Source organism: Gasterosteus aculeatus, chromosome 10, assembly GCF_964276395.1.
Source record: "Gasterosteus aculeatus chromosome 10, fGasAcu3.hap1.1, whole genome shotgun sequence".
NCBI lineage: Eukaryota > Metazoa > Chordata > Actinopteri > Perciformes > Gasterosteidae > Gasterosteus > Gasterosteus aculeatus.
In genome coordinates this window covers 897330-1127402 of record NC_135697.1, presented here as the reverse complement: position 1 = coordinate 1127402, position 230073 = coordinate 897330, and the positions used below count along the sequence as shown (strand labels likewise).

Here is a 230073-nt window from a genome sequence, read left to right as displayed (position 1 = left end):
GGTCCTGGGTGATGATGGAGCCCAGGAAACGGAAGGAATCCACAATAGCGACGGGGAAGTCACACAGGGTGATGGGGGAGGGTGGGGCTCTGTTCCTCCTGAAATCCTGAAAACCGACAACCCTCTCATTGGAGGACGACCGTGCTCCCCACTCACCCACAGTCACCCACAATACAAACAAATCACAAAAGGGACACAGCCGTGGTTAAAACACAGACGTGATAAGTGTTTAAGAAGGAACTGATCTGGCGCACGGTATAAACAGGATGCCAGGCAGTTCAGCGGGGCGACCGATATTCGGCACACCAAGCTGCAGACCGACCGCACGCAGTCCTACACAGCGCAGTGTGGTACGACAACGCTTCCAGGGGGGAGGTAAAGGCTGTCAGGTGAACGCCGCGGAGACGAAGCTTCCCTGGAGGTGGAGCTTCAGCGGAGACACAAACTTCACTAGAGGGAAAACAGCAGCGACCCCCTTCTGCTGATCACCACAACTCGTGTTCTAGGACACACGCTTACACACAGGAGGGAGGGAGAGGACACTGGCTGTCGATGGCATTTACCAAGCAAATACGCCACTGGAGCACAGAGCAGCACGCATCTAGTCGCCCGGAAATGACGCAGAGGTGCGAGGTGCGAGAGGAAGGGCAGAAGAAATCGATAAATAAAACCTATCAACCACATTTATCAACTTGTATGCACAGACTTTTAATTATTTCCTTGCAAAGTAAGATAAGCTAATATAACTGCAATTCAAGATATTACAGAATATTTCCAAGCTACAGCAGCTGACTGTCACACACACATCGTTCTCCTTCAGCTTGATGCTGCTTCCTATAGGCTACTATAACTAGCAGCGTTCATAATGTGTTGTCGGAGACTGTTTGTTCATATTGTAGCGTGCCTTAAGTTCATAAATGTATATGGCTCTGATTAATGTTACTGTTACGTAGGCCAGGGTTGGGGTACCGCCCCTTCCGGGGAATGTGTGTAGTTTTCGGGGAGCACAGGAAGGGGAAGTTGAGTTCTGACTAAGTTGATGACCGGGTGTTGTGGAATGGCGTGGCTGTGGCCGACAACAGGCAACAATAAACCCGAGTTATAAGAACCTGGCTCTTTATTGACACGGAACGTTACAATATATACACCTGTCAGTATAATCCAGTAAGACCCCATTTACCAGATGGGAAAACGCGTATATTTTCATGAGTTTTGGCCTTTCATTTACACAAAAACGGAGGTTTTATCACGGAAAACGATCATTTCTAAAAACTCCGGCCAAAGTGGAGATTTCTGAAAACTCTGTTTTTGTGTTTGCGTGTGAACTCGGTCTAACGGAGTTTTAGGTTGTCAAACATCACAGTATGCGACTTGTTGTTGGTTTTGAGAATTCTGATTGGTTTGCATGTCTTTATCCTTCTCGTTACACTGCCGACTACAGGTTTGGCGTAGTTATGATGGCGTTCGGAGACGTATTTATGCGGGTTCATATAAACAGAAACTTTTTTGAAAACGGAGGGGCAGAAATATTTGTTTCTGTAAATACCCGACTATGTGTAAATGTGGCCTAAGTTTCAGCAGCATCACAGACTACAGCTGCTCCTCTTCATCTGTGTTAGAAAGACACAGCAATTCTGATCTGATCCATTTGGATATTTTGGCTAATTATTTTACGTCTGATATATATACACTCACCAGCCACTTTATTAGGTGCATCTTGCTATTATGTCATAATTTGCTATTAGAGTCACACACTATTAGAGAGAATATTGATTGTATGATAGCTTCAATCAATCTGTCCTCGGGTGTAGGAAGCTTTGAGGCAGCTGTATTTGGATGGCTTCTCTGCCATCATCTTTGATCAACTAACTTAATTATTATTAGAATTTCTCCACCTGTTTCTTGGATCCGATTCTGAATACAGGCTGCTTGAGGAAGCACGTCTAGATATTATGAATTTTACCACAGTCCTTCCAGGTAGCTGTAATTAAACCTCTTCCTTCGCAAATTAGTTATGTTTGAGAAATTTCAGTCAGGATGTTGCGTGCACCATAGCACAGAAACGGCACTAGTGAAAATTACAATTGACTTCTACTTGCATCGGACCAAGGACCTCAGTGTCAGTTTATTCAATTCATTTTATTTTGTATAGCCCAAAATCACAAATTACAAATTTGCCTAAGAGGGCTTTACAGTCTGTACACATATGACATCCTCTGTCCCGAACCCACCATCGGCACAGGAAAATTTCCTCAGAAAATGAAAAGGGGAAAGAAATCTTAGGCAGAATGTCAGAGGAGGATTCCTTCCCGGGATAGACAGACTGTGTACAGAATGAACAATATGTTATGTTGGTAAGCGATCCAATCTCGCATTGTTCTGTGGTACCCAGCAGCATCACAAAGGATCTTGGCGTTCTCTTCGACCCGGATATGTCCTTTACGGTAACTCTCAGATAAAGCAGCCTTTTTTCATCTATGTAATATATTGAAAAACTTCAAAAGTGCTGCAGAAAAATTAGTTCATCAGTTTGTTACTTCAAGACTGGATTACTAACTAACTCTTTGTTATCAGGCTGCTCTTGTAAATCTCTTAAGCCTCTCCAGTTGATTCAGGACGCTGCAGCACGTGTATTAACAAGAACTAAGAAAAGGGATCATATTACTCCTGTATTAACTTCTCTGCACTGCCTCCCTGTTAAATCAAGAATAGATTTTAAGGTACTCAATACCTGCAAGGCACTTGCTGGTGTGGCACAGTCTAATCTTAAGGAGTAAGCTGGTTCTTAATAGCCATTACCCCAAAACATAAACACAGGACATTCAGAAGATCTCTAATGTGACACTGGACAGCAACCGGGACTGGGTTTTGTTTTAGGTTCTGTTATAGAATATTCCGATTTATTATGACGAGGGGCCTCAAGAGAGGGGTCTGCCTTACGAAGCAGACCGAACACAAATTCCTTACAGATCCCTCTCTATCGGGATGGCCGGAGCGCAATAGAAAAAATGTTATCCTCACAAAAGAATTAGAGACCGATGATTTGAGACAACATCAGACTCCTCTTCATCCAGTGCATCTAACTGCATTGCAAGATTCCACCATCTCCCGATGAGAACACTGTGAATCAGGACATGATACTTTCCCAAATGTGTGTTTCCCAAGTAATTAAATGTTCAGCTCCGGGATTGGCCGTGTCCTCGTCTGTACAGGCGTACTCCCCAGGAACCTATGCCAGGATCCTGTTTGTGGACTTCAGCTCTGCTTTTAACACTATCATCCCGTCTCTGCTGCAGGACAAACTCTCCCAGCTGCACGTGCCCGACTCCACCTGCAAGTGGATCACAGACTTCCTGTCTGACAGGAAGCAGCACGTGAAGCTGGGGAAACATGTCTCAGCCTCTCGGACCATCAGCACCGGTTCCCCCCGAGGCTGCGTTCTTTCCCCTCTGCTCTTCTCCCTGTACACCAACAGCTGCACCTCCAGCCACCAGTCCGTCAAGCTCCTGAAGTTTGCGGATGACACCACCCTCATTGGACTAATCTCTGGTGGGGACGAGTCCGCCTACAGGTGGGAGTCTGACCATCTGGTGTCGTGGTGCAGCCAGAACAACCTGGAGCTCAACGCTCTAAAGACAGTGGAGATGGTTGTGGATTTCCGGCGGAACAGAGCCCCAAAATCCCCCATCACCCTGTGTGACTCCCCCGTCACTATTGTGGATTCCTTCCGCTTCCTGGGCTCCATCATCACCCAGGACCTCAAGTGGGAGCTGAACATCAGCTCCATCACCAAGAAGGCTCAGCAGAGGTTGTTCTTCCTGAGGCAGCTGAAGAAACTCAACCTGCCAAAGACGATGATGGTCCACTTCTACACGGCCATCATCGAGTCCATCCTCTGCTCCTCCATCACCGTCTGGTACGCTGCAGCCACAGCCAAGGACAAGGGCAGGCTGCAGCGTGTCATCCGCTCTGCAGAGAGGGTGATCGGCTGCAATCTGCCGTCCCTGGAGGACCTGTTCGCTTCCAGGTCTCTGAAGCGAGCTAAAAAGATCGCGGCCGACCCCTCCCACCCCGGACATAAACTGTTTGTGCCCCTTCCATCTGGCAGGAGGCTGAGGTCCATCAGGACTACGACCTCCCGCCACACGTACAGTTTCTTCCCGTCGGCAGTCGGGCTCATCAACAGAGCCCGGTCCCCCACTGCCTGACTATAACATTCCACCGGTCACTCCCCTTCACACTGCACATGTCACTTTAACTGCAATTCAGCACTTGTCACTTGTCACTTTGTCTCTTGTCTGTTACTTGTTTGTTAGTGCACTTTATGCTTAATACTTTTCTTTTTAACTTTTTAATATTTAAAATTTGTTTAACTTTATTCCCTTGCTTTTTTACTAACCCATAGCCTTAGCCTTATTCTTACTAACCCATTGCATTAGCATTTCATTCCACTTTATTTTATTACCTGTGCACTGTTGTCTTGTCTGTCTACTGTCGCGCACTAACCGCCAAGACAAATTCCTTGTATGTTTGACATATTTTGGCCAATAAATGTTTCCTGATTCCTGATGCAGGTTTGGGCACCCCTGATAATCTCCATTCCCCATTGTCATTCATACATTTTTGGGCATTTGGATCAGGAACTTCTTGTCGTATATATAATACTTCATGGACAAAGTGACATTTTAGCTGTCAAATAAGGTTTATTTGATAAACAGAAAAATACGCCATATGCATCATGACATAAGTTGACAGGTGCATATATTTGGGCACGCCCAAAAAAAAAATGACATTAATATTTACTTGAGCCAGTCTAGATTCTAGATGATGGTATTTTGGACCATTCTTCCGTACGATACATCTCCAGTTCCGTAAGGTTTTATTGGTTTCTAGTGTGGACATCCCGCTTCAAGTCATCCCATATAATATTCAAGTGTGGGGACTGGGATGGCCATTACAGAACATTGTGGTTGTTCCTTTGGATTTGGAGCAATGTTTTGGGTCGTTGTCCTGCTTTAGCACCCGACTCCACCGTAACTTCAGCTTTGTTACAGAATCTTGAACATTATTGTCAAGAATTTGCTAGTTGTTGGAATTTGAGTTGAATCCAAACGACCCTTAACTTTAACTAGTCTCCCAGTTCCTGCACAGCCCCACAGCCCCTCAGCAGGGTGGACCCCTACCAAATTCTACTTTGGGCAGCAGGTGTTTTTCTCGGAATGCTGTTTTTTTGTCTTTATGCGCAACGCCTCTTGTTGTGACTAAATACCTTTATCTTAGACTCGCAGCACGTTGTTTCAAAATGAACCAGGCTTGTTCGAATGTAGTTTTACAAACCTCAGATGAGCCTGTTTGTGGCCGTGCAGAAAAAGCTTCTCCCGCATCACTCTCCCATCCAGCTGTGCGCTGAATGGTTGAGCAACGCACAGTGACACCATGTGCAGGGAGATGACCTTGTAGGTCCTTGGAGGTGGCCTGAGTACCATTCTGACCATTCTTAGCCTTTGCCTCGGTTATCTTTCTTGGCCTGCCACTTCCATTTCTTAATAACATTCCCCACAGTGGAAACCTCTGGGATAACTTTTTGTAGCCTTCCCCTAAACCATACTGCTGTTTTCAGATCATTTGATAGCTGTTTTGATGCTACTATGTAGCCACTGTTCAGAGGAGAATCAAAGAGAAGCACAACTTGCAATTGGCTACCTTAAAGACCTTTTCCAGTGCTTGGATGCACCTTGCTGGTCCTGGGTCACAATAAACTGTCCCCTTTGGGGTTTTGCCTCTACCTTGGCGTTGTTGTCCCTCCTTATGTTGCGGCTTCCGAGCCGGTGGTGACACACGCTACAACCTGGAGCGTAGATCGGCAGGGCTTTGACTGACTATGGCTCATGAATATCCTTTGGTGTCATCTTTGCTGTTTAAATCATAACCCAGTAAAGACATTTTTTGAGGGTCATTGTTGCCCAGAGGACGAAGCAGCTCTCTGTAGCCATTGTCACATCACTAGTATAAAACAGGCTTTGGAGCGGCGGCCCGGAGACACATAGATCATCAGTAACAACTGAAGGCATTTTTTATACTAAATACGCAACTTCGGTAGGAAGAGATATGGTTAAAGAAAGGTGACAGAGCAAATACAGCTTTATTAATGCTAGTCAACGTAGCTGTCAGATCAAGGCAGACATTTTGTTATAGGCTAATTAGACTTCTGAAAATGAAGGATTAATATCTATATACAGAAGCAGATTATTAATTCATGAACAACATCTGTTGGCAACAAGAAAATGTTTTGGAAGAGGAAGCGCTACGGTTTCCTTTTTTAGTAGTACTGACCACGTTGAAACGGGCTTTGGTTGAATGCAGGTGAGGGTTGAGTACTTATTGAAGAGCGCTGCTCTGGGTCAAACAAACGTGCAGCTTATCACACGTCCCGACAGACACACAACAAACCTGGTAGTTGGGTTTCAATCCGCACCTCCACTGTGCAATGTTTTGGACACGCTTTGGGCGTGTAGCAAAACAAAAGCGTTTTGTTATTCTGTGTGGATGCAAATAGTGTCATTGTTAGATTGAATGTGTCTTAGCCAGCTAAACCAGAATGCTAACTAGAAGCAAGCTTCACCCGGCCTTCAGTGGGTGTGGCTTTCAGTCTGTACCCAGATTCACAAACACTAGCTAAAGGAAGGACACTCATTCATTCCTGATGGTCAGGATTCTGACTATCAGCCCTTTCTGGACATTAGCTCATTTAATGGAAGTTCGATCACAATTAAATGTTTTTATTACATTATGATTGGGACTGAAAATGAGGATATGGAGTGTTGGAGTGGAAATATTTCTGCAGCGTGTGCTAATTTACATAATTCTACTTTGCAGGTGATAAAGAGGTGAGCAGAGGTGTGTGAGTTGCCATGGTTACTCCGATGCACTCGTGGGCTCTGATAGTTACACTATAAATGAGTCAATTCATTTGTGTTCAACGCATTGAATTCACTCACAAACATCGAATGAAAAGTAAAATCACAGTTTTAGATGATTGAAAACTAATGACTTCCTGTTCTTTCATGCTAGTTGATGATCTTTTACACAAGAGTCACTAGTTCAGTCTCCTCAGGGTGCAGACAAATAGGATTTGACTTTTGAGTTGCTTTATATTTTTTACAATATTTCTGACGATAATGACAATATATAAGTGCAAAGTTACGTGCGATATGATGTAAATCTAAATGTATCTAAACATTACATTACATTTCTGTAATCCAGCTTCGATTCACCACCATCACGTCCGCAGTCTTTGCTGTTTGCATGCGTGGGTCAGTTTCTATACACTCGCCCATCAAGCCTGTCGTCATAAATCACATGTAGCTCCTGGATCTGAAAACCCAGAGCTATCTTGATGTTGACCACGTTTATTTTTAAATTAAAATGAGGAAAAAAAGGTATATAATTCAGGGGCAGCACAGATTCAAGCAGAGGGCTTAACCCTGCATTTTAATTTGTTCCTTAATTGTGAATGTTGGGTCACATGGATCCCGGACACACTGGCCATCGGCCCTCTACAGGTGAGACGGGGTCAGTTTCTGCTCTGTCTCAGTGTGGACAGGAGGAGGGGCAGCAGGTTGAGAGCAGGGCGAGGCTCCTGCACCCCAAGTGCCACCAAAGCCCCCGCCAGGAGAGAGGTCACTCTGGGAAGGACGGGGGGTTGATTCGGCATCACCTGCAACACAGAGGTGCATCAGATCAAATACAGCACACACCACATCATCTCCGGTTTGACTTCATCGATTGACGCAGTAAAAGTGGAAAATGTGGAGAATTATAGTCTATAAAAACAGAAGAATATGGTACGGTTATACTATGACTAAAATGCAAATCCACATGAATGAAATAAATATAAAAAAATGAAAATGACGGTTAAGTGGATGCTCATGAGGAGTGAAGAGTGGGGTCCAGCCTTTCAAACACCACAGCAGCCAATTTAAAGATGCTGGTCTGGCCTTTACAGGTACTGTACAGTATGAAGCTGTCTGAGACTATCCCAATAACCTGTCTAGTAAGCTCCTTCAGCAGCTGCGTTTGTTGCATTTTGGCCCCTTTAAGGCGATGGCTCCTATGTATTACACCTTTAGAAGACATGGTTGTTTAACTGTCTGACAGAGTCAAGAACTCCTCTCACAACAGCAGTAACTGTAGTACTGCAAACATTACACACCTGCTTACCTTTTCCACTTTATGACAGTGAATGAGTCCATCCTGTCCAATGTAAAAAGTAGAGAATGCATCATATGACCTAGAACAGAAAGAAAATAATTCTTTAAAGCAGTCAAATGTCTTCATTAGACTGAAGCTGGTAACAATGTGGATGCCCTGTGTTACCTGTACAGCAGGGACTTGTCTTTGCGATAGAAGCGTAGCAGCAGAGAGGCGAAGGGAAGGCCCCTGATCCTCCAGCGAGCCTTAATGGTCCCGTCTTCCATGTGCTTTGTGAGCTTCAGTACCTCCAGTTGAGCCTTGGCGTAGTAACAGAGGCACAGGAGGCGCCACAGGGACAAGGTGAGCTGGTACACCGCCCGGCCTCTGACCAAAACACACACAGCAGGGTCACAGTTTGCACGCGCACACACGCACACACACAGCATTACATTAGTGTCTGCAATAAGGCATCACAAGCTTACAACTCAAGGAGCAGCAGTACCTGGTCTTAGTATTGATGAGCCCGTTGATGAATTCCACATCGTTGGAGTACATGGTGTAGTCATGGTTCTTCATTAAGACATTTGGAAGCTGCAAAACAACATTGAGGTAGTTTTACACAAAGTTACCACAACTAGTGTCTATAGCGATCCCAAAGCTGGAGAATACACAGCAACCAGCAAAGAATGAGTAGCTTACTTTGGCTTTTATAGCCAAAGTAAGCTTTTATAGCCAAAGTTGGCTTTTATAGCCAAAGTAAGCTACTCATTCATTAGATTGTTATCCTTGGACTCAAACTGCATCGCCACAGCTGAGAAGACAAACGCGTCGAGTAGGGCTGTCAACAAATATTCTAAATTCGAATATATATACTGAATGTAAAAAAAAAAACTCAATAGCGCAGCAGCGGCGCGACCGTTTGCTTTGCGGGTGGAAGCTTTTTATTCAGTATGAAGCAGCTGCGGACAACAAATACTTAATACTAAATATATACTAAATATATTTATTCCAACGACCAATGATGCCGTTTTAATAACATTACATGTATTTCTATCCTGGGTTATGATGCAGCTAATGGGTGTAAAATACTTGATTAAATAAGATTTGTATATAACGTGTTCAGCATTATTCTGTCAATGTTTCACATTGACTAAAGTACGTGTTGACTGCTGAAATCAACCTGAGGGACTTTTCCCAACACACTGATGCTCGTTCTCAGGGCAGCATCACAACGCTGTTACTATTTTTGTGAAAAATAGTAAAAGTGGCTCTTTTTAACATCAGCTCGTCTATCCCCACTGGGCTCTGTTCAGACCTTCAGTCTGCATGTGGAGAAACGTTAAGTCCAGCTGTAGCTCACATCACATTCCACAAAGTACTCTGTGTGTATGGAGCAAAAACGATGATGATCATAGAACAAACACTGTGAAAGTTGCAGCGTGCTCAATGACTTTTATATTAAACCGATTCATACAAAAAAAAAAATTCATACAAAAAAAAAGGTATCGAATAAAAAGTGATCCTTTAAATGGGGATCCGTGTTACATTACCTTTGTATAGTATGGCTGTCTCATGTGTGCTTCAGTGACTCCATAGTACAGGATGTTTGGGTATAGAAGTAACCTTGACTTACCTCCATCCTGAGTCTTTCATACATCATGGCCAGTTTCTGCTCTTCCTCACTATCTCCCAGAGAATGGCCCCCCACAGCCCTTTCTGCATGGCTACACAGAGAGGTGGACGGCACCCGAGGCAGCTCCACGGGCGTCTTGTAAAGTTCAATATTGTGGAGGGATTGCAGCCCGCTGCCAGGTACCGGCTGTGGGGCTGGGCAATGGAAACAATAAAACTGGGAGCCATACATAAACGGTGCCGGACACCTCTCCGCTTCAAACAGGCTTCTGAAACAGCCATGTTCTCTCTTGAAGCTGTCAATGGTGATGTCATCTTGTCTGCTGCCATCCACCGTGGTCAACAGGAAGGAGAACTCTGAGGCCGGGGGAGGCCCAGGTTTATGGGGACCCAGCAGAGGGACCTCCAGCAGCGTGTGCAGGCCGTGGAACTCGCCCTGTCGCACCAGCACACACAGGCTGAGCGACTCACAGTCTTCCTCGTAGTGACCTCCTGTCTGAGGCTGGCTGGCATGGTGGAACGGATGGGACAGAACCGACTGCTTCATGCTCTGGTATCTCAGGCTGTTGGGGGGCACAAGGGCCCATGATGCACTGCTCAGGGGACAGGTCTGACGGGTCCACTGCCATTCGGCTGTCTGAGGAGCAACAAGGACACGGTGACATTGCATTAAATAGAACAACTCTTGCTCACATAGTGTGCCGATACCTTTTATTACGTTCAATCAGAATCTCATTTCGTCGCCAAGTTTGTGAATATAAGGGACCACAAAATGAATGAATTTGTAATTATCTTTTACAATAGAATTAGGACAAAACATCTGTAGCATTGTAAACTCTGAAAACAGTGTAAATATTATAGTATTAGTAAAGTAGACAGAGTAGTAAGTGAGAAAATGGTAAATTCACAGTATACTAGTGGCACTATAAAAATTAGTCATTAATCTGGGGAATAATCCCAAACGCCTTCTGCTAGAAATGAAAGGAAGTGTTTTACAAAAAGCAAAGATTTCCAGGCAAGAAAGTTGGATAACAAAGTCCCAACTAAAACCCAGTGGCACATATGCCTTCCGCATTGTGTATGCAAGTACAGAAAGGGTATAGGAGGAAGCAGATTACCTGACTGAGACTCCAGATCTGTTTTCCGATGGCTTGCCTTCGGCCATGGCTGCGGATACAACCCACCCAGAAGGCGACGCCCCCCCTGCTCACAGCCATTCACCACAGGCAACCCCAGTTACCAGCTGACCATCCCTCACCGCACTGAGGATACCGCAGACACAAAGTGCCTTCCCCTCTGCAAACCTGAGAGGAGAGTAAAAGAGGGGAAGAGTCTTCAGAGTGTCCTCCCCAACACGCCGAACAGGGGTCACATAGAGGGGTTCTGTTCGAAAGCAAATCAAGTTTTAATGCTGTGAAAATGTTTACCAACAACCAAATGCCTGGGCTTATTGATATAAATGTATACCCTGGAATAATAATTATGATCCCTTTCATATGATATCAGTTATTATTATCAAAAATGTGATTGATGTGTGTGTGTGTGTGTGTGTGTGTATATATATATTTACTTACACACATACACACACTCTTTATTTTTAGGTACAGCTATTCAATTGCTTGTTAACACAAATTGCTAATGAGCCACTCACATGGCCGCACCTCAATGCACATAAGGCCAGACAACTTGCTGAAGATCCAACAGAGCATCAGAATGGGGAAGAAAAGGGATTTAAGGGACTTTGAACGTGGATGGTTGTTGGTCCTGGACGGGCTGGTCTGAGTACGTCACAAACTGCTGAACTACTGGGATTTAAACAACCTTGAAGATGGGCTAAAGCAGCAGAGGCCACTCCTGTCAGAAGAACGTTGCCTGGTCTGATGAGTCTTGATTTCAGCTGCAACATTCGGGTGTGCTCGAAATTTGGAGAAAAGAACATGAAAGCATGGATCCACCCTGCCTTGTATCAAGTGTTCAGACTGCTGCGGGAGGTGTAATGGTATTTTCTTGGCACACAGTGGGCCCCTTAGTACCAATATAGCGTGGGTAAAATGCTGCAGCCTACCAGAGTATGTTGCTGACCACGTCCATCCCGTTATGACTACAGTGTACATCTTCTGATGGCTACTTCCAGCAGGGGTATGCAACATGTCACAAAGCTCTTTTCATCTCAAGCTGGTTTCTTGAACATGACAATGAGTTCACTGTACTCCAAAGGCCTCCACAGTCACCACATCTCGATCCAATAGAGCAACTTTGGGATGTGGTGAAATGGGAGATTCACATCATAGATGTGCAGCCGACAAATCTGCAGCAACTGCGTGATGCTATCATGTCAATATGGACCTTCTCTGAGGAATGTTTCCAGCCCCTTGTTTAAAGTATGCCACAAAGAATTAAGGCAGCTCTGAAGGCAAAAGGGAGTCCAAACTTTTTACAAGCAAGGTGTACCTGATAAAGTGGCCGGTGAGTTGTATGTTTGAAACGATTTACTATACTTTGTCCCCCCCACACATCCTCCATCACCCAAACACATAGATATCCCTGCCTCGCCTTCAACATGACCCTATTTGAACCGATGTAACCTCTTCTATCAGACGTTTAACCATGCCATTCACACTCATCAGAAACATTCTTGATCATGCTTACCTTGGGAACATGTTGGTAAAACTAAAGGCCTACTCTGTCTCATGTCACATGTTGCTGCAGGGATGTTGACATCAGAGCTGAAGTCACTGGCTACTGTGTGCTGTGCAATAAAGCTAAAACAGCAGCACTTTACCTGCTGCCTCTATGAATAGAACATCTCGTAAACAGAGACTGATGTACATCCCTAAAAATCTCTCCAGCTAGACTGGTAGACCTAGCACTACATTCATGTATGTTGTATATATGTTGTAATATGGACCTTCTCTGAGGAATGTTTCCAGACGCTTGTTGAAAGTAAGCAAAACGGAGTCCAACCTTTTACCACCAACGTGTACCTGATTACATTAAATGTGATTTAGCTGACAGTTTTATCCAAAGCGACTTACATAGCATTTTTAACCCATGGTTTTACATTTTAACCCATCCCACACAGTGGGAGTCGTGTGCAGCAGTGAGGGCTGCCCGTGAGCAGTTAGGGGATGGGTGTCTTGCTAAGGGACACTCCAACATGAAGCAGACAGGGTTAGAACCGGCATCCTTCCAGTTCCCAACGCACTCCACTCCACGCGTCAATTATCGCCTAGTAAAGTGTGTGTGTGTATGTATGTATGTATACACACACACACACGCACACACACACGCGTGCGTGTCCTAAACGTCTTCTTGTCGGACTTTGACCTGGGTCTTGTCCTAAGGTTTTCAGACTATGTCAGGAGCACATGACCTGCAGCATACCACACGTTTATAATCAGACTCCATAGAGACAGCCTGGACTGAATTAAGCAGCCATGAACATGCCGCTGATCGAGCGTTCCAGCAAGTTGTGTCCTGTAATGTGCACAAGGGAAAAGCAGTAGTCGTTGGGTTGATACCAAGTCACTCATGCAGATGTAACTGGTCAATTGTAACGGGCCCCTCGTGCGGTGGACATTTTCCAAAATAAACAACTCATCTAAAGTACCCTCATAGTAAGCAATACTTTAAATAATACAACAAGTTAGCAGCACTAACATGTGTGACATGCAACCGATGGCATTTGGAAATATTCCTGGTTCGGTTTAGTCAAGGAAACACTTCTATTAACAGTGTGAATAATATACAATTCATCAGATTACATTGATCAATTTTTGAAATGCTAATCTACATTTATGTACGTTACAGTTGAAAACAGCTGCATTTAAAATAGCTATCGATTACAATTCAGTAACATGTGTGAAACACGTCTTTCTTAGCAGATAGCAAGGACATGGGACTAATATATCCTCCTTAGAGTTGACATTAGCTTCAGCGTTGTTAGCTAACGTTAGCGCTTAACTTGACTGCCAATGGTCGTTGCTAGCTTAGTATGCTAACTAGCTAGCAGGAAGCTAAACACCAGTTTTGTAAACGTCCCTGTAATGATACCTTATCGATCCAAAAGCCCGCCGGAGTCCGTCTAGATGCAATAGTTCTCCCGGAGAGGGGTAGTACTGTATTTCTGGGCAGTTTAAGGTGAGAAACAAGCTAACAGTTGAGCATTTAACGTGAGCCCACTTACACAAATGTCATTCCAGCACTAGGTGTCCTTGCCCGGCAGAACGCGTCGCACGCATCGCGTCGTAATGCGGCCTTCACTGTGGTTGGAAATATGGGAACTATCCTAGCGGAGGATGTGTCACAGCCTGACATCAATATTAATTTGAAAGAATTCTTATTTTTGTGCTTTGTCCTATTGAAAGATATACAACAACAAAAAACTCTTAGCATCTTAAAATATTATGAAATATTAATATTAATAATACACTTGATATATAGACATAGATCTTTCAAAACACTGCTCAAAAGTACTTTTAAATAATCACCCATGAAATCTAAAACACAAAGAGACGGAGATTAACAAGGAAGAGACTTACGGCTTCGTATAATTACTAATAAACAGGGAAAACCTTTCTGATGTGACCATATTGTAACGGACTGATATGCTATGTAAATGATGGTTAACCACAACAATTTGATTATCATATTTACAGAGGTTAGGAGGTCCGTGAAGGGCTTACGTTAGGCCTGTCAATCATCCTAGTGCCACCTGTGGGGACATTTGGTACAAGTAGAGTTATGGGCAACAGTCTGTTTCCCTATTTCTAATCCGGAATCAGGAACATTTATTGCCAAAATACGTTACACATACAAGGAATTTGACATGGTGGTTGGTGCAAGACAATGGACAACAAGACAGATAGTGCAAGAAAATGGCATGTTCAATTTACAAAATTACAGTTAAACTCTACGGTATAAAATAAAATAGAAGACTATGGGGGGATATACAATAAACAAAAAAAATAAAGGATAAGAAGGAATTTAAATTTAAAATAAAAGTTAAAAATAAAGTGCACAAGCGAACAGACTGTACTGTACTCTACACAACTGTACTGTGAGTGTATGTGAAAGTGATCAAGTGTATGTATATATGGAGTGTGGAGGGATGTGCAGGGGATTGACCGTTAGAAAAAGGGATGTCAGAGTCAGTCAGTGGGGGACCCGGGTTCTGTTAATGAGCCCCACTGCTGACAGGAAGAAACAGTTTGTGTGGCCTGAGGTCCTCCAGTTTTTGTCCGGAGTGAGCAGGGTCGGCTACGGGTTAATATTTTTAGCTCGCTTTAGGGTCCTGGGAGCGAACAAGTCCTGGAGAGACGGCAGATTGCAGCCGATCACCCTCTTCGCAGAGCGGATGACACGCTGCAGCCTGCCCTTGTCCTTGGTTGTGGCTGCAGCGTTCCAGATGGTGATGGAGGAGCAGAGGATGGACTCCATGATGGCCATGTAGAAGTGCACCATCATCGTCTTTGACACTGTGAGTAAGAAATGTATTGTTTGGACAAATTTAAAATGTAAGAATTACACTTCTGTGGTTTGTCATTTTAAAAGTGATTTACAAAGGTGCAGTTTTTCATATATATTATACATATATATCATTTGGTTTTGTGTGAAAACCCACTTAAAGCGGATATTATTAAGTGTTGAGTGTTTTATGGATATTTTCAATAGCGTAGCAGTCAGTCAGTATCCATCCATCCATCTTCAAATCGCTTATCCTGCAAACAGGGTCGCGTGGGTGTATGCTCATGAAATTATTCAGTCTAACACGTTCTGGGTTTTCCTCAGGTGGTCATTCCATTCACCTCCTATGGTGTATAGGTATTTTGCCAACTGGTCCTTGATGGTCCTATTGGCCCATTCAACCATGCCATCCGACATTGCATGATAAGGGGATGTCCACGTTTTGTGAATTCCCAGGCGAGAGCACATGTCTTAGACAAGATCCAAGTCAAACTGACGGCCCTGGTCACTATGCAAACTCTGAGGGACATCATGGTGGCTGATGTAATCCTAGTAGCACAGCGTCTTAAATAAAGTGATGTATGTCTTAATGTGAGGCTTTAGAAATGATCACAAAGGGATTCTGCGCCACCCCATGAAGTAGTAAACCTGGGGGAGACACTGCAGTTTACCTAATCAATGGGAACAACGTGTCTACGTCCTCCGACTCATGTCATTCAGCCGTCACTGGAAATTGGGTCCTGGTTTCGTCTGTTTAAGTTATGTAGCATGTAGCGTTTCAGCGTTTGAAACCAGTACTTTTCTACTTTTACTTAAGTAAAATGCTTGAGTTGAAACTTGACAACTTCTACAAAAGTATTTTTAAACCCTAGTATCTATACTTCTACTTATTTATTAATGAATGTGAATACTTTTCATCATCAATCATAGGGATCAATTTCCAAAGCCCACCTTTCCCTGTGACCAGTCGGATCAGAATCCAGCGGAATCTTCCTCAAAGAGAGAAGAGGTCTGTGATGATGCGAAAAGGCTTGCCCGTCAAATACTGTTGAAAGTGCCAGATGGATCATACAATAGCCCACAGTTCCCTGTCATATGTAAACCAACGTCTCTCTGTCTTTGTCAAAACGAGACTGTCACAAGCAATGACATTCTCCATATTTTCCTCATTCACTTGAGACAGAACCCATCCAACGGCTGTGCCGGATGCATCTGTGAAAAGTCAGAAAATCCTGTGAGAAATCTGGATAGGAGATGATGAGTGATACACACAGAGTATGACAGAGACTTTCAAAAGCACTGTGTTAGTCTACAGAAAAGTGTTTCCTTTTTGAGTGAGAGCATGCAGTGGCGCAGACATTTTTGCAAACGCCGGTAGTACGAACAAAGACCAAGGAATGCTCAGACTTCAGTATGTTTTTGGTGGTCAGACCAGTCCCTCACTTTTTCAATGTTCATGGGGTCAGGCTTTAGTCCTTCACGTGAAACGACATGCCCCAAAAATGTCACTTCCTGTACTACAAAACTGCACTTCGAAGGTTTGAGTTTGAGGGTAGCGGCTCTGAGGCGATCAAACACCTCTCTCAAATGCTGGATGGACAGAAAAACTGGGGCTATACACAATAATGTCATGTTTTTCCATAAATTAAGGAGCTCTCTTGATGGCTTGAGCTAAATCGGTCATACTATCAAGTGTTGTAAACGTACACGCTGTCTGGTTGTTTTGAGCTTTGCTAACGGATTATTTTATCCAAAGGAAGACATTATAAAATGATTTGCTTAGTAGCTCATGAGGGCTTTATTTTGAAAAGGCGTGGCGGAAGAGGGGTCGTTTGCTGCCGCGCGGCTCTGCGCTCCTGAAGGAGAGGACTCCTCTCTCAGTGGATCACAAGCGGTGAGCGCTCTGTGCTCCTCATGGACCACCGCTAGCATCGGATGACTACCCAAGTTTCCTCTCGTGATGCTTCCAGTTGTGTAGAGCTCGGCTTGATTACGGGCTCGCGACGTTCAGCTCAAAACAGACGATCTCCCCCCAGTACTGTCCTCCGGTCCTCCGGTCCTCGCTAACGTTAAGGTACGTTTCATTAGCGTTACATGTCAATGAGCGGGCTGTCAGCCACCGGGCCCCATGCAACTCCAACACTTGTTGCCATGAGATCCTGGAGTGCCCGGAGATCCTGGAGATCCTGCACCCGAGAACGGGTTCGCTCCAGAGGCTGCGGGTTCATTCCGTTGTTTATTGATTGACACAGTCCTCAATACTGAAACCAAATTAGCCCGTGAAAACCTCGCTGCCTGCCTGGCGCTACATGTGTAAATCGCGTGCTCTCCCTCCTGCTGCTGGAGTTCTCATGGAGACTGTGAGGGTCTCCATTGAGACAGGGGCTGTATTCACGTTGGTTGTTTGATCTTTCATCAAACTATGGGGTGCTGGGTGTTTGTGTGCTTTCACAGCTTTGACTTATTATGTACGCTGTGTTCCCCCCCCCAGGCTCCTACTGAACCCCCTTTGGACTATAAAAACAGCCTATGAAACATTTCCTGCTTCGCCAAGATGGGGAACGGACAATCTGATCACTCCTTCTTCCCATGCCTGCCGTCCTTTCAGGCGCTCCACATTGTCATTCTAGGACTGGACTGTGCAGGCAAGACCACTGTCCTGTACCGCCTCCGGTTCAATGAGTTTGTAAACACCGTTCCAACTAAGGGTTTTAACACAGAAAGAATCAAGATGTCCCTTGGAGTCTGCCGGCGGACAGCATCCTTCCACTTCTGGGATGTAGGCGGTCAGGAGAAGCTGCGTCCCTTGTGGCGCTCTTACACAAGATGTGCTGATGGCATCGTGTTTGTAGTAGACTCTGTGGACGCTGAGCGCGTCGAGGAGGCCAAGACAGAGCTGCACAAGATCACACGGTTGACCGCTAACCAGGGAGTGCCAGTTCTGGTGGTGGCTAACAAACAGGACCTGAGGAACTCACTCAGCATGGCTGAGATGGAGAGCATGTTAGCTCTAGGTGAGCTCAGCCGCGCTACAGACTGGTACCTTCTGCCTACTTGTGCTATCATTGGTGAGGGTCTGCAGGAAGGTCTGGAGAAGCTGTATGCCATGATCATGAAGAGGAGAAAGATGCTGCGGCAACAGAAGAAGAAGAGATGATGTGCGAATGAAGGGAATTATAAAATAGGAGCTGAATCTGTAGTTTACAGATCTACTGTAAGCTGCGTGCAGTTTGGTGATCAGGTTTCTAGTCTGATTGTGGGAGCCTTACAGCAGCCAACCTGAAGAAACAGTTACACTGCATGGGTCAAACTCAGCCAGAGGACAGTGGTATTGATTTCGGTCTGTGGACTTTGGATGCCAACGATCTCGTCAGCAACAGTCAATCACCAAGAAATTCCAGTATTATGCTGCCCCACAGAAAGCTATGAATAAGCTTAGATTTCTCTGTTTATGTTCATGTGTCCCTCCCCTTGGAACCAACGCTTCAAATGTTAGTAGAGGGACAATTGCTTTGTATCAACGTTGCACAGTGTGGTCAAAGCGTTTACATAAAGAGTAAACTTCACTAAGAACAGGATGTAGATTGTTCCTCTGCACCAGATTTGCCGTTTGCAGTAAATAATGCACAACCTCTGCTCCAATGTACCGGTATAATGAAAAGTATCAGTCATTCATTTCTATATAAAAATCTTAAATTATTGGTCATTTATATATTTACTGATATTAGCCAATTGCAGATTTGTCTGTGTTATTTCTCAGTTCTTGAGTAATAAAAACTATCTAAAAAAAAGATATGATTGAGGTAACTTGGGGAAACATAGATGATAATCACTTCATAATAAACATTTTATCTGATACATCAACTAAGTTACTATATCTCAGATGCTGATTGCCGTGAAGCTTAATTAGTGTGGAGATAGCTGATTAGGGTTGGTTTAAGTACGGTCGCTTGCTAGCACAGCTAGGAATCATTTTAAATACTGCAATCTAAATGATCCTTTTTTAATACCTTACCTGAAGGAGTACAATCATGGTGTTGAACCTTGTTCAGTCGAAAAAAGACACCAACATGTTCAAATATTAACTATCTAAATGGAAACTACTTTTTGTGCAAACAAGATGACGTTTGACCAGACATTCAAACTTCAAACTGCAGAAACAGTTCTTTGGAAGCTACCGTTACTTCACTGGCCCACATGGGAAGCTAACTTGATTAGATTTGGTAACAGATTTTTCTAGGACAAAGATCTCTTAATGGCCTGGTGTGGAGTTAGCTGGTTAACAAGATTTAAATAGGGTTTTAAATGCGTCAGGCGATCTTTTTGTATGTCGGAGGCTAAGCTACAATGAACAGTGATACACCAGAGTTTTGACTACTTTCCTGGACCTCTTCCGGTTCCCTGTGTACCAATATAGCAGCTAGCAGGGTAAAGATGAGGGAATGTTGAAGCAAATCATACACTATGAACTGTATTCTTTCTGTATGGTACATAAGAATATGTAAAGAGATTTGTATTGATGCCCCCAACCCAGTGAGCCAAGTTATTAGAACATTCAAATGATTGTCGTGGGTCTATTCAGTTAAGCAAGCGGCAAGTGGGACACATGGTCCAAAACCTCCCATTAAACTAACAAATAAGGTGGTGTTAAATGGGTCAGATGACATAGATTTAGATATTCCACTAATGATTGGTCAGGATGGGACATCATGTTCTGATTTCCTAATTAAATGTTGGGCAATAATTCATTCCTCCAAACAGAACAGAACATCTGTAGATTAAAATAAAATAAAAATAATATAGAGATAATAAACCTCAAGACGACGTTTGCGTGTGTGTGTGTTTGTGTACATATACACACTTTTTAACAGCATTGACAACTTGAATGGGGGAGAAATATGAAAACATGTTCATTTAAAAAAATGCCATATAAAAATGTCCATACTCAAGTCTAAACACACAAACCGTTGCTTTATGAGAAAATAGACAGCTTCAAAATATATGATATATCAAGATTATATAAATAAAAAAGTATCCAAATGATTTTTACTACCTATATATCAATGTATTAACATCACAGTTGTGATGTGAGACTCCATACATAACGTCTTCCACTTTGGGATCTTGATCACTTGACATTAGACATTTTTAGCTGATCTATTATTTGCCTTTACCTACTTAGTCATGTTCCCTTATCTATGTATATCTTTTTGTAATGAGTCCGTTGAAGCTATGCATAACATTCACAGTGTAGTGTGTAAGAAACCTTTATTATTGAGGTATTCATATATTTTCCTTATTATACTTCCAGGCTGGATTAGTAACACTGAAATAATGGGTGCAAAAGTAGAAATTCTTATTGACTGAATCAACACAGTTGGTTCAATGCCCTGCAAAAGATCACGCAGGGCTGGGTGCCATGCCAGGTTAAGCCTCTCCCTCTTCCCTTGGCCATTGGGTGGGGGGATGATAAATATGCTACAGTGCCAGAGAAGACTTCATATTAACCTGGCTGGTTGGCCTGGACTCAAATGCTGCGCAGTAAATAAACAATGGATTAGTGTGAGATCAACAGGACCAGCTGAGAACATCTTTGACAAGTGCTCCGGGAAACTGTCCTGTTGGAGATGCTCGATAATCTGTGTTTATATAGCTCAGAGCATCGGTTCTCTAAGGGCTCTCCAAATTTTTCAGACCACTAAAAAGATACCACGGCTAATTGTCCAAATACTAACCACTTTGATTCGGTTTTATGTCACTGATCCTGCATACGTACAGGCTTGTATTGTGTGTGTGTAAGCACAAAAACCATACACTGTATACACAGGTAAATTGTACTGTAAGATGTGCAATATTAACAATTGAGCTGGTATAGAAGATAGCAAATTGAAGTGGGGATAAAAACAAACATTTTAGCACTACAAATGACTGAAAACAGCAAAACTAAAAGGAATCTACCAAAAGAAGCTCATTACACCGGGACTGTTTGAGTTGTGGTATCAGCTTTAAGAAACCCACAACAAGTGGATTCCCCCTGTCCCAGGGCCTGCCAGTATGTTTTGCAATACAACATTGAAGCTATTATACAATGTAAACTAGAGCATGTGGCGCATTAAACAAAAGGAATGTGGAGCAAGGGCTCCTGACATTCAAATACAATTAAGCCATAATGTATTTGATTAAAATATATCAAGATATCAACAGGATTTGCAGGGTGTGCCGATAACATACATTCCTGGTTTTGTATTTCCAATGTGTGAACTCTCGCTTTTTTACAGCTGAGGAACGACTTTGCTTTCAACCATCCCTCTGCAGAGTGTGTACTCAGAATGACAGATGTAAGTGTTGTGTGTTGTGTGTTTACCCCCTGATTGATCACTGTGTGAACTGGTATTCTGTTTCCCCGTCAGTGTGAGCTGTGAAGTCTTTAGACAGTACAGTCGTCGGAGTGCAGGACAGGATATGGTGAAGGGTTCAGGAACCACTCCCTGCCGAATGGTTTCCTGAGCATAGTCTGTCATCTACTGCAACCCCCCTCAACCATAAAGCATTCCCTAAGGAGATGCAGGACACTGACATTTCAAATGTCCTGTTTGAAACAAAGAGCCAATGTTAAAGGATTGTCTCGCGTCACATTACATTACATTACATGTAATTTAGCTGACGCTTTTATCTAAAGCGACTTACAATAAGTGCATTTCAACCATAAGGACACAAACTCAGAAGAACAAGAAACAAGAAAGTGCAATTTCATTAATTAAGCCGATTTACAAGTTGCTATGAATTCTGAGAGATGTCCCATTTTGTTTAGTTGCTGTGTAAATGTTAGTGAATCACACACATTGCAGCAGCAGCATAGGGTACCTGTTAGTGAAAGTTTTGTTGTGGCAATTGTGGAAGCTCCTCCAAACAGTTGATGATGAGGATGGTGTTTTGCACGCTGATAGAATGCCAGTACCTAATATGGAGGAACCAGGCGTAAATGGGTGTCTGCCTGATCTAGCCCTCGGATAAGTTGCAAGAGGGCGAGACTGCCGGAGGATTTCTTAGGACACACTGAGCTCCTCCCTCTTTCTCCTTCTATAAGAATTCACATTAATTAACCCTGGAGCAGGCCTCCTGCTGACACCTGGTGCTGCAATCATTATTATCACAAGTCACAATGCTATTTCTGTCATCTTAGACAGTAAGGCCGAGATCCTCCTTGTGGCAGTGGCAAGTGGGTGGCATCAAACTTGAGAGCCCCACCCCCTACACGGAACCCGCCGGTCCAAACCTAAAATTAGCCTCTGTAATAAGAAGACGGGGGCTCACGTGTCTCAAATAAAATTAAATAAAATTAAATAAAATTAAATATTTACAGCAGCTGACCTGTCGTACAAATAACAGTGGTTTCTGGGAAAAATTGGCTCCTCCCACCCAGCGTGCCGTCGTGACGCCGACTGATTTACTGGCGATTGCCGCTGCCTGTCACAAAGTTGCCACCCACTTGCCACTGCCACAAGGAGGATCTCGCTGTCACTCATCTTAGACCCACATTACTGACTATGTTTCTTAGTCTTTGTTTCTGTTATTCTACTACGTCCAGCTGTTATTATTAGAATATATCTTAAATTATTATGTGGCTTACTACTTTCATTTTAATCATTTATATGATATGCATTTAACGTACTGTACATCTTTTATCCTGTTCATTCTGTCCAGATGACATTCATTGCAGTGTGTTCACCACTCTCCTCTGGGTTTTTCCTTTGCCAGTGTGAGGGTCTTGGGACACAGTTATCAATGCATTTGATTGATAATGGATATCACATTGCTGTTGTCAAATAACAGAACATGGAAACCAGTGGACGCAGGCAGGACACTATTATTCTTGAATAACTAGCACAACATGTAGATTATGGATAACAATCCAGTAGCATGGATGTCAGGTCTCGGCTTAAGTAGTGTTGTAGACGATGATCAGGACCAGATGCGGTGATTGCTGATTTGGAACAGGTGGGAGCGGGCATCGGCGATCCTGGACTTCCCGCCTTGTACTTGTTGCCCAGCAACCGGAACAGGTTTTATTCAGGAACGATACCAAACACAAAACAGACATAGACAAACAGAGAAAGCAGCCTTGATCTACCTAACCTTGATTATCTCATACAGTCTTGGTGCATTCAAACATTACAGAAAACCAAAGACTGTAAAAGTCAGCTAACTCACAAATCGGAGCCCTGGTTGCTGCAACCGGAGGCCGCCTGCCGCTGATGATCGTAGCTGCTGCATGTGGTTTGACAGGCTCGGGGTCCTTGCGGATCTTCTTCCTGCAAATACAAGAAACACCGCCAACATAAGGCAACAGCAATGACTTAAATGTTTGGGCTAAAACAATAATAATTCTAGCCATCGTGCATAACCGTTACCAGTGTGTTGAGTACTGCTGGATTTTAATCCACAACTCGACCACAAACAAGAACTTTCACATAACATTCAAGGACATCACAAGTGACTTCGTGGCAGAGAGGAACTCCATGTTACTGTTTAGGTCGTGGCAGAGGCCAACTTCTAGCTGCTGAACGCTATGAGCTGTGTACTGGGACTCGGAAGTACGAGTACGAACCTGAGCGGGAGCAAAGTCTTGTCCATTGTCTGAGCTGCTGCTGCTCGTCAGAAGGACCCTCTTGCTTGCACTGACTGGCAAGCGGGACATGTTCTGTTGAGGGGGTGAAGAGGTTAGAGGTTAGCTATGATCCATAGAGACCATCACACAAGACATGTGTCAATCAGGACAATCTTAAATATGTGTACATTTATCATGAGGTCATGAATGGGCGCTTTCATCACTTACATGTTCACGCAGTCATTGGGAAAAGTGAAAAACATTCTATATGTGAGAGTAGCAGCTTTATCCGGGCTGGAAGCATGATGCATGATCCATGGTCCATGAAACAATGGCACACGCAATCAGGGCGTGCATTGTTCTGAGTTTAGTATACAAAGTGTACGCACACTGATGATCAATGTTGTCTTTGTGGATGTAATCATTGATATTATAAACAATTTCTGCAATTTACTATCTATTTAACAATCTGCACTGAAATTTTTGTTCTATTTTAAGCTTGTTTATTCTTTTAATCAGTCGGATCCAGAGAAAGATACAATATAATAATATAATGTGACATAATGACATGCATGCATGCAGTACCAGGCCAAGCTTGTGACAGAATAAGAAAGTTCACCCCAACAACCCCTCAGACTTTTAATATATTAAGACACAACCTTTCTGTAATAAATATATGTATATTTTGGAAGGAAACCAAAGATAACCAAGCTTTTATCCTCCAACTATATCAATTTCAATGTTGGTTATGATTCACATTTTCAAATGCATTTTCCACCAGCCACCACTGATGTATGTGTGTATATGTATGTGTGTCTACTTACACATGTTTTACTTTTTTGTGTTGTACTTGTTTTGATCTTCTAAAGAAAAAAACAGAGTTTGAAACTGGCTTTTCCCACAATTTTGAACACATCACACTTGCGCATGTCCGTTTGTAGGAGGATAAACAAACTGCTAAACCAGCAGCCACAGGTCGCATTCAGGTAGCTAGCGTTAATTCTCTCTCAACCTCCGATGGATATTTTGTGTTTTAAATTTACGTTGGATAGGTGAGTGAGCTACGGTGAAGCCATTATTGGCCTCGGCTACGATTCATTTTGGAATCTGTTAGCTGTCAGCGTCGACAAGCCAGCTAGCAAGACGCTAACTGTTATCCGGGGTAATTTTTACAGCTTACACGTTCACTTCGGTTTATTGTGTAGTTAATGTTGTTAGTTACATCCACATTGGCTTCACTCCTTCCAATATTTTACTAAAGTCAACTGCCTTCGCTGAAACACAAAGTTCACAGGCGTTACTTTAGTCTTCGTGGTGTTGCCCGCCGGTAGGCTCGAGGGATTCCGATGTTTGCACTCATTAGCTAACGTTAGAGTGGAAACTATGTGTTATATATGAAAACACAATAAGAACCAGGAGAGCCGCAACGTTTCTGTGCTTTACTTCAACTCATGTCAACTTCCACACCGACCGGAAACACATGATCGGTCCTATCAAAATACGGGCATGTTGTCAAATTGCGGCCGAGCGTTCGGACGTCTTTGTTAACGGTCAGCAATGTAACACCATATCTATACTTTAAACCGCTAAAATGCTAGTGGGAAATATTTAGGCAAAAGGCAAAAACAAGTTGTGGATAAAAACAAGAGTGTAGTTAAAAACACAACTAAAGAAGTGTGTATAACGTGCTTTCTGACGCACGTTATACGCAATCTAACTACATAACGTTACGTAATACGGGCCTCGGAAATTCCCATTTCAGACGCTGGAACCAAACCATGTTGTTGCGGATTAATTATCTGTCAAGGAACTAATTGATGAATGGCTAATCATAGCAGCTCTACCTGCCTATTACCTGTGCTCCTTCAACCTGGCTTTTATTCATCCAGTAGGTGCAAGTCAGTGAACTCGGGTAGGGATGGACTGTGGACAGACAGAGTGTGACTCACACACCTTTCTCACGTTTTCCAGGTGTGACTATGGGAAAGTCCTTTTCCCACCTCTTTAAGCAGACAGGCCAAGATGAGGGCCAGGAGAGCCTCACCTCTCCTCTGGAGGACTCCCAGACCGACGAGGGGAAGGGTGGGGACGTCTCCCAGTTTCCTTATGTGGAGTTCACAGGAAGGGACAGTGTGACGTGTCCAACGTGTCAAGGCACCGGGAGGATCCCCAGAGGTACCACAGCTGTGTTCACAGTCATCTAAATGTTAGCTATCCAGTGATACTCCTTAAGTAAGCCTGGGACATGAGTGTAAAACAAGCTTCTGTTGCACCTGAATTAGTTTTCAAAAAGACCGACTCATTGATTGTTGCCTGTGTCTCAGGACAAGAAAATCAACTCGTGGCATTGATTCCATACAGTGACCAAAGGCTGCGACCCAGGAGGACGTGAGTACTTGTATCGCTGCATGTCCGAGCCACTGACATGATCAAAGGGCTCTCAGATTTGCATGTTTATGGATAGTTGATTTAGATGTGTATATAGATAGTTTAGCACACTCTGAAATGTGTCTAGTAACTGTTTTGTAATAGCAGTAACAAAATGTTTTTTTTACTGTACCCCTGTTTCATCCCTTCACCCCAAACGCAAGTTACTGCAGAGGCTTTAGAGACTCAGTAGAGCAGCCTGATAAATCCTGAGATGTCTTGTTTCCTCCATAGGAAGTTGTATGTGTCAGCATCTGTCGTGGTCTGCCTGCTGCTGTGCAGCCTTGCTGTTTTCTTCCTCTTCCCTCGCTCCATCGATGTGTCCTACGTCGGAGTAAAGTCGGTTTTTGTCAGCTACGACCAAGACAAACGCAGCGTTTATCTCAACATCACGGTGAGCTTCATCGGAAGTCAAATTCAAAGTTACCAGAAAGCCCCAGTTTAATTCCTTTGTGATGGTGGTAAAGACCAACAGCATATAAACAAACAATAACTTCATAACGTTGTTGTCCTCTTGCGGGTGAAAGTGTTTTGGTTCTAGGGGTGGAATGTTTAGTAGGTAACTGAAACAGTTTGTCTTGGAGCCCTGTCAGTGAGGCCGAGGATCATGAAATACTCTGGATTCAAGGGCTTATGTAAGGACACAACAGGGCAGTGCTATTAACCTAATGTTTATTAATACGACAACCATGTGACACAGTTTGTCACTGCTGATTCCCAATATTTGAGGGAATATTATATCCCTATTATTTGTGCTTCCCCCAAGTACTTCCTATTGAAAGGGAAAACGGCTCAAACTATGGAGAAATCTGGACTGAGGGCACAGATGCAGATAAGAATTCGCTATTCATACAGAAATCTGAAAACATGTACACATGTGCTTTGAATTGACTTAGTGTATTTGTCACAGATGTTTACCTCCTGATTTTTATTTTCAACGTGATATTTTTCATTGTTCTGCCTCATTTCATTCTGCTCTAGTTGTCAGAATGTTTGACATGCGTAATCAAACAGGGAACCGTTTTTCAACAGTAGTTATTAAACATTATCTATTTACGTATTGCCTTTTGTGCAAAATTGCAGTACCATTGTTATATCAACATTGTTAAACATACAATGTTGATATAACAATGGTGACACTGTAGAATAGCATGGAAAATGAAAAAGTACAGCAAGTACATGTGTCTTAAGAGTTCTATCAAAGGTATACTGACAGTAATGCCCTCAGCTCTTCTGGCAGACTGCTCCAGAGGTGAGGACCATAGATGCTGCCTCACCCGGGGGGAGGACAAAGGCCCCCGTCAGAGCCCTCTGGTGATCTAGACAGCACACACTATAGAGCCTTTCTGTATCCCTGAGCCAATCCAAGGAACGCTTTGAACACAAAAGGATCTTCTGATCTATTCTAAGACTGACTGTGGGTCAGGTGAAGACGGATAAGAGATAAAGCTGTTATTTGTACCTGAAAGAAGAGCATTACAGTATTACTGTAAGAAGCGGCAGCTTAGTATCTGCCTGCGAGGTGATGGTTGCACAAACATCATTTCCGATGGTGGGATTATAATGGAGACAAAGTAGTAGCCCCTGTTCATCGCGGAAGAGCATTTTGCTTGCGTGTGTGTAATCCTTTTATAGTGTTGCTGGCCCCTAACCGCCAAATACACATCCACAATAAATAAAATATTGTGTAAAGTGTTTTTGTGGTATTATATTAAGGAAGCATCTGTCCACTGCTGGAAGTATACAACGTGTCAATGCTAATTAACTCTTCCAGAACACCCTAAACATCACCAACAACAACTACTACTCAGTGGAGGTGGCCAACATCACAGCTCATGTGCAGTTTGCCAAGACGGTCATTGGTAAATCTCGCATCAGCAACATAACTGCCATCAGTCCTCTGGACATGAAACAGGTAGAGCTCAGTGTCTGTGCATCACTTCCACATTCATCTGGACGGGCACAACTGTGCGTCTCTCATGTTGTCTCCATTTCTCTTTCAGATTGACTACATGGTTTCCACCATCATCGCAGATGAGTTGAACTACATGTAGTAAGCAATCCAAAGACACAGCGTTCATTTCTCTTTTATGGAACAACACGGTTCCACAATGATCCTCGGGCAACTTAAAAACACTATGCTGAGTCACAACCATTTTAGCCGTGATTAATTGCATGAATCGCTGTCTCGTGATTAATCCCATTGTTGTGCGCAAAATTCAAGCTGAATTCAAAAGTAGTGTATTGGACACCAATATTTATGCAAATACACAAATGAGGTGCTTTTTAACAGCTGCATTCACTTTACAAAGAAGCATTTAAAGTCCTGTGAATCTCAATTTGAACTTAATTAACTTAAAAACAATACTAATAATTAATGTAATCAAATATAAAACCTAAGCTATTTGCCATTGCCAGGGCATTGACGTGTTCTATGTCCCTCTATGATTCTAACATTATAACCAGTTAACATTTATATAGCGCTTTTCTTTTTTTCTGAATAGCTACATACATAAATCCAAACAGCGATTCATCCTTTCCCTTCAAACTTCAAAGTTACCGCAGATACTGGATTATTATTATTATGGCTGTTTCGTCACATTCTATGATCTTAATCCGATCAGTTTAGACTTTTGGTCAGGACAATCAAAAGGCCGTAGTCATAAAAGCTTGAGGGTTCATCTGACATGGTTTGTATTAATGTGAAGTTTGTTTACCAAAAATCAAACTGCACCCAGCATTATTTGTATAATAGGTTATTCTACATTGGCTCACTTCTTTATTTACACTTGACTCAATAACCCGGTGGGCATGTCACGGCGCACCACCAATCGCCGGAAATGCCGCAAGTGACCAGTTTGGATCAATGGTAACTTTAGCAACTGATTTACGGCAGCTGTTAGCGAAAGAGGAAACGCACGTACAAGGACTCTTTTCTCTAGACTGATGAAATGCGATACAAAGTTTGGTGGCTAGAACTATTGTGCTGAAAGGCAGTTATTTACTTACTACACATCGGGCCTCACAACACCCTTGAAGTGTAACATTGACAATGAAGTTCTGCCTCTCGTACCTTATTGCTGATTTATGTGTGTGGTGCACAGAGCCACAAGCAGAATACCAGTTTTCTACTACTACTGCAGACAGACAAACAGGCAAAACAGTGGTATTATTCATCTATTATGTTTGTTTAGCATTTTCAATTTCACAGTGTAAAATAGTTGGAAGCTTCAATCATAATATTTACATTAAACGCATTATTATTAACTTACATAAACATCATGTGCGATACTCCAGCAGCTTCTGCCATTGCTTCCGTTTTCCCAGAACAAGACACACACACAAAAGATGGTGAACATCGCCGTAAAACCCACCTCACATATACTTTAATCATAATGTAGCTATTATAAGACACTATCTCACAGCACTTAGCCAAGCAAGATTTGCCTCTTCTGCTTTTGTTTTTCAGTGACTTCTGCACTCTCCAAACCATCAAGGTTCACAACATTGTCGTTATGATGCAGTGAGTTGGTTTTATTCTAATATGCTGTACATTCAAGAGCTCACTGTGTGTGCAGCTTGTGGTGGAGGCCTCACCTTGTGTCCCCCCCCCGCACAGAGTGACCGTCACCACCACGTACTTTGGTCATGCGGAGCAGGTGTCTCAGGAGATGTACCAGTATGTTGACTGCGGAGGGAACACCACCACCATCAGAGGGATGAAGCCATTCAGCATCCCACATCCTGCTGAGTGACCCCACCACTTCTCCTCCACCTGCACCGTCACAAAACATCAATCCACACTAAGACAAGAAAAGGACCTTTCAAATGGAAGTCAATAGCCTCCAGGAGAGAGAAAACGGTGGTACTGGTACTTAATAATTCTAAGATGCTAGACAATGATTTCATAATAACATGCATCTTATTGCATACATTACAGAGTCTCACAATATGAGTTCCACATCTCAAAACTCCTAAAAACAACATGTGTATCTTAAAATTACAAGAGTATTGTGTCCTACTTAGAAGATTCATATCTCAGCAGAGCAGTCGTTAGGTGCTGATGAACTTTAGTCTCACAAGTGTTATTCCCACTTTTACCACTTACTCACTCCCTCAAATGGTTTTGGTTCCAATGCTCATTTATATTTTCAATCCTTGGTTGGAGTAAAAACTGCTAATCGCTTTTCATCAAGCAAAACTTCTAAAGTTTAAAGTTAGACAAGTGGGATACTCGTACACTAGATCAACTTTTACTCTTCTGTGGTAGGCGTCTTTGTAGAGACAGAGTTGGCCTTCTTGTGAGAACATAATATTTATTTATGAGTTATAATCTCCGAATTGGCATAAATAATGAGCAACGTAGCAAAGTTATTTTCCAAAGATGACTGGCTTAAGAGTCATCACAGCTGCTCTTTTCCTGCTTCAAATGATAAAAATCTAATCTTTGTTATTTTGTAAAGATTCCTACATACCGTAGTCAACATTTTATTGTGCCAACACTAATGAGTAGATACCACTCCATGATGATTTTATGCAAGACGAGGGAACGAAAAGGGTATTTGTTGAAATAATCTGTATTTCACTACCTACCAATTCGTTTATACATATAAATAGCACACTTAATCAGCAGTGCCAAGTTCTCTGAGGCAACAGTGTGTTTGCAATATTCAGATACTGTGGTGTCTGAAATAAGCTCATATTTTACGTAGTGTTTGCTTTAAATTTGTATGATCTTCTGACCCTTGTATAGTAATCATTTCATATATGCATTGGATACATTTTTATCTCTCTTCAACCTGTAATTCGTTTGAAAGAAGTGACATTCCATTTAAAAGAAAAGTTTGAATTCTGAGTACATCACAACAAGGATGAATTGGACTTAGTGAGGCCTGTACTGCTCCTTAGAGAGCCGCATAGAAAGGTACTACATTAAATCTGCACGGGGGGGGGGGCAGGTTGGCAGTGCTAACTAATGTATTGAAGCGGGAGGAGTTGCTCTTGCTCGTGTAGTAGCAGCTCTTCCGCATAGTGGAACGACTAAGAGAGAAACTCAACCTCATCAGAAGGTCTGGTGAGTTCAGGTCCACATTTCGATATTTAGGTCTGCAGTTTTAGGACTTGTTGATATTTTTTAAAGCTGCAGAAAATTGAAAATGTAATTTCAGGATATTTATTGTATTCAACAAATGCCAGAGACAATGTGGATCCCTGGAACTTTTTTGTCATAATGTCATAATACTGTCATGGACTCCAGCTGTAACATTTGTATTGAGTGGGACTTTATCCTAACATGCACCTTAAAATTTCACTTTTGAAAAGCTATTTTAGCTACCTCTGCTGTAGTTTCAAACATTTTGTCTTTCATTATCTATAGTGACTTTTTTTTGTGGGAGCATGAATAAAGTTTTGAAACCTGATTATCTGTGATATTTTTTTACCACCACCACTCTTCAGATGCACGATACCATCGCGGCAACAAATTCATGGTGGGGGGGTTTCTGTGTAGGGGAGGCTGAGTAGTGCAAAGTATAGCGATATGCCTTATTAAACCTGGGGGGTATTCCAGAAAGGAGATTCAACAAACTCTGAGTCTATCCCTGAACTCCGAGTTGACTTACTCTGACTATCCGGTTCCAGAACAATGTTCACTTTGGGTTAAGCGCTGGCATGACAATTATTACATTAGAGGTCATTTAGCAGACGCTTTTATCCAAAGCGGCTTACATTAAACTTTAAACCCATGGCTTTTTCACATTTTTGCCCGGGGAGCAATTAGGGGTTAGGTGTCTTGCTCAGGGACACTTCGACATGGAACATGGGGCAGCCTGGAATCGAACCAACAACCTTGTGCGCCACGACGACCGACATTATGGATTATAAAAAGCCATCATCAATGGAGCCCCGATACCACGAGTTACCATGACAACAGAAAAAAAGAGCAAGCTATTTCACTGCGATGGAGTTGGAGGTCCTTCTGCAGGCCTACGGTGAGCATGTATTTTGCCGCAAATGGAATGCAGCTGCAGCAGCGAAGGAGAGAGAGACTGCGTGGGGAAAAATCGCTGCCCGAGTCAAAGCGTAAGTTTGAATGTACTGTTCCATTGACATAACATTTAACCGTAAGATCGTCGCAGCCTATAGTTCTGAATATAAGTAGGAATGAAATCTGATTTTCATTTAGGTGCAATCCAACAGGGGAAAAAAGGACCTGGAAGCAGCTAAAAATGAAATATAAAAACATAGTTTAAAAAAGGTATGGCATATATTGCTAGGGTATGATTGCACCTCACTTTAATTTTAATTGTTTTTTTTTATTTACTTTGTTTAATAGCCTAGGTAAATATTACTTCAGTGTCTACTTGAAATAGTAAATTTACAGGTCTTTTTACTTAATATCCCACTTATGTATAAAATAAAAATGTGTCTGTAAGTGTCTCCTATCGAAGTCATTTAAAATGTGACGCTTTAAAAAACAAAGAAACCATGAGTTCTCCTCAGCCAACAGAAAGAAAGCAGAGGCCCGAAAACAGGTGGAGGGCCACCTCCCTCCACCACCTCTGACAGAGGCGGAGGAGCTGGCCCTCAGCCTAAACAGTGGTCACCCCGTGGCTGAAGGAAAGCCCGGGGGAAGCTCATCCGGGTCTGTCACCCCCCAGGACACAAGTGACTTCATCAGATGCAAGTATACACTTCTTTAAAAAAAATAAACTAACATATACCCAGACAATTTTGTGTTTTCCACGATGAATTTATTTATCAAATCAGTTGGAAAAATGAATAGAAAATATAGTCAAGACAGTGACAAGATTAGAAATAATGATTTTTATTTGAAATATAATTGAACGGTAGTATATATATATATATATATATATATATATATATAAAATAAACTTATTTTTAATAAATATATATACACCCACCCAACAGTTGTAGATGGTGTCATCTGCCTAGTTCAGCCTCCGACTGAAACAGTTGTAAACCCTGCAGCTGTAAGTATTCCATATTCCGATCTTGCCTCAGATGGTAGTTGGAAACATGAGGATGATGAGGAGGAGGAGGAGGAAACGCTGTGCTGCAACAGGGAGAGATCCGCAAGGGCCTACTGAAGTGTGTCTTAATATTATCTACTGGCAGTGCTCTGCCTATTCACATTCTAAAGTGGAATTTGGATATTGACATGTAGACTGAAGTGATGAGCATATATAATGGCAAACTAGCACATTCTTGTCCTTGAACAGAACATGGTTGGGCATCACCAGGAGGAGGGTCCATCAACGTCCACAGCACAGCTTGAAACAGTGAGATTTTCGGTCAATACCATGTTAAATCTGTATGTGGAACTGTAGCAATTAAATGTCGTCCATATGTTTCCTAGTTACCAGTAAAGGAGTTGTACGGGGTGCATCTGATAAAAACAATTAAAAAAAACGGAGAAAGAAATGGTGTACCTGGATCGGCAGATTCAAAAAGCCGACCTTGAAATTTTACTACTGGAAAGCCAGTTGAGGTGGGTGCATTGTCATGGGGAATTAACCGGTGAATATGTCAATGTTTGGAACTATATTACAAATCCTGACTGTTGCTTTTGTACGTTTAGGGAATAAAGAAAAATTAAATCACATGTGGATTTGTCTGTATTTTATTTTTTGACTTAAAAGTAATTTCGGGTGATTAGGTCCCTTACGGCCCTTCCATCCTGGACATCTGCAGGGTGGATGGGATGCTCATCCTCGGGGTCATTGGTTTGTAAGGCAGGGTGCTCTCCTCTAATAATTGCAATATTATGGAGAACAACAAATGCCACAATGATGTCACATGTTCTCTGGGGTGACCCGGAGTTTACCAAGGATTAAAAAGTCAATTGACTTAGTTACCAGAGCATTTTTGATTGTGCCTGTGTCCAAAAAACTGAATTGGTGGTGGAATTACGCCACTAGACTTATCGGCGGTCTGTCACGGGAAAAACTAGACAGCTGAACTGTAAAACGCCAGTTTGTGTGATTAGAACGCGTTGAGGCTATATTCAATTGAATTCTTTTGTTTGTTTGTGTTACCGTACTAGATTTTGTTGTAGAATAAGCTGCTTTTTATTGCCTCACGAGGCAGACTGAACGCAAAGAGGAATAAAATAAAAATATAAAGCTATGGGTTGGTATAAGAATAAAGGGATAAAAATTAAAAATGGTGATGATGGTCATACTCTACACAACTGTATTGTGAGTGTATGCGAAACTGACAAGTGACGAATGTGTGTGCATGTGGAGTGTGAAGGGAGTGATCGGTGGAAAAATGAGTCAGTCATTGGGGGAACCGGGTTCTGTTGATGAGACCGACTGCTGATGGGGCCAGATGGTCAAACTCATCACCACCAGAGATCAGTCCAATGAGGGTGGTGTCATCCGCAAACTTCAGGAGCTTGACGGACAGGTGACTGGAGGTGCAGCTGTTGGTGTACAGGGAGAAGAGCAGAGGGGAAAGAACGCAGCCTTGGGGGGATAAAAGCATCTGCTAAATGACCTGTAATGTAATGAAGAGAGCGGGAGGAGTGGAGTAGTGTGGGAGAATTTCGGAAGGTTAAAGACCAGTCGAGCTGCTGCATTCTGAATGAGCTGCAGAGGTCGAATGGCGGTAGCAGGGAGACCTGCCAGGAGGGAGTTGCAGTAGTCCAGGCGGGAGATGACAAGAGCCTGAATCAATACCTGGGCAGCCTTCTGAGTGAGAAGAGGACGTATTCTCCTGATGTTGTAGAGCGTGTATCTACAGGATCGTGTTGTCGCAATAATGTTGGGAGTCAAGGAGAGTTGGCTGTCGAGTGTGATGCCGAGGTTCCTTGCGGTTAAAGTGGGCGTTAGCACAGAGTTGCCAAAGTTGACCGTCAGGTCCTGGGTCGGAGAATCTTTTCCTGGAAAGAGAAGTAGCTCAGTCTTCTCGGGGTTTATTTTTAGGCTAAGGGTTAGTATAAAACAAGGGAATAAAGAAAAATATTAAGCATAAAGTGCACTAACGAACAAGTAACAGACAAGTGACAAAGTGACGAGTGACGACAAAGTGATGAATTGTAGTTAAAGTGGCATGTGCAGTATGAAGGGGAGTGACCAGTGGAATGTTATAGTCAGTCAGTGGGGGACCGGGCTCTGTTGATGAGCCCGACTGCCGACGGGAAGAAACTGTTCGTGTGGCAGGAGGTCTTAGTCCTGATGGACCTCAGCCTCCTGCCAGATGGAAGGGGCACAAACAGTTTTGTCCGGGGTGAGAGGGGTCGGCCACCATCTTTTAGCTCGCTTCAGAGACCTGGAAGCGAACAAGTCCTGCAGGGACGGCAGATTGCAGCCGATCACCCTCTCTGCAGAGCGGATGACACGCTGCAGCCTGCCCTTGTCCTTGGCTGTGGCTGCAGCGTACCAGACGGTGATGGAGGAGCAGAGGATGGACTCGATGGTCGTGTAGAAGTGGACCATCATCATCTTTGGCAGGTTGAATTTCTTCAGCTGCCTCAGGAAGAACAACCTCTGCTGAGCCTTCTTGGTGATGGAGCTGATGTTCAGCTCCCACTTGAGGTCCTGGGTGATGATGGAGCCCAGGAAACAGAAGGAATCCACAATAGTGACGGGGGGGAGTCACACAGGGTGATGGGGGAGGGTGGGGCTCTGTTCCGCCGGAAATCCACAACCATCTCCACTGTCTTTAGAGCGTTGAGCTCCAGGTTGTTCTGACTGCACCACGACACCAGATGGTCAGACTCCCACCTGTAGGCAGACTCGTCACCACCAGAGATTAGTCCAATGAGGGTGGTGTCATCCGCAAACTTCAGGAGCTTGACGGACTGGTGGCTGGAGGTGCAGCTGTTGGTGTACAGGGAGAAGAGCAGAGGGGAAAGAATGCAGCCTTGGGGGGCACCGGTGCTGATGGTCCGAGAGGCTGAGACATGTTTCCCCAACTTCACGTGCTGCTTCCTGTCAGACAGGAAGTCTGTGATCCACTTGCAGGTGGAGTCGGGCACGTGCAGCTGGGAGAGTTTGTCCTGCAGCAGAGACGGGATGATGGTGTTGAAAGCAGAGCTGAAGTCCACAAACAGGATCCTGGCGTAGGTTCCTGGGGAGTCCAGATGCTGGAGGACGTAGTGGAGGGCCATGTTGACAGCATCGTCCACAGACCTGTTGGCTCTGTAGGCGAACTGCAGGGGGTCCAGGAGGGGGTCGGTGAGGGACTTCAGGTGGGTCAGGACTAGCCGTTCAAAAGACTTCATGACTACAGAGGTCAGGGCGACGGGCCTGTAGTCATTGAGTCCTGTGATCCTGGGCTTCTTGGGAACAGGGATGATGGTGGAGGCCTTGAAGCAGGCTGGAAGTAGATGCGGCCGTCGAGGTAGGACGAGAGAAGGAAGTGAGCAGAGCCTGAGACACCAAGTTCCTGAAGGGAGGAAATAAGGATCTGGTGGTTGACTGTGTCAAATACAGCGGAGAGGTCCAGAAGGATGAGGACAGAAGAGAAAGAGACGGCTCTAGTAGTGTGGAGTTGGTCTGAGACAGCGAGGAGAGCAGTCTTTGTGGAGTTTTCCGCTGTATGTCGCACCACTTTTTGTTTCACTTCCAATGCAAAAAGCGCTCTCCATCTTCAACTTCTGTCTCCTGTCTCTTTCCGATATAACTGACTGCAGCAACGCAGCGGTTTTGCGTCACCAGAACGCACACCAGAAGTAAAGAAAGTTGCGTTAGCTGCGTTTATATATTTTATCGCATTAATCCCGGCTACATTAATCTTATTGACAGCCTTATTGAAAAGAAATATATATATATATACACACATACTCAATCATGTTGTTTACTTTACTTGTCTGTAACTACGTTACACTGACATTCTGTGACTGTTCTTTTTGTGGGGTTCACCAGAGCTTTGTGTACATTATATTGCCCAAACCTAAATTCTCTGCTTTACCAAATTGTGAGAAAACAGAAAATCCAGAAAAGTATTTTTCCATATTTTAAATACAAAATACATGTATTATATTTTTTTACATTTTCTGGAATCTATTTGAGGGTATTTTGTATTCTTGCCCATCTCTGTGCTCATACAAGGTCAATCGCACACAAGGGAGCAACAGGTGGACCACAAGGGTTTAGAAAGGAGTTGCACATGTAAATACCCAAATGGAAGCATTTTGGCAATTGTTGCCATCGTTAGCGTGTAGCTTGTTAGTTTGACTTGTGCAGACAGGGAAATAGCAGAACCGGATTGTCAGCCTCAAGTCCTTGAAGGTAACTACCAGGTTCCTGACTGTCAACCATTAAATGACATCCTGGTATTTCAGCATTTTGCTTCTCAAACTCTGATCCTCTCAGGTAGTTAAACTGACATTCCGGAAGTGCTGAGATGCACAGCCTTTCTGGTGTTATCTTTATTTATTCCATACTGTCCTGTCATTTTCTAGGTTGTCTGCTGGTTTTGCTTGCCTTGATGGAGAGGTTTGATTCCAAGACTATAAACCCAAAACAACTTGCATTTGCTGTCTTTCTTTGTTAAGGATTTTGTGTGTGTGGGGGGGGGGGCAGCAGTGTTCGGGTTAGTCTGGTTTATCTTTTGATCATTTAGACAAAATATAGAACTTACAGGAAATTATAAAAAACACAGGGCCCAAGAAATGAGGGTGTCTAGGCAGGTGTTGTAAAGCCACAAAGTCTGCACCGAGAGGAAGTTCTGGTTAAAGGTCTGAAAACACTGACCTTTCATCCAGGAGACTACGGTTTGTGTCCTTTGTAAATCCATCAATCCATCGGAAGGGACACGGTCAAGCCCTCTCCAAGTCCACAACGCAGGTGTCTCCCATGACCCCTCTAGTATTCCTGCGAGAGTTGAGAACAAATCCACTGTTCTACGACCAGGACAGAATCTGCACCATTTGTTTTATTATCTTATTGACTTACTGCTGTGGCTTTTTGACCAAAAACACTTTATTTTTGTGAACCTAAACCATTTTTGAAACGCATGCAGAGCCGTATGAATAATAATAATAATAATAACAACTTTTATTTATATAGCACCTTTCAAAACAAAAAGGTACAAAGTGCTTAATAATACAGTTTTCCAAAATACAATCAAGCAGTAACAAATACAATAAAATCCATCAAATATATAAATGAGCTAGTTGGTAAAAGAGTCTTAAGAAGGGATTTAAAAGAGGACACTGAATTTACTTGTCAATTTGCAGGAAGGGAGTAGTTTGCCTGGACGCCTGGTAGTCCGTTCATCCTCTGGTATCATCGTTCCGCCGCGCAGGTAGGCCAAAGGAGTAAGCCTACCTATCAACAGGGAATAAGCAGACAGATTGAAGTTAAATCCTGGACAGCAATACCATTACTAGTAGTTAAGCAACGAAATAATATTCGAAAGAAAAGCAGCCGGGAAGCAGATTATCACAATAGTAACTGACGAACTGGCAAAGACTGGAAAATCAGACCGGGCTTAAATACTGGAGGCGAGTAGAGGCAATCAAGAAGATCAGCAGCAGGTGGCAGGAATTGCTGGAAGATCCCAACTAGACCAGCTGACAACCAGGAGGGAGAGGAACTCAAAAGACAGACAGACCCAGCAGCAACAAAATAGGAGAATTAAAGGAGGACTTTTGAATCTTAGATCTTTGTCATCTAAAGCTGTTTTAGTAAATTAACTAATATCAGATCACCATTTTGTTTTATTTTGTCTTACTGAAACGTGGTTGTTGAATGGGGAATATTTCAGCTGAAATGAAGCGACTCCTCAGAGTCATGTTAACATATTCCTCGAGGCACAGGCCGAGGGGGGGGGTGGCAGCTATTTATGACTCCTGCCTTTTAATAAACTTTAAACCAAAGGTGGATTATAACTCCTTTGAAAGCCTGGTTTTCAGTCTTTCGCAACCAACCTGGAAAATAATCCACCCGGTTCTCTTTGTAATAGTGTACAGGGCCCCAGGTCCTTATTCAGAATTTCTTTCACAGTTCTTAACGAGTTTGGTCCTTAAAACGGACAAGATAATTATTGTAGGTGATCTTAACATTTTGTGGATGTCGACAACGACAGCCTTAGTACTGCATGACTTAGTTGCATGACAACTGACTGTTTTAACCACACTCTCGACTTGGTTCTTGTGTATGGGATTGGGATTGAACATTTAACAATTTTTCCACAGAACCCTCTCCTGTCGGACCATTGTCTGATAGCCTTTGAATTTCTACTACAGAAAGCTCCTCCTCCTGCCAAGGGTTTCTACAGTCGACGCTTATCGGATACCGCTGTAGCCTTATTTAAAGAAGCCATTCCTTCTGGTCTAAGTTCAGTTTCCTGTCTCAAGATATCAGAAGACTCCTGTGAGAACTTCAGTCCGTCCCAGATTGATCATTTTGTCGATGCTGCTACAGGCTCTTTGAGAGTGGTGCTGGACGCTATTGCTCCTCTGGAAAGAAGAATAGCAACAAGAAGGAATGTTGCTCCTTGGTATAAGCCTTAAACACGGAACTTAAAGCAAACCGTTCTGAGACTTTTAGACAATTATGGCGTTACACCAAATCAGAAGAAGGCTCTCCGTAATGCAAGAGCATCCGATTACTCATTATTAATAGAAAAAAATAAAAACAACTCCAGGTTTCTCTTCAGCACTGTAGCCAGACTGACAAAGTGTCACAGCTCTGTCGAGCCGTGTATTCCATTGGACCTCAGTGGTAACAACTTCATGAATTTTTTCAATAAGATTCTGACTATCAAAAGGAAAAATTGATGGTCTCCTGCCTTTCAACCAGTGCCGACCTGACCTTTAGATGTAGGAACCTTGGATGCAGCAGTGGGCCCTGATGCCTGTTTGGATGCCTTCTCTTCCATCAACCTTGATCAACTGACTTCTATAATTTCGAAGTCTAAATCTTCTACTCATCTCTTGGATCCAATTCCAAAGTTTTTCCTTTAGTTAGCACATCCTTATTAGATATTATGAATCGGTCTTTGTTGACAGGTCATGTACCACAGTCCTTCAAGGTAGCTGTAATTAAACCTTCTTAAGAAACCTACTCTTGCTCCAGAGGTGTTGGCTAACTACAGACCTATCTCTAATCTTCCCTTCCTCTCTAAGAACCTTGTGAAATCCGTTGCAAATCAATTATGTGACTTTCTACAAAACAATGCTTTGTTCAAGGATTTCCAGTCAGGATTTCGAGTGCATTACATTACAGAAACAGCACTGGTGAAAATTCCGAATGATCTTCTACTTGCATCGGACCAAGGAGTCTTCTCTTTTCTTGTCTTGCTGGAACTCAGTGTATTTGATACCATAGACCATTGTATCCTGTTGGAGAGATTACAACATTTGATTGGTATCAGAGGAACTGCACTCAGCTGGTTTAAATCCTACTTATCGGATCGATCCCAGTTTGTGCTTGTAAACGGTGAATCCTCAAAGACCACCAATCTTGGTCACGGAGTCCCACAAGGTTCTGTACTTGGACCGATTTTATTTACCCTCTATATGCTTCCTTTGGACGATCTTATCAGGAAACACCGCATAAACTTCCATTGTTATGCAGACGATACTCAACTGTATCTGTCTATCAAGCCAGAAGCAAAGACGGACTTAGACTTCAAGTCAAGTAGTTAGACTTCAAGAATGTCTTGGAGACATAGAACTTGGATGACCGGCAACTTCCTGATGCTAAACTCAGAAAAAACGGAAGTTATCCTGATAGGCCCAGAGCGCTTTCGAAGCCAGCTGTCACGTGATACAGTTTTTATGGATGGAATTGCTCTGGTACCCAGCAGCACCGTCAGGAATCTGGGAGTTCTCTTCGACTAGGATATGACCTTCAACTCGCATATAAAGAAGATTTCAAGGACTGCCTATTTTCATCTACGTAACATATCAAAAATCAGGAACTTCCTGTCTCAAAGTGATGCAGAAAAATGAGTTCATGCGTTTGTCACTTCCAGACTGGACTATTGTAATTCTTTGTTATCGGGCTTCTCTTGTAAATCTCTTAAGCCTCTCCAGTTGATTCAGAATGCTGCAGCACGTGTATTAACAAGAACTAAGAAAAGGAATCATATCACTCCTGTATTAACTTCTCTGCACTGGCTCCCTGTTAAATCAAGAATAGATTTTAAGGTACTTCTCCTCACCTACAAGGCACTTGCTGGTGAGGCACCGTTGTATCTTCAAGAGCTTGTAACACCTTATTGCCCTACAAGGCAGCTGCGCTCCATAGATGCTGGGTTACTGGTTGTTCCTATGGTTTTAAAAAGTAGGCTGGGGGCCAGAGCCTTCAGTTATCAAGCTCCTCTGGTTTGTGGAACCAGGTTCCACTTTCAGTCCGGGGGGCAGATTCGGTCAGCTCTTTTAAGGTAAAACTTTCCTCTTTGATTCTGCCTATAGTTAGGGCTGACTCAGGTTAGCCCGGACCAGCCCTTAGTGAAGCTGCTATAGGCTTAGAATGCTGGGGGAATTCTTAGGACACACCGAGCTCCTCTCTCACGCTCTCTTTCTACCATAATTCAAGTTTTATTAATGCACATGACTAATTCAGCTTCTTTCCGGGAGTTTTTTTTTGTGCTTTCTCCCCTATCAGGTCTCCGTAGATCATGGTTCCTTCGGGACCCTGGTCATGACACCTACCGTGGCCATGCTGACGCCTGCTGCTGCCATCATCATCATTATTATTATTATTATTTTAGATATTAATCATATTACTGTACTCGTAAACCAACATTACCCTCTCCTAAAGTCTCTGTGCTCTCCCTCCCCACAGGCTTCTGTGGATGGTGGTTCTATGTGATGGTGGTTCTATGTGATGGTGGTTCTATCTGATGGTGGTTCTATGTGATGGTGGCTCTATCTGATGGTGGTTGCCCCTGCAGTGGTCCTGCTGTGCGCCTGGCTTACTACTCACAATTACTTGAATCATTTCTGTCATAGGAATTGCATGTATTATACATTGTTCATTCTGTACACATGGCATCCATTGTAGTCTGTCCATCCCGGGAGTGGGATCCCTCCTCTGACGTTCTCCCTAAGGTTTCTTCCCTTTTTTCCCTCTTGGAAAGGTTTTTTCATTTTTTGGAGAGTTTTTCCTGTGCCGATGGTGGGTTTCGGGACAGAGGATGTTATATGTGTACAGACTGTAAAGCCCTCTGAGGCAAATTTGTAATTTGCGATTATGGGCTTTACAAAATAAAATGAATTGAATGTGTTCCTTCTAGACTGTATACAGTCTAAAATGCTGTAATTCTACTGTAATTCTTTGTTATCAGGCTGCTCTTGTAAATCTCTTAAGCCTCTCCAGTTGATTCAGAATGCTGCAGCACGTGTATTAACAAGAACTAAGAAAAGGGATCATATTACTCCTGTATTAACTTCTCTGCACTGGCTCTGTTAAATCAAGAATAGATTTTAAGGTACTTCTCACCTACAAGGCACTTGCTGGTGAGGCACCATCGTATCTTAAACAGCTTGTAACACCGTATTGCCCTACAAGGCAGCTGCGCTCCATAGATGCTGGTTACTTGTTGTTCCTATGGTTTTAAAAAGTAGGATGGGCAGATTCGGTTAGCTCTTTTAAAGTAAAACTTAAAACGTTCCTCTTTGATTCTGCCTATAGTTAGGGCTGGCTCAGGTCAGCCCGGACCAGCCCTTAGTTAAGCTGCTATAGGCTTAGACTGCCGGGGGACTTCTTAGGACACACGAGCTCCTCTCTCACGCTCTCGTTCTACAATAATTCACGTTTTATTAATGCACATGACTAATTCAGCATCTTTCCGAGAGTTTTTTTGTGCTTTCTCCCCTAGCAGGTCAACGTAAATCGTAGACACCTGCTGCTGCCATCATCATCATTATTATTTTAGTCTTTCGTCTTTGTGCTCTCCCTCCCCACAGGCTTCTGTGGATGATGGTTGTCCCTGCAGTGGTCCTGCCGTGCGCCTGGCTTACTACTCACAACTACTTGAATCATTTCGGTCATAGGAATTGAATGTATTATGCAGTGCATCCGGAAAGTATTCACAGCGCTTCACTTTTTCCACATTTTGTTATTGTGGTAGCGGGCGTGGTTTGGCTCGGCTGCAGAGGGGACGGAGGAGGGAGTGGTTCGAGGAACGGTGCCGGGGGGGGCATAATCAGCCTCCGCTGAGATTAATCATTGTTTGTGTTCGGTCTTTTAAGTAGGAGAGATCCGGCGACAGCGAGTGAGCTGATCGAGGCGAGGAGGCTGGAGCCGGTCGCGCTTGAAAAAAACGATAAAATAAAGACTGTTCACTAAAACCCTCAGCCGCATCCTCATTATTCCGGGACCCCCACAGACCCACCCGTTAGTTATGTTACAGCCTTATTTCAAATGGATTAAATTCATTATTTTCCTCAACATTCTACCCACAACAACACATAATGACAGAGTGAAAACAAAAATAAAGAACGAAAACATAACGAAAACATAACATGTACATGTACATGTATTCACAGCCTTTGCCGTGACACTCCAAATTTAGCTCAGGTTCATCCTGTTTCCACTGATCATCCTTCAGATGTTTCTACAACTTGATTGGAGTCCACCTGTGCTAAATTCAGTTGACTGGACATGATTGAGAAAGGCACACACCTGTCGATATAAGGTATCACAATTGACAGTGCATATCAGAGTATAATCCAAGCCATGTATTACGCCATGGTACCGCGACCTTTCCTTAATCCACTTTGATAATGTTGCATTAATCCTTTATGTTCCATCCAATATGTAAGCCTGTCATTTATCATCCTCTCCATAGTTTTCCCCGTCTGAGATGTTAACGCAATAAGTCTATAGTTATTCGCTACATGGGGATCTTTCCCAGGTTTCCTAATGGGGATGATTATAGATTCCTTCCAGGTTCTAGGAATGCGACTATTCATCCATATTTTATTAGACATACTCAACACATCCTTCCCCTTATCACTTAAGTTCTCCAACATGGAATAACAGATTTGATCTGTCCCTGGAGAGGACTTGCCTAATTTCTTCGATGCCTTATTAAGTTCAGTCTTTGTAAATACTACATCCAATACCCCATCTTCACTAACCTCACTGTCAATCTCGTACTGATATTTTTTAACTGTTTATTCTCTACCTTTCTTTTCTTCAGGCTGTAAATTTCCTGTGCTGTGCACGTTGGCTAATATTTTTGCCATTACCTCGGCTATTTCCTTACTACTAGTGATAGTTCTTTGCCCCTCAATCAGCATTGGATAGCCAAATTCCCTCCCATTCCCTTTCATTCGTTTAATCATGTTCCAGATTCTCTCCAATGGAGTAGTTCAATCAATAGAATTGCAGAACCGTTTCCAATAATATTTGTTTCCTTGCCTTATTGTTTTCCTGACTATTGCCTGAGATTTTTTATATTGAATTAAATTCTGAAAATGTGTTTTTTAAAAACTTTTTAAACGCTCTATTTCTATCTTTTATGACTTCCTTACATTCTTTCGACCACCATGGTACTATTCTATTTAATGTCTTAGGCTTAGTCTTTGGAATAGCCACTCCTGCTGCAACAATCATCCCCCTACTAACTTCACAGCTTACCTTCTCAATATCCTGGTTAATATCAATAGATATCAATAATTCATCACTAGCTTCTCTATACTTATCCCAATCTGCGGAGAGGCTCTCCTTGAGTTTAAACCTCCCGCTCTATGCTGAGGCTCCCAGGTCCTAAGATCCCACCTCTCACATATATTTCATTCATAAAACATAAATGCTCCCACATACTAACACTAATGCTTTATGCTGATGGTGGAGTTTGGCGGATGATGGAATTCATGAGATAAATGGTGATGAGATATATTAGATTAGATTAGCGCTGGTCTTGCCCTAATCCGGAGTTTGGCTATGATCAGTTATGATAACACACTTGATCTTGGTTTTATCATATGGTTTGCCTGTTCTTAACTTAAGGAGATCTGTGAAGCGTTTTTCTCTGATCATATGTACTTTTTGAGGCTGCTGTTTGATGTAACGCAGTTAAAGCTCGCGCTGCTCGCAGATGCTTCCACTGCTGCTCTCTTCTCAGCCGCCTTCAGTCAGAACCATGTAACTCCCGATCCTGGGTGCGATGATTCAGAGGCTCTTAGCTCTCAGTTTCTCGACACTTGTCAAATTGCCATTGACTGTGCTGACCCACTGAAGAGCAGGCAGCGTAAAGCGACTCCTTAACTATTTGCACATCGGATTCTGAAAGCTGAGAAATGCAGCTTTCTAGATATTATGGCCATCAATAAATGAGTGGTGGGACTGAGAGCCTGTGATGAGGGGGGGAAGTGACGCAGCAAGAAGTCACGGAAAGATGGCGATGTTTTACAAGTGTCTTAAAAATGTGTCCTACTAGTGTTTCACCATTGTTCTACCGGTGTTTTGTTAAATTATATAGAGTGAACAATGACAGCGTCTAATCCACAGCAAGCAGCCAGATGGCCTGAATAAGTAGTTTACCACTCTGACGTCGGAACGATCTGGTGCTGAATGGCAGGAAGACGCGGGTTGATATGAGAGTCCCCTGATGGCTGATTGCCGTCAGCTGCTCCAGCCACAGCCTTCGGGGATGAACAGGGGGAGACCACAGCTCCTTGCAGATGCGGGGGAAAACACAGGCAAAGCAAACAAACACAGGGGGAGCTGCTGGACTGACAGCATGACATTAAATCTCTAAATGGTCTTGCCCCATCGTACCTCTCTGAACTTCTGCACCCCTGCACACCCAGCCGATCTCTCAGGTCAGCTGACCAGGGGCCTGTTTCAGAAAGGAGGTTAAGTGAAAACTCTGAGTATGTTAACCCTGAAATGAGGGAAACTCTGAGTTTTCTGTTTCAGAATGGGAGGTATGTTAAACCTGAGAAAGCAGAGTAAGTCAAGCCTGTTTCAGAAAGAGAGGTAACTTATACTCAGAGTCAGTTACCATGGCAACTTACTCTGTGAACCTAACCTGGTCGGGAGCAGGTTTTCTTCGGGAAACCCAGAGTTTATTTCGTCTCCTCCCCTTTTTTAAAGAGGAAGTGGTATTTAATCACCTCATTCATTCTTTCGGTATTCATTCATTGCGCACATTTCAGTCACGCAGAGCGCATCAAATCAAGTGAATGAAATGGCATGTCCTTTTATGGACGATCCTGTGGATGAAGAGGCTGCATTAATCCGTAGGGAGTTGCATTTACGTCGGGAGAGGATTTTGAGACCCAGAGTGGATTTTTTGTCATATCCATATTCATTTTTATTTGAGCGGTACCGTTTTTCTTTACAGTCAATAAGATACATCCATAATCTCATCCATCCTTACATCAGAAACATCAGCCATCGCGGCCGTGCTCTAACATCCGAGCAGATGCTTTGCGTTGCATTACGTTTCTTTGCAAATGGTAGTTTTCTGTATAACATTGGGGATGCAGAACATATCAGTAAGGCTACTGTTTGCAGAGTTGTAAGGAAAGTGTGCCTCGCTCTTAAGCGCTTTCTCCGAATTTTTGTGCTGTTTCCTGGGCACAAACCCGTGAGAGCCATCAAAGAGGAGTTTCACAGGATTGCAGGTCAGTGATGTATAAATCGGTTTAAATGAGGCTAACCTGATAAATGACGTTCAGTTAAGAGCATATTGCTGCGACCCCTGGAAGTAAACTAATAATAGAATTCCTTTTAGGATTTCCGAATGTGGTTGGATGCATTGATGGCACACATATTCCCATCATTGCACCTTCCGAAAATGAAGCGGACTATGTCAACAGGAGGTCCATCCACAGTATTAATGTGCAGGTACACTGAAAGCCTACTGTTTCTAATGGTCAAAGACTTCATCACAATACTATAACATGTCTCATTCTTTGCATTGTCAAGATCATATGTGATGCTGCACATCTCATTACAAATGTGGAGGCCAAGTGGCCCGGTTCTGTTCATGACTCACGAATGTATCGTGAGTCAACGCTGAGCAACAGACTGGAAACTGGTAAGTAAATGCATGTATTTCAATGTATGCACTACACACTTACTGGGGAACTTCTATGCAGCTCTAAAGCAATGTGAAATTTCTTACAGGAGAGATTGATGGCTTTCTGCTGGGAGATAGGGGTTACCCATGCCGACCAACACTAATTACCCCTTACCCAGAACCTGAACCAGGCCCCCAGCGCCGCTTCAATGTGGCACACTGCAGGACGAGAGCCCGGGTGGAGATGACCATAGGCCTGTTGAAAGCACGTTTCCAGTGCCTACGTCACCTCAGGGTAACCCCTGAAAGGGCCTGCGACATTATTGTGGCATGTGTTGTTCTCCATAATATTGCCATAATTAGAGGGGAGCAACACCCTGCCCTACAAATACAAGACCCAGAGGAAACCCCATCAACCCGGCAGATTTCCAGGAGGGAAGGGTAGTCCGGGATATGATATGCCGAAATGTCTTCACAGATTAATACACATTATATCCACCACCACAACCAACCAACCACAAAATAAAATAAAAATGAATAAACACAAAATCACAGCAATTTATATGGTGTTCTTTATTTCCTAAACATAAAAAAAAAAAATAGAATTTAATATATTTTCAATACTTAGAATTCACCTGTGACCATGCACTCACCTCTAGCTTTAGTTTCAGAATCTCAATTTCCAGATCTGCCTTTTGGATCTGGCGGTCCAAGTTCTTTGCGGTTTTTTTCTATCTTTTTAATAAGAAGAAGTCTATATAACTCCTTAACTGGCAACTGAAAATACAGTAGATTACAGTTACATCATGTAGTTCTAAAATTCTACAATATTAAACTGTGGCATTTACTGAAAAAAAAAAATCACTGAACTGTGTTCATCTGTGCACCAGAAGTTGATGGAACATCCTCTTGCTGTTCTTCCACACTCTGGGGAGAGATAAAAATACCTGTTTATACTTAGATTTAAACTTAGATTCTATAGGCTACTCCACATAAAAAAGGTGAAGAAATGTGAATGTGTAGATTGTTTGATAGACACCTAATATTAACATTACCTCTGTAGGCATCTCTGTGGCAGCAGAAACTGTTTCTTCATCCCCATCATCCTGTGAAGATGAGCATTTGAGTACACTTTATAACACTATTTGTAATAATTTCTGGTGTATTGAGTAGGCTACTTACAACTGCCTGTGGTTTTGTTGGGACAGGAGGCTCCAAAAGACTAATTTTACCATCAGAATCTGTTGGGACCAACGAAAAACCCACCCCAAAGTAAAATAAATGGAAATATCACAAATAGCCTATATAAAAACACAACACATAGGTAGACCTCTTACATTTTATGAAGGCACTTAAATCTTCTGGAGTGACTGGCTCTGATGAAGTCCCTCCAGGAATTCCCTCAGCCATTGGCCTTCCAGCATTCAGGCTCAGGGCCATCTCCTCTGCATTTGTCAGAGGTGGTGGTGCAGGTCCTCCCCCCGTTTTGCGAGCCTCTGCCTTCTTTCTGTTGGCTGAGTAGTCAAATGAGAATGAACATTTAGACCCATGTCAAAAATGCTGCTGCACTGCTAGACACTGGATGCTATTTAGTTATTTATATGTCAAATGTTTGTAAAGTCAGGTAGACTACAACCATGATATGTTCAAGCCTTACCTGATTGAATTATGTTTTTATATTTCATTTTCAGCTGCTGCCATGTTCTTTTAATGCCTGCAGGATTGCACCTACATGAAAATTAAAATTAGGTTGAATAACACACTGTTCTTCCAGTTTCACTTCTGATATTATAACAGTTGGGCAAGTCACTTATATTACTAACTACAACTGGCTTCTTCAACAGTGTAATTAGATTAATGTAATAATGACTATCTCTAGAAAGTATTGGTCTACTTATTACTAATTACTTTCTAAATCCCATATCAACCTCAACCACTTGAACAATACAAGGAGAGACAAGAAACTGCACTTTTAATGCTTTCAAATAAACATTATACAATTGCATGAATTATTCTTGAAAAAATATCTTTTAAAATTTGATGTTAAATCCACTATTGTTTTATACAGAATTGCTTTATAGTTTATGCAGCATTTAATGCAATTACATCAGATTTTACTTTAAATTACGGAATTAAATTACAGTTTTTAGATTACATAGAAATTAATTACACACAACACTGTATAACAGTAATTCAAATGTAAACTTACGCATTGACTCGAGCAGCTATTTTCTCCCAAGCTAACTCTCTGTCCTTCGCCGCTGCAGCCGTGTTGCTTTTTTTTAAAAATATATGTTCGTACTCTCCATATGCTTGCATAAGCACATCCAGTTCTGCTGGTGAAAAATAATGAAGACCTCTTTTTGTCTGGCGCTGTTGCCATGGTGACTCGTAATATCTGCGCTCCATTGATAATGGCTTTTTATAGTTGTGGTGCACGCGCTTAACTCAGAGTAGGTCAACTCAGAGTTGATTGAACTAACTCATTTCAGCTGTTCTGTAACCGAAAACTCAGAGTTTCCCATCTCAGGGTAAGTCAACTCAGAGTTCAAGTTTTAACTCAGAGTTGGTTGAACCTCCTTATTGAAACAGGCCCCAGCTGCTCCTGAGGGTTCCAAAAACGAGGCTGAAGCACAAGAGGGACGGAGCATTTTCTGTTGCAGCTCAAACTATGGAACGAACTGCCGCTGCACATTAGACAGGCCTCCTCACTCCTTTTTCAACTCTTAAAACGGACCTCTTTTCTTTGGCTTTTAACACTACAAAGGTTGTTGATTTTATCTGCACAGATATTTTATCTCGGTAGGACATTCGATTTATTTATTTATAATGTTTTATTGTGTTTATTTTATTGTACAGCACTTTGGGAACCTTTTGTGTTCATTTAAACTGTGCTTATAAATAAAACAGATTGGATTGAAAGTTAGCAAGTGTCGGGATGCATCTCACACAAGATATTCAGACTTCACGATTCAGTAGCTCGTCAGCAAAAGGTTGTTAAAACAAACAACACCGCTCTGTAACCGTAGTGATGTGAACAACCAGCTACAACTCTAATTAACCATCATTTTACCACAGCATTATCCCCACACAACTGCCGCTCACTGGATATTTTCTTTTTCGGAACATTCTCTGTGAACTCTCGAGATGGTTTTGCGTGATTATCCCAGTAGATCAGCAATAGTGACATACTCAGACCAACAACCACGTTCAAAGTCACTTAAATCCCCTTTCTTCCCCATTCTGATGCTAATTTTGAATTTCGGCCACCACATGGTGTTCATCTTCAATTCATGAGTTACGGCCATGTGATAGCAATGTGTGTTTACAATCAAATGAACAGGTGTACCTACTAAAGTGGCAGGTGAGTAGCTTTACAATAGCACTAGTTTGACCAAACCAGTGATACTAGCAGACTTTAACAACAAGAACAATCCCATGGCCCTATGCCACAGCTTTGGTGGTGCTACCATCCATAACAGTGGAGTTATTGAACATTATTTGCAAGAAATATTGATTAATATGATTTACTCAAGCAATTTTACAACAAAAAAACAGTAACAAGTACATGATTTAGGTCGTACTACCATTCATGGCAGTGAAGATATTGAATATTTCTTTATACGCATTGTACTTGGCAGACGGTCCCCGCACTTGTTTTGTTCTGGTAAAATTATGCTTAATAAGGGTTGTAGTTGGTTGTCGACATCACTACGGTTAGAGAGGTGTCTGTGTTTTAACGCTGTTTCACTGACGAGCTATTGAACCGTCAAGTCAGAATCTGTGAATATCTTGCTAACTTTACCGAACTCTAATCCGGGCAGATGTTCGTTGTAAATTGTTTTTTGTGGAGATTTAATTGGTAAAAGAGTCGCCAAAATTACTATCAATGCTGTAAACAACCCAATTCTGGCAATACAAACTCTTGTCATTGCCTGAGCGTCGCTCAAATGTTTTTACTACTTTCTCTCAAAGACATTTATGTTCGCTGAAAAAAGACTGGAAACGGCACTATGCCGCAAATGGCTGCTTTAAGGCAATGCTAGCTTCTCTGACCGATTTAGGGCACTTTTAAGTTATGTGTTGCACAGCTTCCCCCACCAGAGGGCTATTGCACGAAACCAGGATAAGGGATTAATTCAGGTCATCTATATGAATTTAGCTTTGATTTGGCTGCACGAAAGCACCCATAGGAAAAATGTGTTGCTCATCTGTTGTTCAATCTCATCTCGCGAGCTCAATTTGAGCATCTCATGTTCATATCATTCTGTGATCATTTGTTTCTGAGTTACTTCTCCTAAGGGTCCCTTAGGAGCAAGACATAAGCTAAAAAGAGACAAGACATGAGTAAGACAAAGGAGGTTAAATTGAGAATACCATTTGAGCAATACTTGAGAAGTGGGATAGACAGTAGAGATCTCATAATTGTATACCCCTGATCTCAATTGTGTCTCGGCCATTTGAAGGAGAATAACATGAGACAAATCTGAGAATTATGAGCCTTAAGAGATCTTATTATTGTGTGTCCAACGTCTCTTCCATCTCTTGATTATTTCTCTTTAATGTCTTACTGAAGCTATATATGAGAATGATATCTGAGGTATATTTGAGAAATACAAGAACAAATTGAGAATGCAATTTAAAGATTAATTATCTTTATTAATTAGAAACAACTAAAAACAATACTCAATATTGAAAACTGCATTTGTGTGACACACACACACACACAAAAGAGAGAGAGATCGCGGTCCACATAGCTTGGCCTCCTCAATTGGTTCCCAGTCCGGTAGAGTTGCACATCTGTAAGACAAGAGCATTAAAATCAGTCATGAGTAATTTGACAAAAAAATTACCACATAGACCATATACAACTGCACTTCAGGTTAAAAGGAAATAACACCGTGAGACGTTCATTTCAGTTCAGAGAATTGCAAATCAGCAAGTACGATTTTTTGGCCAATCATGAATATGAAAAAAAGTGTTATCCTTAAAAAAAACGTACTTAGGATTCAGTCAACTTTTTTACAGTCAAGGACCGGCTTTCCTTCCTTTCCTGAGGGGTTGTTTCCAGGGTGACCAAAGGGCACTGCATTTTGACACTCCTCAACAGTGAAGAAATTATCAAAAAGTGCATGAAACAGACGCATGCAATTTGGTTTTGATGCGTGATTCATGGCAGCCAGGCGGAATGATGAGAGGAATTGGCCGCTCCCAGGAAACAGCTCCTGCTGGCTTGATGGTGAAGCTAGGCTGCCACCAGATCTCTCTCCAATTAAGTCGCAGAGAGTCTGAAGCTCTCTGACCCGGCCTGTATCTGAAAGGGAAGTGAGCTCGTAAAAAGATGAACGTAAACGATTCTGATCATTAAGCAAAAATAATAGCAAATCATTTTCATCAGGGCCAAGAGTCATTCACATACTATTTACTCAAATACAGTAATGGGGTCTACACACAGCTCCACTACTTCCTGAATTTAAGGCAGCTCCTTGGTTTCCTGTCTTACATTATTGGACAACTGATTAATCCACGTGTGTCTGAGTCACAATGGTCAGACACACGTGGATTAATCAGTTTGTCCAATAATGTAAGGCAGGAAATAAAAGACCAGCCTTAAGTTCAGGAAGTAGTGGAGCTGTGCATAGAGCCTATTCTATTATCATAGATTGGATAACAAAGTTATCCTAATGATGTTTTTCTTTGGTTTTGAACTTTGCCAAATCTGATCGGATAAGGATAAAAAGTGTTGAACTCATGGGCCCAGGCGATTATGTAATAATTATGACAAACCTACCCATAGGGTGGTGGTCCAGCTGTGTTGCGGCCTGTTGCATGTCCCCCGTCAGGTGATGGATTCATCGATGGAAATGAATTTCTATTTGGCCACAACAATTTAGACTGGTATTTTTAGACATTATTAATGTTATGATTATTACCCCCGTATATAACAAACTATCACGTTAATAATTACCAGATTGCTCATTTGGGGGAGGGGAGCTCAGGTCCTTCAATTTTCTGAGTGGGAACCCGTAGCCTCTTTTTTGCCAGGACTTTGTTTTTCTCCATCCGGTTAATGAAAAAAATACATTTTAGATCATTAACGCTAAGTATAACATCAATAGACACAATATTTATGAACTTGCAGATCTGAAATTTCAGAGATAAATAGCTAGTGTACAGCAAAAATAGGAGGGCAAATCCAGTCAACAAAGTCAAATTTAAATGTATTTAAAACATTTAGCTAACACAAGTTAGCTAACGTTAACTTTAGCCGTTAGCTAACGTTATCCATTAGCTAACATTAACAATAGCAGTTAGCTAACGTTATCCATTAGCTAACGTTAACATTAGCCGTTAGCTAACGTTAACTTAGCAAACCATCCCATTTTCGACAGTCTGAATACAGTTCGGAGTTTCTTTGTCAATTACTTGTTGGACAGACACCTAATTACCTAATCCCCACCTTCCATTATTATGATAATGTCAAAAGAATTTCATTCTTACCTCTTCGTGGCAGGGGCAAAAGCCAACAGGTGCAGCAGCAGTTACCGACGCACTTCTCTCACCCCAACGAAATTACGAATTGGCGCCAAGACCCGCCCTCCAATCTTCTTCTTCTATTTTTATCTGGCGGTTGATAACTTGTTGTTGTATTACCGCCACCGCTGGACTGGAGTATACCCACAGATTATATTTCATTTATACTATTACATTCTTTTTAAAAGCCCTGTATTCTAGATAACAACATTTTTATTTGTTCAGGTCCTATCCCCTGACCAATCCGCTATCCTAACCTTAACCACTCGAGGTGAAAAGTCTAATCAATCGTGAGCCATGCAATGAGCTGCTTCGTAGGGCGGGTCTTGGCGCTACCACGTCTCCCGCGCGTGCAACGTTAATAGTAATAGTCATAACGGACTCTTTCATCACACATGAGGTAGGATTCTTGGAGTAACGTGTTACACACTCTTTTACTGCTCTATACAATAGAGCTTTGCTGTGAATTCTTTTAAAACAGCACAATTGTCAACATTTAGAAAGTTCACAAAGGTGTCTTTTGAGCAAATCATGGCTTATGTTTTGATGGGTTACGTTTTAGAACTCAAAATTCTAATTAATGAATTGTATGGCTTGTCAGAAATAAACACCTTTTGTAAGTTGAACATTATGTAAACCATCTCAAATTATTTGCCTGAATTGATATACTTCTTTTCTTAAATTTTGCGCTGAGATAAATTGAGATATGATTGAGCTATAATATTAAATAATGTCTCATATTGAGACTAATTTGAGAGCTAACACTACTCTATTTTTTCTTTTTGCTGAAACACTAGAAAGAGACAACTGTAAGAGAATCTGAGAACTCAAATAGTGAGCAGTACGAGACATATTTCTCACTGAGATATAATTGAGATCAAATTGAGACATATTTGAAAGCTGCATTGTATGTCTCATTTTTCTCTTAGTTGAGATCAGGAAAAGAGACAGCTGTGAGAGAATTTAGAGAACTTGCACTGTGCTCAATGTGAGACTTAATTCTCAGGAGAGACATTTGAGAAGAATGAGAAAACCACTTTGGTCTCAATTAGTGCTCATTTATATCTAGGAGATGTAAATGTGACATAAAGGAGATCTCATCTTCAATTTTGCTTTGCTATGGGCAGGTTGAATTAAAGGCAGCCAAGTAACCATGGTGATTTATTCTTTGCAGCTAGTCTGCTCCAGGGCAGGCTAACAGCCAGGCTAAGATTAATCCTGAAGTCTCATGTGTTAAATCAGCTGCCGCTCTGATACAAAACAGAAGTGTTTAACAGTTATTCCGTTGTCTTCTGAATGTGTTCGGATTTGTTTCCATTAACATGCATTACTTGTCACTATTGCTGTCACCAGTTTGATTTTAAACTCTACTATTGCAGTTGTTTAGATCAGTGGTCCCCAACCTTTTTTGCCTCACGGACAGTTGTCGTGTCATGAAAAGTTGCGGGTCGACCGTGTCACGGTGTGGTTCACTTCCTGTTGTATTTTGTAGTTTTCTGCCACTCGTGTCCCCGGGTAACTTCACTTCCTGCCTTGTCCCGTCATCCCCTGTGATCGTCTAATAGTTTCCACCTGTGTCCAATCACCTGCACCTCCCTTGTGTATGAGCCGCGTGTCTCTTGTGTCACTTGTCGCGTCATTGTCTATCGTTGTGGATGTCCGTAGTTTCATGCCTGTGTGTTTTGCCCCTGGTTCCTGTGTTTTTTTTTGGCCTTTTGACTATTAAAGTCTTTTGTTTTCTTGAGAGGTCTGCGTTTGAGTCCTGCCTCCACCCACGCATCCTTGACAGACCGACGTAAAATGATGCTCAGAGTAAACTATCAGAAATCCTACTCTGGTTGTTTTCAAAATATATATTCTCTGAGTCCACATTTAAAGCACAAAGCTTAAGACCCGTCAGTAATCAAAATGTTTAGTGTAATGCATTCTCTAATTTGCAGATATTTTTTCAACACATTTACAGAGTTGATGGTCTTAGAATGAATTTTTCCCAGATTGAAAAGGGAGGGTTTTGACCCAACGATGTTATTTCTAAATTATTAGTCAGCAATTGGATTTTATCGGATGCATCTACGAGAGGATTTGCTGCATTAAAAATGATTCCCGAAGGCTTTAGGCAAATTAGTCAGTTTCGAACTACTGAACACTCTATATTAGTGAACTACTCCGCACTTTTACTGCCATTTGCATCTCAGTGCGGTTACCTCTAACTGCCACACGAGGTCACTGCGCCACATGTGGAAACGACGACAGGAACAACTGTCATGAGAATTTAATTCCATGGGATTTTTAAATTGTTTTTTGTTATATTTTCTGCATTAATCCTAAATACATTCAAATTTAAAGTACTTGTATCTTTTTTCTTGTCTTCTGACCACTCAAAGCTATTTTACACTACATGTCATCATTCACGCATTCATACACTGATGACAAGACCTAACACACAGTGACACCTGCCCATCAAGAACTGACATTCACACACCATAGTCGCAGCTGCGGAGATTTGGTGGGATGTGTCTTTCCCATGGACACTAAGGAGCTGGGGACCAATCTATCCATTCCCTGCTCTCCACGAAGCCACAAAATACATTCAATTTATTTTGATCACAAATTTGACTCCGAGCGCTTTACAGTAGGGGGTGGGAAGCTCTGGCGCCTCACGATTCGATTCCGATTCAGAGGTCAACAATTCGATTATCGATTATCAATCCTAAATTGATATAACGATTATCGATGCATCGCGATTTTTAAAACATTTGAGTTTGCTACTCAGGTTGAGTAGAGGTTGCTAATCACTTCCTACTTAATAATTAAAGGAAAAATCAATCAACGAATTAGCTTCAATTTTTTTCTAAAAAAAAAACTTTGTTACAAATATGACTTTTTATATCAACAATGCAATAATCAATGCAGCTTGCATTTCAACACAACATGGAAGTAGTCTATGAAAAAAAAATATTAAACAGATAAATTTTTCTTTTAAATTATTAAAGAAAAAGCTGCTCTTAGACAATGATAATAAGACTTCAAACACAAAATGTTTGCATTTCAACACATTTCAACATTACATTCAAACGTAAACAGAAATACCATAACAGTGCTAAATTAAATCATGGCAGTGTACCATGAAAGTGCAACACAGTAAAGGTGCCCCCCCCGTCGACCGTAGCGTCGACGGGGGGGTGTGGTGGAGACTAACCAACACGGCTCGGACCGGAGTCCGATTTCTTGGCGGGAGTGCGTGACTTGAGAGCCCTGTGCTAACGTATAACTGAAGCGTCATTCCCATTAAACGTCCGTCAAAATCATTCAAGCGCTGGCTGGCAGACATAATTCATTAAGCAAGTTCTTGGATTCTCTCAAGAGCCTGAGCTTGTGATTAGAGAAAGAAAAGAAGTAGAAACAGCGGGCTCATTTGAGGGTTATTTTTCGCTGTGTTGCACGTAACTTCCACACTCATGTTAGAGACACAAAAAAGCCAGACATTTTTAAAATTCTCATTATGAACTTTTCTGAATCGAGACTAAATCGTTCAAAAGAGAATCAGGAGAAATCTAAAAATCTATCCCCCCCCCCATCACTTTACAGTCTGTACACATGCAACATTGATCGGGTCGAGGTGATGCCGGGTCACCTCGCATGCCTGGTAGATCGCAGGAAAAAGTAAGCAAGGATCGCTAACTAGCACTAACAGACACATTTAATTTAATTCTAAAGCAACTATGGCTGACTCCAATCAGCGCGAGTCATCATGGTAAGTCACAGGTGTGCGGCCTGCCGGGGGGGTCTAATGCGGCCCCCTGGATGACTTTGCTATTATGAGAATTACTGAAAGACAGAAAATTGCGGTTCTATAAAAGTTGTTGCCATTGCTAAAAAGTCCATGCATGAGTTAGACCAGGTCATTCAACGCAGTCCTGGTAGATCTCTTCCTTTGGAAAATAGAAATCACATCAGGCGCACTTCTGACCGATGAGAGGCTCATTTAAAAAAATATTTTGTATAGCCCCCCTATGATTTTTAGAATCATAATCAAAGTGGGCAGTATCTACCCCAAACCTAAAATGAGTTTGACACCCTTGTGGTAAGGTAATGATCAGGAATGTGTGGAATGGTTGTGACGGTTCTTTCGCCTCTGACAGATGAGAGGCTTATTGTTTTTTTTATTTGTTTTTATCGCTCACGGTATGTATAGTGTTGTTGTTTCCGTTTGGCTACCGGCCAACGGAGAAAGGGGGGGTAAATCGCCACGACTTGGTCGATTGAAAAGTAGCTTGCGAACCAAACGTGTGAGCACCCCTGCTCTACAAAGATCGACATATACAATGAATGTACTGTTTACAGAATGAAAAACGTAAAAGATGTACAATACTTTCAATTCATACAACAGAAATGATTCAAATATTGTAAGCAGTAAGCCACCTAATTATTTAAAATGACTAAATGACTGATAACAGGTGTAGTTGATGTATTAGAATAAAAAAGATAACAAAAGGAACCTGTGCAGTTTAAAGCCCAAAGATGGAACGTAGCAAAGTCAATAACATTGGTTAATGTGATATAACAATAATAATGATAGTATCAGCAAACAAACCAATAAAAGAAAGCACAAGAACTTGAACTAGTGATGTACATTGATGAGATATAAATTCTTACGGAAGGAGAGAGGAGAGAGGAGCTGTGTGTGTCTAAGGAAGTCCCCGGCAGTGTAGGCCTGTAGCAGCTTAAGGGCTGGTCCAGGCTGACCTGAGCCAGCCCTTACTATAAGTGTTATCAAAGAGGAAAGTCTTAAGCTTTATCTTAAATGAGCTGACCGAGTCTGCCCCCCGGACTGAAAATGGAAGCTGGTTCCACTAAAGAGGAGCTTGATAACTGAAGGCTCCTATCCTACTTTTTAAGACATTAGGAACAACAAAAACCCAGCATTTATGGAACACAGCTCTCTAGTAGGGCAGTATGGTATTACATAAAATAAGAAGGAGCCTGACCAGCAAGTGCCTTGTAGGCGAGGAGAAGTACCTCACATCAATGCCAAAGCGCACTGCCCACGTCTAAGAAGTCTGATCCGTACCGTAAAATGAGTCTTCTGAGTCCGTCGGTGGTGGGTTCATTCTGTCACGGTTTCATCCAAGGACCAGAGAACGAAGACTCAAACGCAACAGGAACTGATATTAGTTTTCTGTCCTTTTCATGCTGCCTGGTCAGTTTGGGTCTCACCCACCCGAAAATATGCAAACCCTTGTTGATATATTCAGAAAGACGTACGATTCATTTAAATGTGTACAGGTAACTGATGGAGGTAGTACTTTATGTCTGTGCGAAATGTTGGACACTTCTAGTGTTTGTGGAATACCGGTTAGTAGATATTTTTTCATGAGGGGGGCCCCTACTGTAGAGAGGGTACCCTCGTCCCATCAAGAGGGAACTCAAGGGATGGCAAGGTGCATCGTTTTCTCATGAAGTCACATTATTTTATGTTCCAGAACGTCAAAAAATAATGCCAAAATGAAGCAAGTATAAGGCATATTTTGCTTGGTTTGGTTTATGCTCTGATATGCACTGTCAACTGTGATACCAGGTGTGTGCCTTTCTCAATCACGTCCAATCAACTGAATTTAGCACAGGTGGACTCCAATCAAGTTGTAGAAACATCTCAAGGATGATCAGTGGAAACAGGATGAACCTGAGCTAAATTTGGAGTATCACGGCAAAGGCTGTGAATACTTATGTACATTCTGTGTTTTCGTTCATTATTTTTAACAGATTTGCAAAAATTTGCAAAAAACTGTTTTCACTTATTATTATATATAATATATAATTACTCATTATGGGTATTATTATTATGGGTAGGAATGTTGAGGAAAATAATGAATTTAATCCATTTTGAAATAAGGCTGTAACATAACAAAATGTGGAAAAAGTGGAGCGCTGTGAATGCTTTCCGGATGCACTGTATATACATTTAGGTATGCAGTTCATTTCAACACGGTTGCAGAAGGGGTGTTCTCATATCTAACTAATTGAAATTTAAATGAATATCAGCCAAATTAGCCATAAGAAATGCAGATATATAATTGTTAAAGGAAAGTTGGAAAAAAAAGGGACATTAGTAAATGTTTACGCCCTAGTGAGTGTGAAAGTGAAAGTATGTAGTGAAAAGTATATTTAAAACTTTACTTCACAGCATTATTCTTGAAATGGAGGTAATAATTTTGTAGTCTAGATACAACAAACGGTATGAACAACCCCAATCGTGTCACAAAAACTACTCTGCACCCAACAAAAGTAATGATAGAATTGTGCAATTATTCTTAACGTCAAGGTAAAACTTCAGGGGAAAAAAAACATTATTAGAGTTAATGTTGAAATAGTAGATTATAAATCAGTGGTTGAGGAGATTAAAACAGAGATTAAAAAATGATAATGGAGAGGTTGAAGCTACAATTTTGTGGCATGCTTTTAAAGCTTCATGAGTGGTACATTTATTTATTTAATACAGCGCAAGCTAAAGAAGTAGTATGGTGCATAAGGCATGCTTTAGCGTTCTACTAACGAACTACATTATAGACCGTTCTCCTTCATTATCTGACACTCAAAAAGATTCTCACTCCCAGCCTGTCAAATAGTGGCGCTGTGTGTTTGCCCCTTGGCATCGGAGAATGACCCATGGTGGCCCCCTTCAGCCAAACGAGCCTTTGCCCCACGAGACTGCTGCAGTGTTAGTTGGAAATGAGAATATGTTGGAGAAAATGTTGAAGGGTGTGATGACATGCCCTACATGTGCAGATGGGTCAAACAAAAGCAGGATTTTTTTTTTTATTCACAATGTTAACTACGTGTTTACTGGGAAGCTGGTGGAGCTTTGCTCCAGTCCATCCAGTGCTTTACAATGTGAGGCCCATTTTTATTTTATTTTGACTTGATGGTGGTGGTCTTATTTTTGGAGTCCTGAAAACAATAGAAAATGTGTCTGAACCAACAGCACCTATCAAACTGTCCCAAACATAACCCGTGGAGACGACTGTGGTAATAGCAACCTGACAAGGTCCAGAAGTTATGTAAATAAAAGGAGCTTTGTCTTGCTTTGGCCTGGCTGGGAGCCTTGTGACCAGCTCTGGACTCATCAGGCCCATCAGGGAGGGGGCAGGGCAGGCTGGACTGGAAGGCCAGCAGCTCCCCGGTCAGATGAGTATCAATCATCCCTCCTGGGCTGCGATTGGTTCATGGCGGACCAACCTGGCTGTATCAGTGTCCATTCAGTGACAACAATAAGGCTGAATAACTAATGAGCGCCCTCCAAGCAGAAGTGTGGTCTTCACACTATTCAGTAGCTTTGAACATGACCAGCAGCCTTCTGTGGGCGCTCGAGCAGGCAACCTAAATAATCAAGATGCTTTCATAAAAAACAATAACAATTTTAGCTTCATCACCAAAGAAGATACACAAAGAAAGATAGACATTGGATTACTTATTTTATCGATTTGATTTTTTTAAGGAGATCCTAAGGGTAAGAAGAAAACCAAAAATGAAACCAAGACTCTTTCTCATCTGCCTGGCAACTTTCTACTGTCTGAGTAAGTACCATTTAGCTTTTGTATTTAGTAAGCTTATTTCGGCTGTTGGAGAGTTCAGGATCAGAAGTAGGGTGAACTTTGCCAAGTCCAGAGGCCGACGATGCTGCAGGTCCTACTGTGCTGTTGCTGCTTTAACTTTGACTTTCTGGAAATCAAATAGTTGCTTTCTCATTTAAGAATTTCAACTCATACCTGAACTCATTGAGCAGTTTTATTTTTGAAGATCCTTTGGTTGATGAATTAGTAGGCTTGACAAAATCTGTGTTCCAATAGCATTGTTTGCTTTAGCTCAGTGCTCATTTACTAATGCAGGTATTGTTCCTACGGACAGAATAATTAGTTCCACTCTGTTAATAAGATTTGAAGCTCTTGTCAACCTCTATTTGGATGTGATAGGTGTGTCATCAACATGACTATAAACTGGAGCTAAGCATTAAATTCCACAAAAAAGTAGATCTGGTAATCTAAAAAAAAAAACATTATCTCAATTCATGGTCTTCCTGGAGGGAGGGCAAGCTCCAGAGACACCAAGTCAAACCGCTTTTCACAACACCAAGAATGGTCCTTCAACACATATAAAATAAATATTTATATTTACATATTTCATAGTCCATTTGGAGCTGTTAAATCTTTTTTTGCCTTGAGATGAAATATATAGACCATTGCGTCCCTTTTGCCAAACAGTCAAACGGAATGGAAATGTATTTGGGGGGTCAACGGTCATCTGAACAACTCGTAAAAATATGGCTACCAACTGATGAAAACATCTCAATCACCTTAATTTCACTGTTGAACTTGGAAAATGTAGTTTTTCCAAATAACTGAATAAAAACTAAAAATCCACTCACCAGCTTTGCTCTGAGATTTTCAACAAAGCAAACTCTCCTGAAGAAGTAGGAGAAGAAGTGTAGATAAAAGCCCCTGAAAAAGTGTACGGTTGACATTTTTAAACTTTATCTTATTGTTACTTCTTCTGTATGCCAAATTACTTTTTGTAGCCACTGCGAAGTCATTCACATTCGAATACATACATACCTGTCAATCATTTAAATGTATTTCAGTGAGAATGGGGTGTGTGATGGCCAGATATCTTTGTTTTACCATATGTTCGTGTTTGAGAAACAAATCGAGCACGTTGGCTTGAGGAGTATTTACAGTGTCTTTAGCTCACACCACAGTAAGGGGTTAGAGTTGGTAACCTCTGACCTTTGAGAGGGGTTATGGCTCTGTGTCATCCCGGTCCGCAGCGCAGTCTGTGTGGGGGGATGCACAGACACAATAGGCCCCCCAGCCCCCCAAGTCCTCAGTCTTCAGTGAGCTGACCTTCACAACCTCATCTCCATAACAGTGCGCTTAGATTGAAACCTTATTAAAAATATGTGTGGAAGGTATAATTCCCCTCCAGCTGCCCGTGACCGTGTCCCCGACAACCCTCCCCTGGCACGGCTGCTCACAGACTCACACACACAGTGAACGATGACGGAGGCGTGCAAAGCTTTTTAATCCACAGCACGGACACAAAGGGCCTGGGGTGGCCGGCGTGTGACAGAGCAGAAGCCAACATCTCTATCTGTGGAGATTTTAGACTGATGCCAACAGGATTTAAACCATGTAAAGATGCGGTTAGGAGGCTATTGGGACCTCCTGTAGGAGGCCTTCGCCCTGCCTGACCTGACTATATGAGGCTTTAACACCCACACACTGCTTTGTAAACCTAACGCAATGCAACTTGTACTAATCCATTGCACTTCTTTTATTCATATTTTTCTTAATCACAGTACTTCATACTTGTCACTATGTTGACCTTAAAATGATGATGTCCAGTACAAAAAGGGCTTGGCAGTACAAAGATGACTGACAGCTTCTGGTCCACCAGTAGTGATAGAAAACGTCCAACTGGTTAAACTGTTGATTCCTGTGTACATTTCCAAAGTGAAGCTGTTATTATTTTTAATTAAAAAAAATCATATAACTTTAAGCCATTGCATAAGACTAGATTTTTTTCATAGTGCTTCCCATGATTGGGCAGTAGCTCTCTTGCACAGTGATGACTCTCTGGGATTCCTTTTCCTGTGTTTGTGAGGTGTCTCCTGCTTTTAAGATTTCCCTTAAAATAGTTGCTTTAACCGCTCTGTGAGCTGACTCGTGCTTTTTGTTCTGCCTGGCTGGTGGGGGCCACCGTTTTGGGAGTTGGGAGTCCCAGAAATCAGATGGGATGTCTTGGGAGGCCAATATCAGTTGACCAGATAGTTCCTGATTTTAATCAAAAATGAGTTGTCTACTTGTTATCTGTTTAAATTACTCTGAGTCATAAGCATGTTCATTCCTCAGTTAGAGGTAGGAACATTGAACTTGACGACATCACCCAGTAAATTGCCATCATTTGACTTAAACAAAAGACCTCTGCAGACCTCCTACAGCTGAACGAAGTGGCCCAATCCAAGCACGGAGAGTTTCACCCCCATGAAGAGGACAAAGGAGGAAGCCCCAGGCAACGATGCTCATGCCTGCCCAGCCATCCTCATGTTCCAGCTCACACCCTTGCCTACACATATTACCACATATAAGGATATTATAGAAGATCAGGTCAGGGGCATAACAAAGGGGATATTAAAACTAATTTGCTCATTTTCAAGTCAATTATTAAACATTTGCTAAAATAAAATGTTTCCCTTGAATTCGTTGAATTTGAATCGTTTGAACTTTAACCCTTAGTCTTTAAGCGTCGTCAATGTTTAAGCTAATATTTCATTTTTATTCAAGTCAAAAACATTTAGCCCTCCAATGTTAACTTTCAAACAGAGATTTCTAAAAGAGGAGAGAGGATACGGAACATAACGTGATGAAGTGATTCATAAATGGTGCTGAGGAGCCTCACTCTTTCTCCGTTCAGTTTTTATGGGTCAGGCTTCAAAAAATAAATCTCAGTCGGGCCCCCTAATCCACAGCAGTGTAGAGCTTTGGAGAGTAGCTCATGCTGGACAAGCTGCCCCCCACCCTCCATCCGTCTCACCTCTGACTGTCTCATGACCCCTGAGGGGTTTGGGGTGGGGGTTGCTGGACAACCCTTTCCCTCGAAAAATCTCATTATAGTCAATGCCCGATGTTGAAAATAGTTCAATCCCCCATGTTATGCTCTTAATCACACCTCGTGTGGGTCCAGTTTAGTGGAGTGCATTTAACTCTTCCAGTCTGGGGTGCCTTAACGCTTCTTTTCTAATGTCCTTTAGTCCTGTCACTATTACCACCCTTCAACCATCTTCAGTCTCTTTGGATTCAAGGCTTCAAACTGAAAACAAGACATAGAGTTGATCCAATGTCAATGCCAACACTGTGACTGAGACAGCTTATCTGATACTCCTGTCCAATCCAAAGCAATCCAACAATAGCCCTTCAATGAACCCCAATGGTCCTTCCTGAAGCTGTACTTAGAGATGGCGTTGTATTGGACTGCATAGTACTGTACAATGTTGCTTGACCTAAGCCGAAAACTTATCACAGAGTTTACATTTCTGAGAAAATATCTAAAACATAAACAATATATTCTGTTCTTTTGAAGTTATCCTGCAGTGAGTTCTTAATTGTGTACATGCAATGTAAACATTCATATTTGGGCTTTGGAAATAACGGGATACTCGGAACACGGAAATGACGATACAAACAACAGTAACTGGTTTCAGTTAGAAGTGTTGTCACTTTGATTTTGTGTGCAGTTTAGGTTACGACTACATTTAATTTGTAGGTGATTTGTAATTGTATCCAAATATCTTTTTAAATAAACATCCAGACACTTAATGTTGATAATAACAAAAAATCAAGTACTGTTTCATGACAAAACCTAAACCTTACCTACCATAAACCTGGACTTTTAGGCCTCACAGTTTGCAACAGCATGTGTTCGATAACCCTGGCCACAGAATGGGCTGCAGGTCCCCCTTGGGAGCCCTGAATTTCATTACGGGGCCGAGAGATGGGAGGCAAAGGGGGTTGCAGGGTTCAGCCCAGATCCACTCTCAGCCGGCTGCATCTGCTGGGTGTCAGTGCTCCCCTCAAAAGGATGGCAGATGTTCATTTCTTAATGTGGACGATGTAATCAGTGAAGCCAGTCAGAGATCATGAAGAGAGGCCAAGGTTTTGCTCCATGTTCATCTTATCAACAACATTGTGGACATGAGTCATCAACCTGCTCATATCTAGTAGCAATGTCTGAAAGACAAATGTATGCTTTTAAGATATGTCCGTGAGATGTCTGCCTTCACAGCGCAAAGGAGATTATTTGCTTTAATTTTGTTCGTTGCTGCTCAAGACATTTGAAAATCTCAACAATTCTGTCAGTCTCTGGAAAGACAATTATTAAATATTGAAATATTGTTGGCTCAACAAATCAAATGACATTGAATTGATTTTTATGTGAAAAAGTTGTAGACATCTATATATGTATAGATAGTGTATATATATATATGTATATAGATATATATATTTACTGCACTTGAGGTATCTGTATTGGTCGGTACCGGTGAAGGCAAGTCAGAAAATGTGTTTTATTAAATTTTTATTAAAGTCCAGCAGGTCACTGCTGTGTGTGGCATGTGATGTTTGACGTGGCTGGACAATAAATGTTGTGCAGCTCGCAGCTCAGTTGACCGAAAGTGCATATTTGATTGAACAGATGCGTGAATCCAAGATGACGTTGATAAGGCATTGTGCAGGTTCAAGTGCAACGGCCATTGTTACAGCCTCGCAGCTTTGGAGAACGACTATTGCAAGGGTTCAAGGTTGTTTGCATATGAGGACATTAACACCAAAAAGACTGAAAGAAACTGGGGGGACTGGGAATGTCACCAAGGTCACGCAGAGAGCTCTGGTGGCATGGGAAAGTCACCTCAGAGATGCATCTGAAAAGAGGGGAAGGGATGGGAGGGGTGGAGGGGATGGATAAGAAGGGGCAGATGGTGCCTTTGGGTTCATGGCGGCTGATGGGAGTTTTTATGGTGGTTACTGTGGGTTGGGGGGAAATAAGCATAGTCACAACACTATTGTCACAATTGGCCCCTTCCCTCAATGGAGGCTCTCCCAACTTGACCCCAGCAGCCACTGCCAGTGTTCTCCTCCCCAGCCTGGTATTGTTGTTGCCCTCTCTGGCTGGATGGCTTGCTGGCATCCAGTCTCCAGCCTTCATAATAGCCCAACAAACCAAATGCACCATCAATCAAATTAGCTTGTTTCTGGTGCCTTTTGAGACTTGGAAAAGCCCCCCCCCCCTCTCCCTTCTTGTGCTATACTCTCAGGAACTATAGGATGTTTGCTTGTTTGAGATGAGAGTTGTTCCTCTTAATTTCCAAGTTGCTTTTCTGTGTAGAAGTTATTCCATATTAAAGCTAAAACTCCCCATTTTTCTGAATGACAGTTTCATTTGGATTTTTGACTAGTTTTTTCAAGGTGTGGACTGGACTACCAATGCACTGTGTGAGAGTAGATGCCAGCTTGGTATTGCCTCAAGCCAAAATGACCAAAAGGTCCATTTTGGAGCAGAACTCAGGCCAACAAACATAAACGTATTCATGTATGTTATCTGAGGCTGAATATATAATAAATGATCATCTCAAGTCGGCAGATCTGTATTCATACAGCATTTCCATCTCTGAACCCATTTCCTTCTCCTGCATGTGTTTGCAGGTGGCTGTTTGGCATCGGAGCTGTCGTTCCTCCTGGAGCCCAGTGATGTGATCGCCGTGAGGGAACGCCAGCTCATGCTGGACTGTCGTGTGCAGGGGGAGGAGCCGATCATGGTCACGTGGCGTAAAAACGGTGTGCCTTTACCCAGCAGCCCGCGGGTTGAGGTGCTGGCAAATGGCACGCTGTTCATCCGGAGCTTCCAGAAACGCAGGGAGGGGAGTGACGCGGACATGGGCGAGTACGACTGCGCGGCCCAAAATCGCTACGGCATGTTGGTCAGCCGCAAAGCCAAAGTCCTTTTGGCGTGTAAGTGGTTTTCTCCTATATATATATATATATATATAGCATACAAATTAAATGCACTTTGATATACTTAGGGACAGGAAGGCAAAGCACTGCAAGTTTATTTGTAACAACAAGGCAATACAAAGAGGTTCACAAAAAAAATGAAAAGCATCAAAACCTAAAAACTATTAATAATATTGATTGATAATTTTGACACTGTAATCATAAAATCCTTTGTGCAATTTGTGTCATATTCTTCTTTTTGTGGTTACTACAAAAAAGAGTGGGTTGTTAGGATTTTAGAAAAACTGAGATTGTGAGTCCAACCCACCAAACACCACAGTTGTATGGACAGTTACACTATTGGGATTCTGCGTGTTAATTAGTCAGTTATCCATGTCCTCCAGTTAAACACCCACCGTGTGTTTGTTTCTAATTGTATGATGTAAGACAGAAAGGTCCAGAGTACTTAACCTCTGTGTCCTCAAAGGTTATCGTATTATTCAGTTTCTTGCAGCGTTTTGTTCTCGTGTAGTGTGTCAGGACACCGATTAAACATCCCGTTAAACCGCGATAATGAAGAAAGCGTCATAGTACTTTTTACCTCTTTTTCACTACCATGCTGAATATAAAGAAAACACAAAGCCTTCAGTTTGCGACCCCAAACAAGCAATTTTACGTAGCATAAACAAACATAGCCCCATCACATATTAGCAAACATTTTATCCAAACTACCAGTGCCACTATAAGCCATCACACAGTTGCAAGCAAACCCAACCGAAGTTATGTCCATGTGCTGCACACACACACACACACACACACCTACATGCACTACTTGTACAACTTTCTCCTCCCCACCTACACTCATTAGCCCTTACTTCAATGCAACGTGTTTCCAGGGTAATGCTTTCTCATTTGCTGAACACCCTTCTATGGTATACTACCCGTATTGATTATGGCAACAAGGTCATTAGGAATCCTGTGTGTGTGTGTGTGTGTGTGTGTGTGTGTGTGCGTGTGCGCGCGCGCGCAAGTAAATCCAGGAAGTGGTCAAATGATTTCTGCTATTACAGACCTTCAGAAGGAGTTGCGCCCCGTTGAACCCCGTTGATACAGGACATGTAAAGCTGTGGTTATTATGTCATGACTTACAGTGACATAGGCTGCACGGTTTCTAATTTACTCAGTAATTTGAAGGTCACATGGAAGAGAGGGAAATATTGATATTCTCAAACTTTGAAATTTGAAATATAACAAAAGGCTGATGGAAAATCTATTTGCAGACGCATCATAGCCACTAAAAACAAAACCGTGGCGGCCTTGACTTGCAAACTTCATCATCATGTCTTATGTCTCTGATGTTCGTGTTGCTTTCTTCTCAGCTCTTCCCAAGTTCCACACCCACCCTCTGTCCATGTCCGTGGACGAGGGAGGCGTAGCTCGCTTCCAGTGTCAAATCAATGGAGTTCCTGAGGCCAACATCACCTGGGAGAGAGACAGAGTACCACTCAACACCACCGACAGCAGGTACCACCACACATGGCTGCTCCTTCAACTTCTACTATATCAAACACCATACGATATGACCGCTACAAATATCTATATCCTACTGACATGAAGGACGTGTAAAAAAATGTGATGATGCTGCATTTAAATGGAATCACGCAGACTGCCCACAAAATATAATTTTAGTCAAATATGTGAAGCCAGTGGAGAATATCTGCAGAGATACCGGCACACAGAACTGAAAGTAGAGTTAAAATATTTGATTTCTTTGCCGTCCTCAGCAAAATAATTTATACATCTATCTCCTCTATTTTTTCCATCCACTGCCATTCTCCCTAAGGTTACTTTCTGTTTCCTCCCTGTTAAAGGGTTTCTGGGGGAGTTTTTTGTGTGTCAAGGAGAGGGTTCTGGGACAGAGGAGTTTGCATATGTACAGAATGTAAATACCGCTAAGGGAAAATCTGTGATTTATCAAAAAGAAATGAATTGTTAGAAAAAATTCTAATTCATACATTAAAATAAAACTACTGTTAGAGAAGTTGATTTGGTTTAAGATGGCCAGGACATGAAAAGCCGGGAGAAAAAAAGTGTCTGTTTGACCCATTAACCTTTTCTCAATGTTCATACTCCGCCAATAGCTCAAGTGTCTAATACTGACCCTTGTGTGCTACTTCTGATCTTGCTTCATGCCAACATAAATGAAACATATTTCCATGGCTTCATGTACAGGAATACTGCGTATACAAACGTTTTCTTACCTGCACACATACTGTACCTCTCCTCCCTGTCCAGATACACTCTCCTGCCAATGGGTATTCTCCAGGTGACAGGTGTGAGGCAGGTGGATGCAGGGGTTTTCCGCTGTGTTGCCACCAACCCCGCCAACACTCGCTTCAGTCACGAGGCCGTGCTCAACATCACTGGTAGGTGGACCAACATGTAGCATAGATAATGTATGTAGTTCTAGAACATGGGTTAGGAATTCTATTTCCTCTGGCTCTAATTATGTTATTCCGCCCAATTAACAGGAATGTGTCATCACTGTACTATACGTCCAATTTCTTTGCCGTTACAATTTAAGATGTTCCTGCATCAGTCATCGCCTGAAACACAAATGACTTTTATCCCCAAATGAAGGCCTTTTCATCAAATCACTTTTTGCTTTCTGTCATCCTCTCAGGTGGAGCTTCCAGAACGTACAAGGAGCCCTTCATCCTGTCGGGACCCCAGAATCTGACCATCACCATCCATCAGACGGCCATCTTGGAGTGCATTGCCACTGGAAACCCAAGCCCTATTGTTTCCTGGAGCAGATTAGGTACCACTGGATATTTCTAATAGACCATTTTCTTGTATGGAGGAGAACGTTTTAGGATATCTCTATGTGTCTCTCTCTCTCTCTCTGTGTGTCCACCAGACGGACGCTCCATTGGGGTGGAGGGTATTCAGGTTCTGGGGACCGGGAACCTGATGATCTCAGATGTTTCCCTGCAGCACTCTGGAGTGTATGTGTGTGCTGCCAATCGGCCCGGCACCAGAATGAGGCGTACTGCCCTCGGACGACTCGTTGTACAAGGTGAGGCCATTCACAGATATACTGGTGAAGTGTTCTTGAGCTCAAAGCTCTTAATTCTCTACTGACTGAGTAGTTCCGCTCACCGGCCATCCTCACTGACCATTGATTGTGTATTGACGAACTATAGACACCAAGAACAGACCAACAGCTTTAGAGATACTCTTCTTTGCTATGACATGTACAGGAAGTTCTCATTTCTCTGTGATCAGGACAGAAAGAGCTGTAGCCAGCGTTTCAGAAATCCGAGTCACAGTTTCCCTGTTTAGTTTCTCTAAATTCCAAATGCTGTAACAAATCCAGCCTTCGTACCGCCAGGAACATATTTACGTATTTCTTCAGACAAAATCGCTTCGCCAAGTCAAATTCCTTCTATGCCTGACATATTATGGCAATAAATGTTTCCTGATAAACTAACACTAGGGTTAACCAGCGGGCTCCAGAGAGGGTTCATTACCGTTTCTAGATATTAGCGCCCGCATACAGGATATTTGTCTTCAAAATTGTCATGTTGTTCACTGTTCTGAGAAATATAGGTCCAGAAAACATGCTAATGTCTCAGACTTTGTTTGATTAGCTTTTTGCACTTGACCATATTAATTGTGGGTGGTGGTGAGGGGAGAAGAGGCAAGGGTCAGCCGCAGAGCACGTTCTTTCTCACCTTTGACCTGGGCAGTGTAGAGGGGGTGGAGGCTGGGAGCATTGGCCAGCTGCATTGTGGGGAAATCTGTGTGTGTGTGTGTGTGTGTGTGTGTGTGTGTGTGTGTGTGTGTGTGTGTGTGTGTGTGTGTGTGTGTGTGTGTGTGTGTGTGTGTGTGTGTGTGTGTGTGTGTGTGTGTGTTTTGCGAGGAGGCGGCGGGGGGCTGTACATAATGTGTTCTTGCCATCACTTCTAATTCTCAATGTCATTAGCTGGGTTTAATTAGCTGGGTTTAATTATCTGTATCTTAATTAGCTGTCCTGAGTTCAGCTCAATTATCAACTCCCAGAGTATTAGAATGCCCACAACACAGGAGGCGGGACTGGTTTAAATCTGTGCAGCAGTTGCATCCGTATGGGTCGAACACCAAAGCAGCCTACCTTCCATACTTCACTGTTAGGACATGTTTATTAGACCTTCCCTAGCAATTAGATGTCATTATCTCTCAGATGTCAACACTCTAGATCACATAATACATCATGAGTGTTATTTCTTCAGACTTTGTACAGGTCCTTCAGATGAATGCGCTATGTAAGACATATGTTAAACAGGTCAGTAGTACGAGTAAATTGTGCGTTAAGTGTAATGTTGTGGGTGCTCCTCTTTTACAATCCTAAAGCAGACTTCAGCTGCAGCTCGTGTTTTTAGATTAAACACACAACACTGAAATCGCTCACCGCAATGTCGCCTTTTTAAGACGCCTGCTAGAATCACACTGTGGAGTACATAGTCTATCTGAAATATAAACAAGAGATGATAATTCAGCTTTGCGTTCTTTCATCGACCTCTCTGAGCAGATCAATCAAGAGCCGGTCACTCTCTCACAGGGATCGGCAGAGCCTCTAACGTAGAGGAGCAGTGGAATATCTCAAATATGTTCATTCATTTATTGATCAATTTGCAGCGTTTTTGGGCTGGAGAGAAAACAGTTTGAGGCATGACCCCCCCCCACCACACACACACACACACACAGCGGGTTAGAAATGGAAATGTCCTCATTCTTTAGCTCTGCATCAGAAATGACAATAAAGCGGACACTGCCCAGCTATAATAACATGATGAATCTTAACCTTAGCAACACCATTTCAGGAAATGCTGTTCAAATAACCTAGTTGTATATCATGACAAATGAGACTGCAGACTGTAATAATACATCTCATCTGGTAGCTCAAATGGATTAAAACATTACTTGACACAGCTTTTGTGTATGTTGAAACATACCCAAATAGTACAAAGAGTCCTGTAATCTGTGCAGACATCTCTACAAATCTTTTCTTTACATTCACAAATTTATATGTTTCATTTATTGAGGATTTAAAGGGAATTTATGAACATCGGTGCATTAGACATAATAAAACAATGAACATGTTTGTTCGGTAGAGATGTAAAAGTCAAACAGCTTGACTGTGCAGAGCCGCTGAGAGGACTCCAGGAGGGGGATGGTTGTCCTCATTCAGCTCAAGTTGAGTTCGGTGGGAACCAGTGAGCCGGGCTGCGGTTTGTAGTGTGAAGGTTAGCAGAGGTCCGTCTGTGTGCGCGTGCGTGTGTTTGCGGTCACGGTCACAATGAAGGGACAAAGAAGGCAACCAACAAAGACCAAAAGTGGAGGAAAGCTAGATGGTCGATGCAGGAGGGGGGCCAAGGGAATTGTTGACCTGTGACCTCTGACCTGCACAGGACTCAGGGTGTATGTGTGTGAGGACGGTTGGAGTATGGACAGATAGGGAGGTGGATGGAGAAAGGAGGTGTGGTCTCTGGGTAAATTAGGGGGAGCAGGAAGATGAATGACATCCCGGTAGAGGGGTCATGGCAACCAGGGTGTCCCCCCCGGAGAGGGAGACACAAAGGACAGACGTGGTGTGTTGAATACGCCCCTCCTGTCTCCTTCCTCCTCCTTTTTCTACATTCGTTTTGCAGACGAGGTGACCTGCAGATCTGTTGTCATGCAGATCCCAGTGTGACCTCAATGCACTTTTGACATATTCACATAATCCCAAAATATTTTAATATTAAAATATAATATTACATTGCATTCTAATGGCCAGTCTTACTGATTTCACTGTGAATATACTCTTTATTCTATGAATCTCTTGACTGTTTCTGAGAATCCTAAATAAAGTTGTTACATAATTGCTATTGGAAGTGTTTCCAGTTAGGGTCCTTTGAAAGTATTATACATTAAAACACTTTAACAACGTCATGGCTCACACATGGAGCATACATCAAATTTATATGTTCCCAGCTTTTCCAAGAAGTGGACAGATGTATGCCCCCGCTCCAACTCCCCCATTCAAATAAAACCCCAAACCAAACCAACAGAAAGAGGTTAGCCTCAAGGTCAACACAATCACCGATCAATACAGCGTACGGATCGACTGATGAACGAGCTGAGGATGCTTGACACGTTCTAACATTATATTGGAACAGCTGACCCCACCCTCCATCCCAGTGCAAATGGACAGTGCAAAGGAAGGAAACACATCATTGTGTATGATTATGCTAAAAACAAATTAACATCAGCATTGAAATGCAAACCATGACTGTTTTTACTCAGACCAAATAGTTGTGTTTCCTGAAACTGAACCGTCGTCCCACAGCGACAGGCCTTCTGGCCTTGTCCGTCCCTGCAAGCATGAAGGAAAGCTGAAGTGAAAGGATTTATGAACTACAGTACCATGTCTGTACCCCACTAGGTGTAATTCCTGTGATGGTATAATACAACACCGCAAACACACACCAGAAGTATCATTTCTGCGATCTCCTTCTTGGGTTCCCTTTAACTCAGGTTAGCGCAGAGCTGTGACTGCAGTGATGAATGGCTCCCTATTGAAATGGTCATACCCCTCTAACCCTTTGCTCATGGATGGATGGTTGGGGTGCGGGGTCAAGAAGGCTGTTGAGGTCAAAAGATCAATGGGATGCTCAGCGTGGGCTGAAGTGGGAGGGGCTATAGTGCCCATACCCCAGCATATGCATATCTATTGTGCCTCTAGTATTGAGCTGGCTGTTAGGAGGAGCAGTCAAGCCAGCATTGAGACGGACAAGGACTTGGCCTGGGGTCAGCCGGCAGTGTGTGTGTGTGCAATAAAAGGGACCTAACTATCATCTGGCGTTTGCAGAGACACCCCCAAAATTAACATATCAAGTCGTATGTGTACAGACTAAAGCCCTTTGAGGCAAATTTGTAAATTGCGATTTTGGGCTATACAAAATAAAATGAATTGGATTGAAGTGAAAGCACAATCTATTGACGAATGACGTTGTCTCTTTATGTAACCTTCAATGTATCATATTCATACGTTTTCCCTTGATCGTTTTTTTTGGTTAACGTTAGTTTTATGGAAGCATTATTATCCATCCATCCATCTGGATTTCGTATATCTATTTTATAGGTCTAGTGCTCTCAAACGTATTCATTAAAATACTCGATTTATGTAAAGTCGCTTGCTAGATTTTACAAAGTTTTACAGTGATATGTGTAATTGATATAATTCACACAATACATTTTTTTCCTGAATAGAGCTTGACGTAAGGCTTGACAGTAGAAAAAGGGTTAACAGGGAACCTGGGTGTGTTATTCTGTGATTCTTGTATCTAATGTCTTACTTCCCTGCTTCTCAGCTCCTCCTGAGTTTCTGCAGTGGCCGCAGTCTGTGTCCAAACCAGTAGGGGGCAGCGCTGTGTTCACTTGTGTGGCCCAGGGGGTCCCCGAGCCTCACCTCATCTGGCTGAAGAATGGCAAGGTTCTGATGCCTGGACACAACGTGAAGCTGACCAACAACAACAGGTGGGTCATGTCATGGTAATATGTACACAAAGTGAGGATGGGGATGACATGAGACATTCACACAGCCATAGCGTAATCCTTTAACGTGTAGCACATGGGGCTGGGTGAGCCAGTTAGACCAACAACCCCCATAAAATCCTACCAACTATTAGGTATTTGGTTTTTACCACAATACTTTAGACCAGTTTCATGGGGATAAACAGAAACACAGTTTGATATGAATCATGTTAAGAGAAGAGATGTTTGTAATGTGGCTGAACGCTAACACCACTTAAATACTTTGAACAGAGGCCCACTTAAAGAATCAATTTGACATTATGTATCACCAACATTTAGTCATTTATCCCAAAAAACTAAGTAAAAAGAACATAGTTATCTGTAAATTACCTGATTAAAGCTGAACTTTCATAAATGCTTCTGAAAGTGTTCATTTGTGGACTATATGAAATAAATTGAATTAAAAATGATTCAAATGTGATTTGGGTATTGTTACTATGGAGTGTACTTCAATTTCTCTTTTATGGTCGCCTGCCCACCCAAAGCTCTTTATGCCTACATGTAATCACTCACCCATTAACCCCCATTTATGCCTTGATGATAGGAGCTACCACACACAGTGACACCTGTCCACCAGTCACTTCACACACTGTAGTCACCACTACAGGGGTGAGAACATATTGACACGCGGAGTGGAGCCGGGGATCGAACTTGTGTGTGGTGTCCGGGTATCAGTGAATTAGCTCTGTGTTTCCGTGCAGCACTCTGGCTGTGACTCGTATCAGCTCAGAGGACGAGGCCATCTACCAGTGCATCGCAGAAAACAGCGCTGGTACAAATCAAGCCAGCGCCCGTCTAGCCGTGGCCCAGGCTACAGACCTGCCAGCTGCCCCCCAGGGCCTGGTGGCCAATGCGCTGTCCACCATTACCCTGCAAATCACATGGAGTCAGCCGCTGGCCCCCGTCACCGACAGCATCATCGGATATGTCCTGCACATCCGCAAAATAGGAGGTAAGTTTCAGCGCACACGCAGCAAGCACCTGCAAGGAAGACACATCTGTAATAGAATTGCTAAATGTTTAGTTGTATCAATAACTCAATGTCTGTGTGTGTGTGGGGGGATTCAGAGCCTGACAGTCTGGAGCTGCAGGAGGCCATCAGTAAAGATTCCTTCCAACATGATGTGACCAACCTGGAGGCAGCCACCACCTACTCCCTGTACCTGAAGGCCTACTCTCCCCTGGGAGCCAGCAGGCAGTCCAACACCGTGGTGACCACAACGCTGGGGGGCGGTAGGACCATATTCCTTCTCACTCCGTCTCTTGCTTATGTTGTTAATCTACCTCTACATCACTGTGAATCACCTTGTTCATAAGCCAAAAGAGAATATCAATTAGACAATCTGGAAACGACACGTTGAAAACAATAGACCATAAACACAAAGCACACTAAAATATCCCAAGATGCTAAGTACATTTTTGAGTCACCGGTGATCACCAGAGTTACCAGGGTAACCAGAGATGCAATCCAATTGATAAGCAGCTTCCATGTGTAAATAGTACGTTCAGTCAAATAAAAGTGCTATCCCTCAATAGGTTCCTTGTTGAGGGATATGTTGTTTTGTTCCTGTACTTTTGTTGTGCAGAGGAATTACTCCACGTGTCAAACAGAAGGGGGGTGAGTGGCAAACGGACCACTTAAAGCTCTGCTATGCTAAGCTAGCTGCTATGCTACTTCCAGCTCAACATCTAACATTACCCTGTACTGTAGTCTGCAGAGGACCACCACTGTGTCCCTAAAAGACCGTGGTTTGAAAACGTCCTGGCTAAATGTGGGGAGAAAGTGCACGAGGACAACAGGAAGCGTCGCTAGCTCAACATGTTCCACCAGGTGGAATTCTGCCTCCAAGATGATCAAATGTGTGGAGTTTTGGGTTTAAAATAACATTAACAAAACCACAGTGTATAAGATACATGTTTTCTAAAGTGAAAACTTTAGTGTTTAGAAGAAACACAAACATTAAAAACATTTAAAACATTTTCTATTGACAGCCCTAGTTAAAAGGGTTAGGCTGAGACAATAAGGTGGTTTTGATTAAAAAAAATTGTCACAACTCGGTGCAAACAGCTACTTTATTAATCCAAAGTGCGGGGGGGGCATTCACGGCGACATTCAATGACGCGACAAGGTACAAGAGACACACATGGCTTAAATACACTGGGGAGGTGCAGGTGATTGGACACAGGAGGAAACAATCAGACACGGCAGACAATCACAGGGGATGACAGGACAAGGCAGGAAGTGGAGTTAATCGGGGACACAAGAGGCAGGAAACTACAAAATAAAACAGGAAACAAACCCTGACAAAAACAGAAGTTGTGATACAGAGGTTCCCCGAGCATTCACAGTCCACTACTGACTATGCTCAGGAATCAAGAACCAACAACAACATTCGGTTATATACATTACAACAGTTCTGGCGTATTGGTTAAAACATGGGGTCTGATTTTTATGAGTTTAAAAGATATGGAGCTGGCTGTGGGTTGGTCCAATGTCCATTGTTAAAAACTTTTAGGCTAAATAAGGGTTTTCTTATATGTTTCTTATATGTATAACGCAGTTAGTCTTTGTTGTTTCTGACTTTAGTCATTTACACTTAGACATTCTTTTAAGAGAAAGAAAAGGAACACACTCTTCAGCTGTCACAACCTCCATATCAGCTTGTCTCCCTTTGCCTCCGTTTTCTGTGCAGTGCCGACCCCGCCCATCTTCTTCACCAAAGTGCTGAACTCCAGCGCCATGCAGGTCCTGTGGGAGCTCCCCAGTAAGGCCGGCAAGGCCGAGGGCTTCAGGCTGTCTTACCGCAGGGTCCCCCATGCCGACTTCCAAAGCCCCATCCAGCTGCCATTCCACATCAATGCCCACACCATCTCCAAGCTGGGTGAGTGTGTGTGTGTGTGTGTGTGTCCCAGACAGGCTTTCTCTCAGGCTGGCTGTAAATAGCTGAAACATTTTCAAACACTTCCCTAACATTAACATTGATGGTATACAATCAAAGTCTTACCTTATTGTTTAAGATAACAGTAACAGGTTACAGTAAATTAACTGAAAGGCTCATCAGCCAATGAAGAAGCTCAGCAGGGACACAGCTCATGCACAGTTTCTGATGGAATGAATAGTCTGCATTTTCCTTTTCAAATATTTCTCCATCTTGTCACCACAAACTCCTTTCCCAGAACACTTAATCTGAAATTAACAAGACCATTACTGCACTCTTTACTGTAACCCACTGGTACCATTTAAGTGAAATTGGAGCTTTTCCCATGGCACAGCTGATAATCTGCACACACAGTGGTTAAAGATCCCTGGTTTCCATAGTACTCCTCCGACGCGGTGCGTGCAACCACAACAACACACGTATCTTTCCAATATACATATATATATATATAAATATATATATATATATATGTATGCTTCGGTTTAGTTCTGGAAGTCAAGAACTGCTCAGAATCTCTACCCAACTTACTGTCATAAAACATAATAGTTGTCATTCATTAGATTCAAAGACATTGTTTTTCACAAAAACTTTTCCTACCGAGGTATTTATCTTATTTGTTAAAGTACACTAGATGAAATCCAGTGAAAGTGTCTCTGTATTAAGCTGCCGATCTGATCTGGGCCCTGTTCCTCGTACGTGGATAACTGAGTTAGCCGGAAAATTTTCAGACGTAGATCATGCTTTTCGGTTCCCCAAAGCAGGTTTGTCTAAATCGCCATAGCAACACATTGAAAAACTTGAACCTGCTCCGGCGCAGGTTCATCTGAGCTGCTGGATTAGTTCATCAAAAAAAGAGCCAACTTGTGTGTTTGTGTGTGTGTGTCGTCGCGCTGTTGGTGGTATGAAGGCTCAATACTCCCCTCTGCCTGTGGGTGGCGGTACGCAGCGTAATTAATAGGCAGATTTGCTGAGGCGACAATTTAAAAAAGTGAGATTTAAGGCGCATGCTTCTGCGTTTGCGTCTGCGTTGTTGCGTCGACGCACTTGTTTCAATTCATGGTTCTGCGTGTGTTGCAGAGCGATTCACCTCCAGAACAACAGGCAGAGTAACGTGTTTTGTTGAAGACGCCCTGGAGAGTCACGTCTATTTATTTATTGATCATAGACTTTATTGCTCCGTGCATCCACACTGCTGCTTTTCATCGCGGACACATTTGTCCCGTATTTTCCTCCACACCTTGTTCCTCTCGACCGGCAAACCGGATGAACTGATTCATTCTTCCTTTTAATAACGGCGGTATCGGGCTATGAAAGCGGAAATGTGAGACTCCGTAAAGGACGTAGTTAGCGGACCAATCACAGCCTGGTGGCTTGCGTCGCTTTCGACCTAAAAAAATGGCTCGAAGGACGCAAGGAGGTGTGAAAAGCGACGCAAGGGAAAACGCAGAAGCATAAGTCAGGCTTAAGAGATACCTGGGCATAAAGCCTGTGCCATCTTAGCATTAGGATGATGTTAAGTTTAATAAAACACAACAAATAGAACACGTGTTTCCCTGATTTCTTAAGAGTATATTATGCTCATGCTGATGTTTGGGATTGATTTTTATACCATTTCCGGTTGTTGGTGTGGCGTGAGATTTTTTCTTTGTCTTAAGTGTGCCTTGACACAAAAAAGGTTGAAAAACACGAGTTAGATTAACGTTTTACAAGGAGAGACTTCTCCGAGATTACAAAAACCTGTTTAGCCCCGATGACGTCCTGTGCACATTCACTCACATATAGTAGAACTCCTAGTGCTATATACTCATCTGCACATACATATGATACATAAGCATATATCCTATCCAATCGTATCAATTTGATTCTTTGGGCTTGTTTTCATCTAAATACTCTTGAGTTGAGATTATTATTCTCATTGGATGATGATCATCCATAAAGCCTCCTGCAAACAGGCACATTTAAAGAAATATAATCTGATTGACGAGGCACTTAAAATGAGCCGTTACATTTTACCAACACGCATATAACGTTAACTTGTGTGCGATACTTTGTCGGGCTTGTAGCCTCGCAGGGGGGTGCTGTCAGTTTTTGCCATGATTATATGATTCATTCAATTTTATTTTGTATCGCACAATATTGCAAACTTGCCTCAGAGGTCTTTACAGTCTGTACACATGTGACATCCTCTGTCCTGAAACCATCACATCAGCACAGAAAAAACTCCCCAAACAATGAAAAGGCCTTTGATGGGGAGAATAAAGGGAAGAAACCTTTAGAGAGAAACAGGACAATCCTCCCTGGGACGGACAGAATGAACAACGTAAAATATGTATAATACGTTCAATTCATCCGACAGAAATGATTCAAATTAACATATTATCTCCTCATATGCTCATGATCATCTCCTGCTCGTCAGCGGAGAAAAAAGGCCTTTAAGTTTATTTGCCGTTGTTCTGTTAAACCGACTCTTCCGCCTTCTAACGTAAGACACGCACGCGCGATTATCCTGATGACTGACATCTGGTTCCAACTAACGAGACTGTTTGAGCGCCGATTCTATCAAACTGGGATTGTTTATTTCAGAACCCGGTGCAGTGTTTGAGGTCAAGCTGGTGGCCTACAATGGAAACGGGGAGAGTGACTGCTCCAAGAGACTGGTGTCGCTGGCAGAGGAAGGCGTGAGTGACCAAGCCACCGGTGAGTGTGATCATGGACCAAGAGGGCAAAGCACCACAAAGGTCACATTTCTATTAGTGATCCTTTATTATTTAAACATGCACCAATTCACACCTTAAACACACCATAAACCTTCATAAACAGCGGTGTTCTATTATTATAAAATGATACTTGTTGTTAATAAATATCTTAATAAAGCTGCTTAGTTAATAACTTATTATGTACATAGGCTCCCAAGATATAATATCTCTATTTATAATACACAATTTAACAGTTGTTCGGAACCGCAGGGGTCGTATTTGGTTAATAGCAAGACATCAATAGGTTTAAGTTTGAGCAGTAGACTATGTATACCAGTGATCACCACCACACGAATGCACAAGTTAACAAAGAAAATACATTCATACAAGAGTTTCATGAATTACAGAAACCTGATTAAGATCAACTATATCTATGACCAACTCCTTCTATCTAATGAACAATCAAAGAACTGTGTGTTTGTGATTATACAAAGGGGGGAGAAGGGGGGAGGATGCTAGGAAACTACGGAAAAATACTAGGGGGAAACTCTATTAACGACTGTCACCAGCAGATAGAGTGGGAAAATATCAGAGGTGTCAAAAGTATTCACATTCATTACTGAAGTAGAGGTACAGATACTAGGGTTTAAAAAAACTCCTGTAGAAGTTGAAGTATCGACTCAAGCTTTTTACTTAAGTAAAAGTATAAAAGTACTGCATTCAAAACTACTTAAAGTATAAAAGTAAACGTAATGTAAGAAATTCCATTAAGGACAAACTCTTAATGCGTAACCTCGCTCACACAACACGTCAGTCCGTCACAATGTGATCAGAAGGTGCCTGCAGATCACGTGACCTGCCGATGGGATGGTGGAAACAACAACAACAACAAATGTATCTGACTTAAACAGATAAAACCACAACCCATTTTCCAGTGACACGAGTCACACACACATTGTCCGCATTGATCAGGTAGACTGCAGTGTCTCCCCCAGGTTCACTACGTCATGGGGGGGCACGCCTGTTTCTAATGATGGGAAACAGTGAACTGGCAGCGGTCGGTTATCAAAACAAATAACCAGAATGTTCAGGCTTCAAGAGCAAATACAGAATCCCTTTGTGTTCATTTCCAAAGCCGCATTAAAACACACATCACTTTATTTAATACGCTGCACTGCGTGCAAGTCGCTGTGTTGTGCCAGACTCTCAATAATACATTTAGGACAAACCCACCGTCAAGAAGATACTCATTTAACGTTACATGGAATCTGCGTGAGGAAGAGGAGGAGGAAGAGGAGGAGCCTCCATGTCGCTAAATACCAACTTTCCACCGACCACTTTTCCCACCCGGTGTCGCTCCGATCTGCGCATCGCGGAGAAAACCAACCGGGTGTCAGGATGCTAAATGTTTATACTTCTCATCCAACCACAATCACATTCACTGTCCGCATAGCGCCATTTATCTGGACGGGTTTTTGTGTTTGTGATTTTGAACTGCGACAAGCCGAAAGTAACGAGGCTGTTTTTAAAACGTAAGGAGTAGAAAGTACAGATATTTGTGTGAAAATGTAAGGAGTAGAAGTAAAAAGTCGTCTGAAAAATAAATACTCCAGTAAAGTATAGATACCCAAAATTTCTACTTAAGTACAGTAACGAAGTATTTGTACTTCGTTACTTGACATCTCTGGAAAATATGAAACTAGTGGTAGTACCGACCCCCCTTCCAATTTCTGAGCTCATTCTTGTAGTAGAATGTGATTACACTTTTGTCAAATTATACCTGACCAAAAGACAATATAAATGCATGGCCTTGGATTAATAACTCTTTAAAAGTCTCTTGGCTGCCAGACAGAAATGGCTACATGCAAAAATCCAAAGGACCGCCACATTGATATTGTCAATTACATGAATTGTATGGACTGTCTGACCTTCGCCTTAACCCTTCAATATCAGCAATATCAACATGTGTGAAATATGGCAGAATCTCTGGCTTTTTCACCTTTAATGAAAGAATGTTGTTGATCGAGCGGCCTTTGTTTCCAGGCGGGGACAGTCTATGTCAGTGCAGGGATGGTGAGGCCTCTCTTGGCAGCATCGTCATTGGCATCCATATAGGCACCGCCTGTATCATCTTCTGTGTTCTGTTCCTCATGTTCGGATATCGTCGCAGGTAAGTGCCAATACACTGCTTATCATATTATACCATGTATTTATATACTATTGGACATTCTTGTTGAGCTGTAATGCAATAACCTACACTGTAAAGAAAATCTGTTGAAAATACTGGCAGCAGTGGTTGTCAGAACTCCACCGTAAAAATGACAGCGTCAACATATTAGACATTACGGGATGTTTTTTTAACTGTAAATTTCACAGTTCAGAACCGTTATTTGTTTACGGTAATTTACTTTAAAAACAATATACGGTAAAATACCGGCAGCTGTGGTTGCCAGAACTTAACCTTAAAAAAAACGAAATAATATTAACTTGTTGACGGTAATTTGCGTTAAAAACAGGGTATCTGTTGAAAATACGGTAAAATACCGTGACACAAACCATTCAAAGTCGCATCCACACTAGAGTGACCAATTAACCTATTCATAGGATGTTTTTGGACCGCGGGAAGTGCTCGGGGGAAGAACTGACACAGACACAGAGTGGAATCAAACCCAGGATCTTTGTGCTATAAGGCGACAGTGCTAATCACCATGCATCCAGTAAAGGACTATTATTTTTAAAGTCATTTGCCATAAACAAAGTTTTGAACTGTGAAATTTACAATTGCCAAAAAATATGTCGTATACATGGACGTTGTCATTTTTAAGACAAGACAAGTTCTGGCAACCACAGCTGCTAGTATTTTACCGTATATTGTTTTTTAAGTGAATTACCGTAAACAAATAATGATTCTGAACTGTGAAATTTACAGTTAAAAAAAACATCCCGTAATTGAATGAAAAATTGTCATTTTTACGGTGGAGTTCTGGCAACCACAGCTGCCAGTATTTCACTGTATTTTCAACAGATTTTTTTACAGTGCACAATGGTCTGTATATTTAACACTACGTTTTTCACACAATGCTTCAACAAAATAGTTATTCGTGTAAAAATCACGATATTTAATGATTTACATATTACGGTGCATTTCTGTTGTCAGTACAATTTCTAGTACAATTAATAGTGCTAAAATATATTTATTTCAATATATGAATGCCCAGATAACTTCCTGTGCTGTCATATATATTTACTTTGTTTCATTGTCAAATAACCAGAATTTAAACGATTTTAATTTAACAGTCTGTTACTGTCTGGATTTGACAGTTTTTCACCGTAAATGTCACCGACTTTTTTACAGTGTTAGTACCATGTTTGCTGTCGTAAACCAGGCTTCTTCATTGACCATTTGGACTAACTTTTTGAAATGTCTACACTCTACACCATCAGGAATGATTTATTTGCTATGCTAATGTGTTTGCAGAATCTGTTGCAAAGTTATGCAGAATGAGTACTCATGGTTGGAATCTGTGTGCAGTCTGTTTTGCAGTAAAGGGTCTCAGGACAGCTGGTCTGTACCGAGGGACATCACAGGACACAGTGGGATGCTTAAGGACGAAGCGACCCGCCCCGGTGGGGGGGCAGCACCTCAGGTACTTGCTCTGGCAATGCTGCTCACAGTCTTGTCAACTTCTGTACAGTATCAAGGGTTTGGTAGTCTCAGTATCACACAGTGAACAGCTATGGCTAACTCCAGCCTTATTTTAATTTTTTTTTTAATTTAACCTTTATTTAACCAGGTAAAAGTCCCATTGAGATCGAGATTTCATTTTCAAGGGCGACCTGGCCAAGAAGGCAGCAGCACACGTTGTTGAAAAACAGCCATAAAATACGTATACATGACATGAGTAAAACCACAATACAAGTTAAAAACTAAAATACAAAGAAAAAATGATCAAAAGCAGAGGCACCATTCAATAGATTTTTGTTGTCTGTCCATTTGGAGACGTCGGAAAACATCTAAAGATACAAGTTGAGACAATTTCAGTTCAGCCTGGAGATTGTTCCATGCTGATGGGGCGGCAAAACTGCTAGGCTTTTGGACGAAGCACATATATACAGCACATCTCCATAGTCAACTAACGGTAAAAAAGTTGACGAGACAAGCAGTTTACGCGCTCTCAAAGAGAAACACAAGCGATTTCTGTAAAAGAAGCCAAGCCTTAGTCTTAGTTTTTTTTTTTTACCAGGTTTTCAATATGTAATTTAAAAGAGAGCTCCCTATCTAAAAGAACACCTAAGTATTTATAATTGGTGACAATCTCTAATGGGTTACCTTGGGCAGTTTTTACAGAAGATACATTTTCGTTTGAGTAAGGAGCTTTTGAGAACACCATGATTTTTGATTTGTTGGCATTTAAAACCAATTTGAGGTTTTGAAGGCGGTCCTGTACGGCGTTTAAAGCAGATTGTAAAAACTCAAATGCAAGCACAACCGTGGACGCGCAACAATAAATAACCGTGTCGTCCGCATAAAAATGATAGGCAGCATTTGATACATTTACACAAAGATCATTTATATAAACAGAAAATAAAATAGGTCCTAGGACTGAGCCCTGAGGCACACCTTTAGTGATCTCAAGTGAGGATGATGTGGCATAGGGCAACACATACTTTTTTAAGATCAAGTGCTTCAAATATATCATTTAAAACTTTCAGGGTGGCGTGACTGTACTGTGTTGCTTCCTAAAGCCAGATTGGAAATTATTTAGGATACTATTAGTATCTAAGAAATCTTTTAATTGTTATTTTTGCAACAATGCATAACTTCGAAATAGGCCTGTAGTTATTTACATCAGATGGGTCACCCCCTTTTAACAGGGGAAGGACAAATGCGGATTTCCAATGTTTTGGAAGTATATTAGTGCTGAGACTGAGATTGAAAATATGAGTCAAGGGATCAGCTATATGATTTGGAGCCAACTTCAAGAAGATGGGGTCCAATTGATCAGGACCAGCTGCTTTTTTAACATCCAAGCTGGACAAGGCTTTGCACACCTCAGATGTGGACACAGACACACATTGATTAGGACTTTCCTTATCAAATAAATGACCCACAAAGACAAAGTGCTTGTTGAAGAAATTTAGCAGTGACAAGTTGTCAGTCAAATTGACAGAGCCATGCACCAAGAGATTTGGTAGTTCCTTTTGCTGAGCAGCATTTCTTTGGATCATTTAGATTTCTTGTGGTTTCTGTTAGATAGAACTCAGCTTTTGCCTTCTTAATCGTGGACGTGCATTTGTTACGCAGCTCACGGAAGTGATGCCAGTCGTTGTCAGATTTTGTTTTCCGAGCTCTAGCCCATGCAGCATCTCTGTCTTTTAAAAGATTTCCAATTTCTTGATGAAACCAGGGATTTTGGTGCTCTGCTTGTGCATGTCCTGAATATTGCCATACTTCAATGATATCTGATTTCTCCCTTGTCTCCTTTCTGCTCCTCCTGTGAACAGGCGGTCTGTCCAGCACAGTACCAGGTTGTCATTGAGCAGCACTTGTGCGGTTTGCCTGGCACGGACACTGGCTAAGACACGGACACTGGTCAATGTTATAACACCCACAGTCATAGGTTTAGTATGCCTAAAACCTTCTGATAGAAACCTGAAAGTAGCTTCCACAAATCTGTGACAGATGGTTTACTGAGCTAGGAATCATCCTGGTCCTTTGTCACCTTTCCCATCCTCCACCCCTACCCAAACTAAAGCTTATTGCCATTATTGCCTGTGAACATGCACATGTGCATGTAAAGAGCCTTCACGAGAGCATTGCCACAGCCAATGACGTCCTGTCATGTTCTCTTTGTGTGTGTACCACAAAACAGTCATTGGTTTTCCAGGGGGAGTCTGTGCCATAACCAAAATATAATATTCCTCAGATCTCCTCCGCTGAAATGAAGCCATTAATAGTGACAGAACTCTTGACTTTGCCTTCCGTCCCTCTGCAATAAGAAAAGGAAGAGACACAGTAGCCTTTGCTAATGCCTTATGACGGTGATATGAAATGATGGTCTATCACCTTACAAGCCATGGAAACAAAGCTTTCTTTAATATTCACCATAAATCTGCATACCTCCAAAGAAAGCTACCTCAGTTCAACAGGAATGCCCGAGCATATCCAAGGCCTGATTATGCTGCTTCTGCAAGCCTACCTCAACCAAAAAATAGGGAAACACTTTTCCTTGAGAAACCATTTCCTTGACCACTGCCAGTGTACCGTGCCAGTCACCAACCAGTCCAGTCCAGAGAGTGCTCACCAGGACCACAACCGAGGCAAGCCGAACCGTGGCAGAGCCCGGATGAAGCCTTACTGCACCGGAGATCCACAAGAGCCTTAACAATGTCCTGCTCAAGCCGGGTCACCGTTTGTTTCTGTCTATAAGCCCAACTTGGCTGTGAATCTTCTGCTTTCTGAACTGACTTCAGAAGACACTAAGGAGAACATTTAGTATTGCCTCCTGTATTTTTGTTACTCCGTTACGTTTCTACCCATGATTCTCATATACCCTCTAGTATCCATCTCCAATAACATATTTGTGCAAACAGGAGGCTTGTTTGATCTGCACAAACCCAATAGAACACTAATGCTAAGCCAAAAATGAGTGTTTGAGGCCACGCTGCCAGGTTAACTCCGGATTCTACATTGGTCATTCTGGAACAACTGAGATGTCAGCGAAATTGTTTAACGGTGACACTGGCCTGAATGCATGGACGAGGTTCGTGTTCCCCCTGCCCGCCTACCCAAAAAGTTCTTGGATGAAAACCAAGCTGAATGATGGCCAAAGATGTAAATTGGTTTTCATTATTTTCCTTTAAAGAATTATTTTAAGAGAGGTTACATTTTCTCAAAAGGTTTTGGATCGTTCTTGTTTGAAATGGGTCGCCTGTGTGAAGAGTGCTTTACTGAACTGAGCCAAAAAAATCTCATTTTAAAAACAACATCTTTTTATATTTTCTTTGGTTTGGTCATTGCAGGTGAACCCTTCAACATGGAACTGTTTATTTTCTTTATCCTAACATTGTACTTTTGAAGAGTAACCTAAAGAAGATATCAGATATTTTGAAAGACTTCCTATGTCGATACTTGCTTTCTTTTTCAAAGTAGTTAAATTCTTGCCGAATATTTAGCTATCTTAAAGAAATATGTAACCAAATGCCTCTACATTTTCATTCAGTCTTTACACATAACCAAAAGCACAGCAACATATTAGTAAGAGTATATATATATAGCTATCACACACATATACATTCAATATATACAATATATATGTGTGAATGGCTAGTAAAAGGTGAACCTTTGATAGCAGCCCTAAGAAGAGTTACAAGTTGTTAATACATTGTGCCGCAAACAACACAATTTCCTTTTAAAATTGAGTTTCACATTCTTTGTCTTATACGCACACATTTTCATTCAATAATTTTAGGTTGGTTGGGACTGAAGGGCAACAGTTGGTTGCCCTTCAGTCTCTGTATGGATCCATTCAAAGAATATCATAGCCAGCCTTGTATTTGTAATGTCAAAAACAAAAGGGTGAGAATTTAAAGTCCTCAAGGTTCACCTTTTACTTCTGAGTGTTTTAGGTTTACTCAAAGAACAGTAGAACACAATACATTTGCTTTCTGACAAAACTCAAAGATGTTAAAATAATGTGATACCAAAAAGTGTGTTGATATGGATGACCCAAAAAGTCACGTGTTTTTTGTAGTTTTATATGCGTAGATGTTATTTTTCTTCTGTTTCAAACCATTCATTCCTCTAAGTCTTTTGTTCTTCCTGTTGTGGACAGGAAAGGTTGCCAAAGCAAATGTTTGCTTTTTTTGAAAGTTTGTCATTGTTATTATAATTATTAGATTGGATACCTTTAATTGTGTTTATTTCAAATGTTTTCTTTTTTTGACATGTGGATGATATGAAAATGATTGTTAGTATTACCTCGTGATGGCCTTTAAGAAATTGATGTGAGTTTTCCAGAGACACTACATTTAAGGCTGGAAAGCCAAACTCATGTGTGCCCTGAAGAGCAAGCGACTAGAAACGAAAGAACCACAAAAGAAGAAAGAAAATAGTAGAAAAGTAGAAACTGGCTGCTAGTATTAACGAGAACCAATGCTTTAATGATTAAGTGCTTTTCCTTGTCCCGAAGTTTTCCACTGGTGTGTTGTAGCCAACAGAAAACCTAAAGCTTTAACCTGTTATGACTGAGGCTGAAATGAAATGGCTTGGAGGTAAAGGAGTGACTGAGGATGAGCTGCAGCTGGAAACAGAGACCAAGCTGTGATCTGGAAGGCTTTCACGCTATATTTATTTTACATCCACGCAAATGACAAAAATCCCTCATGGTTTACTTTGCACCTGCTAAGGTTTGTCACTAAAATACAATAAAGGGAGATGACTGAAATTGCTTAAAACTATACAATTTAACCATTGGAGAATGCAACTACATTTGTTTACCATTGCAAATGAATCAATTAATTCATACTTGCCCACTTTAAAACACTCAAAATATTATTGTACCCAATGGCTACAATAACCACAGGGGGTGAGAGGGAATATGTATTTTTGTCTGTTGTTTTGTCTGACCCGTTATTTATTTTCCAATTTTCCAATTTCCAATAGCCAAACTTTTCTCTGAAGCAGGGTGGTGGTTGTTGACAGCTACATTTAGACTCAATTTAAAACTAATCTTACTCAATTTGCCCGATGGTGGAAGCAACATATTCTGCTCTCTGAGTCTTGCCAGACAGCTTGGTCTCTGCAGACTGTTCTCCCTGAATGTCTGGACTTCACTTTTTCTCCCTCCTAAATTACATTCCATCATGCCTAAAACCAAATAAAGAAACATTTTTTAGATGAATAAATGTTGTCTAATTTACTTAGCTCTGTCAGCATTCACATATGGTGTCTTCATACGTTTCACGTGTATTTTCTCTGCAGACCTGATAATCCGTTGTAGTTGTTCCTGTCAGACTTTTTTGCCCCGTGCATCGTCACTGCTGCTTTTCATCGCCTGTTTATCATATTTACGGATTCCTTCCGACAAAAGCTCTTCAATCTGATCCAGTCTCTCGTAAACATTCTTCGTTTTAATAATGGCGATATTGTGCTATGAAACCGGAAATGTGAGGCGTAAAGGATGTAGTTCGCAGACCAATCGCAGCCTTGCGGGCTGCGTGAGGCTTGCGTAGCTTTTTACGCTAGTCTAGAAAAATGGGCGCACGCAAGAAGGGGTGAAAAGGCACGCGAGGGGCTCTTGCATTTTGCAGGATGGACAGATTACAATGGATGTCATGTGTACAGAATGAATAATGTAAAAGATGTACAATACATTCAATTCCTATAACAGAAATGACTCAAATAATTGCGAGTAGTAAGCCAGGTGTACGGCAGGACTACTGTAGGGAGAATTTAATACAATTCAATTCATTTTATTTTGTATAGCCCAAAATTGCAAATTACAAATTTGCCTCAGAGGGCTTTACAGTCTGTACACATATAACATCCTCTGTCCCGAAACCCGCACAGGAAAAACTCCCCAAAAAATGAAAAACCCTTCCAAGAGAAAAAAAGAAACCTTAGGGAGAACGTCAGAGGAGGATCCCACTCCCGGGATGGACAGACTACAATGGATGCCATGTGTATAGAATGAACAATGTATAATACATGCAATTCCTATGAGAGAAATGATGCAAATAAAGTAACAAGCCAGGTGTATGGCAGGACCACTGCAGGGACAACCACCATCAGATAGAACCACCATCCACAGAAGCCTGTGGGGAGGGAGAGCACAGAGACTTTAGGAGAGGTAATGTTGGTTTATGATTACAGAATATGATTAATATTTAAAATAATGATGATCAGGATGGCTGCACACAGCAAAATCCTTAGAGTTAATTTTCCGGTGTTAGGCAAAAGTGTTGAAGTGCAGAGTTGAAATCACACTGCAAAACGTGGATTCAACTCTTAGAGTCAGTTGTACAAGCTGGAGTCATTATTCAGTGTCAAGATCAGATTCATTTGCGACACTATTAGTAGAGTTACATTAACTCTTTGATAGGTTTGAAATGTACAGTGCGTCCGGAAAGTATTCACAGCGCTTAACTTTTTCCACATTTTGTTATGTTACAGCCTAATTCCAAAATGTATTAAATGTATCATTTTCCTCAACATTCTACACACAACAACCAATAATGACAAAGTGAAAACTGTTTTTTGCAAATTTTTTCAAATCTGTTAAAAATAAAGAACGCAAACATAACATGTACATAAGTATTCACAGCCTTTGCCATGACACTCAAAATTTAGCTCGGGTGCATCCTGTTTCCACTGATCATCCTTGAGATGTTTCTACAACTTGATTGGAGTCCACCTGTGCTAAATTCAGTTGATTGGACGTGATTGAGAAAGGCACACACCTGTCTATATAAGGTATCACAGTTGACAGTGCATATCAGAGCATAAACCAAGCCATGAAGTCCAAGGAATTATCTGTAGACTTCCGAGACAGAATTGTATCGAGGCACAGATCTGGCGAAGGGTACAGAAAGATTTCTGCAGCATTGAAAGTCCCAATGAGCACAGTGGCCTCCATCATCCGGAAATGGAAGAAGTTTGGAACCGCCAGGACTCTTCCTAAAGTTGGCCGCCCAGCCAGACTGAGCGATCGGGGGAGAAGGGCCTTAGTCAGGGAGGTGACCAGGAACCTGATGGTCACTCTGACAGAGCTTCAGCATTGTTCTATGAAGAGAGGAGAACCTTCCAGAAGGACAACCATCTCTGCAGCACCCCACAAATCAGGCCTGTTTGGTAGAGTGGCCAGACGGAAGCCACTCCTCAGTAAAATGTTTGCAAAAAAGCACCTGAAGGACTCTCAGATCATGAGAAACAAAATTCTCTGGTCTGATGAAACAAAGATTGAACTCTTTGGCCTGAATGCCAAGCGTCATGTCTGGAGGAAACCAGGCACTGCTCATCACCTGGCCAATACCATCGCTACAGTGAAGCATGGTGGTGGCAGTATCATGCTGTGGGGATGTTTTTCAGCAGGAGGAACTGGGAGACTAGTCAGAATTAAGGGAAAGATGAATGCAGCAATGTACAGAGACATCCTCGATGAAAACATGCTCCAAAGAGCACTGGACCTCAGACTGGGGCGACGGTTCATCTTCCAATAGGACAACGACCCGAAGCACACAGCCAAGATAACAAAGGAGTGGCTTCGGGACAACTCTGTGAATGTCCTTGAGTGGCCCAGCCAGAGCCCTGACTTGAACCCGATTGAACATCTCTGGAGAGATCTGAAAATGGCTGTGCACTGACGCTTCCCATCCAACCTGATAGAACTTGAGAGGTTCTGCAAAGAAGAATGGGAGAAACTGCCCAGAAATAGGTGTGCCACGCTTGTAGAACCCTACTCAAGAAGACTTGAGGCTGTAATTGCTGCCAAAGGTGGTTCAACAAAGTATCGAGCAAAGGCTGTGAATACTTATGTACATGTTATGTTTTCGTTCTTTATTTTTAACAGATTTTCAAAAAACAATTTTCACTTTGTCATTATTGGTTGTTGTGTGTAGAATGTTGAGGAAAATAATGAATTTAATCCATTTTGGAATAAGGCTGTGTGAGATGCATGTAGTGGTAAAAACATTTTGTAAACAATTGTCTTGTGCTAAAAGCCAGGTCTCAGTGGTTGACCCTGAGATGTAGAGATAGAAAGATTTAGGGTTTGCAGCTGTGTTTGGGGAAGGGGGTTAACTTGCTCTCACAGACCTTCGATCAGAGGAGCATTGTGTGTTACCAAAAAATACCCAAATAGCAAAGCATTTATTTGCAAGGCAAATTAACAAATTGGCAAAGGTGTAACAACAACACGAGGACCAGGGATCTAAATGCAACACTTTGTTGTGTTTGTCTGTTTACTTGCAATGCTTTTGACATGGCCACCGGAAACTTCATGGTCCTTTTATTGTTTCCACTGTCCCAAGCAAAGAGACCCCTTAACATCCTACAATCGGTGCAATACATTATTTTCTTGGCTTCAGAACCTGCAATGAGTTTATTATGTTAGACGTGTTTGGAGAAGCATGTAACGGACCGTCTCATCCAGCCGAGGAAACGCTGCCTGCCGTCGTCAGAGAACAGAGCAGAAAGGTGGATCTCTGCTGGCCGACAGTCTTAAACGGGTCTTCATGTTTCTCTGAAGCACCGCGGCTTCAGCCTGCTAACAGTCAGCTAAACCGAGACAGCTGAGCTAAACTAACGAAGCGCACAATCAAACTCGCCGAATCGTAAAATAGTTGTCGCGGTCCGTAGTCGGTCCACAAGAACCACCGCTGCAGCGATGCAACCGAGCGTGTTGGGTTCGTGGATGACGTCATCTAGACACGTTAATATCCGCCGTACTTTGGCTGTTGTCTGTTAGCTGCGTGCGGATTTAGGGGGAAAAAAGTATTGTGACTTCGTCAACCACCAACATGTTCGTCTCGTTAACGAAAGTTAGAATAGATTTTGTCATAGTTTTTATTTTTTAAGATCGTTTTCGTCACGTCTTACCCCCTATTTCCACCAAATGCGGAACGGCTGCGGAACGGCTCAGCTGCGTGACAGCTCCGTGTTTCGTCGTCCGTCAATACCCACCAGGTCCGGATTTGTTGCGGAATGGCTGCGGCCATGATTGACAGCTGACGTCACGAGGCCCCATGTAATCTCGCGAATTCTGGTGTGATCGCGCGATATGTAGTTTCTATAAACTTCTAAAAACTTCAACAGGCCTGTCTCCGCCCATTATGACGTTTTCAACGTGTAGTGTAGGGAAATATGATCCGCCATGAGCACGGTGTATTTTATTTTGAAAGTTAAACAGATCTTTTATTTTGTTTCTGGCTGTTCTGTTTTTTTGCTTGACTTCCTATCCTGCGTACTTTGCCCTGTAGTGCTGCGGAGCGCTCCGGCATCCGGCAAAAATAGAAGCTCTGCGTATTTGCCCCGGAGGGCTACTGATCGCCGGAGTTGGAACTCAGCCGCCCCGCAGTCAGTGGAAATACACACATTGACTTTAATGGAAACCTTTTGACTCCACCGCTGTGCCGGAGCCGTTACGCAGCCGTTCCGGAGTTGGTGGAAATTGAGGGTTAGTCTCGTCTAGGTTCGTTAACAAAAATTTTCGTCATAGTTTTCGTCGACGAAATTAACACTGCTGTGCAGCAGGTGTCAGCAGGGCTACGGCAGGTGTCAGGACCAGGGTCCAGAAGGAACTGCGAGAAAGCACAAAAAAACTCTCTGAAAGAAGCTGAATTAGTTATGTGCATAAATAAAACATGGATTATTGTAGAAAGAGAGCGTAAGAGAGGCGCTCGGTGTGTCCTAAGATGTCTTTGATTTCTTCCATTAACTGTAATATTGCTGCCTCACCCAAATGCGTCATGATTTTGTCTGTACATACCTTGGAATACATACTTAGGCGCACTATACGCAGCCCCTCCCGTCCAAACTTCCACTTTCCTGTCAGGGTGTGGGGAAGGCAGGACTCAAACGCAGACTTTCAAAAAACAAAAAGACTTAGATAAGAATAGTCAAAATACAAACGGGGCCAAGGGGCAAAAATGCAGACGGGAACCAGGAACATTCAACAATGACGCCACAAGTGACAAGAGATACACAGGGCTTAAATACACTAGGGAGGTGCAGGTGATTGGACACAGCTGGAAACCATCAGACAATCACAGGGGATGACAGGACAAGGCAGGAAGTGAAGTTACCCAGGGAGGCAAGAGGCTGAAAACTACAAAATAAGACGTGAAACAAACCCAAACCGTCACAGTACCTCCCCCCCCCCAAGGGCCGAATTCTAGACGGCCCTAAACCGGCAGAGTGCAGACCAGGGGCGGGAGGGAGGGAACCCAGAGACGGCCGGGGAGTCTCCAGGGATCAGCCCGAAGGGCGGTCAGGAATCTGGTTCCGGGGCGCCGACTGCAGTACACAGGAAGCCGGGGTCGCCGGCTGGAGAGCACGAGAAGCCTCCGGGGTCGCCGGCTGGAGGACACTGGAAACTTCCGGAGTCGCCGGCTGGAGGACACTGGAAACCTCCGGAGATGTGGCTGGAGGACACTGGAAACCTCCGGAGTCGCTGGCTGGAGGACACTGGAAACCTCCGGAGTCGCTGGCTGGAGGACACGGGAAACCTCGGGAGTCGCCGGCTGCGCGGCGCATGAAGGCTCCGGAGTCGCTGGCTGGAGGGCACACGGAACCTCCGGAGTCGCCGGCTGGGGAACACAGGGAACCTCCGGAGTTACCGCTGCTCAGCCCCCGCCATAGCCCCCCCCTCAAGGGGCGGATCCCAGACAGCCCTCAAATTACCAAAGGGAGGGTGGGAGAGTCAGGGGAGCGAGTCTCGGGGCCGGAACTGGTCGAGTCGGGGGAGCGAGGCGAGGAACCGGATCGGAAGGTCGCTGCTTCCTCTTCCAGGGCTCCTTCTTCTGGGGTTGAGGAGGTCCCGGAGCTCGAAACAAGCTCTTTGATAGCTCCTGGGACCAAATACAAAGGTTGTCTTACGCTGCCAGAACGGGCTCCTCACATCCATGTAGTCGAGTCCGTAATCTGGCAGCGGGTCTGCTGAGTCCATTTGTGGTCGCGTCATTCTGTCTGGCAGGGAAGGCAGGACTCAAACGTAGACTTTCAAAAAACAAAAAGACTTTAAATAGTCAAAATCCAAAAGGGACAGGGACACAAGAGGCAGAAAACTACAAAATAAGACATGAAACAAACCCAAACCGTGACACTTTCCCCCGGCTCTCCCGTGAATGCACATGCATGACACTGTCTTTTTTAGTTTCTGTGACAGGCAGTCTACGCTTTCACTCCACTGCAGCTTGTTTGTACATACTCGCTATGCTTTTACGCGCGGATTGTAAAACAAATACGCCTGGAGTGGGCGAAAAAGCGTTGTGGTATGTGTTATATTATGTTAGAAATGCGGTATTATGATATTTGTAATTCGATATTACGTCATATGATATTTAGTAGTATCAGTCGTATTCAAAACATACGTTTTCATGAGATCAAAAGGAACAATACACTGCATTGAATCAGACTGCCGTTCATGAGTGCTACATGCAATCACTGACATGCTGTTCATATTATTGGAACATGTCGTGATTCAGAGTGATATGGCAACTCTGAAACAATACCACCGGGCATGCTGCATAACTAAAACAATTAAACTGAGAACCCATTTTCCAGTGGCGGCTTAATGAAATGAATACGTACACACGTTGTTCACATTTATTAGTCAGACTGGCTGCATTAGGTTAAACAAACATTGGCCAAATGACCAAAAAGATACATTACTTTATTTAATGCTTATTTATTTTATTATTTATTTATTTTATGCTGTGGTACTTTTAAGTCGCAGTGCTGTGCTAATTCTCAAAAAAACATTTACGTGATTTGCATGGATGAGGAGGGAGGGAGGGCTCTATGCCACTACATGCCGTACTGAGATCGGTTAATGCCGTTCTGAAAAAAGGGACCTGCCGTTGTGAGATTGCAATCTCGCCGTCACTCAAATATACATTGTTTCGTGGATTAAAGGAAGAGGAACCGGAGAGACTGACTTGCAAACTGGATACGAGAGGAGGAGAAAGAGGGTATACTGGGCTAGGCGGGAATCCAAGTCTCCCGGGTCAAAGCCTGATTCATCACCAGGACCAGATCTATCAGACTTCTATATCGATGAAGTTCCTGAGATGCAATAAAAGGCTCTAAAACAGCTACTAAGTGGACCTTTGAGGTCAGACTATTTAGTCGTATTAAGTTATGTCTGAGCCCCTTTAAGGGCACATGCTGTATTAATTCGTGCCCAGAAAATTCTATGCGAGTTTTAAAAGCTTTCATTCATACAAAACACACTGCATCTGTCACCATATAGAGTGGTGAACATATATAGACTGCTATAATTTTAAACACGCAAAAATGTATCCACATTTATAAATGAGGCAAGCTATTCAAAACCCTGTTGTGACAGGCATGACTGAAAGTATGTCCTCTCTGAGCATATATGATATACATATTTCAAATTACCACTTTTTGCACAAATAACATTGTTGCTAGTCACATCCAGGACCTTGTTAAATACAAATATAATAATATGCATACAGTCCAACCCCTTATGTGTTTGTTGACCACAGGTCTGAAGGGTCCCACAGTTCGAAACAGTTCCATAAAAGACTAAAATGTTCAGCTTCCATCATGGATGAGCATTAAACGTGCACTAGGACAGCGAGTGACATCCCCAATTTTTAATTAGGATTCCCACTGTGTTGGTTTGAGCTCAAATCGGACTCCATCTCCATAGCAACACCAGCTCTCGCTCCAGACAGACGATCCACAGAGCTGGGGGAGGCATTGTTGATTTGGCGACCACGGCAGCACGCCACCACGTCGGCAATGTCGGCCCGGAAAGACGGTGTGTAGAAACTATAGATGACTGGGTCACAACATGTGTTCAGGTTGCCAAAGACAAACAAAATGTGGTGCACGTACTCAGGTGTGTGCTGGATAATGGCTGGTTGGAACCAGTACCAGATCCCTAAGAGGTAGTAGGGAGTCCAACAGATGACAAAGGAGCTCACGATCACAATGGTCATCTTGAGGGTCCTAATCCGGGCTTTGGATATCATGTCAGTTCCACTGCGTCTCAGGCAGTGCTCACCATCTGAACACACAAAAACATGGCTCAAATATGAGAGAGAAAAAACCATACATGTCGTAAACATAAGCAGATAGGTAAGCACAACCTTATCAACTTCATGTGGAGATGGAAATTACCTTTGGTCGGGGTTTGGACGGATGCATTGCTGACTGCAATAGCAGCTTCAAAGTGTCTACTTACTTTTACGTGTTACAACACTATTCAAAATCAACAGAATAGGCCCCATCTCACATCCTAACAATCAACTAGAAATCCCTTTTTCTACCTGCGGTTATAAACTTATTGTATGACTATTGTAGTAAATCAGAAAAGAGGACAATCAATCAAATACTAATCACTAGTAAGAAAAAAAACATTGTGAGTTCATCAAGCAATATTAAGATAGTCAAAAACGAAGATAATAAAGCATTACCAAGACAGCCATCACAGAGATTTAAAATAAAAAGAAACTACACAGACACTACACTTTGAGTGCTAACTACACTTTGAGTACTTCAGTAGTTCAAGTTAAACATAAACTTATATGATCTATGCTGAGAAGCCATGATGCTAACTTTACTAGAATGACCTGTGATGATGTCATCCTTAATTGCATTGCATTGTTGTGTATGTATATGGCCTCAGATTGTGTTTCACAAAGTGTCACACACCTTTTCCCTTGTGCATTTGCCCATTGATCTTGGTGAGGATGCGGGTGTAGCAGAAGGTCATGACGAGTAGAGGGAAGACATATAGTGTCACAAAGTGAAACATATTGTACGCAGTCTTCTGCCAGGGATACTGGAAACTTCCATGGGTGACACACTGAGTGAAGTCTGCTCCGTCAGCTTTAATCGCTCGAAAGATGAACAGCTGAGGATTAGGAGAGTGGAAATAGATTAGGAAGGAATTGCCACAGAAAGAAATGCAATTCTATTTTCTTTACACAGAATGTGTCTTGTATTTGTATATATTAAACCAATTGTCCAACGATCCACGCAAACCAGGAGCTTATTTGACCCCATGTTGGGCTAGTTCAGTGATTCCCAAAGTGCGGTGCGGGCATCTAAGGGGTGCACGAGAGGAAACATGTAATGGTGGTCTAATGGAGTAATAATTCATGTTAAATATAATTAGTAAAAAACCAATAGGATTTTTACACAAAATAGGGACATGAATTATAAAACTACCTTTTGCGAAATAAAAATGTTAAATGTACAATTTAATAAATAAATAGGCTACACATCAACTCCTCCTTTTACGTACACACTAGCTAACGTTACCCTAGTTTGTGCAGCTAACGTCAGCTAACAGCCAACTTTTGGCTTGGCTGAAATCAGGAAACTGTCAGGTGGACATCTGAAGCTATCAGTCGCGAGAGGACAGGGACAGGGAGAGAGGCAGGAATCCGAGGCAATAGAAACGGAGAGTTGATACTCACGTCTCTTACTCGCTAACGGTACCCGTTGGTGTTTGCAGCCTGAGCCCCTGCGTGTGAAATCCTCAGATGGACTCTTCCCTTTTTATTCATATCTGTTTCTAAGACTATGAATGTGCCGCTGTGTTCGTTACATTACACGTCTTTACATTGTTTACTGTGTTTAAGTAATTTCAAATTCCCCTACCTCTAATGATCAGTCGTGATGTGTAACTTTACATTTTTAATTTTAAATAATTTAGCCGCTATGTCTGGTTAATTGTAAATGGAATATGATGCAATCTGTCTCTGAGCCTGTGCGAGTATCCTCGTCCTTCTTAATGCTTCTTTAAAGTGACGTAACTGGAGTTTATTGAAACTTTGTTGTAGTGTTTCAGGATGTTGATGTGAGTTTTTTTGTTTTTTTCCTGATTCAGAATTAATATGATACAATGTTACAGTTGCCCCTTTGTTCTGTCTGTGTTCACACTGCAACATTTAACAGCGGACTAAATATTGTAAACAAACATCACACGTGAGCAAGTTCTGTCATTGGTCCAATTGTAATGCAGCTGAAAATAGACTATTTCTTTTTAAGTGTGGGGGATTGGGGGTGCATGAACCCAGTTGGGATGTAGAAGGGGGTGCGTGGCCTAAAAAGTTTGCGAACCGCTGGTTCACAGCAATCTGCTAGTTAATAGGACCGTGTCAGCTGGACGGAGTCCCGCGGGGTTGGTTACTAACTCTGGTGGTCGTATACATTAACAATGGATTGAAAATACTGTGCATTAAGTAAATGGTAAATGGCCTGTACTTGTATAGCGCTTTTCTAGTCTTCTGACCACTCAAAGCGCTTTAACACTACATGACATCATTCACCCATTCACACCCATTCACACACTGATGACAGGAGAACCACACACAGTGACACCTGCACATTAGTCACTAACATTCACACACTGTAGTCGCAGCTACAGGAGCTTGCCCAAGGACACATCGGCATGCGGGTCAGCCGGGCCTGGGATCGAACCGACAACCCTCTGATTGAAGGGCGACTGTAGGTGAGTGGGGAGCACAGTCGTCCTAGGTGCCAGTGCTTTGAGTGAATATTGAGATAATGACAGCGATGTCAAAGAGGGCCACTTAAAATCCCCATCCTGACGTAGCCTGCCCTCATACTCTGTAAGGATCAGCTTGTCACCACTCAATCTGTCAGCTGTAGCTCAAGGAGGACAATCTGTCGAGATGAAAGCACAACGCCTCACTACAAATGTGCTTCTTTGTCACTTGACAGACCCCCGGATAATGATACGGTAAAAATGTGGAATTGTTCCAACACATCCATTAGTGGGCCATAGGCTCAATCACTGCTGTCACTTTAGGCAACCAATATTGACTAAAAAGATGTTGTTTAATGCGGGTATTTAAATGACCCTCACGTTGGCATATAATTATTGCACTGCAACTAATGATGCTCTATTTTTTCTCAGGCTTCAAATACACCCAGTTTAAGATTGAATCATCCAAAAGTGTTCCTGTAGGAGTGTGTCGTTCATGCACAGTGCTACTTTTATGAACGTTGGTTGCATCAAACTACTGCGTAAGGGCTGATGGTCAGGGTAGTTAAAGACATCTACATTCACCCACACCCTGGGGAGATCAGGTGTGGGAAGACAAACGTATTATTAGCTAACATTTAAACATGGTTAACAAGGTGTGTCCAGTCCGAGTGGCACTGTTTGATAGTCATTACCTCATTGATAATCCTACCAGTGTTACTCATATGTGTGGACACTCAGCACTGCCCTCGTGTGTAACCTAGAACCTACTGTACCTGTGGAGATGCCAGCAGCAGGCTCAGGGTCCAGGCCACCAGCAGCATGCGTCTGTTCCTGAGCCCAGCATCGAGAGAATCCAGAGGATGGAGGATGGCCCGATAGCGGTCCAGACTTACTACCACAAGTATAAAAGCAGCTGAGTGCATGGCAAATAGCTTGAGGAAACACAGTAGCTTACACATGAAATCCCCAGCATACCACTGCACTGTAATGTTCCATACGGCATCTAGCGGCATCACCAAAAAGGTCATCATGAGATCAGCTGAGGCCAAACTGGCGATGAGCGGGCGTAGGTGTGCTGCCAGGCGATAACCCCGCCCCCAGCATACACTGATCAGGACCGACAGGTTACTGCCAGCAGCAAAGACAAACAGCACAAGGGTAGCTGCTACACGGCAGCGGGCGGCCACTGTAAAGGACGGAGCCTGCCAGGGTCCAAGGGAGGGTGGAGCAGACGTGTTCAGCAGGGAGAAGCCAGGTGTGGATACCCACAGAGACAAGTTGCCTGTCATCCTGAGGGAGAAAACCTGGGTGATAAATGGTTTTTACCAGTGAGACACAGCAACAGAGCACTGGCAGACAGCTTTATTGTATATGTGTTTGGTGGATTCTATCTAAATAAATGAGAAACCACAAGAAAAGAACACCTGGACAATACCTGTCGTACTGCGTGAAAGGGAACAAAACTAGGTGCAGTGGCCCATCGACATTTAAAGATCTGTAGGACAAATTGCCACTACAGACTGTACTGTGTATAAAAAGTGGACGTAGTCATAAAGATTCCATACAACCCGACCTATTTCCACCTAGATCCTCCCTGCTAGAAATAATTCAAGTTAAAGTAATTTCCTCATTGACTCACTTTTCAGAGCTTGAGGTTGCCATCTGTTTGGTCTTTAATTTCAACAGCTTGTAGCTTCACTTTCTACAGGGGATTCAGGTCAAAATAGCCACAAGTCTTAGGTTTTGATATTAAAGTTGTTTTGCAAATACTCTATAACTACATAACATATTAAAATTGGTAACTAATCATACTAATACTTATTTTTCTTCTTAGCATTGTTAAGGGCTTTAGCTGCAGTGACATCATTGAAGTTTTTGAAATAATCTCTCATTAAGAAATAATTCAGTAGCGTCTGTTTCAGTGAATGTGGATGCATTATTCCATTGCCGTAAGGATTTAGTAAACTGAAAAAATAGCACACATGTTTCTCACAGATGTGTACGTGCAAATAGCCAGTACACAAGCCCTGATGAGGAGCCATAGAGAGTCATTAGCAGTTTTACATTCTTCACAAAGACTGTTTTCATGACAAAACTTTGTTGGCAAGCGTGTTCCATGCCTCTCTACGTCTTGTACACCAAGTGTACTCAACCTAGTTGCCAGTTGAGGTCTTTCATCTAATTGGTGTACTTCTGACGTCAGGAGAAAGTGTGTTTTGATACTCATCTAAGCCATAGAAGCCTATGACTGCTTCAGAAAACTCAATTGTACTAGAATGCCTCTATTTCTAACCTCATTAGGGTGGTGGTGAGGTGGCGCCCTCTGGTGGTGGATCACTGCAGCTCTTCATGTGTTGCTGCACCAAACAGCGCAATGTTCTTTACCGTCCAGGTAACGTATGTAACCCGACACAATGGACATGATGACGACCCCAAACAGAAGTCCTGTCTTGTGTTTAGTAGAACGGTCTAAGTGGCCTTCTTCTCTCTCTGACACTTCGTTTCCATTCTGTCAGCCCCCCTATATGTTCGATTGCATTATGGGGGAGACGCGCCCTCACCCCACCGGCCTGCACACACTGGTACTGACTTAAACACACTACAGCATATGGTAATGCACAGCTTAGTGCTGTGAAGTGTTCTCACCTGGAGAGGAGCGCGGTCCGCCGGTGCTGGTCGATGGGGAGAGGCGCGGAGCGGAGCTCTCCAGCGTGCTGATGCGTCGCTTCGCCCCGCAGCTCTTTGTCCTCCGCGGCTTCCACTTTCTGATACATCAACGACCCCACCGCTCCATCAGCCAGCCCGCCCTGCACGCACACACACACACACACACACGCACACGCACTGCCTTGTGCAGTGGACGCCCGCGTGACGTGCGGGGCGTCGCAGTGGTGGACACCTTAGTGACGGAGAGACATGGGTTCCAATTCCGTGGCTACCTCTTGATTTGCATGTTAGGAGAGAGATGTCTCCGTAGAGTTGTCAAGGTGCCTGCGTCCTTTCATTGTCCTTTACAGAATTGATCGGTGTTGCGGTTTGACTTACTGTCAATACTGTATTATGGATCCCTCTGGGTCTAAGATAAATAAAAATAACGTAATAACTTATCTTTGTGAAAGAGAAATCCTTTCACAGAAGCGATTCCTGAAGTCATAACTGTTTCCTGGTCTATATTGGACCTATCTTACCTAAACTTGAGAAATGGTATATAGCAGCGATTCCGTGGGCCGCGAAGGTACTGCAGGTGGGCAGCGAGAGGTCATTTACAATAAATAAATAAAATGTTTTTAATTTTCAATTTTGAAAAGTTTGAAATTAATATGAAAATATTTATGATGCGGCACATTAGTTATGTGAAACGTTAATTGATGAAGCACAAACAATTTAAACCAACAGATTAATAAAACAATAAGGCTCTCGCTCGAAACGGCTGCCGTTATTCAACAAAAGGCGCCTCCAAACAAACCAATGTCACATGGGGCGCCCTCTTGTAGTATTAAAGTAAATATACCGCATTTTCCGCACTCCAAGGCGCACTTAAAATACTTTAATTTCCTCAAACGACAGTGCCTTATAATCCGGATCAATTGGTTAATCGGTTGATCCATACTGGTTGTACACGGCGCTCAAGGCGCTCTGCCAAACACGCCAAAGCTCGTCTACGACGGCGAGATGCTGAGCGGCGCTCAAGCGCGTGAGATATGGAGCTGCTTTCAGGGCGCGTCGGAGAAACAAAGCTGATGAGATAATGAGATTAAAGAGCGAGAGACGGTGCCATTTTCTTTACAGTAGCTGAACCATCTTAACGGGGAACATAAGTTATTCTAAAAGGAGCCCTTGGCGGGCGACGTGGCTGGAGACCAGCCGAAGATTTAAGGTGTGGATGGCGAGGGGGGCAGCGGGAGCGGACGCACCTCGCAGCATCGATCGGACCCCGAAAGCACCGTCTCCACATCCCCCCCGACGTCAAAGTCTAAAATAACTGTGTCCCCCTGTCGATCGTCCGCGTCCCCCCATCGGCTGGGCCACCAGCGGCACCTCCCCTATGATTTTTAATGGTCTGGCCCACGGTCCACTTGAGATCAAACTGGGCTGTATCTGGCCCAAACCTAACCTAAACCGAAGATTTTTTACGAGAGAATCAATCAGATTGAAGAGTTTTTTGTCGGTAATCCGTAAATATGAGCACTTCTACAAGCCGTCATTGGCGGACTATAAGGACGCCTGATGGCCTCTGATTCACGGAGGGAGATCTCCACAAACGTCGGTTTGCCGGTCGAGGGGAACAAAGTTGTGGAGGAAAATACGGGACAAATGTGAACCAGGAAGTGAAACGAGTGCATCGACACAACGGTGCGCAAATACGCAGACGCAGAAGCATGCGCCAGCCTTCATGCATTGCATGGTGTGGAGAATCACTTGTGCATGGCCCGCCTTCAGCTTCTTCAGGTCTTCATCTGGTGCAAGAATTGCAATACTACATTACTTCTACAGGCATTGAGCATAAACACAGTCTACAGTATCCTACATAAACAAATTGGTTATTTTTTATCTTTGAGTGGCATTTTTGGGGAAATGGCCCATATAGTGACATGTAAGTTTAATGAAATTAGTTTTACAAATACTTACATACAGATGTTTTCCCCTTAAGCTTTGTTCTGCTTTACTTTATTAGCAATGGTTTGAGAACAGGTAATGCTCACATATTTTATCAATACAACAATCAATATAAACATTTATTCCAAAGGTGTTCAGCTCAAAAAGGTGAAACTTAAATATTTAATTTATCCTCCGTTCAATAATTCCCATTCCCAAACTACAAATAAGGGTCACCTTGAGAAGTGTTCCCCCCGTTTGATGTCATTGTATATTCTTTTTTACTTAATTGTATTTTTGAAAATTAATTACATAGGGGTCCCAGGAAAAGCAGGGCTCTTACTGAGTGGATTATCCTACTCAATCAAAAGGGAAAAAAAATAATGTATAAGTGCTCCCAACATGGGTTATAGGAGTACCATAGATCTTATATAATATGATTAAAAATATCCATAAGATAAAATGACCAATACAATCGAATACAGGATAAAACAGAAACACAATGAATCCTGTTTTACTGTAAGCAAAGTTCACCACTAGAGGGAACAGTCTCCAATATGAACAGCTGCTACCATCAATATCTAACTTCATTCATTGTCTCCGGCCTGAAACCAGCGTTGTTACATTCTTTTTATTACAGAGCTTGACTGCGTCTCTTGATCGATTTGGTCTGACTGCGGGACACTGGAATGTAAGAACACTGCTCAATTCCGAAAAGAAGCTCCGAGGATCCTCATGTAAACCACGTCTTCATCCACAGACACGTCGGACTGAGTGTCAGTTCCTACTCACACGGAGCAAAGGATGCTGTCCTACGGCGTAAAGGTGATTAATACGATCAGTGCCGACACGCTTAGTATGTCATGTTGTCTCTCCTCAGGTACACAACAGCCAACCCCATGTGCATCTGCGCCATTTACACAGACAGCCCGTGTCTTTAAATGAGATCATTGACAATAGAGTCACGGCAGTGAGACGTCAAGCTGGTCACGTGGTTCCCTGTTCTAGCCGACAGACCTGGACGGGATTGTGATTTGTGTGCAAATGTGTTCAGCGATCGTGTTGCGACCCGCGGCACGGAGCCGGGCTGAAGACCCTTTGTGGGGACATCCGTTGATACAGATACGCTGTGTGTTCCGTTTGGATTTGACTAATGACGTTTCTCAGCTGACATCCGCACTGCTGTCAACGATCGGTTTTCTCTCGGTAACGTCTTTTTCGTGCGAATGTGCGCGTGCATAGGAACACCGGTATTTTGAATTGTAGAAACCAGCCTTCTCGCGAGCGGTGACTCCAAACAAGGTAACAAGTACTCGTGTTAAAAGCTTAAAAATAGCGAGTTACGTTAGTGAATGGAGACGAACACATTGTTTTCTAACATGGTTTTCTGTCCAGACCCAGACAACAACATTACTACCAACCAATCACATGTCCCTCTGTCTTCACCGCGGAAACAAGTGACCAATCCTAGGCCTTAGTGCTCCAGCGAAGCGAGTCGGAGGACCAATCAGCGGTCTGTCTGGGCCTGCTGGGGAAACAAACAGCCAATCAGCGGTCTGTCTAGCCGTCACGGAGCGTGTGTCTGACCAACGAGCGGTACGTCTGGCTGCACCGGGGGGGTAAGCGCGTGCCGAGGCCCAATCAGCAGCTCAGTGCTGCCTACCGGTGCCGGGGACTGGTGGTGAATAGCCGCTGAAGAACCGGACCGTGAACCCGGAGACGGTACACACTGAGGCGGGAAGGAGACCCAGGTGAGTCCGAGGATGTGAGCGAGGCCTGGCTCCGGCGGGAGGTGTTTTGAAATGGCAGCGGCGGGATTCACGTCGCGGCCGGGCGTCCAGTTGTTGTGTCGTTTCCCCGCCGGTGGAAACGCCGACAGACAATAGAGCGGCTTCGCGTCGCTATTTATTGATGCGGGCTGACATGTTGGCGAGCAGTAGCCGTCGCCTCGAAATGCTCATTCGCATTTTAATTTCAGAAACATAGTTGCGTGTGTAAATCATCGCCGACTGCTTGTGTTTTGACGAAAAGCGAAGTGCTGGAGGTATTGTGGTGGCATTGTGATGGAAACCTTGAGCGGAATGCCTCCAATCCGTTTCATTGTTTGATTCGGAGTCTCTGGGGGTTTTCGCCGAGCGAAGAAAGAGCCACATACTCCAGTTCACGCTGTTCTAACGAGCCCCGGGGACACGCGACGTGTTTCAAACCGTTTTATCGAAGCTAAAAGTAGGAAGTGGGCGATCGGGACGCGCGTGCAGGAGGCCGGGGTCGCTGATGGCTCCGCAATTAGGTAGGAAAATTCTAAATGCATCAGCCATTTACTCAACGGGCTCCATATGCACCTAAATGGCTGCCTGGCAGCGGCCGGCTGTCTCGGGCCGAGGCTTCGCTGCGGATTCACGGCGGTGGATGTGTGTGTAGATGGCGATACAGACCCACCAGCGATCAATATTTAATGTGTGCTGCTTATTATTCTGCAGTATTCCGGATCTATCGGCTGTGTTTGCCACAATCGGTCTCTCCTCCGGGTGTCCATGAGTCACACGCAGATGGAGACACATAGGACTGCTGTCTTTGGCACTGCATTTTCGGCTCAAGTGATGTTATTGTTACCTCCCTCCACTACAAAATGTTCCAAGGAATGTGCTTCATGTGGGTCAGTTGAGTCCCAGGTAGCACCTAGAATACTTGTTGTCCACGTTCCACCAGCTGGTTGTTTCTATGGAGGTGAGCATCTTTCCACAGCCGAGCACAGAGGCTCTGAATCAGTGTGGATGTGAAGCAGCCCCACAGCCTTTGGTTGTGTCGAACAGTTGGCAGACCTTGATACACTCAGCCCTCCACTCCCATTGTGGAAGTGGGTCTGTGTGAATGAAAGGTCCCTGCTGCTGGAGAGTGTGAATGAACTGGAGTATTCTCAATGATGGAGTCCTTCCTCATCCTATTTCCAGTAGCGTGCAGATTTTCATTTTATAACCGACTTGTGCCGCCGCTCAGGCAGAGTGTGCTGGTGCTTCTCATGAATATGCAGTGAAACAATGGCGATTTGGATGCCTGTGGACCAGGACACCACAATGTCTTGTGGGGTCTGTGGTACGTAGAGCTACCACATCCCAGGTATTGATAATTGGGACTGTGATAAATGAGCGGATAACCCCCCCCAATAAAATGGAATGGGAAACACTGCAACATTAACAAACATTTCTGACCAGGAACCCTTAAATCTTTTTATTTCTATGACTGCTTAAAGATGTGGAACGTTTGTCCGTCGAAGTGTATTAGTGGTGGACTAAACTGGTAGACACCGATTCCCCCTCACAAATTGTAGTCTAAACTAGAACACACATGTGGACTATGTTTTCGATGACCTTGCTATTTGGTACATGATAATTGGACTGTACTTGTATTAAGGCTGCACAATGATGGCCAGAATCACGATTTATTATCAATGTTTCCACTTCCAATCTTGTGCTACATCCTGGCTGAAGCACACACCTTTGCATCAGACTGGTCCTCCTCACAGGGCATCTCCTAGAAGGAAAATATAAAAGAAATAGTATCAACACTTTTTACTCAAAGTTCAATCAACACAAAGCACCGCTTTCACTTCCATGTTGGGCTGCATTCCAGCTAATGTAAACGTGTTTTGAGTGGTTGAGCAAGTTGGTGGTTTTGCTATGCGGCGCATACACAACTTTAACACACTCCGTGCTTTGTTCTTGGTTAACATCACTTGCCTTGAATCCCAAAAACTTGGAGACAACGGATGATGATCGTGTGAGGGACTAGCTCCTCGCCTTCTGATCCAGTCTGCGCTCTCTTCCTGTGTCACATACCATCATCAGAGTCCACTGCAGACAGAACTCTCTGATTCTGCTGCTGCAGGGCGCACATGACTCCTCCCACCCTGTTCTCCGCCTGGTGGATGGCTCACGGCTGGTTGAGGTGCTTGATTTGATATGTAGCAGAGCACACATTTTAAACGTCAATGTCGCTGACAATCATGCTCATTTAATTGTGGCAGCCCTGACTTGATTATCTCTTCTTTATCACACGTTAGTCACCGCCTATCAGTGACTAACATTCACACAACGTAGCCACAGTGATTACCTGAATCCAAATGTGAGGATGAGTGCGACGATGTGGTCTGTGGGGGCCGCATTATTGGCCGGAGGACCTGCTTCAATGCTTTAAATGCAGTGTTTCCCCTCGGTTTACAACGTGTGTTAGTGTATTAGTCGAGGGGTAGTAGTCACTCTGCTGCTGCGAGCTCCCACGGACATATTCATGTCAGTGTGGAAAAAATAAATGATAGGGGAAACACTGAAATGGCCCACGTGGTCGTTGCGGCTGCATAAAGACCGACTAAAGATGATCTCGCAATTCTCTGGGACCTCGTTTACAAGGTCAGATTCTGACAATCCAAAAACCCTGCAGTGATTGTCCGGCTGCGTGGAAATGTGAAAATAGTGGAGTCTGAAGTCCCTAAACACGTGTGAACAACCCAGCAACACTAACAATGTCATTGGGGACAAGCTGTCTGCTAATCCCATTTGTATGAGTTGTGGTGTAGAGACTAAAGACACACAGAAGACAGGTGGAGGCATGCAGACAACCTTCCACCTTTCTGACATTCGATGTTGTTTAGATCAGAGGTCCGGCAAATCTAATTGTAAAGCCTTGAGCGTGAAAGAGGCCTGTGCAATTTGTTTAATGTGCATGAATATTTTGTATATCTGGATTGAAAAGTGCAATCAGCACTCAATGAGATACAAAAAGACAGCGTTTTACACCTAAATGCCACTCTTCGATCAACCTGCTAGAGCCTGTGACGTAAAACAAACGGCATACACAATTTGATTTCCTTCATCTACATAGCGACGAGTACTCTGCATGTCAAAAACTCTGATTGGTTACGGGGATAGAACCATCTCTCACCAACTCGTGTTTTCTCTGTTCAGAACCGCGTAACATGCCTCCGCTCTTTTAAATGATTCTTTACAAGAATTAAATTCTTCCATTTCTTGAACTGGGTTAATTTTTTAAAGATTCAATTTCTGATGAACATGAATGAGTTTAAACTGTTGTGGCACAGCACCATCCGATTGGTTGTCATATTTCATTTTCAACATCACCATAAAATAAAAATAAAACCCTTTTAAGTGATTCATCGTATTGAATTATCTAATCCATTGTTATTCATTTAACTCTTTAATGGAAAGCCTCAAAGGTGAGATTGCTGCAGCTGCTTTGATAAGGAAATGAGTTATTGTGGTTTTATTTAAGTACCCACTTTAAAAGTTCCTCGGCACTACTAGTTGGCATAATGTACAATACTCCAGTGTGCATCGTAATCAATCTTTTGTTTTTCTATGGGTCAAAATGATGAGGATTTTATAAGCAAAGAGGAGACTCCACTGATGAAGACATTGCAGACAGCGACTTGTGCATGTTTGCGCACACACACATACATTTACCCCCTAACCGTATAGTGAACAGTCACAACAATATCAAATCACACAGCTTCTGTTCTCATTTTTGCCATATTTTCTCACATTGTTGTTGTGACAAAAATGGGGTATATTGGTTCAGTTGTCGTCCTTGATTCAGATCTTCCACCCTGCTAGTGTCCCTTTTAAAGTGTCCTTGGGCATTAGTTTGGAGTACTGATCCCACTAGAACAAGCTGGAAATAACTGACTGGGTATTTAAATGAAGAAGATGCAAAGAAAACCTTATAAGGACGCGCAGATGGCCTCCAATTCATGGAGGAGATCTCCGCAAACGTCTGAGTAAATAAACAAACCAACGACTTCCACACACAAAGACATCATTCTCTGGGTCGTCTTTGACAAAAAACGTTACTCCACCAAGTGTTCTGGGGTGAGTTGCTTTGCAACACGTTCTAAAGACTTAGAACCATGAATTGAAAACAAGTCCATCGACACAACGGTGCGCTAAAAGCCTCCGTTGCAGAAGCATGCCGGCGCCTTTATGCACATGATTGTTATGTCATGTATGGAATTGCTTAATCCTTTTTTTTCTTTTTACAAAATTTGAAGTAGTAGTGATTAGTAACAAATCTGAAGACCTTCGTCTGTATGCATCACCTTTTGGGTTTACATAATCTGCTCTTGGAGTGGGTGTGGGTGGTACCCTTTAACTGGGCACTAATTGATGCGTGGTGTGTGACGAATGCACAGGAAGAAGCACTGTGTGTGCTTACTGTATGAAAAGAAAGAGTGGCCATTATTGTCACGTGATGGTGAATAATCATTGTTACATGAACCAGGTCCAAAGGCTTGCTGCATTTGGGCCCTTTAGCATACAAGACACTATTTTCACTATTTGATTACTGCTGCCGAATAACATAAGATGTGGATTCAGCGATGTGTTGGTGTACACACAATGTGCAGTTCGAATCTGCATCCTGACCACATTGTTTTTAGTGTCTTGCCCATCGACATTGAATCCAACCCGCTCACCCTCACCGAGCCAGTAGCCTGTTTATTATCTACTAGGAGATTCATGTGTTGAAGTTAAAAGTACGGTCTTTGCCTCTGAGAACCAGTAGAGTAGAGTAGGTTAGGATTAGGTTACAGGTACCTGAAAAAATACAATGCTTGAGTACACATAACTCAGTTTGTACTATCCATGATCCGCTTCGTTATTTCCTCCCTCACAACTCTGCTGTCCAGAGATCTGTACCTAAAAGTAACATCTGCTCCATATGTAAAGCGTTCACCCCTGAAATACCCAGAATGCAGTGTGACATGACAGTGAAGTGACTGTCCAGGATTAGTGTGGCCCGTCTGTGCTGTGTATTGACCACTGTGCCTCAGTCTCATGTTCCCGCTGCTTTTCTCTTCCCTTCTTTCCCCTGGTCTGGCTGCTGAAGCGGTGTCTGCCCCACCCTGTGGTCTGAAGTTCTGCACTCCGCCTTTTCTTGTCAAAGTGCCAGGCCTTAAAGGAAGATTTTCCTCATTGCTCTGAAAACACCAGGGTGTCTCACACACACACACACACACACAGACTGTGACGTCTTGACCACTAACGGCTACATATTAAGAGACAATTCCATACTCTGAGGTTGCAAACCGGCTTAGACTGGCTGACTCCGTTTTGGCTGTGCTCTGTTCCCTGTGCAAAAACAAATGGAATAGTGAGGATGTTGCGTCTGTTTTTAAAAGGCACAGACTTTTAATCCACAGCAGGAGTATCACTGCAACAAGAAATCCATCCGTTTTCTGGCAATAACAAATCAGTGTTGACCACAGGATTTGTTTCTGTGGGAGAGTTTGAGGGAACCCCTGAAAGAAGTCTTACATGTAAAGGGAACCACGTGGATCTAGTGAAATTCCTAAGCAAAATGAAGGGGCTCCATCTGGGAAGAACGTTGAGCTCTTTTTACTAGTCTGCTCTTGCAATAGTGGAAATGACACTATAGGTACAGGTAAGGATACGGTTTCAGAAATAAGAATGCAGCTTTGATGTCATCATTACTAAGCTCTCCTGCTGGTTTTAACACCCAGTTAATGCTCACATGTATGATTATCAGACCAGTGACTAGAAAGGAATAATGAATAATCTCTATCACATCCTTTTACTCCCTAGTCTTGGTATGTTCCTCTGTTTGCTGTTTCCTTTTAGTATCTGTGTGAGTGGCTTCTCACTCACATCATCTGCTTAGTTTCATAACCAATTAGTTCTCTACTCCTTTGAGTAACGGAATCATTTTTGTGACATATCATAAATGTTGACAAAGCAGAATCTTTCCCTGCGTTTGCCCAGCAGAGCTTCAAACATCATCTCTGGCCCTTTGCGAGGTGCTGGTGACATTGCTGTCAATGCAGGAGAAGCTTGTTTCCAACGTGTCTGTCTGTCCTGAGCGGTATGTGTCAGACAGACCCATAGTGGACGCAGATTGTTGCTGGAGACACCCTGTCCCTGTGCTCCTTAAGTGACGCCATCCGCTTCATCCATACAAACAGTTAGGCGGTGCTGTGGGAGAGGGCCTCTGCTGGCTGAAGTGTGTTGGTATGACATGAATCTTCTTTGCTGTTACCCTGCTCTTTGTCTCCAACTGTAGTCGCCCCTCCTCTCGACCCCCCCCCCCCTCACATCAGTACCCTCACACGAACATGCACAACCCTACCCCTCAGGCGACAGCAGAGCAGGAATTGATTAGTGGCATGGCTTAAAAATAGACGACTGGTTGTCATAGCAACGCCCACAATGAGCTGTTGTCTAGTTTAATAAAGAGCGGCGTTGTGTCTGAGTGCAAGGTGTGTGTGTGTGTGTGTGTGTGTGTGTGTGTGTGTGTGTGTGTGAGAGAGAGATGCCTTCCATTACAGCCTGTGTAATTTTCACACTGGCCCTGCTGGAAGTCAACGCAACAAAACACCATCTTCATCCCACACGCACCACCTCCAGTGCCAATTACAGGTCTGTTGCTACGAGCCCCTTTCTGGCCTCTTTACTGTCAAACGTGTGTGTGTGAGCGTGTGTGTGAGCGTGTGTGTGAGCGTGTGTGTGAGCGTGTGTGTGAGCGAGATCTGTCCTGTTATTCCAAAAATTGTGAGTAAAACAATAAAATAAATCCTTGAATGGCATAATCGAATATTGTACACACCCACAATGAGCCAGAGGTAATTCCATTGGTTAGCACTACTCCTGGCGTGCTATTGGTTGGTGAATGTTGCCTCACCTTTTGGCGAAATTTGCCGTTTTGAAACCAAAATAGGTGACCTACGTGAATCGTGTAGATGTGATGAGTTTTTTTGGGGGGGCGGGGCATTCATATTCAGTGAACTGCGAACAGGTGCGCGTGTCAGAAGGGAGCGCGAGATTCAGTGCATTGCGAACAGGGTGAGCGATTGTTTTAATATTTTCTGGTATATCCAAGTAAAGTTACCCAGGAGCTTTGTTGACATAGACTTAGCTAACGTTAGCTACAGCTTGGTGAATGGAGTCATTTAACACAGCAGGAGAGAACGCAACCTTGGCCAGCTAGCTAAATGGTTAGAAAATGGTTCGCTAACGCTACCGATGAACGAATCGTTGACCCGAAGACACGGTCGGAAGGTGAATTTATCTTCTGAGCACTTGTACAAGCCGCCATTGGCGGACTATAAGGACGCCGGATGGCCTCTGATTCATGGAGGGAGATCTCCACAAACGAGGGGAACAAAGTTGTGGAGGAAAATACGGGACAAATGTGTCCTTGATGAAAAGCAGCAGTGTGGATGCACGGGGCAATAAAGTCTATGATGAATAAATAAAGCAACCAACGACTTCCACACACAAAGACGTGACTCTCTAGGTCGTCTTCAACAAAACACGTTACTCCACCTGTTGTTCTGGAGGTGAATCTCTCTGCAACACACGCACGACTTTACAACCAGGAAGTGAAACGAGTGCATCGACACGACGGTATTGTGGTGTTTCACCCTGTTAAAGAGTGTTTGTTGTGGGTTATTCATTGTTATAACGTTATAACCATGACTCAATCAACATGTAAGACAAGGAGCTCCAACCGCTGGGCGCTGCTCCATGACGTGTAAAAATAAATTCTACCGCCTGCCGAAGATCACCGTTATTTGTCATGGCGTAACACCGGTATGAACGCTACGTGAAAAAATTCATACCGTACGGAAATCTGATACCAGTATACCGTTTGAACTGGTATACCGTGCAGCCCTCCAATAAGATAATGATCATTCAATTCAATTTATTTTTTATAGCCCAAAATTGCAAATTACAAATTTGCCTCAGAGGGCTTTACAGTGTGTAGACATACAACATCCTCTGTCCCAAAACCCTCCATCGGCACAGGAAAAACTCCCCAACAAATGAAAAAACCCTGCCAAGAGGGAAAAAAGGAGAAACCTTAGGGAGAACGTCGGAGGAGGATCCCACTCCCGGGATGGACAGACTACAATGGATGCCATGTGTACAGAATGAACAATGTGTAATACATGCAATTCCTATGATAGAAATGATTCAAGTAACTGAGTAGTAAGCCAGACGCACAGCAGGACCACTGCAGGGGCCATCACCGTCACATAGAACCACCGTCAGATAGAACCACCGGCACATAGAACCACCGTCAGATAGAACCACCGGCACATAGAACCACCGTCAGATAGAACCACCATCCACAGAAGCATAAGAATCATAATATTATGTTGATAATAATAATACGTCAGACTGCCCATAAAGCATTTAAGTGCTGTGGATAATACCTCAACATGTAAAATATGCTCTTATCAGGGAATTCCTTGTGACACAACACACAAAGTGCCCCCACTGCTCTGCTGCTCCCCAGAGGATGAGAATATGGGCCTTGTGGAGCGTCGCGTGGCGGACTGCTAGCCTGCTGGTTCTAAATGTCACCAGGTCCTACTACTTAGTAAAGGTGCCTCAGCTTCTGAGCAGGTGAGCAGCTCCCACCATCGGCTCCTTGGGCACAAGTTGCGTTGGTGCATCTTTGGTGTCGTCTTGTTCTTCTGCATTGCTCTTTTCCATGTTGTGTAGAAATGTGGTGAAGTGTTGTTTTACCCAACAATGGTTATGAAAAAAGGAAATATGATGATGGAATACCGGTATATCGTCCAGCCCTATAAAAAAGTACAGTCCATTTAGAATTTACCGGAACGACACTAACTTTTCAGTATTTTACTTTATACTTAAAGTATGTCTTCTCAATTATATAATGTAATTATGTGTGTGGGTTTCGGGACAGAGGATGTATGTGTACAGACTGTAAAGCCCTCTGAGGCAAATTTGCGATTTTGGGCTATACAAAATAAAATGAATTGAATTGAATTTAGCTGACGCTTTTATCCAAAGCGACTTACGCATTCAACCTTAAGGATACAACCTCAGAAGAGCAAGAAACAAGAATGTGCAATTTCATCAAATCCTAACATTTTAAATGCCAGACTTTAACTTGTCTTTGTCATGTAGACAAAGATCTTCAGCTGTCATCTGGGAGGCGGGAGAGTCCGAATCTCTTGTCTGTGACTCCCCAGTAATATTAATACTAGTCCGCTGTAGACCACCACATCTTTGGTAGTAGAGTGTAGGAGTCTCTCTGTCATATTTGCACCACTGTTGGTGCGGAACTGCCGTGCGTGGGGGGAAATGATTTATATTTATTCTCAATTCCAGAGTTATGTAGCCCTCCCCCCTTTATAATGTAGGGGAAACACTGCATTTAGAGTCTCACATACCTTAAAGCAGACGAAGCTTGAGGGTGGGACTATATGTTGACTGACAGGTCTACAAGCGGCGTATACTGCGTCTCTACCTCACTCCTCCTCAGTCCAGATGTGGTCCACGCGATCAGTTGTAAAATACCTACAGGGCTACCACCATGATTCTGTTATTCCAGCTGGAGCTGCTGAATTATATTGTATTATCTCAGCAGTATACTTCATAGCCCCTGATGTAAGAATGCGGGGCTGTTTGGCTTGTAATCAAAACCCCACGCACCAGAAATCTTGATTTTAGCAAAACGTGTGTGTTCTTAAAATTCAGCATCACCAAAAGCTTCCCAGGGAAAATAAAATCAATAGTTAGTGGAATTGGAAAGCAATAGTGATTTAAATACCAAACTGTCTGATTAGTGGCCTGTGTAGCTTTACTTGATATTGATCCGGATTCAGGGACCTGCCAGCTTTGTGCCACGGCAGCCATTTTGCCCCCATAACCACCATTTTGATGGTGGGATTAACGACACATGTTGAGGCGGTGGGTGATTCAGTAATTGCACTTTTTCCCCCTGTTTTGTCTTTGGGTAGAGATGTGTAGTCAGGGCTGACACATCTGGCTCCTGCAAGTCAGCGATAAGCCCGACACCCGCCAATGAATAAACTTAAAAAATGAAACGCAACGCTCCCCCAGTCGTGTGTGAACCGTGTGAATGAGTCCAGGAGGAGACGGTGGAGGTAGTGGAGAGACCGGAGGCAGACTGGTGGAGTTGCATCAGCCAAATGAATCGTTGTGATGCAGATCGTGCGTGAAATGAGCCACAGATTCCGCTGTGCGGTGGAAAATGGCCATTACACCAGTACTCCCAGTCAGCTGGCAGGGACATGTTAGGCTAACGCTGTTAACCCAGTGTGGAGACATGCAGGAAATGTCACAAGAGGACAAGACTGGACATGAAGAGACAAGGGAGGAGAGCACATGAGAGGACAGGATATGATGGGACAGTAGAGGACATGAGAGAGGAAACACTCTGTTGTGGACAACAGGATTGTAACAAAGGGTGCTGGTTTGATTCTAAGGAGGACATTTTAGCAGCAGCCATCTGATCGACAAGACGTGTGTGTGTGTGTGTTATGGGGGATGGGAGGAGGGTATTAAGAGTTGGCATTACATCAGGAGAGCGCTGCCATCCCTGCTTCCTTTCTAGCCTTGTTCTTACACACACACACACACACACACAAAGATTTGTGCGAGGATGAAGAAAAAACATCCCTCTGCTCTCGGTTTAGCTTGGCTGTGTCGCTCCTTTATTGCCCCCCCCCCCCCCATACACACACACACACACGCTACACTGGCCCCGTATCCAGTCCCGATTGGTTGGTGTAGTATTAACAAATGAAGCGCTCCGCTCTGGCTACATTTAAGGGGCCCCTTAAAGTAAGCATGTGTTTATTTTTACATTGAGTGAAGGGGGAGACGGAGGGTTTGAGGAATTGGGGGAAGGTAGATGAGTAGGGAGGGGCTTCTTTGGGGCACTATACAGCTGGTTTTACAAAATGCTGGCATCTGTTGGAATGCTTGCTGCCCTACACAGGTTCCCTCCACGAGGAGCCTCCCCCACATAAGGGAAAAGATGGCGATCTCTTGCCGAAGGGTTAATGACAAGTGTGATGCTCCCTCTGTCAACCTCCACCCTGTTGTTTCTCTTCTACCCCTCTCTCGCTATGTCTCCCTTTCTTTGCGTTTTCTTTATTGCACTGGCCTGGCAGAGGGCCCAGAGCCAGGGGGGTGGGGTGAGGGGGAGGCAGTGGGAGGGTTGGCTTGTGCAGCAGCTGACTGAAACAGTCATTATATTATGTAAAGGGCGGGCAGAGGGGCCAGTTACTGACGCGCAGCACAAGGCCCACCCTGATTGGCTCATCGGCAATCAGTGCGCCATTCTCGGCGGCGCTCTCTGGCTCGTTAAAGGTGGAGGCTCGGCAGAGAGGTGTAAAAGGGTCGCTTGTGTTTTGGTTTTTTTCCAACAACTGAGTTCCTCCTATGTCAAGAAAGGAATCCGAGCAGAAGAAGGGACTGGGAGCGTCACTGGGACTCGTCCACAGCCGTCTCTTCATCGCAGGCTCCTTCGTGTGTCGAAGGGGCTGCAGCGGGTGGGCTGGAAAACGCAGACGTTAAGGACCGGAGCCTCGGCACCGTCACACAATACACGAGGGGACCCGATGGAACCACTAGCAGCTGCAGTAATCTGCTCATGGAGCGCTGACCAATTACATCTCCGCTTGAGCTACGGTCTCTGACGCCATGCATGACAACTTTGGCAAACTGAGCGGCGGTACAGGGTTTGGTGTTGGGGATGGGAAGCATCCTTTGGCACAGGAAGTCAGTCCGTTGGACGGATCGGAGGAGAAGATATGTTTTAACTCTGCTGTTACATTACTGAGGGTTACTGCATGTACACGCTTTACATGCAGCCATTGGTTCCCATTCTTCTTTTGGATGCTGAAACATGCTGGATATATATTGTTCATTTTCTCTGTCGTCAGTAATATTTACTGTTGATCATTTGTAGAAAATGGGTTCACACATTCCAAACCAGTGGAAAGTTTTGCGCTGTAAAAACACTTGAGGTTTGTTTCGCTGAGATTCTCCAGAAGTGTTAAAAATGTCACGGATAATGTCCAGATGTAGTAGTAGTGTTTGGGAAAAGATCAGTGTGTATGGTGTCCTGGTCCCTATATTGCCTTGGTTCATACTTTGTGCTCACCACTGGTCTGCTGTGTCGTTTGCAGCAGTGATTAAAGCCACCAGCAGCTATGAAGATAAGCCTCCATCTTCCACATGATATCACAGGCACTTTTCTACCAGCCGGAGTGTTTGAGGAGCACATAGGGGAGGAAAAGCGCTGCACTGTGGGTTTATTAAGACTATCAGCAAGCAGCTCACGATACAATGGGTGCTTGCTGTGCACCACCTGGGTGGCCTAGTAGGCCATGTGATGGCCTGGTGGGGGGCTGAGTTGGTGCTGGTGGTGTGATTATTTCGTGGTTATTATGGTGTGGTTATTTCGTGGTGTGGGTTTGTGTCTGTGGGGGCGAGAAAAGGTCAGTGGCCTTAGCTCAGGAGGCACCTTAAAATAGCAGAGCCAAGGGATTTGAAGCAATATAAATCCCTTTGAAACAGGATTTATTCATTTTGAAATGCTTCCAGTTGCGGACATATCAGCACAAGAGAAATTACCCGATGGTAAGCTTTGATATTTCTGCACCTACTGCCTGTGAGCACCGACGGCTGCCGAATGTGCTTCCTGTAGAAGATGTGGCTAGCATTATTAGCATATGTGTGTTGTCTGAAGCGAGCGTGCAGCCACTCATGTCTCAGCAAGGCTACAGGCCTCTGGCTTTGGGACGGCCCTTCAGGATGCATGCTGTACGTTCATGCAGAGCTCTGCTACATCTGGACTGAACTAGAAGTGGAGTTGAAGTGAAGAATATCGAGTGTACAGTGTTTAATGATCGGCTTGGTCAGCTCCTCCAGCTTGTGGTCAGCGGCCACATCTTGATTGGTTCAATGCTCTGTAAAGCGCCACGCTGGAGCCAGTCATGTGACCAGGTTCATGCTCACCTGACTCCTGAATAAACAAATGCTGAGTGCTGATCAAGACATTTGTGCAAGCAGTTTACGGTTGTAATTCTTGTCCCAAATAATAGACAAATATTATTAACATTAATTGAAGTTTTACAGTACCGACATTGAACGCTCCGAGCGAGCTGTGTCATGGTAAACATGGAACTTTTCCTTGGCATGAAACTGCAAATAATCAAACTAAGGCTACGAAATCTTCATGTACGTCTAGTCTATTTTATTCATGCAATATACAGCCAGTAGTCCGGCGCGCCCACCCGCAAGGCAGACAGTCACACCGCCGTTTTTGTTGTTGTTTTTTTACATTCAAATATTAATTTTCACATTTGAAAAGTTGTTCTATATTGGAATATAGAATATTCGTTGACAGCCCTCCCTCACACGCACACCGACTCAGAGGCATGAAACATTTAAGAAATGGTCCCCATCAAACACAGCGACCCGCTTCCATGTCGTCTCCTCTGCTAATGTTCTAATCCTCAGTTCATCGGGGTCACCATGGGGAGTGAAAAGCCTCAATGCTGTGTGTGTGTGTGTGTGTGTGTGTGTGTGTGTGTGTGTGTGTGTGTGTGTGTGTGTGTGTGTGTGTGTGTGTGTGTGTGTGTGTGTGTGTGTGTGTGTGTGTGTGTGTGTGTGTGTGTGTGTGTGTGTGGGTGGTGTCTATAGATTATTTGTTTTTTTTTTTCTTTTACAAATAGTCAATGTTATTCTTACCTTTTCCCCTTCAATATAAGTTGAACACTGTTGGTGTGGGTGGTTACACCTTGCGGGCGGGCGGGCGCGCGCCTGTACTGAATATATATTGCATGAATAAAATCGACTCGATAGGCGACAACAGCTTAATGCACTGGTTTGGTTATTTGCCGTTTCATGCCAAGGAAAAGTTCCATGTTTACAGCACAGCTCTCTCGACGAGTTCAATGTCGGTACTGTAGAACTTTCAGTTTCAATCACTGAATGAAGCCTGACATCTTTGGGACAAGAATCGCGACCTTAAACCACTTTCACAAAAGTCTTGATCAGCATGCTGAACACCCCATGCACACTAGTAGTGCAAACGGCCGCCTGTCCGTGTTGGCCCTTAAGTGTGCTTCTGGGGGACGCTTTTTACTTAGAAACACACCGTGATCTTTTTTTCCCCATGAAAATAAGAACAATGATGTAAGTTCCCTCTAATATTCCAAACCATGATGGATATGGATGGCAGTATTCAATTCATTTTATTTTGTATAGCCCAAAATCGCAAATTTGCCTCAGAGGGCTTTACAGTCTGTAGACATACGACATCCTCTGTCCCGAAACCCTCTGATCGGCACAGGAAAACTCCCCAAATGAAAAAACCTTCATGGGGAAAAAAAGGGAAGAAACCTGAGGGAGAACGTCGGAGGAGGATCCCACTCCCGGGATGGACAGACTACAATGGATGCCATGTGTACAGAATGAACAATGTGTAATACATGCAATTCCTATGATAGAAATGATTGAAGTAATTGTGAGTAGTAAGCCAGGCGCACAGCAGGACCACTGCAGGGGCAACCACCGTCACATAGAACCACCGTCACATAGAACCACCGTCACATAGAACCACCGTCACATAGCACAGAGACTTTAGGAGAGGGTAATGTTGGTTTATGATTGCAGTAATATGATTAATGTCTAAAAATAATGATGATGATGATGATGGCAGCAGCAGCAGGCGTCAGCATGGCCACGGCAGGTGTCAGGACCAGGGTCCAGATGGAACTACGATCTACGGAGACCTGATAGGGGAGAAAGCAAAAAAAAAACTCCCGGAAAGAAGCTGAATTAGTCACGTGCATTAATAAAACGTGAATCATGGTAGAACGAGAGCGTGAGAGAGGAGCTCTGTGTGTCCTAAGAATTCCACCGGCATTCTAAGCCTATAGCAGCTTAACTAAGGGCTGGTCCGGGCTAACCTGAGCCAGCCCTAACTATAGGCACAATCAAAGGAAAGTTTTAAGTTTTACTTTACAAGAGCTGACCGAATCTGCCCCCCGGACTGAAAGTGGAAGCTGGTTCCACAAAAGAGGAGCAGTACAAGTACTACTGACTAATACTTTTCATCTGTTTGTTTCCAGCTCTGTCTTGACTACTCTCAGCCGGTAGGAACTCTTTAACAGCCGTTAAAGCACTGGACCGTTTCTCGTTAAACCAGAATATTTCACTTTCCTCATAAAGGTGTGAAACATCACAATAATGTCTAACTTCTGCTGATTTATTACCATAGATATTAAAGTGGAAAACATCTGTTTTAACATGTAGCTCCAACTGAAGCAGGGAAAAATCAATTGAATAATGGCTGAATAATATTGTAAATCTTCAAATTTAACTAGTTAAATTGCAAATGATACGTACTAGATAAATAAATGTTTTTTTCTTGTTTCAAGTAAAATAGAAATAAATGGATTTAGGAATGAATTCCATACACTTCCAGTCAAAGGTTTTGACACACTTTGTCATTGAATGAGAAAATGTGTCCAAACTTTTGACTGGTACTGAAAGTGAAATAAAGTACTTTGTTTTTAAAAAAAAATGAATTTAACTTTTGTCGTTTTAGAAATGAAGAATGAACTCTGAAGAGTCTTTCCATTGTTGGTTGGAGGCTCGGGTCTCGTTGTTCACTTTTTATCTTCTTGGAGAACGCCATGTGAAAAAACTTGTGACTCTACTACTCCGCCTGTGTGAAGTTGAGGAGCTTATCTTCACACAAAATCAGTTACAACACAGGGAATTGGTTGGTGTGTAAAGCTAGAAATGCTGCACCAGCAGAAATGGAAGGTGCGCGGTCCAGATACATAAATCGGCGTGTCGGAACCACAAAGCGATCCTCCTGATCTAGATAGTCCCACTGATGGTGACAACGACCATAGCCGGTTGAACTTTGGCAATGTTTCTTTGAAACACGTAATAAATGCATGTAGCAGCTACAAAAACCACATCCTTATTTTTCTATTTATCATTTTTTTCTTACTATTTTGCCATTGACACATGTTCAGCACAAACTAACTTGCCCTTATATCTTGTCCTCCTCTCCCCTCCAGGATGGAGCGGATGTCTGAGGAGGCGCTGAGGCTCAACCTGCTGAAGCGAGGCCTGGAGTCGCCCAGTGAGCGAGAGGAAGCGTTGGCCAAGCGCCTCAAGATGGAAGGCCATGAGGCCATGGAGCGCCTCAAGATGTTGGCTTTACTGAAACGCAAGGACCTCGCTGACCTGGCAGCCCTAGAGGTGGCGGGGCCCATGGGAGACGGGAAGGGGCCCGGAGCCAGCACCCTCCACCACCAGAGCCTAATGGGTGCCGCATACGAGGAGAAGCTGAATGGGAGTCTGAGGCTGGGAGGCCATGGTAGCCATATTGGAACCAGTAAGAACGGGAAGGAAAACATGCTGGATGAGCCTGTGGACATGAGTGCTGGCAGAAGATGGTGAGAACAAAGCATTAACACGATCCGATCATTAGAGAAACAGGGACGGAAGCAGACACTTGACCTGGTAGCAAAAATACATGTGTCACTAATAACAAACCAGCATGAGCCTCAAAGCCTCTATTGATTGGTCCCTCGTCAGCATTTGAGGATAGAACATAGCAGTGGGTGGAGGCAGCTGCTCTAAGCAGCACATGGTACACCACCATGCCATGAGGTGACCGACAACACACTGGTCGCTAGTTTTTATAGCAATGACCAGTGACCTGATTTTAAAACATAGCTGACTGCTATGCCACTAAAACATAGCAGTCAGGGATCATACAGTCAATTCTATGGTTACTGGACACCCACCCCTTTGTTCCCAGCAGCCAATGTTTATGAGCCAGTATCCAGTTTGCAATGATGCTAAAGCCTAGTTTATGCTTCTGCGTTTTCAGAGTGACGCAGACCCTTGCGTACCTTTTCACACCTCCTTGCGTGTGTCGACCCATTTTTCTAGGCTTGCGTCGCTGTCCCCTCGCTGTCCCCTCGACCGTTTGCCGGTCGAGGGGAACAAAGTTGTGGAGGAAAATACGGGACAAATGTGTCCTTGATGAAAAGCAGGAGTGGCGATGCACGGGGCAATAAAGTCTATGATAAATAAATAAATAAATAAATAGACGTGACTCTCTAGGTCGTCTTCAACAAAACATGTCACTCCGCCTGTTGTTCTGGAGGTGAACTGCTCTGCAACACACGCAAGACTTTTAGAACCATGATTTGAAACGAGTGCGTCGACGCAACGACGCAGACGCATGCGCCGGCCTTAATACTACTAATAATATAATTATTCAATTAAATTTAGTTTGTAGAACCCGAATTAATAAATTTGCCTCAGAAGACTCCAGTCCAGTTCAGTTACACATGTGACATCCTCTGTCCAGAAACCCTCACATCGGCACAGGAAAAACTCCCCCAAAAGTGAAACTCCCAGGATGGACAGACTACAATGGATGCCATGTGTACAGAATGAACAATGTAAAAAATATACAATGCATTCAATTCCTATAACAGAAATGTTTCAAATACAACCACCATCCACAGAAGCCTTTTGGGGAGGGAAAGTGCAAAGACTTTAGGAAAGGGTAATATTGGTTTATGATGACTGTAATAGTAATGTGATTAATACTAATCACTATAATAATGGCAGCATCAGTTGTCAGAAGGGCCATGACAGGACCAGGGTCCAGATAGAAGCATGATCCATGGAAACTTGAGGTGAGAAAGCACAAAAACTGCAATTCAGGAAGAAGCTGAATCAGTGATGTGAATTCTTATAGAAGGAGGAGAGGAGCTCAGTGTGTCCAAGGAAGTCCCCCTGTAGTCTAGACCTGTAGCAACTTATCAAAGGGCTGGTCCAGGCTGACCTGAGCCAGCGCCAACTATAAGCGTTATCAAAGAGGCCTCACAGGTTCTTCTTACAGAAAGCTGCAGGCCACATGGGTGACCAACCACCCACCCACCCTGTCGGCCAATTATTTACATTTATCCGCCGCACCTTGCAGACTGGTCCACAAAACATAAAATTGCACCATGAGGCAAAAAATGCACACAGGCAGATCTGAGGCCTTATCCGTTGCAGAGGCAGACAAAAGAAAGAATCACTATACATTTTTGAAGCTGTGTACACCCACACAAGCAGCGTGCACGATACTGATGTTCTTACTGCAGTCAGCACAGAAACGATATCAGCTGGTACGGCATGAAGGTTTTTGTCCCTCCGGGCTGCATCACTTTGAAGTGACCAGTGGGATTCAATTGAAATATGAAGAGAGCTTGACCGTATTTAAAGCGACATCCCGGCTAGCAGCTCTTAAAGGCTCCTCTCATCCGACTCCAAAGAGGTGAGCACCGACTCCCAAGTCAGCTCTCTCAGTCCGTGTCGTCTGCATGCATTTTAGGCTCTACTAAAAGCTTCTGTGCTTCTCCACTTCCCCGGTGTAGTGAAGCAGACCATGACAGACGAACTCCGTCTCCAGACGTCATTATTTTATCGGACAACGAGGCGTCCAGTCCCAGAACGACGCCCCGCCCCGAGGAGCGCCTGCACCACCCCAACCTGGACCTGTTCAAGGTGAGAATTTAGGGAGGACATGGAGCTCTCTGCAGCTATCCTGGTGTGAGAGCGCATCGCTGTACAGGCCCTGATTCCTTAGCATGGTGGTTTCTTTAGTGAGACATTCCAGCTGTCAAAGGCACATCACATCTGTAATCTTCCATGAGGAGAAATCCAAACGATTAAATACAGTAGAAGTCAGGAATGCATCATTGTGAAATTCGGCTGAAATAGACACAAGTCTGTCTGTGTGTTTTCCAGGGGAAGACAGGAGAAGAGAGGCAGCAGATGATCAAAGCTCTGAGGGAGGAGCTGCGTCTGGAGGAGGCTCGCCTTGTGCTGCTCAAGAAGCTCCGACAGAGCCAGATGCAGAAAGAGAACGTGGTGCAGAAGGTGAGTTCCGCTTCTGGTTCCACTGCTGGTGGACCGTTACATTCGCAGGGGAACTGTACTTTACAGTTACTGACGTATCATTTGGTGGGTGACTGTGGGTGAGTGGGGAGCAGGTCGTCCTCCAATCAGAGGGTTGTCGGTTCGATCCCAGGCTCTGCTAACCCGCATGTCGTTGTGTCCTTGGCCAAGACACTTAACCCAACATGGCTCCTGTAGCTGCGACTACAGTGTGTGAATGTTAGTGACTAATGTGCAGGTGTCACTGTGTGTGGTTCTCCTGTCATCAGTGTATGAATGGGTGTGAATGAATGGGTGAATGATGTCATGTAGTGTTAAAGCGCTTTGAGTGGTCAGAAGACTAGAAAAGCGCTATACAAGTACAGGCCATTTACCATTTACCATTTGCCGCTGCGGCCTCTGTTTATTCTGCAGTTTCACGTTATATTATTATTATTGTTACAAAATATAACTAATGAATATAAATGATGTAGTTTTATTATTATTATTATGAATGAAATGTAGTTGTTTCGTGACAATGACAATAAAAACCTTTTTTATTCATCTTTACAGATTAAGCTACTCGACCGTAGTGTATAACCCAACCCATTTTGATGCTAATACTTGAGTAAAACTTTAACTCATTGAAATGTGGGATTTCATACTGTTATCCTACTTTTATTACGTGAAATGGCAACAAAGGGACAATTCCCCACCTTTGTGTGTGCGCAACTGAAGTTATCCACTTCCCACTGCATGCTATGTCGACTGAGCTCTCCCACTGCGGCGTACCAGCATGCATCAGGGGACGTGTAAACCACACAATCTCAATGACAGAAGTATGTGTGCACCTAAACCCCAGAATACAACTACAGCATCTGAATACCCTGTTCGCCATACACCACACTCTGTGAGGGGCTTACAGTCAGCACAGATATTCACATATTGCAGTGCATAGTGGGAAATAACAATAGCTGATTAGTGTGAAGTGATTCATTCTGACTTCATCCTCCGAACCGTCTTTAAGAAAATGTAGCGCAGTCTATGCTATGCTTGTTGCTATGGTGACCAAATGATGAGGCCTAAGTCTGTGGCACGCTCCTTTTAGATTGGCTGCTCTTCTAGCTGAGATGTAAATGGTTCTATGCAAACACACATGTTGTCTGCTGCAGGTCCCAGTGGTTCAGAACACTGCCTCCTCTGTGCAGCCTCCTACTAGCCACAGCTCTCCTGGCCTGGGGAAGCTGCCTGTGAGGCCGGGCCTGCACAACCCTGAGGCCCAGAACCTCCGCAATGCACAGGTTAGTGTGTTCTCCTATCACACCTCTCCTCCTCCAGGGACTGGATCACTTCAATAACATGGATGTTGATTCTTTAATACAGCGATCGTGGGCCGCGAGAGGTCATTTACAATAAATAAACAAAAAGTTTTTAATTTTCAATTTTGAAAAGTTTGAAATTAATATGAAAATATTTATGATGCGGCACATTAGTTATGTGAAACATTGATTGATGAAGCACAAACAATTTAAACGAACAGATTAATAAAACAATAAGGCTCTCGCTTGAAACGGCTGCTTTTGTCCGCCTGCCGTTATTCAACAAAAGGCGCCGCCAAACAAACCAATGTCACATGGGGCGCCCTCTTGTAGTATTAAAGTAAATATACCGCATTTTCCGCACTCCAAGGCGCACTTAAAATACTTTAATTTCCTCAAACGACAGTGCCTTATAATCCGGAGCGCCTTATATATATGGATCAATTGGTTAATCGGTTGATCCATACTGGTTGTACACGGCGCTCAAGGCGCTCTGCCAAACACGCCAAAGCTCGTCTACGACGATACGGAGCTTGTTTCAGGGCGCGTCGGAGAAACAAAGTTGTCGTTCTCGCCGAGCACTTCATGAGATTAAAGAGCAAGAGACGGTGCCATTTTCTTTACAGTAGCTGAACCATCTTAACGGGGAACATAAGTTATTCTAAAAGGAGCCCTTGGCAGGCGAAGATTTAAGGCGTGGATGGCGAGGGGGGCGGCGGGAGCGGACGCACCTCGCAGCATCGATCGGACCCTGAAAGCACCGTCTCCACCTCCCCACATCCCCCCCGACGCCAAACGTTTGACTGCTACGGCGGCAAATCACCAGCCGGTCTGCGAGCTGGACGCATTGGTCTTAATGTGCCGGTAATGATGGTTGTAGCTGGTTGTAGCTGCTTGTCATCTACGCTCCACTACGGTTACATAAAGATGTCGTTTGTGTTTTGACAACGTTTTATCTCATAATTTCTTCAGTGCGGAAATTGGCTTCTATAGTTGTGTGAACGCATCGCTGCAGCCAATCCAAAGACGGGGTTTCTAACCAATCGGGTGTAGAGACCATGGTGACTGGGTTTTGCTGGCGGATGTTTGATTAACGCGCGCGCATTAACCTGATTTGCGCTCTCGAATTTTGACAGTGAGCCAAAGACTGCAATATCTTATGCGCCTTATTGTGCGGAGAAAATGGTATACAAAACATACATTGTCGGTTAATACATTTTTAATCGGTTAAATCCTAAGGTCATGAAAACATTATGTTTTGATCAGAGTTGTGATTAAAAGGTTTGGGTGGGCCGCAAAAGATTTTCAGATTTCAAATTGGGCCGTGGCATTCTTGAGTTTGGGAACCGCTGCTTTAATAGAACACTGGTCCTTATCCACTCTCAGTTGTTTTGGGAGGAAGAATGAATATTCCTTAAGAAAAAGGATACACATGTTTATCATAACTTTGTTTCTTAAGCAGCAACACAAGAAGTTGAACATTCTTTAAACTCTTTTGTCAGTGATGTCAGGGAGGATGTTTCATGAGTCAGTGACGTTACCTGCTGCTCCACTAACACACTGAACTTTAGTGCAGAGTTATGTTCTGTTCCTTGTGAGACAACCAGAGTTCTCAGCATCTACTGGAGGAACATGTTTCCTTCTCTGCGTGATGTGAGTCTCTGGCTGTAGTGAGAGGGAGAGCTTCTGGAGAACCGGTGCTCCACCTTTACTCTCCTGGAAGCAGGTTGTCAGCTACACCCTTCTCCTCAAATTCAAAGGATCTCCACCAATTGTCCTCCGACTGGTTCAGTGGGGCCGGACGGGGATGTGCTCTATTGTTAATGAGGGGGTCTTTATTCTATTTCTTCCGTACATATTTTGAACTGCTTCTCATTCATATTTTCAGCTACGGAAACCGTTCTGCTATTAAAATATTCAGCTCCTTCAGGAGAGGGGTGCTATGTTTTAGCTTTCTACCACTCATTTCATATTCATGAAATGTAGGGTTTTTTTTCAAATCCTATTAAACTTCAACTTTCAAATCCTTCCTCTTCCTCAATCTTTAAGCTACAGACACCATTCACACTTTAATATGTTGACAAAACCCTGAACTTTTTTATCTATCACTTTTTACAATATCACTGATTGTTTCATTTTAGTTTTTCAGACTGTTTCTGAGAATTCCATGGGTGTGTATGTGGCAGACCACAGTGGAGTGAAGCCTCCAAAAATATTTCTATTTGTCCCTCATTGAAATGGTGTTTGTGCTGGTTGCTAGCATAGCGCTAACTAACATTGCGCTAGCTTTGGTTAAAAGGGACCAAACGAGTAGCTACATCAGCCAGAGAAGATGTCTTTAGCTAGCTAACTAGCCGTCACTAGCCTGCGTGGCACTGACTCATTCACAGACGTACACTGATGTTTATAAAGCCGCATTCCGCAATTAGTAGATATTTATGAGCCATCTCCTACTTGCATCAGTAAATCTTATCATAACAGGGTTGCAGACTTGATAGGGCCTCTGAATTCATGCCCAGTGCTTGGATCTCTAATTATCTATCTCTATTTTGAAAGGCAACAGCACTCCGTATACTTTGTACTTTCCTAATAAGTTGTGTGTGTGCGTGCGTGTGTGTGTGCGTGTGTGAGGGTAACGATCATGTCGGTGCTGTTTGGCAATCGCCTTTAGTCTCCACATTGAATGGTCGAAGGTCCCGCTCTGACTGAGACGGCCTCCTGCTGGCAGCCTTTGTTCTTGCATGACGTGGCCCCGTTGCTCCATTACATGTTGAGATGCTACTAAATATTCAGCAGATTTGTGTGTTGTGCGCTCAGCCTGGTTCGAATGGATGCTGATATCCTGGTTTGATTTGACTCAGTGAGCCGCTGCTGCCATCTGCTGCCCATTCTGTGAATAACGTCTGTTATTTGGTTACATATGGCAACATAAGTACCCCATGAATAATAGAAAGACCAGATGAATAGTTTAAAACTAATAAATATCACCAGTTTATAACCAGTTTAAGTTTTTTAGAAATGTTATGTGCAAATATACAAAGTATGTTTTATTACAGTAATGATTTACATTCTTATATTGTTATTCCTACTACCTATGTTGAATTGAAAGGTCTTTCTGATATTATGTCCACCATCCATCCATCATACCATCGGTGATGATAGATTAAATATTTCAAGCACATGTCGTTGGGACTTTGAGTGGGCGGAAGACTAGAAAAGCGCTACGTAAGCACGCTCCCTTTATCATTTACCATTGTAATGCTTTACAGATCAGCATTAGCTTTTAGTGTGGGACAGTAGCCCTGTACTGTTTGAGTAGTGAACTGGACCCTGGGTGTGTTTAGGTCGGTCTTGCGCAAATGCAATTTTATGAACCCGACCTGCTAACCATAATATAATCCATCATTTTCATGTCCTAATTCTCCAGAGTAGAGGTCTCCCAGGGGGTCTGCAGACGTACTGCAGGGGGTTCAATTTTTGATTGATTTTTAATATTTCTTTAACTGTTTTAATTTTATTTATTTTTTCCACAAATTTAAATGTCTTCAGCATTGTATTTATTGTCTTTAAATACACATTAACATGAATCCAACATATTGTAGCAAACGGATAAATTGATGGAGAAGACGTTATCTCAGTCGCAACACACACATTGAGCTTCCCACAGCAGCTCTCTCAAGCACCGGTTCACTCACAGAACCTTTCATGCGGATACGACAGCACAGATTATGCTCACCCTGAAGAGCGCGAAGCTCAAAAATAAATTTTATTTGGACGGGGTCCCTGCTCCATCAGTTTGGTGGACCTTCGCCTGAAAAACGTTGAAGATCCCTCCTCCAGAGAAGACCTGGTGTTGCCGCCCACAGGCATATAAGCGTCGGTTCTGTAGCATTTCATCCAACATGTTTAGCTTCCAACATGCTCGGTATATCTAAACACATGCAGTATAATAACCAGAGGAGATCCGTAGTGCATGTTTGATACATTAGGAGCAGACTGTTGAGCCTGTCCCCCTTTTGATTTTTCCTTTCTGCAGGGTCACACGGTCATCAGGTCCGCAGCAAACGCCAACCTGCCCCCTATGCTGATGTCGCAGCGAGTGATCGCCCCAAACCCCTCCCAGCTGCAGGGCCAGAGGCTTTCCTCTAAGCCCGGGATGTCCCGCTCCGGCTCCAGCAGCATGGGCAACCCCGTCAGCTACCAGCAGGTGAAGCTCCCTCACCTTGCACATGAGCAGCGCCATCAGACCCCGAGGATTCTTGCTTTTGTTATTTGAATTTAATGTTACAAAAAAAACAAGTAACAGTGGGTAAGTGAGATGAGTGTTCATGCACAACTGCCATAAGGAGTCAGCGTAATGAAGAACGTCCGGCTCTGTAGCGCAGTAAGACGACCTCTCTGACTATCTTAACACCATTTCCCATTATATGTTTCTATTGTCTTTACTATAATGTGTTCATAATGTCATATAATTATCTATTAAGATACCTGAAGACATTCAGGGCCAGTCCAAAATGCACTCCACCTAAACCGATACAAAGACACGGCACAAACCCAAACCGGGCCTGTACCCCTTTCACGTGTGGAAGGGGACCAACTGTTGACTGACCGCTACGTTTTCACAGCGTGCACACAAATCTTTTCTACGTCATCTGGATAACTTCATCTAGTAAATGTCCTCCTGAGACGCCCCCAGCTCTACAAAGGGGGACCGATCAAGGGTCAGGCTTTAGGAGAACTCAACCCACACCGTAGCGCAGGTTTTTGGGTGAGGGAGGCATTAGCAACCCCTCTCCTTACTTTAGTCTCCCATGGTTAGGCAGGTTGTGCTTGGTGTCTGCAGTATTGAACCCTTTTAAAAATGCGACTTTTACTCTTCTAAACAACAGAGAATGTGTATCTCCCGGCAGGCCAGCCAGCAGGTGGCAGCGTCCCAGCGCTCGGGCTCCAGCGCCATGTACATGAACCTGGCTCACATGCAGGCGGCGGCGGCCGCCGGCGGAGCGGTGGGCGGACTCGGCGGAGCCTCGGCCGTCAGCCCGTCCACCATGTCCAACTCAGCCGGCGGGGGGGTGAGCTCCATGGCCGACCAGGCCAGCAGCCAGGCGGCGGCCAAGCTGGCCCTGAGGAAGCAGCTGGAGAAAACCCTGCTGGAGATCCCTCCACCCAAACCCCCTGCCCCACTGCTCCACTTCCTGCCCTCCGCCGCCAACAGCGAGTTCATCTACATGGTGGGCCTGGAGGAGGTGGTGCAGAGTGTGCTCGACAGTCAGGGTAAGCGGGCAACGTCACATTTCACATTATTCCTTTAGAGTCTTAAACCTGTGAGGCCTTGAAGTAAGCAGCGACCCCCCTGTGTAGGTAAACTCAGAGGGACGCTGGGACGCATGGAGCCCTTCTTCTGCGCCCAGTGCAGGACCGACTTCACCCCCCACTGGAAGCAAGAGAAGAGTGGGCGGATCCTCTGCGAACAGTGCATGACCTCCAATCAGAAGAAGGCTCTGAAGGCGGAGCACACCAACCGGCTGAAGAATGCCTTTGTGAAGGCTCTGCAGCAGGAGCAGGTCAGCACCACCAACACACACTTATTTCACACCCCAGCGCCTTTGTAAAGGGTGCGTTCCTTCACCGTGTTGAACATTTGCTCTGAGGAATGAATGAAGAAAGCCCCCTTCGACCACGGCGTCCTCAGCCGGCGCCGGCGTCCATCAGAGCTTTGAGCCTCTGGTTCATCACAGGAAACTAGGAGAACAAAGGCCTGCATTGGTACCAAGGGTTCTTATTTCCCTGTATGTGGCCGAGGTGTGTGCGTCCAGGAGCCTGGACGCCGCTGTTCTCGCATGACGTAGCCGTGTTCCTCCATTACATGTTGAGATGGTTGAATTGCAGGAGCTTTTGCGAAATGTTTTCTTAAAATAAAGTACTAGTAGTAAGAAAAATGAATTTAACTGAAACGTCCTGCAGTCAGTTTTTCAGATCAGAATGGATGTCCTCCAAAAAGCCACGATATTATTCTCTCTCTCTGTGTGCGTTCGTTCGTGGGCTGTCAAAAATGACATTCGAATATTTGCTTTAAAAAACAGAGATTTTCAAATATCTGGTTGCGCATTAGACACGTCAATAACAGGAAAGATTAATACGAGACATAACTACTTGTATAGGTCATTTATTTAAGTTCAAACATATTTAACAAGACCACACACGCGCTCTCTCTCTCGCACCGTCTCGCTCTCTGCGCAACGCGGTTTAAATGAACAACAACAATAAACAAATGCTGAGCGCTGATTTGTGAAAGCAATTTAACTTCCCGATTCTTGTCCCAAATATAGCAGGCTTTATTCAGTGATTGAAATTCGAATACTAATTTTCACATTCAAATAGTTTTTAACAACTATTTAACTATTGGAATATAGAATATCCGTTGACCACACTGGTGTGTTCTGAATGTGCTTTCCTCACTGCACCCCATGTCAGGAGATTGAACAGAGGCTGCAGCAGCAGGCGGCCCTCTCTCCCAGCTCGGCCCCTACAGGCCCCAACGCCTCCAAGACCGACTCCATGATCCGGCACCATGCGCTCCGCCAGGTACACTTCACTTTTGTGTATTAGTATGTTTATCTGTCTGTAGCTTTGAAATGATTCAGCTCATGAATGTGTCCTGTACTCCTGTTCATCCCGAGCTCGCCCCCCAATAGGGTCCTCACTGGAGCCAAATCCAACTTCCAACAGGAATATGGTGTACTCACCAACAAATATATAGCTGCTTCACACCTTTCTTGGCTACAGTGCCCATTGATCTGTTTGAGGATTAGTAATAAAATATCCTATGCAAATCAGTCTCAAAATTGTGCACTCAGCGGTGCAAAAGTTCAACAATCCTTCAAAGCTAAATGTTAACATGGAAAACCACAAGGCGAATAGCTTGCTGAGATTGATTTCTCTCAGACAAACCATGCCGAATTGAGAGTTCAAAAAACACATCCTACCTTTATTCTTTTGAAGAAAATGATGAATTGAATCCACTCTTTCTGCAATACGGCCTGCATGACTCATACGGCTTCTTGGGAAGGAAGCTGGCGCTCTTTTTTCTCACATTTTTTATCCTTTGTATGACATATTTGGAGCAGAGGCCAAAAAACAGGCCAGGAGGGGACGGGTTAAGTAGAGGTACCGTTAAGTCACCAGAACCTCACCTTTCATTGTATGATTTTCTGAGAGCACGTTTTAAGCTGCAACAGGAGGATCTCGGTGAGGTCCTTGGTCCCATTCGGTGCAGGTATACACCAAGGGCTCGTTGCACGGGGCTCAAAATAATCTCTGCGCTTTGTGTAAAGGTCAAATACCTTTTATTCAACACGACAAAGTGTATTTAAATGGCCGACACAGGGTCAAGTACATTGGTCACTTTGTCACGTAGAATATTGGTGTTTGGAACAACGGTGTGCCTCGTATTCTTTTTTGAGACGAGACCCCACCATGCAATGAGCCTTTCACAAGCCAATGTCTGGGATTTGATCTTGATAAGTGACTGAATCTGATGGCGTGTCTGTACCGTCCTCAGGCTCCCCAGCCTCAGGCCTCCATGCAGCGCGGCCTGTCCAACTCGGCGCGAGGCGTCTTGTCCAACTTCGCCCAGGCCTCCCAGCTGTCAGTGGCCAGCAGCCTCATGGGGATGACCAGTGGCAAGCACTGTGGCAGCGGAGGAGGCGGCAGCGGCAGCAATAGACTGCAGCACGACAGCCGCCGCCAGATCTACAACATCCCAGGTTTGTGTGTGACCCCGAAAAGTCTTGTTCTTCTACTTCAGGTTAATGAAGTAGGCCTCTGACACATTGAAATAACAGCTGTACTGGAACTAGAATGTGAGTCCCGAATGAAGCGTATATTATTGAGCTCTGTTCGAGGGGCGTTCGCTTACATTCAAGCCTTGGCCGAAGAGGCAGACGGTTGCACGGAGAGATTCTTTAACCAGACACCACTCAGGTTTCATTCTGTCACCCAGTGACTCCCAGGGTCAGTGGCAGCTGATATTGGATCAGTGTTTTATATGTTGCTCTCTGAGAGTCACAGCCAACCTTTTGACTTATCCACACAATGTTTTCTTTGCAAATGAAATGCTGTACAGTGAGCGCAGGGTTGTGTTTTTACTTGACATGACATGTTTTTATGGCTTTACAAACTGGATCATTCCAGACATTCGTTGTCAAAAAGGCAAAAGCTGGACTGCCTTCACTTTTAGCTCTGCTAACAGCCTGGATGATTCCTTCTGACTATAGTGCTCTGCTGGCTTTACAAGGCGGACGTTGGTGTTATGGCTCCAGCTAATTCCGCTCCATGGCATGTTGAGTGATGCCCTTAGACCACATATATTAATAGTGTCAATAAACTCTGGGGGGGGGGGGGGGGGGGGGGGTTAAAAAGCAGCACCAAGGGTTTGTATACTTATCTCTAATAGTAAGTAGAGAAATGGCTTTCTGCAGGTGCAAACATCTGGTCCACAGCCTGCCGATGAAGTAAGCTGCTGTTCTCTTTCCCGCAGGGTTAAATATTGCCTATCTGAACCCAGCGGCGGTCGGAGCCCATAAGAGCTCCAGCTTAGCAGACCGGCAGAGAGAGTACCTGTTGGACATGATCCCTCCTCGGTCCATATCGCAGTCCATCACCGGACAGAAATGAGCTCCGCCCAGCCCACCTGCCCCACCGAAGCCCCCAATTATGCCCTCCTACCCCGTACTGAAGCACTCCCAGATCGAACCAACATCTCCCCCTCCTCTCCCCCCCTGTTCCCACCAACCCCATCGCATGCAGTGCCTGTCCGTGTGCCTACCTTAAACCAACCCATGACAACCCACCGAGTCGGACAAAGACACTAAACTGTCATCTCAAATGTTCTTATTATAGTACAAATCTTCTTCGTCAACGTTGTTTAACAATTATAATTCCCATTATTATTGCTGTTGGTAGCACTATTATTATACCTGCAACTACCATTTTGCTTCAGTTATGATTACTCATTATGCTTTTTGTTTTCAACGTTCTTTTCGCTGCGGTGTTTCCTTAACTTTGGGCCGTGCGTCTGAGTCACTGTAGGGCCGCTTCAGGCCAACATCATGTAGGGCCTTTTTCTGCGCTCGATTATAAAGCTTGGATGTGACTATTGCTAGTAACAGAAGATCAACAGGGCGTTCTGGTTGCTATGCAACATAAAGTTAAACAACTTTGAAGCTTTGTAAAAAGTGTTCGCTTGCTAACTAACAATGTGGAAATTGGGATCAATTGAGAGCAGAGCATCCCCACCCGTATCATCTCGTCCAAGACACCGACGCACAGCTCCAACGCGCTCGGCCTGCAAGACAGAGCAGCATCACCACTGTTGAGGAGACACGGCTGCCCCATCAAAAGGTCCTCGTCCCTTCTTCATTTCAGATCTCCACCTCCCTCGCTGGAGACCTGAACAGGTACCAGCTGGATGTAACTCCAACTACACACTGTAGTTACACTCATCAGGACGTGTCGGCCAGCTGTGGATGGGCACAGCAGCAAGGAGGGAGCCGACCGGCAGAAAGACGTCTCCACACCCACCCAGTATTCCCGAGGGGGGGACGGATCTTCAGACCTCGCATCTCACGACCTGCTCCGAAACCCCTTTGGTGATCCAGTATGCACAGACAGAACCCTTTTACCCAGCAGCTCCTCTTGGTGTCACGCATTCTTTTAGAAAGTGAAAAGAACTCAAATCTGGAGGTAGAACTGCAGAACCACAGATGTGTACCCCAAAAACCAAGAAGGCTGCGTTCCTTTTCTTGTTATATTTGGGATTTTAATTTTCTTCTGATTGTTGCCCCCCCCCCGCGCCCAACCTTTCCTTCTTTTTTATATGGGTAGTTTCTCTGTTAGTTTCTTTGTTTGTTTGTTTTTCGGCGTCTCCTATTGAAATGGTGGCAAACCTGAGAGGTTTTAGCCCGGAGACGATAATAATCATCATGGCTAAAAACAGAAACTGTTGAAATATCTGTATGGAATATGTATAGAAACCTAGCATCGAAGAGCAAAGAAAAGGATGTGGATTATATGTTTTATGGGAGAGACATGGATCAATCATTGTGTGCATGCTCTGCACACGCGTTGCCTCACAGAGGAGCACTTTGCATATTTCCAATTGGGAAAAGGTTTTTTTTTAAACAAGGAAAAGAATGAATGTTACAAATGAGAGTGGCTACGGTCTGGATGGCGGCTGAGGGCCGACCGGAGACTCGGACGTGCGGAGGTGTGGGCGGGGGCGTGCTGAGTAATGTGGATTGCATCAAGGTGTATTTTAAGTAAGTAAGTAATGACAAAGGGTTTCTTTGCACCTCAGATGTCAGTTTCCAAATGCCCAGCGCCTGCTGTGCTGGCGTTCGCCCCCATGGCTGTATATAAACACGGGGTCCCATCGTCCCAATTTTAGTAAAATAATTCTCCTTTTCAGTGGCGTGCATTCAATCAGGGGCAACTGCAGCAACACAAGCCGGCCCCGTCCTCTTTGTAGGTGACCTAATTATTCATTTCAGTCTCACATATTGGAGAGTTGCATGCAGCCAGAGCGTGGACGCTCTTCACAGCTACATTTGATTTTTCATTACCACATTTTATCCATTAAATTTGTTCTGTAAATATTATCATTCGGAGGCAGAAACGTTCCCCGGAGCTTTCTGTGATGTGACACGCTGTCGTCAAGGAGAGCAGCATTTCCTCAAACTATATGTTGACTCTCATACCTGTCCTCATGGAGACAGAAGGACACCGTGGCTGCGATGGGTCTCGCATGACATTCTGAAGCTTACAAAGAAGTCTGTCTTAACCTTTGAACTCCCGTGTGTGATTTGGATGAAGCAGTCCGTGTCAGACCTCTTCCAGGCAGGTGCACGTAAACTGCAGCTCAGGTTCTTCATTGACAGCAGACACTAGCAGAGGGTCACAGTGCACGTCTGCCAGCTGGGTTGCATCCGGCCAATGTCTTTAATTGGGTTAGACTACAGTCGCATTCGTTAACTTTGAATCCACACTACAACAATGTGCATACTCTGTTTACGACTAAATACCTGCTGATCAAGTGACATGGCCGCCGCCTTCTGCTGTTGTTTGGTGTCCATTAGCAGATGTTAGCATGCTAACATTCTAAACAGTGAAGGCAGCGCTTTGAGGAAATCCTTTATGGGAAACCCCAGTGTCTTCAATCAGAGTGGAGCAGAGGAGGAACTTCAGCTCTCTCATGAACTCAAACATAGTCGGACCGTTTAGGACCAGTACCTTCTAGATGTCTTCTTCTGTTGACACCATTTAATAACACCGTCAGTCCTTGGAGGAATCTCGTATTGCACTGCACCTGAGTCCCTGTCCCTCCGCCCCTGCATTGTTACTCCTGCACCGTCCGTGTGAGACCAGCGGTTGGTGGTGTTCTCTCCAACCCGCCTGTCAGCCCAGTGGAAGTGAAGACTATGAAACTACCTAGGATTAGAGTAGGAGACGGAACGTTTACTCTTGGGAAAACCTCATTTTTCTCCATTATATAAAAGACCTGAATCAATATTCCCTTTGGAACAGTTGAAATTGGATGTACAGATATATTTTCATGAGTTTTTATTGTCTGGGATGAATTTTTACTGCCACTCCCGATATGATTTTAGCGATGTTTTTGTCATGCCTCTCCTTTTGCTGCCAGGCTGAAGTCTAAGGGGGAAACCCTGTATTTTGCTCTTCTGCAGATGCATCCATCACTTTGTATTTGGACTCTTTCTTGAAAACTAAAAATTTAAATTTGAAGTCATTCTTTTTCTGATGTCTCAATTGAGTTCTGTTTTCTTTCTATTGCAGTTTAAAAAAGTAAACAAATGTACTGACTATGAAATAAACTACACGATATTTGCTAGGTTTGAAGTAATAATGACTTATTGTACATAAGCATTTTCTCCTCCCTTGTACTGAAAAAAAGAAATTAAATGGTTGTATATTGTGTAGAAAAGCAAACAAAAAGCCATGAATATTGTGAAGCTTGTCATTTCGTTTTGTGATCACTGTGTATTATTGTGTAACGATGTGCAAAATGTTTGGGATTCTTTTTTTTTTTTCTTGAATCGGCCTCCCTGGACGCGGGGACCCGCTGAGCGTTTGCAGGAAGGTGCTCATTGGTTCAGAAGGTGGAGTTCGCGTTGCTGGTCTGTCTCTCGGAGCATTGACTCTTGAAATCAGTTTCTCTCAAAGGTTCTGGATAGCAGAACGTTGGATGTTTCACTGCGTGTGTTGGATCACAGGGACCCTGGTGAAGTAGAGGTTGGATCCGGGGTCCGACTGATGTACCACTTTTCTCTCTTCAGGTGATCCACATCCTTTGGATTCCTCTTATAGTTCGTCAGGCAGCCATTGGCTCTCTATGGTTGGACTGAGGCATTTTGACAACATAAATGACCTTTGGCTCGTGGTGACTTCTCATAGAGACGTGTCCAGCTGTTCAGTGATGTCCTGATGGTCATTTTTCAATGCCACTAGCAGCAGGAATAAAAGAGAACCTGAACAAATCCAATCAAAGCTACATGGACCATACGGACATGTTTTAAAATGAACTAATCCAATTAAATCATAACCAATGCATAAGTGAAGAGATCAGTGGTTATTGAAGAATGGTGAAAGGTCTTAAGCTTAATCACTCCTCGCCTGTTGGGACCCACACACCACCATGCCTGTACAACACTTTGGGAATGTCATACAAAGTTTTACACTAGACTTGGATACAAGCTGTTACATCAGTGGTCTGACCTTTTCTACAACGTTTTTGTTGAATTGACCTGAGAAGAGCCGACCCTGAATCAGTGATCACTTTTCCTGCCGACACCAGCGTACGACGTGTGTGGTCCTCTGCTGTTTGAATGCATCCCTCGCTAATGCAGGGAAACCTTTCATTTCAAATCAGTTCTTATCACATTTCGGTTGACGTTTTGTATAATGTGACGATGCTGAAATAAACATCTGGGGGAGCAGAAACCGAGGAGGAAATTGACCACTAACCATCTGAAGTCATTTTTGTTTTCCTTACATCAATCCTGACCTTTTGCACATACTTGATATTTAACGGTCTTCAAAAAAAAGAAAAGAAAACGATGCTCTTTGAATACTGCCAGTTGACAATTATGCATTGATTGAAAAAAAAAGAAGAAAAAAAAGCTAATTTTGGAGGAAATAACTTTGTAATATTTATCTCTTGCAAGCTATGTTTAATAAAGGTTCAAACAATTTACTTTCAAGTTTGACTTCATTAACCTTTTTGTAACCAGAACACATGAATCAAGTTTTTCTTCCATAATGTCTCTTGCTTCAACTTTCATAGATGATAATGGAAGTGGAAAGGCGTCCAAATAGAGGCTCAGCTCTCAGCATTCGAGCCGTAATGATTTTGTGCTGACTGTTGAATTGTGCCCGTTTAACATGATGTCACGATGCCTGGGGGGCCGTGCAAAATCAAGGGGGTTCACAGCCAAACATGCTAATGGCTTTAACATGACAGCCTGCATGTGCACCATGTACAGGACTTGGGGGTTTGCCCCCCCATTTTTTTGTCTACTGGGAGAAATGGGCTTTCGTACATGTTACCCTAAAAGAACAGCATCACAGTGTTTGCACGGTCACTCTACCTTGTAGCCGTGGGGATGGAAGCGCTTCTCATCCAGGTGTTTGCCTCCTACTTGAGCCACTAGATGTCACGGTTACCCGCGGTTACAGTCAATCCAGCAGTCTGAGGATAGATTAGGAGTGAGGGAATATAACACGAGACACCGACAGCAGAAACAAAGACCAACTTGCTTTTTACTTGAATACAGACCAAGGGCAGAATTCTTGAACCCCCACCCCACAGACATGAATGGAAGAATAGGTTCACGGTTCAATAGGTGTATGGATAAGGTCACTCTACGTGGCAGCAGTGTGCCGCTGTAAAGGCGCCCTGTCAAAGTAGTGAAAATGTATGCTACATGCTAGGTCATGCTAGGGAAGACATGATTTCAATTAGATATTCCTTCCGATGTTCAACATCGTGAAGACGATAAAAAAGGAAAAGTCTCACAAGGCTGAAACATAAATACAACCTGCGGTGACTTAAAGAAACAAATGCTTGACTAATGTGCTGCAATCTGAGTTTTGTAAATGCCTCAGCAACCCTCCGTTGCTCCCACACATACAGACAACAATGATATACGGGCTGCAAAAGAGGGGACAACTCACTTCCTGCAGGAAAAGTCAGCAAAAGCCAATGTCCTGCAATCGGGGTTAGCTTATATGCAACGATGGCAAGCTATTCACACTCCTCTGAGTCTCCAGGGATGGTTCAAGGAGCTTATAATACCACATCAACCATGAATGGAGCTTATTCCCTGCAGTCTTTGTGCTTTCTCACCTCACAGGTTTCCACGGATCATGGTTCTATCCGGGCCCTGTTCTCGCCTCCTGCCGTGGCCCTGCTGACAACTGTTGCTGCTATAGATATTATCATTAATATTAATCACATTACTATGGCTGTCATCATAAGCCAACATTACCGACTTTGCATCTTTCCTGAAGTCTCTTCCTCCCCAAGTTTCTGTGGATGGGTTGCATCTGAAGAAGATAGAAGAAGAAGATTCAACTTGTTTGTTATTGCACAGGTACAGGTAGTAAGACAACGAAATGCACTGTCCCCTGCATTTGACCCAGTGGAGCGGCGTGCTGCAGCCAGCGGGTTGGGTGTCTTACTCAGAGACACATTGACACAGAAGCAGCCGGGGTTCGACCCGACAACCCTGCTGTGACTAAATATACCAGGAACTAAATAAATATACGTATGTGTACCCACAGTGTATCACCGTGGTTTTGCACATTGTCATTTTTATTGCACATATGTCAGTGTTGTTTGGTGATGTTTTCAGTGGTTTGATGTTCTGAGGTTCACTGGGTGCTGACAGCAGCAGTAAGGAGGGACCTGCGGTTCTTCTCACACCGGGGGGGTGAATCAGCCGCTGGCTGAGGGAGCTGTGCAGAGCCTCCAGGACCCAAGCATCCTGCTGGACTTCTTGATGAGCTTGTTGAGTCTCTTCTGTCTGTCGCCGATATGCTGCTGCCCAGCAGACCACTCCATAAAAAACGGCAGACGCCACGTCTGATGGTGTCTGTCTGGTGGTGGTTCTGTCTGTCAGTCGTCTTCAAAGTCGCTTATCCTTCACACGGGGTCGCGGTGGGGCTGGAGTCCATCGAGCCAACATTGGTCGCCAGTCAATGTGCCAACGGGCCAACACAGAGGACACACCAACCATGGTGCATGGTGGTGTGACGGTTAACACCTCACAGCAGGAAGGTCTTGGGTTTGTATGGCTGTCTGATAGTGGTTATATGTGATAGTGGTTGCAGGGATCTCGTCTCCTGTGCCGATGTGAGGGCTCTGGGACCGAGGATGTTGCGTGCATACAGACTGTAAAACCCTCAGAGGCAAATTTGTGGTTTTGGTTTATACAAAATTAAATGAAATGAAGCAAATTGGTTCATCTTTCCATCACAGATTTGTGTGGCAACCTTGCTACTAAATGTTATTCTTCTGAGAAGCATAAATGTAGTTAATAATTGATCTTTAAGGGCAGCTCTGGGTGAGTGGAGAGCACGGTCATCCTCCAATCAGGCAGTTGGATCCCAGGTCCTGTTAACCCACGTGTCCTCGTGTCCTTGAACAAGACACTTAACCTCCTGCTCCTGTGGCTGTGACGACAGTGTGTGAATAATGTGAACGTTGGTTACTGATGGACAGGTGGCTCCCTGTGAGGTAGCTCCCGTTATCAGTGAGTGAATGGATGAATGGATGAATGATGACATTAAATCGCTTCAAGTGGTTGAAAGACTAGAAAAGCGCTATACAAGTACTGTTAAAGGATGTGCTGAGTTACAATAAAGGTGTTATGGGCGGCAGCAGGACTAAAACACGCTGGACACTGATACAAAGTCTGGTGTCACTGATCAAGAAACATTTTAGGATTCACACCACACCCCCCACCTCACTTCTTGCCTTATACTTTGACAGAATCGTACTTGATGTTCTTTGTCTTTCCAGTTGAACACGTTAAGGATCTTCTAAGCGCTGCCCCGCCTCCTGTCTGTGTGTGCAGGAGAACGCATTGCACAACACACAGGCTGTAAACAGCGTGTCAGAGGAGGACGCTGCTACCACAGAACAATGTGGGCGGGCTGCACTGTGTTGTTGAACACGTGCAGGACGTGGAGTACTTTGAGTGTTTACCTGCATGTCTCAAGGACTGCCACACACAGCAGCTGGAAGACGTGCGACATTAAGAGAGGCGCTTGCTGAACAACAATAATAAAATGGTATTTTGTCACCACAGACAATAGGGGACTCCTCTGGAGAAAAGCAAACACACGAGATATAACTCTGTGTGATACAACTCCAGTGTGACCTTCCACTTTTCAAGGATCACCAAATGGACACAACATCAACATGTAGCCGAGGCTGCTGCCGACCCGTCTCATCCCGTTTCCTCCCAAATGCTTTTGAGGGAGTCGGCCCCCCGACGCTCACCGATCCTCACGATGAATCAGCAGAGCAAGAGTGCAAATAGATTATGCTTGGCTTCTGATTCACAACATATTGACTGTTCACATACTTATCAGTGTAACTGTACAATATTAATGATACTGTTTATTGGAAACACGTAAAGTCAATGATAGAATAGAAAGTAAGTCAACACATGAACCATAAGTTTATCGATTTTCTTTCTCCCACCAAGAAGAGTTAAGCTGAGATGAGAGATGCAAAAGTCATTACGTCTGTCTGTCAGAGAGACCAACTTAATTCACCACAATCACGTGGAGGGAATTCAGGATTCAATGTTGAAAAGAAATCCACACTCCAGTTATCTTTGGGCGAGGAGCACACGTATGGGTTTGATTAGTTGCAGAATGAGTAAAACCTCTGTCATATATAATCTAATGAGGGTTCTTTCACGGCATACCTGCTAAAGGACATGTCATGTAATGTAATTAAGCCTCAGAGGGATTCTTGATGAACTCACCTCCTGATCTGCTATTGACCACGTTTCAGTCTTCATCCCAACATGTACGTAGTCATGGGTCAACGGTTGGCTTCCCATGATTCTGAGCACGCGTACTCATCCATGTTAACAGTGGCAGATGCAAGCAGATGAAAAAGTGAAAGTGCAAAACACTGCACTTCCTCAAATTACCACTTGAAGCAGGCCTCAAAAGCAAGTCTCCATGGACGATCTCCATAGACCGGCATCTTAAGAACCCCAGATTTAGAGCAGAATAAACGCTTCCTGTCTCTATAGCTAATATCCTGTTTGTGACTACTGTATGGGTTACATTTTTATTTCCTGAAGCTGCCCTTAAAGATACAGGATCCCTCATGAGCAGTGTCACTGCAGAGCCCCATCAGGGTGGAGCTCTCCATCGGACGCTTATTATGGTCAGTTAAATGTGATAGTTTTGCAGGACATTAGGACTCTGTTCAGCCTGCTGCTCCTGGATAAACAAGTATGGTGGATGAACGGAGAGCCGGCTACAACGGGATGTACAGTAATTTGCAGTTAGCAGGTCACCGTGCCGCAGTGTTTACTGGTTGCTGGTGAGCAAAGTGAAAGTGAAGCCATGTTGTTCAGGGATGTTCTTGAGAACAATACGATCACTTCCATATCAGAGCTTGAACTCTGTGTTTTGCTCTTTGATGTACGTAATAATGAGCGGGAGCTTTAAAGAGTGACAAGGACTGTAAACTGCAATATAAACCATTCTGTTAGTATAACACTGGGGCTCCATAAACTACAATTGAAAAAGACTTCAGGCCCTGGTCCTGCTGGCCTGGTGAGACTTGTTTGCTGAAGGTGGAGTCGGACATTCCGCGCTCCGTCAGCCTGTTCCTGTTTCCTCACACACACACACACACACACAGATCTATATTCCACTGCATGACTCACCCACATCTCCCCACAAACAACACTCTGTTCGCTGTGCTGGTGTGTGTGAAGGTGGAGGCGGAGAAGCTCTGTGTGAAGGTGAATTAGGTCAATTAATAGAGTAGTAATTATTAAAAAAGGAATTCTGTAGGTATATTAGAATAACAATGATAACAGAAGCAGTAATGGAGTGAATAGTAATGTGACTAATAATGACACAAGGTGTGAACCTTACACATACGACACAGCGTGTATGTAAAGCGCTTGAGGTAAATTTGTAATTTGTGATTTTGAGCTATACAAAATAAATTGAATTGAATGCCTTTCATGTTGTAACATGTTATGTGGAAACTGCTTTCATTTTCGGTCTTGTGGTTTTCAAAGTTTCCCAGTGTTTCCCAGAACTTGAACACATCCGCCTTCTTTCACATCTTCAACAAGAAGGTCAACGTTACGATATTTGTGCTAATTGAAGAACCCGTTGGCTTCCAACTCCTTGTTGATATGTAAAAACGAGCTTGTGCACAAATGGTGGTGGTCTTTTCTTTTAAGCAACTCTACTTCACTCAGCTCCCAGCTCACAGGTCTGAGGAAGTAGGTCCGAGCGCTGGGGGTTTGATTCAATGAGGTCGGCCTTTCTGAAGAGGTTTGTTAACTTTTCACTGTGTCAGCGGTTACTGGGAAAGACACGACAGGAAGGAATACACAAAGGCACAATGAAGGACCGAGCGTAGCATCAAACAGCCCCGACCACGTTCTCAATGCTGCCCCACACGCTTTCATCAGCCAGATTTTCAGCTGGTCATGCAACTTGGACCTCGAGAGGGAGATGATCCCTGGACCATTTTGTCCAACCAGAAACAGCAGCTAAATCTATTTTGTTATCAATTAATAAATATTAATAATGTCTCAATTGACTTATTACTCCAAAATAACAAATCTTGTTTTTCAAGATAATGAGATCACTGGATCACTTTCATCCCTTTCTTTGGTAACAATTCTCTTGAGCGCCGTTGGGGCAGCAGGACAGTGCATGAGGCAATGAGCGCCACATCTCGTCTCATCTGACCTCATTCACACTGTCAGAGCCAATCACGGGTCAGCGGACGTCAGCTGACCCGTGATTGGCTGCATCTAGACGCTGGTCTAAACTGGTGTCACCAACCGGAAATGAGATATTTTCATTTAAACATCATTTGAGGGAGAGAAACCACACTGCTGACGAGGACAAACAGGGTGACATCTTTTGGGGGCTTTGGACTAAAATGGAGCTCTATGACGCAAAGGAAAGAAATATAGAAATATCAATGTTTCAATCCACACCCAATAGTTATAAGTATAAACATTTATTCAGTGACATGAGGAATCCAACTAGACGGATCCTTCGAAGGACAATAATCAATAGTGTCAACAAACAATACATGGCGATGCTTCTATACAGGTCAAAGGCCTCCGTGATCTCACACACGACGGCCGTCACACACCACTGATCACCAACAGAATTTGCAACATCGGATGAGGGAACTTCTGTGGAACGATACTCCAGGAGTATATGACACACTTGGATAATCTGTTGTTGTGGACATAACACATTTCTATTGTTGTTAACTCCCCTGTAGTTAGTCAATCATCTGCAGGTTAGAGTGAATCATGCTGTAAATTCAATCATCTGTCTGGGAAAAGATTATGCTCAGTAGTTCATTTTTCAATGACAATCTATTTAATAATGAAGCTAAATACCAGTGAAGTGACGTGTTGCAAAACAGACACTTCACTGACTGCCATCAATAAAAGGTATTTCTTATAATTAATCCGCTGAGCAGAGTTGTTTTGCTCCACTAAAAAAGCATTCCCCCTGGAAAGGGAAAACCGGGGATCAGATTCCCCACCCTGTTATTCTTTCTTGGAAATCAGAGGGTGGACATGTGCACAAGTCAGTCACTGACACTCCCCCCAAAGCCACCCTACCACACACTGCTCGCACACAATCACATGTTGCTTTATCCCAAAGGTCTACACCTGCTCTTACATGAATGGATGAACAAGAAAATATGTATATTCTGCTATGTGTATATATATATGAAATATGAACTTTACACTCGTGCTGAAAGTGTCCCACGTTGTGGTCCTTTAAAACCAACCGATTGTGTTAAACAACAGAGACGAGACCCCTCACTGGCTTCTCCTTACTGGACTAACAAACAGGGAACTGTGAGACTCTCCAACTCATCCTCACGCTCCATCATAAAGCCTTGTTGCTGGAAGGGACCTTCTCGACGCCTTTGAGGGTGTCAGCGTGGACTAAACGGAGAGCAATGTTATGAAAGTGAAACCGAACTTCTATAAACACAAGCAGAGCCTCTACCGGGGGGCTTTCTGAGGAGGGTCTAAGATAGCTTAGCAGCAGGTGTGCTGTATTAATCACTGTGGGGTCCGCTCATATTATCCATGTAGGGTTCAAGCACTCCTTGAATACAAAAGCACGACAGGCAGATTTATAAATATGAACTTGTCCATTATGATCGTGGAGGGAAACTTGTTTTTCTATAACAAACTAGAAAGGGGCAAATAGCTTTGGCTTTGTATTTGATTTCAATACATAAATGTTTAAGTTAAGATTTACTAAAATATTTTAACTACTACTGTGTTGAGGGAATACTGTTAAAAAGCACCTTATTTGTTTGAAGGGTTTCCATAAATAAATGTACACAAAACTTTCCTTATTGAAATGTGTGCATAGAAATGCAATGAATCAAAGAAAATTCTCCCATTAATTGCATGAAAATGTTAATCGTTGCACAGCACTAATCCTTTGTATTCATGGCCTCTGAGGACCATGAATATCCGTACTGACTTTCCTCCTGCCCATTCTGTGAAGCGGCCCTCGACAGGCCCGAAGCAGCAGCCCCCACCCAGTGACTCACAGAGGAACAACTTCCTTATCTGTTGCCCTCAGCCGCTCCCACACGTCAGCAACACAGGCCAGAGAACAGCATTTGAAAGGGAAAAATGCAGCGTCCCACAACAACAACAGTGCCTGTAACTATTTGACAGTATGCATCCATTCTGAGTGTGTGGAAAATAAGTAGGAATATTCAATTATTCTAATAAAAAATACAAGATGGTAAAGCTGCATCTGTGCGGATGTTTCGTCTTGGAACCTGGCAACATCTTTACTTTTACTTGACACATAAAAAAGGCATTTGGCCAATTATAAGAAAATTAACAAAACAAGCATAAAATACATTAAAAGTATTTTGTTTTTGTTTTTTAAGGTGACTAAACAGAGGCAGCTGAGGTGAAAACAGGGGCCGTTCAGGCTTTTAGGAGGTCAGGTACAGTGGAGCCGCTACATGTTAAATCCAGTCAGACTGACGGGGAGACGTTAGGACCTGCCAGTGGAACTGATTATTTACACAGTAAAGAGTAAACACGCTGGAGATTTCTCAACATTTCTTTAATAAAAAAAGAACCCATGGGGTTTTATACAAAAAAGTACTCGTTATAAGTATGAAGAATCCATTGCAAACATATTTTCTCACTAATCAGTCTTTAACAGTGATTTTCTTTGTGCCCTGAAGGAACAGGAGCTGGAGCCCCCCCACCGGAGGTCTCAGAGGTCAACGCTGTCTTTGACAGAAGATCCAACGATTCTCCTCATAAAAGGTGCGTAGGAGTGTGTTCATTGTATGGATGATGTTTGGCACTTGACAGCCAACCAAGCCGGGATTTGGATATCAGGCTGAGGTTCCAAATAGTTAGGAGGAATATACCTCCAGAGAATCCACTCAGATCAAACTAACAATAACACACGGAAGTCTGGTAGGCAGTGGGAGAGCAAAATGCATCAATCAAAAGTGCAAAAAAAAACAGGAGTAACATACATATTTATGAACACACAAGTACATAAGACAGTATGAATGCTGCATTCATTTGTATTAGCAGCCAAGGAAGATTATTCTACATGCTTTAATTTTGAAAGGCAACAACGTTCCTGACAAATTGTTTTCAGCAACACAAACTGCCTGAACTGGAAAAGAGAGCGGTAGATTCCTCGGGTGAACTCCCTTAAAGACACAGGGCTTGACGGGAATGTCAACGAGGAAAGAACACGCTTAACAATGAAAGGAGACGTTGCAGCAGGCTGGGAGTTGACTCAAACAATGCTCGGCCCCCCAAGGCAAAGTCATAAAGTGGCTGAGAAGGGGAGTGAGACCCTGAGCGCCTTGACTCCGTAGAAGCGACAGCTTACTCAGAAACGTAGCGTGACGCAGCCCATGTGGTTCGACCACCAGGCCCCCGGCCTGAAGGCCACCAGGCGGAAGATTTAGCGTAGCTGATGAAGCCTTTTGGCGGAGCAGACGAGCCTCTTTCCACAGTCCTGGCTCTACTCCTCCATCCAACACATCTCTTCTAGAGTTTGGACCTCCGGCTCCTTTTCAAGTGCTTAAGTTCAACGGTCCCTGAGAGCTAGATTAGGGTTCTTGAGTCCCTGCAGGACCTCAGCAGACCGGCAACATGCGTGCGTTGCCGTGGAAATCTTCCTCCGCCTGGAAAAAGATGAAGCTTGATTAGATATCGGAGAATCACAGTGAAGAACATTTCCTATTAGTGTGACGGGAAGGGCCATGTCCTCTCGTGGAGACGCCTACCTCAGTGTACGCCGGAAGTGGTGGGAACTGGAAGGACGGGGCGTTCATAAAGATGGGGCTTCCGTCACCGTCAAAGTCGTCCAGGAGCGGCGTGAGGGGCTGTTCCAGGCGAAAGTCGCGGCTGACGTCAGAGTAGCTGGGAGGCTCGGAGGGCAGCCGGAGGGACACCCAGCTCTGGGAAGCGTTGCTGACCGACCCCTCCTGGCTGCTCACACTGTTGCTGCGGCTGCCCAGACCGGAGGTACCGATGACTAGAGGCAGCTCCAGGATCAGCTTCTCACTCCCGGGGATGTGAATGTAAATCTAGCAAAAGGATCAGAAACATTGATTTTTGCTCTCGAAAACAGGAGCTGATTGTCTGGCTGGGTGCAGAGACCAAAAGCTTACCATGAGCGCGTACTCCACACGGATGATGTTGCAGCCCAGCATAGACGGCTTAATCTTTGGCACCCTGATGGTCTTTCCCTGCCAGGCGTCACACATGCCGGAGATGATGTGGTTGCCGCGCACCGAGGACAGCTTCTGACGGAAAACCTTGGTGCGGCCATTGGCCTGGTAGGTGTGTTTGGCAATGATGGCGGCCTTTGGCACCACGATGCGGGAGCAGGTGTTCTCAAACTTGGCGTTGATGCAGATGTCTTCGCCCTCACAAAAGCCACGCCGGTCTATTTTGGCATTTAGTGACACCTGGCCATCAGGGATGAACATACAGGTGACTTTCTTCTCCTTCATGCCACCTGTCGGAGACTGAGGAGACACGTACCGGTAAGACTCACCTCGAGTGGACTGTTGAATTCATTGTAATGATAAGTGAGCAGTGAACTCACCAGAAGGTCTGGGGTGTTGACATCCAGGGGCTCCTCCACCTCAAAGGCTTTCTTACACTGGATGGTGGGCTGGTGGGGTCTCTCCATCAGGGCCTTCACGTCGTACTGGACAAAGCCAAACTTCCCCTTGTATGACGACACCAGCTGCCTGCGAGAGCATGTGGGAAGCAAATGTAAGCCGACGGCATTCCGTACAGTGCAGCGACACGCCGCCACGTTGGGCAGCTGGTGGGAATAGAAACAGCAGCTCACCCTTGCTGGGGGAGCTCAAATCCAAAGCGGTACTCGTATCTGTTGCCGGGCCTCAACACGACTGATCCGTCGGCGTCTGCAGAGCGTAAATAGCACATGATTACAAAGGTTGTCTTGACTGTGGCTGCGCGACACCAGCAGCTGCTCGACTTCAAAACAACAGGGAACTGCTTCTAGACAGGGGGGGTCCCATCTGAAGCAAATGACCCTGATAAATGGCCGTACCCGCGGGGTGGTCGTCCAGCAGCAGCACCTCTTCGTACCGGAGGTACTCGGCCTCCTGGCGACACCGCTGCTTCCCTTTAGCGTACTCCACCTTAGCGCAGCCCACACCCAGGATCCTCAGCGCCGACACCCGCGTCACCTCGTTCACCTCCACCTCCACCCGGCCGGACACCTTGTCCCCGCCGCAGTAGAACGTCTTGCTCGGGTCCGAAAAGACGATTTGAAAGCATTTCATTCTCTTCGCCATTGCCACCATGACTGCTGCTGCGAGATATCCGACGCGGTGCGTGCGCGGTCCGTCCACTCTGCTGTAAACAAAGAGCGGCCGCTGCTTTTAAGGGACGCGTCTCGCTCGAGACACGAGCGGCCAGTATGAACGGCGTGGCTCAGCGCGTGCACACGGCTCTGATTGGCGGAAACGCTTTGTTTGTGTCGGCTTCAGCCAATGAGCGCCCGGAGCCGACGCGTGGACACCGCGTGGCCGCGAGCATGTAGCGCGTGCTCAGCAGATGCGCGCACAGGAAGCGAAGCAGACTCTGGGAGCAGAACGTCGGTAGTAAACAGACCCGAGAGCCGTTTTTATCACACATACATGCGACATACAAGAAGTACGTCGCTCTCACAACACACCGAACCACAACGAACCGGAGATGTTATAACATTATTATGTGTACCAAACGTTGTCACAGGTTTGCAGGTTTATTCAGCCATAGTTTGGGTACTCCTAATATCTTTACACTCGGAATATGCACTCCTCAAGCACAATAACAGTTGGCAAGATAAGGTGTATCTTCCTCGAAACTAATCTGGGCCCGCCATGGGAAATCTGTCCACTCTGCAGAGAGGGGCAGGATTTGGGTGTTAACAATATGAATCATAAGTTTGCCTCCCAAAACAATAAAGTGAATGCAGGAATCAGCAAACCATATATATCTATATCTATATAGTTATATAGATATAGATATACAAAAGACCAAGTAGAAAGACATAAGTATACAACCGCGTACAAAGTTGCAATAACATGAGGTGCTCGCTGTGTTTGTGCACAGATCCAAAAAGAACCCCACTCAATGTTTGTATCTGCAGTGGACCTGCTGTCTTGAGGCTTTTCCTCGTTTGTATCTTATTTTGTTGTGTCCCAGACATTTGGTCCTCGGTTGGTGGTGTTGGTGGCTTGGTCCCCCACCCAGTGTCCAGCCGGATCCCCTTCCTGGCTCAAGCTAGTGTTTCATTCACATTAGGAATACATATTATATCTTTAAGGTTTGCAACAGTAGAATTTACTACCGTTGCAAACCAAACGGCTGTTTCATCAGGAGGTATTATAGACATGCAATTGTGTTATTTTCCCACGCTTACATGTGAAGATTGAGAGATTGGTGCACCATGGAACCTCATTTATTCTGAGAAAGTTGTGTTTCGACACAGCTTTCATCATCAGTCCTTCCACGGCTCCCTCTATCGCACCAATAACACTAATGTGTGTGTGTGTGTGTGTGTGTGTGTGTGTGTGTGTGTGTGTGTGTGTGTGTGTGTGAGACGTGTTCCAGTTTCAAAGTCGTTTACTTTGTAATGTGTGCATGTGGTATCATGTGACCTGCACCGCCCAGTGTTGTTGCTGGGGGTTTGGTCTAGAAGCTGTTTTTGATGTGATGAGATCACATTGTTCCATTCTGTGAACCTTCACCTACTTATTTCACAGCGTTACACTTTTAAAGTACTCAGCGTTAAGGATGAATTACCACCGCACTACTAAATAATGTACTGAATGAGCAGACCTGGCCGGAAGTTTGTGTATTAAGTTAAGACTTCTTTGGAAATTCAATTGAACAATGTAGAATATTGTAAATGAACTGACAACCTGGCTCACAAATCTTATTATTAATAAATGCATTATGTGTAATATTTGATGGCACTGCCACGTCCATTAGCGGACACTTTAAAATCCGAAGTTACAGTGAACGCACCATCCAGTGTACTACCACGTTGCACCACCATATTTAGTAATCGACTCAAAATAACATGGTACATGGAACGCACCAGGAGACGTCACGTGTCGAGGGGCGTGGACAATGCCTACCATACCTTTTTTTGATCTGTGTACATACCTGTATGTGTGTATGTATATATATATACACACATGGAGATGGTCGCTTAGACATAGACAGTTGAGTACTTTGGTCTGGGCAGATCCACAGCTGGGATGTTCACGCTTTTTCTTTATTAGTTTATTACTTTTCAACCCAAGATGTCCTTTGTTCGTCTGGAGTTTCTTCATATAAACTACATAGACAAACTAATCTGGGGAACAGGGTATAAACAGAAAGGAGCATTGGTAGCTTTGGGTAGCATGAAACCGCTTTGACCATAACGCAAATGAAGGTGTTCATAGTATGCCAGGCTCAAATAAACCTAACGCTAAGCTAATGTTAGCCAGCCTTAATCACACTCGCTTGTCCCTCTAGCTCTAGCAAATATTAGCATAGCTTTATGCTTGTCGATCGTTCAACACGTGGTCCAGGTTAGGTGCGGCTTCCTTTGAGGAGTCCTTGCAACTTCTAAGCCGTGTCTGGTAGGTGCAGAAGTCCAATTTGGCAGAAGACAGCTGTCTGGAGTCGTTTCAAAGAGATTCCTTTCCAGCTCCAACTGGCTGTTAACATTAAATTACCTTTAGAATTTAAGAGAAGTACCAATAACCATTTTAGTATTAATTGCATTATTCGTCAAAAGTTAATAATATCTAGTGATACTTTCAGATACCAATTGACTGCCGCATGGGGTAGAGGGGGAGCTGGGAACCACAAGGTTGGCGGTTTGAGTCCCAGCTGCTCCATGTCCCAAGTGTCCTTGAGCAAAACACCTAACCCCTAATTGCTCCCCTGTATCCTGACTGGAAGTACCAGGTGAAACCAGCCTGGAAGCAATGAGATTGGAGCCACGGTGGATTAAAGACTGGGGGAAGCCAGGAAGAGCTTGAAATTGAAGGCGCGGACCTTGAGGTGTTTAGGTGGCGGTTGACCAATGTGCTGGTAGTTCCGTGGTGGCATACTTGTGCGTTTGAACAGGATCGTTTTTTGGATTTATTGTGAAATAAATCTTTTGGTTCCAACAAGGCGATGCCGGGTGAGCAGGCACGAGTCGACCACGTTCTGAATGTAGACTGAACTCTCAATGCCAATGCTTAGAAAGCTGCACCTCCCACCGTAATACTACAGGTAATCACATTCTGAAGCAGAGCACATCCTGTGAGGACAAAAACAAGTGGGTTGGGATATTTTGTTGATCCATTAGACTGATGACTGCAGCTCTGGCCTTGAGGTGGCATTCTTTTTAAACTAAATTAACAGTTGTATTTACAATCCCATCAGATACCAACTAGAAACCGGAGTCAACTTAATGTTTTAGTTTGAAAAATAACCTTTAAAAACTTTATTGGCCTGCAAAGGCTACATCGATGTGTCCTCTTTATTGCAGACATGCTGTGGTCCTCCTGCAAGAATCGGTACACTGCCCACTAAAGGAGGCACTGCGCCACTACAGCAGCTGCTCATGACCTTTACCCAACACGTTTGAAACGTTGGTTGGCTTTAAGGCACCACTTTTCAGATGCTTAAGAAAAGAAAGAAAAACACTTAACGACAGTGCCGAAAGCTCTCGAGTGATTTTCAATAAGTGGGAAATAACACATTTCATATAGAACAGAGACACGTGGTGACAGAGTTCTGAGTCTTTAATTTGCATTTATTAATAGACTGACTTCAAATGACCTCTATGCAACAAAGTAGTGGCAGCTTCGATGTCACGTCACCATCAACCTGCAAATAGAAAACATGCAGTCCAGCTTTTAGGTTGTCATCAGTGAGTTAAACACCATGTTCACAGTACACATACACACACACACAAACACAGGAGACTTTGTTCCCAGCAGGTCATCTCAGCAGGCTGCTGGAGAAGCCCAGTGGGATGGACTTTGTTTTCTGGTCAATTCCACAGCAGATCAGGAATGGGGAGTCCCGAGAGCCTTGGTATATGACCAACCACTAAAGCACACAGCTTTTACTACTTACTGCAAGAGGCTGCTGGTACTGTTCACGCCACGACTCCAGGAAGCTTCCACAATTCTGGAAAAAGTTTGGAATTTCAGCCAAATCACCCATCTTTAACTCAGACAATATTCCCAGACTTTAGACCTGCAAGGAAATGTAGCCCGTCAACTACACAAGACGCCGCGGTGTTCTGCAGTTATATCGCACTATGCTCATGGCAGTGAACATGTGGGTAAAGCGAAACTACAGAGTTACTGTGTGAGGCATTTCCAACGACACGGCTTTACAGTGAAAGGCCCGTCGGGATAGACCTCAGCTCCACGGGTCACCACCACCAGACTACTTCACTCACCTCTAGTCAGCGCCTACTGGAGACCTGCAGGGAGCAGCAGAGACCTAGAGGAACGAAAGGCTTGTGTGAGGAACGCTATGATCGCTTTCTCAGTACTCAATCATGAACACATGACTAGAGGTGCATGAAAGCTCCTTTAAAGCAAACACTACTACTACTGTGCTTACTGTGGGTGTATTGAGCAGTAACTGACTACTCAGAAGGACACCATTAAAAATGTTGCTCACTGCACTAAAGACACCTTGGAGTGCCTGATGAGCATTACACAAATGCTGCATTAAAACTGACTTTAGTGTCTCAACAACCATACCAGGACTCCACACACCGGCAGCATGGAGACCAACGATGCCAGACGCTGAGTTGTTCTAGCACTGACTTTTGAACAAACCAGCTGAGGAACCAACTGGCTGCAGATACCACACAGTGCTTTTGTCATCAACTAGGTAAAACAGAACGAAAAGAATTCTTACCACAAAAGCTTGTGAGACTCAGTCTGCCATCACAGTGAGAGATGTGAACCCTTCAGCGTGTCCTGCCTGCAGAGCCGCGCCCATCAGGAATCTTTGTTAGCTGCCCAAACCACCTCAGCTGACTCCTTTAGACAGAAAATTCAGTTTGAAAACATTTTCCAAAACAGGTCAAACTCTTAATCTTTGAATCATTTATACCCCTTTACTAAAAGTTAATGCTAACATCTTGCACACAACCAACTGAGCGTTTGCCCTACCATTAGAACAGGCGCTGGTATCCAAATCATTTAAATTAAGTTCAACTTATCATTAAAAGGCTTATTCATCACCAAAAGCAGAGGCCAACATTTCATTTTGCAATGAGCTCTGGGCTTGCATGCACGTCTGTATGCGCCCGTCAGGGCAGAACGCCGCCGTGTGCAGGCAATTGTAAACTAAACAAACTGCAGGACTTTGAGGGGTTGGTGGAGAGACTCGTGTTCTGCAGTTATATCTCACTATGCTCATGGCAGTGAACATGTGGGTAAAGCGATACTACAGAGTTACTGTGTGAGGCATTTCCAACGACACGGCCCTACAGTGAAAGGCCCGTCGGGATAGACCTCAGCTCCACCATCGGCCAAGTGCTTCAACCAACCTGAGTGCCTGAATACCTGGTACGGTACATGGATGCAAGCCTTTATGCAGCAGGAACCTGGGACAAGACAAAACAATGGTCCATTAGACAAGTTTTAATCCGCCACACACAAGGACATCTTTGTAGAAATGCAGCTTGTTGTGCCATTCAGTTGCACAACAAAGACAACACTTTTAAAGTCAACACAATAAAATGAGTCACTTAAGTTGATACATTGACTAGTTAAGTAGTGTCTCAACAACCATACCAGGACTCCACACACAGGCAGCATGGAGACCAACGATGCCAGACGCTGAGTTGTTCTAGCACTGACTTTTGAACAAACCGGCTGAGGAACCAACTGGCTGCAGATACCACACAGTGCTTTGGTTGTATTCTGGTCAATTCGCAGCCATTAGAAATGTCACTATTTATTGTGGCCAGTTGAAGACACCACGTAATGCGTCTGGTTTGCCATCCTGTTGGTCGCTCACCCACTAAGCAGGTTGGCTTTATGGAAATAAGTGAGAACGCACAGCCTCAGAACTTACATGACAGCAATCAGTCAGAAGACCAGTGCAGGGAGGAAACCTGCAAAAAGGAGGAGGAAGGTGACCACATGTTCTAGAGGAACCCACATACTCATCAGTACGCAAGCATGCGGTTCAGAGAGGCAGATGTCAATCACACTTCAGAGCAGTTGAACATTTAGCCGATCATCATGACACAAAGAGGTTGTCTCGCAGAATATTCAACTTACCGAGCCGGCCTCAGGTCCACAATCCCTGAGAGAGAAGAACAGACAAACTTCAATCCCCAGTGAAGAAACTCATTTGAAACCCAAAACACTGACCGCCTACAGGCTAAAAGCCACATGGAATAAATTATTCCGAAAAGTCATAATTGAACATCTGAACCCCATCCAGAAGGTGTCATTCAAAACAATCTGCTCTGGAAAACTTGAGTGGGTCAGCAGAACAGTCCATTAGAGACAATGGACGGCCTTTTAAACAATCCTGGTTCCTCATTTACAGTCAGGTAGCATTGCGAAATTCTGGAACTATTCAAAGCTGGAAACAAACTAAATATTTGCATAATTCACCTAAATTAAAATAAGTTTGCCATAAGCAGAGATGCTTTAACATTTAATGCAAATTTGAAAATCATATTGTTGACATGATTTGTGATAAAACTTTATTCTTTCAGTGAACAAACACACAAAAGTTGAGTTAGCCCAACTGCTACATTTTAGCATCTTATTGATGAGTTTATCATCCGCAGCCTAGAAGAGATCACCTGGTAGAAGAAGCCTTCTGCTATTAGAGGATCTCAGAAATGTCTTGACTGCACGTTCATAAATCAGTGTATTCACCGGCACTCGGGAACATAACTATTTGTAAGCGAACAGCTGTCCATTCCCATAAGTAACACTGCTGCAGAGGGCACAGCAGTGGGTTGCAAGGGAACGAATCTCTCTGCGCACTGTGTGAGCTCCACGGCCCACCAGACAGAACCAGAGCTCTCACCGGGCGCACGACGCAGTTCTGGTTACAAGCTGCTGCTCCCGTTGAGGAAGAGCTTTATTGAATTAAAGCGTAAAACAGTCTACAACATAACGTAGCTAATTCTAAATGTGAAAAATCCCCCCTATAAGAAAGCACGTGATGCTCACCTCGGGTCGCAGCACAGCCGGCAGCTGTATGCGGACATCCTGCAGAGACACGCGTTTAGATCAGTCGTATACAGTGGGACATGTGCCAGGCCTCATTGTCACAGTTCAGCAACGAGCAGTGCAGAGGTGAAAGCAAAACCTGTCGTTCTATAGCCACAGCTGGTCGGGGATCAGCCCACTGCACAGGACAACCCCGCAGACGAGTCTGCACCGCGGCGTGCGAGGCCCGATACGACACGTGGTGCGCGCCAAAAAACAGCCAAGTGCCAGGAAGACTTCTCAAATCCGCACAAAGCCACTGTGCTTATTAGGGCCACAGTAAAGTTAATATTCTGTCTATTCAGACCATTTAAGAACAGATGTCCGGCATTAGTCGGTGGAGCACGAGCGTGCTCGGCCAGAACGGTCCCACGTTAACGCTGTAACGTTACTTGCAAAAGTTACTTGGTAAATGCGTCCTTTATAGGCTCCAGCCTTACGAGGATGCATCGAACCCAATGACTACATACCTGCGATACAACGAGTCCGCGGTTGCGTTAGCTACTTTAGCAGTTAGCGGATATTGCTCGCAAGTACATGCACGACACGGTTAACGACTAAATAAAGAATCAAAAGTCATGTCTTGACCGCATGCAGACGCGCCGCGCACACTGGTGTCCCTTTGGTTTGGCTCAATACTTCAGCTTAACGTGTATCGTTACCTGCATTGTCTCCGCTGTGAGTCCACTCGGATGACCGGGGTAAGAGGAGCTAATGACGAGGCGCGAATGCCTTTATAGGGAGAGTTACGTCAGTTGGAACCACTTTCCGACAAGAACGCGCGTTCAGGGCAGCTCGGAAATCCCATAAACGATAAATGATTTGTGTAGTGCCGAATATCAAATACGTTCTCCATGGACCTGTTTGCCTTGTTTTAAAGTCACAAGACTACTGTCTACGTGTCCGAAACTGACCACTGCCTTTCTGATTGACAGCAGATGTGAAGTCTGGTGTCTCCAGTTTGCTTTGTGCTCTAATAATTACTTTATAGAGCACCAGGGGGAATATGAGCTGTCTGGTCATGTCAGTAAATGCAGGAGATCATTGCAAAAAACGTAAAAAAAGACTAGATCCTTCTGGGGATCCTTTGTCCAGTTAATAATCCAGGTTTTTGGGCTCAGTCTTGTAGTAGGGGACTATTTGCAATTTAATAATAGTATTAATAAAGGGCAAAATTATATTTATACAGAACTTATCAAAACAACAGAGTCACTAATACCTCGCCGACACAAATTCCCAAACTTATAACCCGCTTATGCGATTTAAGATTTGCTCCCTCTCTCCCTCCTCTCCGGCCTCCTCTGTTCTATCAGATCTCCCTTCTACTGACTCCTTCTCACTCTTGCATCCGAACGCTGCTGCAGAGACTGCAGAAACTCTTTCCTCCTCTAGAGTCTAGACTCTCTCTGTCCTCGTACGACACGACAGACCGGTAAATCCCCTCTGGCTCCGTGGCTGTCTCAACCGGTGCCACGACCTGATGACCTGCTTGCGTTTCAAATTCTTCTCTCTCTCTCTCTGCAGCCAAAATCTCTTTCTACCAATCCAGAATTGAGTCCTCATTTTCTAACCCGAAAAAACTCTATCTTCTCCAACCTCCTCGAACCCCCTAGTCCTCCTCCACCCTTCTTCCAGGAGACTTTGTCAACTATTTTACCCCCGAAAATATTTGACATACGCTCCTCTTTCTCAAACCCACCTCCTACTACTTGCGTCCCACTGACTTCACCTCTATCACCCTCACTTTCCTCTTTCACCCCCCTGTCTCCTAACCAAATTCTTACCCTAGTAACCTCTGCCCGTCCGACCAGCTTGACCCCATTCCATCACATATTCCACAATCTATCGCTCCTGACCTTCTTGTTTCATCAACAATGCTCTGTTATCTGGCTGGTTTCTCTGAAGGAGGCAAGAGTCAACCCTCTCCTGAAGAAACCTACCCTCAACCCTTCTGAAGAAAACAACTACAGACCGGTCTCTCTTCTTCCCTTGCGACCTTTAACCAACTCTCCTCCTATCTCCACTGTAACAACCTCCTTGACCCCCACCAGTCAGGCTTCAAGGCCGTTCCAAAGAGACTGCTCTCCTCGCTGTCTCAGAACAACTCCACACTGCTAGAGCTCCTCTCTCTCCTCTGTCTTCGTCCTTCTGGACCTCTCTGCTGCATTTGACACAGTCAACCACCAGATCCTTATTTCCTCCATTCAGGAACTTGGTGTCTCAGGCTCTGCTCTCTCTCTTCTCTCGTCCTACCTAGAGGGCCGCACCTACCGGGTAACCTGGCGAGGATCTGTAATCTTACTACTGGAGTTCCTCAGGGTTCCGTCCTGGGTCCCCTCCTCTTCTCGCTCTACACCAACTCTCTCGCCGCTGTCATTTGCTTGCATGGCTTCTCCTACCACAGCTATGCCGATGACACCCAACTCTCTCCGTCCCTCACTCGACACCCAGGTGGCGGCACGGATCTCTGCCTGTCTGACTGACATCTCTCAGTGGATCTGCCCACCATCTGAAAATCAACCCCGACAAGACTGAACTACTTCTCTTTCTGGGAAAAGACTCTCCGACCCAGGACCTGACTGTTAATTTTGGCAACGGGTAAATGCCCACTTTTACTCTCAGGAACCTCGGCGTGACACTCGACAGTCAACTCTCCCTGACTCCCAACATCACTGCGACAACGCGATCCTGTAGATACACGCTCTACAACATCAGGAGGATACGTCCTCTTCTCACTCAGAAGGCGGCGCAGGTACTGATTCAGGCTCTTGTCATCTCCCTCCTGGACTACTGTAACTCTCTCCTGCAGGTCTCCTGCTACCACCATTCCACCTCTGCAGCTCATCCAGAATGCAGCAGCTCCACTGGTCTTTAACCTAAGTTCTCCCACACTCCTCCGCTCCTCCGCTCTCTTCACTGGTACCGGTGGCTCATCCTGTTCTAAACACTGGTGCTCACGTACCATGCTGTGAATGGATGGGGTCCAGCTTACATCCAGGACCTGGTCCAACCCGACATCCCGACCCGCACTCTCCGCTCTGCATCTGATAAACTGCTTGTTCCTCCTCACTGAGAGCAAAACACTCGACTAGATCACCACTTTTTGCTGTCCTGCTCCTAAATGGTGGAAGGAGGTCTCTGAAGACACCAGGACCACAGAGAGCCTTCACATCTTCAGACTAAAGACCTCCACTAAAACACTAACTGTAGCACTTAAGAGCCATAAGTACAATTTATCTATAACAAGTTATAAATTGGCTTATTTGATGAAATTGCACTTTGTTTCTTGTTCTTTTGATTTTGTATCCTTATGGTTGAAATGCTCTTACTGTAAATCGCTTTGGATAAAAGAGTCAGCTAAATGACCTGTAAAAGATGATAATGCTGACAAGTAATTTACCCAATAAAAGATATTTTTCTTCTATGCTTGCCTCAAATCTATTTTATTTGCTTGTGAAATACTTTACCCAAGACAAAATTATTGAGATACAGAAGGAGATCCCAAATCACCCTTTTCCCCTCATGCACAACATACAGAATGTGAGAAACATGACTGGATACTTAGAGGCCTGACAACATCCGTCGTGTGCTATGGCTATTGGTGAGGAGCCCAAAGGATCCTAAAATAGAAACCCAGCAGCTGTTCCCCTGCTGCTGTCCGGAGACACACAAGTCTGCCACATCGGGGTATTTCTTATGCAGCTTAATGGTACTTTCCACCCAAGTCCAGTACATGTATGGAACTGATGACAAGCAACGTTAAGGGGTCACTAAGGTTGAAAACCCCTTAAAATCTCATTCCCACCTAATTGAAGGCCTTCCTCTCCCCAGGTACACATCTAATATGAGCCCTTTTTTGGACATACCCGCTTATTTTATTGATACACAATAAGTAAAGAAAATAAATGCATTCAAGTGACACAATTAGGGAAATCCTCTCCAGTTTTAATTAAAACCTATTTCACTTGCTTTGGATGTCATACAAATGCTCTCAAGAACAAGTTAAGAATGTCAGCATGTCACTGAAGAATGCGTCGGGTGGAAGATACAGAGGAACTAAATACGTCAAAGTACTACATAGTTCAAATACAAAACAATGGCAAATGGAAACCTTTTGCTTACATCCTTTGGACAAATATTTTAGAAAAGTTTTGTAAATGTTGCCAAGACAAGCCAATGAATAAATCCCCCAAAAGCTCTCAGCACACGTGTGCTAAACTCGCATGTAAAATTAAACGGGTGTACTTCAAAAATGGTTTCAACAGAAGTTTAAACACATCATGTAGATCATTGACCGTTGTAGAATCTTGTCCTAAACATTTAAAGCGTTTCTCTGGTCATAGTTTTTTTTTTTTAAAAGAGGAAAAATAATTATAAAAAAATGAGGTCTACAGACGGCAGAGTTTGTTGATGTTTAAAAAGGTCCCTCCATACATTTAATCCAGATTTAAAAAGGGATGTTGCACGAGCAGGTAGATGTAGAACCGAGTAGTGGTCGAAGCATGATCAAGGGAAACCTTGATTTCTTGCCGTTCCAAAGCTAAGAGTCCTGGACTGTCACTGCTCATCTAAATTACAAACGATCGACTCTGCACCCATTACTCTGGGGCGAGTTCAGCTGTACAGTTGTGCAGTGACTCTGCATGTGTCCTCCAGCATCACTCCATACTGTCGGGGTCTGCCTGGGCCATGTAGGCGTCCAGCTCAGCATCCAGGTGGCCTTTGGTCTTCGACATGTAGGCGTCCAGCTGGTTGTCCAGTTGTTCACGGGTTACAGCTTGTCGGCCAACACCTCGACCTCGTCCACGGCCACGACCACCTCGCCCGGCGAAACCAGCGCGCCCACGCAGTCCTCCACGTCCTGTCCACCAACACACAGCAACAGTGACTGAACAGCACCAATCCAGTTGACTTTGCTAAGAGAAACTAAATCATCCTCTGACCTCTGACTGCTACTCCACCTCGTGCTGCTCCTCTGGACAGAGCTCCTCCTCTGCCGGGAAGTCCTCCGCGGTGGCGGCCTCCTCTACGCATTGCCAGACGGCCAGCAAAGCCACGACCTCTCATCGGGACCCCTGTGGAAGTCACTCGCTTCCCTGTGCAAAGCAAAGAAATATCAGTCAGAGCAAACCAAGGGACACCATGAATCAGATCTGTGTTACTGGGAAAGGTTGTGGACTCCCACCTCTAAGGGACAGGGCTCCCCTCATTACTCCTCCTCTGGCTCTTCCTCGGAGGGCGCCCCTGCTCATCCCTCGCATTCCCCCTCTACCTCCAGCAGCTCCTCCACGCATCAGAGTCCCGACAGGCCGGCCCAGCCGGGCCTGGATGTTGCTCTTCCCCAGGCGCTGCTTCAGGCTCTGACAGGCGATTCACGAAATATTTATATAATATAATATTAATGTCAGTGTGCAACTGCCGTGCGTGGACAAATAACAAAAAGGGGGGAGGGGGGGTGCCCCCTGTTGGTGGGGGAAACACTGACACACACGAGCTACTTGGGCTGAAGTGTCTTGAACATCATCTAACCATCAAAGAGATATCGACCGGTTATTAATAACTGCTAAAGCATTGTTAATGTTAGGAAGTGTCAAAATGTTATTTCTGGTTAAAAGCCACGCCCCTTAAAAACAAGTTGTTTTGTTTAGTTTGATATTCTATATGGCACCAGATCACAACAGAAGTCATCAGAAGTTACTTTCCCTTTAGAACAGGTTCATACAACCATGTTTTTACTTTTAAACTAGATAGCGCTATTATTTATACAATGGTAAATGGACTGTACTTGTATAGCGCTTTTCTAGTCTTCTGACCACTCAAAGCGCTTTAACACTACATGACATCATTCACCCATTCATACACTGATGACAGGAGAACCACACACAGTGACACCTGCCATCAGTAACTAACATTCTCACACTGTAGTCGTAGCTACAGGAGCAATGTTGGGTCTTGTCTTGCCCAAGGACACGTTGACATGCGGGTCAGCAGGACCTGGGAGCGGACCGCCAACCCTCTGATTGGAGGACGACCTGCTCCCCACTCACCCACAGGCAAACCTTTACAAGAGGAGATATCGCTTATGTTGTGAACAAGGCGTGACAGAATTGTCCCCTAAAGCCCGGTCTGACCCACTGGTCATCGAAATGATGTTTTACCAATATGGACCCAGTTTCGGGTTTGACCAGAACAAAACACGGAGGCGCAGCGAAGGAGCAGGCTCACTGTTCCGTAACTAACCCAACAGTTAAATGTTTCCAACTTACGGAGGACGGAGTGCCGCATGGCCGTTCCATCCACTGAAGGACGCAAGGCAGCTACAAGGTACCACACAGACCTCTGAACACGTCTGCTGGTTGGTTACCATCACATCTCCAGCTTGTAAATAGAAATGTCCCGTCACACGACTCATGATAGCCTACTTTTTTTTGTTAACTCAAAAGTTGCAGCTTATGTTGTCCTCATGCTCGGCATGAAATGGTTGAATCATTTTGAGACTGCAGTAAATTCATTCATTAAAAGTAGCATTTTGTCTGGAATTTGGACAAAACCTTTGTAATATCAGTTTCATTAAACTACTTAAACAATTCATGTGTAATTTGTTTATTGCAAACAGCTGAGAAATTGTATATTTTGCCAATAAACCTAATGTGCAATGGGGGGGGTTGAATATTTTTGATTGCAACTGTAAATGCTGTCTGCTATCAGAGACTCCAGCCAGGCAGACAAACTGAGGAAACAAGCATTGACCACATCTAATGGCCAATAATCTAGTAAACTATAAGGTGTAATTAATCACTGAGAATCAAGCAAACATTTCTTATAAAATACTAGCAGGAGTTTTTCTTCAATATGGCAGCAGTGTCTTAAAACACGGCTCTGTGGGCCTCACCTGCTTGTGGTTCAGAGCTGCTTGCACCGAGGGCCGGTTCTCCATCTGCTGGGCCAGCCGGCGATTGCGGGCACTAGCCAAATGCTGCTGTTGCATGGTGGCTCGAATGCTAACCGCTGTGGGCTGCTTGTTCTTCAGCATGTTAGTGAAGCTTTGGAGTTGGGAGGGAAAAAGAGGGAGGAAGTAAAAGAGGGGGACAGCGGATATGCAGGAGGAGGAGGAAGCAGGGTTCCACATCAAGTCAATTTCTCATAGAACGGACGAAGCCACGCAGACGGCGGTGGCCATTTGGTTATGCAAGACGTATGTTCCAGATGTTGGCACTGACTTTCTCAACGACATGACCATCCAGAATGACTAATACTTGAATTTAGCACGTTCTCTCAAAGAAGCACAAGAAAGGCAAACTAAGAAAGAAAAACTCAGAAGTAGAGACAGGGAGAGAAGAACGCCATTTGCCACTTACAGGCCTCCAGCTGCCAGGCTTGGGTGTCATGGCGCTGCAGCAGCAGAGGCCCTGGACGTGAGGAGTGCCTTTCCACCCAGCCACTTACAGCAAGGACCGCGACGTGTGGTCAAACCACAGAGACTCAAGGGATGGGCAGATAAGAGGCAAGGAGATCTCTTTGTCACGTCCAAGCTGGGACTGAGTATCTGGTCTTTTATAGATTGAGAAGAGAAAGAGACACAAGCAGGATAAAAAAGGCATTTGCTTTACTTTCACTGGTTTAGGCTGAAAGGATTGAGAGGTGCCTCATCATCCTGGTTTAGCTTAAGCCTTCCTCTCCCCTTTTTGGTGTATACTTGATGTATACTGTGCCGTTTAAAAGTGAGCAGGTGTGCCGGAGCGTTTGCAGGACAGTGGTCCGGTCCAGCATAGGCTAACCAACGCTTAGCCTGAACAACCACTGCCCTCTCCCCTCGTCTATGTGTGTGTACTGCTCACAAGATATCAGGCCTCGGTCCGCCCCTTCTTCTCCACGCTACAATCACATCCAACCCCACCGGTTCGTCAGAAAACATTGACGGAACCAACAAGGGTGAGTGAGCAGTGCACACACTGGGGAGGGCTAGAATAGCATCCATGTCAGGTCGGGTCCCCCAACAGTAGCCTTCCGTAGGGAGCACTAGAACGGTCACAAGCCACGGCTGGCCCTTGCATCTGGTGTGTAACTGCTGACAGGGTGCGTGGCGCCTCACCGCTCGTTTAGGGACACTTTGGTGGTACTTTTCAGCACAACTTTTTGGGAGGAGGCTGCGCTCATTATGGCAGACTTTGCTTGCAGGCTCCTGGAATCGGGACAGAAAATAAAACAACGTCACAGGGCAGCCAGAAGGACAGAAAGATGTAGACAGCAATAAGCCATGAGAGGCAACATTTACCAGCATGCTGTTGCATTGTTTGTATTACACTTAAGATAATGGGAAAGTTAAACATGGTTGTTTCTGATGGTTTATTCTATTTTGGGCCAGTTAAGAAAAACTGCTAATCAGCTCAGTGGATCACGCCAAGAAACGCGTTTTTATATTTGAAGCTTGTCAATTCATCCTAAATCGGGACCAGCGCTTTGGTCACGTAGCTCAGGAGGTTTCGGTGATCGTTCATGTATGTCAATGGTGGCAAAACCAAGTTCGATAAGGAATTGAAATTTAAAAAGTTGACGTCTATGGCTCGGAATAGTATTGTGCTCTATCCCGGATGACAGTAACACTTGGTATTAACAGCTGCGAGCTCATCGAAGATGTGCAAACGGAAGCAGACGTCCCCTTCTGACGAGCACATGCATGATGATTCTGGACTACGGTCCAGATGAAGCGACCATGACGTGATATCGTCTGGCTGAGTGGTTAGCTCGATGCTCAGAGAGACGCGATCTAATCGGAATATTGCTAGCTAACAGAAGTGAGATGCCCTCATTCAGTATGTGGATTGGAGTCAAGAATACAGAGCAGCTTTTCCATCAGTCGGTATACTTCACCCAGAGGAACTATTAGCTCAACGGGGCTAACGCACACAAGTTCATTCACGTTAAGTTAGCCGGGCGGCGTGGACTTCTAATCACACCAGCGGTCCGATTAGGAAATTCTACATCAATTTATGAAGCCTGAGTACAATTGAAGTGTCTCCAACAACCATTTCCAGTATTTTGTACTTACAGTGAATGGTGCGTCGGTGTAGAAAAGCCTTGCGGCCAGCTAGGGTTAGCTTCGGTAGCTAGCTGGTGCTGCCGTGTGGTCTTTCCTTAAAGCCTCGTACTCAAGTACAAGCTGAAGTAAGCCAACTTCCTGACTGAGCGCTCGAAGAAATGCACAAACTCTGGCTGAATTCGAGTCTCTCCCCGGCTAAATGCAAAATGCTTCCTAAAATGGTGCTGCTAGCTCAATTTACTGACCACTGGAAGAAAATGGAGCGTTCTGCTACGTCATCAACAAGTGACGTGGCTTCCGGTCTGGCTTAAAGTGTCGCTTGTTTACTAAAATGGCGTCAGCTGCTGTAGTAACGACTTCCTCCGGCAAAGATGCTGTCGCGGAGGGGCTGCTCGACCTGCTGAGACCAGCCATCCAGCAGCTCGACGTGCACGTCCACTCAGTGAGGTACATGCGGATGTATTTCATCGTTGTCTGGATGGTCCAGAGACCCCCGTCCCCCCTCGAGCTGACCCGCTTCACTGTCTCGTGACACTCAAGAATGTGTCGGTCCGGTGCTATGTGTTTTTTTTTTTTACTTTGTTGTTGTTACTGTTTGTACATATATTAGAACGTATAAGGCTTTATTGTTTGAGCATGTGTCATATTTCCTATCACGTGTTCAGCTTCGGGGTGTGGTCGTTTGGATGCATGTGTGTTCTTGTATTTACAAAAGATGAAACTGCACATCTGTACACTTGAACTGATCTGTTGGGTTTTTTGTTTCTCTGTACCATCTGCCGCTGGATTCATGGGGCTCATTTCCACATAACAGAGAAAGCCAGGTAGAACTAAGAGAACATATAGACAATCTGGCTACAGGTACGTTATTGTATTCATATACATATCATTGCTTTTATAGAGACATATTTATGACATATTTACGTTAAATAACATGTTTGTATTGGATCTTTCGTCTGTCTCTTTATGTACTTTCTTTGCAGAGTTGTGCCGGATAAATGAACACCAAAAGGTGGCTCTAGACCTGGACCCTTATGTGAAGAAGCTGCTGAATGCAAGACGTAGAGTGGTGCTTGTGAACAACATCCTGCAGAATGCTCAGGTCAGTGGCTCTGAAAGCTGCACCAATTAACATCTTTTTTGATCATCTTTCTTTTTTGGTGGAGCATGTGGCAGCTAAAGAGACCGAGGTAAAAGAGTATAAATATCGGTACTTTTGAGTGGTATTGCTCAAACAGCCACTACTACTCCAACCATTGACAATACCTGTACCCCTATCAATATTACAACCAACACTTGAAATTATTCGTTGTTGTAGTAACAACTGCTACTCCCTGAAAAACCGGGCCATCAGTCGCAAGCTACAGGAGCTTTTCGGGTTAAATGTCTTGCCCGAGGACACATGGACTAGTGGATGCGGCAATCAAACCGCCAATCCTCTTATTGAGGAACCCGCTCTAAGTCAGTCAGTCCCCAACACCTTCTTACATCTGGCTTTTGCACAAGTGTCTCTACAGAAAAAGAGAGACAGACAAACAGTAAAAAAAAAAAAAATACAAAACAGCCACATGACCTAAACATTGTGTCTCCAGGAACGTCTGAGACGACTTAACCACAATGTGGCCAAGGAGACCGCTCGACGAAAGACCATGCTGGAGGCTTCAGGAGTGTTCACCTCCCGCTCGCCCAGTAAACCCTGAACCTGCTCCCGCTCTGTCCTCACACATTGCTGAAAACTGCAACCGGATGAGGACTTTCCTTCCTTTGGTTTAGTCAGCCGTTTGTCCAGTAATGTGCTTTCCTGCAATGCTTTGTCCAATGTTGTTTTCAAAATAAAAATTCTGGCTGCAATCTGATCAGCGTTAGGCAGCTGTCCAATGACAAAATACAACAGAATCTGCTTTCCCTACATCAACCCATGGCCTTCATAAATAACCCAATCAACTCAGAACGAATGAAGATGTTGATGTCGTACACAAACCAAAATCGACATGTTAACAACATTCAAAAAATCTAAACACTTATTGATTTAGCATTTTCAGCATCTACTTTTGGTCAAATCAAATGACTCATGACTCAAATTGTATGTAGACAGAACATATCGAGTTCCAGTACTTTTGAAAGTAATGCAAATAATGTCCTGGTGGAAGCTCGTGGTTTCATTAAATATCTGGTTGTTTGTCAGACAATCACAATAATCCTGTATCTGGCATCAGAAAACACAGAACAGTCCACCATGAAATACAATCTTCAATCGTCAATGAAAGTTTATGCAGTCTTTTCTGATAACATTGTGTAACCCTCTGACAAATAGTTAAAAGTTTCCTCACTGGTTACCGGTGGCTGCAGCCAGTTCAAAACATTGGTGCTCACGTACCGTGCTGTGAATGGATGGGGTCCAGCTTACATCCAGGACCTGGTCCAACCCGACATCCCGACCCGCACTCTCCGCTCTGCATGTGATAAACTGCTTGTTCCTCCTCACTGAGAGCAAAACACTCGACTAGATCTCCACTCTTTGCTGTCCTGCTCCTAAATGGTGGAACGAGCATCAGGACTGCAGAGAGCCTTCACATCTTCCACCGCAAACTAAAGACACACCTCTTCAGACTCTACCTTGACTAAAAGACTAACAAATTGTAGCACTTAAATTGTACTTGTAATGCCACTTATTTATAGCAAATTGTAAACTGGCTTATTTGATGAAATTGCACTTTCTTGTTTCTTGCTCTTCTTTATGTCCCTTGGGTTGAATGCACTTATTGTAAGTCGCTTTGGATAAAAGGGTCAGCTAAATGGCATGTCATGTAATGTAAAAGTAAAAGGAAGCACATAAAAGGTAAATAAAATTGGTCCAGGCACAGAACCATGTGGAACTCCGGGACCAACAATGGAAGTCATAGAGGTTTCATCATTTCAACAAAAACGAATTGATCAGACAAATTGGACTTAAGCATTTTAGTTCATTTCCTTTAATTAATATCAATCAAATGTCCCTTTATCCATCCATTCATCCATCTTCAGCCGCTTATCCGGGGTCGGGTCGCGGGGGCAACAGCTCCAGCAGGGGACCCCAAACTTCCCTTTCCCGGGCCACATCTACCAGCTCTGACTGGGGGATCCCAAGGCGTTCCCAGGCCAGTGCAGAGATATAATCTCGCCACCTAGTCCTGGGTCTTCCCCGGGGCCTCTTCCCAGCTGGCCGTGCCTGGATCACCTCCCTAGGGAGGCGCCAGGGGGCATCCTCACCAGATGCCCAAACCACCTCAACTGGCTCCTTTCGACGCAAAGGAGCAGCGGCTCTACTCCGAGCTCCTCACGAATGGCTGAGCTTCTCTCCCTATCTCTAAGGGAGACGCCAGCCACTCTCCTGAGGAAACCCATTTTGGCCGCTTGTACCCGTGACCCAGTTCTTTCGGTCATGACCCGTCCTTCATGACCATAGGTGAGGGTAGGAACGAAGATTGACCGGTAGATCGAGAGCTTTGCCTTCCGGCTCAGCTCTCTTTTCATCACAACAGTGCAGTAAAGCGAGTGCAATACCGCCCCCGCTGCTCCGATTCTATGGCCAAACTCACACTCCATCTTCTCCTCACTCATGAACAAAACCCCGAGGTACTTGGAACTCCTGCACTTGGGGGTAAGGACACATTCCCTACCTGTAGGCAATCCATCGGTTTCCTGCTGATAACCATGGCCTCAGATTTAGAGGTGCTCATCCTCATCCCGACCGCTTCACACTCGACTGCGAAACGCTCCAGTGAGAGTTGGTGACATCCAACTCGACCGATGCTAAATCCAACGACATCCCCTATCCAACGACATCCCCCTATCCAGGAGTGTGGTTGCAGAGCCGAGGCTGTGCGTAGAGGTAAGCCCCACCAGATCCAACTGATAACGCTTCACGTCCCGTACAAGCTCTGGTTCCTTCCCCCCCAGAGAGGTTACGTTCCACATCCCCACAGCCAGCATCTGCCACCCAGGTCTGTTCCGTCTAGACCCCCCACTGTCACTGCCACCCTTGTAGCAGCGCACCCGACCCCATCGGTTTTCCCCACAGGTCGTGAGCCAATGGTGAGTAGAGTCTTGGGCTGCTGCGTCACTCCTTCGGGCTGCGCCCGGCCAGGCTCCGCGGCAAACCTGGCCACCAGTCGCTCGCTGTCGGGCCCTCCATCTGGGCCTGGCTCCAAATGGGGGCCCCTGGCTTCCTCCGGGCCGGGTAACTCCTTCCCTCTTCCGTTTTTTCATAGTGTTTTTTTCAACAACGGGATGTCAATGGGATCAAACGGAGCAATACGTTTCAGCACGTCATTTGTTGAATGCAAGTAGAAGGTCATTCATTTCCACTTGCTGTTTCTGTGCCATGATGCTCTATAAATCCTGACTGAATATACTTAAATAAACCATTGTTATGTAGAAAGTCACACAACAGATTTGCGACTTTTTTCTTGAAGAAAAAGGACCGAAAGTTTAGAAACGCTCCCAAGGACAGATGAGCCTGAAAACGGGAACGTCTTGTCTTTGTGTGCACGGTGGGAAGCGGTCAGTTTAACAACAATTACGCCTACACCTGCGTTTGCCACTTGATTGGTTCATAGCAGTTGTGACGTATCCTAACCTGATTCGTCACCCCCCCCCCCCCCCTATCACGTGACCGGTTCCAGGAAGAAAACAAAGGGCTACCAGTGATTCATTTCAACATTGATAACAAAGAAGTTTTAATTACAGCTACCTTGAAGGACTGTGGTCCATGTCCTTTCAACAATGATATTTCATAATGTAAAGACGTACTGACTAAAGGAAAAACTTCCTTCAGCAGCGTAGTCAGAATCGGATTCAAGAGACGGGTAGAAGATTTAGACTTTGAAATAAAAGAAGTCAGTTGATCGAGGTTGATGTTGGAGAGAAGCCATCCAAGTAGGTATCCGGGCTTTAGTAGGTTAAGAAGTCATTACTACTGAGGTCCAAACGATGGCTCAACAGAGCTGTGACTCTCTGTCGGTCGGCCTACAGTGATGTAGAGAAACCAGGGGTTGTTTTGGTTTTTCTCTATTAATGATGGCTAATAAGCTGCTCTTCTTATATGATTTAAGGCTTTCTCGCAAAACTAGCCTATATTATTCTAAGTTGGTGGAACGCCATAACTGCACATAGTCCGCACAGTTTGCTTTGTGCGTTTGAGGGCCCGTACACTGACAAAGAGAACCGGCTGTATCGTTTTCCAGGTTGGGTGTAAAAGACTGAGACTATAGGCTTTCAAATGGGCTATAATCTAGTTTAGATTTATGGTTTATTAAAAGGCTAGAGTCAAAAATAGTTGCTACTCCACCTCCTCCGCTGGTGCCTCGAGGAATATGAATATTAAAGTGGCTTTATTTGTGTTTCTTCAACCAATATTAGTATTTAGTACTTCACAATTTCACAACATTTTGTTTTGCTTAAACCTAACTGAGTTTTCTGAAGACAGATGTTTAGTGCAAAGCCTGTGCATCAGCCTAAATGAACACATTGTAGGCTTAAGTATGAAGACGCATGAAAAAACTCGCTATGTTCTATACATGTGTCGTAGCAAAGGAACGCAAAGCATCACAAATGATGTTGATCTTGTTTGACATTAGAGGATGAAAAGTGTGTCGGAGTTATCTCCATAATTATGTAATATAATGACAACCAAATATTGCTTCTGCGTTCAGGCTTTGTGTATTACATAACACATTATTCGAAGGCTGCAATGTTAATTGCATCACACAACATTAAGATATTGGACAGAAGTGATAATGTATTGATGATTTATTGCTGTTAGCACCTTAGAAGTAACACTGGGTGGGTGATGATAGCAATATAGGAAAGGCTTTAAAGGATCATTCAATCCTTCTAATGGGAGAATGCATCTTCTCAGTGTAGAGAAAAGGAAACATTCATACTATATTTAATCACTGTGGATGACTCAGAGAGGAGCGCTCATGGCGTCATAACGTAATTTGGAAGATTTGTTATCACACATACATCTACATCACAGGCTTATTTCCAATCCCTGCAGAGCTCCTGTCATTATTACATTACATGTCATGCTAATGAAAGCAATCACTTTGAATCACAGTCCGCGGTCTTACTGAGCCCGAAGAAGCCGTGTCATAAAAACACTAAACTAACATTTATTCCATAATCACTGAATATACGGCAGGCCACACAGTACCAGCCATGTTAACTGTGGCCATTAAAGAGCGGTGCCCGACTAACAGTTGCAGTTTGCGTGCGTGCGTGTACGTGTATGCGTGCGTGTACGTGTACGCGTGTGTGTGCGTGCGTGCGTGTGTGTGTGGGGGTAGGGGCTAATCTCAGCGGCGCCACCTTAAAAAAACAGTCTCGCGGACCTGTCAATCTAGACGAACCAGACAGACTGTGGCGCGCGGCCCTGTCGCGAGAGCCGCCGCTCCATTGGCCCAGAGCGGATCCCCTGTGAGACCCGACCGCCTATTGGCTGCAGCACGTCGAGACGCCGACGCGCACGATGTCTCCCCTCTATTGTTATTGTGGCGTGCGCGAGGGGAGCAGACAGGATGCACGAGGAGACAGCGGGGCTGCTGGAAGACTAAAACAACCGAGACGCGTCAAGCTAGCGCGGCGTTCCGCACCGGGGGAAGACGTTCGCTCGGTCCGTTACCGGGCTCCGGGTCCGGGACCAACGAGTGTAAACACAGACAGCGGCTCTGGTCCACGCGCACAACACGTACACGCGCCTCTCGAGTACAACTGCGATCTTTTTGTTTAACTTCTCCTCTCGACTCTGGCTGATGTGTAAGTACCAACTCGTTACCTCCACGTCTTGTTTCTGCTGCGCGGGCTGCCCGAGGACAGGAGGTGGCAGTCGGGCAGTCAGCCCGCTAAATGGTGGCTTACTGTAACCTGCCTTCACGCACCGGCCTGCGTCTGCTTCCCATCTCATGTACTTCTTCGTTCAACTTGGAGCGGTCGGATCGACGAGTCCTGTTACCGACACGGATCTATTCGTGTGTGAGATTATCTGGACGTGGAGCCCGAGGAGGGCTCGGCTGTCCGGGATGTCAGGGAGGTGAATGCATGGCCTGGTTCTGAGAGGCTCATATGACCCGATCCACACTCCATCACACTGTTGGAGCCGCATCGGGCGCGCGGGGCCTCCGCTTATCACATTGGCTTTAGACGTCGATCAATTAAGATTGAAGCGCGCGCACGAGGTACATACAAGTGACATGATAAGCTGTGAAGTCACTAAGTACACATTCACATACCGTAACCTCGGATACAGTGTTGCCATGATTGAATTGTTCTGATTATTTGATTCATTTTCGGAATTATAATTCATTTTTTTTCTTCATATTTTGCTCTTTAGAATATCATAAATTGGTAGGAAAGAAATGCCCATTACGAGGTCTGAGAGATGAACCATATATACATTCACACTGCGCGCTGGTGCTCCGATACAAATTCCTTTGTTTGGCTTTCACACATGAACTGGTCACTACTGGATACGCACAAAAAGACCACAGCAGAGTAATTAGTGTAAACACACAGAATGTGCAGGTCCAAATACCAGCCCGCACGTTTAGAGCCACAGAACACTTCCGAGGTCTGAGCCTTCACTGCAGCTGAGCTCCACGTTCGTACTCACAGACACACGAAGGCAACCTGTTGATGGGAAGTTACAGTACGGGTTGGTGGCACAAACCCAATCAGGTGATTAACTGGTGAAGAAGCCTACTTACAGAAGGCAGAAGTGCAGGTAAATAAAGAACCGCGGATTCACACAGACGTTGGATACAACTTTGGGGGATGGAGCACAAAAAGCTAGATTCTGGAGTAAACAATTCAAATGAAAGTAGCCGATTTTCTGCATTCACAGGCACAGGGAGCGAACGCACAAGCCTCAGTTCAGTTCTCTTTAACATGAACGGAGGAAGCGGAATAACCTTTTTACAACATTTGTTTGTAGTTGGAATTCCTCGTATACAAATGTACTCCCGGATGTCTCTCTTCCCTCATGTCAGTTTATAGAAAAATAGTCTTTGTGGGCTGAATGAATTACAAATCCGTGATTCAGCCACTAGCGTAATGGGTGAAAGCCGGCTGCTCTTCCTGGGGGGCTTCTTCCAAGAGACTGGTGGTCATGTGCCTCTGACTTTGGTCCTAAACCTAACTGAGCTGGTAAAGAAGTGAGCAGAAAACTGCCAGCCGACGCTCTGTGTGTTAAACTGCGTGTGTGCATGTGTGTGTACTAGGATAGTGGTTGGTCTGGGGGCTGTGTGTTCAGCACCCCACCTCACACACTGAGGGCCAAATAATTAAAGTCAGGCCCCTGTGTGATCGTAGCACCGTGAGAGGGCCATGTTGGATAAGAGGGGCCGGCACCCAGGACAAACATGTACAGGGCCCACCCTCCAAACACTTTACGCACATACGAGGCCAATTCACATTTGTTTCTGAAACCCGATCTGTATGTCGTCCCACGTTAAAAACGGTGTTGCTGATACAACATACCGTTTTGTTATTGCTGTCTTTCATTTTCTTGTATTGAGTTTATTGATTTTCTTTTTCTTTGGCACCCTTGGAATCTCCTGTGTCACTTAGATGTGTTGGATAAATGGTGTGTGTTGCAGGAGGTTCCTGGGACCCTCGCATCAGCACAGGAAAAAGTCCCCCTTAAAGCCCCTTTCATGTTGGTGTCAGTAGCACTGTGCTTGTAGCAGCATGGATTCTCACCAGCACTTTGTCCTTTCTGGATTTGGAATCCTCTTTCAAGGCCGGCTGGACTGAGACCCGTCAGTAGAAATGAGATTGGAATTTTAAACCACCTCCAAATGTTCTTTGGATGTGATTTGACTTTGTGTTTTCAGCAGTGCGATCCCCAGCTCATGGGTTAGTTCTTGACGGGCAGGTGTCACTGTGTACGGTAGCTCCATTCATCGGTGTGTGAACGGGTGCATGACGACATGTAGTGTAAGAGTGGTTGGAATATTAGAAAAGAGACATTCAAGTATAGTCCATTTAAAGGGGATTCATTATGAGAATCCCACTTTGATGGTGATACGTTCTACATGTTAATGAGACATGAGACAGGCGCTAAAACGGACTGTTTCAGGCACAATGTGAATACAGGGTACAAAATAATATGCTTTTTTAACATCAAATGTCAACGTGTTGAGGTGGAAACCCTAAAAACAAGGTACGAGTCTTAAAATGAGCATCATCATTAAAAGGCCGTCAAGCATAATAGTTTATTTAAGTGGATTTTACTGGTAAAATAATCACCATTCTTGTTTTTAATGCGGTATCACAACTTAAAATCCGGAGAAGGATTTCTATATAACTGACAGTCTTCAATAAATGTTGGATTTTCACACTAACTCCCGGTCTCCCCGCTCCACTAACAGGGACTGACTCAGAGCTGGGCCATCATGATGCCAGTGGTCACTCATTGGCCGACCAACTCAATACCAGGTAAGGAGTGATAGCAGCCAGGTAGCTATGAGCTAAAAAGCCGCGGTCTGAATGGATGCATTTACTTAAGCCGTCCTAGATCCTCCCGCCTGAACACGGCTGCTTGGATTTAGTTTGAAATTGTGAAATAGCTACAGTGTAATAAGACAATTACTGCTGAGACTTTTCTGTGTGAGCAGCAAAGGCTGGAGATTGGGGGTCCAGGTTTCCTGTATTCATTGGGCTCTTGTGGTTCCAAGGCTGCACAGTGTTTGCAAATGGGGACTTTTTCTGTATAGAAGCTTGTTTAATACCTGCCGCAATTCAAAGTAACACCCCAAAATAAATAGAAAATGTCATCCATCAATTTGCTCAATATGCTCCATTTGCATGAGTGTTACAATGACAACACGTCATAAGCGTCAAGTAATAATGACATGTTCATTAAAGCAAGACAGCAGAAACAATGGACCCTTTCTTGTCTGTCATGTCTGTGTCTTGTCATGTAATATGTGTGTGTCAGTGCCTGTTGTTCTAAGGGACCGGGATTATTGCTCCAATAATTAAAGCCTTTGCAGAATGTGATACAGCTTCAAGCAGCCCTTCCTGGGTTTAAGCCCTTTCTTGCTCGACAGAAGAAAGCGGCTCAATCCCAAAATTCTGAGCAGCCGATGCTTCACACAGCTGACATGACAATGGACTTTTAGTAATGGAGCAGTCGGTGAGCGTCAGGCAAACCTCTTGGCATATGGGGACCAGGTTTTGACAGCTTGATTAAAATATATTTTGCATGTTTGGACAAACTGTCTCCAATATATCAGTGCGTTGTCGCCATCATTTCATAATTGGGGATTTTCCTATGTAAAGAAGCTACATTTTCTGATATGTTTAGTTTAGTGGTTAGAGTGGTTTGTCCACCAATCAGATTGCAGGTGATCCCTGGCTTCTCAATTGAAATTATTCTTGGGAAAAACCCTGATGAGTATGTTGCCCTCTTGTACTGTCATCAGTGTGTGTGTGTGTGTGTGTGTGAATGATGACGTGAATGAACATTAACACACATGTCTTCCGTTCTTCTGTACACTGCCTGTCGGTGCTCACACGTTGTAACACTGATGTCTTTCTGGTTGGTACCTTTGTCCTCTCAAGAGGATTATAGCTCGGCTGTGTCCCCACATGTGTTTTATCACTTGACACTTGACTCAACCTTCCTGATCGAAGAGCCATTTCCCACCTGTGTCCAGTCACCTGCACCCCCTCATTGTACTTTAACCATGCGAATTCTAACCAGTGTGCTCTGGGAGATTCAGTCACGTCACGTGGGTTAATCAGTCCAAATAAATACCATTCAGTTGCTGCAAATAATTTGGAATTGTTGAGCGTCTGAGCTTGAGATATAGTGGCAGTAATAATGAAATGGTAACTAGATGCTCTTTCATACCAGTGTGTGTGTGTGCAGTAGTTGCCGTAGTGATGACCGGGTTGATTTAGCACGGTAGTGAGATGACGAGAAGAACTGGAAGGAGGAAGGAAAGGAAGGCTGGTTGGTTCTGATCCTGGCGCTGGACCAAACTATAACCCAGATGAAAGGCTCTAGGCAACGACTCCACCCTCCAGAGTTGTGGACTGAACACGGAACTCGGGCACGCTTAGTGTGTGGAAAAGCTGTGCAACAGGGCCGTGTACCCAAGTCAGCCTGAAGGTCATTTCCAAACCAAACATCCGTCACTTCAAAACAAGAACACAAACCATTTTGATCGCGTACGCGCGCTCACGGTGGAAAGGTTAAAACCCCTGGAATAGTGATCTGACATAGTAGTCAAAGGAGCGGCCTGCTAGACGTAACACATTTCCATCTGTTTCTTGCTGCTGAACATAACGGGCCCGTCTCCTGTGTCTTGTGTCGGCAGCATCATGTCTGTGAACCCTCCAAGCAGCAATGACGCCTGCCTCAGCATCGTCCACAGCCTCATGTGCCACCGGCAGGGAGGGGAGAACGAGGGCTTCGCTAAGCGGGCCATCGAGAGCCTCGTGAAGAAGCTGAAGGAGAAGAAGGACGAGCTGGACTCGCTCATCACCGCCATCACCACCAACGGTGTCCATCCCAGCAAGTGTGTCACCATCCAGAGGACGCTGGACGGCCGGCTTCAGGTCAGAGCGCCTCTCACAGTACTGAATCTGGGTTCCCTTCCTCATCACCTCTGTACGTCGGCACGTGGGCTTCTCTTTAATACCTCTTGAATGTTAAATACATCCTTTGCTTTCAGATTTTACAATTAGAAACATATCTTACTGTTTGATTTGGATTGTTATGATGAAATTAGATTTGAAGAAGTGTCTTCTTTGAATGCATTTGATCTTATTACATTTAGTCTGTTTCTTATATTCAGAAGTATTTGATATCCATTTTCAATAAATAAAAAACAAGGGGGGAGGTTAAGATATACGTCATATGATAGGGAAACGTTGCTAAATAGCGCAACAATTACTGCAGAAGTGGAGGGGAAGACAGCTAGGGGGGTCGTGTTGTGTCCTCTGGACAGAGAACGGAGACTTGATCCGTGAAGTATGTGCTGCAGGGAAGCTTGACTGAGCTCCACCTGGACCGGTCACCAGACTATCAACACCAGCACCCAATTTATAGTCAGCCATCAGGCTCAGCGGCTTCATCTATCCAAACATTCAATATACCATTCGATATCCTGAGGTACCTCTTATGTGGTAAACATAAGGACACTAAGGAGCCGGGGAGGGAATCCTCTGATTGGAACAACAGTTCCTAATGGTAACATTACATTTGGATTATTAAAAACAATACAACAACCGTGCTCCTTGCTCCCCCAACAAATGTGTTGTTACCGGTTAGATACAAATACCAGCTTCAAGCTTCAGCATTTGTGACCACTGTGTCCAGTTAATGTACCTAAAGTTGTAATGTTATACGCTTTAGCGAAGATGTGCATCAGACGGTATATAAGAAATACACGCCCAAATCCCGCAACACCGTAACAGCACCTCTTCATAAACGAGCCATGTTCCAATGATCACCATGGATTACGTTATGTGCCTCTGGAAGCATAGCAAGCTGTTCTGGAAGTTCCCTGTTTATAAAACGTTTGCACTCGATTCACTTCACCGACTCTTCTACCGGTCAATAGGATTCTGCTGGATAATCGGTAAAACAATTCAATAATACAATGAGAGAGAGAACATACAATCATTGTGTAACATCTGGGCGGCTGGGAACCTTGTGTTTTCTCCTCAGGTGGCAGGGAGGAAAGGCTTTCCTCATGTCATCTATGCACGGCTGTGGCGCTGGCCTGACCTCCACAAAAATGAACTCAAGCATGTCAAGTTCTGCCAATACGCCTTTGACCTGAAGTATGACAATGTATGTGTCAACCCCTACCACTACGAAAGGGTGGTGTCACCAGGCATCGGTAGGACGTTTTCTTTTGAATCACTGACGCATATTTAGATTGTGAAGCAACTGTTTTCATCTGGTGTTCTTCTTGTCTTCTCTCACAGTTGGTCTCAGCCTTCAAAATACTGGTGAGTTCCATCCTGTTTCCCATTTGAACTGTAGAGCTGGGACTTGTATGCGTTTATTTCCTGATCAAAGGCAAAGTTTATGCCCCACCTGCTGACGTGGGACCATTGTGCGTGTGTGAATTGTGTGTATAAAAAAAGAAAAATGAGTCACTGACTTAGTTTGTGCTGAAAAATAGCAGTGAGAGGACTTTAAAACGTTCTGAACATTGAGCTTTGTAGACGTCACGAACCGACTCTTAATCACTAGTAATTTCCTTTTTCATTCGCTACAAATGAGCAAAACAAATTTTTTATTTTAAATTTCAATAATTGTATGATTATTCAACGGCTGTTGGCATGCAAATGTCCTCACAACCTGATAATGCTTGGCATGAACTCTCTGCTGTCACCTCCGACCTCCTGCAGCAGCACCGGGCAGCCTGATCAAAGAGGAGTACATCCACGACTGCATACAGATGGACCTGCCACCCGGCATGCCTCTGTCTGACCATCAGGCCGCCATGAAGCTGCCTCCTCCTGACCACTATGGCCAGCCCTTGCATCCCCCTCAGCTGTCCTCTGAACCTCATGGACCACCACCTGTCACCAGATACACTAACCTGCCAGTCTCACCCAAAGGTACAGCAGTCATGCTCCTCATAGGGCCACTCACAGGGGCCTCATGTGACCATTCCACCCGAGGAGGGCAGCTTGAGGCAGCCATGACTGTGTCTCTCGGTTTTATCATCACCGTTGTCCCGCCAAGGCAGTTTTTACGGCGCCATCTGCGTTGGCTCCTGTTTGGCAGGTTGGGGATACGCTTAGAGGAGGCCATGTCTCTCATTGAGAGGACAAGACGAGTTAGCACGAGGCACAGTACAAACCTCTTCAATCCTTTTTCAGTAGACATGCCGTTCAGAACTCCCGTAGACGATAATGTTATATGTTAGGGAAGTGTGGGGTCCACTAACCAGTCAGGACCTGCTAAAATGGTTAAATTACCTGCCTAAAGCCAATTAACTCAAAAGACAATTAGCACCAAATAGCTCCTGTAGCTGTGACTACTGACCCGTTCCTCTGTTCTCCTTCAGTCTCTGGCTCCATGGTGCCACTGCAGGGCGGACACGCCGACGGCCGTCTCCAGACCGCATCTCCGCAGGCTGCTGTCATGACCTCGGCACCGCGACCTCCGACCCCAACTCAACCCCCTCTCCAGCAACAGGCTGCCCAGCCAGCCTCACAGCCCCCCCACCAACAGCCCTCCCTACCTCCTTCTCACGCGCATGGACAGAACGGTTACAGCAATAAACACTCTCAGGCTGCCTTCCACAGTGAGTTCTCACACACACAACTCAAACGATGTGCGGAGGCATCACATCGGCACAGCAAACCTCCTCCCAAAAAACGCCGGATGGCTTCGCTATTGTGAGAATTACACAAAGACATAAATTGCATTTCTATAAAAGTGGCCGCTATTCCTAAAAAGTCCACTGGGGGTGCCACTCTGTGAGTGACCAGCAGGTCGTTCACCAACGCAGTGCCGCCAGATCTCTTCCATTGGACAATAAGATATATCAGGTCAGGTGACCACGCATGCGCCATCGCTTCTGACAGGCGAGACGCTCGTTGTGTTGTTTTTTGTTTATGGATTTGTTTTGCGCTCCCCGTATGCAGAGCTGTTGTTCCGTTTGGTTACCGCTACTGCTGGCCATTATTATTATTCGGGCAAACTGCCTATTACTATTGATAATAATAACAAAAGTAGATTAACAATGATAACGAGCAGTTATGGTAATAATATGATAATACTAATGATAATGACAGCAGGGCCATTAACATCAATAGACGGATATTCTTTAAAACCAACATTGTGTTTTCTTTTCAAGGGAATAGGAAACGTAGGCAATTATAATATAGATATTATCTATTTGATCAGCACACATGTCCTCCCATTGTCAATGGGAGTCACCTCACGGCCGTCTTCCATACCCGTCCTCATACATCCTGGGCGAAAAATAAGATACAACTAATAACAAAATAATGTATAATGCAAATAATAGAAGTAAGTGTGAATATTTGTAATCAGACTTAAGTTAACACATTGCCACTGTGTGTTCATTTCTCCTAAAATGTAAAAATACAATTCTAATGTGTGGAGCTGTATGAGAGACATGATTTTATTATTATGTTTCGATGAATCCTCTTTTGTGCTCATAAAATCAAAGGCTGAACCTCTTCACATGGTAACGCTGCTCATTCTTTACTTCCCTGCGGCTCAGCTGTTTGGACAGGCAGCAGCACGGCCTCCTACACGCCCATCGGACCCCAGCAGAACGGCCGTGGTCATCATCCAAACCACCACTGTAAGAATCCCACTGCTCCTTCCTGTCAATGTTATCATCAAGTACAGAGTAGATCCAACTGGCCGGCCGATGGGGTGAGACAATGACAAAAGGTGATGGGATCTTTGCAATAAAATCTTTGTGTCACAAGAGTATTGGCCAATCAGCGTTGAGATGTGTACAGCGTCGCCATTTGCCTCCAACTTCTGGTCCTTTTACTCCAAATTGAAGTCACGCCAATCCTAGATTTTTATTTCCATCATTAATGTGTGTATTTTAGCGCACGTTGGCTCACTTTTTGATACCTGTGGCATGCCGGGTGCATACCTGCAGGAATGATTTGGCATGAAATATCATAGTGTGGAATCAGCAGAAATTCTCTCATTCTAGTTCGTGGTACTGTCTTGAGTTGTAGTTGTAGTGACGCTGACAACACGTCCATTCGTAGCATGACGTATATCGTACCACCACGAGGAGTGACCGCGTAGGGACTCATTTCCGTTGGGTGCAGCTTTGTGGACTGATGTTCTTCTGTCTTTCAGGGCCTCAGCATCACGGCTCAGCCTCTTTCCCTCCTTCTGTGTCCAACCATCCAGGTTAGAGACGATTATGCTCACTGTGGATCTTAGCTGTTCTTATAAGAGGTGCTGCATATCTTGTTTATCAAGTATTTGGACTGTGACACAGTTGTTGCATTGCATTGCATTATTTGAACAGTATTGTACTCATTTGTTGGGGAGTTTTTCCTGTGCCGATGGTGGGTTTCGGGACAGAGGATGTTGTATGTGTACAGACTGTAAAGCCCTCTGAGGCAAATTTGTAATTTGCGATTTTTGGGCTATACAAAATAAAATGAATTGAATTGAAGGAAGTTGTCTCATAATGGCGAGAAAAGGGAAATTAACAAAGGAAGAACAGACCAATATGACCCTTAAAAGTGTAGGTCTTTCCTTTAGAGAAATTGCAAAGAAAGCTAAGGTATCAGTGTAGTTTCCTACACCATCAATAGGCCTTTGGAAATGTGAGGAAGAGTTCTGACAGTCCCAAAGCCACCACAGGATCAGAAGACCAGTTTCTACGAGTCAACATCTTGTGTGATAGGCGGCTCCCAGGACAACGGCTTCGTCGAGGTAAGCGAGCCTCAGTTTGTGAAGAGAAGACTTCGAGCTGCAGGTTTGACAGATCCAGTGGCAGCAAGAAAGCCATTGCTGAGAAAAAGAGGCTTCCCGGGCCACGAGGCACCGCCGGTGCACGGCTGAAACTGGAGGAAGGCCTTGTGGACCGATGAATCAAAACTGGAAATCTTCGGTTCATCACGCAGGGTTTCTGTACGGCGTCGAGTAGGCGAAGGACGGTTCCTCAGTGTGTTACACATGGAGGAGGAAGCGTGATGGTCTGAGGCTCTTTTCTGGATCCAGAGTCGCCGACCCTGAACCAAGACTGCTACCACAGCATCTTGCAGCGCCATGCAATGCCCTTTGGTAGACCCCTAGTTGGCAGGGGTTCAACCGACATGTGCAACACATTTGTGGGAACTTCTACAGTGTTGGGAAGAACTTTCTGAACAATATTTGATTTCCATTGTAGAAGGAAAGCCGCGAGTCTGATCGGCTCTTATATCTGCAAAAGGTGGCTACTTTGATGAGTCCAACATTTAGATTACATTTTGTTAAACAAAACAATTTCTTTATTTTTTCTATGCTTTAATTTCAGAGTACATTGAGAAAGTAAACTGTGCTCTATACGTAGTGTATGTATTTTAGATTGTGTCACAGTCCAAATGCATACGGCTGTATATGTCCCACTATGGTCTGCCTTGTCATTTGGTAGAGACAATGCTACATTTCAGTAAAGATGGGAATGGCAGTCTGTTGCCATGGTTATGATGGAGGCCACATTCTGTGTATGTGTTACGCAGACAGGACATTTGACCCCACACTCACTCTCTTTTCACCACAGGGCCAGAGTTCTGGTGCTCTATCTCCTACTTTGAAATGGACGTTCAGGTGGGTGAGATGTTCAAGGTGCCGTCCAGCTGCCCCATAGTAACCGTGGACGGTTATGTCGACCCGTCGGGGGGGGATCGCTTTTGCCTCGGACAGCTGAGCAACGTTCACCGCACGGACGCAAGTGAGAGAGCCAGGTGAGTCTCTTACATGGGAATGTGTTGCGTTGCATGTTAGCACAGCCCCTGTCTTCATCCACTTACTGACTCAGTCTGTACCCAAGATGTCGTTGAGGGGCAGCGTGTGAAAGGCCACGATAGTGAATACAGACAACACAGCCGTCCTCAGTCGGAATGTTGCCCTCTAATAACAAGCAACACGCGCAGAACGCCGGACACAGTCCCATACAGAGGCTTTGAGGATTGTGTTATTGTGCACACGTACGCTGCAGACCAATAAGTAGAATGACGTGTTTGCAGCTGCTCTGATGCCCACACATGTCACGTGGGCTCTTGGTCTGCGTAAGCCGGTTGCAGTGTCACCTGTAGTGGTCTGGCGTGAATGTCCGTCCGTCAGGTGTGAAGCGGTCACAGGCCGGCCCGGGGGGATCGACAGCATACTTCCTGCCTTCCATCCTGAGCAGCATGTGTTCCACATGGGACTGAGCAGTAGGTGAAGAGGAATCTTCTACTGCACACTGCGCTCCATATAACTGTATCTTCATACTTGAGCAGACAATGCTATGAGTGCTAGTAGCTGATCACAGCTCTTTAAAGGTGCATCGTCCAGGGTATGATTCCAGCTGTGGGACCTTTGGTGCATGTCATAAATCCTCTTTCTAACCTTCACACTGCCATCTATCAAGAAAGTATTTTTATATTTTACAATAAATAAAGGGCACTTGCTTTATGTTGCAGGTTGCATATCGGTAAAGGTGTGCAGCTGGAGTGTCGCGGAGAGGGCGACGTGTGGATGCGCTGTATGAGCGACCATGCTGTGTTTGTACAGAGCTACTACCTCGACCGGGAGGCGGGCCGAGCACCGGGCGACGCCGTGCACAAGATCTACCCCGGAGCCTACATCAAGGTCTGGATCCTCCACCCTCTCTCTTTAGACTCTTTAACTACTCAGTTGATCTAAGAACCCCAGTGAGTAGCAGAGCGTCTAGTCAGCGTGACCCGTTTGTAGCTGTGAGCTGTTCTCAGTGTGTGCGTGTTGTGCAGGTGTTCGACCTGCGGCAGTGCCACAGACAGATGCAGCAGCAGGCGGCGACGGCGCAGGCTGCAGCTGCTGCACAGGCAGCTGCCGTGGCAGGAAACATCCCCGGGCCAGGCAGCGTCGGAGGCATTGCACCTGCAGTTAGTAAGTGTTCACGCTTTCATGGTCAGTAAACATTGAACAAAACAAGGTGCTGAACTGGACATGTACATTAGGAAGGAGCTGGTTCATGCAGGCGGACACTCCTTCTATTGAATAATAAAACAGACATTTCTATATGAGCCCACCCGGCAGCGAAATGCAGCTTTTGAGCAGCTTTTGGATATATTTCATTGCATATTTCTCCTTATTGTATTCAACCCCCTTGTACTTTTCTACATTCTGTCATGGTATAACCAAGATTTAAATTGACTTCATCATCAACATCTGGTGCATTTTACTCTCAGTATAAATACACGTGTTCTGTGAAGACCTCAGAGTGTTAGAGAAGCATCGTGAAGACCAAGGAGCTCAACGTCCCAAGAGGGACACGTGGTGGTAGCATCATGCTGGGGGAGGCTTCTCTTCAGCAGGCAAAGGGAAACTAGTCAGAATTGAGGAAAAGATGGATGGAGCCAAATACAGGACTATCCTTGAAGAAAACTACTTCTCAAGAGAGAAGATACTACTCGTCCAATTCCAGGCAGGACGATATCGTCTCAATACTGCGGACAGACGAGAGAGGTAGCGGCAAATAAAAGACGGTAGGAAGAAAAAGAAAGATGGCGAAATTTGAGAAAAGACGAGTGAGACAGTGAGAAAAATGAGGAACAAATGGCGCTCTGCAAAAAGAGAAAAGTGCACAGCGAAGTAGAGCATTTAATCCTCAGCGGACAAACTTTTTTGCACCTTCAAAGTACTCTGCATGTTGTGTGGATCACATGGGAAACGCAGGTATCCGTTTTGATTTCACTTGTTCGCCCACAGGCCTGTCGGCAGCAGCGGGGATCGGCGTGGACGACCTGCGGCGCCTGTGCATCCTGCGGCTCAGCTTCGTGAAGGGCTGGGGGCCCGACTACCCGCGGCAGAGCATCAAACACACGCCCTGCTGGGTGGAGGTCCACTTGCACCGCGCGCTGCAGCTTCTGGATGAGGTGTTGCACACCATGCCATTGGCTGACCCAGGGCCTGCTAACTGAGGCCGTAACCACGTTTAAATTCCAATCCGGATTCTATGAATGTGCACACACAGACACACATGTTGCCAAATATGCTAAATGTATCTAAATGTTACACAAAGAAAATCAATGGAAAACCTGGTGTTGGTGGTGTTTCCAAGGCATTACTCTCTAATCTGAAGTCAAAAACAAGGGAGTTGAGCTCTGAAGGTAAAGATTCTGACCAACTTCGGACCAACTGTCCTAAAGACATTCGGATGCATTGTAGAAATCCAGGGATGTGTTTCAGAAACCCAGCTCCCCGATATGCAATCTGGATCCTTTCAAATAACAGGCGTGTTCTACACGTTCACTCATGGAGTACACACAGATGTATATGAAGAGAGGACTGCATACTTCTGGAGATGCTGTGAGTAAATTCACACTGAACACAAACCACATCACAGTTCTCTTTAAATGGATCAACAACGTTTTATGTCATCTCTGTGCTCGTGCTGCGCTCTTCACTGTATGTAGGTATAAACTGTTAGCATTGTAGCTGTTTAGCCCTCGTATTATGCTCAGCCCAAGCTGTATTATTTTTGTACCAAAAAGCCAAAAACATTTAGCTTTAAAGTGATATTGTTGTTCTTTGTAATGAAACAGTGCTGCCCTGTATGTAACCAAATGGTTGGTGTAAATCACCAAAGCCAAAATACCTCATAACTACAGTGCAAGGTCACGTTCTGTTTTACGCCTAAAGCGCACACACTGACGGGCTGAAGTCAATCAACGGAGCCCTCTGATTGGATGGTGGCGACATCACTCCCGCTTTGTATTTATTGAGCTTTAGAATGTACCGTGCTGTGATGTGGAGGAGCGAGATACGTGTGACTGTGGAACCTTTAGTGACACTCGACACAAGCTGCATGGATCCACGGAGACCACCACGAGCAGCAGGGGAGCCTCTGTGTCCACAGCACACTACTTCAACCAAACCAGATTGTAAATATAATAATGCTTTTATTCCCATTAAACTCATTTGATAATTCAGGCTTGGTTTCAGATTAGGTAACAATGTACTTATTTTGAAATAAAGGCTGAGGAGAGAATTGAAACCATAAGCAGCAGAATATTATTGGTCAGGTGATACTACGTCAGTAGCTTTTGGAATACCTGTGTGATATCTTACCTGGGCTCCAACGCTTCACTCTACTCAATACTTTACCAGTACACAGAAGAGGAGAGTCAACTAAAGGTACAACGCAGTGAACCACTCAGCGTATCATTCCAGCCGTGTGAAGTGAAAGGCATCGCTGATTGCTAAACAGCCTGAGCAGAAAATAATACACATCTCCTTCAATAATGTAATACAGTCGGAGAAAACTGTTTTGCAATGAGTCTATCGAGGGGATTCACTTTGTCCCAAACGCGTTTGCATCACCTAACAAACCCTCATCCTAGTTAACCAGAGAAAACGGTGAGTGAATGGATCACTGATGTGGTGATAAAGAGGTCGGAGTGGATCAAAGACTAGAAAAGAGCAAATAGTGTTCATCTATCTTGACTTAAAGGAAACTACAATACATAGACAATCAAAGCCTATTTCAAATTCCACTCACACGTTTAAAACTGGACCCAGGTAAGAGCCAGGATTGGTTCCTAGAAATACGAGTCATTTAACATTTTATACCCACAGATGCAACGGGTAAATGCATTTGTGAATATAAGCGCCGGATTGTCCATATGTCATTTAGTTCTACATTTAAGAACTGCTGGTGAACAATGAGCTTTACATTAAAGGTCCAGTGTGCAGCATTTCTGGGGATGAATTAGCAGAAAGGAAGATTATATTCAGACTGGACTAACCAAACATGAGCCCCCGCGAGAGTCTCTCACCTTTCTATGTAGCCTGAAGGACACTGTCGTTCGTTGCCCATAAAGCCGTGTTGTCATGGATGGCGTCTAAAGGGAAGCAAACATTGCTAACCAGTCCGTCCCTTGGCGGAGACGTGTCCAGTCGGTTGTGATCTGCAAGCGCCCAGCGAGGTTCTCCGAATCCTACACACGGCCTCTTTAAGAGCCTCCTCAGCTGCCTCCGGTACACAGAGCATTGCTGCAGGCCATGAATTCCACCTTTAGGGGGACCGTAGGGGTCCACAGTGCTCGCTCGCAGCAGCAATGCAGCTCAACCCGATGAGACTTAAAGTGGATGTTTTCAAAAGCAAGTCATAGAATTTAAAATGAACTCCCTGTTTGTGTTTCCTTAGTGTTCTGCTGGATGTAACAACGGGTTAAGTTCTAGAGGTGGACTGTAGGCTTGTAGTCTGTAACAAACACTGAGCTCAGTATGTATTTGGGTTTGGAAGAACATCTGGCAGATGGAACTCTTGAGGGATAGTCACGAGTACAAGTGACTCACACAGAAGGACAGCAGAGCTCGGAGGACACAGGCGGGCTTACAGTGGACGGGTGGACAGAAATGTGCTATACAAGCGATTTGACCCAACGAAGGTACAATGTAATTGATGCCAATGGTTTAAACTTGGGGTGAATCCAAGTGTGCTACTGGAGAAATCTTGGTGGTTGATATTTGTCATCTGATACGAGCTGCTTAGAAAGATCTGCCATATGCACATTTGTGATTTGTGCCTTTTGTCATCGAGTGTAGGAAGGAAAGACACGTGAAGATCGATGTTACGCGTTGTGATTTGGTTTTCCTTTCGATGGTGTTCTGTGGTCCCCTCAGGTATCTGTGGCTCATTGAAGGTTTCTCAATGTGTCAAACTGGTGAATAGAAAACACATTGACAAAGCACTCACCATGCCTGAATAGTTTATTTATTGCCTTAGTCTTTCGTGAGTGTACGATATGAATGAGTACGCTTTGCACTGTTGTAATATTAGCATGGACAACACAAATCCATGTCACATGGTATGTTCTCTTCTTCCACATTCAGGGAGGTACAGGGGTTCAAGTAGGCTTTTGTAGATAATGAGCAAACTCATCATCATGACAGGTCCCCATCTCTCTCCAATCAAATCACATCTCCTCCATGATGTGTCCAGATGTGCGTTGCACTTGTCTATGTGTGCGTCCTTATTGATATATCAATGTGGGAACAGCTAATGGCGAGTTACATTCTGCCTCAGCTTGTCAGCTTTTCTTATGTGAGCGCTTTCTGTCGGCCTTTTAAAGACGCCATAATCCAATAAGTCTTCTTCATTTTCACATGCTCGAATGGGTGTTCTATGACCGTATCACAATGAAAAGGAAAATTATTTTATCATTTGAGTATACTACACACTTTGAAAATGAAACCTAAATACAAACAATGTAGCCTGTTTATTCTCCATGGTGTCACTGAGGTTGCCCCTCACTCATTGTCTGCAGGCGGGACGTCACAGCCACCTCGCCTACGCTGGTGTCGCCCGTCTGCGGGTGACAGAAATACCACAATACGAGGGGATGCCCTGACTGACGAGATGCACAGTGCCGACATATCAATGCAGGCTGTTTTTATTTGCATTGGAATATTGTCCACCTCACAAAAGATTATGCCTTATAAAATCAAATCTTTTTTTCCAATTTCAAACTGTTAGAAAATTGCATTTTTATTCTCATTATGACTCAAATACTGCTTGCGTAAACAGAGAAATCGTATTTAGATTTTCTAATTTGAATTGACATTTCAATGTTGTCTTCTGTCAATGTGCATATGGTCGCATAACACCCAAACCAAGTGATAATGAATGAAGGATTATTGGATGTATCGTTAGGGCGACTGTGGGTGACTGTGGGGAGCAGGTCGTCCTCCAATCAGAGGGTTGTCGGTTCGATCCCAGGCCCGGCTAACCCGCATGTCGTTGTGTCCTTGGGCAAGACACTTAACCCAACATTGCTCCTGTAGCTGCGACTACAGTGTGTGAATGGTAGCTACTGATGGCAGGTGTCACTGTGTATGGTTCTCCTGTCATCAGTGTATGAATGGGTATGAATGGGTGAATGATGTCATCAGTGTGTGAATGGGTGAATGATGTCATGTAGTGTTAAAGCGCTTTGAGTGGTCAGAAGGCTAGAAAAGCGCTTTACAAGTACAGGCCATTTACCATTACCATTGCTTTATTTGTCTTTAAATAACATGGAAAATGACAGTCTGATTGTGGAATTACATTTTCACAGTTACGTTATGATTTTTTTGTAAGCCACTTCCTGGGAAACGATTAGGTAATTGCAAAGATATAAATTACCTAATTGTTTCCCAGGAAGTCTCTTAGGAAGGACTGCTCACTAAGGGGAAATACGAGGGCCACGTGTTGCATGTTCAACATGACTGGAACACACCAGCAATAATGGGAATTAATGAATTAGAAGTGTACCAACCTTCAAGTTTTTTTTTTTTTTTTTTTAGAATTACAACCAAATCGAAGAATTTGTCTCCAGGAAACGCCTCGAAATTATAATCCATTTTTTCCTTGTAGAGGAATAGGGTTGGTTGTGACATCTTTGATAGTATGAATACAGTAAGTTATGTATCAGCATCAAATTACATTATAATAAAAACACTTGAAAATGAAAGGAACACTTTGACGGATCCATGCAGTCATTTTAATGTGGTGGTGCCGATGTTTGGCCTGCGCGCGCACGCACACGCACACACACACACACACACACACACACACACACACTTCTAAAGCTGCATGACAGACACATTAATATGTGTCTGCTGTGTAATCAAACAATACATTTCTCGTTATGTGAGTATTGTTTGTGTTTCAATAAGTCGCCATGCAAGGATCATTTGTTGTCATCATTTGGAGGACACCCTTGTAGAGTGTGAATGTTAGTGGCTGATGGGCAGGTGGCTCCTGACATCAGTGTGAATCACAGTCCATTTACCATTTACCCCCCTTCATGCTCACACTGATGTGTCTCAAATCGCTACTCAGACGACCTGAAACAAAAGAAATCCTTAGTCTAGCTTCCAGGCCGTCTGCCTCACGTCATTGTCTACATCAGTGGGTGGAGTTTGTTCACGCAGACACAATTAAAATATGAAAATGATCTGAGCTGGTTTGAAATAAACTGTATCTAGTAAATGACCGTCTATAGGGGTGGGATCATTAGTCAGGTTCTGAAAGATGATTCTGATATATTTAATTCATTGTTTTCATAACTCAAGTAAAAGTTAGCAAAAACCTTTCTGGATCAAATTTGTCTTTATCCTGTATTCAAACCACTGAAGATCCAGATGTTGAGAAGCCTGAGTGACACAGACTAAGAAAATGAAACGAATCAATCCTCCCATTCATAACACATTGAACATGGTTATTGTGACACAATATATGTCCTAGGTTTGTCTACTTTATAATCATTTTCTTCTCATTTTTTAATTATTACATTGTAAAATGTGATGTTCTGTAATGTTGACTGTATATTAAAATGTGACGGATGGAATTATACCAATCAAACTTTACCGTATTAGACACGCAGCCTCGACGGGCTTCACTCACTGTCCTCTCACTGTTTACGACTCCTTTGAAACACATATAGGAAATATTTACACAGTTCAGATGTTTTGCTGTTAATGGCATCAGCAGTTATCACAAACCGTGCTTCTTATGGTCTTATAACCAATCGTATGGTTGTCTGTCGCTTTGAATAGATTCTGTAAATCCATCAGTAATCTATTCTTATCCTAATAAATTCAAATTGAAGAGTCATTAGATGCATACTAGCACAGATAATCCTAAATCACTAACACTTCTACATCCTGACATGATGTGATGCTTTACTTTACCAAAACTAGTAAACACACAGCATCCACAAGGAAGGGAGGAGGTGCTTCTTTCTGATATATATATATTATATAATTGTATGGTTATATCGAGACAGCACAGCTTGTTACCACAAATTGGTAATCTGAAAATAATAACGAAGTTTAAAAATATGTATCAGAATTTTTCCCTGTAGAACTTCCGTGACTCGGAAGTTACATTTTCTTTTGCGTTGGCGCCACTCGCCTCTGAGCAACTTTTATCAAACAGCATAATCTAAATTAGCTAACGCTAGCTGGTAACTACCAGAGAGCGTTAGCTAACGTTAGCTGGTGACTACCAGAGAGCGTTAGCTAACGTTAGCTGGTGACTACGGCTACAGAGAGCGTTAGCTAAGGCTACCTGGTAACTACGGCTAAAGAGAACGTTAGCTGGTAACTACCAGAGAGCGTTAGCTAACGCTAGCTGGTAACTACGGCTAAAGAGAACGTTAGCTAACGTTAGCTGGTAACTACCAAAGAGCTTTAGCTAACGTTAGATGGTAACTACGGCTACAGAGAACGTTAGCTGGTAACTACGGCTACAGAGAGCGTTAGCTACATTTCGTGACGTAATCATCGGGTGACGGCGGACAAGTCCAGCAGCAGCGCTCCCAGGTCAAGAACAAGCAGCCAGCATGGACTCCTGGGTTCGGTTCAACGCCCAGAGCCAAGCCAAGGAGAGGGTAATTAGGTAATGGTGCAACTGTAATACAAAGTACACATTAAACCTTCAAATCGCACTTAACTATCGCCAACGTTAGCTAACTAATGCTACGTGCCCGCTAGCGTAATGGTCAGACGGTGGCTAGTTTGTTGTCCTTGTTGTTATGCGTTTATTCATCAAATTAAATAAATGAAGTTGTCTGAATTAGTTTGCTTATTTTGTTTGAAAGATGACATATTTCGCAAGTTGTCTACGGAAGGTCTCCCATTCAACAAGGGGTCTGCGTGTGAAGTTTAGGGACGGTGGATTGTTTGGTCCCCCTGACTTTACGCTAGCGGAACCATTGAGGAAAGTTACCATGGAAACCCAGCGCTCCCGTCTAGGCTGGTATTAACAAACACGAGATATTCTGCTCTCTCTGTCAATCACTGCCGGGCGGACAGTTCATCGAAAAGGATTCATGACAAACCAGATCCCTGCATTGGAGACACTGTTGCTAAATGACACCGAACGTCGTGTGGTATTTCTAAACTAACACCAGCGCATATACTATTGGCAACGAGCTGAATCAACAGACGTGCAGTTGAGACGCGTGCTTTGCTCTGTGACTGACAGGGCCGCGCAGTATGCCTGCACCCTGCTGGGGCACACGCTGCAGAAAGGCGGATCAATGGCGGAACTTCACAGGACTGTCAGTCAGCTGGAAGCACACATGAGCATGACGAGGAAGTGTGAGTCAAGTAGAGTCAAGTTCTTTTCGAGCAACAAAACTGAAGGATTGTGTCTGACGTGCACATGTGTCCCACAGTGCTGCGTCTGGGGAACTCAGTGGAGGCACTAGAAGCTGCCAAGAGGGCCATCCACCTCTCTGACGGTGTGCTGAGGCTCTGCCTGACCCTCAGCCACCTCAACAGAGCCATGTATTTTGTCTGTGACAATGTGCTGTGGGCTGGAAAAGTGGGCCTCGTCTCTAAGCTGGACCAGCACAAATGGAGTCAGAGATCTTTCAGGTGAGTCTCCTTTTTGCTGTATGTTTTAATGACCTATCTTTGTATTGACAAAAATAAACCAGGGTTAATTCAACACTATTAATGTGAATTGACACCCTATAATACGTTTGTTAGTGCCGTCTTTATGAAGTCATATCTGCTGAAAATACAGCACTTTTAAGGTGTTATGCGATCTGTAGAAAACTGATCGGGATTGTGTCTAAATTTAAACTAGCTGACTTGTTTTGAATGGATTCAAAAGCCCTCGAAGAAATGAAACCACTGTAAATCTTTTTCTTTCACATTTCTACATAACATACCTGTGGTTGCCCTCTGCAGGTACTACCTCTTTGCCTTGATCCTCAATCTGACTCGAGATGTGTATGAGCTCCGCCTCCTCATTGAGCACGAAGGGCCTTACAGACCCTCCAAACCCCCCTGCTCCCCCAGCACAACCCTATCCTCCCGCTCCACACCTGCCACTTCTGCACGGATTTGCAGAAAGCTCCACCTACTGATGACTGTGCTGTACAGCAACCCACCACTGCTGTTGGACCTGTTGAAGAACGGTTGTGATCTCTTCATCCCCTTAGACCGGCTAGGGATTTACCCTACAGGTTCAGGCTTCGTCGGGGCCTGTGGCCTCGTCTCCTCTGTCCTTTCCATCCTCACCGTGGTGCATCCCTGGCTCAAACTCAAGCCATGAGCCAGAGCCAGAGCGGCCAGTCTAGCAGACAGATTGTGTAGAGCTGCTGGTGCACTGTGGACACAATTTGGAAATGTGGCGTTGAAATCATCCAGGTTTTTCCCCTCTGCGTTACATAACACTTGCACTAATTATCAGCTGTGACCAGTATGCTTGAACTGATGGAAGAGTAACTCGCCCTCCATGATATCATTTACACATTGGTCCAGCATAGTTGTCTCCTCACATTTCACACAATTGTCTACAGGAAGCTTTTTAAAAATAAAAGCTCATCCAATGGAAGTCTGTCTGTCTTAGTAGCAAAATATTCAGATTAATAAAACTGTTGTGTTAGATTGCCAGTGAGCAATTTCCTACATAAATCCCGCATGAACTTGTGAGTGCACAGCTGGATCGACCAGAATAAGGCCACATTCAATAGTCAGTCCAGAGCTCCTGATGGGCGTTGGCTCGTAAAAATGTGCCTGCTGCCGACTGGTTCTTTAGCGTGGAACTGGTGAGTGGGATTTAGGGATGCCAGCTCTTCTGCCTGAAGTGTTCGTCCAAGTGCTCGAGCCTCTCTGCTCATCACGGTTAGCAGGTTTGAACAGCACACACACACTAACGGGCGTCTGATTTTTGCCGCTGACAAAGAGCATTAGTGTGGCCGACTGTGATCTACTTTCACCCAAAGAACAAGCCTGGAGTTAAATAAAAAAACAACGTTTAATTCAGTATGTTGCTATTACAAGGAGGTAAAAACCAAACAATAAAAACTGACAAATCCATCCAGCTGGGGCTTTCGCTCGTGCACGAGCAGACGTCTTCTAGCTGGAAGAAGAGCAGAGTGTTAGTGAACGGGCGGTTTACTTAAAAGCAGCTCAGGCCTCATCGGCCTACGCAGAACGTGTGAGACAAGCCTGAGGCGGATTACTGGGAGTTGCTAAAGCGTTGATGTTCTGGTGGAGATGTCATCATTCCTGGGTCTCCATGCTCTCATCCTCTCCGTCTCCTCCCTCCTCCAGAGCTTCGTCTTCCTCCTCTTTCCTCTCCGGAGGTTTCTCATAGGCCTTCTCTGATGGAGTGACAATCACACCGTCCCATGTGGACATCTCTGTGGCCAGGTCTGCAGCAAATGAAGCCAACAGAGAGGAAAGCCGCAGCAGTCAAGAGGGATACACCTCCGATTCCTAAAGTCAGCGAGTGCTTTTTGTACTTGGTGTCAAACGACTGTCACGTCTCAGGCAGACAGAAGCAACCCTCTGATAGGCTGACACTAACTAGAGACGATCCGAGGCAAAGTGCCTAGTGGGCTTTGACCAGTGCTGCTTGGTTGTATTCTCACTACTGGTGGAGCAAAGTTTCTAACATCTGGGTTAGTGTCATCAATAAAACTAGCAGGTCTGTCAAGGGGGGGGTGTCGCAAAAAAAAAGGTTTAGAAAAATGCACGTCGCTTTTTAAGCTTAATTTCTAAATCAGAAAACATTCACATTTCTGCTACAATGACGAGAAGAGAAAGGAAAGTATCTTACAGCTGGCATCTCCCTCGAGGCCGAGGACCTTCCGGTACCCTCCGTGAGAGAGCACCCTCACCAGAGTCTGAGCGGTGAAACACACCATGTCCTACACACACACGGGCAGATTAAAACAAGCCGTGACCCAAACCAGATGCTGTCGGACCTACCTGTTGTTCCAGGGTCATGACTGTGTGCACTCGGAAGTTGCCACTCTCACACGGGTCGGTGATGCCCACAGAGCCGGGCAGAAAGAGCCCAGCAGCCAGCATCTGCAGGCAGCGCCTTCAAAACACACACGTCCAACACAAATCTCCAAACAACGCCCTATCCAGAGGGGCCAAATGAAAACGTGGACTGAGCGGGACCCGACCTGTAGGCCACGTTCAGGGACAGGGGCTGCCTGGACGGGTTGTTCATCACCGCTGAGTGGCCCTGCAACACACATGACGTCACCACATCACATGACACGTCCCGTACACGCACGCGCGCTTTGGGTTTTTCTTTCAAATCCGGCAGTGTATTCGGGTCCTGGACTTACTGAGTTAAGCAGCAGGTCTGTGGTCTTACCAGCAAGTCCAGGATCCAAGGAGTGAGGGGTTCAAAACCTGGGAAGCGTTGCCTCAGGTCCTTCAGCAGGCGAATCAACACTTTGACTCTGATGATCATACAAACATGGAATAAGTCAATGGAGCGTTCTGTAATACTAGAAAGCAGCAGCCCTCGTGGGAGCTCAGAGACTCACGTTGACTGAGAGGCGTTCTCCTCGAACCAGCGGGCGTGGCGGATGGCAGCGAGAGCACTCTGCAGCACCTTGATGTCCACTGAAGGAAAGAAGCAAATACAAATTAACCCTCGGATCATCATCTGGATTTGATTATCAGAAGTCTCACACATTTCAACATCTGTTAGAGAGACCTATCCTCCTATCCACCAGTTCTATCATTAAATGCAGCAACGACCCATCGCAGCTATAAGGGAAGAAAAAGGAAAGAACTTTTGGGCCCAAGCGGTGCGAAATTTGGTGAGGAAATAAATCTGAATTGTTGGCTATAAACATTATGTTACTTAGTGAAACTGAGCGGGCAGGTTTCTATTGCGGTGTTTATAAGTAAATGACTGAAATGTAGAACATTTCTCTGAGGTCTGAATATGTGGAGCAAATCCAAAGGGTAACCCTCCCTTCAGAGCAGATACTGACCCAAAACCAAGAAGCCGTTGGGTTGCATAATAATTAGGGCTGTCGCAAAGGTTGAATTTGACACATTTGTAGCGATCTCGTACAGACAGTCTAGGCGGAGTGATTAGACTGCGACACTGGAGGCGACGCTTTTCATGGCTCGCTGCTAACTTGAAAGTTTTTAGGGAAAAGACTCTTCGCTGAGGCTTTGGTGGAGAGGAGTTCGCCGGCTCTCTGCTTCAGTTTCAGATGTCGTTTGTCCGCTTAGCTAAGAGCAGGCTAGCAGCAGTTCCACAACACTTCTCTGCCACAAACCAGGAGCATCTGGGGATTTCTGTGTCAGGCGATGGGGTTTGTGACGGGGGGGGGTTAACCTCCCCCGGGTATGCATGTGTTTGTGCATCTGAACTCTTACAGTGCAGCTCGGGGTCCAGCTTGCGCAGGTTGGGAGGGACGGTGGTGATGAGGATCTTCACAGTGGCATCGGCTGAGCTGATCTCAAAGCCCGTCTCGTTGGTCAGCATGGACAGCACTGCACACACACACACACACACACACACACACACACACACACACACACACACACACACACACACACACACACACGTCAAACAACTGGCTTGGTTTGGCTGCAGCCAACAAATGAATTGCGTGAGTAGATGGTGGAGGCTCTGGATCCAGAGTTCAGAGACGTATCCGCGGTACCTTCGGTAGGGTCCTGAGCGCGAAGGGTCTCCACTACTTTGTTGCCGAGAGCAGCAACTGCCTCCACTGTGAAGAAAAGTCATCATGATGGATGGCGGTTACCATAGCACTGCTATCATTGGCTAATCCAAGAGGGCTCTTTAAGGTCCAACAGCAACTCCTGACACCAATGAGCTGATGCATGAATGATTTTTTTCCCTTCAAAATCAAAAACTGTCAAATTCCAAAAGCTAAAATCACATGTCTGGTTAGATTTATACTCTTGTTTAATCACAGCATTCATTTGTTAGGTTTGTATGTATTGTATCAGCGGTCACGCTACCAGTCAGGTTGGCATGTTAATTGGGACAAAAACAAGACGGCATCCTCGCCTTGTGTAGGGCGCATTCGGGATGAGAGCGGCCGGTCCCGTCACTGGCAACCACCCCAATGACATCATAACATCAGAACAGTACGCGTGTACGCAGTAAGAACGTCCGCAGCAGAGAGACGATTTGACAGGAATTCTTTCTGACCACTCACACGTAGGGAGGATCTTGAGGATGACAACCAGGTCGGCCACATTGTGTCCCGTCGTCATGGTGCCCTTCTTGTAAGAGCCCACCTGGCGCACCTCTTCAATTTGCTGTGAACGATATCGTGTTAAACATTTCGGACCAGAACAGACGTGGTACACAGCGCACGGATCGCTGCGAATACAAAGGACTCACCACTTCAAAGCTGCCTGGTGCAACAATCAGGTTGTCGATGACATTGTTGATCTTTGTGACCAGAGACAAGATGGAGGACTGAAAGCAGGAAGAAAGCAACACACAGCGGTTCGGTCAGTGAAGGGAAGAGACCCCCGGGGCAGACAGACGGTGGGGGGGGGGGGGGGGCTGACCTGTTCTGCAGGCGTGGGGCTCAGGTCCTGGTTTCTTTTCAGCAGACACTCACTGAAGGCCGTCTCATCGGGGGGGGGCTTCACCCGGGGGAAGGCCATCTCACACTTGGAACAAAACAGCAGCCTACTTCAGTACGATGACCCCACTGGGACGTCGGGTTACGTGCCACTCCCTTCTTGAACACATCGACTTACAACGGAGGGGAAACACTGACTTAAGTGAATGTCAATAGACGGCAGATGGCCGGCGAGCTGCTGCATGACGGAGTCATCGCAGGAGGGTAGAATGAGCTGTTCAATCGGCTCAGCCACCGAAATCTGCGTAGCGTTTTGGTCCGGTAGGTACTGGTTGTATAGGAACCGGTACCAATATGGCACCGGTACCCAACCCTAAGTCACCTCAAGTATTTGTGAACAAAACCGGAAAGTGCTTGTTGACGAGGAGCTCAGACGTGTAGATGAAGATCGTACGGACCTTGTGACATGTGCTAAAAGGAGCGACAGAGCACATTTTGATCAATGGATTTCTATGACCGTACGAACTCTGACCCTTGTGACCCCTGTGAAAGAGAAGCTGGCTGCAGTCAGAACAGAAGACAGCAGGGAAACACTCCTAATCCGACCAAGGTCGCTCTTCAAAAAAATACAACAGTCAAATGTTAAGGCCTGGCCCCCCAAACAGGGTTTTTTTACTCACCACATAGAAATCAAATGGGATGTGTGGGACAAATGGACGGTACCTAGAGAGAAATGATGAAAACGTCAGCTGGTGGTTTTGTTATAATGACTTTGATCCGCGGCCACCGGTAAATCACGTGGCATCCAGTTGGATGGGTGGTATTATTTCACACCAATAGCGGGAGCTGATATGGATAAAAGATGTCAATCATTTTAAACATTGCTATCTGCAACGCATTGTAATTAACAATATTATCTTGATAATGATCAAAATATAATTAAAAACATTCCACAATCCCTCCCAACAAAGCAGGTCAGCAGATGTTTTCTAGAAAACATCCATTATTTAAATAAACTTGAATCCAGCTCCTTTTCTCTCGTCTCTACTGAGACAGCAAGCTGGAGAGCTTCTCAAGGTACCTGTGACAAACTTTCCCAACAATAGAAATCCACCATCAAAATGGATCATGTTTATTGTGGCAAAAAGCTCCCTTTGACAGTCTATGTTGCACATATTTGTATCTCTGAATGCTGTATTAATCAACGACCAACTCTCCGGAGTAAGGTGGACTCACCCCTGGACCAGACCTCCACGGGAGCCGAAGCGGCCTCCCCGTCCCCGGCCGCGGTCCCCTCTGGACACGATCACAAATCACAACGATGCGTTGGATGTTAGTCACGTTACGTTACGTTACATTTGCAAATCAAATCTGGCGTTAATGACGAGAGCAGTGATTCCGTGGTACCGATTCATCCCACAGATGCTGCTTCGTTCGCAGCAGCATCTTTGTCAGTCATTCCTTTAGCATGTTGGCTAAGCTACTTCAGCTAACAGTCAGGCCAGTCAGTGAATCCCAAGGCTGCCCCGAACACATCTGTATATCGGGAATGCAGCCACGTGTACAGGGAAGAACCGGTCAGAAATCCTGCTAATAAACGGGCCAACGTACCTCTAACGTGTCAGCTAATACGAGCACCGAGCGTGCAAACTGCGCACGCCGCTAGCTGACCTCACAGTTGGGGTTACGATTAAATTAGCTCACCGGTCAACAACTTGGTTGTCAAAGGCTACAACACAAAACCGAACTCAATATCAGGACAAAATAATTACCTCATTGCGTACGACGTTTTGATCAAATAATGCAGAAATCCTCGGAGAACTGTGGACCTGCGCTCTGTGATGATGATGGTGATGCTTCTTCTTCTTCTTCTTCTTCTTCTTCTTCTTCTTGTTCTTCTCCTATGTTTATTGGCGGTTGGCAAACAACTGTTTGATGCATTACCGCCGCCCAGCGCCACGGAGAGTGGATCCGGGTGTCCAGAGCTCGCATCACTAATAAATACAAAAATATATATTTCCAATAATATCTGTACTTGATACCGTGATAGTACTTGATAGCACTCACTTGATAGCACTCACTTGATAGCACTCACTTGTAAATCTACACTTTTTACTCGCAGAGGCTTCCAATTAGCTGCCATGCTCATATTTCTGAGAGTATAAAATAACATGTTCTATTGTTTCATCAAACCACCATCCTAAAAATTAAAAATATATTTTGCTTCAATCTTGTGATTATATGGTTTTATATCACTATCGTTTTGTTTCCTTGTAAAGAACATTGTTTTTGTCTTATCTGCTGAACATTTAAAACTCCATTTGTATGAACACTTTCAACCGTGCAACTTGCAAAATCTTTACTATGAATTCTACATGTCTTCCCCTCGTCCAAATCAACCCATCATCAGCAAATAGTGACAATCCCATCCCATTTTTATTTCACCAAAAACCTCATTAATCATTATGGAGAATAGTAAAGGACAGATAATACTCCCTTGAGGATACATGTAGCTCTCTCCAACTCTGACTATGAATGTCTTTAATACAACATATTTCATCCATCTATAAATACGCACTGTTCCTTCCTAATGTCATGTTCCAAACTGAAAGCTGCATATGTTGTATTGCTCCCTTTCCCGAAACCACTTTGATATTTAATATCCTTTAATTTCTGCATTATATGTTAATCCTTTATTTATCCTAAATGTATCAATTTTTTCAGATATTTGATGTCAACACTATTGGTCCATAGTTCCCCGTGTTTGTCCAATCTTAACCTGTCACTGACGTCCTGCAATTGCTGAATCAGAAAAAAGAGTAAATGAATAGTAATGTTAGCTGTGGGTACTCCCAGCTGTACGACACATTCTTGTTTCTATACAGTTAACGCAACATTGTTAGTATAGTTCCAGTGTGCGTTGACCCCTGACCCCTGAAACCACCCTGCACACAGTCTGCTGAGGACCGCCATTGTTTATGACCTCTGATTTATTTAATATTATTTATTTATTTCCGTTTCTCCACCAGTCTGTTAATACTGATATGTCATTTAAACATACATCACCACAAATAACCCAAAGTCCATTTGTGTGAGCACGTTGTCAGTACGAAAAGAAAATAATTTTGACGTTATTTAGACAAAAGATATATACACTTGATATTTTTATGGGAGGCTGAACCAGGTGAATTGAGTTTTAAAAAAGAGAATTGCGTCAACATTGTTATTTATCTCATGCCACTCAACAATCAGGAGGTGTCGCCATCCCGCTTAATAAGTTTCAATGAGACATTATGGTGTTATTTGCTTGAGGTGAGGGTTGATCACTTGAGGGAGGGAGGTAAGGGAAGTTGGCAAATCAGATCCTTAATCGGCCGTGGAGGTCGGGCTGAGATAGCAGTGGCTCCTTCACCAAAGGACACTACTGCAATAGTGACTGAGGATGATAATCCGGTGCAATTCTTTTACAACCTTTGACCTCTGCCTTTAATTTTCTCCCAAACTGTACAGAAATATATCATGAAAGTATACATGGACATAGTGAAAGTAGTCGGTTACCTTTCATGGATCTGTTTTAAAGGCAGTTCAAAGACTGGGATGGGACACTTATTAGACACGATTAGTGCCTAGAGGGCTGACAAGCCCCTTCACCGTAACGTCATCAATAAAGATGCATTTCATTTTGAAATAGAGTATTTTACTAATAGGGATCTGCGAGCTGGACGAATCACATTGGTCTTAATTTGCAGCCACCTGTGAGACGAGTACGCAGGGCCATCTGCAAAGCGACATCACCATGGTTACAGGGAGCCGTCGTTTGTGTTTAAACAACGACAAGCTATTGAACCGGAAAGTCTGAATCTGTGAATATCTTGCCAACTTTATCGGCAACTTTAACTGAGACGCCACCATAAGTGCGAAGCTTCAGAGATTCATTAGTAGTTGTTGAATGGTACAATCTGGCTCCTACCAGGTGCCCCCTGGGCGCATCCCTCAGGAGATTTTCCAGACCCTGCCAGCTGGGAAGAGGCTCCAGGCAAGACCCAGCACTAGGTGGATAGGTTATATCTATAGTAGATATTATGCCCTGGGATTGCCTCTGGATCCCACAGTCAGAGCTGGCATATGTAGTCCAGGAAAGGGAAGTATGGGGTCCTCTGCTGGCAGTACCAGCACCGACGGCCCAACCCCTGATAAGCGATAGAAGATGAGATGAGAAATGAGACAACATGCTCCTTTTTTGCAAAAAATATAATAATAGGAAAAGTAGAGAACATGTTTACGCACAAATATATCTACACAAACTAAAACCAACAAGGTTTTCTAGCCAAAGGAAACGCTGAGGGTGTATGTGTTTAACATCTGAGTCATGGAATCTTTAATGTTTGAGGAATTCATTGGAACCTGCCTCCAATCCCTGCCCATTCTTCTCCTGAATGAATAAAAGCCTTGACGTGAAAGATAACAACAGCATTTAAGTGGTCAAGCAGCAACGAAGCAAAGATTAACAGAGTATTATTGGATTAACTTTTACTAGTTGGATTCACCATGGTACACCTGAGATGGCTGTGGACCAATGCGCTGTGTTTAGTGGCCATGGCCCGTTCCGGTAAGAAAGACTCATGCATTAATAGCTGCTTTTAATTGGGAATTTGTTTTGATTAAAACATTGATATTTGTGTGATTTTAAAATTCATCTCAGAATGTCCTGATCAATAAGGTGTACTTGTGTCTTTGCACAATTATTCAATAATAGAATAGAAAAACTTTGTCGAGCATGTTTACCTGAGGTCTTAAAAGGCAAAATCAAGTCTTAGTGGCCTGTCAGAGGACTCATTGTAATCTGTACATTGTTTGGTAATCCTAAAACAATGTCCATATAGTGGCTATTCTGGAGCGTTTAATCAAATCTCACAATGTAGTTGCCATGGAAATGTAGAGGTAAAAATGGAAATCTGGACCTAAGAGCTGAGACTGGAAGTTTATTGTTGACCTTGAAAGTTTAATTTACTGCTTTCATCACATTTTAGTGAATCTCCCCACACTCAAATAAGTGAAATATATTAAAATAGGCCATGCTATTTTACATTTGAGTTTACACTATATTTGACTGGTATCCTTTTGGGAACAGATTACAGATTTTTAAGACTAAGGTTTCTCTATTTGTTCAATATATTTTTCTATGAAGTCCATGTGCAGCTCTCCCATTTTTTCATAAGAGTATCATACCCAAAGTAGAAAGGAGGAAATTAGGAGTCTAATATTAGTGTCACAGCTGGAAAAAAGAGTTAAGAAACAGATGCATTAGAAGAAAAAAATGGAAATATTCAGGGCTTTTGTAGTGACTAAGTCATTAAAGTCACAAGTGTACACATTACTGTGAGTGATATTCTGGAACATATTTTTTCTCAAATCAACACAAAATATGTCACACTGAAACCTGCAGGGCTCCTGGCTCCTGGCTCTCCACTGTACGCCTTCTATTTGCCACTGGAGATCACCAACCGAGTTTTCACCAAAGAACTGGCCAACCCAACATCTGAAGAATCCCACACCATGTATAAAGAAGTCAGTGACCTGGTAAGATGATCCATATACAATGATAACCACGTTTGCAAAATGAACTTTTCTAAGTCCAAATATCTAATCTATTTACTATTTCTATACCAGGATTTTGTATTGCTGGGAGAGGGGGCACTGACTCTATGACTGAACACGCATAGTAAACAAGCAAAATTCATAGTTTAGAGTGTTTTGGGGGAAAATCTGACATTTAAGAGCTAAGCTCTTGACTTAAAAAATATCTCCATAATGACTTGAAATTGTAATTTGGAATCTGTGAGATCTATTAAGTACTGTCAGAACGCAAGGTTTTATTTGCCAGGAGGACCAAGAGTAAATACTCATATGGCTTCAATAAATGCATATGGTTTAGGTCATGGGAATTATTCTGCTCAGCTTTAAAGAACCAGTCAAAAGTTTGGACACATTCTTTCATTCAAAAAGTGTATTATATTTGTTTGTAAAATATCTATATATCTTTGTCTAAGATGTTGTAATGAATTGTGAGGCAAATTCGGGCAATTGGAATTGTTGCTCTACAACACTAGCAACACATTACAGTGGCCTCAGTGCACCATTAGAAATCCTGATGTTATACACAGTAAACACAACTTGCTCATCTTTGGATAGGATTGCTTTGTGATTTGAGTTTTATAAAGGCTGGACGCTATCCAGGTGCGTGATAGGGCTGCTGGTAATTAAATATGTGCTTCACATTACAGTGTGTACAGTAATTTGTAACTATAGTGAACTTTTACCTCTTTATTTAAATAAGGTGTTGATTGGCATATTTTTTTCTTGTTCTTTTGCAGTTGAACAACGTCTATAACTGCACTACAACCAGCAGGTGTCCAACAAACACCTTCTATGGAGGTGTCCACACAATGACATTCAGGTATTATTACTATCATTTATCTCTCTTATTGTAAAGGTTCTGCCTTTGGTTTTACATAGTATGCCTGATGATGAACCATAAGTGGAACAACAGCAGGTTGGAGGCTGGTATTTAGTTTTTCAGTATGTTTTAAAAAAAACAACAACAACACTTACATACATATAAGTACATAGTATATATAAGTATATATTTGTAAAAAGAACAATACGTGACAAAGATAGATATTTGTAACTTATTTTTATTAAAATACTCTTTTCTTTCACAGCTCTGGATCAGTGATCGCAAATGCAACTGTTGTCTTCCACAACATTATCAACAGACAGCTTGTCGTTCTCTTTCTTTCCAATGCCAACAATATCATCCCCCAAATCCTCCAACTAAACCTGGGCTACACAACCGGTAAGTTATCATTTTGTACACATAATCCCAATGTGTTTCTCTGTTGCTAAAAGTAGCATTTATAGATACGTAATCAGTTATTTTTGTTTTTCTGTAGATGACATCGTAAAACCAGCTACATTGACAATGACTACAACAACTACCACACCAACAACTACACCAACCGCAACACCTACAACAACTACACCGAGACCTACAACATCACTTACACCTACCACACCAACAACTACACCAACCACAACACCTACAACAACTACACCTAGACCTACAACAACACTTACAACTACCACACCAACAACTACACCAACCACAACAACTACACCTAGACCTACAACAACACTTACAACTACCACACCAACAACTACACCAACCACAACACCTACAACAACTACACCTAGACCTACAACAACACTTAAAAATACCATACCAACCACAACACCTACAACAACTACACCTAGACCTACAACAACACTTACAAATACCATACCAACCACAACACCTACAACAACTACACCTAGACCTTCAACAACACTTACAACTACCACACCAACAACTACACCAACCACAACACCTACAACAACTACACCTAGACCTACAACAACACTTACAAATACCACACCAACCACAACACCTACAACAACTACACATAGACCTACAACAACACTTACAACTACCACACCAACAACTACACCAACCACAACACCTACAACAACTACACTTAGACCTACAACAACACTTACAACTACCACACCAACAACTACACCAACCATAACACCTACAACAACTACACCTAGACCTACAACATCACTTACAACTATCACACCAACAACTACACCAACCACAACACCTAGATCTACGATAACCACAACCACACCTGCAACTACAACAACAGTTACGACTACCACACCAACAACTACCACAAGTGGACCTAAAACAATCCCTGCAACTACCACACATACAACAACACCTGCCACACCTACACATACAACAGCCAAAACCCCACCTACACCTACAACAACAATTACAACAACTACCACGCCAACAACTATATCAACGACAACACCTACAACTACCACAACTAGACTTACAACCCCATCTACAACTACGGCACCTACGACTACAATAACCACACCCTTAAAAGCATCAACTACACCCACCACATTACCTACAGCTACCACACCTACAACGCATATGACAACCATAACACCTAAAATCACCACAACTACCAGAAACACAAATCTTAACACTACCATTACACCTACAAATACTTTAATGACTACAAAAACTATCACAAAAGCTACAACTACCCCAGATACCACAACAGTATCTTCAACCACCAAGACAAATAATGCAACTCACAGTGACCCTACAGTGAACAGCACAACTGTGGGTGACAAACCCACAAATTCTCAGAGTGTTTCAACTGGGAAGTCGGTTGTTCCCCAGACATCGGGCAGCGGCGGCAGCAGCAGCAGCAGCAATGATGGGGTACCTGGATGGGGTATTGCCCTCTTAGTATTGGCCTCTGCTATCTTGTTGCTACTCATAATCCTCTTTATTGTGATGGTAAGTAATCAAGCAGGTTTATGCAATATCAATTTTCATTCAACAGTTTTAGTTGCTCCGCTCCATATGACATATTAGTCATATGGTCAAAATATTTTGATGACTGTTTTTCTATTTATACAATGTTTATACTCTGATTATAGACTATACCTTGACTAAAAACACTAACAAATTGTAGCACTTAAAATGTACTTGTAATGGCTCTTATCTATAGCAAATCAGCTTATTTAATGAAATTACACTTTCTTGTTTCTTGTTTCTCGCTTTGGATAAAAGTGTCGGCTAAATGACATATAATGTAGCGTAATGATTATCTGGTCTAGAATTTCATTCTAGCTTGGGTCCATGAAAGGCCAACAAAGAACAAAACCTATGCATCACACACATTCAAATCCTTCTTTGAAAAGACTAAACTCTAAAGACATAGGTGTAACTATGACTGATAACAGCAGCAGTGTACATAGTCAAATACAAATGAGAATAGAGGCAAAGCTGAATGGCAGTCTGTTTACTTGTAACCGCGCACAAATATTCAGAGTTTCGAAGCCACAACCTGAAAGTTTGCACCTTAAAGTTAATTGCCGTAAACCATGCATGATTTGCTTTGGTAAATAACTATCAGAAACACATTAGCGGTTAACTCACCAATTTGAGAGTAAACCACCAGGTTAAGATGTGATGATTCAACACGGGTCTGAAAACTTCTCTTCACTGAGCATTTCAGCAAATAAAATCCTTTCCGTCTATCAGAAGTGGAGATACTATAATAGACACACACTTCGTCAGCAAATTCATGCTTGTAGTTGGAGGGGAGCATTACTGTTAAGATTCCAGTAAAAGGGCCAGTGCAAGTTAGAATTTAAGTAACCGAACAAATATTACATATATATATATATATATATATATATATATATATATATATATATATATATATATTTAAACTAAATCATTGTTTTGATGAAACAATATAATGCAGTTGTTAGGGTCTATGAGACATTGTCTGGTTAATAGATAGTGTAAAACTAAATAACTGTCAATAGAATTATTAATAATTTACTAATTATATTACCAAACTATAAATCAAGTCTCATGATTAATATTAACTAAATAGGAACCAGGATTTAAGGTTTAAGTTAGGATTAGATGTTAAACAATGCAGTAAACATCAACAACACAAAGCCAACAACAGATGCTAATCTAACTTCTGCCCAGACATAAAGTTATTGTGCGTCGATAGGGTTTGTCGATAGGGTTTGCTGTGTTTCTTTGAGCCATATTTAACTTAGCATCCGCTCCGTCCTTTCTGGCAGGAATTTATCGATTTTTAGTTTTTGTTGATTTTAAATGGTGTTTGTGTGTGAATGGATATTTGGAGAGTTGAACATGGGCTTCTCGAACATATACAGTCATTTAAAGCCAACAAGAGCTGAACCAAGATATTTTTGTATCATCTTCTGGATATAGTCAGCCAGACAAAGCTAGTGGAATGATAAAAAAACACTGCTTACTACCGAATCAGAGATTGGTTCTTGGATGGATATACACAAACACAAGAAAAGGTATAATAAAAGATGTGCATGTGCAAAAAAAGCCAACTGGCAATACATTCACTCACTTTGAATTTGTAAATTAACAGATTTTATGATATATTACTATTTTTTACTGGTTCTAATTAATTCATTTCATTACTAATTCATGCATTCCACACAGACGGCCATTTCTGGCCTGCTTTCCTTCCTCAATTGAAGAATCAAAATAATCAGAATTATTTACATGGCATTGCAAAAGAGAATACATTACAATGAAATGAACAATAGCATTTAAAAAATATAAAAGAAAAATAAGAATATACAAAAATAATGTTCACAGGCAAAAAAATGCTTCAAATGCTTCAGTCTGGATTATGTGTTAAATGTCTTTGTTTGTCTGACAGCAGAATGTGTGAATGTGTGTGATTGGTCAAATGCTGAAAAAAACACAAGGAAAGCCAGATTAACAAACCCTGGATTTCGCTGGTTTTTAGTTAAACCAGATAACAAAAATATATCCGCGGTATGTTGAACGTGCTTAGTAGTTCCACGTACAGTATTCGAATGTCATTCGTTGGAGGGATTTAATCAGGATATAGGCATTGTTTTACGCTACTTCTACCCACTGAACTCTGCTCCTTTGTGCTGTTGCTTTAGTTGGTCCGGTGGTGTTGTATGACAACAGAAAGCAGCCAAGTGGTCACTCCACAGGATCCGTATTACCCTGAAAAGACACAATCGCCTCCGGGCCCTCAGCCGGCATACGCCCCTCCAGCCCCGGTGGAACAGAAGCCGGGGTCTGCCCCTGTCATTATTGTAAGTACATGGCAGGTATAGTAAGGTTGCTCATGTATTTGTATAATTTTACCTATTATTTGCAAGAAAACACATTTGGTGCTCTCGTGCTTTTTTCACAGGGGGACACTCCCAAGAAGAACAGAACAGGGTTCTATGCAGTAAATCCCTGAAATGATCTGGATGAATGGCAACAGGTAGCAGACTTCTTTCAGTAGATCATTGATAGGCTGCCCAGGCACATGAAGAAATACCTTTTGATTATGAACCAGTGTGCACAATAATAACTTTACATTTATATTGCCATAAGTTTACGGCAATATAAATGTTTAACTTCCTGTGCTCAGAGGCTTCAGATATCTATGCAATATACAGTATGTTTTGAACTAAAATCTAATTGCCAATACTTTTTTCCTGTATCCATAAAGTATTTTGATTGACACTATCAGGTGAAAACACATTTCATTGTAATATTTTAAAACGTGTATTGAATGACATTATGCTTGTGAAAACCACATAACTTCCAATTGATGTGTTTAATATGGTCATATTGTTAAAGGCATGTTCATGCAAATGTTAATGAAAATGCTGTCAACCCATGTTTGGTCATTTTTACTGAAAGAACAGCTGTGATGTCATCTACATCAAAGAAGAACTGCATGTTTAGTAGCTGATAGTTATATAATGCCACGTTGGAATACAGAGGGAGTGACGTGCCTCCGACCTCTCCCACTCTCTCAACAGTAAGGATCTTAATCACCGCTTACGTATTACAAAATTTGTTTGACACTCACACCGTGCTGTTTGATGATACAAGGAGGCTGGCTATTGTGTGTATTTGTATGAATCTATTAAACAAAGGCATGCTTTCTATAAATAAAAATGTACCAAGAGAGGGTTTAAAGTTCAACAAACACAAACCAAAACACAAAATCACTAAGGGTGCAGTCAAAAGAGCATTTGTCCAGTTGCTACATCCCCAAACCCACTTCACAGTGTAGGAAAGCTGGAATTTGATTTGTGATCATAGCAGCATCAATTATATACATTTGTTTAATTTAGGGCTGTCAATAGATTAAAAAAATGAACTAATCTCATATTTTGAAATTCATTAATGTAGATTAATTGCGGTTAAAAGTTTGTTTTAATCACTTTAGAAAGCATATTTTAGGCATTTTTTTAACCACAAAACTACACACATGTGATCATCTCCAATACACAATTCCACCGGGTGGAACATGTAGAACTAGTGACTCTGGTCAATCTCCCCCCATTTAGCAGGACGTTTTCAAACCACGTCTTTTATGGACACAGTGGTGGTCCTCTGCCAGGTAGATGTCGGGAAGCAAGTAGCCTAGCAACATGTTGCTAAAGTGGTCCGTTTGCCACTAATCCCCCTTCTGTTTGACACGTGGAGTAATTCCTCTGCATAGTTCTTCGCTGTATGTCGAGCCTCTGTTTGTTTTACTTCCAATGCAAAAAGCTCTCTCCATCCTCAACCAGTTTCTCCCATCTAACTGATTGCTTTTGTTTCCGGGGTCAACGCACACAGGAAAATCAAAGTTGCATTAACTTCGTTAAAATATCTCTCTCTACAGCCCTAGTTTAAATATATCTAAATGTTTGCAACTTACATATGACATAGTTAAACTGAGAACCAGTGTGAATGTTAACATACATCCTGTTTGCATTAGTAAGGATTAAAGTGTTTATATAAAAGCTACTGAGGAGGTTTAGCAGGTGTGTGGTCAGACTGGCCTTGCTGCTTAAAAGACACAACAGCAGTAAAGCAGGAATATGTCTGGTGCTCTTAGAGCCCAACAACCGGCTGCTGCTAGTGCCGGTATGACGGCCAGAGCTGTGAGAGGGACAGCTGAGTGGGAAAGGCTTTCAACTCCCACTAGAAATACAAAGCTGACTGTGACACACTGCCACATGCAACACACTCATCAGAAACACTATGGAGATACCTTAACTCACACCCACAAAACAGGAAAAGACACACACCTGTGTTTTATTGTCTATTGTCCTATGAAAGCCACACTATGAAGGAAAATAATAACTCAGTCATTGTACGTAGAATGACTCGGGTTGTGTTTTTTATTTAAAGAATAAACTCTATCGTATCAAACTCAATAGGACACCAACAGACAATAAGTATAAAATAAGAATAGAGTTGGAGTAGAAGTTTATAATTCATCAACTGGCCTGGTGACTGGTCCAAGAACACTTCACACCTGTTAAGGCAACAGTCAAGTCGTATCAGCAGCCAACTATATCTAGTAACCTTAACAGCACACGACTTGATCATAGGTGCGAACCTTTGCTAGGAACCACCAGTCAACATTTATCCTGTCAAATGTTCATCACTCCAACTGAATCACGCCCTTCCAGGCCGACTGCAGTATAGAACCATAAACTCCATCAAAATGGATCAACAATCATCAATTATTTTTGTTCACCAATACTTTTACAATGTTCACAACCTACAGCTAGTTTACCAAAAACCTGAACCATGAGCCAAAATTGGCCAGACACAAAGGAAAACGGAAAGCCTTTTTTAAAAGTTTTTACTTTTACTGAAATGAAACGAACTGAATGTCATTTCATAGTCTGTATTTTGTGACCACAAAAAAACCCCATTAAAGACATACCATTATTTGGAATGCTGTGTTTTATATGGGACAGAATTAGTAGATTTGTGTGAAGTTTTGAGAATGTGAGGCATGCTTTTAGGAAACCTGTAAACAAGTTAGAAAACCATAATATAAATAGAGTATAACAATGCTAATATAATGAATCATGTAAAATGAAAACAAAATGATGTATTCAATGGAAGTATTTTATTCAATGAAAGCCAATGATGAATAGCTGTTATTTATTATTCCACAGTTTTTCTTTTCTTACATGCTTCTAGGACCATTCATTCACACAATACATTTGTAATTGTTATTATATGTATTATGCATTTCAAATGTTGGGTGTATGTTATACAAAGAAAAGAAAATATAAAATTGGTCCCAATATGAGTAAAGTACCATGCTGATGTTCTTCATCATTTTTGTTATGTTTGGCTTTGTATTTTGATCTAAATAAACATCCATCCATCCATCCATCCATCCATTGTCAAACCGCTTATCCTGCACACAGGGTCGCGGGGGGGCTGGAGTCCATCCCAGCCAACTTCGGGCGATAGACAGGGTACATCCTGGATTGGTCGCCAGCCAATCGCAGGGCTACACAGAGACACACAACCATTCACACTCACATTCACACATCTACGGGCAATTTAGAGTCACCAATTAACCTGATCCCCAGAGCATGTCTTTGGATTGTGGGAAGAAGCCGGAGAACCCGGAGAGAACCCACGCAGACACGGGGAGAACATGCAGACTCCACACAGAAAGGCCACTGGGCGGAATCGAACCCAGGACCTTCTTGCTGTGAGGCAACGGTGCTAACCACCACGCCACCGTGCCGCCCTCTAAATAAACATAAATGATCAAAATCACTTACAGCATCAGACACTCAACTACATCAATAAATAGATTAGAATTTAAGGCTGGGTTTAAGCAAGGATTCTTTTTTAAACATTCTTTAATGTCAGTTAAATTTAGCTGTATACCTAAATTGAAGCCCTGTATCAAAAATCAATCAAGACTTTTGAACAGAATGGCCCCCTTCGTTCATATTAGAATTCATACAAGAGTCTGCTAAAACAAAAATGCCTTTTCAAAAACTATTTATTTATTTATTTCAGACACATTAATATAAGGCATAGATCACAATTATTGACCACAACAGACTCATGCCCCTCTCAGTTGCCCACAAATCAGAATTTGAAAAAAAGAAGAAGAAATTTTCAAAGATTCAAATCTGAAGATATAAAATCGGTAACTGAAAAATACAATACAGCAAATATCAAAAAATATATTTAAGTGAAACATGGTAATTATGGTAATTAATACTATTTGCAACTGGCAGGTTTATTAGCTAGTTTCGTCTTGAGTATAGATGTTTTTAAAGAAAGGGTTTTATTTATGGAAATTGGTTTCAAGCCCTAGGTTGGAAACTAAAAATGGTGAATACTAAATTGATATAACCCTCGGCTACTAACTTGGCTGCTTTGTTGATTAGATCTGTGAGCCCACTTATAACCTAAACTGAAAAAATGTTAGTAACGTGAAAAAGTGCGGCCTGCTTCAACAAATGTGAATATTTGATGGTGACGCATTTTTCAAGGTAATACAGGGATGTGTCACATTAGCATTCAAACACATACCTCCCTGGAAGTTATTGCATCATTGCAGCTATTGTTTAAACTGTATAGTTGTACCACAGAACTGGGCAGGTAACACTAGTGACCACATTGTTCCCAAACCTTGAACAGTTCAGTTGCTTATCAGTACATAAATCAAAATGCTGTGTTGTGTATACAGTAAGTCGTGATTAACGTCACTGTATATTCCTTGTTTGAGAAAAAACATTTACTCTGACATTTTAATGGGAAGATTAATTGTTGCTGGATTGTCAGCAGAACAGGAGACAGCACAATAGACTGGTGAAAAGGTAACACGATAGTGTAGGGTGTAACCAAACACAATTCAAATAGTGCCAGAATAATGTTCTGAAACCACACAGTGGACGCTACTGCTCCTCTAGTAAGGAGAATATTAACTGCTCCTTGGTATAACCATCAAACCAATTTATAAAACACTACATAAACCTTTATCGTTATGCAGACAATACTCAATTGTATCTATTCAAGTCAGATGACACCGGCCAGCTTGATAGAGTTCAAGAATGTCTTGGGGACATCAAACCTGGATGACCAGTAACTTCCTAATATTATACTTATACAAAACAGAGGATAGGCCAAGAGCAACGTTGAAGTCAGTTGTCATGTGATATAGATTCTCTGGTATGGAGAATTGAAGATGGAATTGTTCTGGTATCCAGCAGCAACGTAAAGAATCTTGGAGTCATCTTCATGTCACGGTGTGGTTTATTTCCTGTCTTATTTTGTGGTTTCTGCTTTGTGTCTCCCTGGGTAACTTCACTTCCTGCCTTGTCCTGTCATCCCCTGCGATTGACTGATTGTTTCCACCTGTATCCAATCACCTGCACCTCCCTAGTGTATTTAAGCAGTGTGTGTCTCTTGTCACTTGTCGCATCATTGTCTATGGTCCTGGATGTTCGTAGTTCCTGCCTGCCGTTTTTCCCCTGGTTCCTGTGTGTGTTTTTGCCCGTTGGCCTTTTGCTTTTTGCCCTTTTTGACTATTAAAGTCTTTTTGCTTTTGAAAGTCTGCATTTTGAGTCCTGCCTTCCCACGCATCCCTTACACTTCCACCAGGATGTGTCCTTTAACTCTCAGATAAAGCAGACTTCAAGGACTGCCTTTTTTCTACATATTATAAAAAACAGGCATTTTCTTTATCAAAATGATGCAAACAAATTAGTTTTTACTTTTTAGACTGGTTTTTGTAATTCTTTTCAATCTTCTCTTAGAAGTCTTTTAAGCCTCTGCAGGTGATTTGGAATGCTGCAGCACATGTATTAACACCAATTAAGAAAAAGGATCATGTTACTCCTGTATTAGCTTCTCTGTGCTAGCTCCAGGTAAATCAAGAATAGACTTTAAGGCACTTCTCTACACCTACAAGGCAATGTGCCTTTGTGAGGCACCCTCTCTTATAACACCGTAATGCCCTAGTAGGCTGCTGAGCTCCATAGATGCGGGGTTATTTTTTGTTCCTAGAGTCTTAAAAAGTAGGTTGGGAGAGCCAGAGCCTTCAGTTATTAAGTTCCTCTTTTGTGGAACCCGTTTATGGAGCCAAATCCAGGTCCAAAGTTTTGTTTATTTGAAAAACAAATGTGAACCTGAAAGTTTAAGTTTTGTTGTTGAACATGAAAAATACAACAGTGTATTTAAAATTAAAATAAGTGGACAAAAAATATTTTTGGGATGAATATAGTTTCGATATAATCAATTTTTTTCAATAAAATATATTTTTTCAATCTTATATATAATTTGATATTCACTGCATTATATTTTTCGATTGCAGATTTTATATTTTGAGATGCAAATCTTGATATGAAAATATAAAAGGTTCACCTTTTCAGTCCGGTGAGCAAACACAGACATCTTATTTAAGACAAAGCTTAAGACTTTCGGTTTTGATACCGCTTATAGTTAGGGCTGGCCCAGGTTAGCCTGGACCAGCCCTTAGATAAGCTGCTATAGGCCTAGACTGCCGGGGGACTTCCTAGGACACACCAAGCTCCTCTCTCTCCTTCTATAATAATTCCCATTTCTTTAATGCACGTCAGCTTCTTCCCCAGAGGTTTTGTGCTTTCTCGCCTTGCCGGTTTCCATTGATCATGTATTTATCTTGAACCTGGTCCTTCAATAGCCCTGCTGACACCTACTGCTGCTAGTATTAGTCTTATTATTACTGTCATTATTATTTCTCGGCTCGCAGGCTTCCATGGATTATGGTTCTATCTGGATCCTGTTCTTGCCTCCTGCCATGGCCTCTGTTACAACTGCTGCTATCACTATCATTATTGATATTAATCACATCGCTATTACTGTAATCATAAACAAACATTACCGACTTTGGTTCTTTCATAAAGTCTTTCCCTCCCCACAGGCTTCTGTGGATGGTGGTTATATCTGATGGTGGATATAACCAGGGGCAGATTCGGTGAGCTCTTTTAAGGTAAAGCTTAAAACTTTCCTCTTTGATTGTGTCTATAGTTAGGGCTGACTCAGGTTAGCCTGGACCAGCCCTTGGTTAAGCTGCTATAGGCTTAGACTGCTTAAGACACACCGAGCTCCTCTCTCACGCCCTCGTTCTACAATAATTCATGTTTTATTAATGCACGTGACTAATTCAGCTTCTTTCCGGAAGTGTTTTTGTGCTTTCTCCCCTATCAGGTCTCCGTAGATCATGGTTCCTTCTGGACCCTGGTCCTGACACCTGCCGTGGCCCTGCTGACGCCTGCTGCTGCCATCATCATCATCATTATTATTTTAAGGCTTCTGTGGGTGGTGGTTCTATCTGATAGTGGTTCTATCTGACGGTGGTTGTCCCTACAGTGGTCCTGCTGTGCGCCTGGCTTACTACTCACAATTATTTGAATAATTTCATTATACTTATTATACATCTTTTACATTGTTAATTCTGTACATATGACATCCATTGTAGTCTGTCCATACCGGGAGCGGTATCCTCCTCTGACGTTCTCCCTAAGGTTTCTTCCCCATGGAAGGGTTTTTCATTTTTTGGGGAGTTTTTCCTGTGCGGATGTGAAGCGTTTTGGGACAGAGGATGTTGTATGTGTACAGACTGTAAAGCCCTCTGAGGCAAATTTGTAATTTGCAATTTTGGGCTATACAAAATAAATTCACATTCAGATGCAGCATTTCAAAAATAACGGCTCTCAAAATGTCTTACATGGGCAAACTTCCTTCAAAATCTCATACAGGGGCCAACTTTTGGTCAATTCCAGATTAGATTTAAAAGGAAACAATCACTAGTTACATAACAATTCCACATCAGACAGATAGTACATATCCCCAAGGTGTCATTCAGTGATGATCAGCACACATTGTAAAGTAGATAATGGCCAGTCTTCAACCTGGCCAGGGGTTAAAAAAGGCAGTTTCCCTAAAATGTAAACATGAAAGCATTTTTTTTATCCTCCCACTCCCCTCGTTTTTCAATCTTTTTTTTTACTGATAACTTAAAGAGCAAACTTAACGGGTCTAAGAAGCCAACTGCTGATTAAATACAAACTTGTGTGACATACAATCTAACCAAACAGTGTCCTTAAATATACAGGGTGGGGCAACATTGGTTTTGCCTCTAACTTGTGCAAACATATATATGGTAAATAAATCCATTCATCCATCTATCTTCAAACCGCTTATCCTGCACACAGGGTCACTGGAGTCAATCCCAGCCAACTTCGAAAGACAGCAGCAGCACATCGCAGGGCTACACAGAGACAAACAACCATTCACACTCACATTCACACACCTACGGGCAATTTAGAGTCACCAATTGACCTGATCCCCAGCGCATGTCTTTGGAAGGAAGCCGGAATACCCGGAGAGAACCCACGCAGACACGGGGAGAACATACAGACTCCACACAGAAAGGCCACTGGGCGGAGTCAAACCCAGGACCTTCTTGCTGTGAGGCGACAGTGTTCACCACATCACTGTGCCGCCCTGTTGTGTTGGACACCTGTTGTAATGGACACAGAATGTCCATTAATACCCAATGTAGTTGGTAATTGATCAAATATACATTTTCTCAAAGCCATGGGGATGAATATGCAACATGTGCAATGACCATGAACAAAAATGTATTGTCATAGCGTGACATGTACTGCCAATTGTTGCAAATCTGAGCTACTTGTTTTTACAAAGTACATTTGTTCAAAAATACATAGCATACATCCAGCAGGCACAGGATTACATGGGATTACTCCTGAAGTCAACTGTGATCTGCACTGCTTTAAGAGAAGCACAAATCCAATAGCTGCCCTGAATCTCCTTTTGAGGTCAGAAAAATCTGTTGAAAAAAGGATGTCTTCAAGTACATATTATAATTAGGAAGGAACACAGTTCAGTCATGACATGAAAGACAGCTTTCATTATTTAAATTCAATGCTGTTCAAAAATGGAGGAACTCCGGAAGGACAAAGGACATCTTGGATTGAAAAGTTAATATCAAAAGTACTTAATAAAAAAAAGGGTGTTGTGCTTAAAAAAACATCTCATCTGGAGGAGCCGCTGCAATCAACAGGCCACAGAGCAGCGAATTGACTCTATAGTCAGCGTGGTTACATGGATTCCAATAACTGGCTTAGTTGGACTGAAATCGAATGATCCGTTTCATGTAAACACCTTTGTCCGACTATGTGCGGTCCGACTACGATCCGACTAACACCCCCGGATAACTCGATCCGATCCAGTTCATAGTTCGACTATTGCGGCATGTAACGATGAATCGGATGAGGAACTGGACTTTGCGTCTTGGCGCATGCTCGAGATCCCGACGGTGTCTTCTCTCCGTTATCAAATCAGCCAATAGCGCCATTCGCATTCGCTGTGCTCCTATTAGCATCATGCAAAAATAGTAGAGGGATGTAGCTTCACCTTGCTCTCCGCTCGCCATCTTTCTCATAATGTTGATGTTGTTGTTGTTGGTTGTTGTTGGTAGTGGTGAAGCGGTCAAGCGGAAATGGCTGTATCACAAATAGTTGTAATGAAAACAGCGCCACCTATCGTATTGGATATGACGTGCTTTCGGCCAATGATTCGATATATTCACTGCCATGTATATTGGGATAATAGCACTTGCCCCGAAAGAGAGCATAGTCCGACTAAGCAAAGATTCCAATTATACCATCATGTAAACACTCTGAGTGCCTGTCTGTTGCCTCCACCACTGAACTCTAGAACAATGGGTGCCTCAGGTATTTAGGAATTAGGAATCAGGAAACATTTATTGCCAAAGATCAGTAAAGGTGTGACAGTTAGTGTCCACACCTCTGGGAGTGGTCTCCTAGTGAGTTCAATGTAATGTCTCTATAGGTTAATGTCAGTGTGCTATCAAGTATTACAAGCATGCATTTCGGTTGGTTACATTACATTAAATACAATCTTAGCTGCACATTGGTATTATTCTATTGATTACAGTTTAAAAATGACAGTGGTATTACACTATTCCCATTTCTTTATTGATTACATAGTCAGAATCATAGCTGTAAACTGGTGTACACTAAATGCATTTTATTAATTGGTCCAATTGATCAACCGAGTCGTCAGTTTATAATATTCCACAAATGTCTTGATGAGTGACACTGTGGAAGTATACTCTTAACATGTAGTGAAATTATTTTGTAACGAATGACCATTTCCTTTCAAATCTAATCAGAAATTAACCAGAAATTGGCTCATATATGACATTTCGAGAGGCTGTAAGATGTGTTCGCTGCACTGGCCAGCTGCCTTCAACCTGGTTAACGGCCTCACTCTCCAGCCAGACACACACACACACACACACACACACACACACACACACACACACACACACACACACAGCAGAGATACAACAGACAATACATTTATAGTAAAAGTTGTGCAGAAATATATAAATGAAAGACCAAAATCAATCCATGTATTGATGTCCATCCTTTGCTCCCTTAACCCCTTTGATCTTAGTTCCCTAAATAATGAGTGTGCTCAGCATTTGCAAGTTATTGAGAGAATGTTTAGATGTATTTATGTTATGTTGGAACTAAATTATTTAGATAAATAAAATAATTAATTTAACATGATTTTTAACAAAAAATAACAGACCACAGGGTGTCCCCCCAAGAGCAGCAACCTATAGATTTAGTCTCATAATTTGTGTTCACTCAAAATGTCAATAGTCAGAGTACTATCCGATATTAAGAGTGAGCAATAACCCAGCTATTATCACACTACACATGTGACTAGAAGACCTAGGAAACAGCTCTTTGGCCCCGTGTAGATTATTGTCACGAAGTGTCCTTAAACCATTTGCGGTGTTAATGCGGCCCCTGTACCGCGTCAGTCATCTTCTATCGGCTCATCCTTCTTACAGCATCATGGGGACAAACCCTGGACCGGCCGTCAGTTCATTCTAATACAAACAACCATTTCTGCAGACACAGGACGAACATGCAAACTCCAAGACATATCCTCATTGAGCCCGGGTCGATGAAGCCTCAGTGGGGTCGTGCTCCTGCCTTGAAATGAAAAGTTATAGAAGTGTTGAACAGAGTTTGAAACTGGGAAGAAAAGACACCGCCATCTGCTGGCCGAAAGTGTAATAACAACGTCTCCTCATCTCTCTCTGTTTTGACCGGACACCGAGATTCTCTAAAAGCCAAATCAATTTAAATGCGCTGATTTATCTCTATAACATCGCTGTCTAACATACTTTCTCCTCCCGGGACCATGAATCTTCCAGATGGACTTGGCCCTACCATTTTCTCTCTCCTGCTCTCACACACACACACACACGACCCCGCCCCAATGTCACTCAACGCATGCCGCATTCACTGGACAGGTAAATAGTAGGAAACCAGAACATCGTAACATTGTCCCGCACAACAGCTAACAGCGGGGTTGCTACAATATAAAACTCGCGGGCCGCACTAACATTAAACTTTCATATTAAGGTGGTGGCCACAAAATATCGCCCCGAGGACCGCAATTGGCCGGCAGGGATCCGGCTGGAACCGTGATCGGATGAGGTGCCGTCGGAGAAGCAGCAGCTTGGGACCCCGACTCTTGGGCTGGGGAGGCTTAAAAGCACTGCAGTCATGTGCACCACATTTCAAAATAGAATGCGTCTCTATTCAGGGCGTTACGTTACCGGGGTTTGTGCAGCGCAAAAGGCAACCAATCAAATTAATTCAATACAATTGAAAAACGCTTTGACAATATTTATTTTTACATAACAAAGAACGTATATATGTATGACTGCATTATATAAATGAAGTAAGAGAAAAAATGTTACGGCTCGTCCAGCCAGAGAGTTACGTGCCTTGTGGCGGGGACGAGCCGGGCGTGCACCGGATCACACCTGAAGCCACTCTGCTCATTGCGCAGCTGCAGCTCGTTGGCTCGTTCTATGGAGAGTTAAGTTGGAGGACTCCCATTGTCTCGTCGCTAGTTCGTGCCCTGTTTCCGGAGAGAACGGTCTTCGTGTTGGAGACTTTCCTGTGGAGACCTACGAGAGACTTTTTCCCTTTGGATTATTTAAGAGTGAGTTTTCCTTTGTTTCGTTGAACTGTGAGTGCCCATGGACTAAGGGTTTTGAGTTGTTTTTCCTTTGTTTTCATCTGCCAATTAAGGAGGCTGTTTTTGTTTGTTCCTCGGAACCTCATTCTCTTGAGTTCTTGTGAAGAAATAAACTACGCCGTGTTTTTTGGCTGAACATAAGCTCCTTCTAGTGTCGTGCACTTGGGGTCGAAGACAAACTATAACAGTACGAACTCGCCATGATGACCCCAGCCGACACAGATTGTGGCTCTTTACAAGTGGCCCTGGATAGACAGCTTCAGCTGACGGACAACCACACGCACCAGCTGGAGGCGGCCGCCATTGCCGTGCAGAACCTCCAGGTCCAGCCACTTCAAGCTTCGGTGGAAAGTCTTTCTCAGCAGCAGGTGGCGGCGGCGGCCCAGCAAGTGGAGATTCTACTGCAGCTATGGGCATTGACAGCGGCTCTCATCAACCAGCCTGCACCTGTGAGGGCAGTGAATCTGCCCCCTGGGATCTCCTCCCGATTTGTCCTGCGGTGTTCGCCCCGTTAACCCAGGAACCCGGCCTTTCCAGTCCACAACCGTTCGGGGGTGACTTCGAGACTTCATAATGCACTGTGAGTTGGTGTTTACTCACCAACCCAGCCGGTACACCACCGACGCTGCCCGAGTCGCATATGTGACTAACCTGCTCACTGGCCGGGCAGCCCAGTGGGCTGCCGCTTCCTGGTCCATGGGTGCCAGCTTTCGTCACTCCTACAGGGAGTTCGTGGCCGAGCTCCGTAAGGTGTTCCACCATCCAGTAAGGGGTCAGGACCCTGATGCCCGGTTAACCAGCATCCAACAGGGCAGTGCCAGTGTGGCGAACTACTCGGTGGAGTTTAGGTTGGCCGCTGCAGAGAGCGGGTGGAACGACCCAGCCCTTCGGGTTACCTTCCGAGGAGGACTCAGCGAGGCTGTAAGGGACCAGCTAGCTACACGGGAGGAGCCCACCTCCTTCGATGACCTCGTCAGTCTCGCCATCCGCATCGATGGACGCCTCGGTGAGAGAAGGCGGGAGCGAGTTCCCCGGGGACCCCTCCCTATTCCCCACGTCCCCAGCACACGGGAGAGGAACCCCGTCTTCGTCCACTCTACTTCCCCCGTTCCGGCCTTCCACGTCACAGACGGCGACCGGGGAGGAGCCCATGCAGCTGGGACGCACCCGCATTAGCCCAGCCGAACGGGCGGCCCGATTCAGGGGAGGACTGTGTCTCTACTGTGGCCAGAAGGGGCATCGCATCAGTGGCTGTCCCACCCGGCCAAAAGATTAGGCTCACCAGGACCCCGGGAGATCCTAGTGAGCTGCCTTTCTTGTTCCCGTAGTCCTGCACCACCTAACCGGCGGGTTAGTGTCACCCTGTCCTGGGCGGATCAGTGGATTACGGTGGGGGCCTTCCTCGATTCAGGGGCAGATGAGTGTTTCCTGGATTTGGAGTTCACTGTCCAGGCTAACATTCCGCTAAAGGCTCTGGAGGAGCCCGTGTAGGCCTTTGCACTGGACGACCGCCGACTAGCCCGCATCACCCAGTGCACCTATCCCGTCTCCCTCACTGTGGCGGGGAACCATGTGGAGACCCGCCAGTTCTACCTCATCCAGTCCCCGTTTATTCCAGTGATTCTCGGATACCCTTGGTTCGTGCAGCATGAGCCACAAGTTGCCTGGTCCTCTGGAACAATCCTGGAGTGGGGTGCCTCCTGGCAGCTCCTAGCCAGTCACCCCGGCCGACTCCCAGTGTCCCTTCGCCGGACCTTTCCTCCATCCCTCGGGAGTATCATGATCTAGGAGAGGTTTTTAGCAAGTCCCGGGCTCAGTCCCTCCCTCCACATAGGCCATATGACTGTGCGATCGACCTCCGCCCTGGGGCCCCCCTTCCCAGCACTCTGCTGTACCGCCTGTCCATTCCTGAAAAGGCCGCCATGGATGAGTACATCTCTGAGTCAGTGGCAGCAGGGCTCATTCGGCCTTCATCCTCCCTGGTGGCAGTGGGTTTCTTTTTTGTGAAGAAGGATGGGGGTCTCCGACCCTGCATTGACTATCGCCAACTGAACGACATTACGGTCAAGAACAGATACCCCCTCCCCCTCATGAGTTCCACCCTTGAGCCCCTGACCCAGGCTGCCATCTTTTCCATCTCCGGAGCGCCTACCACCTGGTTCGGATCAGAGAGGGAGACGAGTGGAAGACCGCCTTTAAGACACCCCGGGGTCACTGAGTACCGGGTAATGCCGTTCGCCTTACCAACGCCCCGGGGGTTTTTCAGGCGCTGATGAACGACGTGCTCCGCGACATGCTGGATGGGTTTGTGGTTGTGTACCTCGACGACATCTTAGTCTTCTACAGGACCCTCGAGGAGCATGTCCAGCACGTCCGCCGGATGCTCAAGAGTCTCCTCCTGAACAGACTCTTTGTCAAGGCTGAGAAGTGCTATTTCCTCTCTGTCGACTACCTGGGTTTCATTGTGGAGAGGAGGCAGACTCGGGCCGACCCCCGCAAGATCCAGGCTGTGGTAGAATGGCAGAGCCCCACGTCGCGAAAGGAGTTGCAAAGTTTTCTTGGATTTGCGAACTTCTACAGAAGGTTCATTCGGAACTACAGCGTCGTGGCGGAACCCCTCACCAGGCTGACCTTTCCCTCCCATCCGTTCGTCTGGTCCCCGCCTGCCGACGCCGCATTTCGGTCCCTCAAGAGGAGGTTCATCAGCGCTCCAGTTTTGCTCCACCCCGACTCAGGAAGACAGTTCATTGTGGAGGTGGACGCCTCGGACACTGGTCTGGGGGCGGTCCTTTCCCAACGGGCAGTGGGGGATCAGAAGGTGCACCCCTGTGCATTCTTCTCCCGACAGTTCCTCCCCGCGGAGGTGAACTGCAACATCGGGAATCGGGAGTTGCTGGCAGTGGTAGCTGCTCTGGAAGAGTGGCGCCATTGGCTGGAGGGGGCGGAGCAGCCATTTACCATCTGGACAGATCACAAGAACCTGACATTCATCCGGGCGGCCAGGCGTCTCAATGGGCAACAGGCTCGTTGGGCTGGCTTCCTCAGTCGGTTCGATTTCTCCCTGACCTATCGTCCCGGTTCCCGCAACATTAAGGCGGATGCCCTGTCTCGACTACATCAAGGGAGAATGGCCGAGGAGTCGGCACCCATCATTCCCGAAGCCCGGGTGATCGGCATGGTGGCCTGGGGTATCGAGACTGTCGTGAGGGGGGCGCTGCGCTCCCACCCTGCTCCGAGTGGCGTGCCTCCAGAGGCTGTTTGTCCCAGAATCGGTCAGATCCCAAGTACTTCAGTGGGGCCACGCCAGCCAGTTTGCCTGCCATCCCGGGGTCCACCGCACCTTCACCTTCCTGGCTCGGCGTTTCTGGTGGCCTACAATGAGGAACGAGGTGAGGGACTTTGTATTGGCCTGCCCAGTGTGTGCCCGCAGCAAAGCCTCTCACTGGGCACCCGCCGGGCTACTGCAACCCCTTCCTGTTCCTAGCCGCCCCTGGTCCCATGTGGCCTTGGACTTTGTGTCTGGACTACCGCCCTCCCAGGGTAGGACGGTGATATTAACCGTAGTAGATCGGTTCAGTAAGGGGGTGCACCTGGTGGCCCTCCCCAAACTCCCTTCGGCGTCAGATGGCGGACCTCCTGATGAGCCATGTCTTCCGGCTCCATGGTCTTCCCCAAGGTGTGGTCTCGGACCGGGGACCTCAGTTCATATCCCAGGTATGGCGAGCATTCTTCAAGGGGTTGGGTGCCTCTGTCAGTCTTTCTTCTGGTTATCACCCACAGACTAACGGACAGACGGAGAGAATGAACCAGAGCGTGGAGTCAGCACTCCGTTGTGTGGCTGCCAAGAACCCGTCCTCCTGGAGTCTGTTCCTGCCATGGGTTGAGTACTCCATCAACTCCCTGGTCAGCTCTGCCACAGGTCTCTCCCCCTTTGAGGTATCACTGGGGTACCAGCCGCCGCTGTTTTCGGCACAGCAACCAGAGGTCGCAGTTTCGTCCGTGCAGGCTCATCTGGACAGATGTCGTCGCATCTGGGGAGTCGCCAGAGCTGCCCTACTCCAAGCAGCTGAACGGGGCAGCCCACGTTTCATGGGCCCTTTTGAGGTTGCGAGGGTGCTCAGTCCTGCGGCAGTGAGGCTGAGACTACCGGTTTCCATGCGGATCCATCCGGTGTTTCATGTGTCGAGGATCAAGCCGGTCACTCACAGTCCCCTGATGCCCCCGGACCCAGACCCGCCTCCACCTACGATCGTGGACGGGCATCCTCAGTGGAGGGTTCGCCGGCTGATGGACGTTCGGCGTCGGGGGCGAGGATACCAGTTTCTGGTGGACTGGGAGGGCTATGGCCCGGAGCACCGTAGCTGGGTGTCCCGCTGGAGAGTTAAGTTGGAGGACTCCCAATGGCTCGCTGAGAGTTCGTTCCCTGTTTCTGGAGAGAACGGTCGTCGTGTTGGAGACTTTCCTGTGGAGACCTACGAGGGATTATTTAAGAGTGAGTTTTCCTTTGTTTCGTTGAACTGTGAGTGCCCACGGACTAAGGGTTTTGAGTTGGTTTTCCTTTGTTTTCACCTGCCAATTAAGGAGGCTGTTTTTGTTTGTTCCTCGGAACCTTACTCTCTTTCTCTCGCCGTTTTTTTGGCTGAACATAAGCTCTGTCTAGTGTCGTGCACTTGGGGTCGAAGACAAACCATAACAAAAAGTGTTTTGTCCTGCCAGGACTTTTAAGCTGGGCGTGCAAGCAGTCATGGCCATTTTTCTACTCGCAGAAGGGTTAGGGTGCAAAGGCGCGGATCCTCTCACAGTCACAAATGTCCGAGTCCTGAATCAGACAAATCAGCTAAACAACAATCCATATGCTTCTTCAGGGCAATCTCGCAACAGCTTGTCTCAATAACTGATTTCAATGGCTCAGGTAACTAACGGGTAGTATGCTATACCGGATACTCGTTTTACCTTACAACATTTAGTCACAGCATAGCAAACAATACACTCTCTAAAAAGCCCAACTTCAAATTTGTTATCCTAACACATTTTTTAAAGTTAAGTGAACAAATTTAAGCGACGGCCCACAGCTCCTGTGCTCCTGCAGAGTAACGTTCATTTCACTCACAAATAAACCACGTAGGGCTGTTTTTGTTCTTGACTAGTCAGTGAACTTGTTTTTTTTAATGAACGGGTTAACATTAACAATGTAACACTTTTCATGCAACTTCCTATGTATTAATTTAACGCTGATTCTCTTTGTACTAAAGACAACGTTACTACTTTGTAAGCACGCTTCATATCGCCGTATTGGTTGGTTTGTGTCAGGCTTTCTTTTTCTTACTAGTTAGACTCCGTAACCTAGATTTTTCCTTCATTACTTTATCGTACAATAATGTAACCGTTCGGGGGTGTTGTTCCGTTGGAATAATCCCAAATAAATTAGGCTACGTTCGGATGGATTCATTAGTTACGTTGACTTTTGGAGGTTTCTCTTTATGGTAAAGGGTCAGGGGGAGTGTTAACTTGCAGGATGGCTTTTTTCATATTACACGGTTCAGCTGTAACGCGCTGGGCCTGTTTCCAGAAGCCTTCCTATAGAGGTCCTTTCTTTTGTCTCCCCCCCCACCCCCTTCATTTTTTGAGGCCTACGCATACTTTTCTTTACTGTTTTCTTGAAATTTAATAAACTACAAACACTTCACTGTCATTGATTGTTTATGACTTAAACTGATAACATAATGCCAGGACAGCCTTAAAGAGTCGCAGCGCTCTGTGTTGCGTTGCTTAGCATAGCGTTGCTGGCAGTCAACTGTCCCTCTGCCAACATCACTACAACACATGTTCTACATCAGGAGAATACGTCCCCTCCTCACTCATGCTACAGGCTCTAGTCATCTCACGCCTTGACTATTGTACCTCCCTGCTCGCAGGTCTAAGTGCTTTTTCCATTTGACCTAGTCAGCTCATCCAGAATGCAGCAGCTCTACTGGTCTTTAACCCTAAATTCACTCACACGACCCGGCTCCCTTCACTGATTACCAGTAGTACGTTACCAGTGCATCCATATCAAAACATACAAACTGAGTTGCGGGTCGACTCGGGTCCAGATTTTATCCAGGAAATGGTCACCCCTTACGTCCCTGCCCGCTCACCTCGTTCTGCATCGGCCAATCTCCTCGTTGCTCTCTCAGAGTGCTAAACACCCAAGAAATAGAGTGGCACTTATATAGCACTTATTCATTTCGCTTTTGTGAAGAAATTGTACCTTTTTGGTTCTTGTTGTTGTGGATTTGTAGCGATGGTTGACTTGTAAGTTGCTTCAGATAAAAGCATCAGCTTAATGAAATATAACATTAGTTTTAGCTAAAAGGAGACATGACTAACACACACGAGAGGTACGGCCTATCCTTGACAGGTTTTAGAAATCTCAAAAGTGAATGATCACTCTTGCAGCGAGGACATTTTTTCCTTGTAATAATTGAATAATTATTCATATCTATAAAGAATCTATGTCATGTGGAGGCTCACACAGATATGAACACCCTGAGGCAGTGTTTTGGCCTCGGCTCTGAAAAAGTACAATATCTCTGTAACTACTTTTTTTATCTGGACAATTTTTTTCTGTAGGTTAAAATAAGATTATAGGTTACCGGTGAAGAAATATCTCAATATATCTGGGCCTTTTCCTTCTTCTTCTTCTTCTTCTTCTCCAGAAGTCAGTTGATGACTCTGCAAGTCACCACCGCTATACATAATTGACCTCACATGGTCGTCTTGGTTTGTTTTGTTGTATACCAGATAACGAGACAAAATGGGAATCCCCTAAAGTTCACATGACTGGGAGAGCCGCTGGCTGTCAGTGTGTTGGCTGACTGGCACTTATGATTTTAGTTTTGCCTCTAATTAATGTAACTGGGTTGAAACCGACCCTAACAAGACAAAGGTCATCATTTTTCAAACAAAGCATTTTATACTTTAGTGAAAATAAATGTTTTTGTTTTATCAAAAATCCTTGATGCAATACCCAAATGTATGTGTTTTTTTCATGCATTTAAAACCCAGAACGGGTCTGTGCCCACCCTGACAGAAACGGAAGGCTAGAGGAGGCTTTTGTGCAGGCCTCACGACAAACAACAGAATCTGAATTTCAGAGTCCGGTTCTGGTTAGCTGACTCACGCCTTTCAAACACTTTTTTGAATTGTCTCATCCTATTGGATCCAAATAAACCCACGTGAACATGAGCGACAGCTTCACTAGCCACTCAGAAGCCGAAATAGGTAGAGCGTAAAATTACGCTCGAGAGTGAGGATCGGCTGAACCCCCCCCCACTCCCAACCTCTAAAACCTGCGCGGTATTTTCGGATTAGATTAGTGCAGATTGTATGAAACTCCAATGGTGCATTGTCACTGCACCCTGCGCTGTACGAGACATCCTAGTACCTTTATTGCGACCGGTCCAGGAAAGACCTCGCACTTTTAACAATCAGCGTACAACTATATGTGCCTTTTTACAACATCCCATCAGTGCACTGAATATTGTACATTACAGTGTAGGGTCAATGCATATTTTAATGACACACTGATACTAAATATTAAGTAGTATTAGGGACATTTGCTCAATGATAACGTGTGTGAGGCTCTGACCTGTTGTGCAGGAACAGGTAAGAGTGAGGTAAGTGCAGGAGGCCTGCTGCTGGCCACGGCAGGTCTTCCCGTTCCCGCTGGGCCTGACCCGGCTCCATGACGTCTGTCCCTGACTCCTCCAGTCCCGGCTCCACAACTGGCGCCCCCGTCCCCGACGCCGTTCCCAGTTCCACGACTCAGGTCCTGGCTCTGGCTCTGGGTCCACGACTCAGATCCCCTCCCTCCCGTCCCCTGGTCCTCTCCCTCCCACCCTTTAGGGTTTTGAGCGACGTCCGGAATCCGGCCCTTGAGAGGGGGTTCTGTAGCCGGCGCGTCCAAGCCCGGCTCCCCGTGACCTCTCGCCGGTGCCTCAGAGCCCGGCTTCTGTCCGCCCACCAGGCCGACCGTCCGCTGGGGTTCCCCAGGCTGCCCGACCTTCGTCCCCTTGTCATCTCCCTCCTACCCTGTTATCTGTTTTCTGCCCGTCCCACCCGCCCTTGTGTGTCTTAACCCTAGTTTATGGTTCTGCGTTTTCAGAGAGATGCAAGGGACACGCAAGGGGCTCTTGCGTGTCCCTTGCATGCCTTTTCACACCTCCTTACGTGCGTCGACCCATTTTTCTAGACTAGCGACGCAGCCTCCTGCAGCGCACAAGGCTGTGATTGGTCTGCTAACTACGTCCTTTACAGAGTCTCACATTTCTCTTTTCATAGCACAATACGGCCAATTCTTAAAAGAAGAATGTTTACGAGAGAACGGATCAGATTGAAGAACTTTTGTGGGAAGAAATGCGTAAATATGAGCACTTCTACAAGCCGCCATTGGCGGACTATAAGGACGCCGGATGGCCTCTGATTCATGGAGGGAGATCTCCACAAACGAGGGGAACAAAGTTGTGGAGGAAAATACGGGACAAATGTGTCCGCGATGAAAAGCAGCGATGCACGTGGCAATAAAGTCTATGATAAATAAATAAACCCACCAACGACTTCCACAAAACACGTTACTCCACCTGTTCTGGAGGTGAACTGCTTTGGAACACGCTTTGCAATTGAAAATGAGTGCGTTGACACGACTGCGCGTAAAGATG

At 44.1% G+C, this 230073-nt stretch overlaps 13 protein-coding genes, 4 long non-coding RNA genes and 5 other non-coding genes across 37 annotated transcripts; 8 read left to right on the top strand and 14 right to left on the bottom strand.

Annotated features, from left to right (window-relative positions):
- Positions 1-6123: 6123 nt before the first annotated feature.
- On the bottom strand, positions 6124-14128 carry c10h6orf136 (chromosome 10 C6orf136 homolog). Of its 5 annotated transcripts, none has more exons than XM_040188863.2 (7): positions 14012-14128; positions 10944-11129; positions 9827-10462; positions 8696-8784; positions 8377-8577; positions 8221-8290; positions 6124-7717 (listed from the first exon to the last, which is right to left on the bottom strand). In XM_040188863.2, the coding sequence occupies exons 2-7, from the start codon at positions 11040-11042 to the stop codon at positions 7574-7576; spliced, it is 1239 nt and encodes a 412-aa protein (XP_040044797.1). In that variant the 5' UTR covers positions 11043-11129; positions 14012-14128; the 3' UTR covers positions 6124-7573. The 5 variants fall into 5 exon arrangements, with proteins under 5 accessions (XP_040044797.1, XP_077937396.1, XP_040044796.1 ...); XM_078081270.1 differs by having other exon boundaries at positions 10944-12171; positions 12734-14091; XM_040188862.2 differs by having other exon boundaries at positions 13879-14086.
- Positions 14129-16818: 2690 nt separating this feature from the next.
- arl4ab (ADP-ribosylation factor-like 4ab) lies at positions 16819-18990 on the top strand. The gene is made up of 2 exons (XM_040188605.2): positions 16819-17365; positions 17783-18990. The coding sequence occupies exon 2, from the start codon at positions 17846-17848 to the stop codon at positions 18446-18448; it is 603 nt and encodes a 200-aa protein (XP_040044539.1). The 5' UTR covers positions 16819-17365; positions 17783-17845; the 3' UTR covers positions 18449-18990.
- A 5836-nt stretch (positions 18991-24826) lies between these two features.
- On the top strand, positions 24827-31746 carry LOC120826382 (transmembrane protein 106B). The gene is given in 9 exon segments (XM_040188602.2): positions 24827-24859; positions 24861-24885; positions 25871-26074; positions 26224-26287; positions 26561-26720; positions 28101-28241; positions 28330-28379; positions 29796-29849; positions 29946-31746. Coding segments are annotated over 9 exon segments (867 nt in total). The 3' UTR covers positions 30082-31746.
- Positions 31747-48328: 16582 nt separating this feature from the next.
- Positions 48329-49615, bottom strand: LOC120830785 (uncharacterized). The gene is made up of 3 exons (XR_013450959.1): positions 48945-49615; positions 48625-48801; positions 48329-48528 (listed from the first exon to the last, which is right to left on the bottom strand). It is a non-coding gene; the product is annotated as an uncharacterized LOC120830785 (long non-coding RNA).
- A 2313-nt stretch (positions 49616-51928) lies between these two features.
- LOC144383527 (uncharacterized) lies at positions 51929-54374 on the bottom strand. Its single transcript, XR_013450958.1, has 4 exons — positions 53256-54374; positions 53079-53159; positions 52290-52601; positions 51929-52087 (listed from the first exon to the last, which is right to left on the bottom strand). It is a non-coding gene; the product is annotated as an uncharacterized LOC144383527 (long non-coding RNA).
- A 6614-nt stretch (positions 54375-60988) lies between these two features.
- On the top strand, positions 60989-89521 carry LOC120826901 (immunoglobulin superfamily DCC subclass member 3). Its single transcript, XM_078081260.1, has 15 exons — positions 60989-61395; positions 67072-67377; positions 68739-68883; positions 69655-69785; positions 70043-70180; positions 70280-70438; positions 74757-74922; positions 75681-75931; positions 76048-76212; positions 77673-77861; positions 80502-80615; positions 82658-82784; positions 84147-84261; positions 86120-88086; positions 88127-89521. Exons 1-14 carry the CDS (start codon positions 61347-61349, stop codon positions 86192-86194), a joined length of 2130 nt encoding a protein of 709 aa, XP_077937386.1. The 5' UTR covers positions 60989-61346; the 3' UTR covers positions 86195-88086; positions 88127-89521.
- Positions 89522-95925: 6404 nt separating this feature from the next.
- On the bottom strand, positions 95926-103559 carry gnrhr1 (gonadotropin releasing hormone receptor 1). 2 transcript variants are annotated; one of them, XM_040189314.2, is made up of 4 exons: positions 102472-103559; positions 100599-101129; positions 98019-98220; positions 95926-97371 (listed from the first exon to the last, which is right to left on the bottom strand). In XM_040189314.2, exons 2-4 carry the CDS (start codon positions 101112-101114, stop codon positions 96956-96958), a joined length of 1134 nt encoding a protein of 377 aa, XP_040045248.1. In that variant the 5' UTR covers positions 101115-101129; positions 102472-103559; the 3' UTR covers positions 95926-96955. The 2 variants fall into 2 exon arrangements, with proteins under 2 accessions (XP_040045248.1, XP_040045245.1); XM_040189311.2 differs by having other exon boundaries at positions 100599-101115; positions 102472-102783.
- Positions 103560-104975: 1416 nt separating this feature from the next.
- Positions 104976-139566, top strand: gatad2b (GATA zinc finger domain containing 2B). 6 transcript variants are annotated; one of them, XM_040188326.2, is made up of 12 exons: positions 105388-105723; positions 105817-106172; positions 122339-122719; positions 124706-124835; positions 125079-125210; positions 126380-126508; positions 130563-130733; positions 131437-131800; positions 131888-132090; positions 133001-133111; positions 134088-134292; positions 135066-139566. In XM_040188326.2, the coding sequence occupies exons 3-12, from the start codon at positions 122340-122342 to the stop codon at positions 135200-135202; spliced, it is 1962 nt and encodes a 653-aa protein (XP_040044260.1). In that variant the 5' UTR covers positions 105388-105723; positions 105817-106172; position 122339; the 3' UTR covers positions 135203-139566. The 6 variants fall into 6 exon arrangements, with proteins under 6 accessions (XP_040044262.1, XP_077937389.1, XP_040044260.1 ...); XM_078081261.1 differs by having other exon boundaries at positions 105407-105723; positions 131416-131800; XM_040188328.2 differs by lacking the exons at positions 105388-105723; positions 105817-106172 and adding an exon at positions 104976-105246.
- On the bottom strand, positions 138973-143894 carry LOC144383526 (uncharacterized). The gene is made up of 3 exons (XR_013450957.1): positions 143602-143894; positions 140949-141148; positions 138973-140291 (listed from the first exon to the last, which is right to left on the bottom strand). It is a non-coding gene; the product is annotated as an uncharacterized LOC144383526 (long non-coding RNA).
- Positions 143895-147941: 4047 nt separating this feature from the next.
- txnipa (thioredoxin interacting protein a) lies at positions 147942-151246 on the bottom strand. Its single transcript, XM_040188696.2, has 6 exons — positions 150458-151246; positions 150233-150308; positions 149981-150128; positions 149541-149900; positions 149154-149456; positions 147942-149051 (listed from the first exon to the last, which is right to left on the bottom strand). The coding sequence occupies exons 1-6, from the start codon at positions 150711-150713 to the stop codon at positions 149004-149006; spliced, it is 1191 nt and encodes a 396-aa protein (XP_040044630.1). The 5' UTR covers positions 150714-151246; the 3' UTR covers positions 147942-149003.
- Positions 151247-154177: 2931 nt separating this feature from the next.
- On the bottom strand, positions 154178-158394 carry LOC120826591 (uncharacterized). 2 transcript variants are annotated; one of them, XR_005713267.2, is made up of 9 exons: positions 158315-158394; positions 157614-157652; positions 156702-156726; positions 156493-156532; positions 155963-156019; positions 155326-155450; positions 154856-154899; positions 154525-154647; positions 154178-154272 (listed from the first exon to the last, which is right to left on the bottom strand). It is a non-coding gene; the product is annotated as an uncharacterized LOC120826591 (long non-coding RNA). The 2 variants fall into 2 exon arrangements; XR_005713266.2 differs by having other exon boundaries at positions 154525-154578.
- On the bottom strand, positions 154687-154820 carry LOC120827124 (small nucleolar RNA SNORA18). The gene has a single exon (XR_005713351.2). It is a non-coding gene; the product is annotated as a small nucleolar RNA SNORA18 (small nucleolar RNA).
- LOC120827116 (small nucleolar RNA SNORA8) lies at positions 155146-155283 on the bottom strand. Its single transcript, XR_005713343.1, has one exon. It is a non-coding gene; the product is annotated as a small nucleolar RNA SNORA8 (small nucleolar RNA).
- Positions 155800-155933, bottom strand: LOC120827123 (small nucleolar RNA SNORA18). The gene has a single exon (XR_005713350.2). It is a non-coding gene; the product is annotated as a small nucleolar RNA SNORA18 (small nucleolar RNA).
- Positions 156190-156327, bottom strand: LOC120827117 (small nucleolar RNA SNORA8). The gene has a single exon (XR_005713344.1). It is a non-coding gene; the product is annotated as a small nucleolar RNA SNORA8 (small nucleolar RNA).
- LOC120827114 (small nucleolar RNA Z40) lies at positions 156601-156670 on the bottom strand. The gene has a single exon (XR_005713341.1). It is a non-coding gene; the product is annotated as a small nucleolar RNA Z40 (small nucleolar RNA).
- A 3182-nt stretch (positions 158395-161576) lies between the features above and the next one.
- chtopa (chromatin target of PRMT1a) lies at positions 161577-167125 on the bottom strand. 2 transcript variants are annotated; one of them, XM_040189235.2, is made up of 6 exons: positions 166702-167125; positions 165745-165834; positions 164545-164695; positions 162838-163012; positions 162596-162748; positions 161577-162513 (listed from the first exon to the last, which is right to left on the bottom strand). In XM_040189235.2, exons 2-6 carry the CDS (start codon positions 165807-165809, stop codon positions 162311-162313), a joined length of 747 nt encoding a protein of 248 aa, XP_040045169.1. In that variant the 5' UTR covers positions 165810-165834; positions 166702-167125; the 3' UTR covers positions 161577-162310. The 2 variants fall into 2 exon arrangements, with proteins under 2 accessions (XP_040045169.1, XP_077937395.1); XM_078081269.1 differs by lacking the exon at positions 166702-167125 and having other exon boundaries at positions 164545-165795.
- Positions 167004-168580, top strand: snapin (SNAP associated protein). The gene is made up of 4 exons (XM_040189237.2): positions 167004-167139; positions 167507-167553; positions 167676-167794; positions 168285-168580. Exons 1-4 carry the CDS (start codon positions 167024-167026, stop codon positions 168390-168392), a joined length of 390 nt encoding a protein of 129 aa, XP_040045171.1. The 5' UTR covers positions 167004-167023; the 3' UTR covers positions 168393-168580.
- A 4474-nt stretch (positions 168581-173054) lies between these two features.
- smad10a (SMAD family member 10a) lies at positions 173055-187444 on the top strand. Of its 4 annotated transcripts, none has more exons than XR_013450956.1 (13): positions 173055-173490; positions 176103-176169; positions 178059-178299; positions 179414-179588; positions 179677-179700; positions 180106-180318; positions 180771-181010; positions 181959-182042; positions 182564-182617; positions 183981-184164; positions 184885-185053; positions 185191-185928; positions 186152-187444. XR_013450956.1 is itself a non-coding variant. In XM_040189233.2 (13 exons), exons 1-13 carry the CDS (start codon positions 173487-173489, stop codon positions 186361-186363), a joined length of 1803 nt encoding a protein of 600 aa, XP_040045167.1. In that variant the 5' UTR covers positions 173055-173486; the 3' UTR covers positions 186364-187444. The 4 variants fall into 4 exon arrangements, 3 of the variants coding, with proteins under 3 accessions (XP_040045167.1, XP_040045166.1, XP_077937392.1); XM_040189233.2 differs by having other exon boundaries at positions 180109-180318; positions 185191-185329; XM_040189232.2 differs by having other exon boundaries at positions 185191-185329.
- A 4662-nt stretch (positions 187445-192106) lies between these two features.
- Positions 192107-194780, top strand: pex11b (peroxisomal biogenesis factor 11 beta). The gene is made up of 4 exons (XM_040189231.2): positions 192107-192830; positions 193419-193534; positions 193612-193813; positions 194132-194780. Exons 1-4 carry the CDS (start codon positions 192775-192777, stop codon positions 194496-194498), a joined length of 741 nt encoding a protein of 246 aa, XP_040045165.1. The 5' UTR covers positions 192107-192774; the 3' UTR covers positions 194499-194780.
- A 404-nt stretch (positions 194781-195184) lies between these two features.
- On the bottom strand, positions 195185-200744 carry ilf2 (interleukin enhancer binding factor 2). Its single transcript, XM_078081267.1, has 15 exons — positions 200550-200744; positions 200014-200073; positions 199458-199500; positions 198761-198865; positions 198588-198665; positions 198400-198502; positions 197878-197943; positions 197588-197704; positions 196738-196816; positions 196563-196650; positions 196366-196427; positions 196163-196277; positions 196011-196101; positions 195412-195603; positions 195185-195308 (listed from the first exon to the last, which is right to left on the bottom strand). Exons 1-14 carry the CDS (start codon positions 200552-200554, stop codon positions 195452-195454), a joined length of 1164 nt encoding a protein of 387 aa, XP_077937393.1. The 5' UTR covers positions 200555-200744; the 3' UTR covers positions 195185-195308; positions 195412-195451.
- Positions 200745-203257: 2513 nt separating this feature from the next.
- Positions 203258-212189, top strand: LOC120826722 (uncharacterized). Its single transcript, XM_078081259.1, has 7 exons — positions 203258-203386; positions 204224-204357; positions 205152-205234; positions 205500-205633; positions 205731-207199; positions 209386-209544; positions 209646-212189. Exons 1-7 carry the CDS (start codon positions 203326-203328, stop codon positions 209694-209696), a joined length of 2091 nt encoding a protein of 696 aa, XP_077937385.1. The 5' UTR covers positions 203258-203325; the 3' UTR covers positions 209697-212189.
- Positions 212190-230073: the final 17884 nt, after the last annotated feature.

Coding starts and splice junctions, on each gene's coding strand:
- c10h6orf136 (XM_040188863.2), bottom strand. CDS start 11,042: ATGGCTGTGAGCAGGGGGGGCGTCGCCTTCTGGGTGGGTTGTATCCGC. Junction 10,463..10,943: donor AGATCTGGAGTCTCAGTCAG/GTAATCTGCTTC, acceptor GTTGCTCCTCAG/ACAGCCGAATGGCAGTGGAC. Junction 8,785..9,826: donor ATGAAAGACTCAGGATGGAG/GTAAGTCAAGGT, acceptor GTTGTTTTGCAG/CTTCCAAATGTCTTAATGAA.
- arl4ab (XM_040188605.2), top strand. CDS start 17,846: ATGGGGAACGGACAATCTGATCACTCCTTCTTCCCATGCCTGCCGTCC.
- LOC120826901 (XM_078081260.1), top strand. CDS start 61,347: ATGAAACCAAGACTCTTTCTCATCTGCCTGGCAACTTTCTACTGTCTG. Junction 68,884..69,654: donor CTCAACACCACCGACAGCAG/GTACCACCACAC, acceptor CTCCCTGTCCAG/ATACACTCTCCTGCCAATGG. Junction 69,786..70,042: donor GGCCGTGCTCAACATCACTG/GTAGGTGGACCA, acceptor TCATCCTCTCAG/GTGGAGCTTCCAGAACGTAC.
- gnrhr1 (XM_040189311.2), bottom strand. CDS start 102,599: ATGTATCAGAAAGTGGAAGCCGCGGAGGACAAAGAGCTGCGGGGCGAA. Junction 101,116..102,471: donor CGGACCGCGCTCCTCTCCAG/GTGAGAACACTT, acceptor TTTCTCCCTCAG/GATGACAGGCAACTTGTCTC. Junction 97,372..98,018: donor GCAAATGCACAAGGGAAAAG/GTGTGTGACACT, acceptor TTGTGTGTTCAG/ATGGTGAGCACTGCCTGAGA.
- gatad2b (XM_078081263.1), top strand. CDS start 122,340: ATGGAGCGGATGTCTGAGGAGGCGCTGAGGCTCAACCTGCTGAAGCGA. Junction 122,720..124,705: donor ATGAGTGCTGGCAGAAGATG/GTGAGAACAAAG, acceptor TCCCCGGTGTAG/TGAAGCAGACCATGACAGAC. Junction 134,293..135,065: donor CCAGATCTACAACATCCCAG/GTTTGTGTGTGA, acceptor TCTTTCCCGCAG/GGTTAAATATTGCCTATCTG.
- txnipa (XM_040188696.2), bottom strand. CDS start 150,713: ATGGTGGCAATGGCGAAGAGAATGAAATGCTTTCAAATCGTCTTTTCG. Junction 150,309..150,457: donor GCTGGACGACCACCCCGCGG/GTACGGCCATTT, acceptor TACGCTCTGCAG/ACGCCGACGGATCAGTCGTG. Junction 150,129..150,232: donor TTTGAGCTCCCCCAGCAAGG/GTGAGCTGCTGT, acceptor ATGCTCTCGCAG/GCAGCTGGTGTCGTCATACA.
- chtopa (XM_078081269.1), bottom strand. CDS start 164,781: ATGTGGAACCCTGCTTCCTCCTCCTCCTGCATATCCGCTGTCCCCCTC. Junction 163,013..164,544: donor CAGCTCTGAACCACAAGCAG/GTGAGGCCCACA, acceptor ATCGCCTGTCAG/AGCCTGAAGCAGCGCCTGGG. Junction 162,749..162,837: donor GGGAGCCCTGTCCCTTAGAG/GTGGGAGTCCAC, acceptor TGCTTTGCACAG/GGAAGCGAGTGACTTCCACA.
- snapin (XM_040189237.2), top strand. CDS start 167,024: ATGGCGTCAGCTGCTGTAGTAACGACTTCCTCCGGCAAAGATGCTGTC. Junction 167,554..167,675: donor TATAGACAATCTGGCTACAG/GTACGTTATTGT, acceptor CTTTCTTTGCAG/AGTTGTGCCGGATAAATGAA. Junction 167,795..168,284: donor ACATCCTGCAGAATGCTCAG/GTCAGTGGCTCT, acceptor TTGTGTCTCCAG/GAACGTCTGAGACGACTTAA.
- smad10a (XM_040189232.2), top strand. Junction 179,589..179,676: donor GGTGGTGTCACCAGGCATCG/GTAGGACGTTTT, acceptor CTTCTCTCACAG/TTGGTCTCAGCCTTCAAAAT. Junction 180,319..180,770: donor CCTGCCAGTCTCACCCAAAG/GTACAGCAGTCA, acceptor GTTCTCCTTCAG/TCTCTGGCTCCATGGTGCCA.
- pex11b (XM_040189231.2), top strand. CDS start 192,775: ATGGACTCCTGGGTTCGGTTCAACGCCCAGAGCCAAGCCAAGGAGAGG. Junction 192,831..193,418: donor GCCAAGGAGAGGGTAATTAG/GTAATGGTGCAA, acceptor TGTGACTGACAG/GGCCGCGCAGTATGCCTGCA. Junction 193,814..194,131: donor TGGAGTCAGAGATCTTTCAG/GTGAGTCTCCTT, acceptor TGCCCTCTGCAG/GTACTACCTCTTTGCCTTGA.
- ilf2 (XM_078081267.1), bottom strand. Junction 197,705..197,877: donor CGCTCAGGACCCTACCGAAG/GTACCGCGGATA, acceptor GTGTGTGTGCAG/TGCTGTCCATGCTGACCAAC. Junction 196,278..196,365: donor TCCCTGAACGTGGCCTACAG/GTCGGGTCCCGC, acceptor TGTGTTTTGAAG/GCGCTGCCTGCAGATGCTGG.
- LOC120826722 (XM_078081259.1), top strand. CDS start 203,326: ATGGTACACCTGAGATGGCTGTGGACCAATGCGCTGTGTTTAGTGGCC. Junction 205,235..205,499: donor GTCCACACAATGACATTCAG/GTATTATTACTA, acceptor TTTCTTTCACAG/CTCTGGATCAGTGATCGCAA. Junction 207,200..209,385: donor TAATCCTCTTTATTGTGATG/GTAAGTAATCAA, acceptor CTGTTGCTTTAG/TTGGTCCGGTGGTGTTGTAT.